The following is a 218,496-nucleotide window of genomic DNA, read 5'->3' as shown; positions in this document are numbered from 1 at the left end:
AATTGCTTGAAAATTTTTAGTGGGTCTTCTAGGCTTGAGAAATTTCTCTGTCTAAAAATTGGAGTGCTCTGTAGAAATGTTTACTTTCCTTTGTTCCCTATATTTGCAGTCTAGGCTTCTCCAACGATAGTCATACTCTTCAATAGGAAATGACTACTCAAGTCTTAACCCTTAATTAAGTCACACCTAAGTCTAAGACACTAAACGTCTCTCTTTCTCTGCCTGCAAGTAGCTGAGTCTTCACCTGTAACATCATCCAGTACAGATTAGAGAGGTTTGCTGTCACCTGGGTTCAGTTTTGTCCTTGTACTGTCTGAGGACAAGCTGAATATTGGTGAACAAATGGAAGATTATTCTTCCTAGGCCAGACAGGCTTAGTATTCTTTAGCCATTACCCCCTGACACACACACACACACACATACCCCTTTTGTATGTGTATATGGAGGTGGAGAGTAAAGGGATTTTATTATCTGGCTCTATCCTCAAGTCACATACTATACTATCTTGAGTGGCACTGTAGAAGGATGCCCTTTTCCTAAAAAGGGAAGAGAGGAAAGAGAAATACTGCAGAGCTAAGATGGTCAAGGACACAGGAAAGACATAATTGAGGCTAAACACTGGGGAGCCTTGAGGATTGAGATAAATTTGTTTGCTCTGGAAGGAGGTGGAAGTTTTAGGGGGGAGGAGGTGAAGAGTATGATATTTCACAAGAGGTCGGTGGGAAAGTTCACTTAAACTAGGATTGAATGCCTACCGAGTGCTGTGCAATCAGATGAATGGCAGATAAGAAAAGATTAAAAAGTTACAGTCATTAGAATGGTGGGTTGGAAAAGGACGGAATAGGGGACTTAAGATAATAAAAAGCAACAAGATTTGGTGATAAAGGATGGTTTGGTGGAAAGGGTTTAGAAGGATTAGCAATGGGTACTTTGAAGAGGAAACCTAGTGATAATCCTAAAAAAAAAAAAGAAACTGGAGAACAAAGGATAAAAATTTAGGGGGTTGATAACTTCGCTGAACCAAGGGATAAAATGGATGAAGCCACCAAGAGCTGTGCTTGCTCTTCTGTTCTTTGCGGATGTCCACGTTCAGACCCCTAACCGCCCTTTCCTCTCCCCACGGTTGGACACCTACAGAATTGGTGTCTTCCGTGTTTAAGATATGATACTTCCCCAGAGACCTCTCTGCGAGGAAGTCTGGTCCAGCGAGAGTTCTTTGCACGAGGAGAGAGCGTTAGGTTCGAGCTCTCCAACCCAGGTCTCCTCGAGTTTATCTCTGTTTTAACCGGCTCGCCGGGTTTTCCAGCATTCCCAGAGCTACGAGTCTCTAATCCGGGCTCCGTGTGACCGTGCATTCCGAGACCCAGGATTTGGCTCCTTCATCCAGGTTCCGGGTTTCCCTTGTGCTCTACTGCTCCAGACTCCACACTAGCCCGGAATCCAGATCCGAGGGCCTGGTAGTCCAGTGTCCGGGTCTTCCGGGCGGCCCTGGTTGTCCCGGATCGCGGCGGCGGCGGCGGTGGCGGCGGCTGAGGGACCCGCGGCCCCGGACACAGCGGCACCGGCCGGGCGGGGCGGAGCGGCGCGAGGAGGGGGCGGAGAGCCGGAGCCGAGGCGGGGTGGGGTGGGGGGGAGGGGCCGCGGGAACGGATGGCGGCCTGGGCCCCGTAGCAGTGGCGGCTCTACGGCCCGGGGCCCAGGCGGCGGAGGTGGCGGCTCCCGGGACCGGCCGCGCGGTGAGTCCGGAGCTTTGTGTGGAGCCGGGGCTGGGGGAGGAGAGAGGCGGCGGCGCTGAGGGGGCCGGGGCAGCGGCGCCTGACGGAGGAAGTGGGGGTTGGGGGGCCGGGGCGGAGCGAGGGGAAGGTGTGTAAGGCGGGGGTGGGGGGGTCGTTGCGTGGGTGGGGGAGGGGGCGTCGAGGGGCGCGGGGTGAAGTTCAAAGCGTGGCCGGGGCCGGTTCAAGCTGAGGTTAGGGGTGCCCGAGAGGGGATGGAGGTCTCGCCAGGTTGTGGGGACAGGCCAGAGAGTTTCAGAGGCGAGTCTGGGTATCTTGAGGGGGCCCAGGGCGAGTGGGGCTAGTCAGGGAGTTAGTGGGGTTCAGAGCGAAGGGCTGGGAGCAGGACGTGTGCGCGGCCCAGGAGGTGGGGAGCAAGGTGGCTGGGAGTGTGCAGTAAGTAGGTTGTGGGTGTGTGCTCCTTCCAGTCTTCAGGTCACATTTACTCCTGTCCTTTTCTTCAAGATGGAGGGATCCCTGGGCCTGGCCCTTAACTGCTATCCTTGTACCCCCGGGAGGGTTGGTGACCCTGTCCTGTTTGGAAAACCCATGCTGCCCTCTTTTCCCTTTATGTGTAATTACGGTTGGATCATCTCTGTGCTTTGCTCAGATTCTCCTTCCTCCCTCTGGGGTTGAGGAGGAGGAGACACATCTGACCAATTAATGTGTGTTTGTGAAACAGGCAGCAGCAAACAGTCATTTCAGCTTCTAGGAATTAGGCTCACACAGGGTGGAGAGAGATCAGAGCCCTTCAGGGGGAATATTTCTGAACAAATCACAGATGATTAAATTCTCAAAGAAACAGCTTTCTACCTAAATGAGAGTGAGAAAGATGGGGGAGAAAGCCTGTCTGTTTCCAGTCATGTGTCCAGAGCCCCAGGGGTTGAGGAGAGTCCCCAAACCCCCACAGGCCTCTCTTTTCTGTATTAGGCTTTGCTCTGCAGCCTTGAGTTAATTTCACCCCTGCTGCTTTGTCTTGGGGGAGGGAGTGCTGGTTTAGGCTGTTGTGAGGAGATGACTGTTCTGCTGCCACACACAATAGTCGTGTCATTTTATCGGGAGTGCTACCCCAGGGCTGAGAACTGCTGCTGCAGAGATAAACCGGTCCCTCTCACCCGCCTATTGTGTACACAGTGAAGGTCATAGGTTCAAGTCTTGTCTGAGAGCTTTGGATATGCTCCATCTCCCAGGCTCCTCAGTGCCATTTTCTTCCTTTTCCAGACTGGGGCTTGCCATTGGAGGAGGCCAGACAGAAAGGCTCTTCTTTTTGAGTGAGGAACAATGCAGAGCTCATTGGCACACATTTTTCAGAAGAATAGGGAATGCCAGCCATGTTGTGCCTGCCTCTTTGGCTAGCCTGTACTAAGTTGTGGAGGGATGGTGGCTGGGAGACTCAACCCTGATGTTTGTGTCAGATCTTTAAGGAAGACGACTCCAAGTGGAGGGTTTTACTCTTGTTTGAGCCAACATATTTAATTCTCATTCTTATAGAGGTAGGACACTCATCCAAGGATTTTTGTTTTATTTGTTTAGGAATACCACTAAAAACCTGTGCAGGGTTAAGATGGGGAGTCAGGAACCAGGTACCTTTTTAATGGTGACTTCCTGGTCAGAATAATTGCATAAGAAAAAAGCCACAGAATTTGCCTATCTGGGTAAGGGCTGTGGAAACAAAACAACTTTCCTTTTAATCTTTGATTCTGATGAAAGGAGGTGACTTGCTCATTGTGCAGAAAGTCCATATGTGTTTCTGTATTAGGGGGAAATTTGCCAGAGAGATGAATATTAAAAAAAATCATTTGAGGTCTTAGAGGTTGTTAATGAGGGAAGAATGAGGACAAGCTAGAAGGAACCCTATCCTTGTATATATCGCATAGAAGTTCCCAGATGGTATTTAGGTACTATAAATTGGGTAAAAAGTTTTTTGGGGCTGGAAATGAGGTTTCCATTTAGGACATTAAAGAAGACTTAAAAAGAGATGAGAAATCAAACTTATTGTGAGAGGGCAGTGGTACACAGTATACACTGTACGCGATAGCCAACCATTTCCTGTAGGATATTGTTGAAGAAGAACTTTAGCCTTTAGTTGTACTAAAGGTCTTTCCAAGGTTCTGAGTCTGACTGTGTTGCCACCTTTATCTCTTTATTTCAGTGAGTTTCTTAAAAATGATGCCTTGCCACTTAGGTGTTGGGCTTTGTTGGGAGGGAACAGGTTGTTCTGACCTTCATATTTCTTGTTGACAGGACTGTCTCAAGGTCTTACTAGAGGTGTTATCTGTCTTTAGACTGTTTCCAACTCTTATGTCCTAGGTCTCTGAGTGAAGCCTCAGCTAAATGAGTCCAGAGCTTTTTGCTCTTGGGCTTTTGGCATTCATTTCTGAATCCTGTCAGGTGACAGTGAAGGCAGAAACCTCAGATTAAATTTGCCCTGATTGGATTTAGTGGTTTCAGAGTTGGGCCCTTGCCACGAGTAGTCCTATGAATCTTCTGACTGTGACCATCTTTCAGAGAGCACTTTGGATTTTTCCTCCAGCTTCTTGTTAGAAAATGTTTCCTTGTGAGAGGTCTAGATAGCTGGGCAGATTAGTGCTTATTTTGTGAGGATATGGAAGCATAATTTTGGCTCCTGGTAGTAATTACATTGCAATTAGCATATAGCAACTAAATGACTGGAACAGGATAATTTGTTGAGGGGTTTACTGATTGCTCTGTCAAGTAGAAGTGCCACTCCTTTCTTATTTCACTCAGAGCACCAATGCCTGGGCTCAGCCATGGAGACTTAAGTGCAGGAACGATGTGTGGTCTCCAGAAGTTCTCGCTCTGTTCTCACTCTCGTCACTGCCAGGTACCATAGCACCTTCTAGTGCCACTTTCTCCTGCTCCAAAGGTAGCTAAGCAATTGTTAGTTCCCTTCTGGAAAACTAGTCATGGATGGGAATACTGCCAGACAGATGGGGCCACTCTGAGAAAAGGCAGCCGTATGTTGTGTGGCAAGTTTTCTTTTAAGCAGCTTAATTCTTCTGATTTTTAAAATTTAGTTTCCTTTAGAAAAACAAAAAAACCCCACCAACACTGGGGGGGGGAACCCACAAAATACAAAATCACACAGTGTACTAAATATGCCTTCATGATCTCTCTCATAAAATTTGGCTATGACAGGCAGAATGAAGATAGGCGGTGCTGATTGGCAGGTTCTGGGCCCACTAAGTGTCAGTGAAGGACTCTTCTCACTGGGGAACAGGTAATTCACCAAAGCACCTGCCTAGCTGGGCTTGTGGAATTGGTAGCAGCTGTGCAGCTGCAGAGGGATTATTGAGCAGGTGGTTAAAAGAATCACATGCCACAGTGACAAGAAAATACTTGGTCTTCTGTGGTTTAGGTTCAGTTCATATGTGTGAAATTCCTCTTTGTTTCACATTTCTTAATGCCTGATACTGGTTTGTTAGTGAGATGGTAATGGAATACAGAAAAGAGATTCTTCCTTCCCTGTGTTTCATTTAGGTTACTGAGTAGCATGCCTTAGACATGGTCCTCAGCCCTATTGTATTTCTGTGAGTTCTGGCTTTATGCCCTGTGAATGGGAAGGAAATAATGGTAATTCAGTGTTTCTCGCACTTGTTTATTAGGGAGAAATGGGAAAGAGAAAATTCTTTGCTTTTAGCATGGTGAAAAAGATTTAGCCCACTGGGAGGATATCCAGCAGGTTTTATGCGAGGGATGTTAATTGCCTTTTTGTGTTAGGTCTACCTGACATGCCTTACTCAGGACATTTGCATGTGTTTTTATTTTATGAATGTAAGTCTCCACATGAAGTTTGTGTCTCTTTGGTTGTTTTATTCCATTTTCAGTTTCTCCTAGCACCTTTATCATTCTTTTTTCTGGCTTTGAAATTAACATCACTTGTTAGAATCAGATCACCAGACGGTCACAACATGTTAAGGAAGTATTTCAACTAAATATTTATCTTAAAAACAAGTATAGTGTTTCCTATAACTTGAAGGAGGACTTTCTATTTTGAGATTTTCTGCAAATTTCCAGATTTTTCTTCTCAGTTATTATCATCATCTTCTGTTAATATGATTTTATTTTTCTTTCACGTGTTCATGCTACTATAGTAGCAGTGCCGTAGAGCCTAAAATTTAGAAGCAAGTAACTTGGTGTTTATTTTCTGACTTTTTTAGTGTCCTGCAGTCATTTTCTGTATTAGGCTAAGCTGTGTGCTCTTTCTGTTGAAAAACACACACACGCAATCTAATTGAATTCACACGGTATTAATAAACAGTTGATTGACAGGAAATAAGTGATATTAACCGTTTTAGAGTTCAGAAGTCTCTTTTCCAAGTGGAGTGAAGGCTCTGATCTGTTAGATTGAGACAGAGATATGGGTGAATGGATGGGTGGATGGATGGATAGATTGGTTTAGGGGAAAGGGAGGCAAATTATGTGACTTTGATGCCAGGACCGGTGGGCCACTGCAAAGGTAGGGACATTTGCAAGAATCTGTTTAAAACTAGTTTGTAACCTAGCTTTAAGTAGGAGTCTGGTGGTTATCTGTATAGTATTCACTTCTTTATTTCCCCATATGAGCCATCATAGTTGGTTGTTTGTTTTAAACTGTTCACAAACCACCACATATTTTCCTAGCATTCTCAGTAGTTTGCTTCCTCATGCTTTCCCTCCTCCCCCATCGCCCATTCTTGTTCTCTGCTCTGAAGACTTCTCTAGCAGCTTGGAAACACTCTAATTACTGTAGCTATTATAGTCACAACCCAGATCTTCCACCTCCTTCCCACTCACCCCTTTCTATCTTTCTTGCCCCTCCCTTTGCTCTAGCAGCAGGAGTTGAACTGCAGTCTCATGAGCGCAGTCAGATCTGTGAATGAGCTTTATATCTTGTCAGGGAAGAACTCCAGATCCAACAGGGCTGATTTTCATGGTTCTCTTGCTGTTTGTTCTTGGATCAGAGTCCCAGAAATAAGAGATGACAAATACCTATTAGGTCACATCTAATCTATCACTCAGGAGAAAACCTACGATCTTTCTCTTGTCTCTGTGAGAATTTTCTCCTTCTTTATGTTGCAGGTGAGAGCTGTCTGATGCCGGGCAAGCTCTGAAACTGCCTTCTTTTTATTGTGCTCTCTGGTCATTAATGTCAGGCCAGCTTTGCTCTCTTGGATTTTAATTCTTATCTCATTTTCAGGATTACTTCCTCCCAGCAAAATCTTTATCCCTTCAGCTTCGGTCCTTTCTTCTTGATTGTTGGCACCACTTTTGTGTGCTCCTTTTGTACCATCAGTTGTCTGTGCCAGAAGTTACCACTTTTCAAACCTTTGCCACAAGGGTTATTGTGGCATCCTCTTGAGGAGGTGTGTTTGATGAAAGCACAGGACACACATCTCAGCAGGTGGTAGTTAGTAGGATGGCTCAGAAAATATGCACGAGGTTGGACTCTTAAGAAAGTCCTGTATTGTATGAACGAATACTGTTTCTTTCTCTTTGATTTGGGGCACTTCCTGTTCTAAGCCTTGGTTCTCTTCATATGGATGGATTTTATTATTTTTGTGTGGCTTAGTTACAGTTCCAATTAAGTTATTTTCTGATTTAATAGTATAATATGTTTTATTTGTTAATGTAGCTTTTCAAAGCTTAGAGGAAAAAGCACAGAACTGGGAGTCATAAAACCTAGGTTCTGATCACTGTTTTGCCTCTAACTAGCTGTGTGACCTTGTGCTAGTCACGCCTGTGTTTTTCACTTATATGTAAAGTGAGCGCATTAGACAAGATCTTCTAAGGTTTCATTTAGTGTTGAATTTTATGTTAACAAGATTGTGATGGAAGAATGAGACAAAGTGGTTGACATAAGTGAGCAGTTTTCTGTTGTTGTGTCCGTATTCAAAGGGGCTTAGTTCCTGGGGGTTTGATTCTCACTCCTCTCTGTTATGTTTGTAAAGTTTTTGCTCTGCTTTTTTTTTTTTAAACTAAGCTGTCTTCTTTTGGAGGGTCTTTGTACCCTGCTTCTGCAGGTTCACTAGTTTACCGGTTGTGTCCTTTTCTAGCCTGCTCAAGCAGGCCAGGGTGGGGATCACAAAGCTGCAGAAAAAGAACCTGAGTTTGTGAGAAGGAAATGAAACCTGGAAGGATTTGCCTGATATCAATAAGAAGTAATTTTATGCATTTAGTTAGGAATCTAAGACCTTTAAATCTCTTATATCTGAAATCATGAGCCAAATGGAACTGATTGTGGAGGTGGGTTAGGCATTTTTCCATTTTTGACCAGTTAGTGGAAAACCTACTTTGAATTAACTTTTTGGAATTGAGTAAGAGTTGCCCACTGTTTTGTTTAGGAAATAAAATTGTTATTTTTAATGCTCAAAATGCAAAATTTGGTGAAGTTTGACCAATGAGGGGATTTTCTGAAATACCCTCTAAAAGGGACTAAGCAATGGAAATGGTGGATGACTGTAGGAACTTTGAAATTGGCAGTACAGGTGACCCTTGAACAATGCAGGGGTTAGAGCACCCCCCATCCCAACGGTAAAATAAAAAATCCTCATATAACTTTACAGTTGGCCCTCTAGTATCCGAGGTTCCAACCAACTGTGGATCGTGTAGTACTGTAGTATGTATTTATTGAAAAAAATCGAGATATAAGTGGACCTGGGCAGTTCACATCTGTGTTGTTCAAGGATCAACTGTAATTTTAGGAAATCTTTGCTTTCAAGCAGTTTAAAGGAATAAAATTGCATAACCTAGTTGTTAATTCCCCAAGTTAAGATTTTTACTAGTATTTCTCAGTTATTTTTTGGATTTGGAACATCCAGTAGCAGCTCTTTATTGAATGTTAAGAGGATGATGGTCTTTTCGTCTTTCTTTTTTTGGTAGGGGGCAGGCAGTGTTAACATAGGAAAATCACATGTTTAACCTATCTTTGAACATTGGAAGAAATATTCATTGTTGTTAAATTTGTCCTTAAGACATCCACCAGTCTGTAATAGAAAAATTTGGTGGGTGCAACTATTGTTTATTTTTGACTCATAAAAAGTCCTGGGAGTGTTTTGCTTTATTCCCAGCCATCTGTAGCAGATTACTGATTTTCAGGTAATCTAAAGGTTATTTTGGGAAGTGCTTCACTTTAATGTGAGATTTTTTGAAAGACTTAAGTTAGAAATGTAAGTGGCTTTTGTAGGTAAGTTTGTTCGTTTGTTCTTTCTTTCTTTCTTTCTTCCTTTCATCCTTTTTTCCTTTCTCTCTCTCTTTCTTTCTTGTAGAATTTTTATTTGGAAAGTGGCCAGAGTAGGTGCCATGCAACCTTTGGAAATCAAACCATACCATGCTTGAAATCCAGATCTGGCAGTTATGCCACGTTGCATGCTGGTACCACATTGCATACTGGTACTTGTAGTTTCTTGGGCTGTAGTTCAGTATTTATAGAGGAAGGCAGAAGTGTCTGCTCTAGTCTATGTACAAAGTAAAGCCAGTGGGTTTTGGGTATGTTACCAGAGTATTCCTAGTAACATTCCTAGATGAGGACTTTGGATTTGGTTAGGATGAACTTTTATTCATGTGAGCAGAAATGAATGTTCAAGAATGTGCCTTGTAACTTTAGTTATAAATTCTGAGGTTTGGTGTGAAACTCAGCATATATCTTTGTTGTGGAACTACTGCATCTAGAGCAGAGTCTTAAAGAATGGCATCAGAAATGGAACTGTAGGAAGAGGAATTGGAATTGTGAGGTTCATAGGGTGTATGAATCTGAAAGGTATAGAGGAAGGGGGAAATTTTTTCTACTTGGTGTCTGCTTTCAGATGTACCTCCAGTCCATCATTTCTGAAACTTAATTACCCTTTTCTCCCCTAAGCATTATAGTTCTTCCACTTGCCATGATACAAAACTTTGGCTTTGTATTTGTTTCTTTTTTCTTCCTCACCTCATCTAATCATTTACTAAATTTGAATCATTTAGATACCTTATCATTTAGCTTCACTTTTTCACCTGACCTCGTTCAGGCCTTTATCTATATATTATTGCAGTAACCTCATGGTTAATGCTTCTTTCTGTGTTCCGTGCTACAGACTGCTGCAATATTATTGTAATTTTTATTAAGTTAATACAGGCATACCTCACCTTACTGCACTTTGCAGATACTGCATTTTTTTCAAACTGAAGGTTTGTGGTAAGCCTGTGTTGAGCAAGTCTCTTGGCACCATTTTCTCCAAGAACATTTCTTCACTTCATGTCTCTGTGTCACGTTTTGGTAATTCTCAAAGGTTTTAAACTTTTTCATTATCACTATATTTGTTATAGTGATCAGTGATCTTTGATGTTACTGCTGTGACTCACTGAAGTCTCAGATGATGGTTAGCATTTTTAAATTAAGGTTATGTACTTTTTTTTTTTAGATATAATGCTATTGCATACTTAATAGACTACAGCATAGTACAAACATAAGTTTTATATGCACTGGGAAACCAAAATAATTTGTGTGGCTCTGTTTACTGAGATACTGTCTTTATTGTGATGGTCTTGAACTGAATCTGTAACATCTTCGAGGTATGACTGTACTTATTGAGCACATATGTGCCAGGCCAGACATGATCCCTGTCCTTTCAGGACTTACAGATCTACTCGGGAGACCAGTGGTCAACTAATGAATGTATGGTTAGGAACTGAAGTGCTCTGAAAGGAAAGAATTTGGTTCTGGGAGAGTGTGCAGCAAGGAACCCCAGTGTAGACTTTTAAATAGAGTTCCGATCATTTCACTTCTTGCTGGAAAACCTTTAGTGGCTCCTTATTGCCTGATATTGCCAGCACCCAAGATCCTCTGTAGCCTGACCAACCCTGGCCTCCTTCAATCTTATTTCATTTATTTCTTGTTCTTTTTACAGTCATTCCTTCTGCTTATCCTATACTGTTCAGTCTCAACACCTTAGTTTTTTTCTTTTCTTTTTTGTTGCAATGCCCTTCCCTGCTCCAAGGTTTTAAGCTTCATATCTAACCCTTCCTTTAACCTGCCAAAAAAATTTCATCTCCTTCCTGAAGACTTCCTTAACTCTGTTCTTCCCACCAACCTTTATCTCCAGAATTGATTTCATAGCCCTCTGTTTCTCTTTGACTCTTTGCAAGGATCTCTGTCACAGCATTTTATCACACCTTGTCTTTAATTATAATTACGTGTGAATATATTTTCTTCCTCTCTCATTCTAAACTCATAAGACACCTGTGTCTCCTCTGTTCCCTATGGCTTCCAGCCCAATGCTTTGAATATAACTTTATGCTCAGTGCTTGCTGAATTGAATTGGAATTTGATTTTTGAAAACAGAAACTTACTGTGATTTTTTTTCAGACCTCCTTTTATGTTAAGGTAGCTTCTGTTCAACACATTTTATCCCAAACTGAATAACCTAGGAATAAGACACAGACTATGAAAGCCTTCAGAAATCCTTCAGACTCAAGGACAAGCATTTGTCGCCTTTAGTGCCTGCAGCAGTCTGTGGTTCCATATTTCCTAGCTGATGGAAGACTTGCAGGGACGGGGAGAGGTAATATGTGGCAGACAGAAGCAATGTAGGTCAGTCACGGGAACCAGACTGATTCTGTTAGAGGAATATAGGCATTGTTGGGCCCTCTGGGTGTTGTTGACCTCCAAGAGGTCTTTTTAGTTTTTCTTATTTACTTCTTTCACTCCATAAATATTTATTGGATTCCTACTATATGTGAGATCCTGTCCTACTTCTTAAAATCTATCAGTGAGCAAGATAGACAAAAAAAATCCTGCTTCCATGGATCTTGTTTTTTAACAAAAGGAAATAGAAATAAGCATAACAAATAAATAAATATATAGCATTAAGAGGGTGATAAATGATATGGGAAAAAATAGAGCAGAGTAACGGGAATTAGGTGTGTGGAGGAGGGGTAGGTGGGAGACGTGGGAGGTTTGCAGCTTTAAATAAGATGGTCATAGTGGTGCCAGTGTGTTACTGGGTTGTTAGGCACTTTCCTGAGGTTGCAGAGTGCCCTCCTGCCTAGCAGGGAGGAAGAGGCTGTGTCTGCGGTTGTTCCAAAGAGTCTAGCTGACACTGAGCGGGAAATACGTTCTTTCCTTCTGGCTGCTCCTCTGGCTGGCATTCCTGGAAGTTAATCATGGTGAAAATTGCAATCATGTCTGGAAGACGCCAAGGGTAGAACTGGAAGCCTCGTAGCCAGTTCTCTGAGGAGTGGGGCTTACTCTTCTGCTGACTGGGCCTGGGGTGCCTAGAGTAATGGGTGAGTTAGGCCTCTGAGTTTTCTCCTTCCTCAAAGGGAAAAGCCCAATATTGTGACCTTCCCTTTTTCTAGCGAGACCTCAGCAACTTTGTTTGGTGTAGCTCTTTAAAAATAAGCTTTCAAGGACTGTACACTTTGCTCCCAGCCTAAAAATTGAATTTTAGGGTTTGTGGTATTTTGACTTCCTCTCAATACCTATCTAGCTATGTTCTGAAAGTCTTAGTACCTAATTCATTAGCCTGAGGATGAAGATGTCTTCTGATGTCTAGATGCTCTCTTTTTTTGTTTTAATTTTTTAATTTTTTAAAAAAAATTTATTTTGGGGGGAAAGTAACTAGATTTACTTAGTAATTTATTTTTAGGGGAGGATTGAACCCAGGACCTTGTGTATGCTAAGCATGCAGTTTACCCCTGAGCTATTACCCTCCCCTCTCTTGTTGGACTTGTGTTTTGTAAATTTTCGTATAATTTCCTTACTTGCTCTTTTCTAACCCTTGTACTACTTCATGATTTTTCCTGTTACCGTTCCCTTTTTTCTTTACATGAAGCTGATAAACAGAAATACCTTAGGCTAGACTGCTGTTTTGGTAATTGGCTGGAAGCTAAAATTCCTGCCTAATATATAAGAGATGGAATGTCTAATTTTTGTCCTTGGGTTATGTAGGATACAACTTATGGATGTCAGGCTCTCAGCCTGTGCGTTACACTGTATGCTGTTTGAGGTAGCTGAGGTGCAGGGTACCTGTACATTCTGTTTTTAGTTTTTTTATACCATCAGGCTGTGCACTTGCAGGACACAAGGAGACTTATTTGCCAGCCTGTAAAAATGTACTCTTGCTGATGTATTATTTAAGAATAAAGGTTCTTAATGACCTTGGAGTTGATGCTAAGAAAAATCTTACTTTTAGGCAGAGAGGGTTCTAATCGTTAGGTGAGATTCTAAGCCGATTTCACATTACTTTTCTTGGTAAGGATTTGCTGCCTATCAGACTTGAAGTCATACATTCTCACCACATATGCTTAAGTGGTACAATAACACGTTACTGATATTGTGAACTTTAAAGCCAGTGACTGTTAATTCAAATGTGTGTTTTTGTTTTTGTTTATCTTCAGTGGTTGAAAGGATCTCAGTTTAACTGAGTTTGCTTTATTAGTAAAAGTGCTTTCACATAGCTTGCCTTGTTAGTGAAAGTTGTTTTTTCAGTAGTAATGTTTCTGTGGTTTGTATTAGTAGGCCGTTCCAGTCCTAGCAGAGCTAGAAATCCTAGCAGTGCGGATTTCAGATGAGTTCCATAACACTGTCTGACAGAGAGGGAAATGGAGGCCAGTGTCTGATAATATTCTTTTTCTTATGGAGCCTTTGTATAAAAAAGAAATTCACTTTTACCAAGGTCACATTGGGGTAGGTGATGTAACAGTGAAGTGACATTTTCTTCCAAGTCTATAATATATTTTACCTGAAGTTGTGATTGAAGCATTAGATTTATTTAAGTGTTACATAAACATGGTGAGTGCCATTTCTGGCATCCTTATATAATTTTTTCCCCTTCTCCTTTCTTGGTAGGCAAAATAATGGTATAATGATTTAATTCACATCTCAGGTACTTGATCGAAGGAGACTGTTGAAATGTGGTGCTGCTAGGCTCTTCACTTCACAGAAATGATATAGACTGCAAGAGATTACATTTTTATAAAGATTGGAATCCTTGCTTAAATAAAAGTGTCATGGTCCTAATCAAAATAATGTGACAGTTGAAAATGTTAAAGGAGATTGGAGAAGCTGCAAAATTAGGCCAGATAATAATAATGTGAAGTTTATTTACCTTTACATACATTGGTTAAATACTTTATGGAGAGCAAATGTGAAGATGTGGTTTTGAGTGAGACAAACTACTTCATAGAGTTGGCAGTTTTAGAACCCACAAAGCAAAGAAATAACCTGGATTTTGCTTTGAGGAACAAATAAGAATTGATAAAGGTTTCTGTAGGTCAACACTATTTGAGAGTAATCGTATCTTGATTAAGCTCAGCATTCTTCAGGGAGAGGAAGAATAAAATCTGTCATATGGGGATTCAGTTTTAAGAAATTGAGCTGCAGTCAAGTATGTCCGTTAGGTAAAGTGGGAAGAAAGATTTTAAAAAGCAAATAACCCACTGGAAGTTTAAAGACTTAAAAACTATTTTATTGTAAAGCAGAGGATCAAAAGGACCATACTAGACAGATGGTCATTTGGCATAGTCTCAGAGACTGTGGAGAGGAGAAAAGCATTTTTTTTAAAAAATTGGAAACATAAAATTCAAGGCCAGAGAAGCCCCCAAAGTAATAATGGTTAGTTACGTGCTACCTAGAAATTAGATGAAAGAATAAAAGATGAATTTGATAAGCTCTTTGCACAACTGATGGTATGAGTTTTATGTTTGTTTTTGCTTTTTTAAAAAGACATTAAAAAGGGAAAGGCAGCTAGGAAATAGGTAAGACTGCCTGATCATGGTGTGAAAGATCCATTCAGGGATAAAAACATTAGAGAATTTCCACTTCTGTTTTTTGCCCCCTTCCCAAGCAGAGTAAAGCTTCTTGGTCAGATGATGATAGGTGCTTGACTCTTTTTTTTTTTAATTAGGACATGAATTAATCTTTTTTAATGCACAAAAAGTATAGAAAAATGTATAGAAGCCCCAGGAATTATCCCAGAAATTAGTATTTCAAACATGTTTTTTCCTCCTGACTGCCAAGGCTTTTCTTGATCAGATCAGTACACTTAATAAGATTAAATTTATCTACCCAAGAATTTAGAAAGAATTCAAGGATAAACTGTAACTTTTAGTGAAAGTGTATCACTTCAAGTTGTAAGTGGCATGGTCATTACACTGAGAAACTGGCGTAGATTTCAGATGTGATTCTGTTCATAAGAAAGGTTTGGAGGTGGAGGGAATAAAATCTATATTGGAAAATTGGTGAAGTGTAAATCAAAAATTGAAATGACTTGGTATCATTCATATAACTTACTGGGGCCAACGTGATGGTTACTTTACTTAAGGAGAAGTCACATATGACATTAACAGTTGTGTATGGACGAAGTTGTTACCAGTGGGCGTTGTTTAGTTTTGAAAGACTTTTTTAAAACTCAAACCAAGGACTATTTAAAAACTTTTTTCTTGGAATGGGAGAAAATGTTTTGTTGTGCATTAGCAAACTGACTTTCTGATAGTAAACACTTCTGTGTAGGTCCACAGCCCCTACTTTGCAGTTCTGAAACACCAAAGCTCTGAAAATGAAGTTTTCTTGTAAGGTAGGCACAAACCTGACTTCAGCAAATGAGGCTATTTATATTCCTTTTTTGTTCTATTTCAGGTATGTATTTATTCATTTTGTTGTAGGGATATTAATGAGTTTGATGTCAGGGTGCTGTTCCAGTTTCTACTGAAAGTATTATACAGTGTATGGTATATTAATTATCTCAACCTTTTTTAGGTGAGATAACTGAGACTCAAATAAGTGCAGTGTCTTGCCCAAGATTCTTATACATCTAGGGGAGAGTAAAGGGCAGAATTAAACTTTTCTTGCCTCCTCCCTTGCACCCACAAGTTTCTCTCCTGCTTCTTCCCAGTTAGTAACCTCCTCCCAGACACTATCACTTTTCTGACTTTTGTCATCTTTGATTCATAGGTTTTTAGAATGTGATAACTGGATGGTTTATGTCTGATAGAACATATCATACATTTAAGTATGTGGGCTCCCAGAGGTTTGTTATGTCCATGTCTATGATTTGTGGACTAGCCTTATTTTGGGTAGCAGTTGTGCATGGTTGAGACTGAAGGCTGAGAATACTCTGGAGCAATAAGGCTTTTTTTTAAGAGATCTGGCAACTGTATTGTTTTGTAGCTTTCCCTCTAGACTCTTAATAAATCTGTATCCTTGATCTAGAGAAGAGAGAGGAATCCAACACTCTGATCTAGTAAGTTTGAAGACTGTCAGGTAATCGATCCAGTTTATAACTATTGACAAATTAAACTCAAGTAAGAATGGAGAGGAGAAATGGCAGCCTGGACACTGTTATGATTCTGCCTATTGAAGAAAGCAGTGTTTATTTCCTCATTCATTGACCAAAATATTTATTGAGGGAGGACTGAACCAAACACTGTTATTAGGATACAGTGCTGACCAGAGGAGACACAGCCCCTTGTCCTCAGGGTGCATGCAGTCTAGTGGAGGAAACAGTTGTGAATCAAATCAGTACACACACTGGGAGGTAGAATGTGAGCAGGGAATGTCTTTGAGGTAAAAGCCGTGAGACAGGAAGGTAGGCATGGGGTGCAGAGGACAGAGTGTGGCCATGAGGTGAAGCTGGAGAAGTTGACAGGGCTTAGATATCCTAAAGGGTGTGGTGTGTGAATTCCACCATTTTTTTAATGGTTAGTCTAACAGTGTAGATACGATTTTTGATAGAGAAGTTTTCTTTGTACACTCTTTAGAGTTACTATAGAATAGTAATTTTTAAGTAAGAGATTTAGGAAGGGAGGTGAGGTCTAGAATATAAAAATCGAAGTAATTCCTTATGTTTCCTGAAAAATGCTTAGGTTTTTTTCCTTTCCCTCATCCCTATGAATCTGACCCATATTACTCTTGTTTGAGAGATGAGTAGATTGAGCTATACAGAAACTTTGACACAACAGTTCTGTGTGGAGGGCCAGTTTATTAGGTCTCCTGATTCCTAAACTATCTTCACCATTCACTTTTTTCTTGTGAATTTGACGTCACCTCTCTCTCTTTAGTACAGAAAGTTTACCTCTGGGGCAAAGAACTAAGTTATAAAGGGTTACATAGCCCTTCAGTTTTTAGGAGAGGGGAGATGGTAGAGCTTTCTTGTTTACTTTAGATGATCTTTACCTTCTACTTCTTGGCTGTCTTATACACAGACCATGGTAAGAGTTTTCTCTGTAAACCAGTTCCACCAAATGAATCCCTATAGGGTTATTTACATGAACTATTTAGCCTATTGTGAGATGAATGCTGGCACAGAGCAGTGTCAGCAAACACCAAGGCTCTAAACCTGAGCCCTGTTGAATAGCTATGTCTAGTCGAAGTGTCAGTTGCTTATGTAAAATGAAACAGGTCAAGCCTCATAACCTTTGAGAACAGCAGCCTGTGAGAATGATAAAACTATTCATGAGATGCAGCATATAAACACTCAGGGACTGAGAGATGCTACACTTTTGCTGTTCTGTCCTTAGGTGACACATGGTCAGATGAGACCTGTTGAATTGGATCCATCTTCTCAAATTGGCACTGTTAGTCTGTCTTTATCTGATCCCCATTGGAGATATAAGCTGAGAGCTATGGTACTTAAAGAGATGACACAGTTCCTTTGTTACAGTAATTAATGTAATAAATTAAGGGAGAGACCCAAAGGAAAGTTGATTGTTTCTCGTTAGAGTCCTAGTTGGAAATTCAGTTGATTAGTGAGCTCTCATGGAGTGTGGCAGGTGGAGAGGGAGATGCCTCTTATCCCAGCTCGGTAAACTCAGAGTCACCAAGGATGGTTTACATGCTGTACTAGCCTCACCTGAGGCTGCCTAAGTACCATGTGATTTCAGGGTAGCATCTGGAATTCAGGGAAAATGGTATAATATGCTTTTCTTCTGGCAACTTTGTTTTATCCCATTGGTTTATTGACAGTTCCCTTGGGCATCAAACCCTGTGAACCTCAAAAAGTTTAGATTTGAAGGCCTGTCAGAGGGGTCAGCAACCTAGTAGATTGGAACAGTTGGTAAAAGAGATAGTCCAGATGTTAAAACCATGAACCTTGAGATTGGTACCTTAGCCCTGAGGGATTTTTGAAGCAAGGTGGAATCTTTCTGGCATGATAGTGTAGGGTTTTATGAGCTACATCTGAAGGTAGGACTAGCCTAAAGGGAAAACTGTTCGTGAGAGAAGACAGGATTGCCATTTTCTTTCATGGAACTCAAATAGATATCAGTACTACCTGTAATTTAATTTGTTAATTTTTTAAAGTATTTTTTCTTTATTTTAAAAATACTTTAGATTTCTGTACCATATATAACCATGAAACAGTTCTCTTTAAATTCAGACACTAAAACATTATGAGACTCTTTAGGTCATTTTATATTTCTGAGTTGTCTTTTCCAGATTTGGATCCTCCTAATAGAACCATGATGGATTCTCCCTCCATTTTATAATAGGAAAATTAATATTTAATGAAGCAACTTGGCTAACCACCTGGCTCAGGTCAGTGGAAATTTGAGTCCAGAAATCACATCTCTTGATTCTAAGCTCAGTGCTCCTTTTTCTACACCATACTGCCTTCCTAGAATTAAGTATAGATTTTTTTCTCTTTGTCCATACAGCTTTTGGTGGGAACTAGTTAGCCAGACTAATCACCCTCGCATTCAAAAGTGTGTGACCTGTGTGGTCCCAAGCAGATTATACACGCTCAGACACAACTGTCGCTTGCTCAGACCAAAGCCTATAAGAAGATTGATCCAAAACCCATAAGAAGAGAGGAGGACAGATAAATTTAGTGGTGCAGCATTGGACAATTTGCTGCTTAGACCAGATTAGCTGTAGGTAGTTGTCAATTAAAGAGGAAAATATATACAGAAGCTCTTGCAAGTTGACAGTGCCTTGTGGTCTCTGTAAGGTATTGGTTATCCTGATTCTGTACTTTTTCTGCCGTGGAGGTAAGAGGTCAGTGCTTTTCATTTCCAGCTACCGTGTTAGTTACCTTACCTCCTGTGGTTAAACATCTCTTCAGTGACCTGTCAGAGAGTTGATTATTAGCTGTATAAAGCCAGGGATGCTGGAGGGAACAGATGGAAAGTGGTTTGGCTGCTGCAGCCAGGCTGATTAAAGAATGCTTGGCAATTTTTCAGTATATCTTTGGAAAGGTACCACCAAAGTTACTATGAGACCTGCTGGGTTTGGAAAGCTGAATTTCTGAGAAGTCACCTGGTTGAAAAGTGGTCCTTATGAAAACTCTTAACACCCTCAGAAATAGGAGGACAGTGACTCTGTAAAGAACATCAGGACCACTAAATATCATCCATCGGGATATGCTTTCTTTGTTTGCATCCTGGTCATTCAGAAATCTAGGTAGTTTTCTAGTAGGGAAAGCACTTTTTCATAGATATATTAATAGAATTTTAGATTTGAAGAAGGCCGTAAGTGTGTCCAGACACACCCCTACCACATATAGAGGAAATCTTGTTTGCTTGACGGGTGATTATGCTTTTTCTGCTCACTACTTTCAGTGATAAAGATACGGTTTCATTAAGCATTGTGGGTCATTGTTGGAAATCTCAAGTTACTAAACTTTTTCCTGAGTTAAACATCCGTCTTTCTGTAACTTCTGCTAGCTGGTTCTGTTTGTGCCCTAAGTATCACAGAATAAGTTTCGCTCTTCCACATTGGAAACATCATATACTTGAAGGTAACCCCCTTCAGTTAACTCCTTTCCAAACTTAAGAATACCAGGTTCTGAGACCTTTCCTCTTATGAAATGGCCTCTTGGTCTTGGTCTTTTATTATACCCTTGGGCATTCCTTTATTCAGTGAATATCTCACTTAAGATTTGGAACCTGGAAATGAGTATAGATCACAGATGTTCTTTTCCTCTCCAGCTCCCTTTTAAGAAGAAGCACAATTAGAAAGAAAATGTGCTGGAAGTATTTCTTGCTTACTAGGAAAAACAGAACAATTTGCCATGACATACGGAATTGGTACAAAAGAAATTTGAAGAAGTATCTTTCCTTACTGGTGTTAAGGCTGAACCTTTTGAGGTTCAACATTATTAGAAGCGTTGATTTTTGCCTCATCTCTTTAAAGAATGTCTGCACTGTTGCTCTTCACATTACAAAAAGCAGCTGGCATTTGTTTATAAGAAATTATTTGAATTTATGCTACACTGAACTGAGTTTAGTACTTCAGATAGTTTTTTAAATTTTTAACAAAATGGTTATATTTGTGTTCTTACCTAACTGAAAGTCTGTTGTTTTTACACGTGACAAACAGCTTGACTCAGCGTAAGGCCCCTGACAGATAACCTTTTCTCTTCAAAATTCTGTAGATTTTTCATTCTCTTCTAACACTTAATATTGCAGAGCAGTCTGAAGTTGGGCTAATTTTTGCCCTTTGTAATTTAAAAATTTTGCCAGAATGTATGCAAGTTTGGCTTTTTAAATTGATTTTGCTGAAAAAGTAGTGAACATTTTCAAGATCTTTTTTAGCTCAAAATATTATTCATTTATTATTTCTTGATGGGTTGCTTTTCTCCCATTTGTCCTAGTCTCCTTCCAGTTTTGCTTTCAGTGCTGTTGAATACTTTTTCTTTCAGTTTCTCTTATTTTTTTCTTTTTCTTTTCCTTTGCCTTCTGGAAAAATATCTCAAGTTTTCTTGTAGTTTACTAATTCATTTTCCTCAGTTTTAGCTGTGTGCTTTTTAAATTTCTGTATGAATTTTACTTGGTATTGCATATTTTTGGTTTCCTTGCCTCTTCCTTCTTTAAAGATACTACATTCTTTTGTCAAAGTTCATACCTTTTCATTTCAGCCTAGTAGCTTCTTTATGCTTATTCTTCCTTACTGTCCTGCTCTGTTTACCCTGCTGCTTACAGTAGGTCAGCCAGTGCAGTAGAGTGAGAACCGTCAGAGTCTCTCAGTGAGCACTAAAATTTTAATGTCATAAATTATATCCTTTCCTTACTGTACCCTCCTAGAGTCTCTTTTCCATTACCATTCTGTTTTCTAGAGGAAGGGTTTTTATTTCTTTGTTTGTTTTTTAGAGGAAGGTCTTTTGGCAGTTGTATTGTTTATCCAAGAATAAACAAGCATGGGGTAGTTCTACTGGTTAAATTACATGCTGATGACAGTGCCGCTCTAGAGGAAGTAGGTAAGCCTCAGATGAAGGTGGGTTATACTCTCAGCCTAGCCACAGTCGCAGAGATTGCAGGAGTAAGAAATTAAGATGTTGGGAAGAACTATGCTGTAATAAATCCTCTGTAGTACAGATTCAATTGGCATTCCCATTTTTAGAAGGACCCTCTGCCCTCATAATAGAATTATTTTCAGTACCATGTTCCACTGCCTTAATTCACTCTCATTTGCTGCTGTATTCCCAGCACCTTGTTTAGCGCCTGGCACAAAGTAGGCAGTTTATACACTTTTTTTTTTTTTGGAATGAATGAGTGTATAGTATAGAGAATTCCAAACATTTTACTAAAGATTTCTTCAGAATTCAACATCATTTTCAAAGGTATTATTTCTCTAATTCTTGAAGAATTATGTTTACTTTACCTTGTGGCTGGCATTCTTTTCATAGTTCTTACATCATGTTTCCTCTCACACAGTTTTCCATCCTTTTATGAAGTAAGATCTATGTGGACTCAGTGCCAACCATAGTTGGTTGCCGTTGGCACTAAGCATTCTACTTGGGTAAAGGATGTATTTTCTTCTTAGATCTGTAGCTAAATGGCAGATTAATGTGTGCTCCTTTCTCTCTTAAAACCCTGTTGCTATCAGGCATTTACTTGATATAGCTCTGCTGTCTTAGGATGACATCTCTTCTTGTAACTGCACCCTTGTTCTGTGATGCTGCCTTGAGAGAGTAGGTGAAAAAGTACAATTTGTTTTATCTTTGTCTTATCTGTAGCATTTCCCTGTTAAGATATTTACTTCATAGGATTCGTTATGTCACTACTGGTTTCCTCTTCGCTCCTTTAGCTTATGAGAGTTGTATTCTAAATGGTTATAGAAAGATGGTAAACAGAGGAGTGAGCAAGAACAGCACTCTTTTGCGTTGTCATGAAGTAATACCTGGATGGTACATGTTGGCTGCCAGGTTTTCTAGATGGTAAACTCCCCAGGAGACTGGAGAGGTATAAATTGCCCTTTTTACCACCCAACCCACCCAGCCCCCCTTTTTAGGCTCCTCTGTACCATGTGGTGAGGCCCTGGTATTTATCAGTACAGTGCCACCAGTCTTATACTATGAGAGTGTGAAGACTTATCCTACAATCCAGTGTTAGTTTTTTTTTTAGTATTGTTCAGTTATTGGTAGTGTAAATTTTGACTCTCTGTGTGTTTGTGTGTGTGTGTGTGTGTGTGTGTGTGTGTGTGTGTGTCTTCATGGGTATTTTAGTTAGAAGTGGGGAAGATTATATTAAATTCTGCTATTTAGACATAATTTGAAACCTAGAGTTTAGTAAGTCTGGTTTAACTTAACATAAGCTGATTGGTTGATTCTTTTCTGAGAATTGTCTCTTCTAATTTCAGTTTTTGCCCCCGATCCTGATACTGTTTTTTCCCCTGTTCTGTTTGCTTTTCTCTTTTTTTCTTGCTTACCCACAATGAGACCTCCTCCGCCATCACACCCCCTCACCCCAGGCAACAGTGAAATGACAAGGAATCTGTATTACTGTTAGTAAGGACAGGCCCTGTTAGTAGAAGGCTTCCCTTGGTCCAGTGTTCTGAGTTCCTGATAATTTAAGAACAAGCAAGGAAGAAAGAAATGTGTGTAAACTTGTGCTAGAACTTGAATCCGGGATGTGCCTGCCAGGACCTGTATTGACTGAGGGAGGCTTGCCAGCTGGCAGTGGTAGTAGAAATCAGTCTCCTGGGAATGGGAAACTAACTCTAGAGGATTCCTAGTTAAGACTTACCACAGAATCTATGAGCACTTGGAAATACCGTGCTCTCCCCTGGGGAGACGGAGTGGGAGTCACCTTTTCCCTTGGTCCAATGTGACTTGGTTAGAAATACAACTGAACCTGTTTGTCTTGTCCATTGTGATGTGATAGCCCCATAGGAAGGATCTGTTTTGTGTGGGAGTTTATTTCAGGCTGTCTCTTTGCCTGTATTGTTTCCTTTAACAGCTCTTTAAATTTTCTTTTTCCAGCAATGATGTTGTCCACTGGGCATGTACTGACCAATGTGGCAGGTCTGAGAACATAGCTGAAGCTGAAAATAGGAAAGCTGGGGGCAAGGAAGAGCCTTGAATCTTGAGGTGGGACGTTGACTCTAAGATGTCCTTGAGCAGTGGAGCCTCCGGAGGGAAAGGAGTGGATGCAAACCCGGTTGAGACATACGACAGTGGGGATGAATGGGACATTGGAGTAGGGAATCTCATCATTGACCTGGACGCCGATCTGGAAAAGGACCAGCAGAAACTGGAAATGTCAGGCTCAAAGGAGGTGGGGATACCAGCTCCCAATGCTGTGGCCACACTACCAGACAACATCAAGTTTGTGACCCCAGTGCCAGGTCCTCAAGGGAAGGAAGGCAAATCAAAATCCAAAAGGAATAAGAGTGGCAAAGACACTAGCAAACCCACTCCAGGGACGTCCCTGTTCACTCCAAGTGAGGGGGCATCTAGCAAGAAAGAGGTGCAGGGACGCTCAGGAGATGGTGCCAATGCAGGAAGCCTGGTTGCTGCTATTGCTCCCAAGGGCTCAGAGAAGGCGACTAAGGCATCCCGCAGTGTAGCCGGCTCCAAAAAGGAGAAGGAGAACAGCTCAACTAAGAGCAAGAAGGAGAGAAGCGAAGGAGTGGGGACTTGTTCAGAAAAGGATCCTGGGGTCCTCCAGCCAGTGCCGTTGGGAGGACGGGGTGGTCAGTATGACGGAAGTGCAGGGGTGGATACAGGAGCTGTGGAGCCACTTGGGAGTATAGCTATTGAGCCTGGGGCAGCGCTCAATCCTTTGGGAGCTAAACCGGAGCCAGAGGAAGGGGAGAATGAGTGTCGCCCGCTAAAGAAAGTCAAGTCTGAAAAGGTAAGAGGTGGCCAGACCTGGCTGCCCACTGCCAGTCAGAACTGCTCTGGACTAACCGCCAAATGCTATGTGTACTCTGTGGGAGGCTCATTAGTTTGTGGGTAATGACCAATTACAAGGTCAGAGCAGCTGGTAATGGTAATGTGGTTTTGTTCCAAATTAGGGATTCCCTACAGATTCTTTAACAGCAGGCCTGGACATTGTGGAGAAGAATATCTGTTGTTGGGGGCAGCTGCTTGATAGAATGAATTTTCAATAAGTCAAGGACCTCCCACCTTGTTCTTGTCCCACCTCAGACATTTGTTACCAGAGGCTGGCATCAGCCTTGATGTGGTTCCCAGCTTGACTGGCATTTCATCCTTATAGTCATTGATAAACTTAAGAACAAATTGATAAACCTAATATGCTTTCAGATGAGTGCTATTCTTAATGGGATAAATGGTGCTGCTGGGTCTCTGAAAGAGAAAAGGGTTAAATAAGTTTCATGACATGATATCTACCAAGTGTTCTATTGGTGGCTGCCAAAGAGCAAAAGGACACAGTTTGGGGCAGATAAACAAGGGAGCAGGAGGTACTGATTATACTATGAGGTACGTAATCAGGTCTTATAAATTAGTGTTGTGACTATGAAAGTTTGGCCTTGAAAGAGATTCTTTGGCCACAAAAGTATAGCTCTTGGCCAGTTATCTCCCTCAATGATTGGAAATCAAGGTATCCTGGTGGTTTAATAGCTGCCAAACGGTGTAATGATACTTGCCTTCTGCTTGACTTGGAAGGACAGGTGCCTGCAGCCCCATGAGGGGTTCTCCTCCTCTGGGAAGATGATCTTAGTTCATCTCTTAGTAAATGGAGCTTGCAGGGCCGGAGCAGACTGGATATGAGTCTAGGGTCAGCTCAGGCTGCCTTAAACTTCTGCAGCTTACGGTTTCCTGCAAAGCAGCTGGCCAGGTGATGAGCTGTTCATTGGCTCTTGATTTTCTGCTGTGTTCTGCTCACCCAGTGCTTTCAGCTGATCCCAGCAGATGCAGTATAAATTGATTTCTCTGTAATTACATCAGTTGCAACAGGGAATGCCTATTTCCATATGTAAGTGTTCATAAATAGAGGCTGGATATGTATGTTTGCATGGTGGTGTCCTCCTCTTGCCGGGATTCCAGTGGTAGCTTGCACTTTATTTGCTGTAGGTATTTTGGTCTTTGCCTCTGGCACATCTGTCGTTCTTAGCAACATCTGGACTTCCCTGGTAACAGGGCTGTGAATTTTTTTCCACTAATAACACAATGGTTTGTTCCCTTTTACCAGTGGCAGCTGCCAGAGAGGCTGCCTGTGTTTAGGTGGCAGATGCTACAGTCCACCTCAGCAGAGTCACATTCCAGCTGGCTACTGGCATGGCGCATCCTGTGCTGGCTGTGATTTACCAATTTTCTCTGAGGTGCAGATGGATAATACTGTTTTAAAGAGGCCTAGGAGTACCAGGAGTTCTTGCTTCTGTTCCAGGCCCATTAGACTGTTCCCTACATCTGGCTTCAGTAAACTCTTGCCATATATCCATGTTCATAATCATTGTTCCTCCTGTGCTGAAAAGCGGCCACTTCTGAGGGTGGCCTTCATTTTCCTTTCTGTTTAGAACTCTTGACTCGTTGCAGTCTTCTAAGCCAGGTAGTGTTTTGTGGGTGAAGGGATAATGATGCTTAGATTCATACTGGATTTAAGTCTAAATGTCCATGATAGTCTCCCAACAGAGAAGAAAATGCAACCCATTTTCTTATACAGGTCCAGGGCTGGATGAGTGGTTGCGCTTCAGATTATAACTGGGCTGAAAGATGCAGTTAACAATACACCTTGGTTCCAGGGAGGATTGTCCCTTAATGTAGTTGTGTTACATACCTTGTCTCCCCAAAAGACTGAGAATAGAGCAGTGGAATGGAAGAGAAAAGGAAGAGAGACTGTTTTTGTTCTTGGAGGGAAGATAAAGTTGCTGAGAAGTACTTTTAGAAGAGAAAATTTGCTGTGCAATTTGATATTTCTGTAAGCAAGAAGCTGCCTTCTCAATTCCTTTCTCTGTTTCCTTAATTCTTTTGAACATTCTGATTCTTGGGGTGCCTTCATAAAACATCTGACCATTGAAATAAATAATTTAAATAAATGAAAGTTACTTGGAGATGAAAAACACTGTGCAGGGAGACAAGAGTTTCTGGAATGGGAGAGAAAGAGAAGATGCAAAAGGGAAAGGGAGGCTAGGAATCTTGGCGAGGAGCAGCTTTTGAGAAAGAAGAACCCCAGGGTTTGGGACATAAGAGGTGCTCAGTCAGTGCTTGATGATTAGTACTACAGCTTATAAGCCCAGTCTTTGAAAACTTCTGTAAGATTTCCTGTCTGAGATATGGACTTGCCTATGGCATAACTGGTTTGGAATGTTCCTTCCGTGTAGAGACAACCAACAGAACCAAAACAGCCAAACAGCTGTTTTGATATAATCTAGGAATTGCATACTCTGAGCTGGAAACTGTCACAAAGAGGGAAAACTCATAAAATTTGAAGTGTCTTGGCTGGAGTCTACCCCCAATCCCCACCCCCTTACCCCCTTGGAGACAGGAGAGAAGACAAATGCAGTTTGTTGTGTAGGATAGAATTGTCACATGTCTACCTCTAGCTAATGAGGGATATTTGAATATTCAAATTATCTGCCCCAAAGCCTTCTTTCTTATCAAGGTAGATATCTTAGTTAATGGCTCAGCAAATTTCTATCAGCCAAGAATGTGGACTTCCCTTTGTGAGATCCCACTTTTGCTCCACTACCTCTGGCAGGGCTCTCTGTGCTGTTTCCTTGAGTCCTAGGAGAGACCAGAGATGGCTCTTAGCAACTACTGCTGCCCTGAATTGTTATTGAGCGCTCCTACCTCATACTTCCTGCCAGCTGAAGAGATGGGGGAGGGAATGTTGAGGAATAAGCAAGACAGAGCCTTCTGGCTCCTGTCTGTTCCCTTGCCTTTGGTTTGATTGATAGGTTGTTAAATTAGGGATGGAAGGGGAGGTAGGAAAGAGGGAGAGTGCCTGTCTGAATGTCCCCAGCTTAGTGCTCACCTTGCCACTCTGACAGGCAAGAAAAAAGAATTTACAAACTACAGAAGGCAGTGATCTGTCTTTGTCGGCTCTGAGTTGGGGCTTAACCCAGGAGTTTAAGGTGAGACTCCTTTTTTTTTTTTTTTCAAATCGTATAAAGCAAAGCTTTCGTGGCTAAACGATCTAGATGTTTGCAACCAGCTCTCCTTGCCTTTTTAGCTGTACTTTTGATCTTGCAAGGTAGAAACACTGCACTGTGCTTTCTCCATGTCTGTGTCTCAGCTTCTACTGCTCTCAGAATGCTGCATACATGTATTTAACACTTCCCCCATTAGTTTTGGATACAAAGAAAATGATAAAGTGTGCTCTTTGCTCTTTCGCCTTCTGATCATGCTTGCTGTCATATCCTGTGTTCTAAGAGCATCTTCCTTTGCCCTTGGATTTGTTTTCTTGCCCTAGTTTATGCCTTCCAGCTCAATTCTCTCGTGTTGCAATCCCTCATTGCTCAACCAAGGTCAGGTCTCTTATTTCTTCTGATCCAAGGCTTTCTCTCTTAACGCCTTCATCCTTCACTAGCTGTTCTTTCTCAGCTATTGATGACATAGCAGTCAGCCCTGCTTCCTGAAGCCAGATGTCCTCAAGCATTTTCCTTCATGGAAGAAATTAGAAGGAGTTGATATTTATGTAGGACAGAGATGCATTCTGTAACTACAACGAAGTCTGAGCTTTATTTTTCCTTCAGCATCTCTGTTTCCCATCTGGGTGTTGTAATTCAAGGAGGGCTCTGAGAAAGATTATCTTGTCCAATCTCCTCACTTTATAGAAGAGGAAACTGCGAAGGGGGAGGTCATGTGACTTGCCTAAACACTCACAGGTAGTGCAAAGCTAGGTTTTTGTTTATAGAGTTCTTACGGCATATTGTTACTCTCGGATTCTTAACAAATCCTTCACTTTCCCCACATTAAAGACTACAGCAGAAACATTGGATGTAAATGTCCAGATGCTCTTAAGACCATTGTCATTTGTTTTTTACATCAATTTTAACATTGTAGATACTCAGTAAACAAAGGATCTTTGAGTTTAGCTTTCTTGGGTAAGGTGATGTTTACAAAGACCAAATATTAATAGCTGACCTGAGCCTTCCCCATTATACATACAGAGGGAAAGTTGCTTTTAAACTGCTACTTTGAGCTTGACTTCTTGAGGATGTGTGTATGTGTTCTGAAATATTGCATTCAGTCAAATTTTCATTGTAATCATCGAGGCATTAGCCAGTTCTCTCTTTATTTGGCAGTTGCAGATATGGAAAACAAAACAAAACAAAACAAAACCAACCCTGCCTTTGTGCTTCTTGGTCTTATCACTAGTAGACAGACCTTAAATGTATTGTGGGTATTAAACTGTTTTGTAAAGAGATATTGTTGTTGGATACCATTATCATCTTTCATTAATTCAGTATATTAATTGAGTACTTTTTTTAAAACTATTTCTTTCTGTAAACTTCTTTTTTTTTAATTGAAGTACAGTCTATTACAGTGTGCCAATTTCTGGTGTACAGCACAGTGTCCCAGTCATGCATATACATACATGAGTGTATTTTAAATCCCAGGTGTTGTGCTTGGTACTGGGTATACACTGGTGAATAGAACAGAGGTGGCTCCTGCTCTTTGAGGAGCTTACAGTGTACCATCTAGAGCAGAGTTCTGAAATTGTGTTCTGTAAAACCATGTGCATCACATCATCTTAGTGTTAAAAATGCAGATTCTTGGACCCTAGCCCAGATGTGCTAAACAGATTTTAGGAGTGGGGGCTCAGAAATCTGTGCTTCCAAAAAGACTCCCCAGATAATTGCTATATACTTTAGTGTTTGTGAATTTCCTTTAACCATTGTTAATTTTCTTTATAAGGTGGGCACTGGGAGCCACTTCTAACCTGAAACACCAGTCTTCTAAACTTAAATTGCACATCAACTCTTTTGTATAAATTTATAAACTGTGGAGCTGGACTGGACTACCTGGGTTTGTGTCCCAGCATTGCCACTTATTAACTGAGTGGTCTTGAATAAGTTACTTAACTGCTCTACCTCAGGTTTATCATCTGCAAAATGAGGAAAACAATAGTTCCTAAATAGGGTTGTTGTGAAATTAAATGAGTTAATTCATATAAAACACTTAAAACAGTGCTTGGCACATAGGGAGCATTCAATAAATATTAGAACAAAAGAAAAACATGATTTGAGTAAAAATATGTCTCATTTTGCTCTAGGCAATAATGCGCTGAAATATAACAACATTCCACCTATACAAGAAGCCCAGTATGAATAGATAAGCATGTTGGCTAAGACTTTCAGCACTGTGCTCAGAAGTGCCAAACCTGGACTGGGAAATTTGCATGCTCGTAATATGTTCTAAAGGCCCTGATATTTATAGTGGAGCTTGGTGGGGTAGAAGATGAGAAATTGGCTTCAAAGGATGTTGAAGTGGCCTGTTGAATTTCTGATTTCATATGAATTGCGTTTCCTTTCTGGCCATATCCCCGGTGTGGGGTTGGGTGTGTTGGATAGATGTTACCGTGGGTTTGCCAGCATGTGCAATCTCATGTATGCTGGAAGAGCACTAAATGTTTTTGTTTCTACACAAGAGTGTATGGAAAATCTACGTCCTAGCCCTTAATCTTCCTCCCCCAGTGTGAACTTGTGTTTTTGCCATTTGGGTATAAGAGCTTGTACCAACAGAGCTCATCCAGGGAGGCAGCAGGCTTGGGCTTTCAGGCTGGAGGTGGCAGTAACATGCACAGCTGAGATCCTGCCACTGCTGGCTGTCGGAGCCCTCCTCTCTGTGGTTTTCACTCTTCAAGCCATGCTTGAGTAACCCGCCTCCAGAGCTGCTGACAGGGCCGTGTTCAGAGGCCTTGGAAATTACACTGTTCATTTCCTTATCATCTCCTGACCTGCAGTGCAGAGCCTTCTGGTGCAGGAACAAGGCAGAAAAAAATCCAGACGGCTCCCAGCCAGCATGTGTCAAGGGCTACAAAGAAGGAAATTGGACTTGCTCACTTAAAAACCACGGGGTTAGGCTTTGATTTCTGGTTCCTGCCGAGAGTTATTTGTGTGTGCGCGCATGTTCTACCTCTGTGTATGTGTACAGAATGAATCTGTGCATGGCAAAGCTGGGGAGGAGGAGCATCTGAAAGTAGAGCAGAGGGAAGGTTGCCTTTCTCTTTAGTTAATTTCCCAGTTGTGCCATTGGGATGGGCCTGGAAGGATTAGCATCAGGAAGGTGCCAGGCTATAATAATATTTGAAAATATATTTCTCTAGGTACAGTTTAGTCATGGTTGAGAGCACTCACCCAAGTAAGAATAAGAAGCTTCCTGGACTGGCTGAGGAGACATTCTTAATGAATCCTATTCTCTGAAGTTGTTCGTCCTAGGTGACATAGGAAGTACAGACTTTGGGGCAGCCTTGGGTAAGAGGAAAAGCTCTTTTGAGATGGAGGATAGTGTGATAAAGTAGAGATAGGAGGAATTTATAGGGTTTTGTGGTTTTTTTTTTTCTGTTTACAGGGCAAAATTCTGTTACATTTTCAGAACCTGTTGTTGTGTTTTTAGTGTTATGAAACAATCTGCTTCTTTTTTCTTTTGGCATTTTTCTTGCCCTAGGAGACCCAAAGAAAACACCTTTCAGTCTGAAGAAGTAGTATGTGGATGGTAAAGTTCTTGAGCAGAGTTTACGATCATTCTGACCTTAATTTTCCTTTTTCTGGATTTCCACTGTGTTAATGTCATTGGTGACATTGGAGCCTTTGTGAAGTGGGGGGAAAAAGAAGTCTTTTAGCTTGCAGGTCCTGGAAATGTTTTTAAGTCCTAAGTGTCTCTCTTGTTGGAAGTATTCTGCAGAGAAGTGTTTGGTAGGAATGTAAATTGGTGCAGCACTGTGGAAAACAGTATAGAGGTTTCTCAAAAGACTAAAAATAGAACTACTATATGAACTGACAGTTCCATTCCTGGTTATATATCCGAAAAACAGTTTGTTTTAACATTAGCTCTCCCGTTGATCATGATACACACTATTTGAGATCCGCTGTTGTAAAGCACGTTTCCCTCTTAATAACGAATATCAAACTCACCAAAATCTTTAAGGGGTACAAAGTAACTCTGAACAATTAGATATGATTTTTTTTTTCCCTGAGTGATGGTCAGAAATATCTTTTCTCTTTTTGGGCAGCCTGACAGAAACCTAAAATTGGAGAAAATACTTAAGGGTTTGGGACTTTGAGAGCAAAAGAAATATTCAAATTATTTATAACTTTTCTAAGCCTCACTTTTATCATCTGTAATGTGGAAGTGAATAGTAGTACTGACCTCATAGAGTTATTATGAGGATTAGATTAGATAAAGAAGGTTAAGTACTCAGCACAGTGACAAGTATATAATAGTAAATACTGTATAAATGTTAGCTGTTGCTGATATAGTGTTATTAGCTATGAGGTGCAAGGCCATTGTGAGATTAAGGGGTAAGGCTATCCTTAGGGACTTTGAAGAAGTAAGCCCCTGGAAGTTATAATAGCGAGTATTCTAAATCCTACTGATTTCCAAGAGGGCTTGGGGAGATATTGATTCAGAGCATTAGGAACCATTAAGGTTTGTGATTTTATCATTTGATTGGGTTTGTTGGACTCTTATTGGTACCAAACTGATCTCAGGTTAAAAATCTTGCTTAGCTACTTCCCATTAAAGTCAGTTTCTTTGGTATACACTCAGGCCTTCTGAATTATTTTTCTAAGGATTAAAATAACATAATTGTTTTAGTTTAGAAAGTATTTTTCCTTCTGTTAGTCCTCAGAGAGTGCAGACTTTAGCCTTTTGAAGAGGTTAAAACTACAGGTCAAAAGAGTCAGGAGAAGAACAAGGATTGAGACTTCTTTTTTTTTGTGAATTTGTCACTAGTTGCAGGAAATAAAAAAGCAGTTCTCAGATTTTTAGGAGGTGGTGAGTTTTCAACTTGAAATATTGTCCATTGGGAGACTACAATTCGACTGTGTGTCTGAAAAAAATACTAATTGAGTATTTTTGAATTTGAGACCACTGGGTTCCAGCCTCAGTGACAAATACTAGATTGGTTTAGATGAGCCAAACCTGACCATTGAATCCTTTCTTGGCCTTTTAAAAAACGGAGGTATCGTTGACATAACATATTAGTTTCAGGTGTACAACATAATGATTCAGTATTTGTGTATGTTGCAATATAATCACTTCAGTAAGTCCAGTTAACATCCTCATTGTTACAAAATTTTTTTCTCTTGTGATGAAAATTTTTAAGAGTTACTTTCCTGTGTACTTTCAAATATGCAACACAGTATTATTATCCATAGTCACCATGCTATACAATGCAGTCCCATGATCTATTCATTTTGTAATTGGAAATTTGTGCCTTTTGACCACCTTCACCCATTTCATCCACCTCTCTACCCTCTACCTCAGGAAACCACCAGTCTGTTCTCATTGTCCATGAGCTCAGGTTTTTGTTTGTCTATTTGTTTTTAGATTCCACATATAAGTGAGACCATATGGTATTTATCTTTTTCTGTCTGGCTTATTTCACTTAGCATAATGCCCTCAAGGTCTATTCATGTGGTCTCAAATGGCAAGATTTCATTCTTTTTATGGTTGAATAATATTCCTTTGTGTGTGTATATATACAGACACACCACATTTTCTTTATTCATCCACTGATGGACATTCAGGTTGTTTCCATGCCTTGGCTATTGTAAATAATGCTGTGGTGAACGTGGGGGTACATATGTCTTTCAAATTAGTATTTTTGTTTTCTTTGGATAAATATCCAGAATTAGAATTACTAGATCCTATGGTAGTTCTGTTTTCAATTTTTTGAGGAATCTCCAAACTGTTTTCTATAGTGGCTGCATCAATTAACCAACAATACATAAGGGTTCCCTTTTCTCCACATCCTTGTCAACTCTTGTGGGGGTTTTGTGTGTGTGTGTGTGTGTCTTTTTAATAATAACCATTTAAACAGGTGTGAGGTGCCATGTCATTGTGGCTTTTATTTGCATTTCCCTGATGATTAGTAATGTTGAGCATATTTTCATGTACTTTTGGCCATCTGTATGTCTTCTCTTGGCCTCTGTTTTTGTTTAGTAATGGGTTCTCTTTATTGTAAAAAGTTTTTTATAAACTGGTGCCCACCACACTCAGCTCAGAGTTCATATTCCTAGTTTGTATGATTCTTAAGAAGTTAAGTACTTAACTCTGCACTGAATCAAACCTTAGTGAAAGGTACAGAGAGTCTTAGTCTAGAAAGGAGGTGTACATATTCATCATATACTAATCAAAGTAGCGTGAGGTTAGAGAAATTACCATTCAGGATGAAGAGTCTCTTGGTGCTGAGGCTTGTCAACTGGAGGTGCACATCAGAATCCCTTTTGAAGTTTTTACAAAGTTAAAGTGTCCCCCTAAAGTAAAATCTTTAGGGCTAGGAACCCCAAGCATATACATAGTCTTTAAAATTTCAACAGGTACTTTTAATATACCTCTTGGTTAAAAACCACTGTCATTGCAGGAAGGACTCTGATTTCACTATAGAGACTCTGTAAATCCCTGCTACTCACCCTTAGACAGGGAGCTTTTAAAGCTGTCCTTGCTTTTTGCCATTTCCAGATGGAGCTGTGCACTGCGGTTTAGATATCACATGATCCTCAAGTGTTTTACAGTGTGCTCAAGATTCTCCTCTAACTCTTCTTTTTCATTGCTCAGTTACTGTGTTGGGGTCAGTCATTTAGGAATATAGCTATAATGAATCTGACTTCTCATAACCCCTTAATTAGGAGAACTAATTAATAAATTTTTGATGGTTACAGCCTTTAAAGTAGAACATCCATATCAGTGTTACTGATTCAATTTTAAATTACTGTTCCAGAATTTTTAAGGCAAATTTGAGTAAAATTCCTATGACTAGATACATTTTGCCATAAATAGGCAACTTGTGGTATTTTTTTCTGTGTAAGTTAGTAGTGAGCAGAAGACAGGTTTAGATACTCTAAATTTATTGCTAATCCAAAAGCAGCTTCTTTTCTCTTTAATTGGTGAATATATTTCTGTGCTTATGTTGGACAATAGGTGTTCTTAATTTTCCAGAAATCCATGACACCCCAAAATAAAATAATGCAGCTTCCCAGTAAAGACCTTACTCATGAGCCTGCTTCTAGACACATTCAAATTAAACATGCTGTTTTAAGAAGAGAGAGCATCACTTCACAGAAATAGTAGGGATTCCCTAAGTTCTTTGCTCTTTTTGTAAACAGATTATTTCTTTGAAGTCAGGAAGAGAATTAAATGTTTTTGAGTATCCCTCCCTGCTGGGATTTTAAGTCTCATACCTAAGGGAGCATAATTAGAATGCTTATTGTTGTCAGAAATGAACCCATACTTGAATATGCTGCAAATTTGTAAAGTCACTATGGAATGTCGTGTTTGGGGCAAAGTTACAATTACATAACCCTAAAATTTCATATAATAAAATTTAAAACACGGTTTTTATTACTGATACATGTATTATCTGTGCTTTCAAAATTTGTTAATCTATACTTTAAATGGATCTTTTTAAACCTTGGGATATCTCAAATGCATATACCACTGCAAAGAGGAGAAAAAATTGGCAAATGTGGGGAAGAAGTCATCATACAAAGTGACTACGCATTTATATACACCATATTAGACTGGATCTTAGTTCTATCAGTATGCAGATTCCTAAACATCTGGTAGAGTGTCTGTTTTAGATAAAATATGCCATAAGGCATTTTTCATTTTGTTTATACATATGTGCTTAGATTGAGAATGTGGGGACTTGAAATCAAACAAGCTGATTGCTTATTACAATTTCAGAAAAAGGTTGAGAAATTCTTTCATTTTTGTTTGCCTCTAGTATCTCTCCTGTCCATTCCCATCTCTTAACAAGGATCAGGTTCTAAAATCAGAGTATGGAGTACTTGGTCAGAAAGTACCCTTGAAAATTACTTAGAATGATGCCATGTTGGAGATTGACATACTGGTTTCAACACATTTTTTTCTTTAGCATTGAAACAAGCCATTATTTCTTCAGTTGAGGTCTCATGTAACAGCTGGCTTGTGTTTAAGGACTGTATTGATGAAATATATGTATTTGTAAATAGGAGAATTACCCAACCCTGGCAAAATGCTTATACTCTGAGGAGACACATGGGAATGGGAACCAGATAAGTGAATAAAGCCAGTTCAAGTCTCCCGTCTCTGGCTCCCTCCGGACTGTATACTCAATGGGTGGAATAACTGTGAGGCCTAAACCTTTCACATTCGTCTTTCTTTTTTCTTTTTCTTTTTTGCCAGTCACATAAAGTTGATTGATTGTATTAAATGTATATATCCAGTATATAAAAGTATTTTATGACAGAAGAAATCTTGGGATCCAGATTCTCTCTGTAGTGGAAATTTACAGGTCCATGGATTGAGTCCAGCCTAATATAATGATTATTCTTTGGTAGCATTTACTTTTCATTCCTAACTTTCGTCGTCTTCATAATACCCATGAAATCCTTCTCTTTAGATTCCCCTGACCGCTGAAGAAATAAGACCATTTCTGTATGCTAACCTCAGGCCTTACCCTGGAGTTACAACAAGAACCGTCCTAAGGGCAGGCAAACTGAAGAACAGAGCTGTTCTCATCCTACCATCATATATCCTTGAAACTAGTTTCTCTTTCTTAGGCTCTGTGCCTTTGAGAACTTCTTTGAGCTACTCTTCACTTTCTTTCCTTTTCTGACTTTCATTTGTAATCTAAATCACGCTTTTTAAAAAATCCTGTAGTTTTAATAATTTTTTTGTTATGTTTCAGAGTCATTTTTACATTTGTTATTGGTCCTGTCTTAACCAGATGGGATTATATTTAGTTATGGAAATTTAGAGAGGGGCTTTTCTCCTCCTCCCCTATTGAAAATAACTAACCAGGAAAAAATAGTCATTTTTGTGTGTTCTACCATGAGCATTCATTACAGTCTGGGCATAGCATTGGTTGTATCAAGAAGGCCACTGTACTATTGACTGTAAGTTTTTACCCATAGTTTGAAATTGCTGATTGCTGCTAGTTAGAGATGATACTGCTGTGAATAGGATACCTTATTTGAAAGCTTGGTGCCAGTGCTATGCTTTTAGCTGTGTGCTAGTGGCACTTCTTGGACAGAACATTGCAACTGTCCTATAGGACTGGAGAGACAGAAGTTTTCATGTTGAAGAGCTAAGTAAAAATAATTCAGGGTATAGGCCAATACATCACTGAAGAAAAAGAAAAGTACCTTTTTTTTTCTTTTTTTTATTGAGTTATAGTCATTTTACAGAAAAGTACCATTTGCTTCTCCCTGTTGCAGTTTGGCCAGGGCAAAGCTCCCAGTAATGGAATTCTAAGTTTACCGATTTGGGAAGCTCTAGGTTTTTGCCTTTCAGCCTTTGTGAACTGGAGCTTCTTTTCAAAGCAGGGTACAGGATGGGATGACTTAAAGGCTTAAAATAATGTCACTTCCCAACTCTAATCAACCCTTTAGAACTGAGCAGATAGGTGTCCTCAAATATCACACACCCAGGAAAAAAGACTGACTGTTGTTTAGAGATGAAGTTAGTTAGGGCTTTCCCTAGCTTCTGCTGGATCAGTGACCTGAGGTGGCATTCAGAGCAAAGTCTGGGAAGATAATGCCTGAATGACATTTTTATATCTGACTAAAATTTTCAGATTTTTCATTTGTTTTTATTGCTAGTCACATTTCATCTTCCATTTCATATATAATAACCAAAAAGCAGGAGCAAAGGGCAGGCAAATCCCACTTTAATTGTTCCCATTCCCTCGTCCTCACAGAGGTTTGATATTGGTAAAAGCTTGTTGAAACGAACTGGGAGCAGCCTGAGAGGTATGTTTGGAAGGTTGTGGCAGGAAAGAGCTAGTAGGGTTGGACTTTGAGATGGTGGGGTGGGGAATGAGTGCTTTAAATATAAACTTTGATGGTTTTTATTTTTAACAACAAGTAAATCTTAGTACTTTCCCTGTTACCTGTTTACTTGCTCCTGGCAAGCAAAACAGCAAATGGCTGGTTTATCACCCTTTAGGGATGGTTTTGGCCAGGAATATGAGATTAGAGTAGTTTAGGAGTTGATAGCAAGAGATGATACCTTTGACCTAAATAACACCTCCCAAGAAACAAACTTTTAAAGGAAACTTAGATTTTGGTGTGGTGCTTACTTAGTAAAAATTATCTTTTCTTAAATGTTCTTGTATTGATCTTATCTTAGGGGAAAGATTACATTTATCCTGCTTGTCTTATATTCTTCTACATCTTTCAAAACCATTTCCAAAGTTCAGCTTGCAGACTGCTGAACAGTAAGTCTAGTTGGAGAGACAGAATGGAATCAAATAACCACTTGTGTATCAGGGTCAGGGTCAGAGAAAATATCCATGAAGAAGTTTGAGTAAACATCTGAAGAATGAATAGTAGTTAATTTGCCAGAGAGAGTTAAATGAACGAACAACCAAGTGGAGATGTCCTTTAAGGTCTGGAGGTTATGAGAGAGAACTGGAAATCTAAAGATGTATTCACATGAACAGATAAATGGCAATTGATGCCATAAAGGTGGATGAGCTTACCCAGGGAGAATGTGTCTGTTGAATGAAACAAAAAGAAGGGGAGCTAGGATAGATCCCTGAGGAGCACCAAGAATGTAGCTAACTGAGATGGCATGTTTGGCAGTGCTTCCCGTGTAAAGGAGAGCATATAAAAGTACAACTGGGCACACATGTCTACAAAAACATTTTATTTAAAAAAATTTTTTTTATTGAAGTATAGTTGATTTATAATGTGTTAGTTTCTATTATACAGCAAAGTGATTCAAAGATATATGTATTATTCTTTTTCATATTCTTTTCCATTATGGTTTATTATAAGATGTTGAATATAGTTCCCTGTGCTATATAGTAGGACCTTGTTGTTTATCTATTTTGTGTATAGTAGTTTGTATATGCTAATCCCAGACTCCTAATTTATCCCTCTCCTACCTCCTTTCCCCTTTGGTAACCATAGTTTATTGTCTATGTCTGTGAATCTGTTTCTGTTTACAAAAACATTTTAAAATTCTCTGAAAGGGGTTATAGAACTTACTTGGTTCTGTAGTTATATTTGGTTTACTGGAGTGAATCATGCTTTAAGGAAAAGTTCCTTTCCCTATTTTTTTAACCACTTTCAATATTTTTTTCTACTTTTCACAGCCTCTTCCGAATAATTCCTAACTTCCATAATGGAATTAAAATGAAAGCACACACTTTGCAGTTAGACCTATATTTGAACCCCAGCACTGCCACTTAATATATGTGGAATCTTTCAGATTACCTCTCTGAATCTCATTTTCCTTAAATTTTTATATGGATTAAAAGTATACTGTAAGTGCATAGTTTATGGGACCTGGTAGTTGTAAGCCAGCAACAAATGTTTGTTCTGTTTTCTTTTTTCTTCCTTGCAGCCTCTCCTGTTTTTCCAGACAGGTGAGTTTTTTCATCTGTGATCACTGAGGCTCTGTCCCACCTCCTCAAGACACCAAATAACAGCAGCTTTTCTACTAGGGCCAAAGAGTTTTGCATTTTAGTGATGAAAGTCCTTTCTGGATAGGAAGTAGAAGGCGGGTTTCTGGGTTGTTGTAAATCCAGGGTTTTCGACAATGGCACCATTGGCATTTGGGGCTAGGTGCGGTCCAGTGTAGTATAGGATGTTCAGCAGCATCTTTGGCTTTATGCTCTAGGGGCCAGTTGCATTCCCCCCAAGTTGTGATGACCAAAAATGTCTCCAGACACTGCCAAATGTCCCGTAGAGGGCAAAATCCCATTTAAGAACCATTTGCCAAAATACTTTTTTCTTGATGTGGGTATTACTTACATTGCTGTGTTTATGTGATTTTATGTTTATGAAAATGCACTGAGTTGCATAATACATGCAGCTTTCTGTTGTCAATGTTGTTCCCCCCCCCTCCAAAAATGTTTTAAATCCTTTTTCACCAAGGGCAATAGACTCTAACCCATAACTGTGTCTGAGTATGTCTAGGTTTTCAGTCTCCCTCAATTCCTGAAAGATGGGGTAGAATTATGGGGAGAAAAGGATTCTTGGTAGGATGGAAAGGTAGCAAAAAATAACTAAAAATCTGGCTTCCAAATGTCCCTTTTCAACTCCTAGTCAGTGGGGTGTAGAATGCTACCTAGGATGGTTTCCATTACAAGATTTCAGAAATAAGCTCTGGACACAGGACATAGTTGAACTACCAGCAAAACAGGTATCTTCCTTCTCACTCTCTTCTGTACTGTGACAGCAAAGGAGAGGGTCACCTGATTTTGGATATTTCCACTCTTGTGACCCCCTTTTTGATGACCACTGAAGTTACTTCTCTTTAATATAAAATGTGCCAGTGTTTCTCTACTTTGTATGGGTGGGTAAAATGTCCTTCCATGGTGGATGGTGTTGACTGCTCTCTGAGAATATAGTCCCCAGAGAAGTCCTTGGATAGGGCCTAAGCTGGAAGCAGTAGGTAACCCCGCCTCTGTCTTGAGAGGAGTCCAAGAAAAGATTCCGTTTTGAAGTCTGAAAGATCCTGTAAAGAGAGGGCAGGCCTTGGGCCAAGCAGCCTTTGAGGTGGTAACCAGCTCATAAACAAGAACTGGCATGTGCCAACAGAATCTCTCATCCTGGCTCCGGAGTTGGCTGAGGAGAGAAATGTGTGGAAGGCTCTGTAAGTGGGAGGATTGTTCTTGGCTTTGGCTGTAGTGTGGCTGGAAAGGGAGCAGGGAGGGAGCTTGGACCTGGTCTCCGAGTCTGGGCATTGCCCTGAGAGGAAGGTTTTTTTCCCCTTCCTTGTCTTGCTGCTGCTGTTTTTGTTGTTGTTTTCCCCTCCCCCACTCCCCTTACTATTAACATTTCAAGGTACAGGAAATGATTGGATATTGAGTGTTTTTGCAACTCTTCCAGCACAGCCTATTGATATTCTGATCTGCCAAGATGAAAGCCAGAAGGGATTTAACTAGGTAGAATCAAGGCTCATAACTTTTATGAAAGTGCCCTGAGCAAGGTACCCTCAGTTTATTTGAAAGTGTTTGTTTTACTAAAATCCCATCATTCCAGCCTGTTTTTTTTTTTTTAAAGAGGATTGATAGCTATCGTGGCTAAACCAAGGAGACCAGTAAGACCTGAAGTTGGCAGCAGTGTTAGCCATCTGAGACAAAAGGAGAGCGTTGGTATGGGAAAGAAATGCAGCTATGCCTCTGGACCCCTGTCCCCTCATTATTCTTTACTGGCCCTGGCAGCTGCCAAAGCTTGCTCAATAGAGTTGTGGGCTGGGGATTGTTTCTTAATCCCTGCAAGGAGTACCAAACTTCAGCTGTGTTATCTAGGCTCTGAGCCTCTGGCACTTGGCTAAGGCATCTGGTGACTCTAGACAAAAGCCTATTTTGTCAGTGAGAAGATTGGGGCAGAGTGCAAGCATTGTTATCTCTGACCGCCCGCAGGGCAAACCGTCTACTTGGCAAGTGGGAGAGTCTTGACCTTGTGATTTATAGCAACTTGTCCACTTGGTTTTAGGTTTCTTTGAGATTATTTTCTACTATAGTGAAGTTTCCGCATTCGGGCACTGAAATCTACTATTAATGCTTTTTATTTTTAAGTGTTAAGTATCATAAAAGTAGTAAGTGCTTTATTATAAGGCATTTGGAAATGCAGAAAGGTAAAAGGAAGAAACAGAATTTCTACCATATGTACTTTCTTAACAGAAGAATTTATTTAATGTTGTGGAACAGGCTGAGGTTCTGGTTTATTAGGGCTGGCTTGTGCATGTCTATATGTCATGAATCTCAACCCTGTTCTCTTAAGCATCTTTTATTTTCTCATTTGAGAACTGACCTACATTTGATGAAATCTCACTCTGGAGTATGAAACTATTTTCTATATTTAAGTTTCTATAGCTTGTCTCAGGCCAAGTTTTTATCTTCATCTGTGAGTGCCTTTAGAAGGCCAGGTGTTTTTTATTTTTTAATGGTGATACTGGGGATTGAACCAAGGACCTTATGCATGCTAAGCACACCCTCTACCGCTGGGCTCTACCCTCCCTCCAGGGTGTTTGTTTTTTAAATTAGTGGTGATGAATGAATGTGGAGAGGGGAATAGTTCCGTTATTTTTAAAGACTAGATGTTGACCTGCTTTCTCCCCTTTTTGGAATGAGGTGTCTGTGGTGTCAATTAACATAATAATTTGCTTTCATTGATGAGCTAGTCAAGAAAGTCTTTTGAGGTTTCTTGTTGTCTAAGGAGAAAAGGGCTGTTTTTCATGGAATCTTGAGACAAACCGAACTATAGGGGCTTTTTCTTTTCCCCAAGAGCAACATTTTAGTTAAGGTGACCTCCCAGACAGTCTACAGAAATGGGAGGAAAAAATCCACTTCTTTTTCTGTATCACTTTCTATCTGGATTTGTATTAACCAGCCTGGCACTTCTGCTTATTAGATGTTTACATAGATACTTAGATTCTCATTTAACTCTTAGAGGTTTGTGGTAAGGAAAATGGAAATCTTGTCTTAAGTAGGGAAATACATTTTGGACTTATTTTGTTCCTTTTTAATGTTAAAATGAAACAAGGGCTATCAGACACTGGTGTCTAAAAGTCTTTGACATTTGCAATATCAGGTCCCAGAAGAGACCTTTATGAATATCCCTTATGATTTTTTGACAGGACAGAAATTGGGCGATATGCTAGTTGGGTATATTTTAATTTATATTTTCTGAAAGTGTGCATTCTATACTGATGGGTTATTGTTGTAGATTTTATTTAACATGTACTCTCTCCATACAATAGGGGAGAGGGAGCTTCCAGTCAAAATAATTACTTGAGCAGCTCTGAGATGAATCTTTGGAACTGTTGTTAGTGCTCTGAGTCTTTCAAACTTTGGTTTGAAGAAATCAAATCAGAACTGACTACCTAATAGTAGACTTTGACCAAGAGCCTGACTTAAGAATTTAAGGAAATCTGGGAAAATCTTTGAACATCTTTCATGTGATTAACTTAAATTTCATTTGAATGAAACGTTGAGAAATGTTGTCTAGTAGTCCAAGCAGAATTTCTGCTTTTTGCATGTTTATCATATGGCCTTAATGTTTCTGGCTTTACTTACTTGTTCTCGAAAAGGAGAATTAATCTATTTCCAGAACCCATTAATGACTGATAGAAAATTTGGGGGGAAGAAGTAAGCTAAACAGGTGTTATATGGGAATTTTTTTTCCTTATACAAGTTTTTAAAAATTAAGATAGTTACATTTATTTTTTCAAGTGCACAACTCAGTGCTTTTATATTCACAAAGTTTTTGTACAACCATTACTGTTACTTAATCCCAAAATATTTTCGTCACCCCCTCATTAGCAGTCACACACACACACACACACACACACACACACACACACACTACCAGTCTCCACCCCCCCTACTGTCACCCACTAATCTACTTCCTGTCTGTGGATTTGCCTATTCTGTACATTTCATGTAGATGGATCCGCACAATATGTGTCTGGCTCCTTTTACCTAGCATAATGTTTTCAGGGTTCATCCATGTTGTAACATGTATCAGTACTTCATTCTGTTTTATTGCGAAATAATGTTCCATTGTATGGATATACTGCATTTGTTTATCCGTTCATTATTGATAGATGTTTGGGTTTTCACTTTTGGCTATTATTAATAACGTTGCTATGAACATTCATGTACAAGTTTTTGGGTAGGCATATATTCATTTCTCTTGGGAATAGGCCAATGAACAGAATTGCTGGGTCATATAATAGCTTAATGTTTAACTTTTAGAGAAACTGTCGAACTTTTTCCTAAAGCAGCTGTACCATTTTCCACTCCTACCAGCAGTGTGTGAAGATTCCCATGTCTCCACATCCTTGCCAGCGCTTGTGATTATCCATTTTTTGATAGTAACTATCCTGGTGAATGTGAAGTGGTATCTCATTGTGGTTTTGATTTGCATTTTCCTAATGGCTAGTGATTTTGAACATCATTTCATGTGCTTATTGACCATTTGTATATCTTTGGAAATATGTCTATTCACATTCTTTGCCTATATTTTAACTGAGTTATTTGTCTTTTTATTGTTGAGTCTTTATTTATTCCAAATACTAGTCTAGCCCCTTAACAGATATATGACTGACAAAATTTTCTCCCATTTCTGTGGACTATCTGTTCACTTCCTTAACAGTGTTCTTTGAAGCACAGAAGTTTTAAATTTTGAGGAAGTTCAATTCATCTTTAGTTCAATTTCACCTTAGTTGCTTGTGCTTTTGGTGTCATATCTTAAAAAAAAAAGTCATGAAAATTTACATTTATAGTTTCTTCTAAGAGTTTTATGGTTTTAGTTTTTATATTTAGATCTTTGATCCATTTTGAGTTAATTTTTATACATGTATGAGGTAGAGGTCCAACTTCATTTTTTTTACATGTGGATATCCAATTTTCCCTGTACCACTTGTTGAAGAGGCTGTTCTTTTCCCATTGGATTGCCTTGACACCCTTGTAGAGAATAAATTGACCATAAATGTATGGGTTTTTACCTGGGCTCTTTGTTCTGTTCCACTAATCTATATGTATATTCTTATGCCAGTATTGCCATCTTGATTACTTTAGCTTTGTAGTAAGTTTTGAAATCAGAAATCGTGAGTTTTCTAGTTTGTTCTTCTTTTCGAGAGTTTTTGCATTCTGAATTCCTTGCATTAAGATACGAATTTTAGGATCAGCTTGTTGATTTCTGGGAAAGAAAAAAAAAGCCAGCTAGGATTTTAACAGAGATTGCATTGAATCTGTCACATAATTTAGAGAGTTTTGCAGTCTTAACAGTTTTAAGTTTTCCAATTCATGAAGATGGGATCTCTTTCCATCTATTTAGATCTTTAATTTCTTTCAGTGATGTTTTGTGGTTTTCAAAGTACAAGTCTTGTACTTTTGTTAAATTTATTCCTAAGTATTTTATTTTAGATTTTAAGTAGAGTTGTTTTCTCAATTTCATATTTGGGTTATTTATTGCTGTGTATAGAAATACAACTGATTTGTATTTATTGATCTTGTATCTTGCATTTTTGATGAGCTCATTTATTAACTCTAATAGTTTTTGTGCATTTTTAAGGATTTTCTATATATAAGATTATGTCATCTGCAAATAGAAATACTTTAATTTCCTTTCTAAAATGGATGTCTCTTTTTTTTCTTGCCAATTGTCTTGGCCATAACCTCATTTATTGAACATCCAGTTTGCTAGCTATGTCTTTGAGGATACAAGTGTAAAAAGACTGAAGTCTTTGTCCTCAGATGAGTTTACACTCTGTGCCAACAACCTCAATTTTTTTTTTTAATCTGTGAAGATGGAGGTGGTGGGCATATGTTGATTTGCATGAGTTAAGGCCCTGCTTATTTTCAGAGTTCAGTATGGTTTCAGTGTCAAGACTGGCCTTATATGTAGATAGCATGAGTCCTACTTACGTGTCAGTCTCTTATACTCTTATTTTTTCAAACTACTGTAGTCACAGCAATGACTCCCAAATCTTCGTCCTCTGCTCTGACCTCTTTCTGAAGTTTGGCCGTGGTTTCCAGCTGCCTAGCAGATTTCCTTGATTGGTTGTCCCAAATATACTTAAAATTTACAGTGTCCAAACAAAATTGTTCCTATAGCTCATGCTTTCTCAGTTTCAGTAGTGAGAATATTTCCTTCTGTTTATCCAAACTGGGAAACTTATGAGTCATCCTTACCTTTTTCTCTCTGCTCACATCTAGTGTATCACAAAGGCCCTTTGAGAGACTATCTCCTATACAACTCTTGTTATGTCCCCTATTCTCTGTACTCGTTGCCACTTCTCTTGTTCAGACCCTCATCATTTTTTTACCTGGACGGATTCTACTCTCATCCCCTTTGTTTCCCACTTGGTAAATGAATTGTCACTGAGGACCCAGCTTAAATATACTTCTTTATGGCATATTCTTGTTAGCCAACTCCTAAGACTTTGAGGTGAAATTAAACACCTTTCTATTAATATTATGGAAAATTTGAATATTATGTAGGTATTAATAATGTAAGTTGTAGAATCATACAGACTTGAGTTTGAATCCTGGCTATTAATAGCTGTATGACCTTGAGCATATTACATAGCCTCTCAGAGCCTCAGGTTCCTATCTTAAAGTAAAGCTAGTAATTATGTCATAGAGCAGAAGTGAAGATTAAAGGTAATGATTATAGCTATCATGGCCACAATACATTGAACATCTGTTACTTGCTAATAAGCATTGAGCTAAGTATGATACTTGATACAAATTGCTCATTAAAATCAGTTTGCTTAGTGCCTACGGTATAGCAGACATTCAGTAAACAAAAACTAGTGTTTTCTGAGTTGCCTTCCACTAAGCAAGAACCATGCCTTGTCTTTATGATTGACAGCATAGTAGATCATCAGTAAACAGTTGTTAAATTTGAATTTATTTAGTGTGATTTGACAGAATGCTAGAAGGTCTTATAAAAGAGCATTCCCTGCAAACTTGACTGCAGTTCCCTTGGGATTTAAAGGTTTTGAGTTTCCTGTTAAAGTACACATACCCCTGGAGAGAGATAATACCTTGTGCTGTTGTCAACAGCTGTTCTGCGGGAATTAGTTGTTTATCAGCTGCTTTCTAATCTGCGAAAGGATCTTGCCGGACAAGACAGAGTAGGGAAGAAAGGGGAGAGGAAAAGACGAGCACACAGTATCATGGGGAACAAAATTGCTATTTCCCATTTACCTCAGAATTACTGACTCTTTTCTAATTTGTAATAAACTTCACGCCACCTAATATACGCGGGCAACGTTTGGTAACCTTGGTTCTGCTGTAGGCCCACAGGATTAGACCATGAAAAAGTGAGTCATTTCTATTACTTGAAGGTCTGAATTAGTTATCACTTTGTGACATTACCGGCATGATTGCAGACTCACTCCCTGTATAGAAAGTTACTAGTTTCATATTGAGTATTGAAAAAGAATATTCTAGACATGGTCCCTAATTTTCACCAGCTGTTTATAAATGAATGCCACTCTCGCCTACCATATGAACTTCCCAGAGGATTACTGAGCACAAGATGGGATGATAAACGTGAAAACACTGAAAAGGCTACACAAACGCAAATTGTATTATTCCGGACTTGAACACATGACTTTGGGAAAATCATTTAACTTCCTAGGCCTCAGTTTCCTAATCTCTAAAATGAAAGACTTGGAAAAAATTGTTTCCAAGGCTCCTATCAGTTCTTAAATTCTGGGAGACTTCATTCTGTCTTGCCTTCTAACTGATGTCCCTTGCTTCCATGCAGTCTCAACATACCAGCCATAGTTATTCTTTGAAAACTTGTCCAGTCAGTATCATTTCTTTCCTCAGAACCCTCCATTGGCCCTTCATTTCATTGAGAGAAAAAGCCAGTGACTTGTCAAGGCCCTGAAAGATCTTCTCCCTGCCATCCTTCTGTGTCCTTATCTATTTTCCCCCTCTCAGCTTATTTCCAGCTGTTCCTTGAACATCTCAGACATGCCTTAGGGCTCTTGCACTGAAAGTTTCAGCTTCTAGAATTCTCTTTTCCCAGATAGCAGCATTGTCAACTCCCACATCTCCTTCAAGTTTTTGTTCAAACATCACCCTGTTTTAAATTTGCAACAACCTCTGCACTGCCTCCCTGACTCCTTTACCCTGCCCCATTTTTTCTCAAAATAGGTGTTGCCTTCTAATTTACTATGTGCATACCTAATTATTATGTTTATTATTTATTGTCTGACTCCATCTGCTAGAATATAAATTCTATTCACCCTTGTTTCCCAAGCACCTTTAATCGTACCTGGCCCATATTTGTTAAATATGTGGATGGGCTGTGCAGTGTGGTGAATACTAATCTTATTTTTAGCTGATATTAGCCTCAGATGACTCATTTATGAAAAGCTGGTTTTGATCTCTTATCTTTTATGTTAGAGGCTTTCCTCAGATACTTGATAGTCCTTGGCTGTCTGCTCATGTTTTAAACATCTTTAAGATGGTGCACTGAATGATTGATTGGAAGCTGAGTGCATCAACAGAGCATATTACAGTGGAATTCATGGTGAGATGATTGTTAAGTTGGCAAACCCTAGATTTCCGTATCTTTAGGTCTTTCCTCATGGGTTTACCATATTCCTTAGAAAAGCTTCTTCTAATACTCCTGGATAGAAAGGACTTAGTGCCAGATTTCTTTGTGCCAAGTGGGGGAGGAAAAAAAAAAACTGGGGGCCTCAGCCTTCAGCATTCAGTATTATTAAGTCCACATTTAATCTTCTTGTTTCAGGTATGTTCCTCATGTCCTGTCTCCCCACCCTACTCCCCGCCCATGCCTGGAGCACCCTAGTCCAGAAATCCTCTGTTTGACCCTTTCCAGAGAGTAAATCTCTATAGTCTTCTGAGTTGCAGAGGGTATCTGACTGAGAAAAGGGATTAAGGATATAACTGCTTCTGAAGTAATTTTCAATCAGTCTTATTCATACTAAATCATCAGGCTACCACCCACCCACCCTCAGCTTGAGTTATCTGGTGCCACCAGTTCCTAAACTCTTGGAGGGGAAGACTCTGTGGTGTTGATTGGCATAGTTGGAACTTTTCTCTGTTGCAGGGATTGTATTCAGCATTCTTTTCTTATGTTGACTTGGTCAACATACTTTCATTTGCTTTCTAGATTTTAGACTATTAACTGTTGCCTCCTCTTCTTCCCTTCCTTGTGGGTTTGTCTCTTAGGAAATCCTTCAGTGTACTTTTTAGTGTGGTTTTGTCTACGATATTTGTTGGCTCTACTTTCTTGTCTGTCATTTGTCTTTTGTTTTTAATTGACATTTTTATTGAGGTAATTGTAGAGTCACATGCAGTTATAAGAAATAATACAAAGATCTATTGTACCCTTCACCCAGTTTTCCCCAATAGTAACATTTTACAAAACTATCATATAATATCAAGATATTGACATTAATACAATCTACCAGTCTTATTCAGATTTGCCTGGTCTTATGGGTGTGTGTTTGGTGGGGTGGGTTGCTGGGCACTATTGTACTTGTTTCTATACAATCTTATCACATGTGTAGGTTTGTTTTTCCATCACCACTATCAAGATTCTTACCTTTCCATCACCACAATTAGCATAATTTTCTGAAGATTCATCCAGGTTGTTGTGTTTATCAGTAGTTCATTCCTATTAATTGCTGAATTTGTATGATATGGGCATGTATATGTCATAGTTTGTTTAACCAGTCAGCTGTTGAAGGACATTTGGACTGTTTTCAGTTTTGGGCTATTATGAAAAAAGTTGCTATGAACATTCATATACAGGCTTTTCTGTAAACATAAGTTTTCATTTCTCTGGGCGAAATGCCCAAGAGTGCAATTGCTGGATCATATAATAATTGTGTATTTAGTGTTTTAAGAAACTGCCAATTTTTTTTTTCCAGATTGGAAGTACCATTTTACATTCTTACCAGCAGTGAAGGGGAGATTCTTTTTTTCCCCCATCTTTGCCAGTATTTAGTATTATCACTATTTTTACTTTAGCCATTCTGTTAGTTTGTGATATTTTGTTGTGGTTTTGATTTACATTTCCCTACTGCCTAAGTGTTGACTTTTCTCATGTATTTGTCATCAGTATATCCTCTTTAGTGAAATGTCTCTGTATGTCTTTTGCCCATTTTATAATTGTTTGTTTACTGTTGTTTTTAGAGTTCTTTATATATTTTAGATCCAGTCTTTTGTGAGATATATGATTGCAAATATTTTCTCTCAGTCTGTAGCTTATCTTTTTAATACTCTCTATATGAGCTTTCACAGAGCAAATATTTTTAGTTTTGGTGAGGTCCACTTATCAATTTTTCTTTTTATAGATCATGTGTGTTTTAAGGAAATTCTAATTTTTTTAATAAAGTATAGTCAATTTACACTGTTGTATTAATTTCTAGTGTACAGCCTAATAGTGACTCATTTGTACTTACGTATATATTCCTTTTCATATTCTTTTTCATTATAGGCAATAACGAATTTGTGTTTTTTCTGTATATGTATATATATATATATTTATTGAAGTATAGTCAGTTTACAATGTTGTGTCAACATTACAAGGTACTGAATATAGTTCTCTGTGCTATGCAGTAGGACCTTGTTGTTTATCTATTTTCTATATAGTAGTTAGTATCTATAAATCCCTAATTCCCAATTTATCCCTCCCCACCCCCTCTCCCCACTGGTAAGCATAAGTTTGTTTTCTATGTTTGTGAGTCTGTCTCTGTTTGTTTGTTTGTTTGTTTGTTTTTTAAGATTCCACAAATAAGTGATATCATACATTATTTTTCTTTCTCTTTCTGGCTTCAGGTCCATCTGTTGCTGCAAATGGCATTTTTCATGGCTGAGTAGTATTCCATTGTGTGTGGGTATGTGTGTATGTGTATCACAACTTCTTTATCCCATCATCTGTTGATGGGTATTTAGGTTGCTTCCATGTCTTGGCTATTGTAAATATTGCTGCTATGAACAATATAATCTACATGTATTATAGATCATGCTTTTGTTGTCAAGTCCTAAGAATCTTTGCCTAGCCCTAGATCCTGAAGATTTTCTCCTATGTTTCTTCTAAAAGTTTTATAGTTTAATGTTTTATACTTAACCCTGTGATCTATTCTGAGTTGATTCTTATACAGAGTGTGAGGTTTAGGTTGCAGTTTATTTTGTGTGTGTGCGCCTATGGATGTCAGTTGCCCTAGCACTATTTTTGAAAAGGTTATTCTTCCTTCATTGAATTACTTTTGCACCTTGGTCAAAAATCATTTGAGCATGCTTGTATATGTCTATTTCTGTTGCATTGATCTCTGCATCTACCCTTCTGCCAGTTAGTACCACATTGTCTTGTTTACTGTATAAGCCTTAATGTAGGGTGAGTGATTCCTCTCACTTTATTTTTCTTTGTCAAGATTGTTTTAGCTTTGGCTTATCTGTATCTGCAACAAACCTTGCTCGGATTTTGATAGGAATTGCACTAACTTTAGCTTATCTATATCTATAACAGACCTTTGTAGGATTTTGTTAGGAATTGCACTAAGGGGAGAATTGACATCTGTCTTTTAAGTTTAGTTAAGTGTTTTTGGTCTTATAGAAGTTTATATAATGAAATTGGTAGGTTTTCTTTTTTTAAAAAGACTCCTGAATTTCATGTCTAATTTAAATAGAACTTCCTCTCCCCAAGATTATAACACTATTAACCTGTATTTTTTTCTTTACTCGAAGCATTTTGGTTTTAAAATTAGTTTTTTAAACCATCTGGTATTTATTTTGGTATCCTGTAGAAATCTAATATTCTTTTTTTTTTTTGAACCCAATTGGAAAGTCAATTGCCTCATCATTTACTGATTATTATTCATAGTTTTTCATTGATTTGAGATGCCATCTTTGTCATAACCTAAATTGTTATATATATTTGAGTTTGTTTCTGGGCTGTCTTGTCATTCCAGTAATCTATTACATCATCATATCACACATTTAATGATCTGTTGTGAGCCTATGAGACATTGTAATGTCTAGGAGGAGGCATATCATGATAGTTAAGAGCTTAACTTGGTGGTTAGACTGCCTTGTTGAATGCTAGTTCCACCTTTACCAGCTAGATGACTTAGTGCGAGTTATTTAAATTCTCAGGAGTTCAATATCGTCTGTAAAATGAGGATTATAATGTTACATACATTATAGGGTTATTGTGAGGATTAAAAACATTAATATATGTAAAGCTCTTAATGCTATGTAACATAGTAAGTGTCATGTAAGAGTTAGACTGTTGTTAACAGGGCAAAGTTGTGCTCACATTCCTTCTTTCTAGACTAGCTTTAAAAAGATTTTTTATTCTTCCCGAAATCCAGTTCAGCTGTTGATTGGAATTACATTGGCTTTATAGATTTAGTTTGAGGGAGAAATGGTCTTTATAGTAACATCATTATTGTTATCATTGTATAATACTGGTTTACTACCTAAGAACATGGCATAATATCTTCATTTTCTCAAGTATAGGGTCTTGTGTCAGTTCTGGCTTAATAGATAGAATGTTTTTTGTTCTCATACAGTCCAAAACAAAAAGAGAGAAAATTATTGACATTACTGGCTTGCTTTTTCCCTAGAAGAGCAACAATAGAAAAATCTGATGCCATAGACTACATCACTAGGTGATACATAGATGTTTCAACCTATGTTGGTTGGTTAACACATCTTCTCAGTGTTGTCTCACATTTCTTTATCCTCAAGTGTGTGAGTGAGTGAATAAAGAAGAAAAACTCAAGGAATGTTAACCTTTGGAATGGTAATAATAAAGCTCAGAATATATGTGAAAAAACATGTATATATATATATGAATATTATAAGCTTACAGCTCAGTGCATTTTCATGATTTGAACACACTCTTGTGTACCAAGATGAAGAAATAAAACATTACTAGCCCCTGTCCTTTTTGCTGCCTTCTAGTCACAAGCCCACTAAGGTTAACCACTATGCTGACTTCTAACAGCGTATGTTATTTGCCTGTTTTTATTTTTTTTATTGAGGTATAGTTAATGTACAACATTTTATTAATTTTAGTTGTACAGCATAGTGATTCATAGTTTTTAAAGGTTATACTCCATTTATAGTTACTATAAAATATTGGCTATATTCCCTGTGTTGTACAATATATTCTTAAAGCTTACCTTATACATAGTAGTTTGTACCTCTTAATCCCCTACCCCTATCTTGTGCTCTGTTCCTTCCTCCCATTGGTAACCACTAGTTTGTTCTCTGTATCTGTGAATCTATTTCTTTTTTGCTATAGTTACTAGTTTGTTGTAATTTTTAGATTCCACATATAAGTGATATACAGTATTTGTCTTTCTCTGACTGACTTGTTTCACTAAATGTAATACCCTCCAAGTCCATCCATGTTGTCATAAATGGCAAAACTTCTTTTTTATGGCTGAGTGGTATTCCATTGTGTGTGTACGTACCACATCTTCTTTATCCATTTATTTGTTGATGGACACTTAGGATGGCAATCGTAAATAATGCTGCTATGAACATTGGGGTGCGTGTATCTTTTCAGATTAGTGTTTTTTTTTTTTTTTGATATATACCCAAGAGTGAAATTACTGGTTCCTGTGGTAGTTCTATTATTTATAGCTTTTGAGAAACCTCCATATTGTTTTCCACAGTGGCTGCACCAATTTATGTTCCCACCAACAGTGTATTTTTATTTAAACAGACTCTTACACTTTTGAGCGTGTGAGAGTCATACAGTTAATTGCATGTAGTTGTAATTTGTTCACTTTCATTGATCTATAGTATTTCATTGTGAGAATGTCACAATTTGTTTAATTATTCTATTGATGAATAACTTTTCAGGGTACCTCTCACCCATTTTTTAATATTACAGGGACTATGAACATTTTCTGAAATATACTGATGAGGAAGTCTGAAAATTCTTATTTTAGTACAGAATTGTTTATCCCTAGGCGTCTATTTGGGTGTACCTACTGCTACTTTGGGTGACAGTATTTAGATTTAAGTTACTGAGAAAAGTCAAGTATTACCATCCATTTATAAAAATAATTGCTGTTACTTCTTTCTGTAATACTTGTGTTATTTTAATTGAATATAATTTTTGTTTTCTTCTAAGGTACTATGCTTTTATTTAGAATGTAGTGTTTTACATAAATATGTCTTTAATACTTTGGAAGATGGAATAATTCAATACATATAATGAACTTTTTTTTTATGCTGCCAATTATCTGAGCCTCTGCCCTTTGGGGAGTTTCCTCACCTTATAAGTCCAATGTCCATGGTAAAATCAGAAAATGCCAGATGTTTACTTTACCCTCTGTGTTAACAACAGGGTTTTGAGACCTTGACCCAAGACTCACCAACTGATTATGTCATTCCTGATATTTTCAATCAGTCCCTGATGGCAGGGGACGATGGAAAATTGATTACAGTGGTAGAGGCAACAGTGTCCTTATCAGACTGATAATGTGGCATGATTTTGTAAATGGTTCTGGTTATATAGTCCCTTCCCGTGCCTGCTTGTTTTCTGAGCTTAATTCTTCAGACTTTCGGGGAGTTCTGTGAATCGGCCACTTTCATCTTTTGCTCAGATCAGCCAGTTAGTTTCTGTAAGTAACCATGAACCATGAGTAATACAGTAAGTAGCTGAATTTTGAGAGCAGAAACCATAGTACATGTTATTGAGAGACAAAACTCAAGAAATAGTAGATCTTTATTACACAGAAGTATGACAGTTTATATAACACAGAATATAAGTGATATAAAGAGGAAAAACCAACAGAAGAGTATTTGAAACAAGTTTATAGAGAAGGTGGAACTCAAATAATGGGTAGAATTTGGATAGAAGAAATGTTAGAAAGATACGTGTCTGTCAGGAAAATGTAATGTTAATTATTGTCACTGAGAACTTTTGATTATATTTAGGTAACCCTGCTTCATCCTGGGTGAAAATAGGAAAGGGGATATGTTAGGATTATGTGTTAAATAGGCCTGAAAAGTGTGTACTTTCACTATTAGTACTTCTCATAACTGTATATAAGTGGGAGTGTTACAAGTCTGCCTGTGGAAGAATATGTAGACATTGATTTTTACAGAATTTTTTGTTTTCAAGTTCCCTGAAGCCTATCAATTTCTATTGAGGTCAGATTTTGCTCTTCTCCCTTTTTTTAAACTTTAAAACAACTATTTGATGTGTGATTTACTTTTGAAACTCATACTCCCTGAAATCTCTTCGTAACTAGTAATCTTTTTGGCCATCAGGTGTCCTAAGTCGCAGGGAACATATTGAAGCCTTCTCTTACTTCATTTTGTAAATATGTATTTTTTGAGTTTTTAAAATTGAAGTATAGTTCATGTACAATATTATATAAATTACAGGTGTACAATGCCGTGATTCACAATTTTTAGTTTATACTCCATTTATAGTAAATATAGTAAATTTGGCTGTATTCCCTGTGTTGTATAGTATATCCTTGTAGCTTATTTTATACATAATAATTTGTACCTCTGAATCCCCTACCCCTATATTGCCCTTCCCCTCCTCCCTCTCCCTACTCACTGGTAGCTACTAGTTTGTTCTCTGTATCTGTGAGTCTGTTTCTTTTTTGTTATATTCACTAGTTTGTTGTATTTTTTAGATTCCACATATAAGTGACATAATACTTGTCTTTCTCTGTAAATATATTTTTATAATTGACTTTGTCCAGATAAAAGTAAAGCTTAGTTGAGGCCTGTTCTTCTGCAGCAACTGGATGGCAAATGAATATCCTTTTTCTTTGCTCACATGATTATTTTGCACACTTTATTGTAGCACTGATTTGTCTTATTCTGTTCTAATTTTTATTTTTATGTCTGATTCCCTCCCCTTCCGAACCTCCCCCATCCCTGTCTTTGAGCTATTTGATAAGGACCAGGACTCATTTATCTCTGTATCTCCAGTGTCTGCCTTATCATTGGGCTCTATAACTTTTTTTTTTAAGATGTAATGAAATATTTCCTTTAAATGCTCTTTGGTAGGAAGTATGAGAAGAATTAAGATTTCCTTTAGCTCAAAGTTATCATGGACATTAAGTATTGTGTAGCTGACCTGCTATGCTTGTTTGTTTTTGTTTGTTTGAAAGATTTGAGAATTTAAGATACCTCAGTCAAATGTGATTTGGCTGTCTAGCAATTTTCAACAATTTTTAAACAGATTTTTATCTTTTAGAACATCTTTAGATTTACAGAAAAATTGAGATGATAATAGAGAGTTCCTATATACCCTACACTCAGATTCCCCTACTGTTAATATTTTACTAATTAGTGTGGTACATTTATTAGTATTACTGAACCAGTATTAAAATGTTATTATCAACTAACTTTCATACTTTATTCAGATTTCATTAGTTTTTACCAGATGTCCTTTGTCTGTACCAGGATCCCATCCAAGAGACCACACTGCATATAGTTATGTCTCCTCAAGCTCCTCTTGGCTGTGACAGATTTCTCAGATTTTCCTTTTTTAATGACTTTGACAGTTTTGAGGCATAGTAATCAGATATTTTGTAGAATGGCCCTCAGCTGGTATTTGATGTTTTTTCTTATGATTAAAATGGAGTGATAGGTTTTGGGAAGAAGGACCAGAGAGGTAAAGTAGCATTTTCATCGTATCACTTCAAAGGCAAAATACAGCTTACATGGTTTATCACAATTGATACTGATTTTTTTTCCGTTGGCTGAGATAGTGTTTGTCAGGTTTTCTTCACTGTAGTTACTCTTTTTTCCCTGTTTCTGTAGTCGTTGGAGGGAAGTCACCATGTGTGGTGACTTGAGTGGGGAGTAAAGTGCTCTCCCTCTTTGAGGACAGACTATAAACTATCTGGAATTTTCCTGCGTGGGTGATTCTGTTATGCTTTTTTTTTTTTTTAGTGTTTGCATAACTTACTTACTTCATTTATTTATGTATTTATTTATTTTCCTGTTATGCTTTTTGATAACTGATTTATGGTGGTGAAGGAAGGTGAAAAGCTACATGGTGTTTGACAGAACTCCCTAACTCCAAGGATATTGTCCCAACATTCCTATTTCTGTAGCTAAAGTCATGTTAGGTACTGTAAGTAAACACTGTTAGGCTGTGATTCATTTGTTGAACCTCTTTTTGCTGCCTTGACTTTCCTTGAAAATGATATTAGTGAGCCTCTGGAGAATACTGAGAACTTTGTGTACCTATGTCCAAAAAAATATACCTAGGGCTCTGATGGTTTCCAAAGATTCAACTTCAGTTTTAAGAAAGGAAGAGGAGGTTTTAATGACTACATAAAGCCACCTTGAACATTGAAAGAAAATATTTGTTATACTGCTTTAGGAGGCAAAGACCAAGATCCACTGGAGTGAATGAAAGAAGATATATCTTCATTTTTCCTTAAATGTTAATGTCTGATGCAGTCTCAATAACTACCGTAAATATTTCACTGGTTACGTCTATTAGTTTAGATCAGTGGCTCTCAGAGTGTGGGCCCCGGATTAGTGCATCACCACCATATGGAAGCCTGTAAGGAATGCAGGTTTCCATTTCCATTCCCAAATCTACCATCTTGGAAGCTCTGGGGTGAGGCCCAGCAATCTGTCAGTCTTAACAGACACATCCCATAATGATTCTGATACCCTCCAAAGTTTGAGTATCTGGTCTGGTTTATTGAGTGTGCATGGTAACCTGGATAGCAGTTTTTAGGGCATGTTGGCTGTTAGTAGCATTTGCTTTTCTTACAGGGCCGTGAAAATCCTCTTTTTAATCAGGGTGCCTGATTTCTGAGATGTCAGTTTATATTCTTTTCCCTTAAGATCATATTTGTGAGCTGTTATATCTAGAACAGGGGTTGGCAAACTACAGACTTCAGGCCAAATCAGAGCCGCCACTTCTTTTTGTACAGTCTGAGCTAATTGTTTTAACCTTTTTTTTAAAAACAACCTTATTGAGATATAATCCACATACCATAAATTTCACCCATTTAAAGCATTCAATTCAATGGTTTTTAGTATGTTCACAGAGTTGAATAGTTCACCACTATTTCATTTTAGAACATTTTATCACCCCAAAAAGAAACCCAGTACCCTTTAGCAATCAGCCTCCACCTGTCCCATCCTTCACCCCCACTCCCACCCTACCCTCACCGCCCTAGCCCAGGATAACCACTAATCTTCTTTCTATGCATTTACTTTTTGTGGACACTTCATATAAATGAAGTTATACAATAAATATGTTGTCTTTTGTGACTGGCTTCTTCCACTTAGCATAATGTTTTCAAGGATCATTCATGTTAATAGTATGAGCCAATATTTTATTCCTTCTTATTGCCAAATAATATTCCATCATATGGGTATTCCAATTTTATTTGTCTCTTTGTCAGTTGATGGACATTTGGGTTGATTTTTACATTTTTAAATGGTTGAAAAAAATCAGAAGAGTATTTTATGATATGAAAATTATAGGAAATTCATATTTATTGTCCATAAATAAAGTTTTGTCGATATACAGCCACAGTTATTCCTTTATGTATTATCTGTGGCTGTTGTCATGCTCCAATGAGAGAGCTGAATAGTGACAAACTGTACAGCCTTCAGAGCCTGAGTATTTGCTGTTTGGCCCTTTGTAGGTTAGGTTTGCTGACCCCTGATTGCGAAGTGTCTCTAAGCCTTTTTCTTCATTATTATTTCTAGAAAAGGAGCCTTTTTAGACTTTTTTCCCTACTTGCTTTCCTCCCTATGCAATTTTAGTACTAGAGATACACTGTGTATCTGTTTGTGTACTGATGCCCTTTGGTGGAACAAAAACCATCATACTATCCTATGATTTTTTGGTGTGTTTTTTGTCCTCTCAGGGATGATATTACCCTAATTGAGAGTATCTACCCTAGAGTAGTGTGCTGGTTAGGTTAACCTTCCTTTGTTACATTAGGAGGTGAAAATATTTTTCAGATGGTTTAGATTTCCCTCAGAAATATTTCTAATGTTGAGGTATTTAAACAGTATGTTGTAATGTACTATTAGATCTCTAAGCTAAGAGGTTTGTCTGCATAGCACACAAGATATTACTATATTGGTGTTTTTAAATTTGGGGAAATTTTGATGAGTCTTCACCAAAATATTTGAGGCTTTTGCTTTAGTTCATAGATTGGTGTATAAGTAGATTTGGCTATAGGCAGAGACCAGAGAGTTTAATTTTTAAAAATTTTGTCTATATCTCCTCTAAAACAAACAAATAAATAAGTAAACCTAATTACCCCTCCAAAAATAAAATTTAAAAAATAAATAAAATTTCTCAAAAATTTTTGTCTGTAAAATGAGAATTTTTATTACCAGCTAGCGTGTGATGCTAGCTCTCTGCATCTCTCCTCTGCCTTATAATACATTAGAAAAAAGATTCTTTTCTCTTATCTTCCTCCACCCCTCCTCAGCTTCTCTTCTTCCTTTGAGTGTGTGCTCTTAGAGAGGTAGGAGTAGGCAGGGCTTTGTGAGGATTTGAAGGCTGGAGAGAAGGGCTGGTCAAAAGAGGAGACTAATTTAAAGCATTAGAACATAGTGCCAGTTGCCTCTTTTCTTTTTGTCAATTGTTCCCTCCCCCTTTTTTAAAAAATTAAGGTATAGTCAGTTTACAATGTTGTGTCAGTTTTTGGTGTATAGCATATTTCAGTCATCCATATACATACGTATATTCCTTTTCATATTCTTTTTCGTTATAGGTTACTACAAAATATTGAATATAGTTCCCTGTGCTATCCAGTAGAAACTTACTATTTATCTGTTTTATATAGTAGTTAGTATCTGCAAATCTCCAACTCCCAATTCATCTCTTCCCATCCCCTTTCCACCCTGGTAACCTTAAATTTATTTTCTATGTCTGTGAGTCTGTTTCTGTTTTGTAAATAAGTTCATTTGTGCCTTTTTTTTTTTTTAAGATTCCACATATGAGTGATATCATATGGTATTTTTCTTTCTTTTTCTGGCTTGCTTAGAATGACGATCTCCAGGTCCACCCATGTTAGTTACTACAGATGTTTTTGTCAGTTGTTGATGGCTTTGTGTTTAGTAATCTAGAATAGGTCATTAATCTTTATGGAAACAGATATGTTTGTTAAATTTAGATTAAAAAAAAACAAAGCAGCAAAAAACAAAATCCAGTTTAGTCCCCTTCGTCCTCTCCACTACATAGGATATATGAAAAAGTAGAAAGGAGTTGCATTTCTTTGGAAGGAGAATACTTGGTGAAATGGAACATTGCAGATGAATTGTACTGGGACATTAACTGATTTTATGCAAAGGGAATTGTTACCCGGGTGGAATCTCTTCTCTTTACCCTTGCCTTTTGGGTCCTACTATTTACTGAACTTCAGTTTGTTTCTTCTCTTCAGTTGAAGTTTCTCTTGTGAAAGATGAGCCCAGAACTTACTCCCAAATACATGTTTTCTACGCTTTATAAGAGTAGGAAAACTTAAAAATGGTCTAAAACCACTATTCCTCAGACTTTGAGCTTGTCTTCCAATGTTCATAGGTCTGTTGGGCAAAATTTAAAATATAATTTTGCCTAAATTTTTTAGGATTGTTTCACAAGTAGTTACTGTGAGAAACAGAAGAAATGATAACCTTTTTCAGGTTCAACTATGAGATTTAAACATTTTTTTTCTGAAATTTCCTTCCTGACTTAATATTTCTCTATGTTATTTTCTCCCATCATCAAAATGAAGCTTCAGCCCTGTAATACTGAAATAAAATTTAAATATTGTCACCTTTCAAGGTTCTGTGCACTACATTTCCAATGCTCATTATATTTTAATCAACATGTCTGAAATAGTTATCTTTCTACTTAAACTTGATTATCTATTAATGTTTCATATCTTGGTGATGCATAGTGCACCATCCACTCAGTGGCTGAAGCTGAAACAGAGAATTTTCCTAGAATCTCTCCTTTTCACTTTTCCAGAGGTCACAAGTCCTGTGAATGATTCCTCTTAAAAATATCCTCTCTCCTCTTTTAAAGCACACAGTCCTTCAGAATCCCATCCCAGGCTGCTTTTCCCTAGCTTCCTCTTCTACCACGCCTGCTTTTTTTCAGCCTTACCAGAGTACTTGCAGTTTCCTAGACATGGTCTGGGGTTTTATACCTCCTGTTGTTTCCTGTCATTGTGCCTTTGTGTATACTTTGTCTCTGCCTAGAATAGTTTTCTCTGCCATTTTTGATCAAATAACTTCTAGTTCTACATCGCAAATCAGTGGAAGTTTTACTCTGGGGATGTTTCCCAAGACCTCATGTGTATTTGTGTCATAACGTTTATCACACCATACTAGATGATCTGATTCTCTCTTTTCCACCTACACTGTACGATCTTTTCAAGGGCCAGTGTTGTGTCATCTTTATCTTAAGCTCACTGACTGAATCTCATTCATGTTAATAAGAGAAGAATTTCAGTGGAGCAGAAATGTTTTCAACTTAACCTTTGAACCCATTTATTCCAAGTAATATTTATTAGACCCAAAGTTCAACAAAATCATAGAATTTGAAAGGACTTGGGGCCTTTTGAAGTATAATTTGATGTGCTTTATACGTTCACTGATTTTTCGTATTCAGATTCATGCAGAATGTGATTAAGGTAAATTTTGTCAACCAGACAAATGATGCTGAGATTGGAAGTTCTCTTTTCAGGCTGGTTTTCCTTCCTTTGTGTTGAAAAAGCAGGGAGCACTTTTATTTTATATATATATTTTTTGTTTTTATTTTTTTGGTTATATTGAAGACCTGATTTCTTCCACAACTTCATCTGAAACCCCTTTCCAAGGCCATGGGTTACTGTCATACTTTGCTTAGAGTTTTCTCAACAGCAGTGCCAGGACTAATCCCTTCTCGTAAATCCTCTAAGCTCTCAGTAAACAAACCCCTTCTTACCAGTTTAGCATGAAATCCATGAGCTAGAAGTACAGAGCAGGTACATGGTTGTTAAAGGGCAATTGGTTTTCAGTCTCCAGATTGCCAGTCATTGCTTTCTCCTCTGCTGTTGGGCCATCCATCAAATTGTAGGTGTTGTGCTGCTTATTTCAAGGTGGCCCCTAAATGTTGAACAATCGCAGAGAGCTGTGATTTCTTATTATGAAAGAACTATGTGCGTGTGGTTTCTGCCACTCTGATTAGTTGGTACAGGAGAGTAAGACTGGCTGCTTTCAGGATTAAGTGAGACTATAAACCCACTTGTTTCTTGAAGCTTTTGTGTCACTCTTGGAGGTACTTTCAGCCCTTACTTTTGCAACCAGATCTGCTTGACTAGAGGAGGGAGGGGAAGGGGTTGGTATGGTAAGAAGAGGATCCAGATAATCAGGATTTTAAAAAATCAGTTTATTGAAGTATAATATCCATACAGTAAAAATCACACATTTTAAGTACACAGATTGATGATTTTTGACAAATGAATGCATCTCTGTAACCATCACTCAAAGCAAGATGTAGAACATTTTAATTTCTTCAGAAAGTTCTTTTGCAACCAACCCCATTGCAGCCAACCACTAATCTCATTTTTTGCACTACAGATTAGTGTTGCATTCCAGGATTTTGCATAAAAGGAATTACACAATAACTACTCTTGCTTGTTCACCTGTCTTTGAAACTGTCCTCATTGTTGCATGCATTAGCAGTTTCTTTATTGTTGAGTACTGTTTCATTGTATGGATAATGGATATACCACAATTTGTTTATTCATCAATTAAAGAAATGTGATAAATTTCTAATGTTGGGCTTTTATAAATGAAGCCGTAAATTGCTTTTTATAGGTTTCATTTTTCTTGGATAAATACCTAAGAGTGGGATTAACTGGGTCATATGGTAAGTGTTTATTTAACTTTATAAGAAACTGGCAAACTATTGCCCTGAGTGGTTGTCCTGTTTTATATACTGATGAACGATGTAGGAGAGTACTAGTTGCTGCAAATCCTTGCCAAAACGTGGTATTATCTTTTTCATTGTAGCATTCTAGTGGGTGTGAAGGTAATATCTCATTGTGATTTTAATCTTTCATGTTTTTATGCTGTTCTAAATGATATTTTTAAAATTTCATTTTCCTTTTTTAGTATATAAAAATGCAGCTTATTTTTTTATATGACCTAATATCAAAATCATTTATTTCTTCTAGCAATTTTATGTGTGTGTGTGTTTTGTTTTTAGATTTCCTAGGATTTTCAATATAGCCAGTCATGGTGTTGGTATTACACTTATTTTATTCAACTTTAGGCAGTAAGGATAGGATCCATATAATCTGGATTTTTGGCTTATTTCGTTTTCTGGATATTTGAAGGCCTTTTCTTTATAGATCTTTGCATACATGTTAGGATGACATAATTGAAGTGTGAAGCATGAATATGAAGTGGATAATACTTACATGTAGTGTATAATAATTATATGTAGAATTGGCATGGCAAATGGTAAAGAAGGGTATTTTGTTGAAAATTTGAAAAGAGGGTTCTTTTTGCTAAAGAACAGTAAAATTGGGTCTGGCCTAAAAGAAGCACTTCCTAAAACCTGGTTACATCGGAAGATATTGGCATTCCCTCTGGCCATTTGTAAGGCTGTTTACCAATTCATTCACTTGACAAATATTTAGTGAATTAGGGGGGCAGTATAGCATGCACGGGGTCCTAGGTTCAATCCCCAGTACTGATATATATAGATATATCTATGTATATCACACACACACACACACAAACCTGATCACCTCCCCCCAGAAAAATAAAAATTTTTAAAAATGCAATGAATGCCTACCTGATACAAGGCATTGTTTTGGTACTTGGGATATTCTAGTGAACAAAATGTTAAAAAAAAATGTCTGTTTTGACTACATTCTTGTTGGAGAAATACACAGTAAACATTAAGCATAAAAATCTGTCTTTCTGTCAATTTAGAGTGAACCGGGCTTTGAAGAAAAATGAGGTAGAAAAAGGGGTAGGGGTATATAGGAAGTATGTTAGTTTGTTGTTTTTAAGGCCCTTATAGACTCCTTGATTAAAACTAGAAAGGCATAAGATTCACCCCAAAACCCAAGTAGCTGGAAAAAAGGTTAATTCACAATTAATTATTCAGTCAATGATGATCCTCTGATGAGAACTGTCTCAAATTTAGATATGTTTTCCCCAGTGGTTTTCTTCCCAACTTAATTGTCTTACTTGCAAAGAGTTTTCAGAAGAAATGGTTCCAAGCAACTACACAAATCCCTCATCCCAAAACATCTCATTTTCACAGAAAAAGATAGGCATTTTTTCAGCATCTACAAACAAAATAAGAAACAGGTCATAGCCTTACACAGTTGCAGGATTGTTTATTTTACCATCTTGTTTAGAAATGATCAATATTGTGTTTGAGATCAGTGAAGAAAAGGAAATAGGAAAGATGCCACTTTTGAGTAATTCTACTTGTGGACTTTGTGAAACATGAGGTGCCATAGAAACAACACTACATAGAAAGCTGTTAAATCCATACTTTTCATTTTAGATTGACGAATCAATAGACATTAGTAAATGTGCCCAGTTAGCAGTACTGGTTAGAATCTCCGAAGAGAAATTCCTAAAGCATTGTTTGTTCTCTGCATATCTGCTGAAACAAACTATTTGAGATGAAATACTCAAAATTGTAAATGAAATCTTAGTAAAAATATAATATTATGGATATCTTTCCTCATTTTGTGTAAATAAATGGTAGTTCTACTTTATATGAAGAGTTCACCCTATAACCTTGAATACAAACACATGAATTGTTTTGTCCAGTTTTGCATAGGAGAAACTCCATTTTGCCTGAGACCTGACTTCCATATTAAATTATATTTTCAAAATGGTGACTCTAATAATAATAGCAAACACTTTAAAATAGTACTCACTGTGTGCTAGGGCTGTTGTGAGAAGTTTACATATATTTACTAATTTAATCATCACAACAGATTAATGATGTAGGTACTATTAATGTCATCCCATCTATAGCTCAGCAAATAAGGCACAAAACGGTTAGGTAATTTGCCCAAGGTCACGTAACTAGGACATGGCAGAGCCAAGATTCGAAGCCAGGAGATCTGTTAACAAAGTCTATACTCTTTAAAAAACAATTTTTTAAAAAATTGTGGTAGAATATACATAATCTAAATTTGTCATCTAACCATTTTTAAGTGTACAGATCAGTAGTGTTAAGTGCATTTTGTTGTGCACCCAATCTCCAGAACTCTTTTTATCTTGCAAAACTGAAACTATATCCTTTAAATAACTCCAGATAATTTTCTTCTGCTGCTCATGGCAACTGGCATTCTACTCTCTGTCTCTCTGAATTTGACTACTCTAGGTACCTCATATAAGTGGAATCACAGCTTATATTTTTTTTTTGTAACTGGCTTATTTTATGTAGAATGTAAAATGCAATCTTGAATGTCCTCAGGATTCATCCTTGTTAAAGCGTGCGTCAGAATTTACTTCCTTTTTTAAGGCTGAATATATTTTATTGTATGTATATACCACATTTTGTTTATGCATTCATCTTTCTATGGACACTTGGCTTGCTTCCACCTTTTGGCTACTGTGAATAATGTTGCTGTGATCATATGTGTGCATATATTTGCTTGAGTTCCTGCTTTAAATTCTTTGGGAGTATATACCCAGAAGTGGAATTGGTGACTCTTGTAATTCTCTGTTTAATTTTTTGAGGAATTGCTGTATTGTTTTCCATAGCAGCTGCACCATTTTTTATATTGATACTAAGGCTGCACAGGGGTTCCAATTTCTCCTCATCCTCAGCAACATTAGTTATCATCTGTTTTGTTTTGCTTTGTTTGGTAATAGCTGTCCTAATATGTGTTAAGGTGATATCTCATTGTGGTTTTGATTTGTATTTCCCTAATGAGTGATGTTGAGCACCTTTTCATGTGCTTATTCATGTATCTTTGGAGAGTTGTCTGTTCAAAATCTTTTGCCCATTTTTGAATTGGGTTGGGTTTTTTATTGTCATTGAGTTGTAGGAGTTCTTTATATATTTGGATATTAATCCTTTATTAGGTCTATGATCTTGAAGTATTTTCTCCCATTCTTTTCACCTCTTGATACATAAAAGTTTTTAATTTTGATGAAGTCCAGTTTATTTTATATTTTGTTGCCTGTGGTTTTAGTGTCCTAACCAAGAAATCATTGCCAAATCCAGTATATCCCCTATGTTTTCTTCAGAATTTTATAGTTTTAGCTGTTATGTTTAGGTCTTTGATCATTTTGAGTTAATTTCTGTACGTGGTATAAAATAAAGATGCAACCTTTATCCCATGGCTTAATTTCTGGCCCATTGTTTTTCCTTTCAGGTGTACTTAACCCTCAATTTAAAGAGTTGGCATAAAAGATTTAGGAGAAGTGGATGATAAGAAAGTGGCAGTAGCAAGTATAGATTACTCATTTAGAAATCTTAGTAGTTAGAAGCGGGAGAAAAGAAAAAGATTGCTGTTTTTTAAGGAGGGATTTTTTTTTTGAGTTTTTTTTAATTGAAGTATAGTTGATTTACAATGTTGTATTAGTTCCTGATGTACAGCAAAGTGATTCAGATATATATATATATGTATATATATATTTTTTCTTTTTCATATTCTTCTCCATTATGGTTTTTTTAAATTGAAGTATAGTCGATTTACAGTGTGTTAATTTCTAGTGTATAGCATAATGTTTCAGTTATACATATACATAAGTTCCTTTTCATATTCTTTTTCTTTATAGGTTATTACAAGAAAATTGCACATAGTTCTCTGTGCTATACAGTAGGACCTTGTTTATTTTATATATAGTAGTTTGTATCTGCTAATCCCAAACTTATTTATTCCTTAAGGAGGTAATATATTTTTAAATTACATTCTCATTGAAAAAAATTTGGAGAAGTCAAAAAATTATTAAGAAAAAAGGTAAACAACATGGATAACAATATATAATGTTTATGGATACATAAATGTATAATAAATGCTTAAAATCTATGCTTGGCAATGATAAACCCTGAATTAATAATAGTGGTTTTTCATGAGGTGTGGGCAGATGGAGGGGAACAGGGTGAGGGGAGGGTACATAGGAAGCCTCTATCTGTAATGTTTTAATTTTTTTAAAAAAAGAGATGTCTGAAATAATATAATACTGAGTTCAACCAGAGTGATTGATAGGTGGAAGGGTATTTATGTTCTTTATTCTTATCTGTTTGAAATATTTTATAATAAAAATAACTTAAATTTTAAAACAAGCAACACAGAAGAATAAAGCCTAGAAAGTTTAGTTACATCAGAGGGAGGATTAGATCTTCCTTTAAGATAGAAGCGGGTGGAGGAAATACACAGGAACTTTGAACTGAGAAGAACAGAAATTTAAAGGAACCCAGGTCAGATAATCTTAGTCTCATTTTAGTGGCAAATCAGTTGCTGAGGGTAAGGTGGGAGTACTGGGATAGTTTGGGGAGTTCCAGGTTGGTTGGAAAAATTTGACAGATTCAGGATAGGGAGACATGTAGAAAGAAATTGATTGCTGAATAGCATTAAAGGGCTACCGAAGGGTGGTTGTCAGGAATTTGTTGTTGAGCAAGATACCACAGTTATGTGGATTTATTAGCATTGCGCTATATAGCCAAGGAGAAAAGTAAAAAGAATGAAAAGAAAACAAAAAGTTGAATGATAAGGATTGGATAAAGTTTATATTAGAAATAATTGGATTGTGAAGAAGAGAAGTCCACTCTAACAAAAGTCAGTGGGGGAGTTATTGTAAGGCTTCAGGGCACAATCATGAGGGCAACCAAAGACAAAAGTGTAGCTAGACGTCTCTTAAGTACATTTATCTCTGCATCTTTTCTCTCCTCTTTCTTGACTGGCCTGTTCTGCACTTGGTACTATGCATGACTGGAATATAGCACTTTGCATAAGTCCCCACCCTCCTCATGAATTGCAGATTTGGGCTATAAAATCAGTTGAGTTGGTTGCAGTCAGCATTTAAAAAAAAAGAAATTCCATATAATTAGGAAGGTGAAGTTGTATGTGTTTGAATGCTTACTTATTGCAACCTAAAATTAATTCATCCCTCTTAGTGCCGACTCTGTGCCAAACAGGGATACATTAGTAAATAACCTCAGATCCCTGTCCTTTGCTCCCTCCTGCTCAAGAACCTCTCAGAATAAATGGCAGAGTAGGCAGAGTTCATTAGCCGTACAGAGCACGAAGGGGGTCAGCGCAAGGGGTAGGGATAGAAGGAAAACAGAGGTTGTCTCCCACTGGGGTAAGCTCCACCGCTGAAGTTCAGGTGCATGTGGTCTGCCTAAGACTGAAACTAGAGGAAGAGAATCCTGTTCGCACCACTAGCCTTACACCGAGTACCCCGCAACGGCAGTCTGCCACTGGGGCAGGGGCAAGAACATGGAGAGACACCTGCTCCTTGGCACAGGTGTTTACGGCCTGCTGAAAACTGAGGATGGAGCAAGAATTCAGTGACAAATTCTCCAGCTCAATTTCTTGCCCTAAAACATAAGGTGTATTGTCAGTTTACCATTGGAAGAATTTGAACCCTGTGGTGCACTGAAGCTAACTAAAGCAACAATAAAACCCAAACCCAGCTCACCTACTCACTAGATTGATTCAAACCCCCGCCCTAATGGCCTGGAAGAAACACGTGTCCTTATTTCCAAGCATAAATATTGTTTTCCTCAATCCCTACTATTCTTTTAGGCATACATTAGGAGCTACATTGAAAAGCAAGAAAAAGCAGTGCAGAACATAACCAGACCCAGAGGTTGTCCAAATGGTGAAATTATGACATAGTGATTTTAAGTAACTGGTAAAGAACCTAGAGGAAAAATTCCTGCCTTTATGGAATTTATTATCTGGTGGACAGAGAAAGACAGCAAAATAAATGAATGTGTGGTGTGTTAGATGGTGATGAGTGCTGTAGAGAAAAATAAAACAGAGGAGAAGATATGGGGGATTTTTGAGGAAGCAGAGCAGAGAAGATGCCGTTTGATAAATGACCTAAAGGAGGGTAAGAAAAAAGCTGACAGGATGTCTGGAGGGAAAATGTCCTAGGGGAATTAAAAACAGAAAGTGCAAAGATACTGAGGTCAGTGGGTACCTGCACATTCAAGGAACAACAAAGGAATCAGTGTGACTTAGAGTTAAGAATGTTGGGGAGGTAAGTAGTAGGAGATATAGTCAAGAAAGTAAGTGGTTGGGGTGGAGTACATTACAAATATTTAGCTTTCTGTTCTGAGGTTGGAAGCCATTTTTATTAAATTTTTAGAAACATTTAAATATTTTAATTGCTTTGTTATAATTCAATGAACATAATAAATTATACGTATTTAATGTGTACAGTGATATTCTCTGACATACATATATACTCATATGTAAATATACCTGTGAAACTCACCACAGTCAAGATAATGAATAGATCCATTACCCAAATAAACTTCCCTGTGCCCTTTTGTAATCTCTTCCTTCTTTCCCTTTCTGCTTTTCATCAGTCCCCAGGTAACCACGGATCTGCTGTCACTATACATTAGTTTGTGTTTTCTAGAATTTTATATAAATGGAATGTATACTTTTTTGTCTGACTTCTTTCAGCATAAATAATTTGAGATTGCATGTATCTATAGTTTATTCGTTTTTATTCTGGAGTAGTATTCCATTGTATAAAATGTATACTATGATTTGTTTTTCCAGTTTATTACTGGGCATTTGAGTTATTTCGTTTTTGGCTATTGCAAATAAAGCAGCCCTGAACAAGTACAGCTCTTTGTAGGGACATATGCTTCTATATCTCTTGCTAGTATTAGAATGGCTTGGTTACTTGGTAGTGTATGTTTAACTTTCTAAGTAACTACCAAATTGATTTGGAGGTTGGTTGTGCATATCACATTCCTATCAGCAGTCTGTGAAAGTTCCTGTTGTTCCGTATCTTTGCAAACACTTGGTATGGTCTCTTTGTTTTTTGGTTTTTGGGTTTTTTTAAAGACATTCTAATGGTGTTTAGTTGTATTTCTTTGTGATTTTAATTTGTATTTCTCTTTTCACTAGTAATGTTCTCTTTTATGAATTTGCTTACTGTCTTCTGCAAGGAAATGTCTCTTTAAAATCTTTTGCTTATTTTTAATTGGGTTGTTTTCTTATTACTGATTTTGGAGGGTTCTTGACATATTCCAGATACAATTCATCTATCAGATCGGTGATTTGCAAATATGGTCTCCCAGTCTGGCTTGTCTGTTCATCATTTGATCAGTGATTAGAATGGCTTAATTAGAGCAGAAGTTCTTTATTTTGGTGTTCGGTTCATCAGTACTTTCTTTAATGGGTTATGCTTTTAGTGTCATATCTAAAATCTCTGCCAAGATTACAAAAATATTCTGTTTTTCCTTCTAAAAGTTTTATAGTTTATGTTTTATGTTTAGATCTTTCATCCATTTCGAGTTAACTTTTATATATAGTGCATGATATATGGATCGAAGTATTTTTGTTTATGACTATTCAGTGTTCCAGCACCATTTGTTAAAAAGACTGTTCTTTTTTTTCCACTGAACTGTATTTTCACCTTTGTCAAAAATCAGCTGACCATTTATCATACATGTGTGGTTCTATTACTCTATTTTGATTCAATTTATTTATCTTATTGCCAACGTTACATTGTCTTAATGGCTGTAACTTCATAATAAACCTTGAAATCAAGTGGTGTAAATCCTCCAACGTTTTTCTTCTTTTGCAAAGTTGTTTTGGCTCTTCTAGTTTCTTTGATTTTCCTATTAATTTTAGAGTCAGCTTATCCATTTCTTTCAAAAAAATCTGCTGGGGTTTTAATTGGAATTGCATTGAATCTATTGATAAATTAGGGGACAGTTGACATGTTAACAATATTATCTTCCAATCCATGAATACAGTATCTCTCTCATTTATTTTAAGTCTTTAATTCCTCTGAGCAGTTTTTTGTTTTCAGTGTATAGATTTTGTACATTTTAGGGCAGTTTTATTATTAAGTATTTCATATTTTAATTCTATGGTAATTTCTGAGTGTTCATTGGTATGTAATAGAAATAAAATTAATTTTTATAAATTGATCTTGTATTCAGCAACCTTGCTAAACTCATGTATCAGTTCCTAGTAGCTTTTTTTGTAGATTCAATAGAATTTTCTAGCTAGATCTTCTTCAAATTAAGATCTTGAGTTTTACTGATTCCTTTACATTTTGAATACTTTTTAATTTCTTTTTCTTGCCTTCACTGCACTAACTATCACCTCTAATGCAATGCTCAATAGAAGTGATGAGAGTAGCCATCCTTACCTTGTTCCCCACCTTAGGGAGAAACCATTCTGTTTTTACCAGTAAATATGATGTTATCTGTAGGTTTTTCATAGATGTCCTTTATCAGATTAAGAAAGTTCCCTTCAATTCCAGGTTTGCTGTGCATTTTATCAGGAATGGATGTTACATTTTGCCAAGTCCTCTTTCTACATTTACTGCAATGATCGCATATTTAAAAATTTTTTTTCTCTCTTGGTGGTGAATTACATTAATTAAATTTCAGATGTTCAAATAGTAGGTTCCTGGGATAAAACTCAATCATGATGTAGTAACCTTTTTATATATTCTTGGATTTGATTTGCTAATTTTTAAAGAATTTTTACATCTATAATTACTAGGATATTGACCTAAAGTTTTTATGTAATGTCTTTGGTTTGGATACCACAGTAATCTGGCCTCATAGAATGTGTCAGGAAGTAGTCTCACCTCTTGAATTTTATGGAAGAATTTGTGCAGAATTATATTATTTCTTCCTTTAATGTTCAGTGGAATTTACCAGAGAAGCCATCTGGGCCTAGAATGTTTTAGGTGGCGGACAGTTGGGGAAATAGGAATGGTAATGCTTAACAAAAATTTTGTTTAGCTGTTGGAGGACTATTCAGATTATCTCTTTCTTCTTGAGTGAGCGTTAGTAGTTTGTGTCTTTCAAGGCTTGCATTGTTTCTGTCAAATCTATGGTCACCCTTATGTTTGTTTCTCTGTATGTGAGTCTGCTTTCAAATTTTAAACAAAATTTGAGCAAATTTAGGGATTAAATATTTTCAAGCTTGCCTACTTTAAAATTTTTTTTTTAATCACTCATTTTAATGAGGTTGATTTTGATGTGGCCTTATGTGTTTTCTTCATGCTTCTTGTGCTTGGGGTTTGTTGCAGTTCTTGTTGTGAATTTATGGTTTTCATCAACTTTGGAAAATTTTCAGCTATTATTTAAATATTTTTTCTTCCCCTCTTACAGACCTAAATTACATATGATTCTACTTGAAGTTGTCTTTTTTTTCCAGGCTTTTTTTTTCCCACTGTATTTTATTTTGGATTATTTCTGTTGCTACATTTTCAAGTTCACCAACCTATCTTTGTTGTTTAATCTGCTATTAATCTCTAACAGTGTCTGTTTCATCTTAGACATTATAGTTTCATCTCTGAAAGTTTTATTTATATCATTTGTATTTACAAAATTCCACTTAACATGTTTAATCTTTTCTCAAACTTCTTGAATGTATGGAATATTAAAATGATTATTTTAGTGTTCTGCCTATTCTGTCATCTCTGTCATTTCTGGATTGGTTTTGTGATAGATTAATACTTCTCCTCAGTATGGGTTATATTTTCTTACTTTTTTGCATGCCTAGGAATTGGATGCCAGGTGTTGTGCTGGATTTTTTTTTTTCAGTACTTTAAATATTCTTGAACTTTGTTCTAAGTTGTGGTTAGATTTCTCAGAAATAGTTTATGTCTTTAAGCTTCCTTAGTCAGGACCAAAGCAGTGTTAAAGCAGGGCTGATTTTCTCCACTACCACAGCTAAACCCTTATTGGATCCTGTCTGATTCTCTGTGAATTATGAGGTTTTCCTCCCTGGTGGTAGGAATAGGTACTGTTCTTGTCCTATGGGCTACAAGTATCTTTCTCCCCTAATTCTTTTGGGTAGTTCCCTTCCTAGCCTCCTAGGTAGGGAAGTAGTAATGAGGATCAGGGAAAACATGGAATATGATGGAGAAACCGAAGTGTAGAGTTCTCCAGTGGCTCAAAGCAAGGGATTGTGGGGACCTATCGGACCAAGGGCCTAGAGAGAAGGGATTAGAATTATGGTCAGAGGGATTTTGTCATTTAATATCCTGAAGGTGAGACAGTTCAGAGCGATGATGAAATCCATAGCATAGCAATGTTTGTGGGGATAAAAGACATTGTGAAAATTTCACTTTATAACTTGGTCCTTTTTTCTTTATTTGATGAGGCTATAGACTGTTGGGGCTAAACCAGGTAGTTTTAGTACATGTCTAAAACAAGAAAAGATCTCTTTACTTCCTACTGACTTTTGATGAAATCTAAACTCAGGATAAAGTATTTGTTTTCTCTCCACTGTCATCTCATTCTTGCTACCTCCTTGTTCTTTAAAAAGATGTTTTTATTGGAAGTGTACTCCATGTAGTCTGGAAAACAAGTAAAAACTGTCACTTCAGCTTACTGCCAGCCATACAGTTGTAGGTCCTAATTGATTTTGGTACAGCCTTTTTTTTTTTAATTTAAAATTTTTTATAGACATTTTTAGTTGTTGCTAAATATTCCAGAGTCAGAGTGTGTCATAAATTACCAACTATTCCCTTAACTTCGTAATGTTAAACTTTTAGAGCTATCTTCAGCTTTTTATTTATAAATAAAATTTCAGATTCTTTTACTAGACAATTTAATCTACATTTATTTTGTGGATAGATTCTTAGATGTAAATACATCCAGCTGACATCCTGTTGTGTGCATTTTCATTTACATCTATTTTCTTTGTTGGGTAGATTCTAAGAAGTAGAATAATAGGGTTAAATAATTTTTCAAATGTTTTGTACTTACTTATATTTTTTCTTTTGTGAATTCTGTTTTGATTTTTCATTTGGGTTTTTGCTTTTTTGTTTATTTGTTTCATCTTTGAGACATTGTGGATCTCAGTTTGATTGTTTTAATTTTTTGTGAGAGCTCTTTATTACGACTACTAATCTATCAATAACAACAACAGCACTTATGAATTGCCAGGTATTATTCTAAATTCTTTGTGTGCATTAACTTATCTAACCCTCCTGATAATCGGATATTGTATTTTTATGGAAAGGTTAAATAAGTGATCAGTTTCCTAAATAAAAATTTAACATAGAAATCTTTGTCTTTCTCTCCGAGCCACTAGCACTAATAACACTGCAAGTCTTTGGCATTACACAGCTGTGTTTCATTTGTTTATAACCTCATGACATCATGTTGACTGGTACTCATAATGTGTTTAACATTTGTAACGTTAGCTAGGTCTATCGAGATTTTTTTCGTAATGACTAGATTTAGTATACATTTAAAGTTATTCACCACTTGCGAGAATTTTAAAATTATTATTTATATCATATCTGCTTTGGAAAGAGATTTAATGTAACTTGCAATAAATGAGACATACAGTAGGACTTTTAATCCCTTAATATCCAGAAACTTTAAAGAGGGGAAACAGGATAACTATACCTAAAATCTAGGTAAAATCTAGATTTTAGGTATAGTTATCTAGGGTCATTTAATACTAAATTTGGTTCTTCTTGACATTTTTGGTAAGAATAAAAATCTGTCCCTTGAGGATAGCTCAGATTTATTCATTTGAAATCATAATTTGGTATGTCATATTATTCTGAATGCTAAAATATATGCCACTGAACAAACCTGAAATGTAGCTTTTAACATACTTTCCATTAGCTGGTGGTCAAAGTTTTTTAATACATGTAATGATTTTAAGGAGCAGTGAAAAATATCAAGGAGCTGTTTCCGTAGATTCATTCTTCGTCTTCTGTGCCCCCTCACAAAATTGTGAAACTGTACAAGTGTGATAAATATATTTCTTGCGGTTGAAGTATGACACAAATGTGAAATTGAAATGTTTCTTCCGAATTTTTATTTAGCAATGAGTGTTTGTTCTAAGAGCAAAGAGTAATTCTATCTAAGGCCCAAATTTGTGATTGGGATTGATAAGAAGCAAAGTTTCAAAGAGAGATAGAAGCTGTTTTACAAAGGCTCAGTGATTTGAAATGATCTGTAGTCAACCAGTGGAGTGCTGCCAAAGACTTTTTGAACAGGGTAGTGATATCTTGAAAACGGTGTTTTAGGAAGTTAAATTCTGGTGGTTATATAAAGAAGATTGTCTCAAAGGAAGAAACAAAAGAAATAACTTAATAGCCCACTGCTGTAATATACACTAATGATTCTTGAGTTTGATATTGAATGCCTTAATCCAAGATATAAGGAGCCCCACTTTAATCTGGTTTCTCTTAAATTTCCATTCTTAACCTCTTCCAGAAGCCCACTGTACTGAACTTCCTTCAGTTCTTGCTATATCTTTTCTCTTCTCCAAGTTTTAATGAGTGCCTTTCTTTGTATGTTGCACTTTCATTTCCTCTTTTCCTTACCTTCTGTTTCCAACTCTCCCCACTCCTGTCCTATCTTGAGATAGAGATAGAGATACAGGCTCTAAAGTACCTTGGTTCTAATCCTGGTTCTGCCCCTTCATCGCAGTTGTGACTTTCGCAAATTGTTTAATCTCTCAAAGCCTCAATTTCTTCATCTGTATGAGGTAGGTAATAATAGTAGTTCCTACTTCATAAGGTAACTAGGAGAATCAGTGGGTAAACAGGGAATATATACAATACTTGGCACTTAAAAAGCACTATATAAATGTTATTGTTGTCTGGCTCGTATTCATTTTTCTGATCTCAGCTTAGTTTTTTTTTTTTTAATGGAGGTGCTGGAAATTGAACCCGAGACCTTGTGCATGCCAGGCATGGGCTCTACCACTGAGCTATACCTACTCACCACAGCTTAGATTTTACTTCTAGAAGTCTTTCCTGACCCCTAGCTGGGTTAGATAGTACTCTCTTGTGTTCCCATAGATACCTTTACTTCCCTTGCCATGTTGTATTATCATTGCCTAGCTGTTTCACTGCCACATGTTCTTTTTCTGCTATCATCACAACATCATATCCTCCTTGACTGGCACATAGTAACTGCTCAATAAAAATTTGTTGTCTAGCACACACATTCAGCTCAAATGCAGAACTACAATTGACTATAATGTAGGGAAATTTTGGTATTTGAAGTAAACTATTGAGGTTTATTTCAGTGTTTTATTTTACAGATTCCTTTCTATAGCTTTGAAAGTTTAAAACTTTCCCTTTTTTCTTTTTTCCTTTCCTTTCCTTTCCGCTCTTTCTTTTTTATTTTTTTTCTGTCACCATTTTCTTTTAGTCAGCAAATCTTTCATCTGGACCTTGACCCAAGAAGTTAAGGTTTTTCAGTTTTACCCTATTTCCACCCCCGAGTCTGAAATCAAGCTATTGTACTAAGTGACCTTTTTAGTATCTATGGTAGTTCATGCATTTGCAGTTGAATTCCCCCCTTTTACCTTTGACTGGAGTATGACGAAATGCTCAGGGGGATAGCTCCCAAGCTGGGGCCCTAACCTCATGAATTATTTAGCGTGGAACCTCAAAGAAATTTTTCATTTTAGATCATGGAGGTGCTTGTTTTTCTGCCTTAATTGCAATGTCTGTTTTGGAAAGAAAATATACCTCAGCTGAAAGATGGAATCAAAAAGTGATGCTTGTGATTTTCAAATCGTGGAGCTAAAAAGTGAAGAGCCACAAGTTGATCTTCTTGGTTAGTCAGCCAGGGATGGGGTAGAGGAAAACCTCAAAGATTAAAGTAGCTAAGCGGCAACAACCAAGAGGAAAGGAAGATTGTCTGAGGTCCTGAGGTCTATAGCAAGAAGGAGACTGACTGACCACTGGTAGCCAAGTCAGGACCCTGCGGTTGAGCACTGGAGAAACTTTGTGGGAAATATTCCTAACACTGACATTTATTTGTAATCTGCTGTGTACCAAGTACATTGGTCATTGTTAGCGGAAATTAAAAAATGATATGGACTCCTAGGGAATTTCAGAATCTGATAGGAAAGATGGGTATATAATGAATTCATTATATTAATAGCTGCTAACATTCCTCACCACTTCCAAGAATATAAACTCTGTGAGAACACAGGCCATGTCTGTTTTGTGTCTGGCACATAGTAGTTGCTCAACAAATAGTAACTGAATAAATGAATTTATTTATTTAATCTTTCCCAGCTTACTGATATCTCATTTAGTACTATACCTTTCTCTCCTGTTCACCTACTTTGTGGTGTGAGCAAGATGGATAATAGTCCATAAGAATAATAGTATAACGTAAGACAGAATAAACTGAGTTAGATAGACGTTTAAACATGGGACTATAAAGAAGAAAAAGTTAATTCTGGCTTGGTAGGGTCACAGAAAGCCTCTCTAAGGACATAGTCTTTTTACCAGGCCTTTTAAGGAGAATAAGGTTTTGATAAACAGAGAATAGAGGAAAATAGGAGCTTATGTAGCCATAGACTCATACCATGTGGGTGGTTATATCTCTGTCCTGGATCTAGAGTAACCACATACTTTAATTTCATTTATTATTCTTCTTGTATCACTAGTGTTTTGTTTTATTTTTATCAATAAAGGATCATTTGGCTTTCTACAATCCATCAGATGCTGTTCCATCTAGATAGAGTTTATATATTCATTGTTCATATTCCTCTCTTACCACTGAATCCCTTATTTCCTTTTCTTAGAAGTGAAATACTCTTTTGTACTCATGTCGATTCTAACATAGAAAACTCAGGGACCTCCCACAGGGTTATCTGTTACATTTTCTGTGCATTCATATACATGAGCACATGATTGGAAAAGGGGGAGTAAAGAATGGAGATGGAAAAGATTTTAAAGTATGCTACTCGGCAAAAAGGAATAAATATGATTATGAAGGAAATATTGGCAAGACTTCTTAACTGACTGGATTAGCGGAGCAAGGAATAGAAACAGGTCAAAGATGATTGAAATCCATAGAATGTGCATTTTAATTTAAGTTTTAAACTTCCTCTGTACGTTTTTCATGAACTTTGAACGGCTTTTTATGAACCTGGAAACTTTAACCTAGGAAAACAGCATCTTTAGATTTCAATCATAGTCTCAGTGTCATGAATTTCTCTGCTTAAAAATCTTCTAGTGACTCACCAAATTAGGATAAAATCCAAATTCTTTTACGAAGGCTAAAAAGTCCCATATATCTGACTGTGACTGCCTATTTAAGTGCGCTTAAACACTGTTGCACATTTGTGTACCAGCCACACAAGCTTTGTATCTGATCTTTCCTCAGAGTTCGTGCACTTGCTTGTCTCTCATTCTGGTTGCGCCTCCTAATACCTGGTTTACTCACCACTCAACCATCAGTTTTTCCAGAACCAATTCCTTCTCCATTTATTCATAATATAACTCATTATCTTCTTTAATTTTTGTAGTAGCACTTACCATTTTCTAAAACTGTTCTACTTACTTCCTTGTCAGTCTTTCTCTTCTAAAGAAATCTTTTTTGGGGTAGGTACTTGTCTGTTCTTCACTGAGTGCTGGAGTCCCATTGCCTAACCTTCTTATTGTATCAGTCTTAACACAGCAAGCTAAAATAGAGTAGATCTTAACTTCAAAAAAAAAAAACAAACCTACTTACTGAGATTTGATTACTTCAGACTCAAGAGTTCTGTTTTCTACCTCTCTTTTTATAATGAAAAATGAATTCGCTCATAGTACTTTTCATTACTGATTATTTCAGAACTGATCTCCAGAGAAAAACTTGTCCCTACCGAGGTCTTACGGCCAAAAACCAATCCTAGGCAACAGATCAAGTATTGACATTATGTTTCCTCTCCTCTAAGGACTTGGAACTAAACGTTGCTGTGTTTGGGTCATTGTGAGGATGAAGGTCATTCACTTAGTTTTTTTCAGAGTTACTTAATGCGTGCCATTTTGTTAAGTTACCTTAAGAACTGGAGTTTGTGCTCAAATTTAAGTGAGATAAAAGGTCTACTACTGCTGCCTATGAAAATTTTGATATTGTGTTTAATAATGTATCACCTGACATTTGAATTATCCTTTTGAGTTTTATAAATCTCCCAACTTCTTATAAACTCCTGAGAAAAAATCCCAGATGCTGGTATAAACCCTAATAATTTCACATCAGTCTTTTCATTCTCCAAGGTCCACTTTTCGTTTTTTTAAGTACAATCCTGTTTATCAGTTTGGCATAGTACCAAGGATATTGATGAATGTTGGTTGCCAGATAAATGTAAAAAAATCTCTTCACTGAAAGTTAGTGTAATTAGTTAATAATAGCAATCATCTATTTTGAGTGCCTTCAAAGTAGACTGTGCTAGGCAATAATTTATCTTGATAGTCTCACAACTTTGACAAGTAGGTGGTAACGATTCTCATTTTACATTTGAAGAAACTTTGGCTTAGAAACATTTACTTCCCCAAGATCACACAACTAGAAAGGAGCAGAAGTTGGTTTATCACCTACGTCTGTGTGTAACTTCAAAGCTGGTCATCTTACCACAATGCTTGGCTGCCTATACTGTTTAATTTGATGGAGGCACTAATATGACACCCACACTGGGCTCATATGTTACTAATAATCCCTCTGTATCACAGCCACACTCATTCTTGGAGTTTCTAGCTGATATAACTCTATGGAATTCTATTATATTTCTCAAATTTAACTAATGGTGCTAGACAAATAGGAAGTAGTATTCGTTTATTTGTGGTAATCTCATGATTATTATAATTAAACAGTAACGTGAGTTTATGGTTCAGAAGCAGAAGCCAGCAAAAACTTAACCTTAATATTAGCAGCTTCATGTGTGAGAGACAGAAAGAGAGCATGCGAGAGCCTGAAAGGAGAGAGAGAGTCGTTACTGTGCTGAGTAAGAGATCTAAAGTCTAATTATCTAACAGGGTCGTGGGGTGGGGAAAATGACCTATATTTATAAAAAGGATTAAGAAGATAACTAACTATATACTAAACAATATATGGCCAGATAAGTGATAGTCACAATAACTGCCCCAGTGGTTCAGAGAAAAGTGAGCCATTGTGGTCAGGGAAGCTGCTTGTTACAAAATCCGCTATGGTGCAGTATAATCCTATAAGAGGAACTGTAAGCATACTGGGCGTTGTGGCTTCTCTGGTCTTATTTAAGTTAGTGTCGTCATAAGGGAGAGGTTAACATTTAGAGGCTGAGAGCAAACAGTGAAGGTTTATTTTTACTTTTTACAGCACTTGAAATAAAATGCATTTTGTTTTGTTCTCAGGCATAATGATATACATCCCTTAGTTAGAATTGATTCTCCATGGTATTTTGTCATACCAGACGTATGTTTTGTTGTAGAGCAAGTGTAGAGAAGAATACACGTTTCAGTGTGGCTTCATGCTGTATGACTTAAGTTTAATTAAACTGGTTGTATATAAGAACATGGCAGACTCAACCATTTCCCTTCAACCCACTTAAATTACAGTGAATGACAGTATTATCACTGATCCATTACTGTGCATATTGCTCCCTCAATATATCCTTTTATCCACTAGTAATTCCTTAATTTTGTAAGTCCGTGTCTCTTTGCTAGGATAAAGTAAGTCCTTCATTGACAATTTATAAAATTGCTCCATATTTACCCTTAATGTCTACTTAGGCTACTAAGGTTGCCCACTAAGTTACATAAACATTTTAGTAAATGAATTTAATGTCTTGAATTTTAGAAGCGCTGAATGCAGGAAGGAAAACTGGCAAAAGTAATTTTGGCGGTTTTGAAGTCATTACTATGGTGGTTTTGATCATCTCTTAAGAGAACCAAGATACTAGAATAAGCATCCTTAATATTGAGCTAAGTTTCTTTTTTGTGTCCCTTAAAATTCACCATAACTTTTTTTTAAAGAAAGGATGTCAGTAAGTATCCATTTAATACTGACCTATATTCATTAAGGTACCTTTCTATTGTTGTGTTTTAAATGAGTCTCCTGGAGGTAGCCATGGAGAAAAGAAGTAAGCATGACAAGTCAGTGGCTAACATTTGAATTGTCTAAAAAGTGGACTTGATTTTATAGGAATTTCAAACAAGACTCTGTAGGTGGATATTTTATGTATGTATGTAATAGATGTCAAAATAGGTGGCCATGATAAGATTTGAAGAGACTGCTATGAGCCAGAAATTCTAGCCATTTCTTAAAAGGCCAGTTAGTGAGTGAAACATATTTAATCAGAATTATTTAGTTGACTCACAGTTTAGAATTAAATGAACAGATACAGAGGAGACAGGGAAAGGTTTAGAATTGGAGCATCCCAGGCTGCCAGTGGATGGGAGTGGTAGAGAGTATTGCCTACTTCCCTGTTTTACCTTGGGTGACCGTAGTCACAGTTGACTAATTCTGAGCTGCTTTTGAGAGCTAGTAGAGAGAGATTGTATTACAGCCTTGCAGTATGTGAGTCACATTTGCTAGAGGCCACCATACTCTTCCAGGTCATGGGTGGTATCACTTAGTGTCATTCAGAGGTGAGGACTATTTCATGGCAGGCAGCCTGAAGCTGCTGATAGCACAGAGACCTTTAGTGGCAAACTTGGAGAAATCTGATGCCCAGAAAGAGTAAACATCGTAAACTCTGTGGAGTGTGTAAGTTTCACCTATGACATAGTTAGAAGGAAGTAACAGGCTAAAAAAGGATCTGGTGCAATAGAATTGAGAGAAAATATTTATAAACAGATTAAATATTTTAAAAGTAGATTTTTATTTTATACTTTGAATAGAGATATGGCAAACTAGCACCTCCTTATAAGAGCCTAGCATTCCAACTAAAAAATTACCAAGACAGCTTTTCAAATATAGTGGACTAACTATATCGTGGCAAGAGATTTTCCCTCCCTAGCCTTTTCTTATGAACAATTTTAAATATACAGAAAAGTTAAGAGGAGTAAATGATCACCCATCACCTAGATTTAATAATTGCCAAAGTTTTGCCACAATTTGCTTTGTCCATATATGTATGTTTCATTTGTTTTGTTGAACAGTTTATAAGTTTGAGGCTTTATGATGTTTCTCTCCTAAATACGTTAACGTTCATCTCCAAAAAATGAAGGCATTTGCTTATATAACCAAAATACCATAACTGTATAATACAATAACTCCTTAATATCATCTGTTATCCTTGTGTACAAGATATTTTATATAACCCTTTATTTAAGAATGTTTCTCCTTACTGAAATAACTCTACTTCCCCCAGGGCCTTATTTTTCCTTATCACTTCACCATGGACCTGATGACCAGCAGCAGCTGATGAAACTGTTTGCCTATTCATATGGTTTTAAATTTGAAAATATCTACAACCGTAGTTCTCAGCTTGGGATGCACATTAGAATAACTTGGGGAGCTTTTAAAAATGTGACTCACTGTTCATCCCAGACCACATACATCATAATTTCTGGGGGTAAGAGACTCAGGTATGAGTATTTGTTAGTTTACCAGATGATTTCCAGTGGATGGCCAAGATGGGGAATCACAACTATAGATTCTGCTCATCTTCACTGAGACTGTTGAGAAGTATTTGGATGGACAGTTGACACTTTTCTGACCGGTACAGAAATGAAGAGTGATATGTGAAGGTGTTTAGGCCTTTTCTTTTTCTTTCAATAAACATTCGCTAAACATCTACAGCGTTTAAAGCACTGAGCTAGGTTCCATTCATAATGATGAATAAGATATATTAACTGTGGTGTCCTGGAAAGATCGTGGACTTGGGGAGGACATACTTATATGGGGTTCAAGTCTAGTTTTGCTGGGAAACAAGTTGTGTACCTTTAGCCAAGTCCTGAATCTCAATGAGGCTTCAGTATGACCTAGCTAGCGTTTCTTTCAGAGGTTATCTCTACCACTTCTGCTACCTCTCTCTATGCTCTAGCGACACTGGCCTTCCTTCTGTTCCTCAAACATATGAAGCTCATTCCTACTCTAGGGCCTTTTTACTGACTTTCTTCCCTGACTAGTACTGCCCCTCCCCCCCACCCCCAGCCTGCAGCCTGGAACAGTCTGGCCCTTACTAGTTGTCTAGGTGTCAGTTTAAATGAAATTTCCTCAGTGAGGCTTCTCCTGACCACCTGATCTAAAGTAACCTCCCAGATAGTCCATATCACATCATCATGTTTAATTTTCATTTTGGCATTTACCCTTCTAGAAATTTTATTTTGTTTGTTATGGACTCCCTCCCTTTTCTACAATGTAAGAACACTAGGAGAGCCAGGACCTCATCTGTTTGGTTTCCTATATTCCCAGTAACTATGGGGAAATGTTTGAAATATCAAGGGTACCTAATGAACATTTGTGGAATAAATGAATAAGTAAAGTGATTACAGTAATCTTACCTTAAGTTTGAGATAACTTCTAAAAAGCTCCTGGGGACATCTCCTGTCAGTCCTCACATGGCCCTTCCCGAAGGAGCGTCTTTTCTAATGCTGAAAGTTTAGCAATTCTAAGCAGGTGGGGAGTTTCTGCTGAATGTGTAACGGAGTTTGTTGGTTCTGCCATTTCAGTAGCCCCTTCCCCAGACTGGGGTTATAGTTCTCTCACAGCGAATCTCCTTATGAAAAGGCGTCAACAGGCATTGTGCTATCTTGATACTTCTCCCTCTGAACAGGAACTTGCTGTTTAACCTTTGGGTAATGCTAGAGAAATAGAACGTATTAAGCCAGTCTTTCTTTGTATATCACTAAGAGTCAAGGAGGCAGCATTAGTCGGCTAGTTAACTTTCTGTGTTGTCTTTTCCAATCTAAAAAGCAAATGTGTTACACACACAGATAATGTACTTGACTTTTTTTTTCTAGAGTATTTTTTTAAGCTTTAATTTATTGGTCTTGTTAACCGAATGATTAGAACACATCTCACAACATATCTATGAGGTAGGAACTATTTCGTATTCTTATTTTATTCATGAGTCTTACAAAGTTAAAAGGAATTTGCTCTAGTTGGCAATTTATAGAATCAGGATTAAAATCCAGGTAGTTTGACTTTATATTCCACGGTTTTAAGCATACTACTTCCTATTATATCCTTTTCTTGCCCAGTCTTTATCATTTAAATATTTCTGTAAAAGACATTTGAGATGGCTCAGGGTAAATTTATGTAAGAAAGCAACAGATACCAGGATAGCAGTTCCCGGTGGCCTTGCTCAGAAATCATGTTCCATTCAATCAATATTCTTGAAAAATAGTAGCATCTACATTTTTTAATGTGTGTTAGTGGGTGAGTCTAAAAATAGAACTGAGTTTTTGGACTTCCACTTTCTTTAAGCCTTCTGATTATTTTTTGGTATCTGTGGTGTTTAATGGAATCTAGGCTGTGTTTAGCAAGGGATCCAAAAGAAACATTTATATTTTGTGATACTAATATTATTAAAATGATTTAACTCCTGTTATTTTTATGTTACATTTTGTGGGATTAAAATTAGCCCAGATTTGTTTAAATCATCAACTTTTGTTGCTAAGTTTAGTTTAACATGAGAGAAACCAGTCTTGTGTGACACTCTGTAAAGATGGCTGCTTTCCGTATATCATCTTGCAACTTGTGTGTGTTTGCATAGGTACTCAATTCAATTTTTTAAAAATATAACTGTATGTAAGAGAATATCGGTATTTATGGTTTTGAGTAGGACAGTCCAACTAAAAGATGAAGAAGAGTGAAACTTAAGAATATATGATCCTTGTGCTAACATCTAGTTCCCCTTCAGTATCAGTGAATTTCCTGGTCTTGCATGTTAACGTTATTTTTTTTTTACATTTTTTATTGATTCATAATCATTTTACAGTGTTGTGTCAAATTCCAGTGTTCAGCACAATTTTTCAGTCATTCATGGACATATACACACTCATTGTCACATTTTTTTCTCTGTGATTTATCATAACATTTTGTGTATATTTCCCTGTGCTATACAGTGTAATCTTGTTTATCTATTCTACAATTTTGAAATCCCAGTCTATCCCTTCCCACCCTCTACCCCCCCCGATAACCACAAGTCTGTATTCTCTGTCCATGAGTCTATTTCTGTCCTGTATTTATGCTTTGTTTTTGTTTGTTTTTGTTTTTTAGATTCCACATATGAGCGATCTCATATGGTATTTTTCTTTCTCTTTCTGGCTTACTTCACTTAGAATGACATTCTCTAGGAGCATCCATGTTGCTGCAAATGGCATTATGTTGTCGGTTTTTATGGCTGAGTAGTATTCCATTGTATAAATATACCACATCTTCTTTATCCAGTCACCTGTTGATGGACATTTAGGCTGTTTCCATGTTTTGGCTATTGTAGATAGTGCTGCTATGAACATTGGGGTGCAGGTGTCATCCTGAAGTAGATTTCCTTCTGGGTACAAGCCCAGGAGTGGGATTCCTGGGTCATATGGTAAGTCTATTCCTAGTCTTTTGAGGAATCTCCACACTGTTTTCCATAGTGGCTGCACCAAACTGCATTCCCACCAGCAGTGTAGGAGGGTTCCCCTTTCTCCACAGCCTCTCCAGCATTTGTCATTTTTGGATTTTTGAATGATGGCCATTCTGACTGGTGTGAGGTGATACCTCATTGTAGTTTCGATTTGCATTTCTCTGATAATTAGTGATATTGAACATTTTTTCATGTGCTTTTTGATCATTTGTATGTCTTCCTTGGGAGAGTTGCTTGTTTAGGTCTTCTGCCCATTTTTGGATTGGGTTGTTTATTTTTTTCTTATTGAGTCGTATGAGCTGCTTATATATTTTGGAGATCAAGCCTTTGTCGGTTTCACTTGCAAAAATTTTCTCCCATTCCGTAGGTTTTCTTCTTGTTTTATTTCTGGTTTCTTTTGCTCTGCAGAAGCTTGTAAGTTTCATTAGGTCCCATTTGTTTATTCTTGCTTTTATTTCTTCTAGGAGAAAATTTTTGAAATGTATGTCAGATAATATTTTGCCTATGTTTGTTAACGTTATTTTTCACTTCATTTCCACAAACATTTATTAGAGCCTATCACTGTCGTGAGTGCTGCATGTCTCACTATACTTCAGAAGCTCAAATTTAATTGTAGTGTTCTATGTCAGATGTTCCTAAACTTTCCTGGTTGTCAATGTTCTTAATGTCTTGATTTTTTTTCATAGCACACATCTAGGTCAAAAGACATATGTATTGGCCCTATATATCAAGTATTAAGTCTAAAAACTTAATAAGTATTTACATTCTAACAACATAGTAGTCATTTGTAAAAATAATACCCATAAACTTTAAAAATAAATTTTTTTTCATCCTTAAATAAGCACAATTACTTAACCTAATGAGATGTGTACACCTGTTGGGATGTGCACACTTCTGAACTCTTGGAGTCAGATTAGATGGACGTCACCACCCTCGTTTCCCATCCTCTACTGATTTTCATGTACTTGCTATTTATCACAGTGGTTAAAAATCCGTTTTTGTAGAGATAAGACGTCAGCAGAGTGAGTATCAAGTGATCTTGTGTTGAAACTATGAACTGCCTCATTTGTGTGGTGAATTTGGTGTAGGTTGTGTGGTGTCCCACAGATATTGAGCCATAACTGTGGTTCCCTCAAAATTTTTAAATATTCAGCAGTACCTTTCTGAGTTTTTTGTGCTGCCCCAGGACACCACAACACATAATAGGTAAACACAGCCTTATACAAAAAAAAAAAAAAAAAAAAGCTCCTCCATAACTAATTTTATCTTGAAATGCTCCCCTGCTGAAACTTTCTACTTCAGTTCCCCTAGAATTAAAAAATTTTTTAAATATTTGCCTGTATACCCCATTTCTACCTCTGGTATACGCCATTCTTACTATCTCACACTCACCCTTCTTCCTCAATCTCCTTTCCCCTTCTTTTCTTCCAAACCTTATTTCTTCCATCTTGAACTCTAAGACCTATGTCTTTAGACTCTCGTTACCACTCCATCACCATTTTTCATATTCTACTGTGGTAGGCTGAAAAAAAGGGTCCCTGAGACAGCCACACCCTAATCCCTGGAACCTGTGAGTGTTACCTTATATGGAAAAAGTGCCTTTGCAGATGTGATTAAGGATCTTGAGTCAGGAAGGTGATCCTTGATTCTAGGTGGTCTCTAAGTGCAATCACATGTATCCTCACAAGAGAGAGACAGAGGGAGATTTGAATACACACAGAGAAGGTGATATGAAGATGGAGCAGAGATTTGAAAACGCTAGCCTTGAAGATTAGAGAAATGCAGCAACAAGCCAAGGAATGCTGGCAGCCACCAGAAGCTGGAAGAGTCAAGGAACAGATTCTCTCCTAGAGCTTCCTGAGGGAGCTTAGCCATGCTGACACTTTTTTTTTTTAACTTTTTTTTATTGATTTATAATCATTTTACAATGTTTTGTCAAATTCCAGTGTAAAGTGCAATTTTTCAGTTATACATGAACATATATGTATTCATTGTCACCATGCTGACACTTGATTTCAGCCCACTGAACCTGATTTTGGACTCTGGCCTTCATAACTGTGAGAATAAATTTGTTGTTTTAGGCCACTAAGTTTGTGGTAATTTGTAACAGCAGCCACAAGAAACTATGCATCTGTCTTCTATATTAATTAGCACTCTTGCATATAGTATGTCTAGTGTATTTATTCTTTATATAGCCCAAACCTAAGAAGTTCATTTCCATGCTGACAAAAGTTCACTTTGATCAGATTGACTTGCCTTAAAAAATGAACTTACATCTAATTGGTTAGTTACTTCATTTATTTACATATTCATTCAGTGAATTTTTGAGAACTTGCTATATGCCAAGCACTGTGCCAGGTATCATTTTCATGACTAAATATTTCCTGAAAAAGACATCCACTCATAGGTGAATTACTGTACTCATTTATTATAAATCATAATTAAGCCTTAGTGATTAATAATCCAAGCTGCTCCTTTTCCTGTCTTTTCTCTTGTTTTTCAAACTGATAGAAAGCGGATCCTACTGGAGCTTGTTTAGAAGGGAAAATAAGTTGTTAATCCTGAAAGGATGTAATGTTCTTTTCTGTATTTGGCTTCAAATCCTATATTGTTAAGGCTGAAAGTCACCTTAGGAATAATTAGCCTAACCCTTTCTTTTTCCATGTACAGGAGCTGAGTTATAAAGAGAAAAAGTGACTTGCTTGAAGTCATAAAAATAATGGCAGATCTAGAATTCTATCCCAGTTTATCCTTCTTCCCACTACAGACAGAACTAGTTTACTTTAACACTGCCTTAGAATTTTTATTTAACTCTGGGAGTTTTGTGCTGATGGGTGTTTTCCCCAAAATGGGGCAATTATTTCATTACAGCTTTTAAATTTCACACCTATACACTCAAATACTTCACTCCTCTGGATTCAACTCTGTTGCCTTCTAAGCTTTAATCTAATGTTAAAAGCCTAAAAGTTCCCAAAATTGAAAGTTTTGTTTTAGACTGTATTTCTTTCTTTCTTGATTTCATTCCTATTAGAGTTACACTATTAGAATAGATTGAGGAGAGACCTCGTCTGTGATGAACAAGTTCAGTTCCCTTATTCTCCAGGTGGTCACTTTGATCTGGTGGTTCTATGGAGTAATGGGAAGGGTGTTGGGCTGGGAGATGAGAGATTTAGATTCTGGTTCCACGTCCATAATGAACTAACTATGAGTAACAAGGCAAGTTGGCAAATAACTTCCTTTCTCTGAACCTCATTTTATTCATGTGTAAAAAGAAAGACTAATCTGGATAATCTCTAGCATTCCTACTTGCCCTCTAGAGACTTGCAAAGTATATGATACATAAGGACAGTCTCATGTCTTTTCCTTTTTTTAAAGTCCATGCCGTTGCCAGGAATGAGAGATCATTTGCACAGAATGAGTGCTGAAGTTGATGTATATAAATTCCTTCTATAGACTATTAATCCTAACAGGAAAATAAGGAACTTTTGGGCATAGATCCTTCAGTGGAGCAGAAAGTCAAGCAGAGTGTCTAGATACTTCAGTAGAATAACTCATAATGCCACTGATGATGGTGATAATGAGAATCACAGGCAGCATTTCTTGACTGTGAGCTAAATGGAGTGCTGAGCACTTTAAATGTGTTAGTTGAATGGATTAAATGAGTTAATAAATGTAGAACACATAGACTAATGCCTGGTACATGGTAAGAGCTGTATAAATAATCATTGTTATTATCATTTTTATTGGTGCATTATTGTGGTGGTGGTGGTTGTAATTAATCTTCACAGCGGCCCTATAAGGTAAGTATTATTTTTACCCATTTTGCAGGTGAGGAAGCTAAATGCCAGAAGTTAAACCAGGAAATAGAATAGAATTCAAAATGTATTCTATGTAGTTGAGTCTTCATTTTGAATACCTAGGGATATTGGGTAGCTGTTTACTTAAAGCAGCCAGGGTGAAAACCCCTTTTAGGAGGTGACATTTAGGCTGAAATTGAAAGATAAAAAGCTAGCCATGCAAAAATGAGGGTGGGTGCACCAGGAGGCATTCAAGGCAAGTGCAAAGGCCTGAAAGGGAGAATGGGGTGAAAAAGTCTCTAAAGATAGAAATGTCACCTTCTCAGTGACTATTCTAAAATTACATGCCTACACAAACTTTATATCCCCTCTTATTTTCTCCCTAACGCTTCTTATTGTCCCACAGACTATGTAATTTATTTTGATTTTATCTGTCTCCCACACAATGGGATATAATGTCCATGAGGGCAGGGAGTTTTGTCTGATTTGTTTGTTGCTGTTCCGAGATCCTCTCTAGGCCATGGGGCTCCTTTCAGCAAATTAGAAAAAAATCTCCTTTCTAAGAGGTTGCATCCCCATGCCAGGGCAGGCAGCTTAGCTTGAATAGCATGATCTGGACTTCAGCCTCCTCCTGCTTCTTCAGCCAGGAGCCCTTATACAAGACATAACTGAACAGCCATTACATGACAGTCCTGTAGGCATCCGTAGTACCTACAACAGAAGTGCCAGCATGTAGCAGGCACTGAATAAATATTTGTAGAATGTTAGAATAGTTTAGAGTGAAGGGGTTTATGAGACGAGAAGATAGTCAGAAACCAGATCTGGGAAGGACTTGTAAAGAAAAAAATTTTTTTAATCTAATAATCAGCAAAGACTACTCTTAATTGACTCTAATCTTCTGTATTTTTAATAAGCAGTGCAAGTAGTTCTGTAGTAGAGAAAGGCCTAGGCCAAGTTAGTTGAAATCCAGCTTTGAATACTCTTGGACCTTGGCCTCGAAAATCTGTCTCCTGCCTACTCTAGCCTTGTCTGTTTGCCATTGCATTTCGCCTGCGTACGTATTTTGGTTTATCATGTTATATCAAGAGCTGTGTGAGGGGCTTTGGGATAAGCTATATATAAAATGATCATTTTTCTTGCAACCTCAGATCCAGACACAGTAGGATAGAACTTTTCAATCAGGGCTATTGCAGAAGACCCAGGACCTCTGATCCTTATGATTGAGTAGTGACTGAGTGGAGAAGTGAGGGTATCTGAAAATTATCCTATTTAGGAACTTCTTATGTGAATTAGTCGAGACCATTCAATTTTTCATAAGTTCCCACCCTCACCCCACAAAAAAACCCGCCAACCTTCACAGATGTAATTTAGGGCTCCCTGTTCACTGAGGAGATGACAGCTGGAATCTTGGCACTAAATGACTGTTTGAGCTTTTGTTTCTCTCTCCTGCTGATGTTTTTTTGGCACCCAGGGCCACATTTGAGAGTTCACTTTCTCTCTGAGAGGTTTTTGTTGGCAGTTTGTATCTTACTGCCTTTCTCTTCTGTGATAGGCTAAGGATATATCGTGAAAAAGAAGGAAACTTTGCAGGAGTTTATTGATGGAGTTCCTGCCCCACTGTGCCCCAGGCCTAGGACGTGCATGCGTCTGATGAATCACTGCCGCTAGTATTCGGTATTTACTGATCTTCATATCCTAGTATTGTGCAAAAGCACAGAATTTGTCCAAGGGACTTAATAGCTGAATAACCCACTTGATCTCTTGGCTTTCTCCCTCTCTCATCTTTGTTGGTGGCTACAGGGAGGAATATGGGAGGTATGAAACTGTAAGCAAGAGGAAATCTAGACTGTAGCTTTATTGCTGCCTGGGAAGTGGCCTGGGAGTTCACATGCAAGGATTCGATGCTCTGTGCAGCTGCCATAAATAACCTGTTCTCACTGGGGTGAGGATGAAGTATTTCCACATGGTTGCTCAAGTCTCTTTTCTCTTTGCCCTGATGCTTTCTCTCTTTCATTAATTGCTTAGCAGTTGCTGATGCAATTAAAATGAGATGTATCTGCAGCCTCTGTGGTTTGCTGTCAGGGCCCTCTCTCTAAGGTCTTCATCTTGCTGCTAGGGATGGGTGAACACCTGATTTTGAAGCAAGAGGAGGCAGGGACCTGTGGCTACAGTTAAATGCGTTTTTCTAAAAGCAGCAGCTTGCAGAGCTAGATTTCTCCTGACACTCTAATCATTTTACCAAGCCAAGCCTTAGTCCCTTGTGCTGCTCATTAATGGAGCCTATGTTTGGCAGCACAATATACAGAAATGAATTCTGCTGAATTGCTTTTGTTGGTGATACAGAAAGTGCTTTTCATTTTTAAGTAGGTGAAAGCAAGATGGAAACAGCAGTCTCAAAGTGCAGAAGAGTCAAAACCTAATCCCCGGGTTTCTATGAAAAATAAGAACCTGGAGATGTTAAGAGCACTGGATTGCAACACTCAATTTGTTTGAGGTCACTGGGTAGAATATACACTACACCTGCTGTTATGTATGTCTCTCTACTGCCAGCATTTTCAGCCTGCCTCTGACTTCTGTTCCTTTTTGCTTATCTTCGAAATTGCCAGGAAAAGCTCAGAGAATCTACCCATTTTCTACTCAGTTTCTGGTAGAGGAGGGTTGGTTAACTGCTCTTTACCAGTGGTGCTTGATAATCTTGCAGCAGGTGGGTTGTTGTGAGACATGAATTCTCTATCTGCTTACTTGCACCCCAGACTACTGTATCCTTTTTTTTTAATTGAAGTACGGTCAGTTACAGTGTGTCAATTTCTGGTGTACAGCACAATGTCCCAGTCATGCATATACATACATATATTCCATATATTCGTTTTCAGATTCTTTTTTAGTAAAGGTTAGCACAAGATATTGAACATAGTTCCCTGTGCTACGTATACGTTTGACATGTTCCAAGAGGAATCACACTGCCTACCACGGTGATACTCAAACTTCAGCATGCATGAGAATCACCCGGAAAGCATGTTAAAACACAGATTTTTAGGCTGAACATACCAGAGATTCTGACTGAGTAAATCTGGGGTGAGACTATTTGGCCTTTTTAAGAGTCCCCGGGAAATGCTCATTCTCCCAATCTGGAGAACATGCTTAGAGTCGTACTGGCCTTTACACATAGCTAAGACTCAGTGTTTGTTGATTTGACTTGATTTTTCTAGTAGTTAGTTCTGTCTTAGGAGATGATTGATTCCAAAGATTTTTATATGCTTTTACCCTCTAATGTCTATTGAAATTATCTGAATTTCTGACTTTCAGCCACCCTCTGGCACAGCTCTCTTACCAGATCATCCACGTTTGTTGCTAGCTGTATATCTGTTAGGGTGCTTGATTCTGTTATGCAAATATGTAGTTACCTGGAAACTTAATATTTTATATGTATTTATGATTAGACAACTGATCTGATATTATGTGCCTGGAAGACAGGTTTTAATTGTTTCCTAAGGTAGGAGAAATATGCCACGTGTGTTTTTTTGTGAATTCTAATTTGTTAAAGTCCTTCACCCACCCTGATTTGGTCAGATCACATTCTGACCTGGCAGCAGAGATCATTATTATATTTTCTTTTTCATACGCCTTTTTTAGAACCGTTTTAGATTTACAAAAGAGTTGAGAAGACAGTATAGAGAATTCCCTTATATGCCTGTACCCAGTTTTCTTGTTAGTAAAATCCCGTATTATTAGATGACATATCTGTTACAATGAATGAGCCAATATTGATTTATTATTATTAACTAAAGTTGGCTTCTTATTTAGATTAAGTTTTCCTTTTTCTGTTCCAGAGTCCCATCTAGAATACTACATTTCATTTAGTTGTCATATTTCTTTAGGCTTCTCTTGGTGGTAGCATTTTTTCAGACTTTCCCTGTTTTTGATGACTCTGACAGTTTTGAGGACTATACTGATCAGGTATTTTGTAGGAGGTCCCACTGTGGGAATTTATCTTGTTTTTCTCACGATAAAACTAAGGTTATGGGTTGTTGGGAAGGTAACCACAGAGGTCAAGGGCCATTTTCATCATGTCATATCAAACATACATACTATTAACAATTATGACCGTTGATGTTTAGCCTTGATCATCTGGCTGAGGGTTGTCAGGTTCTTCACTGTAATGTTACTTTCTTTTCTTCTTCTCTTCCCATATTGTACTCTCTGGAGGAAAGTCACTAGGCATAGTCCACAGCCTAGCGGGTGGGAAGTTACACGTCCCCTCCTTGAGGGCTGAGTATCTACATAAGTAATTTGAAGTGTTCTGCATGGAAGATTTGTCTCTTCTTTCCCTTTTATTTGTTTATCCAATTATTTATTTCTATCAGAATGGACTCATGGATATTTGTTTTATATTTTGGGTTAATATCTGATATTATTTTATTTTGCTGCTCTAATTGTTAGAGCTTTGGTTATTAGGAGCACTATTAGTTGGTTTCCACATTCCTTTGACCTATTATCGTGTGTGTGTGTGTGTGTGTGTGTGTGTGTGTGTGTGTGTGTGTGTGTGTGTCCCTGCGCATACAGGGTCATGCATTGTTATTTGAGCACTTCTTCACTCCCTGGTGCTGTAGGATGTGGTAGACTCATCTTATATATTTCCTACCCCAGTCCTAGAATCAGCCATTTCTCCAAGGAGCCCTGATTCCTTTTATTAGAGAATGGTATTAAAAAATAAGATCTTGGGGGAGAGTATATAGCTCGATGGTAGAGCACATGCTTAGTATGCACAAGGTCCTGGGTTCGATCCCCAGTACCTCCATTTAAAAAAATTATATATATGATATGTATTTATATAATAATTATATATATACACATAAGTATATATAAATCCAGTTACCTCCTCCCCCCCCAAAAAAAAAAACAAAAGAAAAGAAGATCTGGCACTAGTCATTGCTCCTTACTACTGAAGTGGAGCTATTTTGTTTTAAACAAACATTATTCTCATTTTATATTTTTAATAGTAAATAAATTTGTTGTTGCTGTTAACTTTAAATAAATATAGTTCTTATAGAGGTTGAGACTACATTGTATGTAATCTACATTGATCCTTCAAATGCTTGTTAATATTTTACATACCCTTATGTAGCTATATGAAGTTAATCAAATTTCTCCCAACCCTTAGTTTAAATCTCTCCTTTAGTCTGAGGGATTTTCCCAATGCTGAGCTTTGACTTACACATTTGAGAGTGCTGGGTTGATTGTAGACACTGATGAGCAAAAGACATCAGGAAACCAAGGGAAGGCTAGAATGTCCCCAACTTTGATTTTTCATTAAATGAAAATTTATGTAAATTTATTTCAGTTTTCATTAAGGGAGAAAAGGAGAGAGTTTCTTTCAACATCAGTGTTTTGGACATTAACACCTAGAGACTGGGTGTGGGGAGGGGAAGGAAGAAGAGGGGAGAAGCACAAATTGCCTGTAACAATCAAATATGTATGACGCATTATGCTTATGAAATCTCTGGCAATGTGAATGTTTTGGAGACAGACTGGGACTAGCAACCACTGAGGGAATTCTTTTGTTTCCTCAGAGATGCTACATCTTTGTTTTCTTGATACTGAATTCCCTTTTCCTATTCAAGGTTCTTAAATTACTTAGATTATTAAGATGCTGGGCAATATAACTGTGTGGAGGACTGCATGTTTACAAAAAGAAGGTTTTTACATTTTAGCAATGTAAACATAATGATATAGCCACTTGAACCTTGCCAAAATTTGCAGTTTAATCTGCATTCCCAAGAAGCAAGCTGGCTTTACCCAACTGAGAAAACAAAAATACAAGAAGAATTACTTGATATTTTTGAGAAATTAATAAAATTAAAGACTAATCAGGATTAAGCATCTTGAGAAACCAAAACCCCTGATTTGACTTCTTTTAGGTTGAATTTATCTACTCCATTTACATTAGAACATACAGATATAAATATGGTTTTTGTTATGAATAATAATTAACATTTATTCAGTGTCTACTTGCTGCCAATTTCATGAGGCTTTCTTTAAACATTAACAGGCTAGCTTAAATGTATTATAAATTCTGACACAGACTTCTGTAGTCATGTGTTTCTCAGTTCCTATATCAATTCACAATTAATCATCAGATTTAGTTCTAAAAGTTAAAAAGAAAGTCAGTACACATCATTGTCAGAAATTGTATCCAACAACAGGGCCTAGAATTTTTTTTTTTAATTCAGCCAAACTATCAACCATGTCTGAAAAGTAAACTTGCAATGTCTCAGAAGTTTTACTTCATTCCCATACACCATTCTAGAAATCTACTGGAAGATGTTCTCCACCAAATAAGATTATAAATCAAGAAAAAGGAAGAGATGTGATAGAGGAAACAAAAGGTCCAATAAACAAGAAAGACTAGGGGTTTCCTCAGAATAGTGAGTGGAGATTTCATGTAGTTTACCAGCACTGAGAGGGCACCCAGGCCAGATTGGAGAAGGTTCAAAGCTTCCAAAAGAGACTCCTTTAAGAAGATGAGATATAATACTTGATGGGTCTGAATGTCTTGAGAGGAAATTTAAACAACTGGCAAAGATTTGAGGGGGCAAAATATTGATAAATCCATATAGAAGTCTAAGCAAATGAATAAAAAAAGATAGTATCTAAAGGGGAAAAAAAAAAGTTGTACAGGAAAGGAAAAGAAATCATGGTTTACCCTATGGCTCAAGTGTGAATAGGCTTATGTAGTTATTACAATATTCACTGAATACTGAACTAGTCAAATTATAGTATCATTATAAAGAATAGCTGGGAAGATAGAAAGCATACATGTGTGTATGATGGGTACAGAAAGAAGAAAAGAGGTCTAAATTACCGTCTTCCAAAGGGTGAATGGATAATTCCCAAAGGTGAAAAATCAAGAGGTAGCAACAAAGCAGGTCATTTAGAAACATGGAGATCACTTCCAAAGTAGTTACCTAAAAGATGTGCAAGTGGTTTGCCTCTTGGGGGTGTTAGAAGTGGGACAGCAACAAGGGTAAGGACAACTGTTTGTTTGTTTTAACTTTGTAGAACTCCTAACTCTTTAAACAATGTATATATTTAACTTTAATCTTTAAAAAATAGTTATGTGCCTAGAAGGAAAATGTTAAAGGGAAAAATTTTAATGCAGTTAGTTATTCTCTAAACAATAATTTTTAGTATGGTAAAAATCCTGGTTTAGTACATAGATCTTTGTCCACATTTCTGATTTATCAGTTAATATGCTTTTGGAAGCAAGTAGCAGAAAACTCTGTTTTTCTTTTTATTTATTTTATTTAAAAATTTTTATTTATTTATTTTTTTAGTGGAAGTACTGGGAATTGAACCCAGGACCTTATGCATGCTAAGCACGCACTTTACCGCTGAGCTATACCCTCCCCTGGAAAACTGTTTTTATTAAATGGCATTAGGAAATTTCTTATCACTCATAACAAAATTTCAGAAGTAGGTCAGGTTTGGGTTTTTTGTTTGTTTGTTTTGGATAATATGATGACTCCAGCTTTGTAAGGATTTTATCCAAATACCACAACTTGAGGTTAAGAAAGGAAATCTGCTTCTATGCCTTAGTAGCCAGGAAGCCTTTCCCAGAAGCTCCCAGCAGACTTTTATTCTCACATCTCTTTGCCCATAACTGGGTCATAAGCCCTCTTTTAAACTAGTCACTGACAGTGAGAGTGATATTTTAATGATTATCTTAGACTTAACTGTCTCAGGTGATGGATGTTGGGAGCCAACCAGAATGTCTACTGCCTATTAAAGTACTTTTTAAAAAACTCTCTCCTCTTGCAGGGAGGGTATAGCTCAGTGGTAGAGTGTGGGCTTAGTATGCATGAGATCCTTCCTGGGTTCAATCCCCAGTAACTCCATTAAAAAAAAAAAAGAAGAGGAAGAAGCTCTTTCAAGAAGGTTTACCTTATAGTTAAAGGTAGAAAGAAAATGAGTGGATAAAACAGCTGATCATCAATATGGACAGTGCCACAGGTACTCAGTCAGTATTCATTGAATGAATTAAGTGAATGTAAGTAAAATGTTTTGACATAGATATAAGTGCTTTAGGAGTTCTAAATAAGGGTAAAATACATGAAAATAGTTTAGTAACTCAATCAGGAAGCTTCTTAAAGAAGACTCAAACTACTGTTTATTCATCAGCTAGTCACAGTGCTGTCCTACTAGAATAAATATACTTTTGTCCAGTGGTGTGCTGGTAAATATTTAACCAGCTTGGAGAAGGGGATTGGGCTTTTTGCAGTGTTTACCAATTTCCATTGTGTAAATAATCTTACTCTGGCCAATTTTAATCTATTGGCATGGAGTCAGCTGCCTTGCACACCACTCCTTCTAAGACCATTTTTAAAATTTCTAATTAATCTACTGAGATCACATATTGATAAAAGCAGCCCTTCACTTTTTAGCCTTGTAGATATCAGTAATAAAACCTAGATTACCAGTATAAGGTAAATGATTTTGGTGTTTTGGACAGTGATGTATTAGAGAAGTAATTTTAAGGTAATATTAAACACTGGTCCTTGTAGACGTTGATAAATGAAAAAAGACTTACTGTTAACTTTAGGTAGTATGGGGAAAAGGTACTAGTTCAGTTTTTATGGAGCACCCACTATGTGCTCAGCACTATAAAAACAAAAGTAAATAAGACTAGAATCTCAAGGGCCTCTCTCTTCAGTCTATTAGGAAGACAAAAAATTATCAACAGATCACTTCTTGAGCTTTAAAGTACCATAAGACGAAAGAGAAGTCTGTTGAATTTGGGGACATCATGGAAGAGAGTGTTTGAATTATATCTTGAAAAGAAATAGGGCATTTGCACTGAAGAAATGAAAGGAGGCAGTAAGAATAACATGCTCCTAATCGAACATGTTCTGTACTTTTTTGTGTGTAATGGTGCAGGTAAAGCCCAGGGTGGATGAAATATAGAGAAAGGAAAAGAAAAATAAGCCAAGGCTAGATTGTGAAAGGCCTTAAGTCATATTAATGGAGTTTGGATTTCCTTATAATTAAATAGGAAACTTCTTAATATAAATAAGATTTTAGTACAGAAGTTTCTGTTTCCTCATATCTTTAACCAAACTGAGTGTTATGATTGTTTATAATTATGCTAATTAATGGGGAGATGCTTTGTCATTTTAATTTGTGCCTTCCTAATTATTAGTGTGGTTGAGTGTTATTTTTAAAATGTATCTATTGGTCTTTTGTATTTCTTCTGTGTATTACTTGTTCATATCCTTTAGACATTTTTCCATTGCATTGTTTGGTTTTCTTAATGATTTGTAGGAACAATTTTTATAAACTATTGATATGACTCATTTTAAGGTTTTTTAAAGACTATCATTCTAGCCTTTATGGTGGATGGGTTGAGAAAAGGAGAGACTATTGTCAGTTTAGCCAATTGAGAGATACTATAATAATGTATAGCTATAGACCAGAGATGATGTGGAGTTGAACTGTGGCAGTGGGGGGAGAGGGAGGCAGATTAGAAATCAAGCTGCCAGCCCATGACTTCGTAGTGGAGCTTGGATTAAATGTCAGTACAGCTATTTCAGTGATTTTTCTAGAATACCCATTGTCTCTTTTACTCTCCTTTTCTTCTATGAAAGAAAAATAAGAGTTTTACACAACACTGTCTACAGTAAGGTTGAAATGAACTGAGGCCCTAATGTAAGAATCCTGTATGTAAGAGCGAAAATACAAGAGGGGAGGGTATAGCTCAGTGGTGGAGGTTCTGGGCTCAATCCCCAGTACCTCAATTAAAGTAAATAAGTAAATAAATAAACTTAATTACCTCCCCAAACAAAACAAAAAAGAGAAAATATAGATGAATATTATTTATTGATACTCAGGATATGACTGACTTTGTAAGCATGAATGCTAAAGGAAGAAATATAAAGGAAATGACAAGTTTTTACTAAATAACAATTTTAAATTTCCTTGTATCAAAAAAATTCATAAACATCTCCACAGGATCCTGCTTCACTGCAGTCCTCTCAAACCATATATGTCCTGTTCCTCATGTTCCTCATACCAGTGGACCTAAAAGTAGAATCTTCTTTTTTCCTTCTTGCCACTTGCAGATCATCCTCTCTCCTTTTTCTCTAAAACCTCCTGGGTTTGTAAGCATTGTCATTTGTCTATTTTAGTAATTTTATAGACTCTGAGTTACTTCCCCTCATTCTTTAATTGGAATGTTTAATTTGTTTATATTTAATATAATTACTGATAAAATTTATATCTGCTGTTTATTTTTTGTATGTCTTATGTCTTTCTTGTTCCTATATTCCCCACAACTTCTGTGTTAAGTGGAGATATTCTACTGTACCATTTTAATTCTCTTGTTGTTTCTTTTAACATAATATTTAGAGTTATTTTCTTAGTGGTTGCCCCAGGAATTACAATTACCATTTTAATTCATAATAATCTAATTTGAATGAATGCCCATTTAATTTCAGTAGTATGCAAAAACTGTAGGTGTGATAGGCAGAATAATGATCCCCTAAAAAAATCAGTGTCCTAAGCCCTGGAACCTGTGAATGTTACCCTGCATAGCAGAAGGGATTTTCTAGATGTGATTTACTTAAGATTTTGAGATGGATAGATTAGCCTTAATTATCCATATGGGCCCAGTGTAATTAATCATAAGGGTCTTTATAAGGGAAAGAGGGAGGCAGGAAAGTAAGAGTTAGAGATTTAAAGATTCTGTGCTGTTGGCTTTGAAAAAATGGAGGAGGGGGCCACGAGCTGAGGAATGCAGGCAGCCTCTAAAAGCTGGAAAAAGCAAGAAAAAATAGTTTCCCCTAGAGCTTCTACAAAGAAATATAGCCCTGCCAACATCTTGATTTTAGCCCAGTGAGAAGTTTCTCAGACTTGCAACCTCCAGGACTATAAACTTATGTTGTTTTAAGCCTCTAAATTTGTGCTACTACATTGCAGCAGCAATAGGAAACTAATACAACTATGGGGTTATTTCCGCCCATGGATTCAAGTTACTGCCTAGTGTCCTTTCATTTTAACCTGAAGGATCCCCTTGAAAATATTTCTTGAAGGGCAGGTCTGCTAGCAATGAATTCTCTGTTTTTGTTTACCTGGGAATACCTTAATTTCTCCTAGTTTTTTTAGAATAATTTTGGTGGATATAGAATTCAACAGGCAACTCTATTTTAGTCTTCACTTTCTGCTTGTGCAGAGCCTCAAGGTCAACCAGAAGTGAGAGCCGAGAGCCTTCTCAGGCCTCTCTTGAGCATTGTGCTCAGCCCTGGGCTTGTGTGTGGCCTTCTAGATTCCCAGGAATACATCAGAGCTTTTCAAAGCCCCTGTGGCAACTGCTTCCCTAGCTTTCATTTTAAGTTTTTTGGTTAGTCTGTTACTTGCCTCAACCGTTATCGACTGTCTTAGGCAACCACAAAGTTAAATATTTGCCTGTGAATATTTTTGCCCAGTGCTACCATCCCCAGGGAAAAGGCTTTTCACATTGTGCAAGCTCTGAGTTTGGTCAAATATGGACAACCTTGCAGATGTGGTCTTTGGGAAGCCACTAGAAAGGTCAAATAATGACAGTTCTTTGGGAGTGAAGCTGAGAAGGCATCCCATCCCTGTTCTGCCCCTTCCAGTGGCTATCAGGCCTCTACTTTCCACTATGATTGTCAGCTGTTTATTTTCTGAGCAGAGGATGGGAATAGAGCAAGTTAAGATGCCACAAAGGTCACTGTTTTTATTGAGATTCAGCTTATTTCTTGAATAAATGTTTCCCAGATTGCTACAAGCCTTTGGTTAATTTCCAGAATTCTGAGAAACTTGAGTCTGACCTTTTTTTTTTTTTTTCTCCAGTTTTCTTACTTCTTTTATGGAGGAGAGGCTTTTCAGAGATCTCTGCCATTTTTGCTCATGTGTTCCTCATTCTTGAAGAGTTTTAGTTCCTGGCTCACATATGCTTTCTCCAACACTACTTCTGGCTTAATTCTTGGTAAATTCACTGTCCTTATTAATGATCTTGCCAACACTTTTGCTTCTTAGTTCCTTGACCCCATCTCTCCCAATGGTTTTGTTCTCCATCCCGTCTCAGCTGCTAATCACATGGTCATATCCTCAACCAGTGCCCCTCCCAAACTATGTATTTTTGTAAATAAAATTTGTTTAAATACAGCTTTGCTCCTTAATTGATGTATTGTCTGCAGCTGCTTTCATACTACCATGGCAGACTTGAGTATTGCAGCAGAGACAATTGGCTCTCAAAGTCTAAAATATTTACTGTCTGACCCTTTACAGAAAAAGTTTGCTGGCTCCTGCTCTAGACCTAGTCATTTAGATAGCTGCATCTCCTCTATTATCTCCGTTTCAGACATTCCGTTCTCCATTTATCCCCTCTTTAAAAATTTGTTTTATTATTTATTTTTACAGCTCCCTTGGACAAGAATCTCAGTTCCATCAATCCTTTAACCTCACCACCTTCTGTACTGTGCATCTCGCTTCTCACATCTTTACTTCCCTCCTCACCCTCACCTCCTTACGTTATGGTTACTTCCTGCTATGTATTCTTAAATTGCTCATTGATAAAACTCCAGCCATGGTTAAATCCAAATTTTGGCTTACCCCATGCTTGCACCTTGGCATCTAAATGTGGCTAGAGAAAACCACACAACTATTCTGCCTGTTCTCATTTTAAGTTCATGGTCACTAGCCATAAGTAGGCTTGTAATACATCACAGCAGTCCTACTACGTGTTCCTATCTATTCACTCTTTGTACCCTCATATTTTTTCAAACTTTCTGCCTCTCTTTCCCATCTTCAATCCCACCTTGCTTACTGTTTCACTGAAAAAAAAAAAAGAAAAGAAAAGAAGAAGAAGCAAGAGCTTCTACTCATTCTACACATCTTCCCATTTATTTTTTCTCACATGGACCCAGTTATCTGTCTTTGCCCATGGGCTGCTTGTGTACCTGTCTACAGCTAATTTCTCCTCTTATATATACAAGATCTCTTCTTGTCTACTCAGGGACTTCACTTCAGCATCTCTCCTTTCACTCTATTACAGAATAAATTTTTTTCTGTATGAAGATTATTCCCATCAGCAGCAAACATGCACTAAATTTTTCTAATCTTTTAACAACAGCCTCTCTTGAAGCCACATCCTCATCCAAAAAGTGCCCAATATTTCTCTGTTCCTTTTGGCAAAATTTCTCAAAAAGCAGTTTATACTCCAGTTATATTAGAGGCTCAATTATAGTCTTTATAATCATCTCCATTCCTCTCCTCCTTTTCTCTCTTAAACTAACTCTTAATTTGGCTTTTTCCTCTGCCATTCTACAGAAACTGTCCTTGTCAAAGTCATCAATGACCTCCACGTTGGTGAATCCGATTAGTTCTCTCTTTTTTTTTTTAAGTAATAGCTTTCTTGAGATACAATTCACTTGCCATAAAATTAACATTTTGAAAGTATGAAATTCAGAAAATTTTAGTGTATTCACAGAGTTATATATACAACCATCACTGTTATCAATTTTAGAGCATTATCGTCACCCCAAAAAGAAACCTTGTGCCTATTACTAGTCACTACACATTCCTGCCTTCCTGTAGCCCTTGGAAATCATTACTCCGCTTCTGAGTCTTATTAATTCGCCTATTCTGGATATTTCATATAAATGGAATCATACAATATATGGCCCTTTGTGTCTGGTTTCTTTCACTTAGCATAATGTTTTTAAGGATCAGCCATGTTATAGTATGCATCCATACTTTGTTCTTTTTTATAGCCAAATATTCCATTGTTTGGATATAGACCATATTTTGTTCAGACATTTGTCAGTTGATGGACAAATTTGAGTTGACTCCTCTTTCTGGATATGATGAATAATTTTGCTGTGAACATTCACGTACAAGTTTTGTGTGGACATATGTGTTCACTTTTCTTAGTTATATACCTAAGAGTGGAATTGCTGAGTCATATTGCAACTCTGTTTAACATTTTGGGAAAGTGCCAAATTTTCCCCAAGTGGCTGCACCAATTTAGAGTCCCAATGTAAGAAGCAATGTAAGAAGGTTTCAACTTCTCTACATCCTCATCAACACTTGTTACTGTCTTGTCTTTTATATTTGAACCATCTTAGTGTGTGTGAAGTGGTATTGCATTGTGATTTTAATTTGCATTTCCCTAATGATTAATGGTTCTGAGGATCTTTTCATTTGCTTATTGGCCATTTATATATTTTCTTTGGGAAAAATGTCTATTCAGATCCTTTGCCTATCTGTATTTGGGGTGCCTTTTCATTGTTCAGTCATTAGAGTTTTTATGTGTGTGTATATACTGGCTCTTTCAGAGGATTTGATTACTTTATCCTATACTTTCTTCACTTGATTTCCAGAACACCACATTCTCCTGATTTTTTTTTTCTCATCTTACTTTATGTCTCACCTCAGTTTCCTTTGCTGCTTATTTTTAATCTTTCCAACCTCTAAACATTGAAGGGTCCCTGGGCTTAGTCCTCAGACTGCTTATTATGTCACGCCACTCTGCGTTATCTTTTCCGCACTCATTTATATGCTGACAACTTCACATTTTCTTTCAGTCTCATATATTCATCTACCTACTTGACATTTTGGGTTAGATATCTGATAGACATTTCAAACTTAAAATGTCTAAAACCAGGCTCCTGATTTTTTTTTCCCTCCAAAACCTGATCCTCCCTCAATCTTCCTCATCTCAATAAAAAGCAATTTCATTTCTCTAATTGCTTGGTCCAAGGTGTCATTCTTCTCATTCTTTCCCTGCCCACATGCAGTCCACCAGCAAATCGTCCTGGTTTTACCTTTGGTATATTTAGAATCCAATTCTTCTCACCACTTTGACTAACACCAGCTGGTCCAAACCGCTGTTTAACCTCTTCTGGATTATCATAATAGCCCTTAACTAGTCTCCCTGTCTTTACTACCTTGTAATCTTTTCTCATCATAGTAGTCAGAGTGATCCTTTTGAAGCATGTCAGGTCATTCGACTCCTCTACGTAAAATCATGGAGTGGCTTCGCATATCACTCAGAAGCACTCAGCATTCTTACAATCACTTACATCATCTTGCCCCTGTTTTCCTTCTGACCTCATCTACTCTCTCCTTTCCCTGTCTCTTTTCCTTAATATTCCTCAAATGCTCTGGGCACATTCCTACCTTATGGCCTTTGCGTGTGTTGTTCCTTCTGTCTGCAATGCCCACCCTTCTGTTATTCTCATAACTTCAATAACAGTGTCATGCAGAACCATACTGGAGCCAGAGGCAAAAGGAAAACTCAATAAGATCAGTCTAATCTTTATTTAAATTTAATATTTTGTTCATTGTGGACTTTTGCATAGTTTACTTTTTAAAAATACTACATTAGAATATCATTTATCTTGATTCCTGAGGTTTTTGGTGCCCCTTTAAATTTTGCACCCATGGTGAATACTTCTTGTGCCTTATTTGCCTATCATTTGCCTCACTCTGCTCAGGAAACTAAGAACAGAAGGGAATTTCTTCCTAATAAAGGACATCTATCATAAACCTACAGTTAACATTGTAGCTAATGTTGAAAAACTGAGTGCTTTTGCCTTAAGATAAAGACCAGGGTAAGGATGTCCTCTCTTACTACTTCTATCCATCATTACATTGGAGATTCTAGCTACTGCAATAAGGACAAGGGAAAAAAAGAAATGAAAGGCATCCAAATTGGAAAGGAAGAAGGAAAACTATTTATAGGTGTTATGATCATCTATGTAGAAAATACTAAAGAACATACAAAAAAGCTGTTAGAACTATATAGTAATATGGAGTTTAGCAATATTGCAGGATAGACATTTAAAGTATGAAAGTTAATTGTATTTCTATATACTGGCAATCACATTGAAATTTTTAAGATATAGTTTATAATAGCATTAAAAATATGAAATAGGGACAAAGCTGAAAAAGATGTACAAAACCTATACACTGAATACTATAAAACACTGCTGAAAGAAATTTAAGAAGACCTAAATAAATAGAGAAATACACCATGCTCATGGATTGAAAGACTCAATAACATTATGGTGTCATTTCTCAGATTGATTGATAGTCAGTGAATCCTAATTCTCAGAAGTCTTTTTAATTTCTTTAGTAGAAATTGACAAGCAGATTTTAAAATTCATATGCATTCATACTGACTTCAGTTTGTATTATAAATCCATCTATCTATTATAAATCTTCTAGTAATTGTCTTCATGGTGTTATACATGTCAAAACTTATAAATTGTATACTTTATATTTGTATGGTCTATTATTTGTCATTTATACTTCAACAAAATTGGTAAATAGACAAACAAACTAGACTACCCATTGTAATCAGGATATGAAGCATCTCATGTTCTGTTACTAGGAAAGTTAACTGATACAACTTCACTAGAAGGCAATTGAAGAATATGTATTGAAAATGTTTATACCCTACAATTCCACTTGTAGGATTTTATCACAAGAAAGTAATTAGAAACATTTTGCAACAATATGGACAAGGATATTTAAAAAAAAAATCAAGCAACTCCATATTCTAATTATAGGAAGCAAGTTAAATTTCTGTGTGTGTGTGTGTGTGTGTGTGTGTGTGTGTGTGTGTGTGTGTAGAACATTATGCAGCCATCAAAAACTATATTCTCAATGGCATAGGAAACTGTACATATAAAAGTGAAAAAACTGATTAAAAATAAGTATACTGGGTATGCCTACCTTTTTTTTTTTAAACATAAAACTATATATAATGACTTTCTTTAGGAATGAGCCTTTTGCTTTCTTTATACCTTCATGTATTATAAAATACGTTTTGCCAGAAATAGTAACCTTACATTTTTAAATAACATTTTAAAAATAAATATTGGCTCTAATATGGTTTGGAAGAATCTAGAAGGCACCTTATGGAAAGGGATGGTTTTCATTCTTGAATAGAAAGAAAATCTACAGCTTCATGAAACTGCCATATGCCAGAAGCAGTGGTTGGTTTTTAGGAAAAAAACCAAAGACCTTGCATACCTATAAACACACTGACTTATTTTTATTTTTTTAATGGTGGTACTGGGGATTGAACCCAGGACTTTGTGCATACTAGGCACGCGCTCTTACCAGTGAACTGTACTCTTCCCCTGACTTGTTTTGAGAGTGTAGAATTTTTTCTACTTTGAATAATGATCACCTTTATTTAAAAAAAATTTTTAATTGAAGTAAAATTGGTTTACAGTGTGTTAGATTCTGATGTACAACAGTGATTTAGTCATGTACATATACATGCATATTATTTTTCATATTCTTTTTCATCATAAACTATTACAAAATATTGAATATAATTCCCTGTGCTATACCATAGGACCTTTTTGTTTATCTATTTTATATGTAGTAGTTTGTATCTGCTAATCCCAAAGTCCTGATTTACCCACTTTCCCCTTTGGTAACCATAAATTTGTTTTCTATGTCTGCAGTCTGCTTCTGTTTTGTAAATAAGTTCCTTTGTCTCTCTCTCTCTCTCTCTTTTTTTTTTTTTAGATTCCACATAGAAGTGATATTTGTCTTTCTCTCTGAATTACTTCACTTAATATGATGATCTCGAGGTCTATCGATGTTGCTGCAAATGGCATTATTTCATTCTTTTTTTATGACTGAGGTGGTATTCCATTGTATATACATATAACACCACTTTTTCTAATCATCTCTCAGTGGACATTTAGGATGCTTCCATGCCTTGACTATTGTAAATAGTGCCACTATGAACATTGGGCTGCATGTATCTTTTCGAATTTAGAGTTTCCTGCAGATATATGCCCAGGAGTGGGATTGCTGGATCATATGGTCATTTTTAGTTTTTTGAGGAACCTTCATACTCTTCTCCATAATGGCTGCACCAAATTACATTCCCACCAGCAGTGTAGGAAGGTTCCCTTTTCTCCACACCCTCTCCAGTATTTATTGTTTGTGAACTTTTTAATGATGGCCATTCTGATCAGTGTGAGGTGATACCTCATTGTAGTGTTGATTTGCATTTCTCTGATAATTAGCGATATTGAGCATCTTTTCATGTGCCTATTGGCTATCTGTATGTCTTCATTGCAGAAATCTTTGTTTAGGTCTTCTGCCCATTTTTTGATTGAGGGTTTTTTGTTGTTGTTGTTGTTGTTGTTGTTGTTGTTATTGAGTTATATGAGTTGTTTTATATTCTGGAAGTTAGGCCCTTGTCAGTCGAACCTCTTGCAAATATTTTCTCCCATTCTGTAGGTTGTTTTTCATTTTGTTTATGGTTTCCTTTGCTTTGCAAAAGCTTACAAGTTTCTAATTAAAATTTTTAAATTAATTAATTTATTAAATTTGCTTTTATATCTTTTGCCTTAGTAGACTGACCTAGGAAAACATTGCTGTATTTATATCAGAGAATGTTTTGCCTATGTTCTCCTCTAGGAGATTTATGGTCTCCTGACTTATATTTAAGTCTTTAAACCATTTTGAATTTATTTTTGTGTATGATGTGAAAGGGTGTCCTAACTTCATTGATTTGCGTGCACTATATGGGATCTCTTGATGTGTGATTTTTAGATGATTAATTTAGATGGTTTTCTAAAAAGGTTAGCTTTTTGTAACTGAGGGCTTTTACATGCAGGTTATTTGATGAGATTATGTTTAATTTGGCATGCTACCTTGAGCTGTCTAATTATTAAAGTAGTATCTGTATATAGTTTTTAAAGTTAAAAGTACAACTTGGCTTATAATAGAACAGTCCCATGCTATAGATTCTTGCTCCCCAGGGGCAACACTTTTACATCTTATTGTTCTTTCTTCTGGTATTAACTTACATAGTTCAGAAAACTTGTGTATTCTGCTGTTTGTTTTAATATTTCAAATGTATTAAATTATCTATTACTTACTGTGATGAAAGATGAGATTTAGTTCTCTCACCCTTCCCGACCCCATCATGTGCATACTGTGTCTCTTTTGCTTCCTTTCTTGCACATAGCCTTTTGTTTTCCCTAAATTGTTTTTTGTCTGTTTGCTTATACTTTTCTGTATCCATCAGTAATTCATCTCCAAACTCTTCAATAGAACTGAAAATCTTTTCTTGATATGTTATAAACATACTTGATTTTTTTTCCTCAGGTTTTTTTGTTTTTTCCTCCTCTTAGAGACATTACTTGCTTGAATGCTTTTTCTCTAAATGTGAACTTTCTAGGCCAGCTAAATAGCCTTTGTCTTGGAATTTCCTTCTGTGTTGGAACCTTGCGTTTCTGGATGCTGTATCTTCCTCTTTCTCAGTTTATTTCCTTGTGATACTAGAGTACATCTTCTAGTAGTAGCTTTCTGAGAAAGAGTGTGGGAGGAAAATTTTTGAGACCTTACAAGTCCAAAAAGTTTGTCTAGATACTAAATTCAAGGTTGGAAATATTAGGTTGAACTGTAGGAAATTACTGCTGTTAGTTAACAATTTTTGGCCTCCAAAAGTGGTGATTTGATAGTTTGACCTAATAATTTTACCTGATGTGCTTTGGTGTGGGTTTCTTTTCATCTAGACTACTAGTAGCTAAGTTCTAGATAGCCATTTCAATCTAGAAATCTGTATCTGAACTTTTTTAGGTTCTTTTCTTTTTTTAAAATACATTTCCTTTTCCTTCTTTTTCTTTATTCTTTCTACAACTCTACTAGTTGCATTTCAACCATACTATACTGCTCTTCTCAGTTTTTTGTTTTTCACCATTTTGCATCTCTGTCTTTTATCTAGTAGATTTCTTCAACTTTAGCCTCCAATTTCCTATTTTTACATATACACACACACACACACACACACACACACACACACACACACACACACACACACACACACACACATATGTGTGTAAAACTTCTACAGTCTCCTTATACTCGGAATACTTTTTCATTGTCTCTTGTTCTTGCTCCCTGGATCTTATGTATGATATCATTTTTCATTTTGTTTTTTCTGCTCCTTGCATTGTCTCTATTTGCTATGAGTTTATTCATTATTTAGTTTAGACTCATATTAGTGGGGTTATTTTTTAATCAATTGCCTTGTCATTCTTGATTATTCACTTATATTTAAAAGCAAGACACTACAGTCCTGTTTTAGAAGCTCTGTTTTCATTGGTGGGGCTTGTCAGTTGGTGGAATTTACTGTAGGGGTGATTTGACTGTGTAGGTGAGGGTCGCCCAGTTGCCAGCATCTGTAGGTCTTTCATCTTAGGGCAAGTCATTTTTCCCTCAGAAGAATCACACAATCTTTTGCGTGCTTTCACAGAGCCCAGTGAAGGGAAAGGAGTTTTGTGTTTCACTGTTGCTGTCAGTGTTGTACTTTCCAATAAGTTACGTTTCCAATTTATTATATTTTTCCAACATAGCAATTGTGAATGCTTTTTATTGGGTTAAGTTACACAGTTTTTTTGGTAAGTATTCCCATGTATTCCCTTTGAATATAGTAATAAATAAGTTTCATTTCTTAATCTTGCTGTTTCCGGTGTAGCTACCTAACACCTAATTGGGTGTTCAGTATTTTTAGTTAATGCTCATTTCCCTTTGGGCTCATTGATCCCTGTGCCAGCCATACTCAGTAGATTCTGGCATGAATGAATTACTTCAACATTCTGAGTGCTAAATTCTTGTTCTGTAAAGTTACTCACAGAGAAGAAAACCTAGTATAAGATATTTTGAAATGCATGTCTTTAATTGGGATTATATACAATAGGAAATGTGCCTGGAAAGTCAAATTACTGATGACTTTGTTAAATTTTCAGGGAGAAGTTAATTGCCTAAGAAGGCAATAGAAACAAAAGTCGGTTTGGTGAGATACTGGTTGTCCCCTTCATGTCCTGCCTAATTATACTAATCGTCGTCTTTCCTTTCTTAACTTTTAGGTTGGCTTAAGGAAGAAGGAGGAAGGAGAAGGGAGTCAGGAATAACTGGAACTAATAGATGCCAGCAGCATTCTCTACTGTGGTCTTTAAAGGAATGCTGGGTAGAATATGACTATTGAAACAGAGTAAAAGTTAGCAAAAGATTTTAAGTTTAGCAAAATGAAATAGTTCTCAAGCTTGTTACAACCACCATTTAATGCTTTTTCATTAGTTGTCTCTAATTTTAACCTTTCCCATAAATCATAGGCAGAGAGGCAGCTGTAATATAGCCCTTCTCTTTTACCTCCAGAATAAAGATGTTTGTCTTCAAGATAATAATTTCTTTCCTTTATAGCTTTTCTTCCTGTGAGTGATGTCTCTGCCTGTTGCTTTCTAGAAGAGGTTCCAGAAGGACAGTGCTCTGCTGTTTATTTGGTATTTTAGGAGAGGCTACTCTACAGAACAAAGAATGATATAATTTAACCCACAAGAATGGCAGAGACTAAAGGAATTAGTTCATTGTTTAGAGCAGCTGAAGGAAATAGCAGCCCATTGTTTTCCAGTGTGGATCTTGCCACCCACCATTTATTGAAATCTCAGCCTTGCCTTTGCATACATTTCAGTGTCATAAGAGATCAGAAGGGAAAATCCTATCCTACCATTTCCTTTATACCATAGAGTGGCTGTTATATAGATAAATGAGACTTTGTCCATCCTGTCAGTGCTGTATTTTCAGCACCTAGCACTTACAGTAGGACCTTAGTAAACTTTCTTGCATAAATGCTGAAATAACTACTAAATCGTGGGGCAGTGGTTCAGCGAACCTCATAACAGGGATGAAACATCAAGTTTCCAGAAAATTGTGGTGTGTTTTCCTACATTTGTGGAGAGATTAGTAAAAGTTACCCCAGCCTAATTAGATTCTCAAAGTCACTTATTTATTCATTGATTCAAAAAGAAATTTATTGACTACTTACCATGATCAGGCATAGTGCTAGACCCTGGGATAGGGTGTTGAAATAGGAAATGCCCTCCTTCATGGAATTTCCAGTTTATCATGGAAGGGAGAGGTTACAAAATGTCATTTTGCATGAGATAAATGCTACAAAGGAAAGGAAACTTATACCTCTGAGATATTATGAAAGTGGACTCCCTAGCTTAATTTTTCTGAAAACTAATGTGGTTAGCCAAATCTCTCCACAACTAAAAGGCGTCATCAGGAAAGCGTGGCATGTTTCATCCTTGTGGCATTGTGTAGACACTAGATCATAGGAATAACTGGGTATAATTTGTTTTCTTCTCTTAGTTTTAAGCTGTGAAATATATCCTGTATATTTGAATAACAATAAAAAGAACACATGTACATGTCACCCATGGTAAGAAGTAAAGCATTAACAACACTTTAGGTTTAGAACCTCCTTTGTGACCCTTTCCTCATTGTACCCTCTCCTTCCTCTTGACCTCCCACTATCAAGCGTTTTATATTAATCAGTCACCTGCTTATCTTTGTTTTTCTGTTTGTCTGTATTACTAAGGTATCTTTCATAGTTTTGCCTGATTTTGTTCCTGATTTAAATAGAATCACATCATGCCTGTTACTGTGACTTGCTTTTTCCTTGTCCATGTTGCTTTGTATATTGTAGTTAATTTATTTTCACTGCTTTTAGTGTTCCACTGTAAGAATATATGAAAATATGTATTATCCATCTGTTGATGGACATTTAGGTTCTTTCCAGCATTTTTGCTATTACCAACATTGCTGCTTTGAACATTGTTTTATCTCTCTGCACAAGTGCCAGGGTTTCTCTAGCATATAAACCTAAGGGTGGAGTGCTAGGTAGTAGGATGTGCACATGTCCTACTTTACTAAGTAAGGCCAGTTTGTGAAAGTGGTTGTACTAATAGTTTATGCCCCCACCAGCTTTGCTTATTCAGTACTCTACTGTCAGCTTTGAAAAATTTTGCCAGAATGGGAGGTGCATAAAAGCTTTTAAGTATGGCCAGTAATGGGGGTGGGTATAGCACGAGTGGTAGATTGCCTGCTTAGCATGCATGAGGTCCTGGGTTCAATCCACAGTACCGTCTCTGAAAATAAATAAATAAATAAACCTAAGTACCCCCCCCCAAATGTAGTCAGTAAGTGATTAAGGACAAGTGAGCACCTGTCAGTATGTTGTGTACTCACACCTGTCTTTTCTTTTCCTTACTCTCATTCTTTGAAAGAAATGAATCCAAATAGGAATACAGGAATGGGAATTTTAAAACTCTCAGGGCTTCAGGGAGGGCAGGAGGAAGTGAGGGCAAAAAAATTCTCAGAGATTACCCTGAGGTTTATAAGGTACAAAGTATTGCTTCCTCTGAGTGTTGTGAAACAAGGACAGTGTGCTAAGATAGCCTCCTTCTAAAAATATGTGTATATAGACTTTCCCTCTGAATGGAAAGTAGCCTTACTAGGATGGTAATGAAATAACTTGGTACTTTGCCAGATGGCTTAAAATAACTGTATGAAATGAGAACTTCTTGGAATGTGACTTTTTTTTCTCTTTCTGCAGTAGATTAGAAAAGAAGTTGTTTGATATGTTGTTAGGCAAAATCTTAGTGTGAGGGAGAAGAGAAAGATGTGTTTTGGGGCTGTTGATGTGATCATACTGTGACACAGAACAGTGCATGTAGTGAAATTTTACTAGGAGTTTCTCTTTAGACCAGTGGAATTAACTGAATGTTGATTAAGGATGTGAGGTAAACAACAAAGAAGTTCAAAAGGCATATATTTTTGCCACAGGTACTGTGTTAGAAATGTAAATATAATATATCTCTTCTGTAGTGGTCCCCTCCTCCCTTCTGGCAGTTGTAAGTTAATATATTTAGTCTCTTGCATGTATGTGCCTGTTCTCTCATTCTAATCTTTTTATTAAATCAGATCAACCCAGGCTTTTTTTTTTAAAAAAATACAACATATAGTCTATATTCATCTTTATTTAGAAACTGATATATATATTTTGATGTAAAAAAAATGCAGAGACATAGCCTAGTTTTCAATATATAAAAATGAAATATCTATTTTGATTCATGTGTAAAAACTTTGCTTATTCATTCACATTATATTTTAAATGGAGGCTCGTTTTAATCTAGATTTATAGGTACCATCATATAGTTATGAAGCTGATAAATCCCTGTCTTATTATTATATTGTCAAGATCAACCTAGCATTTTGTCTGGAAATCCATTCTAGCAACCTGAGCAAAACCTATAAAGGAAGAAAAGAAAGATTATCTTTAAAACCAAACTCTCAAACCCTGGAGATGTGAAAACCATACCAAAATAGGCCATTTTAATATTTCATAGTTTGAAAGAGGTTATCTCATTGCCTGAGGGATAAATGCATCTCAACTTTTTCACCATTTATTATATTTGAAATACACATATCTCTATGGAGCTCAAAACTGTGATTCTTCCAACGTGTGTCTTGCTTGGATCCTAAGCCTGATGTTAATCCAAAACCACTGTGGTTTAGGTGCTGCTTTTATCTTATGCATATCATTTTGAAGAGGTTCCTCGCTGGCAGTGTTTTATTTTTGTACTGAAAATGTGTGTTGGAATGCAGAGGTTTTCATTTTGACGAATACCTTTGTAATAAAGCTGAAGTTAATAGCAGTGCTATTAAGGATAACTTCCCCTAACAGTCATACCAGTTTGGATTTAAGCAAGATTAGAATTAGAAGACTAAAGTCCTACCTTTTTTTTTTTTTAATTTCATAAGGAAACTGAGGTCAAGAGTGCTTAAATGACCACAGCTAATGTCTAGAAATCTTGAGGATGCTAGAAAAAATCCTTCACAAAATTAAAGTTTGCTTGTTATAGAGAACATGGAGGAACAGACTGAGGGAAGGCCTCCCCGATCTTTTGAAAGACAGCTTAAGAATTTGTGCTGTAGATATTTTCCCCTTATTAGAATACGTCTCACTCACTTATTTTTCCAAAGATTCCTTCTCCAGCACATGATTAGCCAAATGCCTTCTTGAAGTGAAGATTCAGTGTTTTCTAACTCCTTAGAGAATTATAGGATTAGTACCATTTGTCACCTGCTGATCAGTTTTATCTGCTTAGGGAGACTGTGTGCTGGTAGGTTATATAGTGTATTCTACAAGAAGGGGACAGATGTACAGAGCACTGGAAATTGTGGCAACCTCTCCATAGTGCAACAGGGACCATGTTTCAGCTACCCATATTGGGCAAATAGTTTACTCACCAGAATGTCATTTTGGGACTTTCGACTTTCTCTCCTGGGTTCGTTCCTGGCTTGCTCGGATGAACATTAGCAAGTTCCATTTTAACCCTTCTGATGGCACCCACTGTAGAGTAGTACAAGAATTATGGAAGGTGCGCTCACCTTATATGCACATGTTCTGACCTGAAATAAGGATAGGCTAAAAATGAGAAAAACTTACTTGATTTTTTAAAACTGATGATTTAGTAGCCAACTCCTGATCTGCTTTTAGTCCAAAAAGAGCTGCTGAGATCTGGCTTGTGAACCCTCTAGACTGTATTCTGTAGTAAAGGTCAATGGACAATGCCCCGTTGGAGGATCCCTAGGCCAAATTTTATAACAGCAACTGCAGCAGCAGCAGCATGTTTAACATTCATCAGGATGTGTGCCAGGCAACAAGGTTGAATGCTTTTTACATGCTGTTGCATTTAATTCTCACAGTAGTTCTGGGAGACATGTATTACTATGATTTCCATTTTAACTAATGGGAAAACTGGCTAAAAGAGGTTAAATGACTTGCCTAAAGTTATACAGCAATAGTGGAGGATCTCTTTCTCTCCCTCATCTTTCTAAAAGACTTCCTCTCAGTCATCGCCTTCTATTTATCTTCACCCTTTATTTCTGTTTGAAGAAGTCTTTCACACCCTTATCACAATCATTCTTAAACCACAACTCTCCTCTACTACTTCCTAAAAAACTCCACATCTGTGGAATTTTTCAGGGATATTCTTTTATGTGAGATTTTCTTTTCTGCAAGGTTCAGATTATAAGTAAAATGGTTAAGAAAATTTACATATTGGAAACAGACCCAGAAACTTAAGTTTTGTTCATTATAGAGATTTGGCAGGAAAAACTCTATCCTTTTAAAGAAGCTCTTGGTGACATTCACAGACAAGTAATTGAAAACTGAGACTGATAGATGCTGACAAAAAATTAGGTGATATTGTTGATCCTACTGGTTATGGTAAAAGCTAGAACATTATCCTAGTTTACTAGAAAGTCAAAGAACTTTAAGGAGAAGTTGGAAAGAAGAAAAAACACACTGTGCATGGCCCACATTACATTTATGAACTTAAATCTTTCCTGCCTGCTGATTAGAAATCTCAGCTCCCAACCTGAACTCTAAGAAATCCAGCTTTTTGTTATCCTGGCTTAAGAGGGACTCAGACTCTGCCCAATATTCAAGCTCTTGGACCTGAAATGTTTGAATATTACCTATGGAAAAATGGGTAAATATAAGGTCATGCATATGGGAGGGTGGCATGAGATAAACTGAAATATATGAACCTAAATATATAATGCATATTGTATCTTATGTGTTATATGTCATATGTATTTGGGTTTTGAATAGTCATTTGTAACCCAGGAAAGGAATCCAGAAATTACTTTAGAACTCCTTAAGTGAAGGCAAGAGCAGTGGCTGTGTGTTAATTTACAGGGATATAATCAGGAAGACTTTAAGAAGGAACAGAAAATGTTATCCTTTGGGGATAATGACAAATAAGTTTAAAAGTAAAATATTTTGAATGTTCCTGGTAAAACCTGAAAAAGGTCCTGAGAAGGGTATTTATCCCGAAAATATAGGCTGAAGTATAGACTTTTTTTTTCTTTTTTAGCTCTAGAAAGCCTGAAAGTTGATGGAGTAGTGTGTATCAAAAAGCCTTAAACTATACATACCCTTTTACTCACTAATCATTAATTATTTAATAATAATCCAGAATATTCTCATGATCCAACCATAACTCATTTCTGTAGTAGAACTGAGTAGATGAGAAGGATTGGTTTTTGCTGTCTGGCCATAGTAATACTTTTGTGGTGGAACACCTTGACTATTCACGTGTTTCTTTTGAGGCAAATGCAAAAATTCAGTACTCTTTAAGAGCAGGAAAGGTTTGAAGGGTTTTATATCTTGAATAGGCATATTAAGGATGAAGTATGGTTCCACCTTCTAAAAAAAATGAAATAAATATTCCATCAACAGGTTATTTTAGAATAAATAAATAGAAGCTGAACTCACTCCAGAGAAGGTGACTGGAGAGGCACTATGATTGCCTGTCTTTCAAGGATCACAAGGATTGGGAAAGGGCAATTTTCTATGAAAGATGGATACTGGGCGTACAAAAACCACATGTACACTATGGTTTTAAAAATTAAAATCTAAAAAGACAAAGACTTGGAGGCAATATGCTCAAATGTATATAAAATATAAAGATTATAGAACTTTTATGGACATCAACTCTTAAATTCCAGAAGCTTGTCCATCAGAATGAACTTCAGGGTTTTTGTTAGTGGTTAGAAAAGAACCTGTCTTTTTCACTGAGCTTGGAAGAGCTTGTAAAGCTTGAACTGCTGCAGCTACCCAGGAGGAGAGCCTCTCTGAACATGAAGCAGGACCAGAGAAAACAGCATCAAGAGAAGGAGGGATAGAAACTAGGCCTCCTGGCATCATTTGAGTCCCTGTATCAGGCCATGCCTAATTTGGAGTTTTTAAATTATCTGATAGCCACCAAATTCCCTTTTTGCCAGTTTGGCTGTGGTTTTCTGTTACTTGTAACTGAAAAAATCCTAATACAATCTCCTTAAAGATCATAAAGTCCAACTATTTCATTTCATAAAATCAAAGTACAATGAATTGTCTAAAGTTATACAGCTAAATGTACACAGTGTGTCTTTTGGAATGACAGTGACTGCTATTGGCAGAGAACTGACCCCAGCATTGTAACTCTTACTATTTTCCCAAACTATTAGATAAGAGTTCTGTCCATAGACCATAGCATTTCATGATTGATATCTTTAATGACTCAGTCATCTGTGAACTTAGTGGATAATATTTGGCTAGCTGTTCTCATGTTGCCCATTTCCTGGGCCTCCTTCAGCTTCTAGAATAAGCAGATTTAAACATTTTTCCATGGGCTTGTCTAGTAACAAGAAATGAAATATGGACCTCAAATATATGCCAATATATGCTTTCCTGCCTTAAGGGTTTACATATGCTATTCCCTCTGCCTGCATTGCTTATCCCTAGGTTCTTCATGTCTTCTCTTCTTTTAGGAGTCAGCTTAAATCCAGCCTCTTCAGAGATGCCATCCCCTACGACCCTGGGCAGCTCAAATTGTCCTCTCACCTCTTATCACTTGCCCTATTTGTTCTCCAGTAGGTTTCTGATTTATATTTATTTACCAGTCTGTTTCATTTACCACTCCATACCAGTGTCTAGGACAGGACCTACACATGAGGGATACTCAATAATTACTTGTTAAGTGATTGCATTGTAAGGTATTCAGAGCTTAAAGAAAAACAGTAAAAAGTACTAAGTATTTGGGCCCTTCCCCAGCCCTGTCCCAAGTACCTTAATTGCCCTCACACCTCCACTGACTGAACAGACAGCGTGAATCCTGAAGAGAGTGGAAACTAAAAGCTGTATTTAACCACTGGTCTGATAATTGTCTCAGGCATTTCTGAGTTAATATTTTATTACCTCTATTCTTCAGCTTGTCATGTCTTGTTTTTTCTCTTTGTGACTTCTCACCTACCCACTTGACTCTGACTCAGATTCCTCACACTAAAAGGGTATATCAGAGAAGCGAGGCGGCCCTGGGAGCAGGCGAGGAAGGATGAAATGACGAGGGCCACTAGAAATCTCTTTCAGGACTCTTACGCGCTAAGGTCACCGTTTGAATCTAGAATGAGAGGGACTTTGAGTGCCTCTTTTTCTTGCTCAGTGCCCTCAACTTGAGTGCTTAGCTGGCAGGCGGGTACCTTTTCTTCCTCAGTTACTGTCAGAACAACATGAAGGTCAGGCAGAGAGAGACAAATGAGAGCAGCTCAGGGAAGGGAGGTTACCACGGTAACAAGCCGGCAGGCCTGCTATTTGGAAACAGGCCTAATCTTTCTCCTCCTTCTCCCTCCTTCTCAGCACAAGAAGATGGGTATTGTTTAGCTGACCTGCATCCTTGGGGTGGGAACCATAATCCCTTTCTGACAGTTCCCAGTGACACTGGAATGAGCTGCTTTGCATTTTAATTTGATAAGCAGCAGCCGCAGTTTTCTCAGAAGTGCTGGAGACATGGCTTTTTCTGGCCCTGTTCCAGGTAGGATTCTGGTTGCCACAGAGAGGAGTTTGGGATTATTGTTTATTTCTCAACAAAGAGTTTGCATATTTGCACATGTGTGGAAGATGCCACTCAGTCCTTGATCACTAGAATCAAATGAATACAAGCAGTCCCTGGGGAAGAATATCTGCCCTGCGAAGATCATAGCAATGTTGCTGTAGTACTCCCCATATCCCCAGCTCTTAGGGGCCACCCAGCGGTTTTGGGCTAGTCCTATGGCCCGCTGTCCCCGGGACCTGTGCAGTGGAAGTACCTGCTTAAGGTTGCTACCCTTCTTCCTCCCCTTTCTGCTTACATGCCTCACTGTTCATACTCTTTCACCTACCTGCCTATTTCCTCATTAACCTAAGTCCTTTTTCTTATAATAAACCTAAACCTTCACATATGTAAATTTCTCTCCCTTTTCCTATAAAATAAAAACAGCTTTTTAAAAACTAATAATAAATTCTGAATATAATGAAAAGTCTGATACTGAAAAATATAAAAGAGAAACTCAACTTCTGTTCTGACTTCTAATTGACATATTGTACAGAGTTGTATATAGTTACATAAAGATCAGTTTAACATCAATGGGCTAATTTAGCACGTGCTGTATTGTAAACTTTTTTCACTCAGAAATATGATGTCAATATCTGTCTGTGATGGTAGATCTGTGCCACGATGGACATTCAGATTGTTTCTGGGATTTTGTTAGTTTGGCTGTTAAAAACAACGCTGAAGCAAACTGTACACCATACATCTTTGTGCACTTGTCCTGTTACCATCTTAATGTAAATTCTACAAGTAGAATTTCCGGACAAAAGAGCATGTACATTTTACATTTTAATACCTGTTATTGCCAAATCACCCTCTCCGGAGTTTCTGCCAGTTTATACTCCCACCAACTAATATTGAGTAAGAGTGTGTTTTTTTCTGTGCTCTTGCCAAATTGAATATTGTTCAGCTCTCATCTTTGCCAGTCAGATAGATGGAAAATCATACTGTGTTTTCATTTGTACTTACATATTTTTCTGAAGTCCTTAAAAAATGCTCAGAAGACCCTTCAGATACAGCACTGAAGACCCACCTCCTTCTTCTAACACACTTCCCATCTTCTCCTAGAATGCTGGCAACTGAACAGTTAAAAAAACAAAATAAAACTGATCTCATTCACCTTTCTCCAGCCTCCCCAAATCAAAACTAAAACCTATTTGTCCTTTTTTTTCCCTCTTTCTTTCTTTCTTTCTTTTTAACTTTCAGTAATAGAATGCTATCCACTTGAATTTAAGCTCCAGAGACTGGGATTTTGGCCTTTTTCCATCACATATCCTCAGCACCTAGAATAGTGCCTGGCATGGATTTAGTACGTAGTAAACATTTGTGGAATAAATCATCTCTCAGCCATCTGAATCAGAAATTCTAATCATACCTGACTCCTTTACTGATTGATTACCTCCATGTCTGAAACTTCATGAAGTCAGGTTGCTTATATGTCCTGAATGTCTCTTGAGCCCTTCCCTTGCTTCTTACTTACTGGGTTTATTGCAACAGGCAGCTAGCTAGGAGCCCTCTTTTTAAATTTCTTTTAGTCTACCCTCTTCTATTAGTTTTACTTTTAAATATACAAATCTGATAACATTACTCCTTTGCTTTAATTCTGCAGAAGTTTCTTAATACTTGTAAGTTAAGTCCAAATTTTACTGTCCCTGTACTCTATTCCAACCAACCTGCAGTTCTTTGAATATACTGTTTTGTTTGTTCATGCCGGTGCACAAGCTATTCCTTGTGTTTGGAATATGATTTCTTATTCTTTTCTTGGGAAACTCTTACTTATCCTTTAGGTCCACTGCACTATGAAGCCTTCCCTATTCTCCCTGGCAGTTGCTCCCTGGCAGGGTACTTGCACCCTTTGTTCATCTCTGTTGTGATTATTTGTTTATCAGTTCGTCTCCTAATCTAAAATGAAGTTTTGCAAGCAAGGATACAAACTTTGTATTGACTCTATAAATATAGGATATCATTTTCTGAACCTTATAGAGTTGTGTGGTTCTCCTTATTATTACTCTGTTGAATGGATTTGTGAGTATTTTAAGTGCTTTGACGTCTTTCTAAGTTACAATATTTAAGAAACTTGACTTTTCTGTCTTTTGAAAGATAAGTTGCCCCTTTCAATTTCTGTAGGATTTTGTAAGCCCTGTATGTTAAGTATGTTCTACAAATTCTAAATTTCTTTTGTTACCGGGAAAAGGGAAATAAGAATTACCTCATTTCTTAGTCACCTGAAAAAAAGATTTTTGATGAGAGACAGCGTGATATAAGCAAGATTTTTAGTAGTGAAGTAAAAGAGTAAAAGATAGTATACTACTGAGAATTGGGAGCCAGCCCATCCAAGAGAGGAAAAATGGCGCCGCTCCCTCGTTTTTTCCTGTTTTTTTTTTTTTTTTGTAGCCTGGTTTTGTGATTGATTGATTGACTGATTGACAGCTCAGGTTCCTTGTGTTCTGGATTGTTCCTTTCCCCGTCCTCTCCCCCTGCCCGGTACTCATTTCTATCTAAATTACCTAACATTTTCAGTGTTGTTACTTGGTATTTTCCTTTTTGTTGATTTATATTAGAAGAGCTAAGCCAAGAAACTATTGTTGAAGAGTGAAATATAGTTTAGCAAGGCTTAATTCTGTCGATAGGTATTTTCAGTTCCACTTCAAAGGATGTTTATACTGAAGAATCAGAACCATGTTATAATGGAACTTTAAGCAGGAATCAATATATGAAACTTAGGATTTATCATTACTAATGTGCAAATCCAGATCTAAAAAGTAGATTTAAAAATTCTTGAACAACTTTTGTTCTTTTTTATAAAAGATGAGTTTGCTTTACCTAAGGACTGTTCAGTGGCAAGTATCCTCTTTCCTGTTTGTCAAACCACCTCAAGTTTTTAAAGTTCAAGTGTGTAAAACCACATTAATCACAATGGAAAATATTGAAAGAGTTTGCACACATAGTCAGAGATCTTGTTGTCTAGGGGATCCTGGTAAATGGAGAGAACCAGAAGGCTGCAGATGGCAAATGTCCAAATTTTCAAAATTGTAGACAATTAAACTTAACATTGATCTTCAACAAAATCCTGAAACAAAATGTTGAGCAAATAGTTTCTGAATTACTGGCACTCTTCTCCCTGGTCATGCCTAAGCTCCTTTGGCACAGCGTGGTGTAATGAAAGGAGCTTAAGTTTTAAAGCCGGACATACCTTGGTTCAAATCCTGACTTCACCACTTAATGACTGGGTCATTATGGACAAATCAGTTAACCTTTCTGGGGCTGTGTTTATTTTCTGTAGAACAGCGATGTCATCTACTTCACAGGGGTGTTAGATTTACTGAGATAACATGTAGGACTCCCAGCACATGGTAGACATACAGTAGCTTCTAATTATCTTCCCATCACCTCGTCATACTTTCCTTCACCCAGTGCAGTTTAGCTTCTGTGCCTTACCCTTTCCTGCAAGTTCATCTTAAATAACACCAGTCCGTTTTCTTCATGAAACCCCCTTTCCCCTTGACTTCTTGTGATATCGTTCAGATTGGTTCTCAGTTCTTTATTATCATATGCGTTCTAGAGCCAGATGGCTTCAGTTTAAATCCCATTCTTATCGCTTAGTAGCTGTGTAACCTTGGCCGAGCTACCTAACCTATGTGGCCTTAGTGTTTCATCTTTAAAAGGAGATACTATGTTAATTACCACAGAGGGTGGTTTGGAGGAATACATGTAAAATGCTTTGAAAAGTGCTTGGTACACACACACAGTAAGCAGTAGTTGAAGTTTGCTTTTATTGTTATGGTTATTACCATTTTAAGCTGTTTTGTGGTCTTTTCTTCTAGGATTTAAGCCTTTAAATGTTGATAATCCTTACTTTCTCTCCTCGGCTTTCTTTTTTTCTCTCTGTGTCCTCTGTCCCTGGGCTATCTCACCCAGACAAGCCCATGCCCTGACCTTTCTCCTGAGTTCCAGCTCTGAATACCCAGCTACCTGTTTAAAACTCATGTCCAAAGTTGAACTTGTTTTCTGATTCTGTCCCACCAACAGTTTGTTATTGTTGCTTTTTCCTTCTATCTCCTGTCCTGAGATAATGGCACCAGAAACCTTGAAGTCAGGTCAGATTTTTCTACCTCTCTGATATTAAGCCAGTCACCAAGTCCTTTGATTCCACTTGTAACTCATTCCTTTCTTTCCATAACAACTACTGCTGCTTTGGCTCAAACCATCATTATATCTTACTTAGACTATTGTAGTGGATTTCTGCTTGGTGTCCTTTCCTTCTGATTAATCTCTCTCAAAGCCAAGGTAAAAAATTTTAAAGCTTATTGGATCACACCACTTTCCTGCTTAAAACTCCACAGTGACCTTCTTTACTATGACATGTAATCTTCCACCACTCCCATCCCCTCCATGCCAAGTTATTGTGGTCCTCTCTCAGGTCTTTAGTATTTGGTACTGCATCTGACTAAAATAACCTAATTTTCCTTTCCTTTCTGTTGAACTTATTCTGAAGACTCAGCTGAAGTGTCACCTGTCTCTCTCCCAGGTGGACATAAGTGACTTTGCCCCCTTTGTACTTACCTCTTTTGCATCCTTTATGACATTGCTTTAATTACTTGTTCACATTTGTTTACCCGACCTGACCTAGGGACAGGGATCATATTAAGATTCATCAAATGCCATATGCAGTGCTTAGACCATAGTAAGTATTTATTATTTCTGAATGAAGAAAGGAATCCAGAAAAAACAATGCTTATTAGAAACCAAATTAAGTTCTAAAGCGAGGCACTCTAAACTTTCTTTCTCTTTTCCCAATAGAGTTGTTGGGTGGGTAGATTGGAGTGCCTTGCTTTCTTTGAGATATCTGAAAAAGCCTTTCATGATATTTTTGATGACATATCAATGAAATATGGCCTGGATGGTGATATAGTTAGGTGTCTTTGTAGTCGGCTGAGGAGCTATATTTAAAGTATTGATTACTAGATGTTTGTCAGCTGGGATGGAGGTGGTATACCGTAAGACTCTGCCTTTCATCAAGTCTTGTTCAGCATTTGTATGATAACTTCTTTGGCTAAATACAAAATATGCATATAATTTTGTGGGTGATATATAGTGGTCAGGACTTTCTCAGTTATGATACAAACCTGGCTCAAGCTAGTTTAAGCAAACAAGGAATTTGTAGGTTCCCATCAATGGAGTTTGATAGTTTCAGGCAGGGGCTCAAATAATGTCACTGGGATTCTGTCTTTGCTTATCTCCCTATCCTACTTCTCCCTGAATTGGCTTTGTTCTTAGACAAGCCTTCATCATATGTTAGGAGAAACAGCTACTGGCAGCTCCAGATTTAATTAGTCCTTCCAGCTTAAGTGACCAGGGGAAGAAAGAATCTCTGTAGCTTGTGGAGAACCTATTCCACGTAGTCTGGGTGGAATTGGGCACAGTCCTGTAGTGGAATGAAGTTGGGAGAAATGGATTTCCCACAGGAAAGAGAAATTCCTCTATCAGAAGAAGGAGGGAAAACATAATGAAGTCAGAACTATACTAGAATGAACCACTACAGATGGTAAGTCAAGTACTGAATGTCTGACTAGAGATTGGCAATGTCATAAGAGACTGAAAGATAGTAATAATGACAATATCTGTAATTTAATTCTGTCAATCACCATCATTATTGTTATTAGCTATTATTTACTGAACTTCTACTGTACCTTGGGCACCGTACACTAAACACTTTATATTCAGTTAATTGCTACAGTGACCATATGAAATACAGGACCCCTTGATGTTTTTATAGAGCTGAGATTTCAACCAGTCTGTCTTTGAAGAAGATGAGCATTTAAAGTTTAAAACAGTTACCTACATTTTTTATTACATAAACAAATAAGGTACAGAACAGCCGGTACACATAAGCAAGCAAATATGTAGGCATTATGTTGGTTACTTCTGGGAAAGGAAACTGCAGGGGTGGTCAGAGATGGAAGAGAATGTTTGCAGAGTTTGAGTAGAAAAGATCTAGGGAGTTTTAATACATGTGAAATTCAGTATGAGCTTTCAAGTGTGACGACTCTTAGAATAACTAATACTGGCTATCATTTGAGATTGCCAGAATACTTTAGACACATTGCTAGGCACTTGACATATGTTAAAGAATTTAATCTTTTAAGCTACCCAGTAGAGTAAGAGTTATTTTCTCACCACAGGTGGTCCCCACCTGATAAAGTTCAGATAGGTGTTTTATGACTACCTGTTATAGAAGAGATTTCATCCTTGAGTGGTGAGGTTAGTTAGATGATTTTTTTAAGGCTCTTCCGCACTATGATGCTATGATTTTGTCTGTGCATATTCTTTTAGGAAAATATATGTGATATAAAATTAAATGCTACAATGTAAACATGATCTCTAGGAACTCAAATAGCTTTGTTGCTTAAGGTACTTTCTTTAGATAGAATTATTTCTCATTGGAATTACCCACTGTTTCCTGTCAAATCCACAAGTCTTATGTGGAAGTTAAAATCAGTGGCTATTCTGTAACCTTATAGAACACAAAGTTTCCTAGGAGACACCTGGGCATTGAAGCCTACCTAAGCAGATGGCCATTTCCCGCTTGGTTAATAGTGCTAAGGTGTCCATAATCAGGAGTTAACCCATAGTGTACAACACCCTTCAGACCACTTTGAGGTTTTATCTCTATACCTTTAGCTTAAATACAGACAGGGAAGAATTCTGTAGGAAATGATGGCTTCTGGTTAATTAAGGACCCATTTAAAAATTTCTTTTAGATAAGGCATGTTTAATTTCTGAACTACTAGATTACAATTTCAGAGAAGTCTTATCCTTGACAATTTGAAAACAAATACTCAATGGAGCAGTTGATTCCCCCGCCCCTTGCAAGGGAGAGGGTCCGTTTTATCACTTGTTAATGACCAGCATTTGTTTGTCCATTTTATAAACAATTAACTGAGCCCTGTATTCTCCCAGATTTTAAAAATACTCACTTACTACTCAGTTGCTGAAATTTCTTAATACCTCAGTTGTGAATGTCCCCTGCTTATAAAATCATTAGTCTGTGGATCTTAGAAGTGATCTTTCCTACTCCACTCTTCCTAATAATTTTCCCTGCCTTCGTGTCTCTTTTTCCTTCACCCTCTTTCCAAATTGCCTGGTTGTGGCAGACACACTTGTTTGCCTATTGAACAGGCAGTCTCTCTTAACTTCTTTACCACAGAATCCCAGTTTTGTTGAGCAATCAGTGGCATATGCTTCTGGAGAAGCTGATCATTTACCCCATCTGACAACATGAAACTTAATTAATTCTCAAAATATAGCATTCAGACACCTAAGTATCTTTGAGACCTTTGCAGAGGTCCTGCTAGGTCAAAACTGTTTTCATAATAATGCTAAGGCATTATTTGCCTTTTTTCACTCTGTTGACATTTGCACCAAAGGTGCAAAAGCAATGGTAGATAAAGTGGCTGACATCTTGGCGCAAATCAAATCAGTGACACCAAATAGTACTAGTAGTCATTACATTGTTCACTGCTATGCCCTCACAGTTAAAGGTAGACATTTTTATAAAGCCAGTTGCACTTTAAAATGTCTTTACTAAAGCAGCAACAATGATTAACTTATCAAATCTCCACCTTTGACTACATCATTTATGTTCTATGTGGCAAAATGGGAAGTACCCATGAAGCACTTCTGCCGCATGCCAACATTTGTGCAATAGAGTTGCGAGCTGAACTAGCCAGTTTCTTCGTGGAATGCCATTTTAACTTGAGAAAACAACTGACAGTTATAGTTATTCATACTTGGGTGTTTGGCCGACATTTTCTTAAGTTAATGAAATGAGCCTTAGGAAAACAACTAATAATTATTTGCTGTTAATGATAAAATTTGAGCTTTCAAGCTAACAGTATAATATTGGAAAATTTGTACCTGCCCCTCGCCCCCATGAGTTTGACAGCTTACCAGTATTTAAAGAGTTTTTTAATGAGCTCAGAGACAATATTAACAAGTAAGACTTTTTGATATTAATGGAATATGTCAGTATTTGAAAGAGCTGTATAACTCAGTGAACCAGTATTTTCCAAATGACTAATGCATGATATTTAAAAGAAAATCATGCACGTAAAGAAACATTCCAAGTGCAAGCTAGACCAAGGATTGTAATCTAAGAGTATAAAAAGTTTATTGATACAGTTTCAGATTCCACATTGCCACTAATCTTTAAGAACTATCACTTGTTAAGTTTTAGTATCATATCAAAGAACAATATCGGCACTTATCTGTAAAGGAGATAAATATATATATATATATATTTATTATATATATATTTATATATATATAATATATATATATATTATATATATATAATATATATATATTTATATATATATATATTTTTTTATATATATATATGTCTCTGTGAGATCAGTTTCCTTTATATACTTCAACCAAAACAGTTCACCAACAAATTGAATGCAGTAGACATGAAAAACAAAATCTATGTATAACTGAATCACTTTGCTGTACTGCAGAAACTAACGCATTGTAAATCTACTGTACTTCAGTAAAATTTTTTTAGAAAATAACAAAGTAGACATGAGACTCTAGCAGTCTTCCGTTAAACCAGACATTGAAGAGATGTGCAAAATGTAAATTAGTGCCACTGTTTTTTCCCTTTCTTTGAAATATTGTAGCTATTTTAATTTAAAATGTTATATATATATGTTAATACATAACAGGTTTTGAAATGCTATTTTGAACAAGTTAATGCATATTAAATTTTTTCTTTTTAAATGCTAGTATGATAGATATCAATAGATATATTCCACATAAATGAAAGTTCTTTGGGGGTTCTCAGTTTTTTATTAATCTTATTTTAAGACAATAGTAGTCGACATTAGTGCAGTCCACCTGTCTTGTTCAGATTTTCACCATTTTACTTGTCCTTGTGTGTGTGTGTGTGTGTGTGTGTATTTAGGTTTAGGATTTTTTTTTTGGTGGGGGAAGGCAATTAGGTTTATTGATTTATTTTAATGGAGGTACTGGGGATTGAACTTAGGACCTCATGCATGCTAAGCACGCACACTACCACTGAGCTACACCTTCCCCCAATGTGTGTGTGTTTAGTTCTGTGCAGTGTTATCACATGTCTCGGTTGGGTGTCTACCACATAGTCATGATGCAATTCAATCACTGCTTGGATCCCTGTGTAGCTTCCTAACTGTATCCACCTCCTTTCCTCCTCCCACCAACCCTTACCCTGGCCACTACTAGTCTGTTCTCTAATTTTGTCATTTCAGAATTATTGGTTGTTTTGAATAAATTAATTAGTACATACTAAAAGCTTTCCATTTTAATTTCTAACACAGTAAATATCAACGGATATACATCAATACATAAATAAAAGCTCTATAAGGTTCTCAGTTTTTAAAACTGTAAAGGTTTCCCAAGACCAGAAAGTTTAAGAACAGCTGGCTTAAAGCAGGGAAAATCATTCCCATTTTCCCTTTCCAAGCTACTACAGAGCAAGATGTGGTTTGTGATGTCTCAATTAAAATTCTCATGTTTCCTCATAGGACTGTCAATAGGAATGGTGATTAGGTTCTTTAGCAGAGTTTGTCCATCCATGTTATAGCATAGAGAAGTTGAGTCTTTTCTTCCACCATCTGTGATTCTGAATGATTTGGAGAAAGGCTTTAGCTTTCTGTTGTGTTTACTTTACATAATGGAGTAGAGAAGACATGCTCCAGCCCTGACTTTTTAGGAAATGAGTATATGAAAGAAAGTAAGAAGTGTGTTCAGGAGAGGAAGTAGTTGCAGCCAAAGAATGAATTTTTCTCCCATTCTTTATTCTTGAGAAGCTAATTTTAGTGCTTTCCTTGGAACAATACAGCAATAGGAGGATGGATCATCAACCTTTCGTGGGAAAAAAAAATGTAGTCAGTTTCAGAGGTAGTATTAGGTCTGTTTCATCATTCATCAGCTACAAAGTTAACAGCATTCCTGGAGGAAAATGTAACTTTCAAGCAGGCAGGAGAGTGTAGTGAGAAGACTTAGAAGAGCAAGAGATACTTCATTCAGTAAAAACCTTTGCTACAGTAATAGACACTGCCATGTGATTTGGGTTGTGCATTGATTTCATTTATGAGATTTTTTTTTCCTTTGTTCAGTTTCAAGCATAATTCATTCAGTCCCACACATTGGGAGTTTTAGACAGGCGTAAATATTAGAATCATTTGATCTGCTATCTCCTTTTCTTTACCACAAGAGGTCTTTAGAGTCTCAGCCTGAGATAGTATAGGGATCATTGCAGGAGAACTCCCTCTGGCTAATCTGTAGGTTATATGTTCACTGCACTTGCATTTTCTAGTATACACTGGAACAGCCTTCACTGCTGACCTTGACCAGGTGCTGATTGGTTAAAATTGAGTGCTAAAGTAAGTCTTCTGTGAATAATGGAATACGTAGCTTTTAAGAACTGTTTGATGTTTGACTGTGGTGCCAACTGCTATGTCTTTCCTTGTCTCTTTTTCCTCTTGGCCTTCTGCTACAAAATGTCTTGGAAATTAATCAGAGTAACAATCAATTTCTTTTTCAAAGCAGCCCAAGTGAAATATGGAAACTCAGCAAAGCAACAGGCCTCTTTTCTCTTCCCCTCCTCTCGCCTCCCTCCTCCTTCCCTCCTTCCTTCTTCCCTCCCTCCTTCCTTCCTTCCTTCTTCTTGGACAGGCACTTAGAGAGGTACTTAGTTTTTGAAAAGGGGCTGATTACCTCCTTCACTAATAGTTAGATGTTAAGCTGTTTTGGGATGTACTTGGAATATTCTGCTGCATTCTGACAAGAGCTTTGTGGAGAGGAAGAATTTGGATTTCTGCCTCCATCTTCAGTTATTCTGATTTCCATCCATCAGCCTCTCACAATAGAGAATTACTGATTTCAGAATGAGCAAAAATAATTGCTAACTATTTTTTTAAATACAGTAAACTTATTTTGTCTCAAAATGCCAATCAACAGAAGGCAGTTCAAATAACTAAGTACATTCCCCCCTGTTTTAATTTGAGAGAGAAATTACCTGGTCTTTTTTTTTTTTAAAGTAACTCACAATAAAAAGTTTCTGAGCAAATCAAGTTTAATATAATACATCGGCGGGAGGAGCACTTATATGTTTGTCCATGGATCAAGAATGTATATTACTGTTAGTATTGCTAATGCCGAGTCACTGAAATCTTGAAGGACCTGTGAAGTTATTGACAAAAAAGAACATCTTATTAATACAGTATTTAGTATATTTGATGCCATTCTACTTTCTGCACAATCTTTTCTGATAAATCTGAACATTCATCTAACCATTTTCCCCAATAATCTTGGATAAAAGGGAGTTTCTTAGAGTTATTGCAGTTATCAGTAGGAGCTTCCTTTCAGCCTTTTGACTGTGAAGGTAAAAATGTCAGACTCATATTTGTGAAGGGGAGAGTCTGTTCCAAATATTTTTTTCACTGCATTTTCTACCCCGAAAATTATGTTGCAACCTTGACATTTTTCCTCTATTAGTGCCTCTCAAATGTGAGAAGCAGCTGAACTCAGTGTATAATTACTTCTTGGGGGAAATTAGTGGCTCTGGCCTTTATTCTCTCCAGTCCTCATTTCTGTGTCACCTGCCTATCAGCACTCAGATCCCTTAATAGGTGCTAATAGACTAATATCTAAAGGTAAACTTACAAGAAGTATTATTAAAAGATAAAGGACATGAAGTGCTGGGAAACTTAAGAGATTTCCATCTGTAACCTCTAAGTCTGTTTACAGGTTTTTGTTTTGTTGTTGGCCTTCGCATTTCAGCGAGCCCCATGGTCCATGGTGGCATTTCTTAGCATTTTTGAATATGAGAATTGGCCCAGCTTTTATTGTTGTCATAGTTGTTAAGACATTTAATGACCTTGACTTTTTATATTTCTATTCCTTATGTTCCCTGCTGGCATCAGTCTCTTGACAGTCCCTGCTCTTATATCCTAAGTATGTGGTAAAGATGGCAAAATGAGTCATTTTTTAAATTTTTACCCTCCTGGAGAGTGATAAATGAAGCTGCGTTTGTTCCAGTGAATAGTAGAATTTGAAATCCCACAAAGCCACCTAGGTTATTAGACGAATATCGCAGAGCTGCTTATTATGCACTATGGCTTAATGTAGATTATAGATGTGACCAAACAGTAATTAGCAGAGCTAGAGCTGTAATTAAACATTATTGTGCTGCTCTGTGATTTCTCCTTAGATTTCTGTTGCAAAGTAGAAGGAAACTGAGTAGTCGTTCCAAATCCATAGGTGGATTTCCTCATTTCTCCCCACCCCCAAAATCTCACTTAATTAGCTAGATAATTAAAGTCATCCTCACACAAAGATCCTGAACTCTACTTAGTAACTTAACTCTGATCAGTAAGGGCAGCTTGATGCACACATACGTTAATCAGCTCCTTCCGTGTATTGTTATACTTAGTGATCAGTTCAGCTAAGTTTCTTCTCTTCAGGTTTAATTTGGCAACGGTGTTTTGTATTTATATCTTAGATGTTGTTTTCTGGATCTGTCAGTATAGAATTGCGAGCCTGGTTTTGTCTAGAATGTTAGTAGCTTATCTTTCTCTTGGCCTCTCAGCAGTACTGAATAACCTAAAGCCTAACAGGAAATGAAACCACCTCCAGAAAAGAGCTGTCTGTGATGGCTGAGAGAGTGTGCAGGGGACCCCCTGCAGACTTACCTCCCTGGGTACTCGGGATTGCTGCCTCAGCGATGAACTGGGTTGGCAGTAGGACTTGCCCAAGTGAGGCAATCAGGAAATTCACAGGAGTAACCTAGAAGGTTTAGGCCAATTTCTGTGTCCAACAAAGAAGACAAAAAAATTTCTCTGCTAGTAAAAGAAAGATATAAAAAAGGCAACAAACTGCAAGTAAAGGAAATGCACATACTGTCAAGCTGCTTCTAACTCAGTTCTCCAAGAGAAAGAACCAAGACATAGAGGTGTGGCCCCTCTCTAGTATCTCTCACGGGTAAAATGTCCAGGAACCTTTCTTTCCAAAGAGTTAATGAACCGCTTTTTTGTAGCTTCCTGAGAGGGCTTAGTGATTAGAACCAGAATCCAGCACTACACAGTAGCAGCAGGAAATCCGGTTTACTTTTTTTGTGTTGCTTTCACCTTCAGATATATTCATAGAAGTTTTAAAGGGTCTTTCAAGGTTTCAGTACCTCCCAAGAATGTTACCAAGTTAAATTATAAATGCTTGATTTTCAAGAGTGCAAAAACCAAAAATACCTTTTGGCATTTACCGTTATGCAGAAGATTCATCATTCAGGCTTCTACTTTCATTTTATAAGAGTGGAGTTAGGGAAGTACAGGGTGGATGTATGTAACAACAAACAGATAAGGATAATGTTTTGGCAGCTTTTCAAGGACCAGAATTAATCAGAATCAGTGTTTTGGCATTCTGTGGACTCTTGACAGTGATGATCTGCAAATAGCACTGACTTCCAATCCAAGAAGTCAGAGCTGGCTGTAGAGAATGGGTCTAATGCCCAGATCTCAGCTTCCAGGGTGGTATTCGAGTCCAGGAAGGTGTATGTTCATGCATATACGTGTTAAGAGAAGGGAGATGGATTATAGTAGGGTGGTGGTCATGCAGTAAACTATTCTAGAACCAGAGTTCTGTTGCAGAGTTGCCCAGCAGCTTGATTTATGGGTGCATGTGTGCTGGCTCTGAATGTAGGTATGTTGAAGGAGTACATTTAACCTGGAGTAAAAAGTCTTCACAAGGGAAAGAGGGTCCACATCCTTGACTCTCATTTTCTAGGTCTTCTGATTGATTTCATACTTAATCTCTAGGGAAGATCAGTCAGTGTGTGTACTGAGAGGTTTTGCACGTGCAAGACACTGTTTAGTTAGGATGTGGGCACTGTTAACTCAGTGTTGGTACTTTGTCAACCTGATAGATGCTAGGATTTAAAGAGTTAAGGGATTATTACTCTTTATTACATCTTTTCTTCTAGCTCTAGATGTGTTGCTTTCTTCTTGGAATCCAAGGAATTGCATTTTTGGTGAGAGGTTCTAGTTTTGGAGGTGAATTGCTGGTTCTTGTGGTTGACTATTCCTGTGTATGTGTACGTAGTCGACTTCATCTGCAGACTGCTATGGATTGGCCTCTAGATAGTGACAGTACCTCCTGTTTCTTACAGATAAATTTAATGTTAGATTCACACTCCAAAATGCCAGTCTCATTAACCAATCAGTGTTATAATCTCTGTGGGTTAAAAAACTCCATCAGATTACTCCCAGTCCTCCTATAACTTTTAAGTAGATTTCCTCTACCTGAAGATGAACTAAAGATTTAGTCCGCTTTTTGTTTTTTTAACATTTCTTTTTAATTTTAATTTTTTGAGGGGAGCAAGGGAGAAGGTAATTGAGCTTATTTATTTTTAATGGACGTACCGGGGATTGAACGTAGCACCTTGTGCGTGCTAAGCACGGAATCTACCACTGAGCTAGACCCTCCCCCCAGGTCTAGTCCTCTTGAAATGGCATTCCTGGGGTCTGGATATTTCTTCCCCTCTTGATCCCTACCTGTATTCTTGGATTTTATACCAGATTAATGTATTATTTGTTGAATGATTAGAGGGAAGCAAAGTGGTAGCAGTAAAACATGCCTCAGAAGCTGAGCCTTTGTCATCAATCTATGTGTGCCATTGCTGTTGAAATCTAGTGCTGATTCTCTTTCAGTAGAGCTTTTAAAATAAGATGAGGTTTGGGTGTTTTTTAATACACTTTTGGCCAAGCACAGTTTATGAGGAAGATTGTTGATAAGAAATAGAGCTTCTCCTAGTTCAGGGTGTGCTCATCTAAACCCCTAGATTTGTAGTGTTATCATGAGCTAGAACTTCACAGTAAGGACCGAGTCTTATATTTAAAGCCCTGTGCACTCTGGCAGGAAAAGATGTTGGACTGGATTAAATGCAGAGGAAATATTTCCTCTAAATGTTCTCGCAACTCAGCTACAACTTTCTCTTCCTCTGCAGATGGAGTCCCCTGTCTCCACACCAGCAGTGCTGCCACTGCACCTTTTGGTGCCAGTGGTCAGTAATGACATCTCATCCCCCTGTGAGCAGATCATGGTTCGTACCCGATCAGTTGGGGTCAACACATGTGATGTGGCTCTGGCCACAGAGCCAGAGTGCCTGGGCCCCTGTGAACCTGGGACAAGTGTCAACCTCGAGGGCATCGTGTGGCAGGAAACAGAAGATGGTAAGTGCTACGTGCGGCTTTCCGATCCCTTCTCAACCTGCTTCTGTCAACAGGGGCTAATTGTTATAAATAATACCAAGTATTTACTAGGAGTCACAAGTGACCATAGTTTGCTGGTGAGACCTACCCAGAGGGTTATAGCAAACTTCTCTGAAATTGCCCATCTTCTAGAGATTGCCAGTTTGAAAAATCAGTTATCTCCCCTTCATAGCTATTCAACAGTGTTGGCCCTGGTACTTACACACACATTTGGTAGGTGCTGGCCATGTAATTCAGACTGTGTCTGTACACTCCATTTTCCTTGCTATCATTTTATGTAGGAGAATTTGAATATACATGAACTTTTGGGTCAGGCTTGAAGATGAAAAGTAATAAAAGGGCAGCTGTGGGAGTCAAGGAAATGGAAAACAGGCGCTCTTAAGTTGACTTAGTGTTGGCTCATTGAATATGCAACTCTTGCCGTTTTTAACACCTGGAGGTGCAGCCAGCTCCTTCCCACTGGTTGCCTCATTGCCCAGCCACCCACACCACTTCATGCATCTGTCACTTAGTGCAGATTTTATAGGCCTAGGCAACAGGGAATACTGTTTACTTGGTCTTGTTTTCATGCATCTGCTACACAGTTGGCTCACCGTATGGTGCTGCTGCCCAAGGCTACCATCTAGACTTCTTGTACGTTCCATTTGCCCCTGAGAATGGAATCTCTTCTGTTTTGTAAGTTCATAAACCTGAACAAATAGGGGGCAAAGGGACCTAACCATGTATTTCAGATCCCTTGGTACCATCTGTGGCAATCTGATTTCAGTATATATTCTTTTTATAAAGAATCCAAGTGCTTGTCATAGAATGTGTGGTTAGTGAGGCTGGCCCTCAGAGTCCCATCAGATCTCTGCATCAGTAACCAGACTTTCAAAGTGTCCCCATTCTGAGGAGTTTCGAGGCCCAGAGGAGCACAACTAATTATCTCTGATTATCATAAGCTGTCTTGTCAGTCTGCCCATAGAAATTCAGGCATTTCATTCTGGTCATTCTAATAAAAGTCTGTTTCTCTGAATATTTTGTTGTGATTCAGTACTTAAAGTCTTCATGCAGTAGGTGCTAACGTGACACAGGTTAAAAATTCTGTGTTCTTGTCATTAGCAACATAGTAAAGTTTAAGCTTATAGAATAACAAACATTGCTGATGAAGTTTTATTGTGTGCCTAAGACCATAATGCAAAAAGGAAAAGAAAATAATCCTATTGTGTTAGAAACTGATGCAGAGACAGCAGAGAGAGAGGTTGATCTAGCGGTTGACTCTATATGTATGTGTACAGTATACAACCTAAAATCACAGGTGGCTGCCTCTGATTTTGGAAAAATTCATCTGCCTTTGGCCAAACATCTGAACAGCCAGAGTCTGTTGGAATGACAAACATATACAGACCACAGCTCTGGGCCACCAAACAAACTTCGGGGCCTATTGCCTCATTATATTGAAAATAGAAAACATTAATATCCTGCCAATTTACTGTTTTCTGCTCATCTGTGTGATCATGACTTTCTCCAAGGGCAGTGTGCTTTTCATGTATGTGAACCTGAGAATTCACCCTGAGACTGGGGCTAACCCTTTCACCCGCCTGAGAACAGTAGTTACCTTTTTATCTGAGGATCCTGTTCTCCCTCCTTGTCAGTGGGGATGTTAGTGCAGTTTTTTGTTTTTTGTTTTTTAATTATTTGCTCTGAAAGACTCTGTGATTGTTGCTGGCAGCCTATTACCAAGATCCCCGTTACACACTTTAAATTCACCCTGTATTGATATCATAGTTTGCAGTTTTGTATATAATTTAACAGGAAAGTATATGTCTTTCTCTTCCACTGTTCTTGAGCTTTGTGAGCTCAGAAACTGTGTTTTGCTCACCATTATATCCCTAGTACTTAATGCCTGACACCTATCGTAGGCCCTCCAAAATATTTATTTGAGTGAATGAATGCTTGCACCTGTGTGATTGTCATTTCTGGATCCATTCATATGTATCTAATAGGTACTGTAATGTCACATGCTTCCAAAATTCTATACCTTCTCAAACTCAGAATAAACATTACCCTCACCAGGTTTAAGATCACTCTGATTTATTTAAACCTATAAGATGTTTAGTTCTCTTAGTTTTAACACCTTATTTTCTCCCACTTATATTGTGTTTCAGAGCTTAGTACCTCACTTCTTTCTTTTTCTTTCATCACAAGAGAAAGAATGGTTCTGCAATTTTACACTCTGCTTTCTGGTCATCCCAGAGGCCCTTCACCTGAACTGGCTGTTGGCAGAGATCTGAATTGGAATCAGAGTTGGTTCAGATTCCTTTTGATCTTTAGATAACAGATTTTCTGCAAAGATCATTCTCTCAGATATGTAAGAGCTAGTGTACTGAATCAGTTCTCAAGTTAATAATAAGAACTATTTACAGATATTTAAAAAAAAAATCCTTCTAGCCTTCTAGGTTTTTTGTTTGCGCTCCGACTCTTTGTGCTTGTTTCTGTCTTCTCTGTCCGACATACTTCTTCAAATGGAAGAACCCATACAGCTTAGAGAGAAGCCATGAGTGCTTGGCCTCTGAAGGGAAATGAGGATCCTGAGGTCCCTGTAAAACTGAGCCACCTTGCAGAGAACAGGTATAAGGGTCATGGCCTCAGTTCTTCCTCATTTCTTTGTTCACCTGTCTGGCAGCCTTGCTTCTTTCTTTCCTAGCTCTCACTGTAAACCTTGTCTGGAGGCATTTGGAAATACCTGCAGATCCTATCTCTTTTTAGGCCATTCCTAATTCAGCCAGCACTACAAAGATCCTCCCTAGGTTCAACCTGAGGACTATTAAGAAGACCGAAGTATAACCTGGGGTGTTTTCCTTAACTTGAGACTTAGTCTTTGCACTTACACAGAGGCCTGATTCCCCTTGATTTCACTTTGTCCCACCTCACTTCAAATCAGAATAACAGGTCCCAAGACTATTTTTGGTTCACAGTCTTACGCTGTTTCCAGGACCAGGGTTAAGGTATCAGGAATCTTAAGGCAGACCATATACTTTTGCTGAGGCAAAATTGCTTACTGGCTTCTATGGTATTTTAAGGAAAGGCAAAGCTAACTTACTAGATAAGAATTCCAGAAGTGCTACAGGGTCTCCTTTTTAGACCACAGCACTAAGTTGAAGGCCATCACTAACAGCATATTTCACTTTGGCAGATATACTTTCTAGAAGAATTTGTGATACAGTGAAAAGAGCTCTGGAGAGAAAATCAGGAGACCTCTATGTCCTTGCCACTATCATTGTGACCTTGGACAAGTTCCTTAACTTCTTTGAACCTTAGTTACCTCATCTCTTAAATACAGTTGAACTAGGTGACCAGTGAGGACATATCCAGCTTTTAAATTACTACACTTAATAAACCTTAGAGTCAGCATGGATCCAGTACTACTTGATTATGGCATATACCAATGGACAGTTTCATATACCACTCATGAGAATGAAGTCTAGAAAATATTAATACCATTGGTGAGATTTTATTGTACACTTGCTTCTATAGATTTGTTTAATCAGAAAAATTGAACTATTTACCTTGCCAGTCTCAAACTGAAGAAATATCCACCTCCCATTTTTCAGTTCCTGATCCTAGACTGACAAGTGAAAGAATTCACAAAACTGAGCTAGTTGGTTTTGATACAAGTTTATGCTAGCTGACATAAGCTGAGTTCACAGTACCGCTTAACAGTCCCTTCATCTGCCTGTTACGTTCACACTCCCCAGTACTTACTTCATTCTCAAGATTCATTAATCCATTCCATTCTCTCTTCAGGCTCTTAAACAACCAAGGTCAAAGCTACCCACCTACATCCTCCAGCTTCCCTTCTATTTATTAAAATGTACTTTTTATTGTTATTTCCTTTTTCTCTTCTTATTCTGAAGATTCTTTGAGATTTTATACCATGAATTTTATCTACTCTTTCTTCTTCATCTTCATTCTTTCCTCTCCTGTTTAAACTCTTTCCCACTGTAACACTTCCTTACAGTGAAAATATTTTCCTCATCCTTGCTACCCCTTTGAACTACTGACCTCTCCCCTTTTCTTGCCTACTTGCTATTGCTGTTTTCGATCTCTTTTTACCTGCCCAGTATCATATAACACCTTGCCATCAGATTTCTTCTGCCACTATTTGAAACATTTCTCATACCAATGATTATCTGTTTTCCAAAGGTCGTCTCTGTCTTTCCTTTACTTTTAGAAGCTCTGCTATTTCTTCATTCTTGGAGCTCTTCTCTCTTGCCTTTGTAATATTGCACTTCCCCAAATTTCCATGTCTCTTTCTAATTAATTTTTCTCTTTATCTTGTGTCACTCCTTCTTCTTTCATGTATTCATTAGGTTAGAAACTCCTAAAACTGATGGGTTTTAGGATGCTGAAACACTGATCGTTACTGTCCTGTTGTTTTCTAGATGGGACCTGTGGCAGCTGGTGCCGCACTCCCTTTGCCTGACAAGCAGCCTCATCCGCAATATATTTTTTCATTTACGGTGTGTGCCATGGTGAGGGAAGTTGAGGAAACATTGAGTTAAAGAATGGGATTTGGCTGCTAGGAACAGAAAATGAAGTAATAATGATTTAATGTAAGAGAATTCTGAAGATAGGCAGTCTAAGGCTGTTATAATGGCTTCACAAGGAGTTCCAGGCTCCTTACAGTTACTTATTTTTGCAAAATTGCTAATCTAGCTCTAGCCAACATGTGTACTCCCCAAGTTTGAAAACAGAGGAGAACGGTAAAACAGCATCTGCTTTCTACCTAATCTGTTTCCCTTTGACAAGCTTTTGAACAGTTTGCAAGCTTCTGGTTTTGTGTATTACACCTAATACATTGAAAACCCCAACAGACCACTGGAAAAAAAATTTTTTTAACTGTAGTATAGTTGATTCACAATGTTGTATTAGTTTCTGGTTACAGCAAAGTGATTCAGTTATATGTATATATTTTTTCATATTCTTTTTCATTATAGGTTATTATAAGATATAGTATAGTTCCCTGTGCTATACAGTAGGACCTTGTTGGTATTTAAAAATATTTCCCTTTCAATCATCATATATGTTTTAAATAATTCAGAAGACTAGTGTATGACGTTTACCCAGACAGTTAACATTTCTGTTGTTCTTCCTCCATTCCTGATGTTCTGAGAGTCCCCTCTATCGTTTTCCTTCTGTCTGGAGACTCTCCTTTGGTAATTCTTTTAGAGCAGATCCACTGGGAATTAATTCTGTGAGAACGTCTTTATTTTACTTTTATTCCTAAAAGGTATTTTTTCCTGGGTATAGAAATCTAGGTTTACATTTCTTTCAGTACTTTAAAATGTTCCGTTTCCTTTTCACCTTCATGATTTCTGAGAAATATACAGTCACTTAAATTGTTATTTGCCTATAAAGTAATATGTCATTTTCCCCTGTTGTTTTCAAAATGTTTCTGTCATTTGGAGCATTTTGATTATGATATGTCTGACGTGGATTTCTTTGAGTTTATCCTGTTTGAAGGTTCACTTAGCTTCTTGAATGTGTAAATTTGTCTTTTTTCAAATCTTGGGAGTCTTTGGCCATTGCTTCTTCATTAATTCTTTTTGTTCCGTGCCACCCTCTTTCTCCTCTCTTTCTAGGACTACAGTGTCATGACTATACACCAATCCTTACTTGTTTCCACCTAGGATTTCTGTGTCTGTTCTTCTCTATTAGACTATAAGATGGTTAGGCCAGGAACTGCATTTTATGTATCACTGTATTTCTCCAAGGATTAGTTCAGTCTTTACACAGAAAGTAAAATAATCACTAAATATTTGATTAATAAAATTGACTGTGTGGTTAAAACTTGTCACTTTTTTGGTAACCTCTCGGGCTCATTCGCTAGTTATTGATTAAAAATAATGAAGAATTTTGTAAGGTGCTTTCTTTGTTTTTTGTTTTTGTTTTTTTTTTTAAAACAGTTGCTCCCAGCACCAGTTTTTTGAAATTACAAAAGTCAGTGATAGAACCTCCAGAGATTTTTCAGAGGAAATGGTTTGAAATTATACTCTGAGGAACTTGAGCATGGAGGAACCTCATAAGCAGTCATAAATAAGGAGTGAGGGGTGCTGAGTGGACAGGCCCTAGCCCCCACCTCTGCTACTCCAACAGATGAAACCCAGAGGAGTTCTACTTTGGGGTGACTTATATGTTAAGGTCCTTTGTAAAACTATGTTTGAAGAGGAGTCTTCTGTTTTGATAATCATTTATCTAGGTTCACCCTCCCACTCCACGTTGAAATTCTCTTACAACATCTCTGAAATTAGTCTGGTCTTCTTTTGCTGGAATATCAGAAAGACAGAAGTTGTAGTGCTGTACCATGTTTTTGAAGCTGAAGTGAGTGCAGCTCCCTTATATGCCAGAGGGTATGAAAAGCTGAATTCTAGCTTAATGATTTGGTGGGGTGGAGAAAGTTTTCAAGTTTTGCACTTGGTGAAGGTTTTGTTATATATATGGGTAAGCAGACATGGAAAGGCTATGCATTTCCTTCTCCACATCAGGGTGTACATTTTTATTCCAGCAACTAGCAGTGTCTGAAACTGAGAAGAATTGTGTCCAGGAATAATAGTGCCTTAAAGGCATAGTCGTGCAGAACTAGTATCTCTGAATTAGAGTCAAGAGAGTTGGATTCCAGAACAGATTATACATTTAGCTAGCAGTGTGATCTTGGATAACTCTCTGAACTTCTCCTGCCCTTAGATTTCCTACTTATAGGGGCTTGGGCTACATCTGCCCTACCCAGTAGAACTTTTGGTGATGGAAGTACGCTCTCCAAAATGATAGTCCAGTGACACGTGATACTGAGCACCTGAAATGTGGCACCTGGGACCGAATTTTTAATTTTATTAAATTTAAACATTCACATATAGCTAGTGGTTTACCATATTGAACATCTTATGGGCTAGATGATCTTTAAGTTATATATACCTAGAAGTGTATATATGCTCTGAGAAGAGTCATCTGTGGGAGGATGAAGAGACTGAGTAAACAGCTGACATCTACACAGACGAGGGTGACTTCTGTGTGCTCTGTGTGCTGTTACCTGGGAGAACATTTGGCTCTGCTTCAAACTGTGTGTTTGAGCCCTGTACTTGGTCTGTGGGCTGCAGCTTTCTCATTATCAGAGTAATAGGCAGTGGTTTTGCTTAGCAGGAAGTTAGTTTGCCTGTGGTAGCTCCGCTGAGAACCTGCCTCAGCCGATCTTCATCCTCAGCTGATTGCAGATCCCAGCTGTGGGCCTTTGTCCTTCTCACTAAACGGAAGAGGCTGTCCATTAACCTTTCATGGAAATCATAACCTTAATAGTTACCCTTGGTTTATTCTGTTTGATTCTGATGTAGGAAGTTATGCGTGTGGACCATGAAATATCTAATTTTAGCTACTTATACCAGAAGGTAAAGATGGTTCTCAGCTACTGATTTTTCTTTTTCCTTGGCTGTAATTAATGCTCTTTCACTTTCAGTTTTGCCTCAGGCAGCTCTTACCTGGAGGGAGATGGTGTGCAGTGACCAGGGTTTCTCTACTGCTTAGCCAACCGCTTACTAGCCTGACTCTTGCAGAAACAGCTCTACCAGTAGCACAGTCATAAAGAGCTAGCAGCCATTGTCTGGCACCACAAATCTTCATAGCAACAGACCACCACATGGCAACAGCAGCCACACAAAGAAAGCATTAGGGAAATCAATACTTACTTTCTCCCAGCCCCTCCTCCACCCAAAACAACAGCCAACACATTCTTTCCACCTGGCAGTTAACTCCCAGGGGATGCTTTAGGGCAGTTACGTGTTTGTGTACCCTTGTGGATTGTGTTATCTGTCCACTGTCTTATATTTAAATCTTGAAGCCCTAAGGAAAAGTTTCAGTTACAGACTTTTTTGAGTTTCATTTTGCAAATTGCAAAATAAACTAATCTCCCTTTTGTGCACTCTCACCTACCTCCTCCCTCCCCTCCAGCAAAGGAGAGTCAGGCAGTGAGTTGGCCAGGCTGCAAGCTTGCCAGATATGTAAGGCTTGTTTCAAATGAGATTCTTTTGATATTTCAGTAACAAAACCCTCTCAGATGGGTTCAGAGACATACCTCTGTTGTTGTTAATGCCATCCTTTAGCAAATAATTTAGTTCATCTACTTCTGTATGAACCCCAGTAAGTGATACCTAGGCAATAAATACAGTTCTGATATAAACTGCGACTAATCACGAGCCCCAACTAATTTAGCTTTGGCATGATTCCAAGGGGAAAAGGCCCCATTTGAGAGCCTTTGTGTTTTCTTGCCCCGTTGATAAGGTCATTTAACTATTCTGGGCCTCAGTTTGCTCATTTACAAAATGAGGAGGTTGGACTACATCTCTTTGTGGTCCTTCCAGCTCTGGTATTTATAACTGATCATTTCTGTGGGACAGAAGAGGGAACTGTCTTTATTAATCATGGGTTGTGGTGAGGGCTGCTGGAAGATGTTGGACCCTCCTGTTTCAGTGCTTCTACACTGCTAAAAGCAGGTCCTGGCCCTGCCCTCATTGATAAAGCTGATGGGCAGAAGCTGTTAACAAACTTGGCAGCTAGCCTTTTCTCCCATGGCAGCAGTTTCTGACCAGTTCAGGCAGAGCTTTTCTCCAAAGTCACTGCTACTGCCTTTTAATGATACCAGTGAGATATTTTCTCTCTCCCTCTCTCTCTCTCTCCTATCTCTCTCCCTACCCCACACCTCCTCTCTGTCTCTGACTACTCCATGAAACAAGATGCTGTTCTCCACCTCTTCTGCTACTTTGTTATCCCATCTCCCATAAGCTCTACCGAACAGAGAAATCGTAGGGCATGAACTTTATAATTTAGGCAGCTGGAGATAATTTCCCCAGGATAGGGTGGGTAGGTAGCTGATTCCCTTGGCATGAGGCAGCATTGCTAAATGGCCTTGTGTTCTGTCTGCCAGGCTTTGGCTTTGTTAGGCCCATTTAGGCCTCTCTGTATTTGAGTTAAATTATAGTGGCAAACCAGACCCATGTACTTTTAGAGGGTTAGGGGTTAGAAAGAATGGAAAGTGTGTCATTTATAGGCCCTGCTACTTGTTAATTGCATAAGGAATCCACTGTCCCTGTGCTTACTCATGCCAGATCCTTTATTTCCCTTCTCCATAGCAACAAGCTCTATGACAAAAAGGCTATGGTGAGAAATTGAGTAGCTCCCCTCCCACAAGTTGTACTCTATTTTCTCTTTAGGATGTCTAAAACAAGCCTGAAATACTGCTATCAAATAATTTTCCACCCTCATTGAACTAATAATCAAATGAAACTTTTAACCCTGAACGAATTCAGTGAACAACCTGCTTTCTTCTTATTTGACTCTAATTATCCCTCTCTTTTAGAAGTTTTCCTGTATCATTCCGTACACTTGAAATACTGTGCATCTTCCTATTTACCAAGCTCCCCTCTGCTTTTTAGCTTTTACCCTACTCGTTAGAATTATTATATTTAAAAAGTCTTCCAGAATCAAGTATCAGTATGGAGAAAGAATGGGTGAATAAAGTAGACCCTGCACCACCACACTCACCCCCATATGCTGTTGCTTTAGATATTAGACAGGTCTCCTACCCCGGCAGTTGGACAGACTGCCTTTGAAGTATAGAACTTGTCTAAAAGTATAGAACATTTCAGCTGATCCTGACTCTGATGTACAGGAGTCACAAACCCAAAGATTTTGTTTTTGTTTTTATGTTAATAGATCTTTCAACAACAGTATAAAAATATAACATTGATAGACCTAGAGATTATCATACTTAAGTGAAGTAAATCACACAGAGAAAGATAGATTTCATATGATATCTCATATCTGGAATCTAAAGAAAATGATACAGATGAACCTATTTACAAAACAGAAATAGACTCACAGACATAGAAAACAAACTTATGGTTACCAAAGCAGATAAATTAGGGATTTTGGATTAACGGATACATACTACTATATATAAAGTAGGTAAACAACAAAGACCTACTGTATACCACAGGGAACTGTATTTGATATCTTGTAATAACCTATAATGGTAAAGAATCTGAGAATATATATATCCACACACACACACATATGACTGAATCACTTTGCTATACACCTGAAATGTTGTAAATCAACTATACTTCAGTTAAAAATTTTAGAAACAACAATAGAAATATGAGTATGTGCACAAACCATAAGCACACAGGTCCCTGAATTTTCAAAGTGAGCACACTCCGTGGTACCAGCACCTAAATGAAGAAGTGCAGTATTACCAGAACCCCAGGAGCCCCTTCGTATCTCCCTTTCAATAGCTCACCCCTCAAAGAAAATCAGTTCTGACTGCTAACATCGTAGATTAGTATTATCCATTTTGAACATTATATATGTGTGTAGAATCATTACAGTATGTATTTTCTTATGTGTAGCTGTTCAACATTATGTCACTGAAATTCATCCGTGTTGTTGCACATAGTTGTACTTTATTTATTCTCATTATTTTACAGCATTTCATTATATGAATATAACTAATTTACTCAGTTGTTATTGGGCACGTTGGTTGTTTTTCGTTTGGGACTGCTGTGAAAAATGTTGCTGTGAAAATTTTTGTGCATGTCCTTTGGGGGACTATCTGTACATTCTTTTATTCTCTAACACTTAGGAGTGGAATTCCTAGGTCGTAAGATATGCATATGATCAGCTTAATAGATAGTGCCAGTTTCGCAAAGTGTCTGAACCAATTTATACTCCTACTTCCAGCTAGAATCCTGTTTGCTCTGCATTCTTGCCAACACTTGACCTTATGTCTTTTTCATTTTAGCCATTTTGGTTGGTGTGTAATGGTATTTGATTGTGATATTAATTTGCATTTCCATGTAAGTTATGAAATTAAGCATTGGACACTTGGAAATCTCCTTTTATGAAGTATATTTTCACATCTTTTAGCTATTTTTAAATTGAGTTGTATAGTTTTTTCTTACTGGTTTGTTAGGAGTTCTTTGCATATTATGGTTTTGAGTCCTTTGTCAGATATATGTATCATAAATGTCTTCTCTATCTTTCCTTTTCTCTTAATGGTACCTTTTCATAAATGGAAGTAAGTTCTTGTTTTTACGAAGTCTAGTTTATCTTTTTCTTTTATAGTTAGTGCTTGTTTGTGTTCAAGAAAATTTGCCTTTCCCAAGATAATAAAGATATTCTAAGAACTTTGTTGTTTCTCTTTTCATATTTAAATCTATAATGTATCTGAAATTGATCTTTGTTTAGGATGTGAATTGGGAGTCAAGATTCTGCCTTTCTCATGTGGATATCTAATTGACCTAGGACTTTATTGAAAAGACAAACTTCCCCCACTGCACTGCAGTGTCCCATTTGTCATAAATCAAATGACATATGAGTGGATTTATTTCTGGGCTCTTTCTTCCTTTCTGTTCATCCATTCGTCTAGTCTTGGGTCAATACTACACTATCTTAATAACTATAGCTTTATGTGTCTTGCTTGACATTTAGTAGTATAAATCTCCAGCTTTATCATACTTCAAGATTGCCTTGACTGTTCTTGGCCTTTTGCACTTCCATATAAGTTTTAGGATGAGTTATGAATTTTTATGGAAACAAAGACCCTGCTGAGATTCTGATTGGGATTATATTGAATCTACAGCTCAATCTGAAGAAGCCTCGAAGTTTTATCCTTTTATATTTTAATAAGCTCAGTTGTGGGGAGGGGTACAGAATCAGAGCAAGTCAGTAATATTGCTTAAGGAGATTGTTTAAAATATATGTTAGCTACCCCCTACTTATATTCTGAATCATCAGGTTCGCAGTGGAGCTTGGGCATGTTTATTGTGAAATAGCTCCCCAGGATTTATGATTTGCTGCCGTCACCGCTGTTCTCCACCCACCCCTTTGGCAAACCACTGACCTAGACGGTAATCTCCTTGGCTAGCAGCAGTAATTCAGGGAGGATAGTTAAAGTGAAATCTGACTGGTTTAATCAATACTGGTTTGAGGCTGTATCAGTTTCCTAAGGCTACTGTAACAAAATCCCCAAAATTGGGTGGCTTAAAACAATCAATTTAGTGTCTCATGGTTCTGGAGGCTAGAAGTCAGAAATCAAGGAGTTGGCAGAGCTGTGCTCTCTCTGATGGTTTGAGGGGAGAATTCTTCCTTGTCTCTTACAGCTTCTGGTGTTTGCCAGCAGTGTTTGGTGTCCCTTGGCTTGTAGATGCCGTCACTCCAGTCACATGGCTTTCTTTTCCTTCTGTACTTTCATATCTTCTCTCTGGTTGTGTCTGTCACTGTATTGAAATTCCCCCTTTTTATTATGATACCAGTCATATTGGATTAGAGCCCACTCAAATGACTTCAGTTTAATTTGACTGTCTTTGTAAGGACTCTGTTTTCAAATAAGATCACATTCTGAGGTGCTGAGAGTTAGGACCTCAATATATCTTTTTTGGGAGGGAGGGTGGGGGGACACAATTCAACCCATAACAGAGGCCATCAAAAATTTCAGAATAATTATTGCCACAAGTTAGAGAGAGGAAGGAAATCTAGTACTGCTCATAATAATGAGAAGCATTGCTTCCCAAGCCGGTCTGGGCAGAAGAGTGTCCACCCTCTGATGCCGGCTGTTCCTCTCCTGCCACTAGTGTTTCCTGTCTCCTTAGCACTGAGGGTCTCAATGTGGTTTAGTTCTGCTCTGTTAACAAACCCTGAAAATGCCAAGTGGCGGCTGCCAGAAAGAAAAAGAGGCCTCAGCAGTTAGCTGCATCTCTCAGCCTCTAGCTGAAAGGAAAAGTGCCCCTTGGAGGCCAGTCCCTAGCCATGCTCTTATCCTCATTCTTCCTGCCAGGTCATAAAGCAGTAAAACTGTGGACAAGTGTGATTCCATCTCAACCCCGGGCAAATATTTCTTCAAAGCTGTCCCACTGAGATGATACCTTCCTTCTTATTCCCAGTGGTTTTCCAACAAGGACTCCAGCTGGACAGCCAAAGGCACGAGGCGTCTGCTGAGCCACCTCCCACTGTGGGTGTACATCGTGAGGCTGCCTCACTAAGGGGAAAGGGAGAACGTGAGGCTTACGGGTGTGGTGAACCAGCCCTTGTTGCACTTAAGCAGTTTCCGTGGTGCGGGAACTTTTCTCTGGGAGGAGGAACTGGATCAGATCTTTAGCCTTCCTCCCCAGCCTCCCAGTCCCCACAGCCTGGGGGTGGAGTGGTTTACATTTGGTGGATGTTCCACTTTGGCCTTTCCTCTCCAACCTACACTAGGTCATAGTTTTCTTTTCCTGCTTATAGTTTTAGCGGCAGCAGATCTACCTAACCACTCACCAGACCGGTACTTGCTTGATAATGGTTTCAGGTGGCCTCTGTTACACTTTTGTCTGAAATTCTGTGGAGGGAAAATAACCATAGTTCTGTGAAAATGGCTCCAGGATGATGGTTATTACCTTTGTGCTTTCTTTGGCTTATTCTTCCCCAAAAGATCCCAGGGTTTCGGATTTTTGTTTCCTGTCATTCCTAGAACTGAAGGTAGAAAAATTTAAAGACACCAGCATTGGTTCCTGGATTTTGCTGCACATTAGAATGTGGGGGCGGGGATTTACGAAGTCCTGATGCTCAGGTCTCACCCAGTTAAACGAAATCGGAATGTCTGTAGGTGGGAGCCAGATGTGTCAGTATTTTTAAAAGAGCTCCAGGTGTATCCAGTATGCAGCAAGTGTGGGAACCGCTGCTCTGTAGGTTTCAGGCATTTCTGCAGAATACTTTATCCTAAATTGCTTATTGGATAACCTCACAGATTTCTTCTTAGAATGTTAATAAAGAACTCCTGGTAAGTATAGACTCTCTTTGAAAGTATTCTCTCTAAAGGAATAATAATCACATTTCTGCCTTTGGGTTTCTGGTTTTAAAACCTACACATGATTTGGTCCTTCCCTACAGTCACATCCATGCCTTATAGATGAATGGATTGCCAGGATAAGTGAGATAAAAACTGAAAATATTGCTGTTAAGCTGATTTTAGTTTCTGCCTTCATAAGTTTTGCTAAAACGTAAGAATTTATAGCCTAGCAAAGCATTCTCTCTAATAATTTTTACTTCAGTAGACAAATTTGGGACTGGAGTTTTCTCTGAAATATAGCAGTCTTTACCAAAGTTTCTGATATTACTACATGGCAAACCCATAACATAAAAAGTGGTTTTCAGATAACAAGCATTTTAGGAAAAAAAATCTTAGCTAGAAGATGAACCATAGATGGTCCTAATTTTCCCTCATCTTTCCATTTCTGAAGGCTATTATTCACTCTTGTGAATTTCTGATTATGTTCACCTTTTCCCTACTTCTCTGGTTTGAACTTTTGTCTTGGACGAAACAGTGCTCTGAAGTTTGCATAGTCTCTAATTACATGGCAAGATAAATATTAGATAGTAATATACCGGAGATCAGCTGTAAGCAAACAGTTCCTGCATTTCCCCAGTTGGGGCTTCCACAGAGGTAGCAGTACCCAGAATTACAAACTGGCCTTCCTCGCAGGCATCCTCTTATAACTCTCTCTCCTCTCTGAGTCCTAGACAGTTTCCTACATTGTATTGCTATTGGCCAAGCTGCAGCTATGCTTACAGGTTTCCAGAAACTGTGACTTACTTTCATATGATCTCTTCCTCCACCCTGTGTCTAGAGAGGACTGGAAAACCAGAAAGTAGTATTTTCTGGGAGCTGCGATATTTGTTGCAGATGCATCCTCCTCCTTCTTGCCCCCACTCCTAACATCAGTAGACAAACATGTCTGTCATTTTCCCTTAGAAAAAATTGGAACTACACAGAGCCCATTAGCAGACTCTTGATCATTTAGTGGTGGCTAAAAGGACCCTTGGCTCATATAAGAGGCTTGAGGAGAGTAAAGAGGACTTTACCAGGAAAGCAAAGAAGAACACAGCTGAAGACGTAGTCAGCTTCTAGAGAACAGGACTAAAGTGGACACCAGTCTGGCACCAGTGTGAAAAGTGTCAGCCACAACCACTAATGTTTATTGTTAACCACTCCCATTAGCATTGGACATTAGGCTTAGCTCTTTTTTTTTTAAGGTGGCAAGCAAAGAATTTTTAAAAAGAAGAACAAAGAAACAGAAACACAAGTTTTTAAAAATAACATATATTATTAGAACTGATATTTACATATCCAGGAATAAATCTCTACCAGAGCTCCCTTGAGTTGTGTGTGAGTCTTGTGGGTCAATTGTAAACTGCATGAAATCTGTAAAATGATTTGATACCAAAGGGCTGTTACCAAGTCTACTAGTTTTTAAGTCCGAAGTAGACACTAACTATACAAATGATCTGGCCTGCCATTTGTAGATGGTGAGCCAAATTGATGAGCTCTTGATCCAGTGGGTAGCTTTGTTTTCATTATAAAAGTTGATAAGTTGAATGTTTGAAGTAAAGAATTTTTTTCAGAAACAACATATAGATTGAGTCTTGTTTTTGCAACTTTTCATGAAATAGAGTATATTCTTCATGATCTTAATTTTGACTGTTTTTAGCAATCTTTTTTTACAAGATTACATGTAATCTTCCTCACGATGGTTTTCATAATCCCCAAAACATATTGTAACATTGATTTATTTTATTTCTTTCTTTATTGAGATATAGTTGATTTATGAAGTAGAGAAGCTTTTATACGTATCTTTGAACCAAGAGATCCTCTACTAGGTCATGTTCTAGTAAAATGAGGAATTTGGATCCTTAAAAACCGTCTTTGTTGGGGGAGGGTATAGCTCAAAGTGGTAGAACACATGCTTAGCATGCATGAGGTCCTGGGTTCAAACCCCAGTACCTCCTTTAAAAAGTAAATAAATAAACCTAATTACTCCCTCCCCCCAAAAAAAAGAAAAATAAAATGTCTTTGTTGTAAGTTGTATTATACTGTGCTTTGAATTCAGAATGAGAGGCAGTAACTTACACCTGCTCCTACATTTTCTGTCCCACTACTAGCAACTACTTTTTCCCCTGATGTTTTTCAAAAATTACTTTTTTTTAACTGATTTAAAAACTAGTACTTGGTTCATTAGATATGACACCAAAAGCACAGGCAACAAGAGAAAAGATAGATAAATTGAATTCTGTCAAAATTTTAAAATTTTGTTCATCAAAAGAGAACTATCAAGAGAATGAAAAAAAGCTCACAGAATGGGGAAAATATTTGCAAATCATATATGTGATACGAAATTAGTATCCGGAATATATAAAGAACTCCTACAACTCAGCGACAGAAAATCCAAACAGTGCAATTCAAAACTGAGCAAAGTAACCTATAATGAAAAAGAATATGAAAACAAATACATGTATGTATATGTATGACTGAACTATTATTCTGTACACCAGAAATTGACACAACATTGTAAACTGACTATACTTCTAAAACAAAGCAAAACAAAAAAACAGTGAAAGACTTGAATACACATTTTGCCAAAGAAGATATACAAATAAGCACATGAAAGGATGCTCAGCATCATTAATCATAAGGGAAATGCAAATCAAAACCACAGTGAGATACCACTTCACACCCTACTAGGATGACTTTATTTTAAAAATGGAAAATAAGCGTTCGGTTGTGGAGAAATTGGAGCCTTTGTTGACTGCAGATGTGAACATAAAATGTTGTAGCCATTGTGGAAAGCAGTTTGATGATTCCTCAAAAAGTTAAACATAGAATTAATAAATGATCTAGCAGTTCTGCTCCTAATTATATACCCAACAGGTGTTCAAACAAAACTTGTACATGAGTATTCATAGCAACATTATTCACAATAGCCAGTGGATAACCCAGTGTCTGTCAGAAGATGCCAAAATGTGGTATATACTTAGAATGGAGTAACAGTAGAGGGGAGTGAAGTTCTGATACATGCTACAGTGTGGATAAACCTTGAAAACATTTTGCTAAGTGAAATAAGCCAGACACAAAAGAACTAAAACTGTATGATTCCACCTATATGAGGTATCTAGAATAGGCAAGTTTTAGGGACAGAAGGGAGACAGTAGAGTTACTAGGAGCTAGTGGGCAGAGGGACTAGGGCGTCATTGCTTAATAGTTACAGAGTTTCTGTTTCAGGTGATGAAAAACTTTTGGAAATAGTGATGGTTCCCCCCAAAAAGTAACCACTTTTTATTGTTGGAAATTTGGAAATTAGAGAAAAAGGAGAAATCCTAAATTACAAAGAAGAAAATCATAAATCATCCAGAGATAAGACCACTATTATGATTTTGTTATATTTATTATACATATACTTTTGTTTTATTTTTTTAACAAATTGGTACCCTTATCTGTGTATCTGTAATCTTCTTTGTTATAGAGGAATATACCATGAATATTCTCCTGTAACATTAAGTGGTCTCCTATAATATTTTAAATAACTACACATAATTTTATGTAAAGGGTGTATCTTGATTGATTTAGCTAAGCTACATCTTTTTTTTCCTTACGGCTTTGAAAAAAGATACTTCTGAAATTTTCCAGCTCTTTAGGAACTGAGCTTAGTTTCTCATATCATCAATAAAATACTCACAGAGAAAGGAAACACATTACAATTGGCCCTCCATATCCACAGGTTCCGAATCCACGGATTCAATCAAGCATGGAACAAAAATATTCGGAAAAAGAAAATTCCAAAAACCAAAACTTGAATTTACCACTCACTAGCAACTATTTACATTGTATTTACAAGTATTTACATAGCTTTTCCATTATATTAGGTATTACAAGTAATCTAGGGATGATTTAAAGTATATGGGAGAATGTACATAGGTTATATGCAACTGTTATGCCATTTTATATAAGGCACTTGAGCATACTGGGATTTTCGTATTGGCAGTCAGGGGTGGGAGTCAGAGGGCCCTGCAACCAGCCCCCCACTGATACTGAGGGACAACTGTATGTGTTTCATAATAACCTTGTAGCTTTGAACTTTTGAGTTTCTGTCCCCTACTTCTTTTTCTGTTTCTATCCTCTTCATGCCTTTTGCTTACTTTGACATTTTCTTTTTGCTTCTTGTTGCTGCTTCATGTATTTTTCCCTTTGCCACCAGTATGCAGCTTTATTGCCACTTCTATTTCCTTTCTGGTAGAGAGAGAGATCAAACATAAAATCAATAACCTGCTTCTCAGCCAAAAATAAACCTACAAGTGTTGATATCTTTCACTCTAGTCCACAATTTTATTTTCAAGTACAGTACATGGACTGTTTAGTGTTTTACACCTGGAAACGTGAACTGCCGAGAACCAAGAAAGTGTATTCTCATCTTGTGAGACAGTGTAGTTAAAAATACAGACTTTAGCCAGACTGATTTGGATTCAGATCCTGGTTTTGCATTTTATTTAGCTCTGTAGCATTGCAACAGATTGCTCTAAGCTTCCATTTCTTCATCTGTACAATGGGAATGATAATACTTGAGGGGTTGTTGAGAGGATTAAATACGAGATAATATATGGAAGGCTCTTAAACCCAAGAAATGGAAACTATTATCTTGAAAGCCATCAAGGCTTCATACAAATATATACACCCCACTGCTGAAAAAACAAAACGGAACAAAATTGGAGAAAACAACAAAGGATTTAACGCATTGTGTATGGGACTAAATATCTTTTTGTATCATTTGGATTTGGGAAACCTCTTCTACAACTTTAATGGGATTATATTGGAGTCTAAATCTTAACTGAATGGGCATGTTCAGTGTGTGATGACAGGTAAGGTCTAGAATGCTTCTGATGGTTCATCTCACAGATGAAGGAGGAAGATGGATGCACATTGCAAAATCTATAGTAAATTGTGTCTGACAACAAGACATAAATAAAAGACAAGAATTTGAACTGACTGCAACTTTGGTTGGACAGATTCAGGTATTTACTTTTAAACGTGAGCCCAATGAAATAAAACATGTTGGGTTTTTACAGTCAGTGTTAACTCTTAAATGATTTTGAGAAAGTAGAATTGTAACTTGAAATGAAGCATCAGAATCATATAGGATCCCCTTTAGTTGTATTTGCGGTTTAAAAAAAATCTAAATCTTTACATTTTAATGCCATAAAGTCATTATTGCCATATAGGATGGTTTCCTTTGCTGTGCAAAAGCTTCTAAGTTCAATTAGGTCCCATTTGTTTGAAATTCTTAAGTAGTTGAGGAGTTCCTATTCTGCTGTCATCTCGTCAGCCAGAGATGAGATCTGGTGCTTATCCAAACGCTGCCTTGTTGAGTTGAACCAGTATTGGGGTTATCTATTCTGTTCAGTAGTTACTGAGTTACCTGCTAAGTATTTAGCTAGGAAAGGAAAAAAATGTAGATGTTATCTCTTCTAATACAGGAGTTTTCAGAGGGGTCAGGGGTTTCCATTTTTTATACACATACATGATGTGGCACAACATGCAAAAGATACCTCCCCCCCCAAAAAAGAGAGATACAAAAAGGGTAGACAGTAGAAAGTAAGTCTTCTTCCCCTGTTTTCTAACCCACCTACCTGTGGCAGCAACAGTTAACAATTTCAAAGGATAGTTATTAATATTATTTTTAAAGTCAGGACATTTATCTCGAAACAGAAATAGTATAGCAGGCATAGGGATACGTTTTAGGATGTCAAGATAAGAAATTAGGTAACGTAAATGATTAATTTCCAAGTCAAATAAGTTAAGTCACAACAGACAACATAAAATTTGTACCCAGAAGTCTTAGGGCTTTGAGGATTGAAGATGGATTATGTTTAGAGGAGGTATAAAAAATCCGTAAGAGAAATATACCTGTACTAGGGCAGGATAACCAGTGAACTGGAAATGTATAAGAGGGAAAGAGGGTCCTCTCTGCTCAACTCCAGTAACTTGTCTTTAGCATCTCAACGTCCTGAAAGTAGGAATCTAGGGCGTTGGGCATAGGTAGAGGGAAGGACCATTACCAGAATATTTAAAAAGGAGACTGCAAATTTTTGAGGAAAAACCTTGCAGAATTTACATATTCACCTAAGACTGAGAACAGTTAACACGATTGTGAAATCGGATGTTTATTTAGTGTGTACAGCATGTATGTTGAGGGGTGAAGGGGAAATCCTTTACCATTTATTTCAAAGTAATTAAAACCTATTAAAAAATACTGTTTTGTATTAGCTCAGCAGAACTGATTTGACAGTCCAGAAACAGCCCCTAATTTATAAGCAAACTTACAAATTAAGGGAGATGGAAAAGATTTTTCAGTAAAAGGTATTAGGGAAACTCTCTATGAGGGGGAAAAGGTTGGTTTACAGGCCCATTTTAAATTGTCTAACATAAGTTTATATAAAGGTATACATATCTTAAATCACCACACTGTACATATAACTTATAATTTTATTATACTTTAATAAAAGAATTTTTTAATAAAAGTAATTTCCAAAATAGAAAAAATAAGTTTTTATGTATGTATATATGTATATAAGTATACATACATATATATACACGCATAAGCATACAAGTTCAAGATTCTTAAAGAGATATGTATTTGTTTGATTTCTGTAAAGCCATTCAATTAAAATAATACATAAGTAAATATCCAAATTTCTAGATTAAAAAGCTAAGCAAAGTGATGGAAGAAATCACAAAAGAAGATTGGTGGATTTGCTTACATTAGAAACATAAACCTTTATTAAGTCAAAGAACATCTTAAACAGCTTTGCCAAAGGCTAGTCCTGTTTACTTTCACATAAGCCAGAATGAAAAGAAATTTATACCTTGACACATTTTTGCCATATAATGCCAAAACGATAGCTTTATGCAGAGAGAATTCAAAGGCAGAATGGACAGGCCATGGTGACTGGCTTTCATCCAGATGCCACAGAAAGCCAGCTCCGCTTCCTCCTTTTTCAGCCCATAATCCCTCTTGGTTTTACCCCAAATTCCCTGCTTCCTTTACAGATCATCAGTTGCCTCTCTTGGGGTCCAGAATTCTCATAACTTAGGAGAATTCCAGCTGGGCAGGCAGATCCCCTTCTGGGTAGGCAAGTGGTAGGACTGGCTGTTCCCCAACTTTCTGTCTCCCAGGGTGAAGACAGCAGCAAGTTAGTTAACATCTCTATAAAAAGGCAGAAAGAAAACAATGCTTGGGTGGTACGCCTTAAGTCAGCAGTTCTAAAACTTTTTAGAGTTAAGACTCCTTTACACTCTTAAAAATTATCAAGGACCTCTAAGAGCTTTTGTTTGTATCTATTGATACTGTATTTATTGGTATTTGCCATAATAGAAATTAAAACCAAAACTGTTAAAGTATTTATTTATAAATCCATCTTAAAATAATAAGAATAGATATTACATGTTAACATATATTTATGAAAAATAACTATAGTTTCTAAAACAAAAATATTCGTTAAGAGCTGCATTATTTTTATTTTTATAAATCTTTTTAATGTCTGTCTTAATAGAAGACACACTGGATTCTCATATATATTTCTATATCCAGTTTGTTGAAATTTCATGTCATGTTTCCTCTGGAAAACTCTTATGTACACTCAAGAGACAATGAAAATAAAAAGCCAAATTTGTCTTAGTATTATTATGAAAACAGTTTTGACTTTGCAGCCCCCTTGAAACTGTTTTGGGACTGCCAGGGGTCCCTGAACCACACTTTGAGAACCACTGCCTTAAGCAATGTTTTTGAGTTTTTCTGTCTAAGAGAGTCTTAAGATCTGTATTTCATTTTATAGCCATGTCTAAGCATTCTTGGCATCTATACTGAGACCCTCATTACCTGTTGGTAGAGATAACATACTTAAAAGAAGAATGAAAACAAATCTTCAATTTTTGACGATTTGTTTATTGGACATGAATCACATACACCTCACACTGCATTCAAAGCTCACTAACAAACTAGTTGTAGCAAGTACCAAAAATGGTTTTGTCTGACTGATTCCTTTGGCTAATAACTATAGAATTTTTCCTCATGGGCTTTGAGTTCCAAATATAACAGACTGTTAAGAAAATCATGGAGCTAATTGTGGAATGTCAAAGACATCAAATAAAAGGACTTACAGGACCTGGTGATACAGCTACATTAGTATTGACTCCCTGATTTCCTCATCTAAAGTAGATTTTAAGAAAGAAGTTGAATGTGATACAGAGGGTGATGATAAGGAAAAGACTAGGACTGCAAAAGGTACATGTTAATGACAAAGAGTGACTGCTGACAACCAGAGGGAAGCCTGAAAAGCGAAACACAATTCAGCAGAGAAGTCTGGTCACAATTAATAGAGGGTCATCAACCCTTGACACTTCAGTAATTTTTAAAGGGACATTCCTCTACAACACCATAGGATAGTCATACCTAGAATAATGTCCCTGAGTCATTAAGAAAAAGATGAAAATATCCTCGGTATTGTTGTAAGTTACGTCTTCAACTTATGAATGGCTTGTGTTCCAAAGTTAATTTTATTTTCAAAACAGTTTTTTGGAATTCAAAACCTTTTTCTGTAGAAACAGTTAAATAATTGTTATTTTGGGTCCCAGACAAGCTACTGTTTCAGTTTATCTGTTCAACAAACCACTTTTGAGTGCTTTATGTCGACAGAAGCGTTTTATTTAGGTCACATTTATAGCTTTGTTTCAGTGAAGTAATGTATTCTGAGGCCAGGCCTGGGCATATGTACCATTCCCTTCTGGCCTCCATTATTTGCCTTATAAGGTGTTAGATGGTTGATATGAGGGGCCAGCAAATTATCGTCCAGGTGCCAAATCCAGTCCACTGCCTGTTTTAGTAATTTTATTGGAATACAGTCATACCCATTCATTTATGTATTGTCTGTGACTCTGTGCTACAGGACTTGAGAAATTATCCCAGAGATAAATATTTCTGCAAAGCCTGAAATATTTACTATGGGCTCCTTACATTAAGTCTGTGAACCTCTGTTCTACGTGATCCGGCCTGCCCTCGCCTCTCTGACCTCTCCTCCCACTCTCCCTGCACTTACTCCACTGTAGTCTCACTCTGCTTTGCTCTTCCCGAAAACTTGCCAAGCACATTCCCACTACAGGGCCTTTTGTACCTGCTTTTTCCTCTGCCTCAGATGTTCTTCCTTCTAATTTCCTCATGGCTCACTCTCTCAGGTTTCTCTGCTTGAATGTCACCTTCTCAGTAAGGCTCCTCTTGACCTGCCCTTTATAAAATACCAACATGCCTATCCCTCACATTCGTTATTCTTTTGCTCCTGTTTCATTTTTCTCCATAGGGCTTAACCACTAACATACATTTAGTTGTTCATTTGCTTATTGTCTGTCTCCCATCACTTGAATATCAGTTGTATAAGAGCAAGGTTTGTGCATTGATGTATCCCTTCACCTTACAACAGTGTCTGGCTCAGAGTGGGTATTCATTTGTTGAAGGGAAGGAAGGATGGAGGGAGGGAGGAAGGAAGAGAGGGAGGAAGAAGGGAAGGAAGAAACCAAGTGTAAGCTTGCATGCTAACCTGCCCTTTATTCAAGGAGTAGTTGTCATCAGCATCAACCAGGATTGGAAATTGGGACTGAAACAAAATTCAAAAGCAGCATATAAGTAAATAACTGCTGTTTCCACTTGAAAACTCAAAGCTACTGGCATATTCAGTCACATGTAATCTCTTCTCCCTAACCTTTCTCTTTTTCAGTCTCGTATTGAGAGCAAGCAGCTGGCTTTATTTATCTTTGTTCTCCAGTATCTAGTCCAGTATAGACTCTTAATAAATATTTGCTCCCAACCCAGGAATGGACCTTGGTATCTTCTTAGCTGTTTTTCGTAACTTTAGTCCTTATCACAGTGCCTGGCAAATAATAGAGATTCAGTAAGTATTTGTTCCAGGAAGGAATAAGTTAAATGAATTCTTTGTCTGCTTAGGATAAGGCACCGTTCTAGATTATCTGTTGTTACATAACAGATTGCTCCCAGATATAGCAATCTAAAACTTACCTCATAATTTCTGTGGGTCAGCAGTTTAAGAGTGGCTTAAGTGGCTGGTTCTGTCTCAAGGTTGATCATGAAGTTCCAGTCAAAATGTCAGCTGGTCTGCCATCTTCTGAAAGCTTACTCGAGGATCACTTCCAAGGGGCTCACTCACGTGGCCATGAGCAGGAGGCATCAGTCTCTGGCCTCCTGGACTCTTCATAGGGTGGGCTACTTAAGTGTCTTCAAAACACAGCAGCTGGCTTCCCCAAGAAGTAATGCAAGAGAAGAAAAGAGGAACCCACAACCCCTTTTGTCACCTAGTCTGAGAAGGCATTCACATCACATCCAGATGCTGTTCCTTAGAAGCAAGTTGCAAGGTGAGGGGAATTAGACCTCACCTTTTTGAAGGGAAGAATATCAAAGAATTTGTGGACATATTTTAAAACTTCCACAATCACTTTGATACTCTGAATTGAATAAAGAGAAATTGCTCATTTACAGGAAGTGATACAGGGTTTACGAGATGGAGTCTGGCCTGCCTCTTATATGCCCTTTTCAAGTATAATACTGCCTGTATGCTTTCCTAAAAGGGAAAAATTTTAAACATTTTAAAATAGTCATACCAAAATTAATAACTATTTTTGCTTTTTTTTTTGAATAGGCAGCACATGTATATGGTGCAAAAATTCAATACTAAAATGAGTATACAATGAAAAACAAGTTTCCCTCCCCTGAATTCCAGCCAACCATTTTCCCTTCCTGGGGAAGCACTATTCCTAGTTTATTTATCCTTTCAGAGACCTACTGTACACTTCTAAATTCATATTTGTATGTTTTATTCTATAGTTACTGTTCTGTACCTTGCCTTTTTCCCCCCATTTACTTGTACATCTCAGAATTTGTTCCATATCAGTTTATTTTTAGTTCTTTTTAATGGCTATGTGGTATTCCATTGTGTGGATGTACAGAAGTGTATTTAATTGGCCCTTCACTGAAGGACATTTCCTTAGTTTCCCATCTTTTCCTGTTATAAACACTGCTGCAGCAAGTACCTTGTTCATTTTGTACACTAAGAATATTTGTGAGTAAATACATTCAAGTGGATTTGTTGGGTCAAAGAGTACGTGCTTTTTGAAAGACGATGTGAGATTGCCACCAGAAGTTGAACCAATTTTATACACCCACCAGCAGTATATTAATGTGGCTCTATTCCTGTGCCCTCTCTAGGCATAGTAACAGTAGAAAAATTCAGGTATTTGACAATTTAAATATCTTGAGATTATTTCTTTTCTTTCCTTTCTTTTTTTTCTTTTTTGAAATATAGTCAGTTTATAATGTGTCAATTTCTGGTGTACAGCACAGTGCTTCAGTCATACATGAATATACATATATTTGTTTTCATATTCTTTTTCACTGTAAGCTACTATAAGATACCAAATATAATTCCCTGTGCTTTACAATGTAAACTTGTTTATCTATTTTGTATATACCAGTCAGTATCTGCAAATCTCAAACTCCCAATTTATCCCTTCCCACCCCCTTTCCCCCTGGTAACCATAAGTTTGTTTTCTATGTCTGTGAGTCTATTTCTGTTTTATAAATAAGTTCATTTGTCTTTTTTTTTTTTTTTTAAGATTCCACATATGAGTGATATCATATGGTATTTTTCTTTCTCTTTCTGGCTTACTTCACTTAGAATGACATTCTCCAGGTCCATCCATATTGCTGCAAATGGCAGTATTTTATTATTTTTCGTGGCTGAGTAGTATTACAATGTAGAAATATACCACAACTTCTTTATTCAGTTATCTGTTGATGAACATTTAGGTTGTTTCCATGTCTTGGCTATTGTAAATAGTGCTGCTATGAACATTGAGGTGCAGGTGTCTTTTTGAATTAGAGTTTCCTCCAGGAATGAGATTGCTGGGTCATATGGTAAGTCTGTTTGTAGTCTTTTGAGGAATCTCCGTACTGTTTTCCACAAAGGCTGCACCAAACTGCATTCCCACTAACAGTGAAGGGTTCACTTTTCTCCACACTCTCTCCAGCATTTATCATTTGTGGACTTTCGAATGATGGCCATTCTGACTGATATGAGGTGATAACCTCATTATAGTTTTGATTTACATTTCTCTGATAATTAGCAATATTGAATGTTTTTTCATGTGCCTGTTGGTCATTTGTATGTCTTCATTGGAGAATTGCTTGTTTAGGTCTTCTGCCCATTTTTGGATTGGATTGCTTTTTTCTTATTAAGTTGTATGAGCTGTTTATATATTCTGGAAATCAAGCCCTTGTCAGTCTCATCTTTTGCAAATATTTTCTCCCATTCTGTAGGTTGTCATTTTGTTTTGTTTATGGTTTCCTTTGCTGTGCAAAAGCTTATACGTTTAATTAGGCCCCATTTGTTTATTCGAGATTATTTCTTAAAATAAGCTGGAAAACCTATGCGGAACAGTGTTGCCAATAAATGAAGCATTATTATACATCTTTAACACTTCATGCCCAACACAATCCCCTAGTACATGTTGACACCAAAAAAGTGTTGATTAATCTCAGGGGAAATGGACTTTATCTGTGGAAGTTTACTAATTGAGTTGGTCACTATATTCCAGAGACTTTTTAACTCTTAGGTAGAGTAGAATGCTACTGAGAGAGAACTTACTGCCTGCTGTAGATTGCTTTACTTAAAATTTTATTGAAGTATAGCATAAATAAAGTACACAAATATTAAGTACATCATTTGATGAATTTTTACATATACATATAGCTGTGTGACCACTACCTACATCCAGAATTAGAACATTACCGGTACACCCGGAAGATTCTCTCATGCCCTCTGCAGGCAATGCCATCCCGAAAGGTAACCACCAGTCTGATTTTTATCATCATAGATGAGTTTTCCTGTCATGAAATGTGATCACATGGTATGTATACTCTTGTTTGGCTTTCATTTAACATTATGTCTGTGAGATTCATTCATGCTATATAGTGTGTAGCAGTAGTTCATTTTTCAGTGCTGTGTAGTATTATATTATGAATATACCACTATTTATTCATTCTACTTTTTACAGACATTTGAGTAATTTCCAATTTGAGGCTACTATGAGTGAAGCTGCTATAAACATTCTTTACATATTTTGTTGAGTATAAGTTCTTGTTTCTAAGAATTGCTGGGTCATAGGGTAGATAGATGTTTAGATTTTGAAGATTTGCTTAGAAATATGTAAGTTTGGTAGAAATAAAATAGTTTTCCAGAGTGCTTTTATCAGTTTATACTTATACTCAGATAAAATTTTTTTCTACCAAGCAAATAATGTCTGAAATGACATGCCTTATATTTCATGCATTTTATTTTCTTTAGCTTAAGTCTGACCATTGTTAAAACTCCATGGGAAACAGCATTTTATTAGTCATTTATACTTTTAAGTGCTTGAAGTTTCACAGCCTTTCATGGAAATAGAATTCTACACATCTAGTCCAACCAAAGAGAATAAAGTAGCTTGCCCAGAATCATACAGCTAGTTGCTGACTCAGTTGGGTGAAGTAGATTCTTATTCAAGTCACAGAATAAACCATTATTGTTTCAAACCACTAGTAAGACTCCCATTATGTATAAGCCCCATTATATATAAGAATGGAACTACTTGTAAGTTTTTCTTTTATTGACCTAAAACAAATAAAACTACCAACTACTTCCCCAGCAAAGTTGGGTATATTCAGGATGGGCAGAGAATTGCATTCGGGGATCTGTAACCATGGTGACCCACATGCAAGTCCCCACATGGCAAGGGAAGGGAAAGACTTTTATAGAGGGGGAAAGGAAGTTGGGAGTATTATAGTAAACAAACCATGGTTGACTCCTTGCCAGGAAAGAAGAGGAGTTTTTCTTCTTCTGTTGGGCTCTGCTATCATTGCAAGACACAGGAGCTCCTTCTTCCCACCTCACAACTCTATTTACTTGAGGTTTCTGTTTATTAATTTTTTACATTTCCTCCTTTTGCTCAAGTTCTTTCTCTGAAAGCATTGCTGACCAAGAGTCAGGTTTTCTAGTTTCAGCAGCTTTTTGTCCTTCAAATGCCAGGAAGGACCTTTCCTGGGTGTAATATCTCACATCAGAGGGAAAGTGCACAGATTGGAAACCTACTGAGCTCACATTTGAGTAACAAGGCAGGGTAGAAGGGAGAATTCTCAAGCAGTTTTTAGCTAATGTCCATATTTTACCAAGATCATAAACGTTTGAGATCATCTGAAGTGTTATGTCATCATCAAAGATTTAGCAGCAGACTTCCAACAGGGCTGGTCCAGATATCTTGGGAAAGCTGTCTCAAAAAATGTTGTCTACTTTAATTCTGAGAAATCTTCACTTTCAGGTAACCAGATAATGTGCAGGTCCAGTCAGGGTTTGGTGTTTTCTTTGCTTGTATCACATGAATCCAAGAGTCTATTCCTTGGAGTTTGGTAGCACAAGGGTTGGTTAGCAGTACCTGATAGGGGCTTTTCCAGGGAAGTATAAGAGTTCTTTCCCAATAGATGAAATCTCCAGGTTACAAGGTGTGATGCTTAAGGTCCTCATCCCCCCGTAGTGCACTGTGAAAAAACTGCTCTACCAAAGCATAGTTATTTTTAATAGAAGCAACTAGGCCTTTGCAATATTGGAGTCTCTCTCCTTTTATTGGTTGTGGATTGAAAGAAGCAGGAGCCAAATGCATTGGACATCTTATGACTACCTCAAAGGGTGAGAGTGTATGAGTTCTAAAAGGGCTGGATCTGAGACTTAGAAGGACCAACAACAGTGCTTTTGGCCAAGATACTTGGAGGGCCTCTACACATTTTGCCAGTTGTGTTTTAATAACGTGGTTAGTGTGTTCGACTAAGCCAGTGGATTGAGGATGGTAAGCATAGTGAAACTGTTGTAAAACCAGCCAAACAGCGCAGACTTGTTGAAGTACCTGACCAGTAAAATGGGTTCCTAGATCACTATGAAGTTTGAGAGAAGTTCCCCAGGTAGGCATAATCTTTTCCAAACAGACTTTAGCCATAGATGAGGCAATAGCCTATCTGCAGGGAAAGGCTTCAGTCCACTGTGAAAACATACGGACCATGACCAAAACATATTTATATCCATGAGATAGAGGGAGTTGTATGAAATTCGTTTGCCAAACTTCATATTAAGCAGTTGAAAATGTCCAGGAGCAGTACAAACAGGCGTCCCTGGGTTGTACTTTGGACAAGTGGGGAAGTGAGGTAGTCACTTTTTTGTGGCCTTGTTAACATTTCCCCACTCATATTGTTTCATGAATACTGTCATTTTGTCAGTAGACCAGTGGTTTAATCCAGGTACAGTGGTGGGGAGTGGGAATTTTAGACTCCTTCCTAAGGCTGGGTTGTTACTCGGTTCAAGTCAGAGCTTTCTTCTTTTATCAAACCAACAGTTGCTGCATTTCCTTGCTTTTCCATCTCTGAGGCCAGCTGTTGGGCTTCTCTGGCCAGGTTATGTAAGTTATCATTTGGGGGCAGATCCTTTTGAACCATGACAGGTTTGGCTGCTTTCAATCCCTTTCAGGGCAGCATTCCTTGTGGAAGTATCAGCAAGGTGATTGCTCTTAGCTTCTAAAGAGTCAAGTTTAGAATGCCCTGGAATCTTAATGATAGATAAATTGGCAGGTATTACATCCATTAATTCCTGAACATAGAAGCCACTTTTAATTTTATTTCTGCTGGAGGTAAGGAAGCCACATTACTTCCACAACATTCCAAAATCATGAGCTGCTCCAAAGTCCTGTCTACTGTCAGTGTAAATATTGGTAGTTTTGTCCTTGGCTGAAGTACAAGCCTATATAAAAGCATATAATTCACTCTGTTGGACCGAATTAGCCAAAGATAAAGGTGCTGCCCAACAGCACTGAAAGCGCACCCAGCACAGTGTTTGCCCTTGTCACTGTGTAAGTGAGAACCATCAGTGAGCCACGAGAAGTCAGCATTGCCCACGAGAAGTCAGCATTGCCCGGAGGAATTTCCTTTAGATCATGACAAGTAGTTAGGAGGTGATCCATCAATGATAAGCAGTTGTGAGGGACTTTGTAGGTGATGGAGGGGAGCAGAGTAACAGGGTAAAGTTTATCACAACGTTAAGAGTTACGTGAGGAGCAGTTAACAAAAGGACTTCGTAGGAGGTGAGGCATCTGACTGAGAAGTGTTGTGTGATGAGAATTCAGGAGGGCTTCTTCTACATGAGGTATAAAAGTGGTTAAGGGGCATCCCACAGTGATTTTCCAGATGGCTTTAACCAAAAAGGCAGCCGCTGTAATGGCTCTAAAGTGGTGTTGGGGGAGGATTCCCGGGGGTTCCCATGCCACAGAATCCAGCTGCTGGCTATAATACCCTATGGACCGATGGTGGTACCTTGTTTTGAGATGAGTGCCCCAGGGGCATTCCCTTCATTTTCAAGTACAAAAAAAGAAAAGGGGAATCTGATAATTGGCGTGCACAAAGGCAAGTGGATTCATCAAATTCCCCTTTAAGGCCATAAAGGCTGTGCTGTCTAGTTCTTCCCATAAAATTGGGTCAGCGTTGTTTTATTGAGTAAAACGTACAGAGGTTTGGCCATAAGAGGGAAATCAACAGTTCAATGTAAGCAGTAACCACCTAGCCCAAGGATAGCTCTCAGCTTAGTTCGGGGTTTGGGGAGACTTAGGACACCGTGCAGTCTATCAGAATCTAGTTGTAGCCCTTATTTTGAGATCAGATACTCTAAATATTGAAACTAGGTTTGGGCAAATTGCAGTTTTTCTTTGCTGACCTTAGTCCCTTTAAGCTTAAAAGTTTCAGCAAACTTTTTCCTCTCCTGTGAGAAAACTTGAGAAAGAGAACAAACAAATCATCTACATATTGCAACAAAACAGAACCCCTACCAAATTGTGTATCATCCAGCTCAGCCTCCAGGATTTGTGAGAAATGAAGGGCTCTCAGTAAAACTCTTGAGGCATTACTGCCCTGGTAAATTGTTCTTCTTCCCAAATGAAGGCAAAAAGGAATTGACTAGCTTCATCAACTGGAATACTAAAGAAGGAACCACGTAAATCAATTACAGTAAAGAATTTACTTCTGGTGGGAATGGAAGTAACATACAGAGGGTTAGGAATGACAGAGTTGGACGGATAATAATGTGGTTTATTGCTCAGAGGTTCTGGACCTCCACCCTCAGCCCTTAGGTGTTTTTCCCCTGGGAAAACAGGAGTGTTCCAGGGGCTAGTACAAGGGATTATGAGGCCTTGAGCCTTGTAATCTATTATGGGCTTTGTGCCTTGAAGGGCTGCTTTACTTTATAAGATATTAATTCTGGGAAGAGGTTTTGAGGAATCTATATGAATCTTGACGGGAGCTGCACTATTTTGCCTTTATCATTTGGAGATTTTGCCCATAAGGAAGGCGGTAGTTGATTCAATAGGGACAAGTGATCAGTGTTTCCAGAATCAGGTGTACTGCTGTCAGAGACAGAACAAATAAAAAAATCAAAGGATCATTTAATTCATCTGGTTGGTTACTTTGATATGACTACTGACAAATTCTAGAATTATTTTCCCCTTTTGGGAGAAAGAAATTTTGGCATGATACTTCTCTAAAAAGTCTTGGCCTAATAAGTGAGTGGGTAGGGTCAGAGGAACTAAGGAAAAAAGGGTGTATTTCTAAGGGCCTAAACACAAGGGAGCAGAACAAAAGGAGATAAGAACCTTTTGGGGTTTATTAGAGATCCCCACTATTTGAACCGTTGTAGTATTCCAAGGCAGGGGCTGCTTTGTACTAGTTGGGTTGAGGACCAAGAGTGCTCAAGCACTGAGAGTGGCTCCAGCGTCATTTAGGACTGGAAGATATTCATCCCCAATCTGGAGAAATGTTTCTCCAAGCCAATTAAGAGAGAATTGGGAAAAGCCCCTGTCATTCCCCAGAGCCCCCACCACTGAGAATTGGGAGAAGGTTGGAAAGGCTGGTTAGAGAGCCAGAGGCGCATAAAGTGCTTACATTTGTAAGAGTCTCTTCCAGTGCCCTGGCTTTTTGCAATAACAGCAGTAACTAGGAGAGTTTGGGTTTCATTTGGGAGACTTCATTTGCTAGATCTGAAGATTACAAATTTTGGTGGTCTCCCTTTTAGGTCTAGAGTGCAAGAGATTTGATTTTCAGATGAACTAAATCTGTAGTGGACATAGTTTCCCATTCTATCCTGGTCCTTTTTACTAGAAGGGGAAGGTCCTGGTTGGGCCCATTAATAAGCACAGAGTTAAAAACTAGCCAGGTAGAATCAACATGTGACGGGAAACCAGAATTTTGTTTAAAACCAGTCTGAAGTCAATTGTAATAGTCAAAGAGCAGCTTCATCAGATTTTTGTGTGCAAGGCTCAATTTTGTTCCAATCAACAGACTTTGGAAAAGCCTTAGTATTTGCTCGATGAAGTTGCCTAGCAATAGCTTGAGCCTATGCTCTAATAAGTTAGTGGGCTGGTCTCCCAGTTATAATTCTAGAGATATTTCAGGATTTTCCCAGTTAGCCGTTTTCATCCAGTACTGGGCCTGGCCTTCACTGACAAGTATATGAACTAACTGGTGTAAGTCAGAGAAACCAGCTTGATAAGTTTGAATGACTATATTAAATTCCTCAGCAAATCTGTGAGGATCTTCAAATGCTTTGGGAAAATCTTTGACAATGGCTTGGGGTTCAATATAAAGGAATGTAAGAAATCAAGGGTTTTGCTTCTGGATCTTCAGAAGGCTTAATTTTAAAGGGACATGTTCTGACAAGTTGAGAGGAAGAGGGAGCAGGGAGAGAGAATAAGTATGAGGAAACTGAGGATACAGAAGGGATGGAAATGGTGCCAGAGGCAGAATCTGGCCACAAGGAGGTGAAGGAGAGCGACAGGTGGTGCCAAAGGTTGAGCCTGAGACAAAGAAGTCAAAAGGAAAAGCCTGAGACTTTGGGAGCCATTTTAGCTCTTTTTATTCATATATTTGCCTCAGTCTTTTTTTTTTTTTTAATGCTTTTAAATTTTTGTTTGTTTGGGGGACATAATTAGGTTTATTTATTTTTAATGGAGGTACTGGGGATTGAACCCAGGACTTTGTGCGTGCTAGGCAGGCACTCTACCACTGAGCTATACCCTCCCCCAACCTCAGTTAGTCTTAAAATCTTATTTTGCAGAGAGGCAATTTTAGGTTCCTGATAATGTTTGGAAGTCTCAAAGTACCAGTTGAAGTAGTCATGGAATTCAGCTCTGGAAATTTCTGAGCTACTGTAGTCCAGTTCAGTTTTAAGGAAATGAAGTTTGGGGATGGTCAAAAATTCCCCATAATGGCTGTTGATATTCTAAATTGCCTTTGGACAGGTCAGTCCATTTAGTTAGAAATGCACATGAGGAAGGACTACAGTTTTTAAATAGAAAATTGACCAGAGTCCCAAGGTGAGGGGGTACGCTCAAAATACTTAGATAACTGAGATCCCATTTCTTAGAGGTTTTTGCTAGAGTAAAAGAACAATTTTCAAACAGCTTGCAACTCAGGCAGCCTGTAAGCTAACGCCGGCACTCTAAGGAAATAGCTTGGTCCCGGAGGAACCAGGCCAAAGGATTTTCAGCCAGTTTCCAGAGAGCAGTCCTTATTCCATAGGAATAGGCCAGTGGCTGAATGAGCAGTTTCAGTAAAGCAGCTCCTGTTCCTGGAGAAGTGGGCCAATGGCTTTTCACGCAGCTTCAGTTAAAACAGTCTGATCTCAAGGGGAGGGTATAGTTCAGTGGTAGAGTGCATGCTTAGCATGAACGAGGTCGTGGGTTCGATCCCCAGTACCTCTGTTAATTAAATAAATAAATAAATATAAATATACCTAATCGCCCCCCCCAAATAAAAAATTTTAAAAATTTAATTAATAGATTTTATTTTTTTTAGAGCAGTTTCAGGTTCACAGCAGAATTGGGGAGAAAATACAGAGTTCGCACATAGCCCTCCCCACCCACACATATACACTCCCCTACCCTCAACATCCCTCATCAGTGTGGCATTTTTGGTACAATCAATGAACCAACATGGACGCATTATTATCAAATTATTATTATTATTAAAAATTAAAAAACAAAAACAGTCTGATCTCAAAATCACACTAAAGTGTCAAACAAATACTCACATATAGAACAAAGCTTTAACTGGAAAAACAAAACCTTAAAATAGATCCTGAGTAAAGCCTGGAGAGCTTCAAACACAAAGAAGGCAAGAGCTCGGATGCAGGAGAAAGAGGTACCTCCAAACTCTGCGGTCAGCAAGAAAAGCAGTGAGCTCATGGGATCAGTTGTGAGCACCTCACCTGTTTGCTCATCAGCCTTGGAGCCTTCAGGGGTCTTCGCTGGTCCTCTATATATGGGCCACCAAAATGTTGAACTAAAACAAAGAGACTGCCACACACATCTCCAGCAAGACTGGCTTATTCTGGTTCAGCAGAGACTTTGCAGTTGAGCATCTGTGAGCCAATGCAAGTTCCCACACAGCAAGGGAAGAACACTTCTACAGAGGGGAAAGGGGAGTGGGGAGCACTATAGTAGAGAAAAAAAAGTCCATGACTTCATTGGCTGAGTCCTTGCCAGGAAAGAAGAGTCTTTCTTCCTCCTGTTGGGCTCAGCTCTGTTTAACTGAAGTTTCTGTTTATCAGTTTCTTTACACTTTACTTGAGTAGAGTTTCTGGAGAGAAATAAGGAGCATTCAGTCACTCAGCATATGTACACTGAGCACCTACTATATGCCAGATATATTCCTAGTAGTTCTAAAAACTACTAGAAAAACTACAGCAGTCAAAAAAGCTGACAAAAATCTTGGCCTTCATAAAGCTTACATGCTAATGGCACTGAACAGACAATAAGCAAGATAAATTAAATTTCTGCTGTGTTACATACTGATCAATATTATGGAGAAGGGGGGAAAATAGGAAAAGGAAACTAGAGAGAATATATGTCGGGGGTGGGAATTCCTGAGATGACTTTTGAGAAAATACTTGAAAGAAATGAAGGGAAAGTAGCTTTGAGAATATGGGGGATGGGGAATGGGATGTTACTGGTAGATGAAATTTCAAATTCAAGGCCCTAAAATGGGAACATGTCTGTTGTGTTCAAGGAACAAGTAGGTCGCTGCGCCAGAACAGAAAGTGAGGGGCAGGGTAATAGAAGATGATGTTGATCAGAGAGGTTATGAGGGCCAAGATCACATGAGTCCTTAAAGGTCACAGTAAGGATGTAGGTCTTTAATCTGGGTAAAATGGAAAGAATGCTCTGGAATGTATTCAGTAGAGGAATAATAGGATGTCATTTAGACTTTAACAGGACTTCTGTGGCTCCTGTGTCAAGGATAGGTCAGAGAGGGATAAGGATGGAAGTAAATTAGGAGGCTGTTGGAATAATTCAAGGAGTGCTTGGAGTCAGAGAAGTGGAGATATAGTCTCAAAGTCTGGATGTATTTTGAAAGTTGAGTCAACAAGATTTGCTGACTATCAGATGTAGAGTAAGAGAGGAGCTAAGTAGGATGGAAATGCCTTTACCCGAAATGGGGAAAACTCAGAGCACGTTGCTCTTGGGAGGGGAGCAGGGCAGTGGGGGAGTAGGGAGGTGGGAGGGCAGAGGAGTGGTCAAGGGCAAGTGGATATCGGAGTTCCGTTTGGGTCAAGTTAAGTTTGAGATCTCTATCAAGGCATCAACTGGAAGTGCCAAATTTGCAATTACATGTATGAATCTGAGTTCAGGGGAAAGTCTGGTGCTGGAAATAGAAGTTTGAGTCATTAGTTAGTTATAAAGAAGTAATAGCAAACGGTGCTGAGACACAGCGACCAGAACAGTAAGAAGAAAATCAGGACAATGTGGTGTCCTTGTTCTGAAAGCCAAATGAAGGAAGTGTTTTCTAGAAGGAGAGTGGTCAGCTGAGCACGAGGTTACCAGATCCATGAGGGAAAGTATGCACTGGCTAGAAATGGTAAAAATGAGGGCCCTGGAGGTAAAATTTACACTCTCCACTACTGTGCTTAGATCAGTCTTGACTGCACGACTGTTTTGAAGTTTTGCGTTGTCCTCTGCAATGAAGCAGTGCTGCTTTGGCACTGGATTTTGTTTTGTTTTGTTTTTAATTGAAATATAGTCAGTTACAATGTGTCAGTAATGTCCCAGTCATAGGTATATATACATATATTCATTTTCATATTCTTTTTCATTAAAGGTTATTATAAGATATTGAATATAGTTCCCTGTGCTATACAGATGAAATCTGTTTTTTATCTATGTTTGTAGATAGTATGGATTTTAACATTGCACTCTTCCTGTGACCTGGGGGAACCTGACTGCTGCCTCATACTCATACCCAAGTCATTTCCCCTTTACCTTGCTCCACTGTTGATCACCTTTAAGAGGGGAGAATACTCTGCACTCTAAAACTTAATAATGTTTAATGAGATTATGTCTGTGAGGCCCCTGGTAAATATGAAAATAACCACCTAGAGAAACACAAAGCACTATTTATTACTATTTTTGGCATTATTATTCTGATCTTCACACATGCCAGGCCTTTCCTTATTTTGTGAACACTTACTCCAAATCGGAAGCTTTCTAAAATGCAAACCAATTTTTCTCTTTCTCTTGAGCCTACTTGCTGCCCTAAAGCTAGCCCCTAATAGAGAAACTAGGTCTGTGAAGTGTTATTTTCTGCTTTTCCTTCCCGCCGTCTTACTCTCCCAGCTGTCTCAACTCGGAACCTTGTAGGAAGAGAGTTACACTTTAGAAAACTGTTTGCTTTGACATTTAAACAACCCTTCATTTTGTTTTTCCATATTAGACTCTTTCCTCTTCCCCTCCCATTTCTAGCATTTTGTTTGACCAGGGTTCTTTTCAGCTCATTCGTTATTGCTAAAATTTGCAGATTATACCAGAGGAAGGAGACAAATTCATAAACATGTGTTCCTGCCCAGCTGTTTTAAGACTAGGAATAACACTCCTCTTCTCTCTGTACAGCTGTGCTCATCTGCTCTTGTAAGGAGGTGCCTGTCTCTAAGTCTTACCTTGCCTAGAAAGAAAAGGACTCTGTTCCTATTCAAATTGGTTATGCAGGAATCAGAGAAGCCCGTCACTGGGAGGGGACGTCCATTTGAATTCACTTTGCTAACAGCCAGAGAGAATGTAGCCCAATTGCTTCCTTAGGAGGTTTTCCATTTCCCTTAAGATGCCAGGGCCCTAGAAAGGGATTTGGAATCCTGTCCTTTCCCCCGTTAATGCCCCCTCCCTGCAATCCTTTATGTATCTTTTATCCTAAGATGGAGATAAAGGGACATTTTAAGGAAATTGTGTAAAAACTCAGAATCCATTAGAGATAGCTGTGTAATGCCTTCAAGATCAGACTGCTAATAAACGAGACCTTCAGTAAATTACTTACCCTTTCTGGGTTTTCTCATTTACAAAGTAGCTTTAACAATCCCTGTACGGCAGGATTGCTGGGAGGGTTGTGCCTTCTCTTTATGGACTGCCCTGTTTAAAAAAGTTATTTAAGGCTGTGAATATTTGATAAGATAATGATTATGAAAACACCTAGCACATGATAGATGTTTGATGAATTTTTCAATTAGAATCCAGTTGACTGAACCAGAGTTCTTTCCTGCCCTACTTTGTAGATTGAGACTTTCTGGTTGGATAATTTTCTTCTTTCTTTCTCTTTTTGTCTCAGCTTTCCTGTCTGATCTGGTCTTATGATAGAGCATTCTAAAATCTGATTCCAGGAGTTCAAGACTCAAGTCCTGATACTCCATGGTTTTGTCTTAGCACTCTCTTTGTTTTGATTTATTGAAAGGTTACCATGGGCTAATTACCTAATTTAATTATCTTATCATTTATTTCTGTTTCAGTCTTGTAATATTGATTAAAAATCTGAGATTCATAGTGGTTAAGTGACATGTCCAAGGTTATCTGTAACAGAGCGAGGATTTGTACTGAGATTTTCTGAGTCCCCGTTCACTGATCTTTAGACAGCATTCTACATCAAAGAAGAAAATGAATATAGGTGAGTTACTACAGATAGGCCCTGGGAGTGCTTAATCAAATAGTATTTTATTAGTGTATGACCAAAGACAAACAAAAGACTAATTCTGGAGTCCCCAGACTTATTCTCTAAATACTTTTCATAGAAAATGTGCCTTGGGACTTCCAATCAAGATGAATTACTGTATTCAAACTTTTGACACATCCTTTCTGTTCTGAACACATACCAAGAAGTAAAATATATAAAGTGAAAGTCAGCTGGTGAATGCTATAACAAACGGTGGTCCATCCACACCATGGCATATCACTCACCAACAGAAAGGACTGAGCTATTGACACATACAAAAACCTGGATTAAGTCTCCAGAGAATTACATGCTGGTAGGGGGAAAAAAAATCAGTCCTAAAAGATTATACACTGTATGATTCCATTTATATACTGTTTTTGGAATGGCAAAATTATAGAAGTGAAGAACAGATTAGTAGATGCCAGGAATTCAGGAGGGGTGGGGATGGGAGGGAAATAAGTGTAGCTAGAAAAGGGCAATGCCAGGCTGTCCTTGTGTTGATGGAAGTATTTTGTATCTTCATTGTATCAATGTCAGAATCTGGGTTGGGCTATTATACTGCAGTTTTGATGGAAAATGCTAACCATTGGGGAAACTGACTAAAGGGCATGCGAGATCTCTTTTATTACTTCCTACAACTGTAAGTGAATCTACAATTATCTCAGATTTTTTTAAATTAATTTAAAAAAATGTAACCATCAGAAATTGAATGCTTACCTTATGAAATTAATGTATGGTGCAAAGACTATAATAGGTATGGTTAGAATTCTTAAAGAGAAATAATAATAATGTCTATTAAAAATAAAACTATGAACCAAACAGCCAGTAATTAAATAATGGCATGTAGACATGAAAAATTAACCAGTTTAAAGTCTTGGAAACGAAAAACAGTCATTGAAATATAATTATATATTATAGTCATTGAAAATGTTTTTAAAACTCCATACATTAGATAAATTCTAAACTGCATGTACTCAAAGAAAAAAATATAAATTGGAAGAAACAAGCACAAAGAAAAAAAATTGAGAGAGCAATATGAATCCTGGAAAGAAAAAACAATGAAAGAATGTCAAAAAAGAATACATAAATCTATAATAGGTGATAATTTTTCTGAATTAGAGAAATTCTAATTAGAAACTTAACTATTTAAGTAGGTTGTACACTCCAAGTGCTATGTGCCAAACATAAAGTAAATACAGTATTCTGGGTAAATATGGCAGATTGAAAGTACATGTTTACCTCCCACCTTCCCCCTTTATAACCCATTCAAATGTCAGTAAAGGGATTTTGTTTTCTAAGATATAAACTCACAAGCTAAAGACAGAGAAGATTGCTGCAGACAGGTATAAGTCGGAGAACTTTGGAAACTAGAAACCAGATGCACAAGTGCTGATTTAAAAGACCTGAAAAAACAAAAGCTTAGTTTTTTACTTGTTTGTTTGTATTTTTACCTGAGGTTGGGAGGAAGGAGAGCCAAGAATAAGGAGTTTATACCACACATATCTAGAAATATTCTGGAATTGGAAATATCAGAGTACCTCTGAACACAGGGGATATGGGGTGAAGCTGAAAACGGGAAGACTGGCTGAAAGTCTGTACACGAAGCAAAAGCTGTGCATTATTATCCTCATTCTACACAGCTATGCAGCCGCCACTCTGCATTGCAGTAGAAAACTGATGTTTACTCTCTGGAGAGTTTCAGCCAGGGGAGGGACACTGGGCATAGAGGAAGTCAGGATGCTGTACCAAGGACTAAGTGAAAATCCATAAAACAGAGAAACTGGCAGGCAGGTAGGAGGTTGAGTTCCTCTCTGAAGTTTCCAAGTCCTGGAAGGAAGGAAAAATCTCTACCGGTATTCATAATCATGGCTTAATGGAACGGACCACATGTAGTGCTTCCAGTCCAATTTTTAGTACCTTTCATTTAAATAGGAACAGACCCAAAGATCACCAAACTTTTGAGGAAAACCTGAAAAACAAGAGAATATAGACCAAAACAAACAGAGAAAAATGAGTTATAGGGGAAAGACTACTGAAAGAGCAAAAGACTAGTGAGAGAGAAAAAGAATTATAATTAATATCTTCAGAGAGATAAAATATTGCATCCCGTGAGACAAGAACAGGATACTTTTTTTAAAAATTAAAAATAAAACAATAAAAATGAAAATTTCAGTGTGTAGCCTAGAAGATGAAGGAAATCCTTTAGAATATAAAACCAAAAGACAAAGAACTGCAAAACAGGCTAGAAAGATAAGGAAGAGTCTAGAGGTCCAAATAGAAGTTCTAGTAAGCAAGAACAAGCAGTAAGTGTCATTGATAAGAAGGCAGAAAATTAATAAGGATATGGAAGATTTGAAAAACAGTATCAGTCAATTTGACCTATCATTTTTAGGCCATCCAACAACTGAAGAATACACATTTTGAAATATTCTTTTTGGGCACATTTGGAATGTTCTTCAAAGTAGACCATATTTTAGACCACAAATTAATTCTCAATAAATATAAAAGGATTGAAATCATATACGGTATGCCCTCTGACCACAGTAGAATTATGTTAGAAATCAATAACAAAAAGATAACCTGGAAAATTTCCAGGTGTTTGAAAATTTGACAATAGTCTTCTAAATAAATCCAGAATCAAAACAAAATAAAACAAAACAAAACCCCATGGAAGCTAGAAAATGTTTGACCTGAGTGATTAATGAAGACATGACAAAACTTGTGGGCTGTTAGGGAAATTTATACCCTAAATGCTTATATTGGAAAATAAAGAAAGATCTAAAACAGGGGTTGATGAACCTTCTCTGTAAAGGGCCAGATAGTAAGTATTTAAGGTTTTGCGGGCCATGCAGCCTGTTACACATACTCAGGCTGCTACACATGCCTTGTGGTGAGATCAGGCATAGACAATGGGCAAATGAATAAATGTGGCCATGTTTCAGTAAGACTTTATTTCTGAGCTATATTGAATTTCATGTAATTTCACATGACATAAAATATTCTTCTTTCATTTTTTCTACCACTAAAAAATATAAAGTCCATTCTTAGATTGTTAATTAACCTTTAAAATATCTTTTTATGACCTTGTGAGAAGACATAAAAAACACAAACCACAAAGGAAAAACTTGATATGTTTGACTTCATTAAATGTAAAACTAGCCAAATATACTTTAGAAAATAAGCCACCAAAAAAAAAAAATGAAGAAGTTAAGTCCATGTCAGACATTTTATACCAGGTTAAATTCCATATGGATCAAAGATTTAAATATTAAAAATTAAGCCATAAAAATACGAGAAGAAACCATAAGAAAAAACTGTTAATAAAGTGATGGAATGGGGAAAGCCTTTTGAAATATGACAAAAATTCTGAAGCAATAGAAGACTTACAAACTTAACAACATAAATAATTCCTGCAGAGTATTAACCATTGTTAGCAAATGACAACTGGGGGAAATATCTGATTTGTATCACAGATAAAAGGCTTACTTTAGTATATTAAGAATCACAAATAAGAAAAAGACTATAATTCAGTAGAAAAATGAGCAAAGGATATGAACAGACAGTTCACTAGAAAGGAAATACAAATGTCTTGTAATGGTATCTTGTAATGAAGTACAAACTCATAATAAGAAACATGACATTAAAACTACATAAAACACCCGTTTTCCCCATCAGATTGGCAAAACCAAAAAGTTTAAAAACACTGTGTTGCCAAAGGGAAAGAACAGCAGGTGTTCTCATGCGCTGCTGATAGGTGTATAAACTATAGGGCGTTCTGGCAGGCTTAGGAAAAAGCCAAATACAAATGCTCTATGATTAGCAATTTTACTTACAGGAATTTATCTTACAGACATATAAATGTAAGCAAGATAAAACATTTGTACAGGTTATTCATTCAGCATTATTTGTAATAGCAGAAGAGTGAACCAACCTGTATATCTGTCAACAGAGAACTGATTAAATAAGTAATGGTACAATTTGAAATCATTCAAATACAGCCAGTGAAAAGAATGAGGTAATTCTGTGTATACTCATATAGAATGATCCAAAATATATGGTTACATGGAAAATGTGCAGAACATTGGTGTGTGTTGCTACCCTTTGAGGAAGAATGTATAAACATATTTGCTAATAAATATATGAAATACCTCTGGAGGAATACATGGATATCCATGGATGTTTCTGAGTAGGGGACCTGAAAGGCTGAAGAACAGTGACAGGAGGGACACTTCATTTTATATTGGGGTTTGCTTGAGGGGTTTTGGTTGGGGTTGTTTGTTTTTATTTTTTGGTTTTTTTGCTACCTTTTAAATTTTGGAGTGTGACCATATTGTCTGTTCAAAATTATGTTTAAATAAAATGAACATACCGGGAATGTTCATTGTGATGTCATATAAGAGTGGAAATGTGCCCCCCAAAATCTAAATTTCCATCAGCAAGAGTGTGTAAAGTGTGGTCAAATAATGCAGTGACATACTTAAGCACAGTTAAAAATAAATAGTTTAAGCTTTTCATGAAATTCGTAGATAAATCTCAGATGTGTAATGTTAAGTGAGATAGGTAAGTTACACTCCCAGCATGGTCCTGTCAACGGAAAGTTTGAAAATAAAGTAACCATTGCTTTTCAACTATGATATTCTAGTCTTTAAAAAAGAAATTTCATGTAAGTATAGCACAAAATCTTAAATCCATTGAGCTGGGTGGTGGGTACATGAGTTTTTGTTAAGCTGTCCTTTGTATTTTTTTAGTGTGTTTGAAATATGGCATAATTTTTTAAAAGTTAAGAAAATGTTTCTTAACTGGACCATGAAATCCGTGCAACTGTTGCCCATCCTCAAGGACCCAGCAGTGTTGTAGGCATCTCCAGCGGGGCTGTTCCAGCCTAATCCTGTTAGGCCCTCTGGGACCCAGAATACCCCTAAAGCCCTCCTACAGGAGCCAGAACACTATTCAGGTGGAAAACACTCTTCTCAGCAGCCAGCATGGCCTCTGCTGTCTATATCTGAGTGTTCTTGTCTTCCAGGCATGTTGGTGGTCAATGTAACATGGAGGAACAAGACTTACGTAGGTACCCTTCTTGACTGCACGCGGCATGACTGGGCACCCCCCAGGTAAGCATTCTGTAGCTGTTTAGTTTACACTTATCTGAACCGCCCTCGCCAGTGACCCCTTATACCTTTATCCTGCTAGAGTTGGACAGCTTTTAAAAGACACCAGCTTTTAAAGGACATAATGGTATAGAGACAAGGGAAGGCATTGTATTCACCTGGCGTTCAAGAATAATAAATGAATTAGGTGTTGATGGGTTGGGTAGAAATGGTGAGGATATCCTGTTTAAGGCTTTGTCTGCAGTTACTGAATTCTGGCTTCTACCTGTGGTCACCTTGAGAGCAGGTGAACAAACATTCATTGATGATGCTTTTTTGATAGTAGCTGTCTCTCAGAAGTGTAAACTCAAGAACATTTTCAGTTCTGTAAACTCCATTAGGCAATCTGGGTTTCACAAGGGCCTGTTCACATTGCAGTTGACCATAAGACTGACATTTCAGTGAATATCATCTTACAGCTTGTTCCTAACATTAGTTTCCAGTTTGCCAGGGTTTGGGGAACCCAGATCTTGGGGAGTAATTGATAGTTAGCATGCAAGTAATATCCTAGGAGCTCACCAGTTAATGCAGTTACCATGCTTTTAAAAGTTCCTTTAACAAATCATATTCATTCAAGATGATAGTTACCATCTGGGCAGTTCTAGAGGTTGCAGCTAAACTGGTTTGAAGATAGCTTCTTTTCTTAATACTATCCTGTTGTGTTTGTCCTTTGCCAAGGTTCTGTGACTCTCCCACCAGTGACTTGGAGATGCGCAACGGTCGGGGTAGAGGCAAACGCATGCGTCCCAACAGTAACACCCCTGTCAGTGAGACAGCCACAGCCTCTGACAGCAAAGGGACCAGCGGTAGCAGCAAAACCCGAGCCGGAGCCAATAGCAAAGGCCGTCGGGGCAGCCAGAATTCTTCAGAACATCGCCCACCTGCCAGTAGCACCTCCGAGGATGTCAAGGCCAGCCCTTCCTCAGCTAATAAGCGGAAAAACAAACCCCTTTCAGACATGGAGCTGAATTCTAGCTCAGAGGACTCCAAAGGGAGCAAGCGTGTCCGTACAAATTCCATGGGCTCAGCCACTGGCCCCCTCCCTGGGACCAAGGTGGAACCCACTGTTCTAGACAGAAATTGTCCCTCCCCAGTCCTGATTGACTGTCCCCACCCAAACTGCAACAAAAAGTACAAGCACATCAATGGGCTTAAGTACCACCAAGCTCATGCCCACACAGATGATGACAGCAAGCCAGAAGCAGATGGAGACAGTGAGTACGGAGAGGAGCCCGCCCTCCATGCAGACCTCGGGAGCTGCAATGGTGCATCTGTCTCGCAAAAAGGTTCCTTGTCCCCTGCCCGCTCAGCTACCCCCAAAGTTCGGCTCATAGAGCCCCATAGCCCTTCTCCTTCAAGCAAATTTAGCACAAAAGGCCTCTGTAAGAAAAAGTTGGGTGGGGAAGGGGACACAGATCTCGGGGCCCTATCCAATGATGGCTCCGATGATGGACCCTCCGTAATGGATGAAACGAGCAATGATGCCTTTGATTCTTTGGAAAGGAAATGTATGGAAAAAGAAAAATGTAAAAAACCCTCTAGTTTGAAACCTGAAAAGATTCCTTCCAAAAGTTTAAAGTCAGCCCGGCCCATTGCCCCTGCCATCCCCCCACAGCAAATTTACACCTTCCAGGCAGCCACCTTCACAGCCGCAAGCCCAGGCTCCTCCTCCGGCTTGACCACCACGGTGGTCCAGGCCATGCCCAGCAGCCCCCAGCTCAAGCCCATTCAGCCCAAGCCCACTGTGATGGGAGAACCTTTCACAGTCAACCCTGCCCTGACTCCAGCCAAGGACAAGAAAAAGAAGGACAAAAAAAAGAAAGAGTCTTCAAAGGAACTTGAAAGTCCTCTGACCCCTGGGAAGGTGTGTCGAGCAGAAGAAGGCAAAAGCCCCTTCAGGGAGTCATCGGGAGATGGGATGAAGATGGAGGGGCTCCTGAATGGCTCCTCAGACCCCCACCAGAGCCGACTGGCCAGTATCAAGGCCGAAGCTGACAAGATCTACAGCTTCACCGACAACGCCCCCAGCCCTTCAATCGGAGGCAGCAGCCGCCTGGAGAGCAGCACCCCTACCCAGCCCATGACGCCCTTGCACGTAGTGACCCAGAACGGAGCCGAAGCCAGCTCGGTGAAAACCAACAGCCCTGCCTACTCCGACATCTCCGACGCCGGGGAGGACGGGGAGGGCAAAGTGGACAGTGTCAAATCAAAGGACCCTGAACAGCTGGTTAAGGAAGGGGCTAAGAAAACCCTTTTTCCCCCTCAGCCGCAGAGCAAGGACTCACCCTATTACCAAGGCTTTGAGAGTTACTACTCCCCAAGTTACGCACAGTCCAGCCCAGGGTCTCTGAACCCCAGCAGCCAGGCAGGAGTGGAGGGCCAGGCCCTGAAGGCAAAAAAGGATGAGGAGCCTGAGAGCATAGAGGGGAAAGTGAAGAACGATGTCTGTGAGGACAAGAAACCCGAGCTGAGCAGCTCCAGTCAGCAGCCGTCCGTCATCCAGCAGCGCCCCAACATGTACATGCAGTCCCTGTACTACAACCAGTATGCCTACGTGCCCCCCTATGGCTACGGTGACCAGAGCTACCACACCCACCTCCTGAGCACTAATGCCGCCTACCGGCAGCAGTATGAGGAGCAGCAGAAGCGCCAGGGCTTGGAGCCGCAGCAGCGGGGCCTGGACAAGAAGGCCGAGCTGGGCCTCAAGGAACGGGAGGCGGCGCTCAAAGAGGAATGGAAGCAAAAGCCGTCAATTCCACCAACTCTCACCAAGGCCCCCAGCCTGACAGACCTGGTGAAGTCGGGACCCGGCAAGGCCAAGGAGCCAGGGGCGGACCCTGCCAAATCAGTCATCATTCCCAAGTTAGATGACTCTTCCAAACTCCCCAGCCAGGCCCCGGAAGGGCTTAAAGTGAAGCTGAGTGACGCCAGCCACCTAGGCAAGGAGACCTCCGAGGCTAAGACAGGTGCTGAGTGTGGCCGCCAGGCAGAGGTGGATCCAATACTCTGGTACCGACAGGTAACTTCTGGAGGGAAATAGAAATACTGTGTGATAGTCTTTCTCTCTTTCTCACTAATTAGAGCTGTCCTTATGTAGGGAACCAACAGAATACAGATTAGAGAGGAAATCTATAATTTCAGGGATTCTTCACCTTTGTAAATCATTTTAATGTTTTTTAAAAGCACTGTGACACCAGTAAAAGGTGTTATTCCCATTTGACAAGAGAGGCCCAGGTAGGTTAGCGTGGTTTGCCTGGGGTTACTTGAGACGTCACTAGGAGAGCCAGAGCTAGAACCCAGGCACCTTGATTCCTAGTCCAGTGTCTCTTCCGCTGTTTGGTTCCTAATGGAATGGAGTGGTGATCCCATTTTTTTAGAGTAGGCCGAGAGCACGCAGCTCAGACTGAGCTACTCTCAAGAAGGGTTTTACTGGCAGAGTAAGAACTGAGAACTTGGTCTTACGTTTTGCTCTGTTCACGCAACTAAGAAAGACTCCTCTTCCCTCTTTGTGCCGCAGTTAGACCGCCCCCCTGAGCCGGGCAGCACCATCAGCTCTGTGCCCCGAGCTTGCTCTGAAGAAGTGACAGCCCACATACCCCTGGAGAGGGAGTGGCTTCTTGTAGTCAAGGAGCCGTTTCCCCAGAATGCTCATCTCCCAGCGAAGACCCACGGGTGGATTTTCCTTTTCTTTCCCCACATTTGTTTCCTTTGAAGGGGCTGGGGAGGCGGCAGGCATTTAAGCAGGAGGGACCAGAACTGGTTGTAAACGAAGATCAAATAGAGGCCAGGGTCCTGCTCCGGCCCAGGTGTCTAGTACTATCTGCTGTGGTATTTCTACTGGGACCCAGGGCTTGAAATCTCCCTCCCATCTGTGCAACACTCAGAGCTCCCTCTGTGATTGCTGCAGGAAGCAGAGCCCCGGATGTGGACGTATGTTTACCCTGCCAAGTACTCAGACATCAAGTCAGAGGATGAGCGGTGGAAGGAGGAGCGGGACCGCAAACTGAAGGAGGAAAGGAGTCGGAGTAAGGACTCTGTTCCCAAGGAGGACGGGAAGGAAAGCACAAGCAGTGACTGCAAGCTGCCCGCGTCCGAGGAATCCCGCCTTGGGAGCAAGGAGCCCCGACCGAGTGTCCACGTGCCTGTGTCCTCCCCGCTCACCCAGCACCAGTCCTACATCCCCTACATGCACGGCTACTCCTACAGCCAGTCGTACGACCCCAGCCACCCCAGCTACCGGGGCATGCCTGCCGTGATGATGCAGAACTACCCGGGTACGGCACCTCGCTCCCGCTGCGGTTCCATCCGCCGGGGGGCGAGTGAAGCTCAGGTTCAGATCCAGAGTTTTCTTGCTCAGCTCCAAGGCTCACTGAGGCTCAGGTAGATGACAGCCCTTGTTTGAAAGTGGCGCTCTGTGAAGTGGTCACTCTAACCGTGAGCTCCCTGAATGACCCCGTAATTACAGTCTGTGGGACCTCCTCTCCCTCATTTGCTTCAGCTAGAGGTCGACTCCACAGCCAGTTTTCGTGGATAACTAACTAGAGGCAGAACACCCTCTCTGCTGTCTTCCCTCAGCTGGGATTTTTTAAACACATCCTGTGCATTTTGCAATTTGCTAGGCACTGTGGGGAATACAAAAGAAATGGAGAAGATTAGTTCGCCCCCCACAAGGAACTTACAACTTAATTGTAGCCCAGGAGACACATGGAACAAATAGAATTCAAACCAGGACGGTACATGTATTCATTTGCAAGATCATGTTTAGCTGTGAGGTCAGGAGACAGTCGGTGAGAGGAAGAGCAGCTGGAAGTCAGACGGAGGGGAGAGTCCAGCCAGAAAAGGTTCAGTTTGGGAAAGATAAGCTGTTTATACTGCCATCCGTGAGTTCTTGGGGAGGGGGCCACAAAGTAGGAGTCTAAGTGTTTCTTAACTTGTAAGAAGAAAATGCTTTTCAATTCCCCTCACTGATTTCTGCTGCCTGAAGAGCCACGTGGGATGCTTCTGGGGTGGAAGGGCCCTTCTTTCCCTCCTTAGAGCTCCCACCTCCCTGTAGGAGAGCAGCCGAAATAGTCTGGATACTGACATTATAAGGCAAATTCTAAATAGGACGAGTAAGCTCTTCAGAGATAGGAAGCTGTCTCGCCCTGTAATATTCCTTCCTCCTGTCCCCCCAGTCCTGCTGTGTAGCAGCAGCGGTTCCACTCGAGTGCCTGCTCGGGCCAGACCGGACTAGGTGGTTTATGTACATCAGCTTATTTAATCCTCTCCGTCACCCTGTAAGTCGGTATCTTCATTTTGATGATCAAGAAACTGATTAGCTCAAAAGGCGATTAATTTGCTCAGGGCTACCCAGCTGGAAAGTCTCACAGGTAGGATTTTAGCCCAAGGACATCTGACTGCAAATCCAGTGATCTTTCAGATCCTATGGCTGTCTGTCACTTACAGATGGAGCTCTGAGACTGGGGCTCTAAGGAAGTTGATTCCCGAGAAACTGAGGGCCACGTTCCTACATCCCATAGCTGTTTGCCTCCGGAGCTCAGTAAAGGAGAGATACACTAAGTCTCAGGCTGAAGACACTGTGGTAGAAAATAGCCCAGCCTGTGCCTAGGAAAGCTGGTGCCCACCTAACCAGGCTCAGGAAAGCGGAGTTTCTTCTACCTCTCTCATTTCTGACTGCTGTATTTCTCTCCCCCAGGATCCTACCTGCCTTCCAGCTATTCTTTCTCCCCGTATGGCAGCAAGGTCTCAGGGGGTGAAGACGCTGACAAGGCACGAGCCAGCCCCAGCGTCAGCTGTAAATCCAGCTCCGAGTCCAAAGCTCTGGACATCCTGCAGCAGCACGCCAGTCATTATAAGAGCAAGTCTCCCACGGTAAGGAAAGTGCAGTGACACTGGCTGTTGTCACAAACCGATAAGGCCAGATCCAGGGTCTAGGAGAAGGTGGGCGAGTTCGGGTCCTAACCACAGTGCAGTTTGGCTGACCTGACATAAGTTCCACCGGGTACCTCTTGTATCTTAGGAGGAGTCAAATGTGGGCTGTGGGCACCTTGCTTTCATGCGTGTGTCTCACAGTAGTGCTTTTGTGTCTGCTTTCCTTTCCAGATAAGTGATAAAACTTCTCAGGAGAGAGATCGGGGAGGCTGTGGGGTGGTTGGGGGTGGTGGCGGCTGTAGCAGCGTCGGGGGAGCAGGTGGGGCTGAGCGGAGTGTTGACCGGCCGCGCACCTCCCCGTCTCAGCGCCTGATGTCCACGCACCACCACCACCACCACCTGGGGTACTCGCTGCTCCCGGCACAGTACAACTTACCCTATGCAGCAGGTGAGCCTCATTCCCCGCTTCCTGTCTTTCCTACTCCATCTCAGTAGCATTGCCCACAGCAAGGGGCCCATGGCAAGAATCCTTTTTTGGGGGGGGGTTTGGTTTGGTTTGTTTCCTTGAGCTTCAGATCTGTCCAGAATCCTAGCCTCCTGCAGACAATCATTAAAGCATATGAAATTTATTTCTTCCCTCGGTGCGTGGGGATTCTCAAACCCCTCCAGAAAATTGGCTTTGATACTCAGAAGAATAAGGAACAGGTGTTCCCACAGACAACGAGAAACCAGCCACTGAAAAATAAAGCCTTACTATCTATCCCCAGCCACTGTATCTGACCAAGTATCAGGGTTCCTTCTGTCGGCACCCCAAAGCTCAGTGGAGCTAGGAATGTAAAGAGGAACTCCTCCCAAGAGCCCCCTAGCCGGCCGAGAGAAAGCGCTTCACGGGCGGGTCCTGGGAGTGCGACTAACGTGTCCTCCTCCTCATCAGGGCTTTCTTCTACAGCCATTGTTGCCAGCCAGCAAGGCTCAGCTCCCTCACTCTACCCACCCCCCCGGAGGTGAGAACGGTAAGTGACTTTTCCATGTGGGGCAGCAGAGAGAGCAGGGGTAGTTGATACCTGGATCACAGAATCCCTGGGAACCTCTGTGAGGGACAGCTCTGTGGGCTCGGTGGTCCAAGCCGCCCGTGAAGCCACGTGCCTCTGGGGGGAGCTGTGGAACATCTCCCCTGGGGACCAGGACCGGCCTCCCCTGCAGCTCATGTTCTTGGAGCGCCACCTTGTGGTTGTTTTACCAGCAGGCCGAGTGCCTGGTTATCTGTCCATGTTTCCCTTGCAGAACACCAAGTGCCCGGATAAAGTCAGCTTCACGGGCCCGGACTGGCTCACCCAAGGAGGTGCTGGAGGTGCCATTTAGACATCAGTTAAATGGTGTTGGTCATCCTGTTTGCCGTTCCCACCATGACTGAAGGCAGACCCTTGGCTATCTCGCCTCCACCAGACCCCTGGACTCCCTGACCCTCCCTCTTCCTCAGGAGCTGGAGACTGGTACTTAGCAAAAATATTTATTCTCTCGGCCACAGCTGTGACTGTTGTGGCCTCTGTGGAGATGAAGGCGTGGGGAGCAACCAGGGGAACATGGCCTCAGCCCAGAGAAGTCACTGCTCTGTTCCCCAAGCTACTGGTCAGCTGCCAGAGCAGTAGCAACCCCCTCCCCGCCAGGGAGGGGCCCTCAGCACTGGGCAAGGTCTGAAGACAGCACAGCAGCCATACCCCGTCACCATCATTACCATCATCACCAGACCCTGCATCTCCCCAGTGGTTTGGGCCCTGGGAACTGGCAGCACATGGAGGAATTAGAATCTCAGGAAAGAAATTGGGGGCTGTTTTCTCTGCAGTTGTGAAGACAAGGTCTTCAAACATGAAGACTTCTCCCCTCTCACATGAGCACATGTAAACGCTCAGAGCCCAGCCTCGAGAGGGAGACCAAGGCATTTGCTCCACCGTGGCCTTGGGCTGCCTGTCAGGCAGAGGGCCGGGGTCCCAGTACCGCCCCAGGGCTCCCCGGGGACACCGGGCGGGAGCTGGAGCCGGAGCACGATGGAGCCTGGGAACTGGGAGCTGCACCCCGCTGCGTCCTGCGCTGCTTAGCCCCCACTCCTTGCCCTTTTCTCACTCCCCTCCTGACCCCTTGGTGCCTTTCCCAGGGGGATCCCCACGCTGATCTCTCCTCTCTTCCACTGCTTGGCTCTTAAGACTCAGGCAGGTAAAATAGTATCCCCCAGCTGGGGGAGCTTTGGAATCTGCCAGGTCACCTGAGGGCAAGCCCGCAAGGCAGGCCCTGGGAGCACCCAGCCCTACTTAGAGATGTGCTTTCCATGCAGCCGTCCAAGTGTCATCCTCATGTAGGGCCACAAATCTATACAGCCCAGTTTCTCTGTACACAACTGCACAACTTTACATAGCTCAGTCTGTAACCCGTGTGTGTGCCAACATAAGCCGTGTTTCTTTGTAACACATGTTTTTGTTTGAGGGGCCACTGACCACGGGAGGTTGTGTTCCTTAGACCCTGGGAAAACACATGCAAGCCATTACTCCTTGGAGCCACGGAGTACACTCACTGGAGCTGTACTCTGAGGCAGAGATGTTTCTCTGTTCTTAGAAATGCAGCCCCAGTCCGGGCTTTATGCTCTTGTACTAGGAAAGTGACAATGATTTGGTAACTTTATTGAAGTCACTTCTTCCCCAAAGTGTGGGGAGCTTTAGCTCTTAACTTTGTTTTTGAGGTACCATCCCTTTGCCCTCCTCCTGTCCTGTCTTTCCTTGACCTTCTGGATTGAGAGAGAGATGAAGACTGACAGGCACCAGCCTAGGTCAGAGACAGGTGTTTGTGACCAGAGTGCCAAAAGTGACTATGTGAGAGCAAGGGCTTGGCCCTGGAACAGTTGGGGGCATGGGGACCGAGGGCAGTAAGCACAATGCCCAGCGGAAGATGCTTTCCGAGATCCCCAGAGCCCCACTCCAGAGAGGCTCAAGGTTATTTGCCCAAGATGAGCCCCTCGGTCCTATAGCCCTTTCTTCTAGGTTTCCATGCCCTTGTTTTTGTTCAAGTTGGGTTCTGAGCCCCTCCCAAAATACCCACTGTTTTAGACCTCTTAGCAGGCCCCAAGCAGCCTCTCCCCCCCATCATTCCTTCTGCCTCCTGCTGCCCCAGCGGGCAGAGCTCTGAGCAACGACTTCCTGTTCACCCATGGAAGTGGTTGGTGTGGACACCTTGACCCCACCTAACCTGAGTCATCCCCACCAAAATGATGGCTCTCAACTTCAGTCTGATTATGCCCTCCCAGGCTCCTGTGGGGTGGAGCCAGGGGCCCATCTGTTCCTGTTTGTTTTTAAATATTGTTGTGTGTTTTGTATCTGTGGCGCTAGCTTACAGCGTGCTCTGTACATATTGTGAAGAAACTGTTCGGAGTAATTTTCTTTCCCATTGGACAGGAATGGCCCCACATTCCTGCCCTTTCCACTTTATTCTGTAACAGAGAAAAGGAACTTCTGTATTAGCAGGGCAGCCTTGGGTTCTGCAGAAGGGAACAGCCTTTTCTTTTTGTTTTTTTCTTTTTCTTTTTTTTCCTTAAAAAACACTTGGCTCTTGGATCCTTACATCCAAGTCTCCCTTGAAGAGCAGGAGCTAAGCTGCCCAGAAAGGCAGGTGGAAGCAGCAGTGGCAGCATGGCACTCCTTTTCCTGATCCCTGGTCCCCCGGCCCCTGACCCTGGCCAGGCCCAGCCTTCCCTCCCTGAAGTAACACGCAGCAGCAGTGATGGATGCGAGAGATCCTTGACGAGAGCTGAGTCAAGGACTTGCTGTCCACCTCTAGCCTCTCCACATGGATGGGGAGGGAGGAGCACGGGGCGGCGGGCGGTGTACCTGTGGCACCTGTGACCTGAGCCCAGGGTTCAGACACTCATCAAGGATTCCCGCCCCACCCCAGCAAAGGCAGGAAGAGTTTGCTGCTAAGAGCCGAGACCACCAGACCAAGGCTCTCTCTGAGCCAGCCCTGCCCAGTTCTCTTGACAGACGTTGCTCCTCCGGGCCCCGACAGAGAAGCTAGAGGGAAGAAGCCTCGTCCCCAGGTAGGACAGCCGAGGCTCGGAGAGCTGCTCTGGAGGACTCACGTCTGCTGCTTCCTCATTTAAGGTGTGCCAGTTCCCTTCATCCCTGCTCCCTGCCCGGGCATGTACGTGCACACGTATGACATTTCCTCCTCTTACCTCACCCTCTCCACACATCTCAAGGTCAAAGGACCACATGCAGAAGGGTTAAGAGGGCACTCTATGAAATGAAACGATGCTTCTGAATCTCTTCTCTCCAGGCTCCAAGGAAGTGGGGGCGGGAGGGCTTGGTTTGGGAATGGGAGGGGAAGACTGCAGAAGGGCTAGAGTCATTGTATACGGGCTTTGACGTCACCTGTGTCACTTACTGTCCCATACACCCAATCACCATCTCAGTGTCTACTCTGATGCCCCCGAGACTCAACTGGGCAGCTAGCTGGCCCCATAATTCTGGGCCTTTGTTATTTGTTTTATTATTAGGGCATCCCAGGAAGCTTTCTGATGATCCTCTGCCATGGGCCCCTCCTGGGATGGAGCCCCTCCCAGGCCGTCCCCAGCCCCTCCTGCCCCAGCCCACCCGCTTGCCTTGGTGCTCAGCCCCCCACTGGGAGCAGGTTGGGGCGAGCTGGAGGCCCGGGCTGGAGGGGCAGTGTTGCTGTTCATAGCTTTTGTTCCATTGGCGTTGCTCTGTTGAATTTAATTTCAGTCTTCCTGATTCTTCCCTTCTGTAAAGTGTACATTACCAAGTTCCTTGTTTTTTTTATATATATATATATAAATATATATATATACAAACTGTACTCTTTTTGCCTTTGTACATTCAGGCAAGAAGAGAAAATAAATCTTTTTAAGAGACAATCACAAATCTGTGAGGGCTGCTGGTTATTTCTCCCGGAGTTTGCTGCTGAGCTGCCTCCTGCCTCCCCACTTTTCCATTCTCCCTCAGCTTTCCTGATCTTCCTGGTCCTGCTCCATATGCGTCCTGAGCTCCGCCTTCCCTGGCTGACGGCAAGCTGTTGAATCCAGTGTCCAGACTACCTGCCCTGCAGCCCTTTCCTGCCCAGCAGTGTTTCTGGCTTGGCCACAGGCCTACCCAGGAGCTTTGTCCTGTGCCTGGGCCTCTCCTGTCTTCCCCCATAGATCCCATTCACCAAAGTGGCTTTGGACCCTGGGTACCCTGGGACCTGTCTCCCAGAAGCCCTGGCTTTGGGCACTCACCTGTGAAAACTATGCAGCTGGGAACTCTGCTTAAGAGTTTGCACTACTTAAACCTGCCTGGGAGCTAGAACAGATGGTTTTTAGGAATGAGTAGGAAACTAGCCCCTAATACTTCCCCCAGATTCCGGCCTCCAAAGTTCTCTGATCAAGAGCCCAGAGACTCATTCCCGGCTGGTGCGCTCCTGTGGCTACCCCATCAGAACAAGGGCTAAGGGTTTGTGGGTCAAGAGCATTTGATCAGAATTTCAAAGGGTGGTACATTCTGAAACACAACCCACCCAAACCACTGTTCCACCTCTTGAACTGTCCCCCTTTCCTCTGATTTCCTCCTTCCCTGTTTTTCCCTCTTTCTATTTCCTTTTCTTAATTGGCTTTGGAATTGAAATATATTTTTAAATTATTTGTTGTATTTATTGAATAAAGTTTTTAATGTCCCTGTTCTTAAATTTAGACTTAGTTTGCCTTTCACATCTCTCCCCTCTGCTACTCCAAACCTCCCACCTCCAAGATATTTCACCTTCTAAGTTGTTTTTTAACTGGAGTACAGATCTGGGGTACCATATTTCTTTTCTGCCAGTGGTGTTAGTAGCAAGTGTTTTCTTTTTGAAAGAGAAATCTTAGCTGAGTGCCTTCCTAACTCCAGCTGTATTAAAGAGGATCCATCAGCAGATGGCAGCAGACCCCCAGGCATGCTTCCGGTCCACTCAGCTGGCTTTATGGACAGTGACTAAGTTTTCCTTGTTCTTTATCCCTGTATTGTAGAGTCCTTGGGTATGAATTTAGTATCTGAAGCCTGAAGTGCCTACATTAATGTGGCCACTGTCGGCACTCACGTGGATCTGTTGTAAATATCTCACCGTAATGACCACTTTCAGTCAGACTTTATGCTGCCGCTAGGGTTTATCTGCCCGGTGGGAGGCAGGTCAAGCCCTTCCCATGTCAGTTGACTGTCTCCAGGCGCAGGCCGTGTACAATTCTGTGTGGGGTGGAGGTGCTGAGTGCAGTTCTCTTGATGAATACCAGTGGAGTCCAAGGTTAATGACTTGGCCCAGCGTGAAAACACAAGTAAGCTCCACACAGAACAATGAGAAAATGGGCCAGAGACTCAGAAAACCTAAGGACAGCCACAGCTCCACAGTAAGTGGTTTCAAAGCTGCAGGAGGTGGAAGAGCATGCCCAGGCACTTCATTTGGGAAAACAGAAGCAAAAGGAAAAAAGTACTAGTTAAACCCTTGAGAAAGTAAAAAAAACAGAACACAGGTGAGGGGAATTCCAGCCCCGCTTGGGGCCCCGAGACCTCAGCCACCAGGCTGGTGGTGCAGGGGGGTGGGAGCCGCGCCTCAGGGCACTGGGCTCCAAAAGGAGGAAACTCTTCCTGGGGAACCCAGCTTCAGGCCCCAGCCTTCTACACAAAAGGAACCACTGAGAAGGGCTTGGGTCCTGTGCAAGGGTCAGTTCTGGATAAAGCTGTGTGTATGTACCGGGCTCTAGAGGGCTCTGGCATTCTGCCCCGGCCTCCTAGCAACCCCACGTTTTGCGGTGTCATGTGGCCCCGGAGACCTCGGCCTGTCCCTTCATCTGTCCTGATGCGCTGCTGCTTTTTTCCTGAGAAGCATGTATCACACCCCTCGCTGGGCTGGGCTCTAGGTTCAAAACACAGTAGGAGAAGGAAGCTGGCCCTGGTACAGGAATAAAGAACAGACCAACTACAACTTTAAATCAGTTTATTGACACAGTAACACAACATACTTGCCTCCCTGACACCCCCACCCCCCTCACCCAATCTAGATCTCTCCCCCTTAGAACAAGCTGTTCAGTGAAACCAGAAAAGGGCAGGCCGCTTCTACACCCCAGTCCCAGCCCTAAGCCCTGTGAAGCAGGGGCTCAGGCACCTCTCAGAACCTGTTAGGGAGGGAGGGGGGCAGTCAGCACAGAGGCATCTAGTCCCTAAGAACAAATTCCCCCACAAGCCCCAGGCCCTGAGTTGCTATTCCTCTTCCTCTCTGCTCTTTGTGACCCTAGGAAGGAGACACCTTGGGGCCTGAGCCTGTAGCCAAGAGCAAGAGCTCGTGGCTGTCATCTGTGAATTGGAGTTTGGCTAGTGTTTTTTAAGGCCCAGGCACCCCAGAAAAAGCCCTGGTGGTGGGAGTGAACTTCAATGTCCCTATTTTAAATGCATTGAGAACATGAAACAGATTAAGCCAGCTTAACCAAATGCCAGAGTAACACTAAGCTGTAAAGAAGGAGGGGAGGGGTCAGACCTGCCTTCTCCAGGCCAGACACAAAAGCACGGAGAGAAGCCCAGGCGGAGTGTCAAGAAACAACTCAAGGACACGGCCCAGGGGCTGAAAAGCCTGTACACAGGGCCCCCAGGGTGACAGGAAGCAAGTAGAGAAAATACACAAGTCTTAAAAACCAAAAGAGAAAGTCCAACACCAGGGGAACCTGAGCCTGACAGTGCTGTCCGCCAGCCCCCCAGGCCTTGCCCCTCGACCCAGACAGCCCCTCCCCCTCTAGGCAGTGTCCTCCCCTAGGCTAAATAGAGCACATCACACAGCGCAGTTTAAAAAGCTTCTAATGCCAGTTCATAAACATCTTCATTTACTATTGGTGATTACATGTGAATAATATGTTTATACTGTTCTTTATGGAAAACAATTTCAACAAGTCAACTCTGAGAACACAACAGGCAACCCTCACCCTGAGCCCCTCAGCGTCCTTCCCTAGACGGCAAGAAGCCCCCTCCTCTGTCCCAGGGCTGCCTAACTTCCCCTCTTCCCCCACACTGGCTCTTGGGCAAAGCATCCTCTGTGACCATTAGTCCTCATCGGACAAGTTCCGGTCCAGGGGGTAAACCATGAACATCACATCTGGCCGAGAGGGGACACAGGGATGGCCTGGCTGCACAATCTCAAAGCCCAAGAAGCTGAAGGTCTTCAGGAGTGGCGCTGCAGAAGAGAAGAGTGTAAAAAGAACTCTGATAAGAAACAAGGGAATATTCAGGTCAAAGGAAAACCCAAGACAAAGATGGAATAAATAGGCGGTAGGTCTTTACTAACTTTGGACTCTCCCAGCCCCGTGCTTCCCCGGGGTCTGCGTGGCAGTCAGGAGCCCAGCTCGCCACCCGGGAGGCCCCTTGCCCCTCCCCAGCCCGGGCACTAGGTCTCGGGCTGCTCGGCTCCTCACCTCTGTCTTCCCGGCCCTTCCTGAAGCAGATGAAGACATAGTTCACTTTCATCTTCTCTTCAGCAAACTCTAGCAGTGCTAACAATCTGCAGGAGGCAAAGAAAAAACATCTCAGCCCACTGCCACCCTCCAGACGCCCACCGCCCCTGCGAAGGCCTTCCTGAGGCTTACAGCCAGCACTGTACAGGGGTTTTAGGGAGAAGGCTCCTACTTCAAGACCCCAGGAGTCCTAACTAAATTCAGAAAAAGATAAGCCACAATCCTTCAGAAAAATGTTATTAAACTATCTTTTCCTGGAATAAGAGTTCTTCATCTGAAATTAAAAACTAACCAACTTAACTAATGCAGTTCACAAGCACGTATCGGGCCTCGAAGGGGAAGCCAGTTTCCCAAGGGTCCTCCAGGGTTGCCAGGTGTGGTGATGACTGCCTGCTGCGGAGAGGGACTCTGGGCCCTGACACTGTCTGAAAGGATTTCCTCAAGCGGCTGGAGCCACTCAAGAGAACTCCATCCTCAGGACTGTTTCTTAGATAACCTGGGTGCTTGGAGGGCCTTGCCCAACCCAGTGAAGCCCCCCCAGTAAGAGCTGCTGGCCCACAGAACTGCACCAGTGTCAGGTGGCTCGAGGGGGATGTGACGTCCACTGGGAAGAGCGAACCACTGGGTGACTACATGACAGGAATCGGGTTAATGTGATAATGATCTGCTGTCATCATAACCTAGAGCAGGCCTGCTTTACTGTTAAACAGTATCTGCCTGGGCAGCCTACAGCTGGGGGGGAAGGCAGGCTCCCGACCCACCTGTTGTCCCCAGTGAGCATGCGCCCTTCTGCACCACAGGCTTCCCGCCCTTCCCCGGCACTTGCTCCTTACCCTTCTTTGCTCCCATCAGCTAATAATCCATCTGGGATTTCTATAAACAGGCTCTGGCTGGACAGGACTGCATCCCAGGAAGAGACCTTCACCTCGGTGACCTCATACTGGAAGTGGACGATGTGAGGTTTTCCATCGTTCACAGGGAGGTCCTGGGTCACAGTGAGCTTCTCGTCCTGGCGAGCGATGAGATCAGAGGACCAGGTCACTACTGCTTCTGGCCACGTCAGAGGCTCCCTAACCTAGACACCAACCTCAGGGTGGCATGGCACAGAAGGCACACTGAAAACGTAAAGCAGCATTGTGGCTAAATGGAACCACCACTCATTGGGCACTGAGACCAGCTGATGTTGGCCAAAAGCCAGCATGATGGGAAGGGAACTATTTACCAAGAGTCCACTAGATGCCAAGTCCTGTGCAAGGTACTTTCTCAGTCTTCAGTCACCACAGCAAGCACCTGAGGTAGGCACCAGTATCCCCACTTTAAATCTAAGATACCAGGGGCCCAGAACAATTAAGCAACTGACCCAAAGCTCCACAGCTAGTAAATGGCAGAGCTGAGATTCACATCAGGCCTCCCTGACTGAAAGCCCATAGTTGTCTCCCCAACCATGCTCCTTCCCTTCCCTTCCCTCCCTGAAGGAGAAACCTCAAAAGCAAGTGTGGGTGTGCGTGCGGGCTCGGCTGCGGCCCAGGGCAACCAAAGCTGGCTTCCAGGTGACCACAGAGTCCATGCTGCCTCTCCCCTGCCAGCCTCAAGACACCAGGACTCTGCTGCCCCGCCACCCTTCAAGGCCAGCCTTAGGGAGAAACTAAACCAACTTCTAGGCTCGTTCATGGGAGATTAAAAGGCAGCAGAGGGCTAGCTGCTCCAGCCCAGATCACTCTCGGGACAGATTCCCAGGGCCCTCTACAGCTCCTGGGCTGTGCTCATGCTGCCAAAGTGACAGGTGACTGAGATGCAAGGCCCCCTCTCCTTACCAATCCCAACACTGCCCTCCCCACCACCTTCAGACTGGTAAGGGACAGAAGGCAGAATGCCCACGAGTCAAGGACAACGGGAAAACTCCTGGCCCTTGGTATTTCTCAAGAGAAACTGCGGGGTAGCACCAGGAAGAGCTCTCACGTTCCTTCACGCCTCGCTCCCACTCCTTCCCCCGCCACTCAGGACCCAGAACCAGCACAGAAGTGCTGACCACTAAGCTGAGAGGATGGCAGGGTGTTTGCTCGGTGCTAACATCTTCCTTCTGGGACTCCCCAAAGGCCTCACAGCAACCTCAGTTCAGAATGTCCTTCCCAACCCCACTACTGACCCGGCCTAAGGCTCAGGAGACTAAGGACAGTGATCACTGCCCTTAAGCAGACGCTCACTGGTGTCAGAGGCCGCTGCCCCAAGCCTTCCACCCGAGTCCCCCTTACCTTATATATTAGAGCTGAGAGAGAAGGATCCCTGCCGCCCCCTCGCCCACCGGGGATCTTGGACAGTGGGTGAGGGGCATCAGGAGCACCACAGAGGCCCCGGAACAAGGTGCCTGCAGCGCTGGAGCTGGGGACAGTTACTCAAAGGCAAAATACTACTGCAAGAGAGAGAAAGTGAGACAGTAAACACAAAGACTGGAAGATTTAACTCAGCATCCCAGCCGACCCCTGCCCTGGCGCTCCCTAAGCAAGTGCTCCCTCGACAACTGCCTCAGTGTAGCCCAGCCCCAGCGCCTTTCCTTACGCCAACAGTGTGTCAACAACCTGCGTGGCAGAATCACAAAGCCTCCATGGTCACTTCAGGCTGGAGAGGCATGTGGGCCTCAGGAAGTCACTCTGGCCTGGGTACTGTGTCCCTGAGGGACTCCCAAGGCCACTTCCAATGATGGCTTCCTCCCTGATCTGAACAATGGAACTGGACAAGAAATTACTCACCTAAATCCCTCTAGGGTCAAAAACAGAATTAAATCCAGGGATTTACCTCCCCAAAAAGAGGAGGTGCACTACAGTACGGAGTATTACGGTACATGAGTTTGTCCCTTCTGTGCCACGAAATGCTGTCTTCTTGCCCGTCTTTGTTGGAATCTGGCCTGGGCGTGGACATTCAGGTGATACTGACCTGGTCAGAATGGACACTGAACTTCCTGTATGTTGCGGGCGTGGGAAGGAGGTATGCATGCTTACTGAGTAAGGAAGCCAATTATCAGATGGATCACAATTATCACAAGACTCCTAAAAGAGCGCCTGTCACCTCCAGGTGTGTCCCTTTCTGACCACCATGATTTTCAGGTGGACCCACCAAGGGCTCCAGATCTGCTCCACTGCTTTTGAATCTAATTTACGGGCTCTTTAGGCTGAGATGTAGCTTATTCAACAGGCCCAGGGCAAGTGAAACAAGGAAAGAGGAAAACTGTGCATGTGACACCATGACTCAGCAGCAGGCCTGGCCCTTGGCCCCCGCACACCAGCCTCAGGGCAACTGGAACACCAGGGGTAACATTTATGGGAGGGTGTTGCAGTGAGGTGCTGGAGCCAGCTCACCCAATATTGCACACCTCTTCCCAACTATGCATTCAGTGACGGCATGTTGGTAGCCATGAATCAGCCAGTGGTGTACTTAAACCATAGAAATCAGCCCATGCTATAAATCAAGGCCGTTCCCCCCTGAAAACCATCTGTAAAATGACGTGAGGCACCCTTCTGCTCACTGTCCTGCTTTAAGTGGTATGCCAGACTGAGGCTCAGAGTGACAGAAATGAACTCACACGTAACGTGGCAACGGTACGATAACCAGAGATGCAGCCCACTGAGACAGACCCTCAGTACTAGGAGACCCATGCCAGCATTCCAGCTGAGACAGGAGGTCCAGACCCACCCCTGCTCTGGCTCGGTTCCTCCATTCTCTCAGGGATTTCAGTTGGTGCCTAAAATTACACTTGGAAATTTCACCGGGAGATCAAGTTCCCAGGACAGTGTCAGTGGGCCCAGAGCCGCATCAAGGGATGCATCACCTCCAGCCTCCTCTGGAAAGCCTCAGGGCACCCTCACCTCCCCTACTATTGGCCTCACCACCAGCCCCTAGGAGAAGGGGCATGACAGAGGACTGTGCTACTGTTTTCAAGAACAGGACTTATTTTCTACTGGAGACAATGAGCTGTTTAAAAAAAAAAAAAGCAAAAAACCTTCCAGTGTGTTAAGGGATAGAATCATAGAATGTCCAGGCCAGAGAAGAAGGGCGGAGGTTTCCCCAGGCAAAGGTGCACACATGCCCCTAGTGAGACGGTTCCCTCCCCCGCTCCCTAGTGACCACCTCTCGGCCTCTGCTGAGATTCATGCAGAAACACCAGGAAGGCCAGGCCATTGGAGACAGCTGGCTGGCTTGGGCAGTGGAGCTGCCTAAGGACTGGGCGAACCTCTGGGGTAGACAAGATGAGATACAGCCTTGGACACCAGGAGGACTGCATGGGTTCACACAACCGGATCACCAAGGCCCCTGCAGTCCTAGAATTCTGGTGCTAACTCACTTCCAGAGAAATTATCCCTCAGTAGTCTTTAGCAGGGAGAGCTATATTCAACCCCTGACCTGCATTCCAACCACCGTCTTGATTCTGAACTAATTTTTCTTGAAAATAGCAGAAGTAACGGGGCCAACCCAATGAAAAGATCAGAATAAGATGGGTTTTCTTTTTTTAAGATCCAGAATCCCGTGTCTTCCTAGAAGTAATCCCTAGGGTTACCCTGTGTCCAGCACTAATCTATGAGCGTGTGATATTTCTGGTATCACGATCTCACTTCTTTTCAAATAAAATGTAAGAAGTCTGTTCCATGGTAAAATACCATTTACTTCCCCACTCACACACAAGGATCCAGGGAACTCTTTCCTCCTCCACAAAGTCTGCACAGAAGGCAAGTGTGAGTGAGTAACGGGTAGAAGGGTGTTCCAGGTCCCCACCCTGGGATCCAGTTCCAGTTCCGTAAGAGAAGCAGCTGGGGTTTGGGATAAGCTTAGTACACAGATCACAATCAATAGTTATTTTCATCATCCATCATAATGGAACTGTTTTTAGTTACTTGCTGTGTCAATGGCAAACCGCTCTCTTTCAAAAAAACAAAACAAAACAAAAAAACAACCTGACTGTCATTTCTGGCATGAAAAGGGAAGGGATATGAGTACATATATGGTGGGTAAAGAAATCAAGGGGCATAAAATCAGTCAGCAGTGGCCTTTCCTTCTTGTACTGACTTAAGTGTTCAAAATGGTATTGTGGCAAAGCACGCCACCAACCTCAGTAGGAATAGTGAATCCTGGAGGAACATGAGCACAAGACAAAGTGGCTTTTAAACACAAGTCTTCCTGTCACAAGATCCATGCCAGGTTAGGTTTCACATTCAGTTCGGTCATGTTGCTACTGGCTCCCGTGCCCAGCTTCTTCCATTCATTCCTTCCTCGCATCCTGCTCACTCCACTGGGGGGCAGGCATACTTTAATCCCTACCACCAAAGGATGATTTAAGCAGCTCAACCTAGAGACTGAAAAGATCAGGCTGATTAAGGAGAATCAAACGTATTAGACTGAACTCAAACATCCAGCTGAGCTGGTCCTGCTTCTGGAGAAAAATATAAACCATGCTGGAAATGAGGGCGTTAGCTATCCAAGTTAATACGGAAGAGAGAGGAGATTTGAGCCAAATCAAAAAAAGCCAGTGCCTTTTATTTTCCCAGCTGTTATCAGACATGCCCTTGGAAACACTCCTCAGGATACTTAAGAATGCTACCAGCTTCCCACATCCTGCTGCCTCTAATTCACAGCATTCTGTGAAACTGGTGTCTGAAAAGTCCTTAGCAGGTTATAATTTCATACACTGGCTACAAACAGGCAGTGTATGCAGCAGGTGTATTCCTGGGGAATGCTGCTGGTAAATCAAATTTTTATCATTCAAATCTGATTTTTAAATCTCTAGGGTGCTTACTATTTAAAGAAAGTAGCCTAAAATCTCTCGAGAAAGTAAAGGATCTCCTGTTAAAGAATCACTTCCAGTAGACTTTATGTCAGTTTTGATTTTTACATTTAGTTTGCTCAAAGCAGGGTACAGCCTGCTACATAGAGGTTTAATCAAAGTAATTCCATGGCTAACTTCCACTCAGCTACACTTAACAAATATTTGAATTCATATTCCCCTTGATACACTTTTGATCATCTCTCTCTTGACTCAGTGGCCTGAGCTTGTTCAAGCCTGCACCCTTTCTGCTGGTTTCCATTCCCTGCTAGAGGAGGGTCAGATGGCCTTGCATTACCTACCCTGTAGTATCGAGTGAAAAGACATAAAAACCACACTCCCAAACATTCTACATCCATTCCTCTCTCTCAGCCTCATCTGCCCCATTCCGGTCTCAGCCCGGCCTACGGAGCACTCTCTAGGGCGCCCTAACTTCCCTCACATGGGCTGCTTTTACTCCGAGGCTAAGAAGGTCTCTGATGACTAATCCCTACACAGCAAAGAGGGACCAACCCAGGGCTGCCATCGCACTCAGCTACAAAGAAAAAGGAAGAAAGGTGGGAGGTGAGTGGCCACCTCCAGTCTAGTGTGAGCACAGAGCCTGGTTTCCAGCTGCCAATTCCCTTTTCAGATGAGAAAGGAGCCCTGGTCAGATGCCAAGTGTAAGTCATTTCACCAGGGCTGTTCTGTGCGCCAAAGGGAGTCTACTGGGTAAGCACGATTATAAAGAAAATGACATCACCATTCTGAATCACAGACTGAAAGCAAAACTGGGTTCTGGTTGATTTTCCACAAGAAACGCACTTATGGTGGCAGCTAGAATCTCCGTGCCTCTGAGGTTTGTTTATCTTGTTACACAGCTGATACCGATAATCTGCCACCAAAGGCCGGCACAGCCACACGTGCTGCCAGAGGTGGGTAGAGAGCAAGGCAATCGGCTTCAGTGTAAGACCTTAATTTTACATTTCAAGTACCTCAATCTTGTTTGTATAGAAAGCCCATCAGCCAGTTCAGCCCCTCTTCCCAGGATAAAATTACTTCATTGTTTAAACAATACCAAAGGCCTAGGAAATTTTCTTATGGCTTACCGTATACAAAGCACTTTATTCTGCTGCTGCTACCCGGAAACTACCTGTTTTGTTCACTTCAAGTAACAAAATTCTTGTCACCGACTTGGCTACTTCTGGTCTATAGATTTCAATTAGGCTTCATAGCCTTCCGAACTATGGTACCAACCTGAATCAACACTGTGTACTGTTTCAAAAGGGATGAATTACTTTTTTTTTCTAGAAATGCACATACAGAACATCCCTCTACCCCACTCCTCAGTCCCCTTTTTTGTATTTCTGAGCTGCTCTAGAGCTAAACTTGGATTTCTTGGCAGAGTGAGGAATTACTATTTTTAGTCTACACAGCTTTCCGAAGCATACCTCCAATTTGGGGGGGATTCCTGACGACACTAGGAGTGTCTTTCTCCATGGGATGACCTTGAAGGCACATCACAGGAAAACTTCCTCTCCCTACCACCCCACACCCAGCGAGCCGCAGAAGGAGTAGTCACAATCAAATTCTTTGGGGGAGAGACAGGAACTCCATCACCCAGGGAGCCACCGGTGAAGATGCTCGGGATAGCTAAGGCGTGCCTTGTACCCTGGCTGCCCCCAAGAACCACCACCTGTGGAACCAGCTGCTTCTCCTCAAAGCCCATCAGACACACACTGATCACAACACGGATATCAAGCCAGGGCAAGCTCTCCTCCGCACACCGTACTGTCACAAGATACTAAGCAAGCCCAAGGCAGAGACTATATTCCTGCCTCCGCAAATCCAGGGAGAGAAAGGTCATCCTTGGGTTTCAACCTGTTGTTCAAAAACCATAATAAAAGTTCTTGTACTTGGGTCTTCTTCCTTCCCCCACCATCAGAAATTTTTGACGTTTCTGAGGTAATCTGAACAAAACCAGAAAGGAAGAGCCTGGTTTTCAAAACATGCTGCAGGGCTCCTCTGCAGCTACTTCTTCCAGGAAACCAAGCCTCCACCTCGAGTATTTCACTGGGGCCAGGGAAGCTGGAAGCCCATCCCCCACCAACGGGCCCTCAACTCCCAGCCGGCTCCCCGCTCTGTGAATACAAAACACCAAGGGCACAGACTGGGAAGAACATCCGGCTCTTATCGAAATCCCTAGTTCGAGCTCTACCAGGATTCCTTTTAGAAAGTTAGGGGCAGGCCTAGAGGAGGCTCAGAAACACGCTATGGAAACAGGACTGCCATAACTCAAAGAAACCAGACACCCGGCACACACCACCCCACCCCCAGGCCAAAGTGGAGGAGCCTGATCCAAGGCCCTGCTCCTGCCCAGGCCCTGGCAGGCCAGCTGGCTCCTCCCTCCACCTGCCTTTCATACAGCCAAGCCCCTCAAATTACCAACACACCAAGCAAGGGCCCTGGAGACAAGCAAGCCTGTTTTGCCACTTAGGAATCTGGAAGGAGGCTTCAAAGCGAAGCGAACCCCACTCCCTCTTTTTACGTGTCATCCCGCTGGCAAAGCCAGAAGTAGAGCGCGGGTCTCTCAGCCTCACAGTGGGTGGAGACCCTTACGTGTGTTGGTCCCAAGTGCTCCACTCTCAGGGCTCGGCCTGCAAAGGACTTGGCACCCAGACCAGTTCAGTCCAGAGGACTCCAGAGAAGGCCGCCTGAGACCATACCACTTTCCAAACCCCACTGCAAAGACAAAACCGTAAGACTAGGTAAGAAAAACCCATCTCACATACCCCTGGGTTCTCCTTGAGGTTCCTCTGCTTCCCTCCGCCCCCGCACTTCATCCTACCCTCTCATATCTGCGATCTACCCTGGGCACACAGAGCCTCCTGTACCACAAGTAACACCTCTTGCATCCAGCACCATCCAAGTATATATCCATCTCCACCTCCTCAGCTCCAGAGGGGCTGGTTTAGAGAAGATGAAATAAGAGGGGACTGCAAAGGGCGATGGACATGGAGGGTCTCGGGAAAGGAAAATAGAGCAGAGAATGGGACTCTACTAAGAGGGCTTGGGAGGTGGGTGTAATGGGGTCACAAGAAACCAGAAACGAGGAGGGAATTTTCCTTCTGCATGGAGGGAAGACACGAGTGTGTGGGAGCCAGGTGAGAGTCTTAAGAATTTAGGGAAGAAAATGGGTAATGGCTGAGAACTGAGTGACTGGAGGCAGGTGAATTTAAGAGGCTGTTACCTCTTAAATCTTGGGTATTTCTGGATAGTACCTGGGAGAGAAATACCGAGAAATCCGAAGACCCTTTTCAGCAGAGAAAGGGCTGACACCCACTAAAGGAATATGACGGGAAGGGTCTTCTGGGGTGAAGGGAGGGGAAGCAGTGTTTCTCAACTCCGATTGCCCATTAGAATTACCCAGAGAGCTTCAAAAATACACACTAATAACCAGGCCCCACCCTAGGCTAATTACACCAGATCTTTGAAGGTGGGGCCCAGGTGACTGATTTTTCACATGTGCAGCCAGGGTTGAGGCACTGAGACATAAGAAAAGCGGAAAACCCAGCTGGAACATTTAAGGATAGTGCTGCTAAAGGAGTGGGAAATGGCAACTTAGAGATCATTTCTGTGAGAAGGGAGCCCGAGTTTGAGAGGAACCTTGAGTGATAGAGCCGTATGTGAAGAAAAGCAATTAAGGAAGGCTCTGTTTATAAGAAGAACTAAAGTCCAGTTTTGGATAGACCAGGGCACAGTTTAAGGAGGATCTGCAGGGAAGGGATCTGCTTGCAAAACAATGAGGCCCAATTGAGGGGCAGAGGCCATAAGGCCAAATCTGGAGACAAAGGGTCTGGTGTGGGGAACTAATGAGCTTCGGACTCATTTTGGAGGGGACAGCAACAAGTCTTGGGAAAAAATGAGTAAGAGAATTAGAATCCAAACTCTAAATGAAAGCCATTCTGATGTGTAAGCAGCAGCTGGGGTTAAAAATTGTGGGGAATCAAGAAATTAAGGGAACAGATTCACAGAAGAGTTTAGGGCAGAAAAATGGGTTATGTTTGAGGGAGAGCTGCATGACGAGGGCTGCCTTGGACAAAAAGAGGAGCGGGAGAGAGAAGAAAACTGAATAATGAATTTTGCCTACTTTGGGCAGGGAGGAAGCAAATATGAAGCAAGTTTAGAAAACTACTGTTGCTCATTTTCAGAAAGATGCCCAGCCTTTCTCTCCAGTTAATGGGGGGAGGCTGGGGTCAGGTTTTGAGGGAGGAAACTTGCAAAGGCCCTGTGTCCTGAGTATGGGGACTGATTTGAAAGCACTGGAGGTACATACAGGTAAGAGGGTAGGCCTTCAACAGAAGTAGGATGGGCTGAGTTCTGTGATCTAATGATCTAGAGATGTGGTTCAGGTAAGATGGGAGGAGTAAGAGTGGAGATGACAGAAAGTGTTTAAAGGGTAGGAATGTTTAGAAGCATGTTGGGGGGAACATCATTAGCAGAACAGGATGGAGGACAGGCGTCCAAAGGGTTTGAAAAATTAAAGGAATGAGGTTGGGAGACAGGGAAAATGGGGCCTAATTGGGAAAGGGGTACCGAGGGAGGAAGGGAAGGAAAAGATGAAGCTGGACTTAGGGACCAAAGGGAGGAGTGGGCATCACTGTAAAGACTATTAGGCCTGGGGGTTGGGGGAGAGGATGACAGGTGGGGGTAATGGGTCCAGTTGAGAACTGAAGGACGGAGTCTCACCTGGGGAGAGGGGTAGTGATAACAGAGATATCTGGTTGGAGAAGGCAGTTTGAATTAGGGAAGGGATTCAAAGGGAAGGGCTAAGTGACTTACAAGGGGGAAGAAGAAAGATTTGGGGAAGATGGGAAACAATTCAGGGTGGGATGAGAGAGAAAGCACAATTTCGGGAACGGGGCACCGTTTGGCGGGGCCTGAAGGGAAATGGGAACTGGGTTAGAAGGCTGGGTCCAGGTTTGTGGGGGCTTTACGAGAGGAGGAAGCCCGGATGAGGGGGATGGGCCGGGCTAGGGGGAGGGGGTGGCTAAAGGACGGAAGGAGGCCCACTTGCGGGGCTGGGGCTCAGACTAGGGTGGCTGAAGTACGGAAGGGACCCAGTGGGGGGCGGATGGGGCCCTGTAGGAGGGGTGGGGGCCGTCTGGGTGGTGGGGGAGGAGGCCCTCAGGAGCATATGAGGGGAGGATGGGGGCGGGGAGCCTGGGCCGGGCCGTTACCTGTCCTGGGTGTTTATCATCCTCGGCGGCTCTGCTCAGGGTGGGAGGAGGCGGCGCAGGGAGTGGGTAGGTAGATGAGTGGGTGGGTGTGGGGTCGCGCGCGCGCGGGGCCGATCTCTGCGGGCTAAGTCCCTGTCAGGCCGCGGGCCCAGAGCCCTCCTCCTGCCTCAGCGAGCGCCTGCCTCCAACTGACCCTCCCCGGCCGCCGCCGACGCCGCCGCAACCGCCCCGCCCCCGAGTGCCTCATCTGCATAGCCCCACCCCAGAGCCGCGCGGTGTCCTGGGAAACTGGGGCCCACAACAAAGGGCAAAGCACCGCCCCGCTTCCGCGCAGGCGCGTCAGGGGTTGGTAGCGGAGGGGGCCTGGCGGAGGTCCCGCTGAAGAGCAGTGTCGGAGGTGGGGGTGGGGGGGAGGAGTCGTGGCGGTGGCGGTGGAGCAGCCCGAACGATGCGTTGTATTTCAAGTAAAGTTTACTGAGCGTTGACCTGACAGTCGTCGTCCCCAGCCCTTGTTTGCCTGATTGGGCTGAGTAGGGCTGTGTCATTTGTAGGCCTGGTAGGATATTTTATTAAACAAACACAATCGGTACTACACACATTCTAGACTAAACCAGACCCACAGATCCCAGTTACCGCAGCTCATAGTGCAGATCAATAACCTCAGCTGTCAGCTGAGCTCAACAGTCTCTGCTGGGGGTCATCTGAAGCCAAACCTCCGTGGGTCAAGATCCCAGTTACCAGACAGCGGTGGTGGAAGGCCCAGATGCTGACCTGCTTACAGTCACTTCAGATCACAATCATGCAAGGTTACTAGTTAACAGTCACCATCCCTGTTGGTCCTGAGCACACATCAGTGCCAAGAGGTCACAATCACTGGTGCACAGACCCCTCAGGTCAGTCATTCCAGGCCACAATCACAGGCACTACAACACCATCATCAGAGCTTCTGACTCTGTTCATAATCAACCCAGACTACAAACAAGAGAGGTCACATGATCTCAGGTCACAATGGGTTGCTGTCACCTCAAATCCCATTCATTGATTTATTCAACCAGTAATTATTGAGCAGACACTTACTATGTGCTTCTGGAGTCCAGGAATACTCAGTGATCAACTAGGCAAAGTTCCTGCCTTGGATGTCACAATCTGATCAGAGGGAGGGACACAGAAAGTCCATCATAATGAGGTAGGTGCTCAACCTGAGGGAGGCCACAGAAAAAGTAACTAGGGAATTAGAGAAGGCTTCAAAGGAAAGGTAATCACAATCACTCCAGATCAAAGGTCACTATGACTCCCAATTGATAACAGCCCCAAGTCACAGATATCCCACATTAGAGCCATCTCTGGTCACTGTAACTACTTCACAAACAACATGCTTTTGGCTTTTAGATGAGGGGAATTTGGGGATGGAACAAAAACTGGAACTGCCAAACTAAGGCTTTTTCAGCAAAAACTGAAGTGGTAAATAATACCAGAACTGCCAGGTCATCACTGATATGAAGCAAGACTGGTCCCATACTCTGCCTCACTGCTTCTACCCTGTCCCCTTGACTATCCCTACCTGCTTTCCCAAGTTCAAGCCAGCGATGTTCTTACAGTAGTACACAGCAGACTGAACAATTAAATCCAGCCCTGATCCACCCCATCTCATAGTCCCAGAGACCTGGGCAATCCTCCTGGTCCCAAAAGGGAGCTGGGGTGGCTCCTTTCTGCCAGCCCATCCCTGGATAAGTAACCCTGTGGTCCAAAGGACAGTTTCTGACCAACCAGCAGATACAAACTCACTATGTCAGTAATAGCCACCCTTTATTGAGCATCACGCTGAAGCAGTCATTTTTACAACCGCTCCCCCATCCTGTTTCATGGATAAAAAGAATTAAAACCTCAGTGAGATCTTGCCAGCTAATATTTTTGTGGGCCTATATATACACCAGCAAGTTAATTTTATTTGCTCTAATGCAAAGCTAGTAAGTGGTAGAGTTAGAATTTGGGCCTAGAGTTGCCTGCTCGGCTTTGTCTGGATTCATGTAGGAGATGAGTGAGAAGGTCTCTGCCACAATTTGCTACTTGAAGGAGTGACCATCCTGACGGCTGCCTGGGCAGCAAGTGAAAAATTCACAAAAATGGGAGCCATATTCCTGTAGTCTGTACCGTCCAATGCGATAGCCACTAACCACATGTAGCTATTTAAATGTATTGTTTTTATATTATTTATTATTGTATCATTTATTTTATTTTGGGGGGAGGTAATTAGGTTTATCTATTTTTAGAGGAGGTACTGGGGATTGAACCCAGGACCTCATGTATGCTAAGCATGCGCTCTACCACCTTAAGCTCTATCTACACCCTTCTCTCTCATTTCTAATACAACCTGCAAATCTATCTGCCTCGCCACCCATCTGTATCCTTACCCCGAGAAGTGCTCCCCTCCCTTACCAAAGACCAGCCAATCCCTTTCCCAGAGCTATGGGGCCCATCGTTTCTCCCCTTTTCAAGGACCTGGCTTCTACAATCTAATTTTACCCGTTAGCACACAAACGTGCTCTCCAATCCTTAAAAATAGTAACACAGCCATTCTGGAAAACAGTTTTGTCAGTTTCTTAGAAAACTGGCCATGCAACTATCAGATGACCCAAGAATTGAACTCCTGAGCATTTACCCCAGAAAAATGAAAACTCATGTTCCCATAAAAACTTGTACTTCTATGTTCCTAGCAGCTTTATTCGTAATAGCCAAAAACTAGAATCAGCCCAGATGTCCTTCAGCAGGTGAATGGTTAAATCGCTTGGTACATCCAAACTGTGGAATATAAGTTAACAATAAAAAGGACAACTATTGACTGATACACACAACAACCTGGATGAATCTCCTAGGAATTAGGCTGATTTTTAAAATGTTACATACCGTATTATTCCATTTATATAACATTTTTGAAATGACAAAAATTTTAGCAATAGAGGACAGATTAGTGGTTGCCAAGGGTTTGAGATGGGGGGTGGAAGAAGGCAGGGAGGGAGCATGTGTGATTATGAAAGGGCAGCACGGGGGAGCTGGTGGGGGCAGAACTGTTCAGCGTCTGACGTCTGACAGTGGTGGTGGAAACATGGACCTACAGAGGTGCTACATTGTACAGAACTAAACACATATAGGCACATGCTAATGGGCACAAGGAAAACCGGTATAGCCTGGATTAAGATAGATGTCTTACATGAATGTCGACAGAAAACAAACTTCTGGTTACCAGTGGGGAAAGTGGATGAGGAAGGATAAATTGGGAGTTCAAAATTTGTAGGTACTAACTACTCTATATAAAATAAATAACAAGGTCCTACTGTACAGCACAGGGAACTCTATTTAATACTTTGTAATGGCCTATAATGAAAAAGAATACGAAAAGGAATATATATGGGGGGGGAGGGTGTAGCTCAAGCGGTAGAGCGTATGCTTAGGTCCTGGATTCAATCCCTGGCACCTCCTCTAAAAATAAATAAGTAAACCAAATTACCTCCCCCTGCCAAAAAAAAGAAAAGGAATACACACACACACATACACACACATTTTATATATATATATGTAAATGAATCACTATTCTGTACACCAGAAATTAATATAACATTGTAAAAGGACTATGCTTCAATAAAAATAAATGAATAAAGGCTATATGCTGCCATGTGGCTCAGACAAATCTGCGTTGGCTATTTCCTGGCTGTATGACTTTGGACTAGTCACATGGCTACTGAGGGCCCGTCTCCTCCCCAGTGAAAAATGAGCCATGGCACTTGCCCTCCAAGACCGTGGTCGGATTAAATAAAATCGTGTATGTGAAAGCACCCAGCCCACTGTCTAGAAGATGTTCCGTAAATGTAAATTCTGTGTGAAAATCTCTCCAGAAAAGATTTGATAAAAGCTAACTTATAATGATGAAATTCATGAGTGCTCATTAATGCTCAGAAAGAAAAAGCGACAGAAAGGATTAAAAAAAAAAAAAAAGAAATCATTGACTACCTTTAGAGAATTCAGAGGAACCAACTCCTTTTCTGAAAACTGGTAAATAAAAGGAGAGAATCAAATCAAGCATCTAACTTGCCTTTCTTACATGAACTGTACTTCTGGTTAACAAAATGGTTGATGAGAGATAAAGATTTGGAAAACTGGTAAGTGTAGGACACAAGAATTCAACCTGATTTTCTTCACAAACATGCCTCAAGACAGCCAGTTAGGTAATAAATGAAGAAGGAACAATAGAACACCACCATTTTGTAAACCCTTAACGAGATCGTGATTACCAATAGCTGTTAATATTGCAAAAGAGAGACACATGAAGCTTATGTACCTCCCAAGGACAGGTGACATCACCACCTATGAGATATTCTTGAAAAAACCTTGAACCTGAATCAGAGCAAGCCTAACAACAGTTTACAGAACATAAAAGGAGACAAGGAACTTGTTGGAAGGCATCACAGGAATGCAAAATACAGTCACCAAAATCCCAAGTGTTGGAAACTTTTACAGGACAAAAATTTCTATTTCTTCAAAAGAAAAAAAATAAAGGGAGGAGAAACCTAGATTAAAACAGACTTAAGAGACTTACCCACCAAATGTACCAGTGGACCTTTTTAGATGATGACTCAAAGAAACCAACTGTTTAAAATACACACACACACACACACAAACACACCTGATGGTGCGCCCCGAGGCACTCAATGAAATTTTTTTTAATCGTGGTAGAATTCAATCAACCTTTTGTGAAGCACTAAGGCTTACAGTGTAATTGGAGAGCATGATTTCCATGTATGAAGCAACTAGGAAGAAATGCGGACGGCATGGTTTGTGCAGAGGTGTGTTGCTCAGCGGAGTGTAGAATCAGCCATAGGTTCTTTGCTAAAAACACAGTTCAAATACCACCTTTTCAAGGTGGAAACAGAGCCTGAGGCAATGAAAAAGGAGATAAAAAGAAAGGTCCTGAAATGTCCAAGTGAGAAGATCAATATACCGAGAGACTGACATTTCTTTTCTGTTGCCTCCCAGAGTTATGCCAAAGCTGCCTTTGAAAGTCATAGAAGGTTACAGAGAGACATTGCCTAAGAGGTGGAAAACTGAGCGAGCCACCCCCCCTCCTTTACTGGCTGTTGATCTCCGGCAAGACGCCGGAGGTCTCTGTGCCTCGGCGTCTCACCCAGAAGCCAAGGCTGGGAGCGGGCTCTTGTGGGCTCCTTCCCACTCTCAAGAGCTTTTAGGTTTCCGAGTGACAGCTTGTCTACTGTTGAGCGACACAGGGAGGGGCAGAAATCACTCACAGGGTCACGGGAAAACCACTGGGATTCAGGACTCATGTCACCACGTGGTGGAATCACACTGGGTGTGGCAGGAGATGGGCCTATTGTCACCTAGCCAGTGAGCTGCGTCCATCCCACTCCCGGAGTCAGGACCCAGGGGAGAGAGCGGACACTGGCTTTTGGATGCGGCAAAAGATTTGTGAGGAACCCTGCCCCCGGGCTGCCAGGGCAGGAAGTGCCTGGCGGAAGGGAAGGCGGTTGAAAGCACCAGAAATGAGAGAGCCAGTAAGGGGCAGGCCGGCCTGGGGCGTGGGGTTCCGGCTCAGGCAAAACATTATTTTAGGCCAACAGGAAAAACAAAAGCCGTGGTTCCCACCGGCTTCCCAGCCCCTGGGAACTGGGCATCGCTAGTGAGGCACGGGCCTGCGGACACTTCCACCCGCTCCCGCCCAGGCCTCCGTCCTGGGGGGAGAATGAGTCCCCGGGCGCACTGTTCCAGCTCCATTCTCCGGGTTTGCTTTCACCTCTGGAGAAAAACTTTAGGGAAAAAATGAGCCTTTCTTCCTACCCACCCCCACTGGCCGAAGTTTCTGCTTGGCCTCAGTCCCTCATATTAGGAAGCGCACCCAAGTGGGAGTGTGGACACCGGGGGCTACCACACAGTGGGGGCGGGGAAAGAGAGGTGTCAGCCCCCTGGAGTTCCACGGGGATGGAGACGAGATAGGGAGAAAGGTCGGAGAAAGGTCTCAGGAAGACCGACCTGCGGGGAACCCGACGGAGGGGCGGGCTGTGCAGTGCGAGGAGGGCGGCCGGCCGGGCGGCCAGGCGAGGGGGCCAAGGACCGGCCCGGGCCTGGGCTGGGAGCCCGCTCTCTGATCTGCCACATTGTTCAGCTATTTCCTTCCCTGGACATAGTAAGCGGGTGGAGGGGGCCGGGGATCGCAAGGCCGGGAGTGAATGGAGCAGGATGGAGCTTCCACTGGGGGAGGGGACCGCGGGTCCATTCCCATGACCAGCTGCCCTTCCGGCGGCCCCGGGACTGCGTGGGAAAAGGTCTTGGAAGTGCTGGGGACATTGTGTGTGTGTGTGTATGTGTGTATGTTTTCATTTTTGTCTGACTGCCTTGCTTGGCTTTAGTCACAGGACAAAGTCCTTTGAGAAAAAGCTACCAGTCTATGTTCCCACTGGGCTGTGTCCTGGGAGAGGCGTAAGGACCCGCCCCAACGCCTGAGAGGAGGACACGGAGGCCTGAGGTCCACCTCCCTGGAGGAATCTTGGCTTCTAGTGAGTCTAGATTGGCTGACTTCCTGGATTTATGAAGATGCTTCTGGAACCTTCTGCTAAGCTCCCAGCTTATGGACAGAGCTCTGTTACTAGCTGGATATTGGAAAGCAGGTAGGAATTGGACATGGACAGTGAAGTCAACCATTCCCAAAGCAGCTCCCTAAGAAGCCCAGACTCCTTCACAACCACTTAGACCTCAGCGCCAAGCGGCCTGCCAGGAGATGATATGGCAGGCCAGCGCTCTGCCTTCAGGCAGGACGCCTTAAAGCAGAGATCACACAGGAGCAACGCACAGGCCAAATGCATCCTGCAGACACATGCCTTGTTTGGCAAGCACGGCGCGTAAGAAAGTTTTGAGCCAATATTGAGAGATTTCACACAGAAACCCCAATTTCTAGTCTTTTGAAAAACCAGGCAATATGACTAACACTGATGCCACATTCTCCCAAGACAGCAATAGCCACTGACCCCCTGATAAAGCCGAAACTCCTCAGCCTAGGGGTGTCTCTGGAAGAGAGCTGCAGCATGTGCACGTGAATCCATGGAAACACATCTGAGGGAGTCAACACCAAACTGGAAACCAGGGTCACCTCTGGGGAGGTGGGGAGGGGACCAGAAATGGAGGAAATGGTCCCAAGCGCATCCATAAAGTTTTACTTTTGTACAAGGAGATTATAATCATATGTAACTTGCATCATTAAAATTAACAAGAAGCAGAAATGCCTTAGCCTCATAACTGTTAGTTTGACCTCAGCTTACCTTTCCAGTTTGTCTCCGATGACTCTCCTCCATGAACTGGTCCCTCCCAGTTCCCTGTACACGCCCTCTTTCTGCTTATCTTTTCTCTCTTCTCCCCACCCACAGTGCCTCTCTCCTCCTCCTCCTCTGCCAAGCCAAATCCAGCCCATCCCCAAGGAAGTAAGTCTCTCAATAATCTAGCTCACGCACACTCTAAACAAAATTTTAAATTATGTACCCCTCAATAAAGATGGTTTTTTTAAACTATGTGTTCTCTTGAAATTTTTAAATTAAAAAAAATTTTTTTTCTCGAACCAGGTTTAGTCGCAAAGAATGTGATTTGCAGTATCCTGGAAATACTGACATTTTAAAATACAACTGACGTGAAATGTATCCAGTGATTTGATTCCCATCATCAACCATTCGCAAAATACATAAACAAGCTCCCCTTTAACAGAGGAAAATTGACATCATCTGCTTTTCCCCCTTGAACTCCTATTTTTCTCCACTTCCCCCACATAACGCTATCCTATTGTCATGTGTAGTTTATGCTTGAAAATCTCTTACTGGTCATCAAACCATAGTTTTCTGCCATAAAATATATATAAAGTATATATATATATATATATATATATAAATTAAAACTGTAATAAATGAATAAACTGTGGTGTGTGTATATTTATATATATACATACATACACACATACAATGCCATATTTTTCAGCCATAAAAAAGAGTGAAGTTCTGATACATGTCACAGACTTTATTATAACTAGATGAATCTTGAAAACATTACGTTAAGTGTAAGGAGTCAGGCACTGAAGGTCACATTATCGAATGAGTCCATCTATAGGAAATGTCCAGAATAGAGAAGTCCACAGAGACGGAGCACAGATTGTTGGTTGCGAGGAGCTGAGCAGAAGAAGGAATGGGGGTGACTGCTTAGTGGATATAAGGTTCTGTTTTGGACGGAAAGGCTTTGAACAAACAGAGGTGATGCTGTGAATATACTAAACTGTGAATATACTAAATGCCACTGAATTGTTTACTTTAAAATGGCTGATTTTAGTTTATGTGACTTTTACCTCAACAAATTATTTTTTAAAGCTTAAAAAAATTAAATGCATATTCTTTTCTTTCTTTCTTTTTGTGACCATAGGCTCTAGAGTTTAACATTTCCTTCCGGATCGACTTACCATTACAACAACACATACTGCAAATATTGATAGGGAATTGTTAAACATTGAAGTAAAATTGTATAGTAAATGCAACTTGTATTGAGATAGATGCTGGACTGAGATAATGACCAGCATCGATTTTATCTTCACATTTCATTTTTATAGATGCTAATGCTGAAATCTTGTTCACACAAGAAAGTACATGGGAATGGGAGAAATGCTGGCAGAGCTGCGCAATGCCACCCAATCTTTCAGCAGGTGACAACTGAATTTGTTTTACCTCCTTCAACTGTTGAAAGCAAAATACTGGGAAATCTTTGATTTGCAGGATTCATTACCCAGTCATTTTGAGTATTCATTTTCTCAATATTGAAATCACCATTTTATTTTATTATGGAGGTACTGGGGATTGAACCTAGGACCTCATGCATGCTAAGCACGTGCTCTACCACTGAGCTATATCCCACCCCCTGAAATCACTATTTTAAATCGTTTCTTGTTTTGGAGGCTCAGAGATGTTTACACACTGAGGCAACATACCAAAGTAAGATTTAGGATGAGTGAGAGATAAGCCCGTTAGATAGTGTAGGCTAAATTATGCTGTAGTAACAAGCAATCTCCAGATCTGGGTCCCTTAAACCCACACAAGTTCTTTTCTCCTCCACCCCATCCCCCAACTCACGATACACGTCCATCACAGGTTGGTTGGAGGTTCTGATCCGCACCATCCTCACTCAGGGATCCAGACTCCACCATCTGAAATGCCATCCATTGGTCAGCACAGCAGAGGGAAGGTAAGAAGGCGAGTCACGCACTGGCTCTTAAATGCTTCCACCCAGAAGAGACACACTTTGCTCCTATTTCATTGGCCGAAGCAAGTCACACGGCCACACCTAACATCTAGAAGTTGGGAAAGGACTGAAGGAGGAGAATGGGGAAAATGGGTGAACAGCACCCATGATCACCACACCTGCCTTCTGTGAAGAAGTTGTTTTCAGGAAGGTGGAGAGGCACTCTCAGGCATGGATGGAATCGTACTTCTTGACGATGTGTTCTGGAAGTGCGGTCCCTTCAACACAACCCTGCCACTTACCCTTGGTATCTCCAGGGAGACACGTGCCCAAGTGTGAAGACCACTGCTGCCTTTGGCAAGCCTTTCACCTTTCACCTTTCACCTTTCAGGCCCTGGGGCCTCTCCCTGAGCGCCTGCTGCCATTACTGCCTGTACTGCCAGCAACTGGGAGTTAGTCACCTTTTTCTATGTGTGTATCATGTTTTCCTAACAAGCTGTAGTCTCTTTGAGGATGAGAACCATATTGTCAAGTTTTTATAACCCTCACATCACCTAACAAGGACGGTCAGAAAACATAGGAGTTCTGCTCGATGGCTGCGTTGCTCACTTTTCCCTGTGTGCTTCAATCTCTTCTGTGAAATTGGAATTACGAGACTTGCCCTTATCATCCTACAATCAAGATGATCGAAAAGCCCCTCCCACTCTCCTTTATTCAACAGGGATCTGCATCTCGACACTGCAGCTCTGAAAAGCTGTATAAGATGACGAGCCATTGAAGGCTCTTGGAAAGGTCTGTGGGAAGCGGGCTTAGGCAGATCAGTCTGGCATCAGTGATCGCCGGGTGGTGGGGGGCATGGGAAACAGTTTGGGGCTGGGGGAGCTAAGGGCAGGAGGTCCAGGTAGAAAGTTTCTCCAGTGATACAGAGGTGAGGTAATAGCACCCACTGGGAGGTGAGGTGGGGAATGGCAAGACACTGCACTCACGGGGAACTGACCCCAGATGCCTTCTCGAACCCCCAGACCTGAACTCAAGATGGATCTGCAACCTTGGCAGAGTCATCACAATCCTCACGCCTCTGCCAGCCAAAACCAATGGTTTCCTGCGCCCTGCCCCCTGGTGGCCTTTGGAGGCATTGCTGATACAGTGTCTCAGGGAAGCTGCATTCTGGTTCCTTATGGGGAGATCCGGGATTGATGTGGAGGGAGAGATGGCCAAAGTTGCTTCTGCAGAAAAAGAAAGGAAAAAGAAGGGGAGAGGAGGAGGCCATATGGATTGGGGGTAACTGGGCTCTTGGGGGCAGTTTGTGTCCCCAGACTCACTGCACAAAGTGAAAACTAGAAGGACTCTCTGAATTGCAAACAGACAGCACATGGATTGTGGTTTAGCCCCTGCAACAGTTTTAAATATTTTTGGTCAGTTGTCAACATCCAGAATTAAGAATTTCCACATTAAAATCTTAACGTCCGGTTTCTCTTGAAATATCAAGCCAGTGGGGCCCCAATCCTGCTGAGCAGGTGACCGGGGCTAAGGAGAAACCACAGCCCCTTTCAGTGGGGCACGAGCTCTCCTGCCACCCAGGCACCCAGGCTGCCTCCCTCAGTCCCATCGCCCCCTGCTGGGAGAATACAACTCCTAACTAAGGTGGGTAGGTCATGGCGGAGAACAAGGTCAAAAAACATCAGGACAGGGGCCAACCAGTCATCCAGTATTTGACCCTCCTTCGGAACAGCCCCACTAAGCATCGTCCAGCAAGCATATGCTTGAAGACCTTCTGGGACAAGAAAGTCATTGCCCATTAAGGCGGCTCACAGCACCTTCAGATAGCTCTGACCGCTTTCACAGGGTGGGAACCTCTGTGGAGGCTTCATTCCCATGAGGACACTTGGGAGGCCCCAAGGAGGTCTAGCCCTGCCATCCCCGGGGGTAAAAGGTCTCCCAGGTATGAGAAAAGCTCTGAAAATATCAACTGTGGTTATTAAACCCTGTGCCATTCCTGGCTTATTACTATGGACATATTGGGAGTTTAATCAGTGAGATGGAAAGGGATGCAGGTAACTGGATAATCTATGAAACTGAGTCAGGACACCTGCATAATGGATGAACTTGGGCACATCTCTTTGCCTCTTTGGGCCGAGGCTTCTCCATCTGTGAACTGAGGTTGGTGAATCCCATTTCTTGGGACCTAATATTCACTTTCACATCCCCAGTGCCAGGGCAGGGACCGGCTATGTAGAATATAAACTGTGAAGGAACCCCGTAGGTGCTCCGTCCATGTCTGTGAGTGACTGCCGACTCAGCCTCTGAGAGCACTGGTCAGAACAGAGGCGCCCAGACAGCCCAGAACAAATGGACCCTGGAGAACTCTTTCAGGCAGAGTTCCTCCTGGAAGATCAAAAAGGGAAAATATCTGTGTGAGGCGTGTGAGCATTTTTGACCACAAGAGGGTGCCCCAGCCTCATTCCTCCCACCCGGCACCTGGGAAGAGAGATGCTCTATCAGAGGCCAAATGGATATAGTGCTGTCTTCTGGGAGCAGAAACCTCACCTTGGGTACCACTGGCCAAGAAGAGCTGCCTGAGATATAAACACAGATGGACACGAGACAAAGGAGCAATGGAGGATGCAGGGGACGCAGGACCAGGAAGGGGCCAAAGCGAGATAAAGGGACTTGCTGGGGTCATAGAGAATGCCTAGACCTGGGGTGAGGTCATGCCGAGTTCCCCCTCAAAGATGAATGTGATGCTCAGTCTCATAGGAAAAAAAAAAATCTCTCCTTGTGAGTATTTCAGAGCCCACACAGTGGTCAGTACATGTCCGGACTTGAATGCACAGGGAAGGGGCCAGAAGCCAGACTGAGGTGGGTCCTATACACCTGACTCTGGCCATCAGCCCATACGCCCAAGAGAACCATGAAAGAAAGTTCTTTGAAACTATGAAAGTCTATTTTGGCAGGGGGAGGATATAGCTCAGCGGTAGATCACATGCTTAGCATGCATGAGGTCATGGGTTCGATCCCCAGTACCTCCATTAAATTTCTAATAATAATAATAAGTAAACCTAATTACCTACCCCCCCAAAATAGTAATACTTTGGCTTCTGGTGGTTATAGGCAAGAGAGATTTAAATACATATGTCCATAGGAAGTATATGCAAAGAAATACTTGGGAGCATGGTTTTTTGGGAAAATCCTAGTGGAGATCATTGCTCTGGGGGCTGTCGTTCCCTCCTTGTCCCCCTTTTATGGTGCTTCTCCCTCCATCTCTTCTGAGACCCAAGCCAGTTTCCAGGAGGCACACTCTGCTGGTTCCAGGAATAAGAACCCGGGTCTGGAGAGAGAAACAGGCATAGCTGAGAAGCCTCTGTTTTGAGAGCTCACCTTCAGCAGGGGCTGGACTCTGAGTGTCCTGCTCTGGAAGCTGTGGGGTCGCCTCAGGGTGAGAATGAGGCCTCTCCCTCCATGCCCGCCTCTTAAGCCACCCACATAGCTGGCCCAAGAAGCGAAGCACAGAACTGCAACAACACAGGCCCACAGTAGGGTCTGGACTCCTGCGGGGAGGAGGCAATAGGGCAGCATCCAGGGGGAAAAGGAGAAACAGCCACTTGGAACCACTAATTCTTAAGTCTTCCCCATCCTGGTAACCTCTCACTTTAGTAGCTCCACAGCCCAGCCCCCCAGACCCCAGGCCGTGCCCCTGGGAACAACGACTATGCCTTGTCCTTCACCTTGGCACCAAACACAGGCTCCAGAGAGCAGATACCCAGCAAGCGTTTGCCAGGAGGAAGGAAGACTGAGGAGAGGACAAATGGGCAGACACCAAGGGGCTTCCCGGGGCGACGGGGACCCAGAGCTCAGGGCCTTGGCTTGGCTCCTTATTGCCAAACAGGACTTCAGCAGCTCTCCAAACCTGAACCTCCTGCCCACGAAATGGAGGTGGCTGGTCCCCAGACCATGTCCCAGGGCAACCCAGAGAATCAGAGATGGGAGGGCTTGTGGCTAAGGCTGCAGACTGAGGTCCCTCCTAGCCCCGGGATGTTACTGAAAACAACAAACTCAAATAATTCATTGTGAGCAGTAAAAACTAGTCATTTGGGCAACACTGCCAAGAAGCAGCCGCTCACAGACTCTAAGGAGATAATCAGATAGGAGTTGATGTTGGCACATGAATAATCCTGCTCTGGCCAGACTGGGAAACAAGTCCACCTTAAGCGCTTTCTGAGTTCTGCTCACCCCTGTGCAGGTCCTGTTACCCCTCCCACATACCCACGTGGTAGTAGCCTTTGTTTTGTTTTGTTTTGTTTTGTTTTGTTTTGTTTTGTTTTGTTTTTTGCTTGTTTGTTTAGTCTATTTCTTAGCTAGGTTACTGGAGAGGTTTGGGTAACACTGGCCCTTCTTCCTGCCCAAGCGGGGCTCCTCTAGTCCCCGTGAGGCTCTCCCAGAGGCCTCCAGGAGCCCTGGCCTTCATGGGACTCTGAGGCCCAGAGTCCCTGAGAATCACTTAACTCTGGATGGGAATACCAGCAAGCCAGGGTCTTGCCATTTGCTTTCTGTGGGACCTCTTTAACTTTGGTTTCCATAGCTGCAAAAAGTAGATAATAGCGCCTTTCTTGTTTATCTCATAGGGTTTTTGAGGATCACCAGAGATGGCATATATGAATGTGTTTTGTAAACTATCAAGCAGTGTATGAAGGTGTTACTGTTACTGCTGCTACTGTCGGCAGAACTCTGGAATCCTCAGTGGTTTAATCGAAAGGCTAGAGTTAGATCTGAAGCTGCTGAGAGCGAGTTCCACAGGGGCTTGTAGGCACGCCCTGCCCTCTGTCCCCTCCCCCTCTCCTCAGGTAGGGAAGGGGCTGAACACCTTTTGAGGACTAGCACCCCATTGGAAAAATAATCAGGGAGGGCGTAAATTAGAACCAACTCAATTTCATTTCTTGTTAAGGATGAAAGAACTAGGAAACTGTGTTCTTTAAGAAATAACTTTAGCCAACATTTACTGAGTACCTCCTCGGTGTGTGGTGTGATCCTGTGTTCTCATTAACCCGCACAACTGCCCTTAAGAAAAGGGCAAAGGTTCATAAAGAAGTAGATACACATTCCAAGGAGGAAAGATGGGCCTTCATGGAATGATGGAGCCACTCCTCAGCTCTTATTAGACTCTCCTAAATTGTGTTGGATTTTTTCTACCATGAGGAGAAATGGATACACTGTCTTGGTTCCTGCATGCCCAGATGGGTCTTGCAGGTCCAATGACCCTGCTCCCTAGGTTAAAAGGCCAGAGAGACTGCATGGGGCTGGGCTGAAGCTAGACAAGTCCAGAGGGCTTCTCTGTGCCCCTTAATCAGGGAGCAGCACCCAGGAACCCAGGGAAAGATCAGGCCAGAGTGTCGCAGGCAGGAAACCTGAGCTCTAGTCCTGGAGCTGTGGGAAGAGGCCCCCAGCCCGCGGCCACCCTGAGTCTGCTGCCCGTCTGCCTGTGTGCCCGTGTGTGTCTTTGTGGTTCCAGAACGGCCACATTGGGTGGTGAAGGCAATGGACTGGGAGCAGGAGACACACCGGGAGCAGGAGTGCACATTGGCCATGGTCTTCGTGACCCTAGAGCAAAGCACTTAACCTCTCTGAGCTTCAACTTCTGCAGTGGGAGAGGGGACTGGTTGAGAGGCTACGTGCCAACATTCTGATTCTGGTGGGCAAGAGCCCTACGGGGTGGTTTGCTCTAAGGTCATGAAGACCACGGCCAAGGGGCACCTGACCTTACTCAGTGACCTCCCTTCAAACTCCCAACCCAACCAGAAGCCATTCTGGCTTCTGAACCAGAAGAGGGCAAGGGAGCCCGTCGGTGTTGTCCACACGGAGCAGAGGGCGTGGGTGGGCAGGGTGACGAGCAAGGAGGCGGGAAAAACAGGAACCTCTCTCCCCTCACAAGGGGGGTCCTCAGCTCCTCCAGCCCCTCCTCTGTTTCTGAGGGAGCAGGGCCTGCTCTCCCAGAGGGGGTCCCCCTGTCCGTCCACCCGGTGGAGGCCTTGCTGGATGGACAGAGGCAGCGTAGGCTGCAGCTGGGTGGAGAGGTTTTTGCTCCCTCCTCCCGATACTTTGCAGGAAAGTATTTCTTACCCCATTTTTACTTCTCTTTTCCAGGGTCCCCTTCTGGCACTTTCCCTAATCCTGCTGTGAGGGGCTTTGCCCCATTTCTCAGGGATATCTGCATTCTGAGAGAGCTCCTAGAGACCAAAAGGCTTGACTCCAGACCTCAGCAAAGGGGGCGAAGCAGGGAGTGACAGGCAGGGCAGGGTGAAAAGGGTGAGGGGCAAGGGAGCCTGGTCCCTCCTGAGACCACTGGGCCCCAGAGAGCCTGAGCCCTTGCCAGCACCGAGTCCCACGGGAGCTCTGGGAACCTGCTCACCTGGGAATGCTCCACAGTAAGTCACATGCCTAAAAGTGCTGACCAGGCAGCCGCACTCAAGAATGGCCCGGTTAGGGTGATAAGCATCATTCCCCGTCCTGGGAATTACAGAGCCGGCTGCAGGCCAGGGCGCACGGTGCAGCCTGGGCCCCCCCGGGGCCTCAGCAAGCATCCACTCAGCACCAGCCTCAGCTGCGTGTGAACCTGCGTGTGAAGCAGGACGGGAGGCGTATGCACCTGTGAAGACGAGCCGGCCGCCTCTGCCATGGGGGAGACTTCAGCGCTGCTGGAGCAAAAGGACCCTGGTGATTCCAAGGCCTAAGATCTTTCCAGAAAGGACAGCAGCCTTTCACCTGTCATCAGAGCAGGAATAAACACTTCTGGAAAGGAAGAAGGTGCTTTTGGGAAAGAGCACTGGATGGGAAGTCAGGACCTGGCTGCTTCTGACCCCAGCATACTGCGTCCTTGCCAGGAAGCCCCGTAAACTACTCAAGGCCTGTCACCTCCAAACTCAGTCCCAACACAACTGTCCACCAAGGCCTTTTTGCAGAGGCCTCACACTGAAGAAAGTCCCCGTCCAGCTGGAGCGCCCGCTCTGGGATGGCTTCAGAGCCTCCCTCCCCTCCCCGACTCCTCCTCTCAGACGCAGGCCCTGCTCAGTAAAGCATGAAGGAGGCCCCCCAGGGAAGCCGGAGGAGCAGGGGCCTTTAAATTATGGAGTAGCTTTCTTAGCCCCTCTCAGAAAGGCCCAGGTGCCCCAGCTAAATAATTCACCACCTCAGGAAGACCCAGTGGTTCCTGCCACAGCTGAAGTAGGTCAGGCATCGGCTCGGCCCTGGGCGGGGGCTGCGGGCCTCTGCGCAGCTTCCCCATCAGCACTGGGAGGGGCGCAGGCTGGGAAGGCCTCGCTTGCTGGGCACGCGCTTGGCTGGTCCAAATACTGCAATGAGGCGAGGACTACAAGGCAGGAAAAGCATCAGCCCTGCCCCCAACACCCCCTTGCTGGAATAAACACTGCCACCAGCACCTCCCCACCCCAGCCTCCCTCTGGAGTCCAGATAGCCCACCCACCTGCCACCCTGTTACCTACAGGGCCAGCGGCTGGCCGGGCTCCTCCTCCCTCACAGCACCTGGCCGGGGTGGGGCGGGGTGTCCTCTCTTCTCACGCAGGTACCAGCTGGGGCTGCAAATGTCACCCGTGAGCCTTTAACAGCGGACATATCCATCAGCAGAACACCTTAGACACAAGTTGCCCAGCACAGGCCTGGGATTCAGGAGAAGGGGTGAGGCAAGGAGTGAAGGGCACCAGGGCCACCCAAGGCGCAGGTGAGGGCGTGACCAGGGCCAGCCACAGCCACTTCAGATCTGCTCAGAGCAAGGCTGGAAGGAAACCCAGCAGAAGCCAGGCTCGGGGTCTCTCCTGTCCTCCCTTTCTAGGTTGGGCTCTGCGTCAGCTGTGAAGGGCGTGGGGGTGGGCGCAGGGGGCGTAGACGTGACAAACAAACAGCCATCAGTCAGGTCAGTGCTCCAATCCTCCAGGAGCTGGAAAGGACTTCAAACCACCATGTCACAGATGAGGAGACTGGGGCCCCAAGTCACAGATGGGCAGGATCAGGGTCAGCTGCTGGCATCCTGACTGAGCCCAGTGCAGCGCAGGCTCTCACACCCACACCCGACCCCCACACCTACACCTGACCCCCACACCCATCTGCTCTGCCACCCAGCAAAACCCCTCTCAGCAATCAGAGCGGCAGCTGCCTACAGGGTGGGCAGGCTTAACCCCTTCCAGGCCAAACTCCTGGGTCCTCTGCTTCCCT

General features: G+C 40.1%; 2 protein-coding genes and 3 long non-coding RNA genes across 11 annotated transcripts; 3 read left to right on the top strand and 2 right to left on the bottom strand.

Moving 5' to 3' along the window:
- Positions 1 to 1,284: 1,284 nt before the first annotated feature.
- On the top strand, positions 1,285 to 187,202 carry ZNF609 (zinc finger protein 609). 7 transcript variants are annotated; one of them, XM_072962242.1, is made up of 10 exons: positions 1,285 to 1,387; positions 22,946 to 23,819; positions 132,163 to 132,388; positions 175,487 to 175,574; positions 176,289 to 178,629; positions 179,518 to 179,884; positions 181,306 to 181,481; positions 181,713 to 181,929; positions 182,416 to 182,494; positions 182,766 to 187,202. In XM_072962242.1, the coding sequence occupies exons 2-9, from the start codon at positions 23,073 to 23,075 to the stop codon at positions 182,487 to 182,489; spliced, it is 4,236 nt and encodes a 1,411-aa protein (XP_072818343.1). In that variant the 5' UTR covers positions 1,285 to 1,387; positions 22,946 to 23,072; the 3' UTR covers positions 182,490 to 182,494; positions 182,766 to 187,202. The 7 variants fall into 7 exon arrangements, with proteins under 7 accessions (XP_072818343.1, XP_072818344.1, XP_072818339.1 ...); XM_072962243.1 differs by lacking the exon at positions 1,285 to 1,387 and adding an exon at positions 1,625 to 1,736 and having other exon boundaries at positions 182,431 to 182,494; XM_072962238.1 differs by lacking the exon at positions 1,285 to 1,387 and adding an exon at positions 1,625 to 1,736.
- On the bottom strand, positions 128,226 to 140,045 carry LOC140696764 (uncharacterized). Its single transcript, XR_012073251.1, has 4 exons — positions 139,939 to 140,045; positions 135,976 to 136,034; positions 129,857 to 129,971; positions 128,226 to 128,345 (listed from the first exon to the last, which is right to left on the bottom strand). It is a non-coding gene; the product is annotated as an uncharacterized lncRNA (long non-coding RNA).
- A 1,263-nt stretch (positions 187,203 to 188,465) lies between the features above and the next one.
- On the bottom strand, positions 188,466 to 201,244 carry OAZ2 (ornithine decarboxylase antizyme 2). The gene is given in 5 exon segments (NM_001290156.1): positions 188,466 to 189,704; positions 189,943 to 190,028; positions 190,815 to 190,990; positions 192,234 to 192,391; positions 201,010 to 201,244. Coding segments are annotated over 5 exon segments (570 nt in total). The 5' UTR covers positions 201,030 to 201,244; the 3' UTR covers positions 188,466 to 189,573.
- A 786-nt stretch (positions 201,245 to 202,030) lies between these two features.
- On the top strand, positions 202,031 to 216,688 carry LOC140696763 (uncharacterized). The gene is made up of 3 exons (XR_012073246.1): positions 202,031 to 202,195; positions 210,186 to 210,279; positions 216,415 to 216,688. It is a non-coding gene; the product is annotated as an uncharacterized lncRNA (long non-coding RNA).
- Positions 206,430 to 208,571, top strand: LOC140696762 (uncharacterized). Its single transcript, XR_012073245.1, has 2 exons — positions 206,430 to 206,484; positions 207,423 to 208,571. It is a non-coding gene; the product is annotated as an uncharacterized lncRNA (long non-coding RNA).
- Positions 216,689 to 218,496: the final 1,808 nt, after the last annotated feature.

Source organism: Vicugna pacos, chromosome 6 (assembly GCF_048564905.1).
Source record: "Vicugna pacos chromosome 6, VicPac4, whole genome shotgun sequence".
NCBI lineage: Eukaryota > Metazoa > Chordata > Mammalia > Artiodactyla > Camelidae > Vicugna > Vicugna pacos.
Note: the sequence above shows the minus strand (reverse complement) of the source record. Positions and strands in the feature narration are given on the sequence as shown.

Bases quoted from the DNA above. Each gene is read 5' to 3' on its own strand.
- ZNF609 (XM_072962242.1), top strand. From the start codon at position 23,073: ATGTCCTTGAGCAGTGGAGCCTCCGGAGGGAAAGGAGTGGATGCAAAC. The intron at 132,389-175,486 runs GTAAGTGCTACG...CTTGTCTTCCAG, and splicing joins GTGGCAGGAAACAGAAGATG to GCATGTTGGTGGTCAATGTA. The intron at 181,482-181,712 runs GTAAGGAAAGTG...TTTCCTTTCCAG, and splicing joins ATAAGAGCAAGTCTCCCACG to ATAAGTGATAAAACTTCTCA.